This window comes from Eumetopias jubatus, unplaced genomic scaffold (assembly GCF_037043125.1).
Source record: "Eumetopias jubatus isolate StellerSeaLion01/CBP00866 unplaced genomic scaffold, mEumJub1_p1.0 scaffold_8, whole genome shotgun sequence".
Taxonomy (NCBI): Eukaryota; Metazoa; Chordata; class Mammalia; order Carnivora; family Otariidae; genus Eumetopias; species Eumetopias jubatus.
In genome coordinates, this window is record NW_028274814.1 from 61,343,056 (window position 1) to 61,631,413 (window position 288,358).

The 288,358-nt window shown below is 37.6% G+C and overlaps 1 protein-coding gene across 1 annotated transcript; it reads right to left on the reverse strand.

Annotated features, from left to right (window-relative positions):
• Positions 1–40,024: 40,024 nt before the first annotated feature.
• On the reverse strand, positions 40,025–179,469 carry LMNTD1 (lamin tail domain containing 1). The gene is made up of 9 exons (XM_088025709.1): positions 179,437–179,469; positions 177,314–177,432; positions 167,756–167,985; positions 164,918–165,113; positions 144,134–144,320; positions 143,282–143,401; positions 141,042–141,256; positions 140,256–140,427; positions 40,025–40,219 (listed from the first exon to the last, which is right to left on the reverse strand). The coding sequence occupies exons 1-9, from the start codon at positions 179,467–179,469 to the stop codon at positions 40,025–40,027; spliced, it is 1,467 nt and encodes a 488-aa protein (XP_087881835.1).
• Positions 179,470–288,358: the final 108,889 nt, after the last annotated feature.

Here is a 288,358-nt window from a genome sequence, read left to right on the forward strand (position 1 = left end):
CCTTGTGTCTAGACTCAAGAGAGGTCCATGTTGGAGCTATAAATTTGGAATACATATATATATTCAAATTGTTTATAAATTTGGGATAAGAATGCTAAGGACTGAGTTGGAGCGAGGAGTGTTACTCCAGCATTTGTCTGTGAATCAAATAGGGAAGCTTGTCCTCAAAGATGACTGACTTACCTATTCTGCACTAGGAAGGAACCTCACTCACAAGGCTTAAAGTTCCCTAGTTCCAACCCAATTAATCTAAAAGACCCTGCGGGATACATTTAACAATACTGCATGCATTTATCACAGTGGATGATGGCATAGGTGGTTATTCCTTGGGGAGCAGTGTTTTGATCTGTTTTACCTGTTCCAGACACCTTTCAGTACTAATATATTTCAGAATTGAGCACAGTTGTGCCATAAACATCATCCAATCTAGATTTTTCCCATTCCTTGAGAGGTTACAAATAATGATATCAATTTCCTCACTCTTAAAATAGGAATATAATAGCTATTTGACAACATTGTTTTGATGAAATAAAGAAAGAAAGCATCTAATACAGCATTAGGGAGCACACTGTCAAATCCATATGTGTTTATTTCTCTATTTCTTTTTTTCCAGGAACAGTCTTGAAGATATTTTTTTAAAAATCCCACTGGACCAGAGTGTAAAGATATGTTCCAGGAAACCACCCAATGGCACCTGCAATTATAAAAAATGAATGTGTGAGGATATTTCAAGATTATCTTGGAATCATATGAAAAGGTTAAGGTTAAATGCACAATCTTCCCCCCCTTTGCAATGTATAAGGAACGACTATAATGCTTTGCATCATTGAAACTGCTCTTACATAGAGCTTAAATTGTATCAACAGTATTATTTGCCGTTTATCTTAATTTTAAAGACTGGTACTAAAAATCTAGGCTTCTAGAAGAAAGAGAACTTTCTAACATGGTGCTTCATCATACATATAACATAGCACTGCATATCCATTGGTCAACAGATTAATTTAATGGATGTCTACATATTTCTTTAACAACTAATATTTTAAGGACTTACTATGTACTGGGTAGTATACCAACCACTGGAAATCCATTAGTGAATAAGATAGCGTTTGTGCTGTCAAAAAGATTAATGTAAAGAGTAAAGTGGAGGAGGAGAAATTTTACAATAGGAGTTAAGTTCAATGCAGTATGGGAAGACAAGAGGACCAGGATTTTTCCCCGAATCTTTCATAACCCACTGGAGATTTCATTTACTGGAGGTCTAGCTTCCAATGTCACAATTCCACTTTATGAGTAGCAGATGATTTCAAATATCTGAAATAGAGTACCTCATTAGCATCATTCAAGTTTTCCTTTTCCTTTCTACACCCAGGAGTGTGAATATGAATACCTGATTCTAACCCAAGCGTGGTCAGCCACAATAAGAATAGGTATTACAGTCATTTTGCAAGTCAAGCCTGAATCACAGTTTCAGTGAGTAAATTCTCTCTCTGCAGATCTTTCTGTAAGGGTGCAAGAGTATAAATGTCTTGGCTAAATAACACCAATGCTATTTTCCTGCAGGGAAATCAGATCTCATAAAAGTATTTTGATTTTCTTCCTGGAGTATTTACAGTCAACAGCTCCTGGAAGCAAAATCTCCCAGTGGATGTAGTTCTTGTGTGTGATAACTTCTTAAGCCATTTCACTGTGTTTTTTTTCTTCTCTCTGAGTTTCAAGGTAGATTACTAGCTCCCTCAACACTTATCGAGTGCTTATGGGTCCTGGGCTCTAGGGGTGAGGAACCGGATACTATTCACCTCACAGCCTCACACCTTTCTTCCTGGACATTGCGAATTCTCTTTGATCAACTTCCAACCACAGAGGTCTCTGTGATATTTGTTCATGGAGGTTTACCATTTGATGCTCACCAAGACAAAAGAAAACCATAATTAAAATTCAGCAATATCCCGAACCACCTAGAAATGACCCATACTTAGGGAGAAACAATTCTATTCAAAATTCCTTGCTTATCCACTAACAAGTTACCTCGGAAAACATCCCTAAAAAAAGGCTGACAATTTCTATTTTTTTGAAAATGTTAAGTAATTCAGTGAGGTTGAATCAGGTGCAAAATATTGAGGAAATTATTCATGGTTTAAAATTTGTCTTTTTTAAAAAATTAGAAGTATACTTTCCATTTTAGTGGGAAAGAATTATTACAGTTTTTGCCTAAAATAAAGAAACGTCTCTTTTAAAGCTAGGCTTATCCTGTAATAGTTTATCATATATTTCTCCGTTAAAAATATTACATTCAAATTTCCATCCTTCTTGTTGCCTCTTTGTAGACCTCAGTGTATAAGTGCTTATACAGATATGCATTTTCAAGTGAATTTGAGATTTGTTGAGAAGGACATATGCTTACAGTTTTATTAATAAAGATAAAACATGTACTTAATTACTCAACTAGTAAAGGACTTAATGAATGAGTTGTATTGTATGAATTTCTTTACATCTCTCTCTGATTAGACTGTCAGTTACTAGAGAATAGGGACTGAAATCCTTAAGTATGCACAGACCCGACACCTAATGGAATTTCAATAAATAATTCTTGAACTGGATTCTCAAATGGGCCCTAAAGACAACGAGACTGTGGATAAATAGGAATTGGAAGGAAAATTAAAAATAAACTTTTAATCCTGGTCATGTATCTAAGATATTTTATACCCTAGCACTGTATATAGAATCGCTAACATAAGTGTAGGTAGAAGGTAATGCCAACCCCCAGAGCAGTAACACATTTTATGAGCAAACTAGTCTGAGAAGAGGGTTTTTTCCCTGTTTTTTTTTTCTTGGTTGTTGTTATTTCTAGTATCTGCAATTAAATGAACGGAACTGCTGCATCCAACAATTTTCTGTGCTTATTGTCTGTTTAAAGCCAAATATAGCAAGATTCCCAGAGCAGTGGATTCTTATAATGGCTTTGCTTCTTTACCTTCTCAACAGCTGTGTGTCCATGTGCGTGCCCGTGTGTGTGTGTGTGTGCGTGTGTGTGTGTGCACGCATGTGCTTTTATTAAATCATTACCGACCTATTTAAAGAGGAAAACTTCTGAGAAAAATCACCAGAGAACTGAGTTTATCCTCCTCTGACGAACTAAAAATATGAAAACAAAAAAAACAGTTTCAGCAAATCATCTCTTACCTCTCTTTACAACACTTGATCCATTTGCAAAATCACAAACTTTTAACTTAAAAGTTCTTTCCCTCAAAATATATAATATGAAAGGGAAGAATAAGAGTCATATCATTAATCAAAGCCAGGGTTTGTACCAGGTTTCTAGGGTCCTTATGAATGCATGTAAGCTAACCTCATTCAGAAAGTTTCCCTTTAAAATGTTGGGCTCATTCTATCCTCTTTGAGCAAAGGACAATCACGGGCATGAGGAAGAGAAGAGTCTTTTAAAACAGCTTCTTTTCCAGTTGTCCGCCTTCCGTCAATCAATGACGTCCATAACTATTTATTGAATGCTTACGAAGTATCCCCTGCACTAGGAGATACAAAAATGAATAAAACTAGGTCCCTCTCCTTAGGGAGAGTGACAACAATACATAGGGCAGGCACACTGTGGGGAGCCATGTTACCTGTCTGGGGACGCTGGGGAAGGTTTCCCACAAGTGTCTTTTCACTGGAACTGGGAGGGGGAGTTGGCGTGCTGGGGAAGCAGGGAAGGGGAGAGGGGGAAGGAAGGCCCTTCATTTCAGGCAGGGTGGAACCACAGGGATAAAGGCAAGAGGCACTGGAGGACCTCCTATGTTTGACAAGTGGGGAGGCATCTGGAAGGCTCAGAGGGTGGAGAAGTAAATAGCATTTGGATTCTGAAGGCCTGAAGAAGGAACATGGGCTTTGTTCCCTAGACTTCAGACGGCTGCTTCTCAAACCGCTGTGTTATGTACTCACCCAGTGGCATCTGAGGCTTTAGGATAAACACAGTGCAGCTTCCTAGATGACCAATTTAATGTGAAGATTTGGGGAGGGGAAAAACCATCATTTTTATATAAAAATAAACATGTATATATTGTCAAGTAGAAAGCCACATTTTCTGTTTGGCACAGTTGCTTAGGGCTTTGCCCTAGATGCTCAGATTTGCTCTTCTTCCAACCCTTCAGCCATTAGGCGTATTCTACTTATGTCTGGGAATGGCTGGAAAGTCATCAGTTAGCTGATGTAGAGACTGGACCTGAGTATAGCCACCCAGTCAGAATCAGGAGACCTTCAGACTGGCTGCCCTCCCCCTCCTAAAGCAACCCTCCCCCCCCCCCCCGGGTGTTAGGTGCATTCATTCCATCCTTTCTCCCTTCTCTGATGTGTATCTGAGTAGGAGTTCCAAGTTTAAGTGGAAAGATAGTAATTATAGCGTCATTTAATAAGATGACTATGTGTCATGCTCTGAATCTACATTATGACATTAAACTCTTAATCTCCTGCTAGAAACTGTGCTTGTTTTGCATAGGAGAAGACTGAGACCTAAGGTCACATAGTTTGGAGTGTTGGGGTCAGAACTTGAAGTCAGGTCTATCTGACCCCAAAGCTCGTTTTCTAAGTACTTTCCTTTATGTAACTCTGCTCGGAAAAAAAAAAAAAAATGGTTGACAGAATTAGTTAACCATGTCTGTGGTGAGTCCTGATGCTCAAAACAGCATACTTGTACACGGTGTCCTAAATCCACAGAGACAAAGCCATACCCAGGTATAAGCCTGCCCACTGTGCACTTGCAGAATCTTCATCCTGAGTTGCCAGACCTCTTTCAAGGCCACAGAACCCAAAACAAACACTGGGGCTGGGGAGGTAAAATGTGGATGCCTCAGGCTGGGGTGGAGTCCACTTTGCCTCCCTGGCCCAAACAGGAGTTCATACAGTTCTAGCCTCACACCTTGCCTATGGGAACTAAGACCCAAACCAAAGAGCTAATGCAAGCACTCTCATTCAGCACTCCTTTAGGCTTTTCTGACCTCCGCATATAAGTGAGGGTGGGGTTTGTTGGCAAATTTATGCAAATTGGCACTTCATTTCCTAGTTGATCAATGTTTTTCTTACTTTGTACTCACCCTGTTATGGAAAGTTTTTTTTTTTTTTAATCTGGCAAAGCATGAATTCACCAGAAACTTGCAAATTGTTTTTATAGAAGCTTGCAAATAATTTTATTTTTATTTATTTATTTTAGGGGGGAGGGGCAAAGGGAGAGGGGGAGAGAGAGAGAATCTCAAGCAGACTCCCAGCTGAGCACGGAGAGGACCAGGGGTTGGATCCCAGGACACTGAGATGCTGACCTGAGCCAAATCAAGAGTGGCCCACTGCACTGACTGAGCCCCCCAGGCACCCCGCAGATCATTTTACAAAACAGACATTTTCAGAATCTTACATACTTGGGGGAAAAATTAGTACTTAAGGGCAGGAAATTAAGTATATGGTAAGAGCCTAGCTGTAGGACTTTCATCTGCCTGATGAGTCACGTGTGAAGTTCATTTACTGCTAATTCTGGGTCCTGGCCTTAGGGATTCTGAGTTAGTACTTCTGGAGGGTCCATGAAGTGGCAGAGTTAACAAGCAACCAGGAGATTCTGAAGCAGATCACATTCTTGAAAAATACTGTCTGAGCTACTGTTCTGGGATACTATATAATCACTTTGCTTGTTTTCCAACTTTTCCAGTTTTGAGATTGTATTATTTTTGTAATCAGAACCAAACATCTAGTTTTAACCAAAAGAAAATGATTCCAACTGCTGCCTTAGGCTACCATAAACACTTTGCAAAACTTCCAACATATCCCATGATTTCTTGCTGAATTTAGTCTCTAAAAAATATGCAACTGGGCATTAAGAATTCTCCGTTGATGCTCAGTCTCTTTCCCCAACCTCCAAGCAGACTGAATTATTTGAGCCAGGCCCTTATTGCACAATTACAATAATGAAAAAAAAAAAAAGATGTGCAACTTATAGATGCATCAGTATTGTGAACTAAGGATTATGATGAAACCATTAAATTTTAACTTATTAGCAATTAAATAGCAATGCCATATAAATGCTTCACCAAGAAGTAGGGGCAGAACTACTTATTGAGAAGAGCTAGAAAGGGCAAGAATGTCTGCTGTGTCAACCAGGACATAGATCACACAAGTCAGAATGGGCTGAGCTTGCTTTTTTTTTCATGCCTTCACATCTCCAAGCTTTTTCAGGCACACCCGGGGTTCCTGTGCTTTAGGGTCCATGGTTCCCCCGTTAAGAAATCCTGGACCAGCCTGATGAGGTAGTTTTGGAACTTGCCTCATCATCCAGGTATTTGCTGTCCTCTCAGGATAAGAAACTATTTTGAGCGGAGTAGGGCCAGTTTCAGGGACTCCTTGGAAAGACTCAGTTCTACACAGGTTTACCAGTGGTATGAGCAAAGTAAGAGGACAACTTGAACTCCAGGCAAAATACTGTATTAGTTTTCACATCCATAATCTAATTTCATCCGAACTTCAAATTAACCTACATTTTTTAATGATTTTTTCCTAAGAAGGGCTACTAGTAATACAACCATGATTTTTTATTTATTTATTTTTTAAAAAATATTTTATTTATTTATTTCCTTGAGAGAGAGAGCATGAGAGGGGGGAGGGTCAGAGGGAGAAGCAGACTCCCTGCTGAGCAGGGAGCCCGATGTGGGACTCGATCCCGGGACTCCAGGATCATGACCTGAGCCAAAGGCAGTCGCTTAACCAACTGAGCCACCCAGGCGCCCTAGCCTACATTTTAGAGATGAGTTTCAGAGAGGGTAAGCAACCCTCCCAAATTCACACAGCCATAAGTGGTAAATCCTAGTTTCAAATGAAAATCTGTCTGACTTTCAAACCCAGGAAACCTCATGTCCGGGGTGGGCGGGGGTCACATAAGAAACCCTAAGTAGGATCTCACAAGCCACGAAAAATAATCTGCGAATATTACAAGCTCTGAGGCCAATGTAGCACTGGAGGGGGCAAATGGGAGACTGGAGAAATTAAGAAATGATGATGCATGCTATGAGGTAAGTTTCAATGTTTTTGTTTACTTTTGGACACTAGAAAGTATATTTGAAAGGCTGGCTTGGGGTCGCCTGGGTGGCTCAGTCAGTTAAGCGTCTGCCTTCAGCTCAGGTCAAGATCCCAGGGTCCTGGGATCGAGCCCCGTATCGGGCTCCCTCCTCAGCAGGGAGCCTGCTTCTCCCTCTGCCTGCCACTCCCCCTGCTTGTGCTCTCTCTCTCTCTCTCTGACAAATAAATAAATAAAATCTTAAAAAAAAAAAATGAAAGGATAGCTTGTATCCATAAAAGCTAGGATAGAAAATTCATTAAGGGAAGGAAAGAGGTGTTTATGCAACTAGATTCTAAATAGAACTAGGTAATCAACAGCCTCAGCAGCTTAATTAATAAGAGATGATGACAAAGGGGCATATTTTCAATTAAGAAGAGCACTTATTCAAGATCAGCTTAACTGATACATGTTCTACAAGACTGAAAGAGATTATTTAACTGTGATCCTATCTTATTTATAGAGAGCTTAATGTACTAGGAAAGATTTGTTTCACTTTGTTTCAGTTCAAATCACAAGTCTATAAAAATGTTTTGTTAGATAAGCAACGAAGAGACCTTAAAAATGTCACCGCAAGTCTTCTCCACTGTCACCCCAGCCTCAATTGCATTGCCCTCTTTTGTTTTCCTCAGAACGCTTGGTACTACCTGCAGTTATCTTAATTTATATACTACTTGTGCATCTACTAGAGTATGATCTCCCCGAGAGCTGTCTGGTTCGTCACCATACACCCCGTCATACATCTGTGCCTGGCACCTTGGAGGAGCTGGTTGTGAATTTGTTCAAGAAATGAATAAGACTGTCAAAGCACTTGCATGAGGGATTTAAAACTATTTTATCTGGCTAAGTTTATGTTTTGGATCTGGTAGCAGAAGAATGATATAGCTGCATCTAAAAGTGTTACCTCATTATTTTGATTTGTAGTTACTATCCTGTATTTTTAAAGAGTGCTCTGAAACAGTATATATTTTATATAAAATAGAAAGATACATTACATAGAAAGCCAATATTTATTGTGTGCTTACTATGTGCCAGACACATATTATCAGCTCAATCCCACCACACCACCATGAGCTAGGGCAGTATTTTCACCTTCTAATTTTTATAGGTGCTAAAATTAAAGCACAGGGAGATAAGGCAACTTGACAAAGTTGTCCAGCAGGGAGGCTGTGGAATTGGGATTCAAACCTAAGCCATCACACTCTGGAATCTATAGTCTCAATCACTACGTTCTACTGGCTCTGTCTTATATATCATTGTTACACATGGATTTTGTCGGGGGGAGGCCATAAACATGGCAGGAATCACTACATATGTAGAAAAAACATTTTTTTTTAATTCTAGGATGGTCCTGACATTTGGTGCAAACACAGGTCTAAAAAGTAGACATGATGCCATAGATTACACATTAGTCACAAGGGGGAAAGCCAGTAACGACACAGGGGAGGAAAAGACTACATCTTGACTAGCTAACCAAAATTAAATCGCCAGTGAGGAGGAGGTGGCCGTCGTAGGTCCACCACGGTTGGAATACCTTGAGAAGGACATAACATCACTTAATGTAATGATACATAACCTGACTCTAATCATGAAGAAACATCAAACAAGCCAAAGCAGAGGAATATTTCATAAAACCACAGCTGTAAAACAAAAATGTCAATGCCATGAGAGACAAAAGAAGGCTGAGAACCTGTTTTGGATTAAAGGAGAATGAAGAAAAATGGCAATTAAGTCTAATGCATGATCCTAGACGAAATCCCATATCGAAGAGAGAAAATGCGATACATGATCAAATAAATTGACAAAATTCAAACACGGACTACAGATTAAAGTATTCTAGCAATATTGAATTTCCTCAATTTGATAACTGTACTGTGATTATATAAAGAGTATCCTTGTGCTTTGGAAATACACACTGAAGAGTAAAAGGATTAAGGGGTCTGATGGGTGCACCTTCTTAAATGGTTAAAAAAAAACAGTAAAGAGTGATAATGTATGTAGCAAGTTTTTAAAAATTGGTGAATTTCTCTAAGTTGTATATGGGAGTTATTTGTATTACTCTTGAAACTTTTTGGTAAATTTGAATTATTTCAAAAGAAATAATTTAAAGTTAAAAATAATAATTTAATAATTTAAATTTAAATTTAATAATAATAATTTAAAGTTAAAAAAGGAAAAAAATGCTTCAAAGAGGCATTGGGTTTATTATTTGATATAACTGATTTATGTAGACTGTATTTCAAGAAAGATCCTATCCAAACTAGGACACAGTTTGAGTTGTTGGGTGTGTTATCATGCTTCTGTCACAGGAATCACTATGTTGTCACTAATTATGACCACTTATTATTGGCATTCAATTTCTATTCAATCTAACGCATGGTATCCTGTATGCCTTAAAGATTCTCTGATAGAAGTGCTCAGAATCACCTCAAACAACTGGTATCCTGTAGTTAGGTAGAGAGAGACTAAATGATCCAGGGTTTTGGCTAACAAACCATGAGTTGAGACCTGAGAGAGATCAGTGAGGCTTTATTAGATCTCTAATTTACAAATTAAGATATGGAGGAAAGAATGTTAAGGAACTGGCCAAAATTATGTATTCATATGAAATAAGGAAAAAGCGAGTTTGGAAGGTGAGTTGAGGACAGGCTCCATTCAGGTTAAGCACTGGTTTATAAGCTGCACTTCAAAAGGTGGTGGAATGCATATTTGTTGCATTTTTATGTAATAATTCCTATGTGAGAACTTTGGATTACTCCAGTGGACAGCACACATTGATTCCCAACGTTTATACCGTTTATGGAAGCAAGAGTTTGTTCCTTCTTTATTTGTTACACTAATGTTTTTAAAAACTCCCAGTTTTGATAGAGCTCTTTTCTTAAAACTAGCTGTTTTGGTAAAGGGGTAATTTCAGCTGAGTGTCCAGGAAGTCCCCCCGGAATCCTTTTTATCTTGAGTAGACGACTGTTTGAAGACAGCCACTTAATCTTAAGTAATGGTGATTGTTACTGACAAGTAGAATTTTCAAGTCTTCCCCAGTACATATAGTCACAAATGGAAAAGAATCTTGTACCAAGTCATTCAGATGCATTCTAAAAAGACTGTCGGCAAGTTTGTTTACACTGATGATTCCAGCCACCTAAATGAGCAATCCAGCTGCTGAATGGCTAATCTGTCTGAGTGCAGTACAATTCAACTTAGCACTCAGAATCCATAAGGCAAAACTTGATTCCAGTATAATTTATAGACATAAATTAGCTAATTACTTCTTCCAGAGCCTTGAAGATTAAATAAAGTCTTAACATAGCCTATTACTAATGTTGATAGAGGAAAGTAAGGTGTTTCTCTAAGAACTTAGAAACTAGAAAAAGATTATTTTCCTAATATAAAGGAGAGATGATAGTAGTGATACATAAGAGTAACCCAAAAGGGGCCCCTGGGTGGCTCAGTTGTTAAGCGTCTGCCTTCGGCTCAGGTCATGATCCCAGGGTCCTGGGATCGAGCCCCACATTGGGCTCCCTGCTCAGCGGGAAGCCTGTTTCTCCCTCTCGCACCCCCCCTGCTTGTGTTCCCTCTCTCGCTGTCTCTCTGTCAAATAAATAAATAAAATCTTAAAAAAAAAAAGAGTAACCCGAGAGAATGCTGGCAATAGTGAATAGAGTTTTTTGGGGGAAATGTACAAAACAAACCCTACTCAAGGCGTTTAAAGTATTATTTGAGGAAGGTATGAATGGATGTGATTATAATAAAGGAAGACAAAATAAAAACAACTGTACAGATATAATCAATGAAGAAAGACTTTATTTACAAAAACAGAAAGAGCCTCGGAAAGGGGAGTCCAACGACCAGCAATGCGGCACCTTGGTTAGGAAAGACTTGGTGCTCTCTGTGAGTGACAGGTGTGGTTCATCAGCCTCACCTGGACCTGGGACGCAATCCCCCTCAAGAGTGGCTTGCTCCTGCGTTCAAGTTATGTTTCTTTTCCTCACTAAGCTCCCTTCTGCATTTGGCTGCTCAAAAGGAGAGAATGCACCAAGCAAATGAACTGGAACTTCTGTTCCATTTGTCAGCTATGTTTCTCATTTAAATGAAGAATTTGTCGCTCTGTTTAACACGGCAAGCTCTTGCCAGTTTAGTTAGCAATATTAGATTCCTTGCTCCCCTGTCGCTGTGCTGACTCTTCAAAGCTGGAGACCAGTTTTCTGCGAAGCAATGACCATGCCCAGGTACTGCTAGATTAAAGGAGCTGCATCCCCACAAACTCTCCCTAAATGACAGTTCTCCCTTTAAACCCTCAATCTGTAATCACTGGGAGATGTATCATTCTGCTAATTAACTGTAATTAATTTTATAGCCTTAGTTCCACATCTTATTGGTTTTAATGTTATTTCAAGATAAAAACCCACAGCAACTAAAGCATTACATCAGCAACGTGCTATGTAGTACCTCCTTCTCACAGCTGGATGGATGGGACAAAGCAAGATGGAAGCCTGAGGGGTCTGGGTGAGGGTTAGGGAGTTGAGGACAGGCTCCATTCAGGTTAAGCACTGGTTCATAGGTTGCACTTCAAAAGACCTGGGACGTATTCAGAAGACCATCAGGCAGCATAGAATGAGCAAGGCAAAGAGACCCAAGAGAATCTGAACTCCCCTTTTCCCACCCACAGGAAGGAAGATCTGTTAGGACGGCCTGAAACCTTTACTCCCACAAGTGGTCTGCCAGCCATTAATATTCCTGATCTCACTGTCTTCACAGTCCTACAGTTTGCTCTTTAAACCATATTATCCTGCGGGGAGGTGAGGCTATCTCACAACAGAATAATATAAATACCATTCAGCTAATATCTATTGAATGCCTACGACATGCCGGGCACTCTACTTCATAGGGTCATCTCATGTAACCCACACGAGTCTGCAAATTAGTTGTTGCTGTTAGAGAGTATATATATATATATATATATATATATATATATATATACACACACACACATATATATGTATTTAGTATATTTAAATTTATTTGTATATACTTAAAATATATATGTGTATATATTTACACACAGATGTGGAAATTGAAGTCTATAAAGGTTAAGTAAGACAGGTCAAAATTCACACTGTCAATAGGTGGAACAGGATTGAAATTTACATCTGTCCATGTCCTTCCCACTGTACTGTGTGACAAGAGCACATTTGCACAAATCCCTAGCCAATTAGTGTCCACCTTACCTTGGACCCAGGCCATTTTCGAAGCAGCTTGGTTTAGATGTACAAAAGTTCCTCTGGAATTTCAGGGATGAAACAGCTTTTCATACCTACCTATAGAGATTGACAGTTACTATTAGTTATTGTTATTATCAATCATTATTTCACCTGAATATTCAAGCAGGACAAACATAATGTTGCACGAATTGTTCTTTTTAATATTTATTTCATATTGATTTTTACCTTCTTAGTGCTTTTATACTTAGTGTCATATTTTTCTAAACACTACGACAGATATAGCCAATCCACATCCTTTCAAATATTCTCAACTGTGAATACTACTTACACTTTTAAAATTTTAGTTTACTTCAGGAGAAAGCACTTCACTGACAAAAGACTGTAGTGTCCCTGAAGAGCAAATAGACTTTTTACTGAAGGACTCAAAAGTCTAGGAGAACACAGACCAGCCCCATTTTGTATCCTATAAGGGATCTGGAACAAACTGGTGTTCCGTAAATACGAAATAATATACCAATTGAATTTAAGTTACCATTCATCATTTCAGGCTAACTTTATACCTTAATAGAATGGATATTATTTTCATAACAGTACAAAGAAAATGATTAAAACTGCTACTTATAGATTGTGTTTCTAAGATGTTGGAGCCTTCCCCACCCCCTGTGGTGTATTTAAAACATTAATAGTATTACTATTATTACTCTCAGTTTTGAGTAAGAAAGGACAATCAGATAGTTGTTTTTCCAAGGTAATACAATGACTGTGGATCAATTAATAGCTTCTAGTTTAGTCAACTTGTGCTTTAACTCTTATGTTCCAATTTTTTGTTTTCCAAAAGAAATGTCTTTTCACTTATTCTTTAATCACTGCAGATAGGGAGTTGTCTGGGACAACTTAAGAAAGTATTTTGCAATGCTGATTCGAAGGGACACAATGTTTATAACAGCACTATCAACAATAGCCAAATTATGAAAAGAGCCCAAATATCCATCAACTGATGAATGGATAAGGAAGATATGGTATATATACACAATGGAATATTACTCTGCAATCAAAAAGAATGAAATCTTGCCATTTACAACAATATGGATAGAACTAGAGTGTATTATGCTAAGCAAAATATGTCAGAGAAAGACAAATACCATATGATTTCACTCATATGTGGAATTTAAGAAACAAAACAGAGAACATAGGGGAAGGGAAGGAAAAATAAAATAAGATAAAAACAGAGAGGGAGGCAAACCATAAGAGATTCTTAAATATAGGGAACAAACTGAGGGTTGCTGGAGGGGAGATGAGTGGGGGGATGGGCTAAGTGGGTGATGGCACTTGTTAGGGTGAGCACTGGGTGTTATTTGTAAGTGATAAATCAGTAAATTCTACTCCTGAGACCAATACTATACTCTACGTTAACTAACTTGAATTTAAATTTAAAAAAAGTATTTTGCATCGGTAGTAATCAAACCAGATGATTTCTGAGGTTTCTTATAAATTTGATATTACTTTAGGTATAAAGCATTTAATATTAAAACCAAATAAGCATATAATATAGATTTAATATCTTTTCAAAGGGTTACCTATGTGTTATAAAATATATGAACAATATAGAATTGTGATAAACACAAAAATATTGGGCATCTACTGCCATACTTATGGTAATGACTTCTCCGGTGACACTGTCAAGCCAGTTTCTCTCCCTTTTGAAGGACAATTCTTTTTCTTTCACTCCAGACATTGCTTCTAGGTAGGAACTGCCACGTTCTTACATGCCTGCTCATCCCTGGCTACAGGATAAAGAGGGTATGTGAACCAATTTGGGCAACGACAGTATCTACATTATTGGCCCCAGTTATTGGTGCAGGAATGGGCATGTGACCCAAGCCAGGCCAATCGGAATCCTTCCCTGAGATTCTTGCTAATTCAAGATGAGGGAGGAAGAACTTTCTGGGAAAATGTGAGCCTAGAGTCCGCCAGCAATGGCCATGTCCCCACAGGGTGAAAAAAGCAAGTCTGCAGTTCAAGAGGATATAACTGAGATCCAGAAAGAAAAATAGCAGAAATTGTTTATGGCATTTAGATTCTTGACCCCAGATATTCCTCAGGCCACCTGCACACATGCCCTTCCTACATTTGGGAACATGATCCAATAAACTCCTTTTTTTTTTAATGCTAGCTCAAATAGAGTTTCTAGCATTTGCAGCACTCCCCCTGCCCCAAAAAAGTCTGATTAGTACAATTAATGTATAAATTTGAAAGCAGAATAGTCTCCCCAACCCCATCTCCAGAGGTCCTAGTCAGGGCTTTATGGAAGTAAGTTCAGAAACCCAATTTGATCCATCTTAAACGAATAGGGGGATTTATTTGCTCATATAATGGAGCCTTTGGAAGGGCAAGTTGTGTGAGCTTGCCCTCTGGATCGACACTAGGAGCTCAGGAGCAGCTCTGTTTCCTTCCTGTTTTTCTCTGCATGTTAACTTCATTCTCTCAGACTGATTCTTTTCCGCTTGGCATGAAATTGGCCACCAGCAGCTCAAGAATCATTCTGTGACCAGAGAGGGAAGAGGCCTTTCTCCTCCTGTTAAAAGAGGCTAGTTAGAAAAGCAGAGTGGCCAGAGGCTCTCGGGCAGCACAACTGGCCAAGTCCTGCAGCCAGAGACAGAAAGAATTGAAAAGACAGTGGTAGCTTCCATTTGGAACAGCTGACAAGAGCAAGAGGGGTGGCTTATCAGAGAGGGCTGCTGTTTCTAGAAGAAAAGAAACGTGTAAAGCAGATAACCAGTTACTGATCACATGCTTTCCTTTAACAGTTTGGTGCATACCTTCCAGACTTTTGTTCCTTGTGAGTAAATGTAGAAAATAGGAAAATCCCAGTGTATCTGCTTATGCTGGATGCATCCCAATATTTAAGACAAAGCATAGCTAAATACAGATTTCTCTGTGAAAATGAGACATGCCATATTGTATCTTGTGTTAATATGAAAGGACAAAATTGTCCCTGTTCCTAATTGGTGGCATTCTACTTTCTTTCAGGTCAAGAGAAAAGCAGAATTTCCCAAAAGAACTTGGAGGTGCAAGCATAACTCTGCCTAACTTTTGGAAAGAGAACACCATTCTGAAAATATATTACAAAGATACCCTTCCTTTTATTTTTTAAAGATTCTATTTATTTATTTGAGAGACAGAGAAAGCACAAGGAGGGCAGGGGAGAGGCAGAGGGAGAAGGACAAGCAGACTCCTTGGTGAGCGTGGAGCCCAACTCGGGACTCGATTCCAGGACCCCAAGACCATAACCTGAGCCGAAGTCAGACACTTAACCCCTGAGCCACCCAGGCGCTCCACAGAGATACCCTTCTGATAAAATCCTGAGACTGCTCTATCACTTCTGCTATGTCCCTTAAGATGCTCCTAGCATGGTTGTAGGCATTCAGCATATTCTCAATAAATAGATGATTCACTGCCTTGGAATCTAAAATCCGTATGTGTTTTCATCAGGCCTCTGCTGTTCTCTATGTATAATATTACATGTATATATATGTATATATATATATATATATATTTGAAAAGAAGTTAATGATTTTGCAGTTTGGTAATGTTTAAAAATCATCTGCATGGCTTTCTACTCTAAGCTGTGGCAGCCAACCTCTGAGAAGGGCCCCTCTGTGGTGTTCATGCCCTTGCATAATCTTCTCCCACAATGAATCAAGGCTGTTTTGTGTGACCAATAAAGTAAGACAGAGGTAATGGTTTCCGAGGCTAGGTGACTGCCGCCGTGCCTTGTGCTCTCGGATTAATCACTCTGGGAGAAGTCAGATGCCGTGTCATGGATATTCAAACAGCTCTGTGGAGAGGCATGTGTGGAAAGAAACTGTTTCCTGCCAATAGCCACACCAACTTGCCAACCATGTGAGGGGGCCACCTTTAGCCCCAGTGAAGCCTTTACATGAAGTCAGTCTCAGGAGACATCTGAGAAAAGCTTGCAAGAAGACTGAGCCTGAACAGCCCAGCCCAGCCATTCCCTGATTCTGGCCTATGGATGAATACTGTGGAAAATAAGAAATGTTTATTGTTTTAAGCCACTAAATTTTGGGGAGTTATTTGTTACACAGCAATAAATAACTAATATATAAATGAATAAAAATAAATTTAACAAATATATCTCAGTACGCTTAACAGCAACCTTTTCTTCTGAAATTCTAAGTCAATTTTGAGATGTCAAATTAGACCACATTACCACAAATGGAATATGTTTTCTGGTTCCTTCTTCCTGTTGAAGCTACTATTCTGAGAAGTGCCTATCTCTAAGGCACTAATAATTAAACATCTGTCTTCAGCCAATGAGATCTTTGTTGCAGAGAAAACTAGAAACCTTGTTTTCTTTACCAGTAATAAAAATTCAGGCAAGTGTTGAGGTCACTAGTGAAAGAATACAAAGTAGCAGTTGGGCCATATCTCTCCACCCCACCCAACGGGTTTTCCTTTAAATGCTAAACAGAACTGTACCTTAAAAAAACAAAACAAAACACACATTTAACAAAAGTGCTGCTATTCATATATTTTAGAATTTTTTTTGTTGTTTACTTTCACTAAGTAACTTGTTGAGAAAATGCACGCTACTGAATTATTTTTAGTTATATAAACTTCTTGTTAATTGCTAAAGGAAGGGGTTTTTGGAAACACTCACGCTAATATTTGCTTTCCTGAACACCAACTGGCTTTTAGCTACATGTTCAAAAGATTCAAAGAAAGAGCTTTAAATATTGCAGAGAAGGAAGAATGAGAACAAACTATTTTTCAAAAAAGAACTGTTTTTAGAAAAATTCAAATTGATCTAGGCATTCTAACAAAGGTGACAATGAATTATATTTAAGTTCGTGTCTAAAATTACAGGATTTAACATGAGTAAATATGAAAATATGGTTCCTTTTTAGCTGCAGGTTAAAAAAAAAAACTCCTACCAAGTTAAAAATCATTGTCATTCAGAAAGTAGATTAGTGGTTGTCTAGGGCAGAGGGTGCAAGGGATGGGGAGTAACAGCTAATGGGTTCAAGGTTTTTTTGAATCTAAAATTAGATTATGATGATGGTTGTACAGCTCTGTAAATTTACTAAAAAACCATTGAATTTCACACTAGAAATACAAATTATATCTCAATAAGTCTGTTCTTAAAAATTGTCATTGATGACTGAAAATACTCAAAGTATTTGCAATGTGCAAAAGGTCACCAAAAGAAGCATTCTAGCTCAAGTGTTGTTTTCCTGCTTCTGACCTGTTAGATGTGCATAACTAAAGCTGAAATCAAATTTTAAGATGCTCCAATGGTACATTAAAAAACCTCTCTAACAAGAAACACATTTCAGAGGCCTTATTTAAGCGTGGAGTTACGCTTCACCTTGTGCTCTGACAATGAATTTGATCGACTTTGAACTTGCTTTCAGAACTGAAGAGGTAATAGCTACAGTTGTTTGCAGTTACTATCAAGGCAAATGCAGAGTGCAAAACTGAAACTCTTACAAGTGAAAAAGGCATGCTTTTCATAGACATTACTGTAACCACAACAAAGCATGCCAGATATTTTGCATTTTAATTCTTTCAAAGGGTTACAAAGAAATTGTTTTCCTTATGGGTTACCTTATATATATGGAACAGTTGTGAGCTCTAAAGTATGCAAGTCTATTTTTGTTTGTTTATTTTAGTTTTTTACTTCTGGCACTGCAACAACCACCAAAAAAATCTTGTAAATTAGATTTTGTTGACTGCCTGCAATATGAGTTTTCTGAGTGGGAAAGGTTTAGTTCTTCTTCTTTTTTTTTTTAAGATTTTATTTATTTACTTGACAGAGAGAGAGAAAGCGAGAGTGAGCACACAAGCAGGGGGAGCAGCAGGGGGAGAGAGAGAGAAGCAGGCTTCCTGCTGAGCAGGAAGCTCGATGCGGGACTCGATCCCAGGACCCTGGGATCATGACCTGAGCCAAAGGCAGACGTTTAACAACTGAGCCAGCCAGGTTCTCAGAAAGGTTTAGTTCTTACGTAAAAGGCCAAAGATAATTAAAGGTACTGTAACTATATCTGATCTATACATTTACAAATTAATTAAAAGTTTATTCAATATACCAGGCCAAATTGTATATTTTATTTAAAAAAATATAAAATGTATAATGAAAATATATTTAAAACAAAATATAATACTTATAGTGAAAAAAAGCCAGGAAGAAAAGACTATTACTGTATGATTCCATTTATATTACGTTCTAGAAAAGCAAAACCTTAGGACAGAAACCAGATTAATGCTTCCCAAAAGCTACGGGAGAAGGGGCGCTGACTACAAAGGCGCACAAGGGAACTTTCTGGGCTGATGGAAATGTTCTGTATTTTGATCGTGGTTGTCATTACATGACTTTGTGCATTTGTCAACATTCACTGAACTGTAATTAAAAAGGATGAATTTTAACGTAAGTAAATTATAATGCAAAATCTGACATAAATATATTAGAAAAAGTAGATTTAACTACATATTTTGACCATAGTATGTTGTTAGAGTTGACTATATAATGCTGAAAATACACTATGGTATCAAACAAAGATTGAATCTATAGTTACTGGAGGTTTTATTACTTCCCCCAATTTTTTTTATCTTCATTGTGGAAATTCGATGAGAAAAAGGTTTTAAAACCAGTCTGGATAGAAACTCTTTAAGCTGAAATTAGTTCCTATGATGTAGATGATCAAGTGTTTTACAGGGTACTTACTTCATCATTCACCTGATTATTAATCATTTACTGCATCCCTCTATAATTCGTCACTGCTGTTATTATTACAACTACTTAATAAGCTATAGTTCATCAAAGGCCTACTAAATGCTGGCCATTCTCTCACCTCTCTGTCTCTCTCTTCTCTTTCTTTTTTAAAAAAAGAATTCATTTCACTTAGTTCCCTTGATGCAGACACTTCTTTACTGTGTGTTGAGGTAACAGACCATCCACATTATAATATTCTCGGTATATGTATATACAATGTTACACATTTAATAAATCGGAGAGATTTGAACCTAGATTTTTTTCAATTGGAAAAATGTATCTTTTCATGTTTATTTCTATTTTGCCCTATTATGTGAATTGTTTGATGGAAGGGGCAATGCAGTATGTGTCTCCATTTGCGATCTCTACTGTTCTGCCCTCAATGTAATGCACGCAGCACATGCTCATACGTTGTTGCACAAGGACAAAACTGAGCCAAGAACAGTCACCACAGAGAGTTGTGGTGGCTATTGTAATACTTAGCCTTGCCTCAAAATCTTTTTGGAGATATATTTACATTAAGAGTTATGGGGAAGGGCTTCTCCCCACATCAATAACAAAACTGATTTATAATATATCCTTGACAGTCATGGTCACTTTATTTTTAAAAGAGCATTTCCATTTATTAGACAAGGCTTGGAGGCAGAATTTCGTTCCATTCCAATGAATTGAAGACACCACTTGACTGTGGTTGTGATGGCTTTTGTAGATTAGTGTTGGACATACTTTATATCATCCTTCTAACGTGCCTGCCTATTCTGCAGAGGCTCCCAGCTTCCTTGCAGCCGGGTCCCGGAACGTATTTAGTATCAGCCAATGAGATGCTCTTCCGGAAGAACAAAGGCTACTTCCGTTGCCTCTGCGGGCAAGGACAGTTGTGGAAGCTTTAGTACAGCACCCGCTCTGTCTAGTTTCTAGCTTCATGGGTGTGGGGCACGGGTTTTGCTGGTTTGGATAGAAATGAGTGTGAAGTGCTTCTGAAGCCAGCAACCATACTGCTCGGTTTCTGATCGTGGCATTAATGGCGCAGTTCTGGAACCTGCGACTTCCTGACTAGAGAAGAGGCAGTAGCTTCCTTGGTGGTCAGTCCTGTGGAGTGGTTTTGTGGATTGTTTTTAAAAGCTAAAACTCGAAGGCTGTTTCTTCAGCCATTTCAAAGATTTAAGTCATTTAATACTCCCTAATAAATCCTTTCCTGCTTAAATAAGCTTGAGTAGATTTTATTCTCTGCAAATGAACCCTGACCGGTAGAGAAATGAAATGGACTGTAGTCATCTATGGACAAAAATTAAATGGATGATAGCAGTCTACTGTCAATCAATACAATGACCAAAATGACTCCTGAGCCTCGCTAAAAGGAATGAGTTTACATTGTAAGTTTAGATGGAAATTCTTTGTCTATCTCTAATCTAATGAACTCCAAAGAGGAGGCTCCATATTGCATATACATTGAACATCGTCCGAAATAAGAAAGTATTGATTAGGACCTGTTGGCTTATGATATTTTCCTTTTGATAACACTGTTTCAAACTGATTTTAGGCATGATTAATTAGAAGTGGGAGGGAGGGAAATAAATGAGTGAGTCACGTTTTTGAACGGAAACTTTTCTAAAATATGCTAATTTTATGAAAATCTACTGATTTTATTTAGTTACAAAGAGTCTTAAGCAAAGCCTGTGAGAAGTCAAAGCCCTCCCAAAAAGGGGGGACCCCAAGTATTTGAGGGTACTGGATTAAAAGGGGAGCCCTTCATGAAAAGTTTTGTTTGGAGGTCTGAAATTACACACAGGATATGTGTAAAATTTTACTTTGAAACCATATAATCAATTGGTGTTAGACAACTTATTGCAGAGAATTTTGAACATTTAGAAGAAAAAAAAGCCTTAAAATGTAGACTATGATGATGATCATCTATTTTGAAGGATATTTCTCTTGAATGGTAGTTAGAGCCATCATAACGATTTTCATGATGCTTTAACTTAAAATAGTTAAAAGGAAGTCTTACAGTACCACCTAGGTGTTCAAGTTATATCATTATATCATTGTGAATGTGTCAGCAATATAGAACTGCTATTTAAAAAGCGCTGACATGATCCTACAGTATACCAACTGAAATATGACACACAAAAACCGTGAAGAAACTTTTCCCTATATATATATATATATATATATATATATATATATATATATATATGGTCAGTCAAACCTATATTAGAAACTCGCATCCAGTCTGAGGCTTCATTTTTTTTAAAAGGATGTGCAGAAACTAGAAAGGGAACAGAGTATAGTACAAAGACTGATTAAGGAGCTAGAAAAATAGTGCATAAAAATGGTAAGGAAGGGAACTGGTTTTATTTAGCCATAAGAAGGCTAAGTGGTTTTAATGTGTAACTTAGCATTCTTGGCTATAAAAATAAAATATAGACAACTTACAGGCGATCCGGACAGTAATGGCATAGAATTAAAGAAATAGGAACCTAAGGTTTGCCACAACAATCACGTAATGGAGAACTGGTTCTACCTTTTGATTCCAAAATAGCTAGCCAGATCAACTGAATCTCCACAGTGTAAAAACACCAGGAAAATGATAGAACTTCTGTGGTGTCTGAGGATTGCTGGGTTAATATTTAAATATTTCATGACAAGAAGAAATACTCCAACTATTATTTATTCCGGGGAAAACCATTAATGGAGAGGCCAGCATGCTGTACCAGTTGCAGATATTTTCTGTAGAATAACTCATTCACATAGGCATCAAGCTAGCTGGCATTAGCAAGTTCCAGCAAGTTTTACGAATAATTGTAGAGTACATACTTAACATGTACTGACAGATTTGAATCTCCAGTAGTAACACTTATTCTTAAACCTAGGCTCCATGCCAAGAGGGAAAAAACAAACTATTGGCTCTTGCATCCCTGTCTATTTTCTGCGAGGAACCTGCCTTGTCATAAACTCAGTGTTTTAAAGAATAATCTTGGTCATGAGGCTGGTTTCTAACATAAACCAGGCTAGGATTAAAGATGGCAAAACAGCAGAAAGCTGTTATCAAATGCCACTAATTACTTCTTTTGAAACGTTTTTGAAATATTTTTTTAAAGATTTTTATTTATTTATTTTGAGAGACAGAATGAGAGAGAGAGAGAGAGCATGAGAGGGGGGAGGGTCAGAGGGAGAAGCAGACTCCCCGCTGAGCAGGGAGCCCGATGTGGGACTCGATCCCGGGACTCCAGGATCATGACCTGAGCCGAAGGCAGTCGCTTAACCAACTGAGCCACCCAGGCGCCCCGTTTTTAAAATAGTTTGATAATAAAATGAGGGTCCTCAGTTGTCACCCCTGCAAACCTCCCCCCCAAAAGGAAGCATGACTGATTGCCAGAACAATGCCATAGATCTTGGACCACCCTAATGACCACATATATCAAGAGACAGACCCGGGGGTTCTCTAGAGAATCATGTGGGAAGGTGTGGGAGGAATCTGGAAGGGAGCTAGTGAGGAGTAGAAAAGTGGTGTTGCGAGAGAGCTTCTGGATGTTTTCTGCAATCAGATATAGCCTTGATGCTTTAACTCTGCCTCTTAAAGAAGCTTAGAATTCCAAGTAAAATGCAAAAAAAAAAAAAAAAGCCAAAAAGAGGTGTGAGGAAATGTTTTCTTAGTTCAAATGAAGAACAGAATGCACAATTATCCAGTGATTTTGAAATAGTTCCAGGATTCTGTTTGGATAAGCAGGCAAAATGAGAGTTTCATATGTTCCCTGTAGTGGAAACCTGTGGCTTTTTTGCTGCTCTCTAGGCCTCACTCTGGGCAAGTACTACCTTGCCCAGCTCCCTGGGATCTCGATAGGACAGCCAATCACATGGCTCTGCCTGACCCACCACAGGCCTGAGCATCAGAGGAACCCCTTCCCTGGGCACTGTAGTTAGTCCAAGGTGGCTATGGGTCTAAACTGAGCCTTGGAGATTAGTGTGGCTTTTGGAGAATAGAGGCCACCTCTTCTTCTGGGACAACCAGGTAGCAAGTCCATGTAAACCTAAGATGGTGGAAGACTACCTTTCTTGCCACCAGGAGAGAGTCCACAAGAGAATGAGTCCAAAGCAGAGCTGGTGCCAAGAGATCAAGAGTGAAAAACAATCCTGTAGCAATGTTTGAGCCTATCCAGCCATGTCACCATGTCACAAGCCGACCCCTGGACTTTTTATGTGAAGGGAGCCATAAGCTTCTTTGTTCTTTGGTCTATGTGTACTTACATTTCTGTCACTTCTACCAAGAGTCCTGACTATTACACTCCTGTACAGATTGGGAAACAAAAGTATGATAATTATTAAAATCTAGAGTGAACAAGATGTGAGAAAACCCATCAAAATGTTCACTACTCTATAAGCAATTGGATCTACATGGACACAATGACGCTATCACAATTTTATTTATTTGAACTTAACCACTTTAGAGTTTTTGAGGTTTTATAGTACAGAGGTGAAGGGCATGGGTTTTGAGTCAGCCCACAGTCCCAGTCCCAGCTAACATTTACTGGTTGAGAGGCCTATGTGGCAAGGGAGAAGATGAACCAAACCCCCCGATGTATCAGTTTCCTTATCTGTAAAACAGGAAGAATAGTAATTCCAACCTCATACAACTATCATAAGGGTTAAATGAGGTAGTATATGTAATTTAGTGTGTGCAAACTCTATGTAAACCATACAGTGAGTGGTATTTGGTAAGGATTCAATAACTTCCTCCTGTTTTCCTCATGTTAGTTCACACCAACATTATAAATGAGACCTAGGGGAAGGTTCAAGGACTGGGGGGCAGAAATTTTGTGCATTTCAGAGTATGGAGGTTTTTTCCCCTACATTAAAAGATACAGTTATAAAGCTGTTCTGAACATTAGAACTGTTCTTTTAAAATCAATTGGACCTATCAATCCTGTGTATACATAACAATACTACAATGAGGGAGTTTTTATTATTTTTTAAAAGATTTATTATTTGAGAGAGAGTGAACACACGCATGGGGGAGGGGGAGAGAGAGAGGGAGAGAGAGAGAGAATCCCAAGCAGACTCTCTGCTGAGCACAGAGCCCAAGACAGGGCTCAATCTCACAACCCCAATATCATGACCTGAGCCAAAATCAAGGGTCGGATGCTTAGTCTTAACTGACTGAGCCACCCAGGTGCCCCAGTGAGGGAGTTTTTAGAAAAGTTAGATTATTTGTGTCCTTCTCTGTCTCCCCTCCTTCATCCTCCTCAGTCCCACCATCTTCCTGGTTTCCTAATCTCCAGTTCTGACACAACCAGCCCATCTCAATCCAGGCAAGATAGCCAGGAGCAATCGGTTAACTCTTTCTCCTTTATCCTCACGTCTTGCTCATTTGCTGACTTGCTCAGATCTATTTTCGTACCTTCCTCAGCTTTGCTCTTCCTGCAAAAGACAAGCTACCTTTCTCAGCCTCCCTTGCCAGCCAGCTCCTGGTCAGCCTTGGCCAGTGGGGATAATGGGACCAGGGGAGGGCATTTCTTCCCTCTTGTTGCTCTAGCTGACTGCATCTCTTTCATGGTCCAGCTCCCTCTAGGCAGCCACAGCTCCTGGGGTCTGGTGGCATGACCTGCCTCTTTGGTCCATCCAGTCTCAGGGGGAGTAGCCCTGCTCTTCCTAATCTCGGGGTTTCCAACGGTTTCCTATTAACCCTTTCATTTTTCTAACACCTTCAAAAATAGTTCCTCATGTTAAATCTCTTCTATGAAACTCACTGACATGGGTTCTGCTTTCCTGAGTAGACTCTGACTGATGGAGTCCTCTATATCCAATTAGTGACAGTGCCTTGCCAATTTGTGTCTCTGTTTCTCTTCATCCTTTTCTCAATGCCCCTAATTCAGGCCATCATCTCTCACCTGGAGTAATCTAATGTCCCCATTTCTAGTCTCTTGATCTTCAGTCCAGTTCCCTATAAAGAACTTTTCCACATGCTGCCAAAGCAAGCTTTCTAAAACACAATCACCTTACTGTGACCTTGTTACTAACCTTCTTAAAAACCCCTTCAGTGGCTCTTTATTTCATACAAGAGCTCTGAGCTCCTTGGCGTGATAGACAAAGCTTTTCATAACCTGTCTCTTTACCCCTGCCAACTGCATCTCTGACTTCCCAGTGTTCCAGTAACACCAAATTGCTTATTACATTGGCCCACACACATTCACACATATGTATGCACACAACTCCTCACACACAAACATTCTGTTCCACCTCTCTGGTCTTAGATTGTTTCCTTCTTATCTGGCTGACTAGCTCTTCCTTCAAAACTCAGTTCAAAGATATCTCCTCAAGAAAACTTCTGTGATGATCCAGCCTGGGCTTCCTCTGAGCTTGAGTAGCATCTTGTGAATACTTTTATGAGTGTAGTTACCATATTTTATTAACATACCCTGCTTATGCATCTCTTTTACCCACATGGAGTTCCTCAAGGGCCTCGACCATGCCTTCCTCCTTCGCCTGTTTCTGCACTTCCTATCAAGAGATATTGGTTGAACTGAACTGAACCCCCATGTGCCCTGGCAACCCAAATTAGGAACCTGTGAATCATCCTTAATTTCCTTCTCCTTTACTACTACATCCAGTTGGTGAACTGGTCTTAATTGTACCTCAGAAATTACTCCGCTATCTTGATCCTTCTCTCTCACCCCAGAGCCACTGCCTCAATCTTGAAGTCAACGTTTTTAAACTTTCTTGAACCCTGACCCCATGGTAAGAAATATATTTTGTGGGGCACCTGGGTGGCTGAGTTGTTAAGTGTCTGCCTTCAGCTTAGGTCATGATCTCAGGGTCCTGGGATCGAGCCCCGCATCGGGCTCCCTGCACAGCGGGAAGCCTGCTTCTCCCTCTCCCACTCTCCCTGCTTGTGTTCCTGCTCTGGCTATCTCTCTCTCTCTCTCTCTGTCAAATAAATAAATAAAATCTTTAGAAAAAAAAATACATTTTGTATTCTGACCCGGGATATGGATTCTGTAGTTCGCATTTTTAATAAAATCACTTCTAAGATACCATTTGTAACCAAGAGGAAACTTACTCAAGATTTAAACCTAATAACTAACCACTCATTTTTTTCCCTCATTTCTTTTATTTTCCAGGTCATAAACCCTCCATTATATTGAATGGCCTCAAGCTGTCACGCTTTCTATACAAAGTAATGGTGACTATGTTGAAACATAGGCACTTAAACATGTTAAATTTTAAGTAAATCCACTTTGTTCATTTTTAAGGTTATTTAAATCTACTGTACAAGTGAATTTATTAAAAATTCAAATTACCTAGAAAGCAATGCACAATGAGTAAATCAAAAAGAAATTTTATGAAGTATTGGCCTTTATTACATGAGGCTCTGATATTTTTTGTATTCAAATCTATTTTTTTCTAAATGCAGGTTGTGACCCACTAAAATCATTTCAAGATCCACCTATGGGTGGCAACCCACAGTTTGAAAACCACTGTTGTAGGCTTTCGTGATCGCTTGCTTGTCCTACTGCAATTACATCCAACTTGTCTCCTTGTCTCCAGGCTGGTCTCCATGCAGCTACCTTTCTAAAAGAGGTAAGTCTAACCATGTCACTTTCCTTCTAGATAAAATATGTTCTGGGAGACTGACTCCCCACTACCTATAGAATAAAATCCCTGTTCCTTAGCACAGGCACATCAAGTCCTCCAGGAACAGCCCAACTTCACTTTTCACCCTGATGTCTACCCACTGCTGTCACATGCTCTACCACACCACCCAACGTTTACCTTTCCCCTCACAGACACATTCCTAGCGCCATCCTTCACCACTGCTGTTCCCTCTACTTAACGTGCCCTTCCCCTTCTTATGGGTCTGTTTATCTTACTTTATTCTTCAAGGCCTAAGTGTCAATGTCAATATTTATGTCTCCCTCACCTGCCCCTCACCTCTAAGAGGCTAGCAGATTAACAGCCTCCTCATCTGTGTTCCCATTTGACAACTTTGGCATTATCATTATTGCTTCTGTGAGGCTTAAGATGTGCCTATGTCACCTTTCTGATAGGAGCCTCTTGAGGGCAGAAAATTTTGTGCTATTAGAAGAGATGATGACTGTAAAGCATTTGGGAAAGAAGTTGTCAGGATCAATAAACATAAATTCCTTTTCCTTTTCATTCATCTTTGTGTCTTATCGTCACATGGTCGTCAATAAATGTGTGCTGACTTCCAGCTCATAACTTCTCTATATTTATAATTATTGTATATTAATAACACCCTATTTTCATATAGTACTTTATAGTTACATCTGACAAAGTATTTCTGCAAATGTAACCCATTGATCCTGACAATCAATGGGGTATGTTGTCGGACAAATGGAATCCATTTTACCATGGAAGGAAGATCCAGAGAGGCTGTACTATTGACTAAGGCCAAACGTATATCCAGACCCGACTCAAAGCCACCTGTATCTTGTTTTCTTTTGGGGAAACTACGGAAGGCCACTAATGCCTCGCAGCCATCCACCTGCCAATGGAGCCCCATCCACATTCGGTGAAGTGCAAAGGCTCTCACTAGCTTTCAGTTTACAGCTTTCTAGCTCCAGTCTGACCCCTCCTGAGTTTCAGTCCCACTCCTTCAGACAATCGGAATAAAATTCCTTTTCTGAGGATGGCTTCCCCCCAAAAAGGATTTTGGGAAACATATTTCTCTCTTAGAACCAACAAAAATCCAGACCAACAGAGAAACAGTATATATGAGGCAGTTTGTCCACTAACAATGGAGTTTCAGTCAAAAGTCAGGCCTACGTTTTGTAGATGTTTAAAAAAAATTTAGGGATGTGGCAGGGCTCTAGGAACTTACTGTAAATATCTTTCTCTTTCACTCACTTGGGGGAGATAAAGGGTGACAAGGATGACAGACACAAAGCATCAAATGATAACTCCTAAGCTTCATTATTTATTTGTTTATTTTTTTTCAGTAGGCTCCACACTCAACTTGGGGTTTGAATTCACGACCCTGAGATCAAGAGTCGCATGCTCTACCAGCTGAGCCAGCCGGGGGCCCTAAGCTTCATTTCAACAAGTGGAAGGAAAGACAATCCAGAGGTACTCAATGTCTATTATGTCCTAGTGACTCAATATACATATTTTATCTAACCCTCACATCCCCAATCAACTGTATAAGTACTTCCTTCCAGAGTATTTTCTACTCTGTGCCTCACACTGTACCAAGCATGGAGATAAAGGTGGACAGGGCAGATCCCGCCCCTTTCCCTGTGGCACTGCCAACCTCATGTAGCCGTTCTCAACCTTTCTTCCGTCCTGACACACTTGGGGGACACAGCATGTCATCCATGCCAGGGACTCATTGTGTTGTGAGTTTCAGCTCAGAACACACTCATGGCAGATTGGGAGCAGGGAGGGGTAGATGGGGTTTTGGAGAGCCGGTTGACAAAGCACCCTGAATGATTTTGATGTATCCCCCTTCCACATGAATAAGGACACAGGTTCATCCAAGTTTAAAGGCACTTAGTATACAGTGTATGGGTGCTGTGATGGGAGAGCAGTTCACTGAGCAAGCTCAGGAGCACCTACAGTGGAGCTGAGTGGAGGTCAGAGCCTTCTAGAGGAAGTAACATACAGTGAGAACTAAAGAGTAGTAGGAGCTGTTAGAGAAGGGAAGGGAATGGGATGACATGGTACGGCAGTACCCTAGGAGTAGCTTATGCTAAAGCTCAGGAAAACAACGAAAGGATTTGGTGCCATTAGAAGAATTAAAAGAATTTAAGAATGGCTGAAGGGTGGAGTGCAAGCGAGAGGAACAGCTCAAGACCTAGGTATGGACCTAGTCTTGAGGGGCTTTGTAACCCATGCCCTGCTTCATTCTGAGGGCAGCAGAAGCTACCAAAGGGGATTGATGAAGGGGATATGGCTGCACAGTGAGGAAGGTTTTGGGGGCCGGTAGACAGAAGGCAGCTAACAGCTTGCCCCACGGTTGGAGGGGATGTATTTGGATGTATCGGTTAAGGGAAAGAGGAATTAGCTAGGTTTTGACTTCAACACCTGGGTGGGGATATACACAGGCAGAGCAGACCTTTTTTCGTAAGTGGCTAGGAGACAGATAATGACCAGTTCAGTTTGGAACATTTAAGTTTGAGGTGTCCAAGTGGGGACTTCTATATATAGTCAAATACACAGATCTGGAGCTCAGAAAAAAGACCTGGGCAAGAGAGGACTCCAAAAGGTAGCCAGGCCCACGGCCAGGGTAAATAATCTACGGAGTGTGTGTCGAGTGAGAAGAGACGGCCGAGGCAGGGGTTTTGATCTTTTAATAGCAGCATTTCAAGAACTAGAGGAGGAAGAGAAGGTAGCAGAGGAGAACGTGAGGAGCAAAGCTGTCTAGCAGTGGACGTGTAGCAGGTTACCTTCCATTCCACAGATGAGGAAACTGGGTCTCACATTTCACATCTCGTCTAAGGCCTTCCAGCTGGGATGGGGCAGAATTGAGCTTCAACCTCTATCAGGTGTCTGGCTTTCAAATCACTTGTTTCTATTAGAGGCATACCTTGTTTTATTACACTTTGCTTTATTGCACTTGGCAGATATTGCATGTTTTTTGTTTTTTGTTTTTTTTTTTTACAAATTGGAGGTTTGTGGCAACCCTGCATCGAGCAAGTCTATTGGCACCGTTTTTCCAACAGCATATACTCAATTCATATCTGTGTATCACATTTTGTGTAATCCTTGCAATATTTCAAACTTTTTAATGATTATATTTGTTATGGTTACCCGTGATCACTGATTACGACTTGCTGAAAGCTCAGACGATGGTTAGCATTTTTAGCAATAAAGTATTTTATTTATTTTATGCTTCAGTAATCACTACACCCGATGTGGGGCTCCAACTCACAACCCTGAGATCAAGAGTTGTGTGCTCCTCCCACTGAGCCAGCCAGGTGCCCCAGCAATAAAGTATTTTAAAATCAAGCTTTTGAACGTAAAAACATTGTTTTTTAGACATATGCTATTGCACCCTTAATAGACTACAGTATAGTGCAAACATAACTGTATGTACACTGGGAAACCAAAAAATTCCTTTGACCCGCTTTATTATGACATTTGCTTTATTGCAGTGATCTAGAACTGAATCTGCAGTATCTCCCAGGTATACCCGTGTACACAGTTGTGGCTGTATGAACAGGTACAAACTCATCCCTCTAAACCTTTCCTCATTTGGATTTCCCTTCCCAGACACTAATCACAATCTTCCAAAAACACAGGCAGTTTCCCTTCCCTGGCTCTCTCTGTTGCCTAAATGCTAGTGAAGAGACAGAAGGCAACCAATGGGGAAAACAAAGACTCATCTGACCTTGAATTAGGCTATTGGCTAATTCTGAACATGGCCTCCATCCTAATTTACATGGCAATCTCACTCAGTTCTTTAGGTTCCCTATATGCTTAATGGGGAGAAGAGGATTTCACATTATCCAATGGTCTGAGCTAAGAATGAGGGGCTATATAAAGTTAATCATTAAATAGCTTATAAGATACTGTTGCAAACAGTGCAATGAGAAAATTAGCTTAGGTAACTTCGGCTTTCCCAACAGTCTCTTTTACATAAAGGGACTAAACCTGCTAATCCTGCCACTTGACACCCACCTCGTTTAACCAAGAGGTTTGGGTTTTTGCTTTTTTAGTAATCTTTACCCCCCAACATGGGGCTAGAACTCACGACGCTGAGATCAAGAGTCGCAGGCTAAACTGACTGAGCCAGCCAGGCGCCCCATGACCAGGACTAGGTTTATTGTGGTTCACAGGATGTCAGAAATGAATAAAGGCCCTTGCCTTCTTGGTGAGAGGAGAGGTGAGCCTGGAAGTTCCCCAGACCACAGCTGTCTCCCCTCCCCCATACAGTTGGCACAGAGAGGTTAACTGTGAGCTTTGGAGTCAGACTGCCCGTGTGTTCCCATCGCCCTAGCTAGTGGACGCCAGATTCTTGGAATCAGTTTCCTTATCTGTAAAACGGGGTAATAGTACTCACCTCATCCCACTCCTGCGCGATAAAGTCTGACAAAGCACTCAGCAAGCTGCAGAGCACACAACAGTCAATAATCATTAGCTGTTGTCACCACCTTTTTTGTGTTAAGCTTTGCCCAGGGGTGGAGTGGGGCAGGAACCTGGAACTGGTCACTGAGGTTACCTTGTAATGACCCTGAACTGGGGAGTGAAGGAGCAGCAGAGCAGGGGAGGCTAGTGTCAGACTCAACATTCCAAGCGGCAAAAACGCACCAGTTCACAGTACTTTCCTGCTTCATGCCCGTCAAGAGATTTCTAAAGAGCAGCGGCAAGGCCCCAAGAAGATGGGCCCCCGGCAGAGAAGAGGTTTCTTGTGATCATGTCCTGCGATACTGAGAAATAAGATCCCAGACAAGGTGTGGAGAACTCGTCCATTTCTACACATTGTTGGGATTTCTCCCCATACACCACCTGCCTTCCTGGGGTTGACGTGAGCTCGCGCTAAACTAAGGATAGCAGCTGAGCACTCCGTGCCGGCCCCCACCCCCTCCTGGAATTTAGGAAATCCATCTAAGCGCCGGGCTATCTTTGAAAGGAATTAGCTGTGGCTTCTAAGGAGCTCGCCGGGGAGGGCGACGTGTAGCCGCTCAGGCCAGCCAGGCGAGGAGTCCCCGAACGCCACCCCCCCAGCCTTTGCGTGAACCCCGCCGCGCCGCACAGCGGGACATCCAGCGCCCCAGCCGGTGGCCAGCAAAACCTTTCCAAGAAATAAAGGGGAAAATTTGGGAGAGGAAAAAAGCCAGCCCTGCAGATGCAACGGCTGCCATTTGGGTCTCTTCTCTCTTCTGACGTAATGCCAGTTTCCTGCTTTCGCATTGCAGCGTGCGGTTTGCTGGCTGGGAAGTCTTTAGATCAATCGACTGAAAGCCAAGATAATCACTGCCACTATCTTGCAGTTTATTTTCCGCGAATACACTAAAACTGGTCCAATAACCCCGCCCCCAAATTCCACGACTTTTGGCTTTTCAGGCCGTATTGTTCTCCCCTCCCCCCAGGAAGGCCGCCTCTACTGAGCACAGCCCAGCAACCAGGAAACGGCGCCCGTTTGTGGCTCAAATGTGAGGCCGGGGCGGGGTCGGTTCAAACGTTCTGCCCCCTTCTCACCCCCCAGCTTCTGTGAGATTCCACATGCCTGGCTTTGTTTTAAGTAAAACTGTTGCCGAAACTGCAGCATTCCTCCCCCTCTCCAGAAACCGAGGCTGGGAAGTGGGTAAAAACCACCATGGAACGTGCTCGGACGCTCTCCCACGTCCCACACCCCCACTGGGATGGGACCAGTAGCGACCGCTCCGCCACCTCACGCGCGCCGGGGTAAATGCACCTCCACAGCCTCCGCCGCCGACACCGCCCAGCCGGGCCCGGGGAGACTCCCAAGGGCTCTTTAAATACGATCTATAAATACTACGGGCTCTGGGCGCGCGCGTCAGGGCAGACTCGGCTTCCTATTGGCTGTCGTAATCTTGCTTATTTGCATAGCCGGATTGCTCAACCGGGCGGTGACCTCTGCCTAGTGCGGCCCTCCTCCTCGGCTAGCGCGCGGGGCCGCGCGGGCGGGCGGGGACAGCGGAGTGGCGGTCGCGCGGCCCGGCGACCGGCGCGGAATAGCGGCGGCGTCCAGAGTTGTTAGAACTGGGGAACCTTTTAAGTCTTGAGTCGTGCAGCAGCCCTGCGGGATGCCTGTTGTTTCCCAGAAGGATCAGTTTTGGGAAGCCGAAAGTCGGCCCTTTTAGACTGGATTTTTTTGCTCTCTCCAGAAGGAAAAGGCACGAAGTTTTAAGGGTTTTAACCCGAGCAAACGCTCGGTGTGGCTCGTAGAAGCACCACGTGGGAGCTGGACACGCATCTAGAGTGCTGTCCAATGACTTGCGACTTGGGGTGTTCAAAAATGGCTTTTGCCTGATCCCTGGTAAGACCTCAGTAGCTTGAAAACGAAACAAGGAGGGTTCAGAAAATGCAAGATGTAGGATTCCTCCTAGTTTAAATCTAAGTCTTTAAAAATGAGCCAATTAGCTAATAAAAAGCGGCGATGCGGAAACTTTCCCCTTTACAGTTCTTGCAGAAGAGAATCTCTTGTAGCAGTTGAAAATGTGCAGCAACTTGACTTTGCCCGGAGTTGGTTCGCTCTGGGGAGAGAGGTGGTGAGGGGTAAGGTCAGAGAGGGAGGAATAGACCATGATTTGAAATCCGGGAAGCAATCCGATGTTGTGGAGAGGCACAGAAGATTCTATCCAGAAAAAGCCGTAGATCACGCGAGAAATATGCAGCTATTGTCATATATTAATAGTCGGATGTTACAAAATCATTTATCTCTTCAGGATGTGAACTGAGAATAGAGACTTTCTGCTCTTCGTTCCAAACATCTTAGGTAGAATCTATCATACAGTGAATTCTTTACATTTGAGTGGGTAAATATGGTGACTTTATTCCTTCATTTTGTTTTAAAATGTTCTGCCCTTAAAGCGCATACAGCATATTATAAAGTTCCAAGCCTTCCTGTAACAATATCCGGGATGACTGCTGGAAGTATATGTTGGTGTCTTACACCTCTTTGGTCCTCGGTAAGTATTAGCGGAATGAATCAATTGGACAAAGACATTTATTCAGAAGAGACTAAGCATGCGCTAAAATCAAAGATATCATTAAATTGTATTTCATAAACGTTCCACTTTGACATCCTTCTCCCCTAAATAAAACTCAGAGCCCAAACGTACTCTTGTTATTTGAAAACAGTACTTCAACTACTGTTCCTTGGATTCTAGTGAATATGCTATACCCTAAAAGCCTTTTAAAAAGAATTTCGGATTTTAACAGAAGAGCGCCCTCTGCTGCCAAATGGTTTATGGGCAACGCGCCTGAAAAGTAAAACGCTTGTGGTGTGTGCCATAGTATACAAGTCAGTTTATGCTTTAAAATCCATATTAGAACAAAAGATGGACTTGCTTCATAATCATTATTCTCCACATTAACAGGTACTAATGTAAGAAAAAGTGCCTTAATCATCGAACTACTTTTTCCAATAATGTTAGTATGAATCATCAAAGTTGATTTGAATACAGTCTACTTGCAATCATCTTACACCAGCCTTTCTCTTCTCAACTTGTTTCCCCCTATCTCAATTAATTAGTGTTTCTAATTTCCTAAGTTAGGTATGGATGCATTTACAATCTCTGCCTTCTTGGTAATCATCTCTTCAATACAAAGACTGTCATTTTATTGTAGTATCTGTATATTTATTGCATTTGTACAGTATTTTCCCTAAAGTTTTTTTAATGTTACTTTTTTTTTGCTAATTCATTTATTGGTTTCCTTGTTAATATGCCCAGATGAAAAAAGATTTTGAAAAGCCCCCAAGTAACTGTGTAAGTTGAAAACTGCACATCTCAGCTGCCACTTCCATTTGCTCTCATTTTTTAGAGGAGCTCATCTTGAGGAAAAAACTACAATCAGGGGTTAGCTGCTGGGACAGCTTTGAGTCAGTAGGAGGTAAGAGGATAACTGGTAAACCACAAACGAAGAGATAAGGGAGGTGTCTGTCTCCCGCTGTAAATGCTAATATGGGCGTTTCAGCTGTGTTCTTTAAGCACTTTACCACCCTTTATAGAAACATACAGATAATGATCACGGATTATCCTGTGGTTCTCAATTCTCTCTCAGTTGCAGAGGCACAAATGGAAATAGAGTTTATTATTATGCTGAAAAATGTATTTAGAAGAAGCTCAAGTACTCTCAGGGCTGGAGAGACTCTGTGCCTGTGTAAGCCTGGGGCAAACAATCCAGAACTCTTAACAGGAGTGCCAAGCGCTCCCGCTCCTGGGTGAACTGGGCTGCCTTTTCCCACCTAATGGTGCAGGAACCGTGTCTTTTTCACACGGATGGCCCTGTGGTCACCACACTTCAAGCCAGCTCTAAAGGTAGAAAATGGATGTGGGTGCCATGAGAATATTCCTGGCAATATGTTTGCGTCTTTCCCCATTTATTTAGTGATAATTACAAATTGTCCTCTTTATAAAAGTTCACATCTCTATCATGCACACATAGTTGGTAAAAATGTCAAGGCTTAAGGGCAGATTGGATACTGGACAAAAGATTTATGAACTGGCCCAGCTTCACTGCAGTTAGGTCAGCACACCCCTGAGATTCTGGGGTGATTAATGAATTAATTTGCAGTGGAGTGCAATGGTGGCTTCTCTGGTCCATGGACTGAAGGATGGTCTCTAAATTGTATTCCTGCTGCCCTTGCTCACTGACAGGGAGATCATCTGACCATATGACATGAGTATGAGAGTATGTGCCTTAACTATTGAGAAAGTGTGAAATACATGTTTATTAAACTTGGGTTGTCTTTCCATATTGACATATGACTCGAGTTTCGTATATGTTGTCTCTTAGGAGCCCATAAATTCTGGTTAAAGTCAAAATTAGTTTTGTTTTTATAAAAATGAATTTACAATAAAATCCACTTGACTTTTATGATTTATAGTTACTCTTTCAAAATTTTGCTTCCTCATTCAAACACAACTTCCTTTAAGTATTTTGCTCTGTATGTCAGATGGCCTGAAGAATGCTATTAGTAGGATTACCATTTAATGAGAATTTAGTGTCTACCGGGGACTATACCCAGGTTTCTTGCAATCCTTATCTTAAAAGGGTAGCACTGTTTCTGTTTGCATTTTACAATGAGGTAACTGATCTTTAGGGAGGTTACATAACTTGCTCAAAGTTAGTGTCAGAGCTGGCCTTCAAACTGAAGTCCATCTACTCCAGGTCAAACCCTCAGAGAATACTGCAAATATATAAAATTAAAAATAAAAGTTATAGGCCCAATACTAAACTACTTTTTATAGTATGATAGAGCAGTACTTCCCGAATTATGTATCAGAGAATGTTAGTTCCATATGACATGTATGAATGACATAAAGAAAAAAGAAAGTTTCCACGATCCAATAAGTTTTGGAAGTAATGGTTTGAACAGTAGAACTGTACAAGGTTTGTGAAAGCCATTCATATTGTAGTCATCGTTGGATTTATATAGTTGTTACAAGATTTTTCCAGGAGATGGCAAAAATGTGTCTTGAGTAGGGGAATGTTCTGTTTTGCACGATGGTGCCATTTGGACTCTCATTGGGGCCAGAGGTGTGGGAATAGTATGAAATGCTTAACACCTGGATAGAGCCCCATTTTTTTAATGTATTGCCAACATCATCACTTTCTGGTGTTTTTTTACGGTGATAGATTATTTGTATCAGATAGATTTTAAAAAGAACTAATTATTTTTAGGGTTTTAAATGCCTCACGCTATTACTTATTACACCTAAAAGATATGTTTGGAATGCTAAAAGATTTTCTTGCCAGTAAGAGACTTCACAGTGTGTTATAAGAACATCGGAATGATGAAGTGTAAAATTATTTTCAAAATCAGCTAAGAACAGGTAGTCAGTTCAAGTGAAAATAATTGAAATTTGTAATGAATGTGCTAATACATGTGCATAAAATCCATTTGTTTAAACTTCTTGAAGGGAGAGGCTGTTTTTGTTTCCTTATCCTTGCCAAATGCCTGGCCCATAGGAGGCGTTCATAAATGTATTAAATGTTTACTGAGTACTTTCTTTGTACCAGGCATGGTTCTGTCCTGGATACTAGAGATAAGAGTGAAAAAGTGGGTTTTTGTCCTCAGGGAGCTTACATTTTATTGGAGAGAAATACACAATAAGTGGAGAGGGGGAAGTGAAGTCATGCAGTGGGTACTACACAGTGGAAAAGTTGTAGGGCCAAGGGATCAAAGTTTTCAGTGAGGCCAAAGAATTTTTGAAATTCTTTGTTTAAGTAAAGGCACTAGGAAGGATAACTTTTTGGGAGGTGGTATAGTGACTGGTAACTCTGAGGTGAAGTTACTTTAGAAATAAGAGGATTAAGTTGAAGATGAAAGGTTTCCTGGAGAGGAGGCCTGAGCAGGCTTGATGTTGAATGGGACAGCACCTGGGTGTTGCAGTCGTTGGGAACGGTGAGAGGAGCAGAGTGGACAGGAAGACGGTGAGCTCTATGCCTGTCTCCTGGGAAGCAACTTAAGAGATCGTAGATGACAGCACAGGGAGGGGTAGGTACTCGTTACGTTGCATGGGATGACTTCATAAACGCTGGAGTTTTTCAGGAACAAAAGAAGAGAAATGACTCGAAAAGGGCAATTTATATAAATTCAGGTCAAAGGTAAAGAAGGTGAGGGAACAGTCGGGCAGAACACGTTCCCAGGAGCAGCCAGATTCCACTTCTGCCACGACTGTGATGGAAACACGTATTTGTTGAATGGATAAAATTTAAATCTTCACAGAGACTGAATGATTTTGGATAGTTTTTAACTTAGCCTTTTAGGATAATTTACGTTTAAAGTAATGCATATTCCAGTTCTCCTTGTTCCTATTTTCATTCGTGTTTCAATATACTCCTAAGGATAAAAGTTGGAAATAGAAGAGAGATTTCTGAATTTAAAGTATATGTTGAGAGGGCAACTATCATTTTTTACTTCATGCACTTTTTAGTGGATTTTAAAGTTTATTCCAAGTACCTAGTCCTTTTATAATAATATGAAGGTGAAAATAGAGTATGTTTCTTTACCATAAATATCTGAAAATCGGGCCATCAAAAATTAAAATGGATATCTTGAACAACTTCCCTTTCATTCCTGAGCTAGGATAATTTCAGAAAAGACAAGTCATCAATACGTTTTTTGTAGATTGTTCTGCCATCTCCATTCCCCTAACCAAACAGGAATTGTGGTTGGATTTTCTCCAAACAACTGAGTAGTAGTTACTCCTTTCTCTTTGTGGAACAAGGAGCTCTAAAGACTTTTCATATTATATCCAGATTCTAGTGGATGTTTATCCATGTTAAGGAAGTGCATGGAGGGGTTCTGAGGAGAAAAAATGGTTCTTTCTGTTTCCTATTTTCCAAGTAATTACTCACTTGTGTAATGTGCCAGTGAGCTCTACCAAATCTTTTTATTTGTTTTGTTTTTCCAGCTTTATTGAGACATAATTGACAAATAAAAATTGTACATAAATAAGATATACAATGTGATATTTTGATGTGTGTGTGTGTGTGTGTGTGTGTGTGTGTTGTGAAATGATTGCCACATTAAGGTGAGTTAATACATCCATCATCTCACATAGTTGTCATTTGTGTACGTATGTGCTGAGAACATTAAAAATCTACTGCCCTAGCAATTTTCAAGTACACGATACAATATTGTTCACCATAGTCACCACGCTATATGATAGATCCCCAGAACTTAATCTTATAAAAAGTCTTGTGTAAAAATAGAACTACCATATGATCCAGCAATTCTACTCCTGGGTATATATCTGAATGAAATGAAATCACTACCTTTAAGAGTTATCTGCACCCTTAGGGCACCTGGGTGGCTCAGTCGGTAAAGCGTCTGCCTTCAGGCTCAGGTCATGATCCTGGAGTCCAGGGATCAAGCCTCATGTGGGGCTCCCTGCTCAGCGGGGAGACTGCTTCTGCTCCTCCTCCTGCTCCTTTTTCGTGCTCTCTCTCTCTCTCTCTCTCTCTAATAAATAAAATCTTAAAAAAGAAGAGTTATCTGAACCCTCATGTTTATTGCAGTATTATTCGTAATAGCCAAAACATGGAAACAACTTAAGTGTCTGACAGTGAATGAATGGATAAAGAAAATATGGTGTATATATACAGTGGAATATTACTCAGCCATAAAAAGAAGGTTGCCATTTGTGACAATATGAATGAACCTTGAGAGCATTATGCTAAGTGAAATAAGTCAGGGAAAGACAACTACTGCAAGATCTATGAAATCTTTGGATAAATAATTCGATAATACTTGAGGCTGAATATTGCCTTCTTTTGGGTTATACCTTATCAACAATAGGTAAAAACATGCTTATTTAATAAAAATAATAACAGAAATGAGCATACACTATGTTTAAGGCATTATGCTAAGCACTCACCTTAGAATATCTCATTTGATCCTTGTAACACCTCACTGAGGTAGGTGCTATTGTCTACTTGATAGATGAAGAAACCTAGACACAGAGGGAATAAGCAGTCTGTACTGTGAACCATTAGGCTATACTGCCTCTCTGTTTAGGTTATTCAGTAGACATTTTCATTTTTGCTGTGTTTTAGAGCTGAGATTGTCACTGGAACTGGATAGTTTTCCTAAAGGGCTTTAGGGAAATGTATTTAGGGTAGAAGACGTTTCAAATTTCCATAAAAGATCATCTCAAAATGACTATATAGTGACAACAATAAATGATGTTTTTTATAGTGTAGTGAGTGCGATTCATGATATTGTTTTATGTGCCTTGAATCCAGATGTGTTAAGAGTAACTGAGACTCTTTAGGGGGGAAAAAAAAGAAAACAGGAAAAAGAAAAAAGGAAGGAAAGAGAAAGCGTATTAAAAATCCCCAATGATTTTGAGTAACATATCTGTATCAGAATTCTGTCAGAAAAGGGGCAGCGTACTCATCTGGGATTGTCTTCCCCCCAGCTTTATTGAGGTATAATTGACAAATAAAATTTTTATCTATTTACGGTATATAGTGTGATGGTTTGATATATGTATATATTGTGAAATGACCACCACAATCAAGCCAATTAACACATCCATCACCTCACATAGTCCTGATTTGTGTGTGTGTGTATCTGTGGTGAGAACATTTTAAGATCAGTTTTCTTAGCAAGTTTCAACTATGTAACAGTGTTATTATTAACTATAGACACCATGCTATACATTAGATCTTCAGAACTTACTCATCTTGCATAACTGTGGACTTTTTTTAAAAAGTAGTATTTATTAAAATGATTATTTACAGAGATGTGAATGGTTTAAGGGATTAAGGGACTCAATAAGAGATGTTCAGGCACCAGGGATTAATAACAGCAGAAATCTGAAGGGCAGGAGAGGAAAGGGTGTTATCAGAGCTGATGAGAGTGGTGATCTTGGACATGACCTCTAGCAAGAAGTACGGTTGTTGAAGGACCAGCCACGGCCAGAGGGGATGAGGTAACACATAAGCAGGAGGAATCGACACTGCCAACTAAAAGGGAAAGGGCAAGAGACCGAGGTAGGGGTGAGGAGTTTCCTACCACAGAGGTTATTCTTCCGGAGCACAGAGCAGGACAGGGAATAGATCTGGGAAGAAACTGAGAGAAAAGGCCCCTTATTTATCAAGAACAGACCCAGGAGTGATAAGCTAGAGCCCACTGAGTCTCCATTATTTAGTAGGAGCAAAGCTGCATCCAATAAATGGCAAAAACCTTAGGAAATAACTGAGATCTATAGAACATGATTATAGAGCTGAACTATATGAGAGACACTTTGGTATATAAATCACCAATTAGTCAGCTTGGACTGCTGTAACAACATACCATAGATTCAGTGGCTCAAACAACAGGGATTTATTTTCTCACAATCCTGGAGGCTAGAAGTGCTGGATCAGGGTGCTAGTTTGGTCGGGCTCTGGGGCAAGCTCTTCTCCTGGCTTGTAGAGGGCTGCCATCATGCTCACATAACCTCTTTTTTGTGCATGCTTCGGTTGGGGGCAGGGAGGAAAGAGACAGAAGAATGGGAGAGAGAGTGCTCTTCCTCTTCTTATAAGAATTAATCCCATTGGATTAGGGCCTCACCCTCATGACCTCATCTAACTCTAATTACTCCTCAAAGACTCCATCTCCAAATATCCTCACATTGGGGGTTATGGCTTCAAGATATGAATTTTGGGAGAACACAATTCAATTGATAGCGATTAGGATCTCTTTCCCTCCTTTTCTACCAAAAAAAAAAAAAAAAGTTAAGGGCGCCTAGGTGGCTTAGTCAGTTAAGCGTCTGCCTTTGGCTCAGGTCACGATCCCAGGGTCCTGAGATCGAGTCCCACATCGGGCTCCCTGCTCAGCGGGGAGCCTGCTTCTCCCTCTGTGTGCTGCTCCCCCTGCTTGTGCTCGCACTCTCTCTCTGTCGCTCTCTGTCAAATAAATAAATAAAATCTTTTTTAAAAAAGTTAAGAATTTGTTTTCTGATATTTCCTTTTAAACTTTTTATTGGGAATCATTTTAATCTTAAAAAAAGTTGCAAATAGAAGATAGGTATGTAGTTCCTATATACCCTTCACCTGTCTTCCCCCAATGTTAATAGTTCATATAACCATTGTATAATCATCAAAACCAGGACACTACCATTACTATAATACTATAAGCTAAACTTATTCAAACTGCACCAGTTCTTCCCCTAACGTCCTTTTTTAAATTCCAGGATTCCATACCAAATTTAGTTGTTTGTATCCTTAGTTTTCTTCAATGTATGACAATTCTTCATTCTTTCCTTGTCTTTAATGACATTGACATCGCTGACGAGTACTGGTCAGTTGCTTTGGAGAATGTCTCTTATTTTGGGTTGGTTTGGTATTTTCTCAAGATTAGATTGACATTGTGCATTTTTGTCATGAATACCCCAGAAGTGACCTTGTATTTTTCTCTGTGTATCATTTCAGGGGACACATAATATCAATATGTCTTTAACTGGTGATCTTACCCTTGATCACTTGGTTAAGGTGTGTTTCCTGGGTTTCTCCAAGAAATGTTATGATTTTTACTTTTATAGATAAATATCCTTGAGGAAATCAGTCTCTGATTCTTGATTGTTCAGTGATATCTGAAAACAGAAGTAGGGAAGGGAAGGGAACTTTCTGCCCACAATATTATATGTGCTTTCACTCTGTGAAACACAGAGTGTGAGACAGAGTAATATGAAGTTATTATTCCTATTTTATTTATTTATGTATTTTTAAAGCAAGTTTTACAACCAACGTGGGGCTTGAACTCACAACTCTGAGATCAAGAGTCACATGCTCTACTTACTAAGCCAGCCAGGCACCCCTGTTCTTCCTATTTTAAAAAGAAAACTGCATCTTTTTTAGTTTAAGCGACTTGGCCAAGGTTAGAGCTAAGCCTGTATTTGCTCATTTTGAGTAACTATCGGATATTCAGAAGAACTGATTATAAATATAATCACACAATTTGTGACAAGAGAATCCCAAATTTACATTTATTTAATGATAGAACAAATTGTTTCCCTGGTTTTCAAGTGCCTCAATGTGCTAGAATTTATACAGTCTTTAAAAGCAAGTGATAGCTCAGTCTGAGGTATTAATTTAAAACCATGGCACATCTCCAAACCTCATTTAAGAAACCAAGTACTTAATTAAATCTTCAGTCAGATTATTTAAGTGCTTTTTAATAATTGTGCTGTGGTTTAGGCAAAAATGATAGAGAAATACCCTTTGAAAATGTGTCATGATTTTTGGAACCAACCAGAGATCATTTACTACCGATAAGTAATGATAAAATGAATAACCATAATGATGATAGCAATTTTTGAGCTATTTAGGATAAGAATTTGTCAATTAAATCATTGTGAATACCTTCTGAATACATGTTAAATTTGAGTGGAGGTGGAAAATGGCACGTTATCTAAATTATATTTTTATTGACAGATGATTGTGTAACATTTCCCAGCATGGCTAAGGAACAGAGGGTACCCCTCCTACACCAAGCCTCCTGCCTTGTCCTGTGCCTGGGGCCATCAGGGTACTAACCCACCACCACCCAGGACCCCTCACTTCCACAGGGCAAGTCTGGCCAAATGGGGCCCTCCTTTATTCTTGGAAACCTCCTTAATTGCCTCTCTTCCTCCTCCTCCCCCTATCCATCCCCAGCCCAGAATCTTCAGTACCAGACACAAAAACAGAAGAGCTTAAGGCAGGGCGGGGAGGGCTACTCCTGCACTCCTTGTAATGTTGCTGTGGGGAGGGGGTGGAGTGGACAGATGCCAGAATGGCCCCCCACACCCTTGGCATCTCAGGCCTCAGGAAGGCTGGGGGTGAGAGTGAGCGATTATCATGGCTTTGTGTGAAGAGGTTTTTAAGTTTGCTCTAGTCCCATTTATCTATTTTTACATTAGTGTCATATCTGAAGAAATAATTGTAATGTCCAATGTGCTGAAGATTTTCTATCTTTTTTTCTCTAAGAATTTTATTGTTTTAGATCTTACCTTTAGGTCTTTAATCCATTTAGAGTTCATTTTTGTATATGATGTAAGGTAATGGTCCAACTTTATTCTTTTGCATGCAGATATCCAGATTTCCCAGCACCATTTATTAAAGAGACTGTCCTTTCCTCATTATGTAGTTTGGCACCTTGTCAAAAATCACTTGTTTGTAAACAAAAGAATAATTATTATATAAGGTAAAAAGTAAAAAGGCAATTCCAATATTTAGGAAGATGGCATGGACATCTTTTTCCCTAGTTCTCCCACTATGTATAATTGAAATACTAGGATATTATATATAAAACAAACATAAGAAGGATGTGAAAGGTAGAGATAAAAAGGCAGACTTACTAGGGGCCTTAGAGCCCAAGGAACTACATAGTGGTAAGTATTATGGGTTTTCTTTTTGCTTCATAGATCTTAGACTTGGAATTGAAAAAACTGGCAACCCAGGAACTGTGAATATCAACAAAAACATAAAAACAAAACAACTTTGACAAAAGCCTGTTTTTTCTAGCCAAAGGATCAGGAAAAGGATAGCCTAGCAAGACAAATTTTTAGACAATAACCACTCTACTGTAGCTCAACACTACTTTATGCCAACAAAGGCTGAGTGGGAGGTCTAGTTTTCTAGACTCACAAAGCTGTGACTTTTATCCTTTCTTGTAGGCAGTAAGGTATGTTCCCTACCCCTTGCAGTGTCAATGGATACTGGACTTCAACTCCTTTCTGGAAGTAAAGGGACTCCCCACCCCTTTCCACTGGGTTAGTGTTGGGAAGACCTGTTACAGAGTCAGGACTTTCACCATTACAGAACAATAATAAGACCACAGGCTGTGATGCTATTGGAGATTACTTGGGGAGTTGGAACTCCCACCCATGTCCAGAAGTAACAGAGGGACCCCCACTGTCGAAAATAAAGCATATCAAAAGTTGTAGAGAACAGCTAAAGCAGAGCTGAGGGGGAAATATATAGCACTAAATGCATACATTAGAAAAGAGAAAAAAATATCAAATCAATAATCTCAGCTCTCACCTCAAGAATCTAGAAAAAGAAGAACAAAATAATGCCAATGCAAGCAGAACGAAAGAAAGACTAAAGAGAAGAAATCCATGAAATTGAAAACAAACAAACAAAAAGAGAGAGAGAGAAAGAGAAAAATCAATGAAAAGGCCAATAAAAGTGATAAACCTCCAGCAAGACTGATAAAGAAAAAAAAAGAAAAGACACACGTTACCAATATCAGAAATAAAATAGGGACTATAACTACAGAATCTGCAGACATTAAAAGGATAAGGAAAAACTACAAGCAACTCTACACACAACATAAAGTTGATAAAAGAAATGGACCAGTTTCTCAAAATGCACAAACTGCCACAAGTCACCCAAAATGAAATAATTTGAATGGTTCCAAAATTTTAAGAAAATTGTACTTATAACTGAAAAACTCCCAACAAAGATATGTCTAAGGCTCAGATAGTTTCATTGCGAATTCTATCAAATTTTCAAAAAAGGAAAAATTAACACAAGTTATACACTTCTTCCAAAACCAAAAAACAAAACAAAACAAAACAAAAAAACAAAAAACAAAAACAGGAGAGAATACTTCCCGATTTATTTTATGAAGCTAGTATTACCTTAACACCAAACCCAGGCAAAGCGATACACACAAAAATGAAAAGTACAGGCCCATGTCCCTAATGAATACAAAAGCAAAATCCTTAAAATATTAGCCAATAGAATTCAGCAGTATATAAAAACAATTATATACCATGACCAAGTGGGTTTATTCCAGGGAAGCAAGGCTGGTTCAGTATTGAAAAGTCAATCAATACAAACCATAATTTTAACATGGGTTTTAACAAAAAAGAAAATCATATCCTTATATCAATCAATGCAGAAAAGTGTTTTTGCAAAATTCAAAACCCATTCATAACACACACACACGCACACGCACACACTCAGAAAAATGGGTATGTAGAGAGGAATGTCCTCTATTTGATTACAAACATCTACACAAAGCCTATAGCTAACATTATACTTAACAGTGGAAGACTGAATGCTTTCCTCTGTAAGATGGGGAGAAAGGCAAAGATGTTTAATGTTACCATTCTTATCCAACATAGTGCTAGAAGTTCTAACCAGTGCAATAAGGCAAGAAAAGGAAATAAAAGGCATACAGGTTAGACAAGAAGAAATAGAACTGTCCCTATTTGTAGATGACATGACTATCTACCTATAAAATCCCAAGGAATCTACAAAACAACTCCTAGAACTAATAAGTGAGTTTAGCAAGGTCACAAGATATAAGAAAAACATACAAATATTGCTAGTATATGAAAATACAATTGATTTTTTAATATTTATCTTATATCCTACACTACGCTGATGAAAGAAATAAAAAATCCAGGTGGAGAGACATACTGTGATCATGGATTGGAAGATCTAACATAGTGAAGGTATCAATTCTCCCTAAATTAATACGTAGATTTAAAACAATTCATATAAAAATTCCTAATGAATTATAAAGGATTTGTGCAAAATTGTTCTAAAATTTGTATGGAAAGGCAAAGGAATAATAATAGCTGAAACAATTTTGAAAAAGAAGAATAAAGTGGGAGAAATCAGTCTACCTGATTTTGAAACTTATTATATATATCTACAGTAATCAAGACTCTGGGGAGGGATAGATACATAGATCAAAGGAACAGAAAAAGAAAACTAGAAATTGCCTCACTGATTTTTAACAAAGGTGAAAAAGCAATTGGATTAAGGAAATCCTTCTCAACAAATGGTACTGGACAATTGGACAACCATAGGCAAAAAAAAATGAGCCTTGATAAGTCTCACACCTTATACATAGATTAACTCAAAATGGACCACAAAGTAAATGTCAAATGTAAAACTATAAAGCTTTTCAGGAAAAAATAGATCTTTGTGATCAAAGAACTCTTAGCTCTTAACTCTTTGGTTAGGCAAAGAGTTCTTAGGCTTGAAACACAAAGTAAAATTTATAAAAAGAAAAATTGATAAAATGGACCTCATTAAGATGAAAAACTTTTGCTTTGCAAAAGACCTTGTTTTTTTTAAAAAAAATTTTTTTGAGAGAGTGCACACACAAGGGAGTGGGGGTGGGGAGGAGGGGCAGAGGGAGAGAGAGAGAGAAAATCTCAAGCATGGAACCCACTTGATTTCAAGACCCTGAGATCACGACCCAAGCTAAAATTAAGAGTTGGTCATTTGACTGAGACACCCAGGCTCCCCTGCAAAAGACCTTGTTAAGAAAGTGAAAAGACAAGTTGCAGGGTATGAGACAATGTTTGCCAAACATATTTTTAAAAAAAAGGATTAGTATCTAGAATATATAGAGAACCCTATAACCTCAACAGTAAAAGAACAAACACTCCAACAAGACATGAAGAGAGATATCCCTGAAGAGGACATACAGATAATAAATAAGCACATTAAAAAATGGTCAACATCTCTTACCCTTATGGAAATGCAAATTAAAGCCACAATGATATACTATTACACACCTATCAGAATGGTTGAAATAAAAAAATAGAAAATGACAAATACTTGAGAAAATGCCAAGTAACTCGATCACTCCATACTTGTTGGTGGAAATATAAAATGGTATAGTTACCCTGGAAAACAATGTGGCAGTGTTTTAAAAAACTAAACATGCAATGACCATATGACCCACATATTGCAGTTGTGGGCATTTATCCCAGAGAACAAGAAGTTATGTTCACATAAAAATCTGTAGACAAATGTTTATAGTACCTTTATTTGTAACAGTCCAAAACTGGAAAATATTTAAAGATACCTTTCCACAGGTGAATGGTTAAACAAACTGTGGTATCTCCATACCATGGAATACTACTCAGAAATGAAAAGCAATGAACTATTAACACGTGCAATAGTCTGGATGAAAATCCAGAGAATTACGTGAGTGAAACAAAGCTGTACCCCAAGGTTACTTATTATTGGATTCCATGTATACAAAATTTTTGAAATGACAAAGTTATAGAAATGGAGAAAAGATTAGTGTTTGCCAGGGGTTAAGGAGCATATGGGGGTGGGAGAGAAATAGATGTGGCTATAAAAGGACAACTTGAGGGATCCTTGTGGTGATGGAAATAATTTATATCACCACTGTATCAATATTGTGGTTGTGATATTGTACAATATTTTTTTGAGATGTTACCAGAGGGGAAACCTGGGTAGAGTATATGACATCTCTGTATTATTTGTTGAAAATGCATGTGAGTCTACAATTATCTCAAAATAAGAAGTATAATTTAAAAAAGTGAAAGCACCTCCTTTGCCCTCCAACCTCACCCTTTCCCCAAATTTAACAACCATTAAACATTTTGGTAAACTTTCTTCCAAATGATGCATTAGAACAAAATCCAGATTTCAGATAAGAATTCCATGGCCTTTCAGACTATGTTATACATATTGGTTTGAAATGCTCACCTTTTCTACTTAGTAATCTATTCCAGATGGTATATATTTCTATGTTATTATAAATTCCTTTCTTCTTTATGACTATAGAGTGGTCCATTATAGGGTGTAGAATTCCATTTCCACTATTGATGAACTTTTTTGGTTGTTATGGGTTGAATGGTGTCCTCCTCCAACCATAAGATATGTGGAAATCCTAACCACCAGTACCTTAGAATGTGACCTTATTTGGAAATAGGGTCTTTAGAGAGGTAATCAAGTTAAAATGAGGTTATTGGGATAGGTCCTAATCCAACATCACTAGCATCCTTATAAATAGAGGAAATTTGGACACAGAGACACATGTACAGAGGGAAGATGATATGAAGACACAGGGAGAAGGCCATGTGAAGATGAAGGACTGGAGTACAAACCAAGGAATGCCAGTGATTGCCAGCAAACCACCAGAAGTTAAGAAGAGTCAAAGGATTCCCTTACAGATTTCAGAGGAAAGCATGGTCCTGCTCATACCTTGATATCAGACTTCTAGCTTCCAGAACTGTGAGATAATACATTTCTGTTCTTTAAACTAAGTGTATGGTACTTTGTTATAGCAGCTCTAGGAAACTAATATAGCTTTGTTCCTTTTTTTTCTATTATAAACTGCTGCAATGAACATTCTCATACACATTCTTATTATTATTTCTGTAGGAATGAGGCAATTTATGAATCATAGTATATGTATATAATACATATTAATATGTATATTAGTTTTCTTGGGCTGACATAACCAAAATATCATAGACTGGGTACTTAAACAATAGAATTCGAATTTTCACAGTTCTGGAGGCTGGAAAGTCCAAAATCAAGGTGCTGGCAGATTCAGTTCCAGATGAGAATCCTCTTGTCTGCAGATGGCTGCGTTCTGGCTGTGTCCTAACATGGTCAAGAGAGAGGCAGGGAATTTTCTCTGGTGTCTCTTCTGGAAAGGACATTAATCCTGTCAAATTAGGGCACTGCACTCACGACCTCATCTAACTCTAAGTACCTCCTAAAAGGTCCCATCTTCAAATATCATCGTACTGGGGATTAGGGTTTTAACATACGAATTTTGGAGGAACACAATTTAGTCCATAGCATTCTGCTTCTGCCCCCCCAAAATTCATGTCTTTCTTTCATGCAAAATACAGTAATTCTATCCAGTTAGCACCAAGTCTTAACTCATTCCAGCATCCACTCTAAAGTCTAAGGTCCAAAGTCATTTAAGCATCATTTAAAAATCCCTATCTGTAAACCTGTGAAATCAGACAAATTATGTTCTTCCAAAATACAATGGTGGGAGAGGCATAAGATAGACGTTCCCATTCCAAAAGAGAAATAGAAAAGAAAGAATGAGGCATGCCAAGCAAGTCAAACCTAACATTGTAAATTCCATAAAATCTTAATCTCTTTTGCTGAGTGCCCACCTTCCAGACCCACGGGGGCAGGGTCCTACATTTTGGACCCACTGACACGGTGTTCCCACCCCTAAAGCTCTGCTAAGCAAGGCTGGCTCTCAAGGCTCCAGGGAGCCCCAAGCCCATGGCTCTGCAGGGTAGCCCCATCCCCAAGACTTCAGGCAGAGGCCATCTGGCTTATTGTAACCAAAAGTGGTGGCTTCACCCTTTGGAAGAGAGGAAGTAGCCCTGATGATCTTTGAATTGCCTTTGGGGTCATTCTTCCCTTTTCTGGAAGACCAGTGCACATTCTTAGCCAAATAGCTCTATGGTCTGTTTCTATAGGATCTAGGAAGTCTGACAGCCTTCCTTCATTCTGTCTTGTTTATTCTGTCCCCATTAGTTCCTGCTGCCAGTGTTTCTGCCAGTAAAATCCCATTTCAATTCCCGGTTTCTGCTGAGATGGCTGATTGAATCCATGAATCACACCCATGATCTTTTTATCTAATGGTTGTTCAGCCACACCCTTAGGTTCTGTTCAGAACAACTGTTCTCTTTCTTTTGCAATATGGAGAGCCTGAATTTTCTAAAGCGCCAGATTCCTGTTTGCTTAACAATTCCTTCTTCAACTCATCTCCTTCCTTTTTGCATTTTACTTTAAGCAGTCAGGAGAACCAAGTTGCTCCTTGAACACTTTGTTTACAAACCTCCTTGGCTAAATATCCAGTTTCATTGCTTGTAAGTTCTTCATCCTACAAAACATAAAACATGATTCAGCCAATCTTTTTGTCCCATTGTGACAAGGGTCTCTTTTCCAGCAATTCCTCAATAAGGAAGTTGTTCCTCATTCCAAGACCTTACCAGAATGGCCTTTAATGTCCACATTTCTATCAATATTCTGTTCACTCTTCTTTATGTATTCTCTAAGAATATGGAAGCTTTCTCTCTCATTCTCTTCTTTCTGAGCTGTCATCAGAATTGCCTTTAATGTCCATATTTTTAGCATGTACTTCAAAACTCTTCTCACCTCTACCCTAATATGCAGTTCCAAAGCTGCTTCCACATTTTTATGTGTTACAGTAGCATCCCACTTCTTGGTACCAAAATCTATATTAGTCAGCTTGGGCTACCATAACAAAATACCAGAGAATGGGAGACTTAAGCCACAAAAATCTAATTCTCACAGTCCTGGAGACTGGGAAATCCAAAGTCTAGGTGCCAGCCAATTTGGTTCCTGGCTTTCAGATGGATGCCTTCTTGCTTTATCCTCCTGTGGTAGAAAGAGAGGCAGCAGGCTCTCTGGTATCTCTTCTTAAAGAACAATAATCCTAGCAGATTCAGACCTTACCCTTACCACCTCATCTAACCCTAATTACCTCCCAAAGGTTCCATTTCCAATACTGGCACACTGGGGGTTAGGGCTTCAACATATGAATTTCAAGGGCATATAATTCAGCCATAGCAGTATGCATATAATACGTGATGAGCTTCCAAAATACCCCATTAACATTATGGTAATGGGTGAAACCAGAAGAAATTTAATCTTTTTTGGGTTGGGGCTATAATCGCAGGTTCCATAAGAAGCCTCTTTTTTATATAGCAATTATTGTACCACCGGATGTTTTAATTATGTGTGAATGGGGTGTTATTGTTTATCTGTAACATTGCCATCTTAGAGAATAGCTACACCTTGGGAGTACCCAGACCTTGGACTCCTTCTCCTAGCCTGATCTTCTATGCTCTTTTTCTTGGTCCTTCACAAGTCCTCCCTCCTCACTCCTTCCTTCATATCAAAACTTGTTTTCTCAACAAGACTATAGTGTCAATGATATACACAATTTTAATGATTTAACCAAATGTGCCTTATCTTTCATAAGATTTACTTTTTAAGTCTGGGATTGTAAGCATTAATAAGCAGAAAAAGGGTTGGTTTGGAAAAATGAAGGACCAGCCCAGGTACACTTAAAAATGAGATGGACAGAACATCTACTCCTGTGCTGGCCTGATTAGCATGGTACTTCCTGCCTTCCCTCCATTGCTGAACTTTTAGGCCATACATGTTACAATGTGCTTATGGTGGTTGTCCAAGGTCTAGGCTTATGTGAGCTCCCCACTGTCTCTGTTCAGCAAAAAGGGGAAGAGTACAGTTCAACATGGAGAAGGCAAGTGGACAAGTGGCTGAGAAACTCACCTATTTCTCAGCTCATGCTAAATCTTTTATTCCCCTGTTGTTCTTTGGAAATGTAGTAGGCAACACATGTGGCTTGCGTATGGAGAAAATTCTGGGATGATAAGCTACAAAAGTCCAAACTTAGCTTCAAAGAAGGCCTCACATCTTCTCTTTCCTTTCCTCCCAGCCCAACCTCTCTCTTCTAAGGGTTTCTCATCTGCTTCTCTTTCCTTGTCTTAAGGTTTTTTCATTTGCTGCTGACAACATAAACTATAAATTTAGTAAGGGTTTTGTTGAACTTTGGAGTAAAACTAAAGCACAGCTGTTTCCTTTCTCTTGTGCTTTTTTCTCCTCCCCATCATTTTTTCCTTTGTTTGGACATTTAATATTTTTAAAAATTAGCCAAGTATCTATATTTTATAACCAGCATTGGCTTTTGAAAACATCAGTCTCATTTTCCTTTTTTAAAGCACGGTTCTAGGACTCTAGCTACTCACTGTTAAATATGAAGAAAAATGATTGTTGGACTGTTTTGAATGCGGGTGTAGCTGTGGCAGGGTTTTGTTTTTTTTCTTCTTTCCTTTGCACACACCTCAGGAAGGAAAATACAGAAACACCCTTTAGACTACTCTCTTGAGAAGTACTCTTTAGGCTTAGAATAACCCCAAACAAGCAAAACCTTTGTGTTTAGCAGAGAGTGGGTATGGAGGAGAAGAGGATGTTAAAAAAGACGCAGAACATTGGGCTCTTCTCAGAAAGATATTCTGTGCTGTTAGTGTCTCTAAAAGCTGTTTACCAAGGGAAAGGATGGTAGGAAATGTACTCATTACAGGGGTTGTTTGAATCTCTAAATCTGACTTCAGTTTCTAAGGTGAATGGCTTGTGTAAATAAAACTAAAATTACCTCAGATTTCTGTATGAAATATTTTTCCTTCCTTTTCTGCTGTGGTTGGCTCCAGTTTGGGATGAGCTTGTAAGTAAAGCTCTAGTTGTACAGACAGCAAATACTTCCAGAATGGACCAGGGCTTTTATACTCCCAAATTCATCAATTCACAATAAATCTTCATTTGGGGAAACAACATACATTTTTGATATTTTGATATTTGTTCTTTTTTGGAAAGACATTCCCATGGAATATTGGACTCTATTCACCATGGAGTTTTTATATTTATAATTATCTATTATAAATTTTCTAACTTCTTGCCTTGAAAACCAAATTTATTAGCTTCCTCACAAAATTTCTTCATTTACTGAGGAAAAAATTGAGTGCTTTCTTCTAGGCACTGGGTTAGGTGCTAGGACTATAGGGGTGAATGACTTGATAAGTCTCAGCTCTGATGGAGCTTACATTCTAACAGGAGAGATCAGAAAGTAGGCAATAATTATCTTAATAACTGTATAATTACAATTGGGATGCACAGGTGCCATGAGTGAGTTTAACTGAGGAAGTCTGTCCTGATCTGGGGAGTTAGGAAAACTTCATTAAGGAAGGAAGGTCTGAGCTGAGCTCTAAAAATGATTAGATGTTCCTCAATGGAGTTACTATGGATGTGTCCAGGGGAATCCATGGCCAGTGGAAAGGACGTGAATTGTGAGGAAGCATGTTGTGTTAAAGAAACAAACAAATAAAACCCAAACAACAACAACAGAAGTTAGGGTTTCTGGAATAGAGAATGAAGGGAGAGTGACAAAATTTACTCTAGTGGGGTAGACTTGGAGCACGAAGGCCTTTCAGCCTTGTGGGAGATTTTAAATTTTATTCTAAGTGTAATAGAAAGCTGTAGAAATATTTGAAGCCAGAGATTCAGATTTAACTTAAAAAGACTAAAATAGGTGCACCTGGCTGGCTCAGTTGGTAGAGCATCGGACTCTTGTTCTCAGGGTCATGAGTTCGAGCCCCTTGTTGGATGTAGGGATTAGTTAAAGTAAAATGGCTGACTGCCGTGAGGAGAATGGAAGTGAACTCCGATAGTTAGAATTCTTTTTTCATCTAGCACTCTGTCCCTTTCCTCCACTTCCAGTAACAGAACCCCTCTGCTTGTGGGGATCTCCTTCCATGTGATTTGAGTAGAGTTGACTCTCCCTCATCCCTCATCACAGGGATGGGCACTTAACCCATTTAATATATAAATAATCAGAGTTCCCTGTTCTTCTGGCCTCAGTGTTTGGTTCAGGGGTGGGCACATGACACAAGTTGGACTAATCAATATTGTCTGCAGAACTTCTACTCAAACTCTCAGGAAAGAGATAATCCTTGTCACTCTGGGACTATTACCTATAAGAACCAGGTCAGATCATCAAGGGAAAAATCAGTAACTCCTCCATCATTTGGGGACAGGCATCTGAGAATCAAATCAACACAGAGGGAAGCACAAGTAAGAGATGGAAAGAAAGATGAATTCCTGAATAAACTGGGCAAATCCATAGATCTAGTCATCTAGATCTAGTTCACTTCCTCTTTATTATGTGATCCATGAATATATTTGCTTTTTTTTTTTTTAAATAATCAAGTTTGGATAGAATTTCTGTCATTTGCAATCAAAGAGTACAGACCAATTCCAGAGTAAGAGTATATGTAGGGAGACCTATTTGGTAGGCTTTACAGTGGTATGGGTGAGAGACAATGAAAGCTTGGACTAGTGTGGTCATAATGCAGATGGAGAGAAGCCAACACATTTGAAATCTATTTAGAAGAAACAATTAGCAGGCTTGAGTTAACTGATCAGATTTGAGAATGTGAGGGTGAAGGGAAGAGAGAAATATCAAAAACATCTGCTATTTTTCCAACTTGCCTATCTGCTGATACCATTCTCTGAGATAAGAAACACCCAAGGAAGAGCATTTTGGGAGTAGTGATGAAAGGAGGTCTTTAATTTTGGTCTTGTTGAGTTTGGGCCTCTTCAAAGACACATGCTTGTTAATGGCAGTATCATTCTATTAATCACTTTGACTTAAAACTATTCCCTTTGACTTACCTTTCATTATTCTTGTGAATCTAGGAAGATCTTAAGGTCCTATTTAAAAAAAAAAATCAATTTTATTGAAGCATAGTTTAGCACACACCCTCAAATTGCATACATTTTATATGTACAGTACAAGTTGTGACAAATGTTCATACCCATGTAACCATTAACACAATCAAGATACAGAACATTTCCATCACCCAAAAGTTTCTTTTGTGCTCATTCCCAATCTATTTCCTGCCCCTTGGTCCCAGGCAAACACCAATCTTCTTTTCATTGTTATAGATTAAATTTGCCTTTCCCAGTCTTTTGTATAGATGGAACTATATAGTATGTACTCTTCTCTGTCTGTATTATTTTATCCAGTGTAATGTTTTTTGAGATTCACCCATTGTATTGCTGAATTATTCTATTCTATGGATATATTATATGTTAGTCCACTCTCCTATTAATGGATATTTGAAAGGTTTTGAGTTTTTGGCTTTAGAAATAAAGCTGCTATGAACTTGTCACGAATAGGTCTTTGTGTGGATATACATTTTTCTTTTTCTTTTCTTTTTTTTAATTTAAATTCAAGTTAGTTAACATATAGTGTAACATTGGTTTCAGGAGGAAATATAGTGATTCATCACTTACATATAATACCCGGTGCTCATTATAACAAGTACCCTACTTAATGCCCATCACCCATTTAGCCCATCCCCCCATCCTCCTCTCCTCCAGCAACCCTCAGTTTGTTCTCTATAGTTAAGAGTCTTTTATGGTTTGCCTCCCTCTCTGTTTTTATCTTATTTTATTTTTCCTTCCTTTCCCCTATGTTCATCTGTTTTGTTTTTTAAATTCCACATATGAGTGAAATCAAATGGCATTTATCTTTCTCTGACTGACTTATTTCACTTAGCATAATACACTCTAGTTCCATCCATGTCGTTGCAAATGGCAAGATTTCATTCTTTTTGATGGCTGAGTAATATTCATTATATATATACATATATATGCATATGTGTGTGTGTGTATATATATATATATATATATATAGTGTGTGTATACACACACACACACACATATACCACATCTTCTTTATCCATTCATCATTCATCAGTCGATGGACATTTGGGCTCTTTCCATAATTTAGCTATTATTGATAGTGTTGCTATAAACATTGGCGTGCATGTGCCTCTTCAAATCAGCATTTTTGTATCCTCTGGATAAATACCTAGTAGTGCAATTGCTGGGTCATAGGGTAGTTTTATTTTTAACTTTTTAAGGAAACTCCATACTGTTTTCCAGAGTGGCTGTACCAGTTTACATTCCCACCAACAGTGCAAAAGGGTTCCCCTTTCTCCACATTCTTGACAACATCTGTTGTTTCCTGGGATGTTAATTTTAGCTATTCTGACAGGTGTGAGTGGTATCTCATTATGGTTTTGATTTGTGTTTCCCTGATGATGAGTGATGTGGAGCATTTTTTCATGTGTCTGTTAGCCGTTTGTATGTCTTCTTTGGAGAAATGCCTGTTCATGTCTTCTGCCCATTTCTTAACTGGATTATTATTTTTTGGGTGTTGGGTTTGATAAATTCTTTATAGATTTTGGATACTAACCCCTAATCCGATATGTCATTTGCAAATATCTTCTCCCATTCCATTGGTTACCTTTTAGCTTTGTTGATTGTTTCCTTCACTGTGCAGAGGCTTTTTATCTTGATGAGGTCCCGATAGTTTATTTTTGCTTTTGTTTCCCTTGCCTCCGGAGATGTGTCTAGTAAGAAATTGCTGCAGCCGAGGTCAAAGAGATTTTATTTTTCTTGAGTAAATACCTATGAGTTAGATATTTGGGTCATATGGTTCTTACCTTTGTTTTTCTACCTTTATAAGAAATTGACAAACTGTTTTCCAAATGGTTATACTTCCCCAGTGTATGAGAGATCAAGTTACTTCCACATTCTTGTCAATACTTGGTATTGTTATCTTTCTAATTTTAGCTATCCCGGTGCATTTATGGTGGTTATCTCATTGTGGTTAAATTTGCATTTTCCCGATAACTAATGATGTTGAACATTTTGTGAGGTGCTTATTTGCTGTTTATATATATTCTTTGGAGAAGTGTGCAGAACCTTTTCTCATTGTTAAAAAACATCTTTTTATCTTGAAATAATTATAGGCTTATAGGATGTTGCAAAAATAGTATCAGTCCGATGTATCCCTCACCCAGCTTTGTAGCAGCGACATCTTATATACCTGTAGCACAGATCAAAACCGGGAAATTCACATTGATATTACTATTAACAGACTTAATTCAGTTTTGGTTTTTCATAAAAACCTGCATTTTTTATTTTTATTTTTTTGGTATGTGGGTGTGTGTATACGCATGAGTGTGAAGTTCTATGTGATTTTATCCCATGCATAGATTCATGTAATCACCACCACAATCAAGGTACAGAACTGTTCTATCACTACAAAAGAACTCCCTCATGCAGTTTGTATTTACACCCTGGCCCATCCTTTGTCCCTGTCTTCTAGCAACGAGTCTGTTCTCTACCTTCATAATGTTATCATTTTGGGAATATTATATAAGTAGAATCATAGAGTATGTAACCCTTTGAGATGGGCTTTTTTACTCAGCATAATTCACCTGAGATTCACTCAAGTTGTGCCTATCAGTAGGTGGTTCTTTTTTATTCTTGTGTAGTATCACTTAGTATGAAGGAGGTACCACAGTTTTAACACTCACTCATTGAAAAGACATTTGGGCTGTTCCAGTGTTTAGCTTCTTATAAAGCTGCTATGAACATTCATGACCAAGTTTTTATGTAAATACAGGTTTTCTTTTGGATAAATGCCCTAGAGTACGATTTCTCAGTTGTATAGTAAGTACATGTTTAATTTCACAAAAACCTACCAAACTTCCAGAATGGCTGTACCATTTTACAGTCCCAGCAGCAATGTATAAGAAATGCAGTTTCCCTGCATCCTTGTCAGCCTTTGGTATTGTCACCTTTAAATTTTTTTTAGTTGGTTTAATAGGTAGGTAGTGATATTGCCCATATTTCTAATTGGATTGTTTTATTATTGACTTATACTAGTTCTTTATACATCCCGAATGTGTCTTTTATGAGGTATATGTTTTACAAATATTTCTCCCAGTTTGTGGTTTGCCTAGCTACTTTCTTAACATCTTTTATTTTTTTAAATTTTTTTTCCTTTGAAAGATTTTATTTATTTATTTGACCAAGAGGGCACTAGTGGGGGGAGGGGCAGAGGGAAAGGGAGAGGGAGAAGCAGACTCCCTACTGAGTGGGGAACTTGAGAGATCATGACCTGCGCCAAAGGCATCTTAAATAACAAGGTTTTTAATTTTGCTAAAGTCCAATTTACCAATTTTAAAATTCTCTTTTTCATGCTTTTTTGTGTCACATTTAAAAAACATTTGTTTAACCCAAAGTCAAATGATATTCTCCCACTTTTCTTCTTATACTCATGTAGTCTTTATTTTTATCTGTAGGTCTATGATTCATTTTGAGTTCATTTTTACATATGGCATAAAGAATTGAGGTTCGTATTTGTTCCACGTGGATATCTAATTGCTTCAATGTCATTTGTTATAGAGCTTATCCTTTCCACACACAATTACTTTGGAAACTAAGTTAAAAATTAACTATATATGTAGAGGTCAATTTCTAGACTTTGTATTCTGTTTTGTTGATCTATATGTCTTTTTTTTTTTTTAAGAGAGAGAGAGCATGAACAGCGGGGAGAGGGGGTGGGGAAGGGGAAGAGGGAGAGAATTTTAAGCAGACTCCGTGCTAAGCTTGGAGCCCAACACGGGTCTTGATGCGTGGCTCAATCCTACGATCCTGAGATCATAAGCTGAGCTGAAACCAAGAGTCAGATGCTTAACTGACTGAGCCACCCAGGCACCCCAATGGTCTATATGTCTTTCTTATGCCACACCACACTGTCTTGATTATTCTAGCTTTATAGTATGTCTTAGATTCATGCAGTATGAGCACTCCAACTTTGCTGTTGTTTTCAAAGTTGTCTTGGCCTATCTAGTTCTCTTGCATTTCCATATACATCAGCTAAGATTTTGACTGGGATTGCATTAAAATCACAAATCAATTTGGAGAGATTTGACACATCAACAATATTGTGTCTTCCAATTCATGAACATGATATGTCTCTCAATTTGTTTAGGTCTTCTTTAATTTTTCAAAAAAATATTTTATAGTTTTCATATCAGTGTCACAATCTTTGTTCTATTGATTCCCAAGTATTTCATGTTTTTAATACTGTTGTAAATATTTAAAATTTTTAAGTTTCAAATTGTTTATTGCTAGTATATAGCAGATGATATATATATATTCTGTGACATTACTAAAATCACTTATTAGTTCTAGTAGTTTTTTCGTTGATTGCTTAAGATTTTCTACAAGAGATGACCATGTTGTTTACAAACCCCCATTCCCCCAAAACTCGTTTTCTTTACCCTTTCCTATCTGTATGCTTTTTGTATCCTTTACTTTCCTGATTATATGGGCTAGGATATTCAGTACAATGTTAAATAGGAATGGTGAGAGGGATGTCATTGTCTTTTTCAGATCTATTTGCTGAATTTAGATTGCTATTACCTTACTAAAGAATTTTGTATTTGTCTTCATAAGACATATTAGTAATTTCTTTCAATATTTCTGGTTTTGGTTTCAGGGTAATGCTGACCTCAAAAATGAGTTGGGAAGTGCTCCCAACTTCTCCATTTTCTAGAAGATCTTAGGTAAGATTAATATGATTACTTCATCAGTGAAGCCATCTGGATCTGGCATTTTCTTTGTGGGAAGGTTAATTATAAATTTAATTCCTTTAATAGAGTTATGCCTGCTCACATTTTTTTGTTTCTTTTTGAATCGGTTTTGATAATATGAGTTTTTCAAGGAAGTTGTCCATTTTATATAAGTTGTTTGTTGCCAAAAGTTTTATATAATTTTCCTTTATTACCTTTTTAACATCTGTAGGATATGTAGTGAATTTCCTGTTTTATTTCTGATACAGCTAATTTCTGTGTTGTCTGTTTCTTCCTTGATCAACCTAGTAGGATGTTCATAAATTTTTTCTTGTCAATAAACCACCTTTTCCCAATTAGTAGTCTAAACTTAATTGCCTTTACCTACTGTTTATTTTCTATTTCATTCATTTAATTTTTCCTCATTTATTTCCTTTTACTATGGTTTTAATTGCCTTGCTTGCTTACTTGCTTGCTTGCTTCATAATGTTGGCTCTTAGAACATTATTATGAACCTTTCTTTGGTCCTGTGATTTTTGAAAATTGAAATATAATTTACATACCATAAAATTCACTCTTTTGAAGTATACAAATTGATAGCTTTTAGTATATTCACAAAATTACGCAACCATCCACATAATCTAATTCCAGAATATATCACCACTCCAAAAAGAATTCCATACTTATTAGCAGCCACTTTCCATGCCACCTTTCCTCTAGCCGCTGCCAGCCACTAATCAGTTGTACAATATTTTGTTTGCCCCTCACCAGCTAATGGCATTTTGATTGTATCTTCCTTTTGACTATTATAAATAATGCTTCTATGAATATTCATGTACAAGTTTTTGTTTGAATATATGTTTTCAGTTCTTCTGGGTACATACTTAGGAGTGGAATTGCTGGGCCCTATGGTAATTCTATATTTAGCTTTTTGGGGAACCACCAAACTATTTTTCACAGTGGCTGCACCATTTTACAGTCTCACTAATGATATGTGAGAGTTTTAATTCATCCACATCCTCTCCAACTCTTGTTATTTACATTTTTTATTATAGCCATCCTAGTGCATGTGAAGTGATATCTCATTGCGATTTTGATTTTCATTTCCCTAATGACTAATGATGTTGACTGTCTTTTCTCTTACTCAAAGGATGGCCAGCTCTTTTGTTCTATTCAAGCCTTTAATTGTTTGGATGAGGCGCACCTACATCAGGGAGAGCAATCTGCTCTACTCAGTCTACTGATTTAAATGTTGATCTCATCCAAAAACACCATCATACAAACACTAAGAATAATCTTTGGCCAAATATCTGGTCACTTTGTGACTCAGTCAAGGTGACATATAAAATTAACTATCATACCCACCTTCAAGGTTGTGAGGATTTAAGTTCCACCTCCTGGATGGGAGATTATCTACAGATATTATCTTAAATTCTTCTGTAAGGAAGACTTATCTGCTTTTCTCCATTGAGTGGTTTTTTGTTCCTCACAACCAATCAAATGTGCCTTCAAACAGAAGGCCTAAAAGCCATGAAGAGGATATATATCCCTTAGGTATGATATTTTAATTTAAATTTAACTAATAGGAATATTTTTTTTATCTAAAACCTTCCCTCATATCCTATAGTAGTTAATGTCTATCTGGCTGACCTTTGGTGAACTAAACCTCCCACAGTGGTATGTTGGTTCCCCTGAGTTCATCAGATATTTACTGAGTGCGTAATATGACCCTGGGATGATGCTCAGCCCTGAGGACATGATAATAATAAGAAGTCCTTGCATTCACAGAACTATAACCCAGTGGGTCAGGCAAAGGTACAGAGTTAGGAGAGGTGGGTCGATTCCCACTTTACCACTCACTCTGACCTTAGGCAGCTTGGTTAAATATTATTTGAACTTCAGCTTCCTCATATGTCAAAAGAATGTAATGACAGTAGTAGTAGTAGTTGTAGTAATAGCCAGTTCACAGGGTTGTTGGAGTAACTAAATAAAGTAGTATTTGTAAGGCAAAAGGTAGTTGTTAGGTTGTTGCACAAATGCTAGTTATTATTCTTAGTAACAACGGACTGAGATAGGCAAGAAGAGATGTCATTACCCCTAACTTTAATAGCTTTGAATCGATTAAATTCATAGCTTTGAATCCATTAAATCCATAGCTTTGAATCATTCCAAAATGATTCAGTATGTTGTGCAGAATCCCACAGCCGGTTATGTGTGGTGCTCATCTCAGGATCAAGGTCTTTGCATTCTGTTGTTTTCACCCCCTCCTGCACTGCAAGAATCTTATGCATTCCTGTTTATAAGGGCAGCCTGTCTATTTTTAAAATTATTCTGGGACACGTCTGAAAAGCCATAATGTGAGATAAAAAAAAATAAAACCTCTGTTTTGCATTTATCTTGGCAGCTTGGAGAGAACATATTTTTCTGGGCATGTTTAGAAATGGATGATAGTTTTTGATTCTCATCCATATCCTCCAGGCTTTCTTTGGGACACTCCAGAGATTATGTTTGGGATTCAGAAAAGCAAAGCATAATGTCATTTTATTTTTCAAATCCTCAGGGTGTTAGAAGTTTTGGGTCTTATTTTCCTGTCTGCCCTTTCATTATAGCTATTATTTTTTATATATAATATTCCTAATTCATTTTGTTGAAGAAGAGATTTCATTTTATGCCAATAAATATGTATGACTATTGGAAGAGTAAAAAGCGTCTGAGTTGTGAGTGTTGGCAAGAATTATAAGGCATAGTATAGTAAAATAGAATGTGGAGATTATGTCATTGTGCTCCTCTGTATAAAATGCATGATTGAGAAGAAAATGGGAATCATCTTCTGCTGAAATTCATCTTGGAAACATCTTCAAAAGCATTTGGAAATGGATGATAAAATTAAAAGGACATAGTTTATTTTATTTGGAAAATCATAATCCCTTATGAGAGATCTGGGTAAACAGACTTCAGAGTTTTGGCTTTGTTCAAGATTCCTTGACTCACTGGGTGGCTTGAAAAATTGATTTAATTCACTTGAATTCACTACCCTTGAAATTAGAATAATCATAGCTTATAACACTGTACTTGGCACTTAGTAGTTAATTATATTAATGACTAGTGTTTATTGTATGATTACTGTCTTCTAGACTACATGCTAGACTACATGCTATACCTATAATTCATTTAATCCTCGCCATACTCTGGGAAGTATGTACAATTATTGTTTCTATTTTATAGATAAGAAAACTGTGGTAGGAGTTTTTCAGTGTATTATAATCATATGTTTTCATGTTGTCTTTTCCTCTGGACCTGAATTTATGAAGGTAGGTACTGAACTCCCATAACATCTGTCTCCCATGGTTAGCATAAACTCCGGTTCATAGACAGTCAGTAAGTATGATCTAATCTGTGCTTCAGGAAGCCACTGTGTGTAGGATGAATAGAAGTGTGGAAAGATGAGGTAAGGAAAGAGCTGAGGCTATTTCAATTGTTTAGGCAAAATCAAATAAGAACGTATATTTGGATAACATACATAGAAAAAGAAAGGTGAGGAGACATGAAAAGATAATTAGTAAGTGATAAAAATTTTTTTATTTATTTGAGATAGAGAGAGAGAATGCACACATGTGAGCTGGGGGAGGGTCAGGGAGAGGGACAAGCAGACTCCATGCTGATCATGGAGCCTGACATGGGGCTCGGTTTCACGACCCTGAGATCATGACTTAAGCTGAAATCAAGAGTTGGCTGTTTAACTGACTGAGCCACCCAGGTGTCCCAGTAAGTAATAAAAGATTTTAAGTTAAATTAGCAAGAACATGTATATCAATTAATAGATCATTGAATGTTGGAGCTTTGAGTAGTGATTTGAAGGAGAAGTATGGTAAACAGTAAGAGGATAATACAAGCTGATTTTGCTAATAAGTAAATGATTTTAACAGCTATTTAAGAGTCTAATTTCAACATCTGTATTTATGGCTATTGATTGGCTGTCTTTTCTCGAGAAATGTCAAGATTTTTCTGGTTCTTTATATGTTGAGTAATTTTGGATTTGATCCTGGACATTTTGAATATTATGCTGTAGGACTCTCGGTCTTGTTTAAATCCTATGGAGAATGTTCGTTTATTCATTTAACAGGCAATCAAGCAGCTTAGGTTTAGTTGCAAATTCCCTATTCTGCCTTCTGTTGGCTGTGATTCCAAAGTCAGTTCAGTTTCCAAAGCTTTTGCTCTGCTACTTGGGTCTGTCCCATGCATATTAACATCCAGAGAACAGCGTGAGACTCAGGTAGTGGTCCACCCTGTAAATCAGTTCTCAGTGCCTCCTGTATGCTGTTTAGGGTCAGATCCATGCATGTGCAGCTCAGAGATGGACACAGAAGTTCATACATAGTTTTATGATCACTTTCTTGAACTTCCTTCTCTTCATGAGAATCTTTCCTGCTCCTAGGCACCACCTTCCTGGTCTTTTGACTGACAGCTACAACTTTAGTTTCCCTGGTTATGCACTTTCTGCAACTGTGTCTTGTACTGGGACCAAGTAGCGAGAGGTCAGAGAGAAAAGGGCACCAGGGATTTCTCTCACACTTTAGGATCTATGGTTCCTCTGGCCAGGGAGAAGGGTTCTTTTCCTTCTGAGTTTTAGGCATTTGCTCAGGTATTGTTACTTCTGTGCCAGGGGCTAGGACAAGAGAGGGGGAAAAAAACCCCAGAGGATTTCCCCCAATTTTTCTGACCCATAATAGGCCATTTCCTGCTCCTCAGACAAGAAAGAGAAGGCTTCTCTTGGAGCACTTTCTGTAGGCACCTGTTATACGCTTCTGGATTTCAGGTTGCCCTTGAGTCCAGGCTGGGAGAAAGTAGATTTAAAGAAAAGGGAAACTCACTCCCAGGTTAGTGGTTCTCAGAGATCTGTTTGTCTTCCCCAATAAACTCGCTACCATTTCCTTTTCAAAGTCCTTAGGTAGTCCTCAAAGTCCGACATGTTATTTCGTATTTGGATTCCATGTTAGCAATGCAAAAACAGGAAATGTTTAGTATTCACAGAATGTGGTCATCTCAGTCTCTCTAAGGGAATTAATATTAATATTAATGGCCCTTGTCTACTCACGACATAGCTATCTGTGGATGTGTTGTTTTCTATTTAAATAGATGAAATCCCAGAACAGAGTAGTAGGTTAATGCCTTAGTCAAAGTCACTCAGAGCAAATATTCTCATGCAAATATAGTTATCACAAAAGGGTCTAAGTGTCTCTCAAAATCACACACAGAATCAGTTGCTGAAGGAAATGTAGGATGGGTAGAAAGTCTGAGGGAAGGAGGCTTGGTGGGGAGAGAAAAGAACAATATGCAGAGAAAAAGGAGTCTTGAGCCAGAGACTGGAGCCAGCAATTGGCTGGTTTGAATTAGAGAGGAGTGAGCAGTGTACATTGCCTTCTTTCTTTTCCTTCAGTGGAAGTTCCTTTGGGAAGCTCTTTGCTGAGCCAGGTTGGAGAAATTTCATTCCTGTAACTGTAACTGTTGTTTTGACTGGCTTACCCCAGTGGTTCAGAGCTGTAGTTTGAAGATTTTTCAAGCAAGGGAACTTTGTCTGGTTGATGAGTTCAAAATTCAGATACAATCTTGAAAGTGGTAAAGAGTCATTATTGTTATCTGAAGCTATAATTCTTGAAGGTAATTGGGTTTAAAAGCAGAAGTATTTGGGAGATTGATTTCATCCTCAATGAAAGTACATTTTACTTTCTTTTAAGGTACGCCGTGGAAGTTGTGACCCAGAAGTGCCCCCGTAAGACATTACAGATGGCTATTCTCATGTGCTGCTTGGCATATGTTCAGGAAAACCACAGGGGAAAATTGGCTCTGAAATGCTTGTGCTTTAAGGTATATGTTGCGATACTTTGTAAGGATTCATTTTCTTGCCAAATATAACATTCAGTTACCAACTGGAAGTGTAAAAGTTCATATTTTCATGAAAATCTTACCAATGAGTTTAACAGGCCTGCTTAATTAGGTTTCATCTTTTCCATTCTTCAGTTCCTACTTAATTCACCACTAGAGGGCATTGTTGGCAGTGATATGAAGGGAAAGCAAAACAAAGAGAACCTTAACCTAAATTTATTCTGAGATCTTTTTCAATTTTCATTTCAGCCAGTAAAAAATAATGTACATTCAAAGGCTACCTTTTTGCTATTTTGTTCTTATATTTCACACCCCAGATACTTAACTTCTAGACTTTTTTGGGGTGCATTAATTTAATAAAAGATAAATAATCGCAAAGTTTTGTTCTGGATTTCTAACAAATTCTAAATCTAGAACCTGCCTCCCCCCCACCATAATATCATACATTCTTGCACATCCTCTTTTGGAGTGTTATTGAGCACTTGGGGACTCATTATTTTTTATTTCCTAAATCATGAAACAGTTCTATTTTCCAAATCATATTTTTCTGATATTTGTCAGAGGATCTTGGAGTGGGAAGGGGCCTATTTGTTATAATAGATAAAGTCTCTTTTCTATACTGATGGGCTGTCTACATCTAAAAATGATAAGAGAAGTTCTTTCCATTTGGGGATAGCTATATTATTTATTAGATGTTCTTCATGTGAAGAGAAAATTTGCCTCTTTGGAATTTATTGTATTAGACAATATCCTTTACTTGCAAGTAATAGAAATCAAATCAGGCATGCTTATGCAGAAAAAGCAGGAGGGTGTGGGGGAATTTATTGTCAGGAAACAGAGATGGCTCGTGGGCTGTGGCTAACATGAGATCTGGAAACTAGAGATTTGTCAGGACACACTCAAGTCTCTTGTGTCTGCTTCTCTCTCTGTCATTACTTCATTCTTTCTCTCTGCATGTCAGTACTCACTGCTTCTTGCATTCTCATGGGAAAATACACCATTTGAATGAGTAAAAATGACAAAAGATATTTGTTACCTAAGAGTAGGCCATTCCAGCAGTCTATGAAGCCAACTACATCTAGATAATACAATATGTGAAATGATCCGTGGTTCCCACAGTCATGGGCTCCCTTCCTCATCGCCTTCATGGTGAAGTAGGTATCCCAGTTGGATGCCTTGTTACGTGGATTTTCAGGCCTATGGTTGAGGCGCTCCACGAGCCCTTGATAGTGGTGCTGATGGAGGCTCTGCAGACAGGAAAGGCAAACATATACATGAAATTATGTATCTATCCCTGTGAAGGTGAATGGCTGGCCTTTTCAAGATAGAGAGGATCCATGTAGCCAACTTGCTACTAAGCGGCAGGTTGATTTCTCCAAGGAATGATGCCATACTGGGAGTTCAGTGTTTGTTGCTGACAAGTTAGATATTCAAAGTCAGCAGTAGTTATTTGGCATTGGTAAGCAGGGTCTATGCTCTTGGGCTCATACATAGATTCTGTTTCTCCTACCATGTCCACTCTGTTCATGTGTCCATCATAACTTCTCTGGGTGACTGATGACAAGACTGGCTATAAGGCCGAGTTGCTGGTCATTTGTTTCCTTGGCTTTGTTAAGGGCTTTTTCCATGGTAGATGCTTTCTAGTCAGTATCCACATGTATTACACAAGTTTCACAGTTCATGCTGTCATCTTTGTGTGTCTATTCACAGACCTCCTTGTCTCTGATCTTCCAGTTCTTTTCCTTTCAGTTTTCTAAACAGATAATCAAGTTATTGGCCATTGGCCAAGAATTTATACATACTCTCATCTTGGGTCACTTCTCCTTCCACCCAAGTGCATGACCAGTTATACTGCTCACAGCTCTACCATTGGGAAGATTTTCCTATCAGCTCTCTTTCCAAGTCTGGCACAGAGGTGCTCAAGCTTTAGTTTCATTAAAATAATCTGGAAGCCTTTTTGAAACACTGATTGCTGGGCTCAACACTGAGAGTTTCTGATTTGTAGATCTGGGATAAAAATCAAGACTGCACTTCTAACAAGTTTCTAAGTGATGCGGATATAACTGGCTGGGGACTATAATTTGGAAATCATTGAATATGCATCCTTAACTTACTACAGTCTTTGAGGACTATTTTACCATTTAATGAACAATGTAAAAAAATCTCTAAAAGTTTATAATGGCCTTTTTTTTTTTTTTGCTCTCTTTACCTTGTATTTTACTTCTACCTATATTATAAACTTTACTACATGCTATTGTTTTTATCATTTTGTTGCTTTAAATAGTCACTAGTCTAAAAAGCTTTAAAAGAATTAGCCCTTTACACTTATCCATATCTGGACCTCTTTGTTCTTTTTAAAAACAATTCCACATTTCCTTTTAGGATAATTTCCTTTCATGCTGAAGAACTTCTTTTAGCATTTTTTATATTGTAGCTATGCTGGTGAAAAATTCCCTCAGTTTTGGTTTGTTTGAAAGTGTCTTTATTTCACCTTCACTTCTGAAAGATATTTTTACTGGGTAAAGAATTCTGAGTTGGCAGTTTTCTTTTATGTTTTTCCAGCACTTAAAAGGTGTCATTTAATTGTCTTTTGGCTTTCACCAATCATATAATTGTTCCCTTGAAGATGTGTCATTTTTCTCTGGCTACTTTAAAAATTTCTTCTATCTTTAGTCTTAAGCTACTGTTCTTAGGAGTTTTTCTTTGTATTTATCCTATTTGGGATTCACTGAGCTTTTTGAATTTGTGGTGGTCTTTCATCAGCTTTGGGTAACTCATAGACAGTATCTTTTCAAATATTTGCTTTCCCTATTCTTTTTCTCTTCTCCTTCCAGGACTCTAATCACACATATGTTAGACCATTTGACAGTATCTTTTTCTTTTTTAAAAATTCCTTTTCCTACCCATGCTTCAGTTTGAATAATTTATTTTGAGCTGTCTTGGGATTCACTGACTCATTCCATAAAATTATAATTTCCTATACTGTATAGTTCTAGCAAGTTCATTTGATACTTTGTAGAGATTCCATTTCTCTGCTTAAATTCTTCATATTTTTATCCATTTTTATCCATTTTATTCCATTTTTATCCATTTTATCTATTTATCCAATATTTATAAAAATATTATAAAATGGATAAAAATATTTATAATATTTTGATGTCAGTTAATTCCAACCTTTTGAGACATCTATACATTTGCTTCTATTATTTTCTTGATTGCAAGTCACATTTTCCTGTTCCTCTGCATGTCTTTTTTTATTTTTAATTTTTTAAAATTTTATACTGGACATTGTATAAAGAGATCTTAGATACCGACAGAGAGAGATTTCTCTCCAGGTAGGGCACACTTTTTCCTATATCAGGCAGCAAGGTTGAGGGGCTATTCACTTCAGTTCTGTCAGGAATTGAGTTGGGATAGGCATGAGTTACAGTTTTAGCTTGCTGTAGTTCCCATCTGATTTCAAATGTATTAAGAATGAGATCTGTTCTGTGTTTAATACAGCTGCTCCCTCTCTCTTTGGGATTTAATCATGTTGGGACTACGGAGATCTCTCTTTACCTTTTCAGCGTAGTGCCCCAGCTTCACAAACTGCCCATCATTTATCAAAAGCTTAGGTAAAGACTGATTGGTGGGGAGAACTGCTTATTCTTTTGGGGGGGTCCTCTAGACTCTAAGATATCACTCATGCTCATGTGGCTATTTTAGACTCTGTTAGATTCACTTTTCCCTCAGAAAAAGTGTTCCTCTTCTCATGGCAAACTCAATCATCTACCTATTCCAAGCTCAGCAAATGCTACCAGGGAGGAAATGACTCTTCCCTATCTGGAATTTAATTCCTTTAGACTTCTAAAGTTTTGTGGGGTTTTTTTTGTTTGTTTGTTTAGTTTTTCAATTTCCCCTACTTGTTATAGTGACAATTATCATCTGCTACAGGCTTTTACATTACAACCTAAAATAAAACTCATCTAAATTATTTGTAATCCCTATGAAAACCAGGCAAATGAGATATTTTATCTTTATTTTAAAGATTAAGATGAAGCTTAGAGCAGACCACTTGCCTAACATTATCCAATTTATGTGTAACAGAGTCAGAATTTCAGTGCAGGTTAAACTTTCCATGCCAACAGAACATGTGCCCAGCTCCTTTCCCCGGCCTGCCCCTCTTCTCTTCCCATTATTATTGCAGTACTGTAAGGTGACTCGGAAAAAAAAAATGTTCTGTGGTCAAATCAATCTAAGAAATGCTGTAGGCTATCCCCTTCTCTTTAAGATTCATGATATCCAACAGCATGTTAAAAGTCCTATAGTAAAGAACTTGTTTAATACAATGTTTTCGAAACTTATTTGACCTCAGCACTTTTTCCCACCTCAGCAAATCATATCTATTAACACTCCACAGAACTAGACTTACGTGAAGTACGTTTTGCACAAAATAGCCCTACATTAGTCTGCCTCTCAGATTCTGCTGGTTATGTCATCCTAAAAGGTCATTTATGCATTATTTTATAACACTTCACCAAAGCATTTGACAGAAGACTACAGTGTTAAATTTTATTAATTTTATTATCCCCTATAGAGGAAACAAACATTTAACTGAATATTTGGAATACATCTACTTTAAGTCATGCCTTTTTAAAAAGGAAAATGGTAAATATGAGGGAATAAACAGAGTTAGAATAATAAAATATATTGTTTTATTTAGAATATATTCTTACCTGAATTATGAAGCAATTTGCTCTACCCACACCAATAATGAGTCATTTTGCAGCATATAAAAATGCTACTTTAGAAGTATTTTATATCAAGAGGATAAGGAAGTTCAGCAACCGAGAAACTTATAGCTGTCTAGACAGAGGTCATAAAAACAGAAGTATTTTCTCCATAAGGTAGACTTATGGAATATCACTATCTTGCCTTATCATATTTTCCTGTGGATTTAACAATAAAGGTTAAAGTAAAACCTATAAAATACATTTGTTACAGGAAATGCTTTAGAGTGTGTTAATTTGATTAAGACTTACAATATAAAATTACTTATGAACTAAAAATCAAATTGGCCTCTACTGGATCTTCTGGAATATCTACCAAATTCCAGAGGAAATGAATGTCCCTATTTTTTTGAGATAGGAGTCCTCTGTGTGGTTTGAAAGCATCACGACCATGATCTGTTAAGTGGGAAAGTTTAGTGTGTTAGACTCAAATGTACCAGGTAGTCACTATGTCCCAGAGCAGGGAGGGTATGTATGCTCCTGATCCTGAATACCACATGTTTAATGAGAAACATGTGACTACTCTTGACCAAAAATAACACTTCATTTCTGTCCCAATATTATGTGAATAAATGCTGAATAGTTGTTCCTCTTATAGGGAATACAAAAAACACAATGTTTACCTCAGAAAAATATAGTGACCCCTCACATACTCATAATCTCAGTTTAATCAATTATTAACTCTTGACCAGTTTTATCTATACCTCTTCCCACTTCCCACTTCGTCTCCTCCCCCAAGCTGGATTATTTTAAGGCAAATCCTGGATATCTTATTTCAGGATGGCTTTCTAAGGACTTTTTTCTCGCACCTTGCTTTTTTTCTTAATAAATATTTTATTTTGGAAGCATTTTAGGTTTACACAAAATCTGCAAAGGTAGTGCAGAGTTTCTGTATACTCTATACCCAGTTTCCTGTATTGGTAACATTTTACATTAGTAGGGTATATTTGCCACAATTACTGAACAAATACTGATACATTTTTATTAACTAACATGGTTTATTCAGATTTCCCTAGTTTTTGCCTTATGCCTATTTTCTGTTCTAGGATCCTACCCAGAATATTAAATTTAGTTACCGTGTCTCCTTACACTCTTCTCTACTGTGACACTTTCTCAAACACTCCCTGTTTTTTGATGGTCTTGACAGTTTTGAAGAATACTGGTCAGATGTTTTGTAGAATATTTCTTAATTGGTACTTCCAATTACTTCATCAGGAGCTACAGAGGTAAAATGTCATTCTTATATCATATCAACATGTACTCTGAACATGACTTATCACCATTGTTAAACTTGATCACCTGGCCAAGGTAGTGTTGTCAGGTTTCTTCACTGTGAAGTTACTCTTTCCCCCCATTATCCATTCTCTTTGAAAGGAGTATGTCATGTGCAGCCCCCATTTAATGAGGTGAGAATTATGCTCCACCTTCTTGAAGGGAAATATCTACATAAATTATTTGAAATTCTTCTGTGAGGAGATTTGTCTATTCTCTCCCATTTATTTATTCAATCATTTATTTATATCAGTATGTAATCATGGATATTTGTATATTGAGTTACAATCCAATACTAACTTATTTATTCTGTTGCTCAAATTGTTGCAGCTTTAGCCATTGGGAGTTCTTTCAGTTGATATTTGTGTCCCTTTGACATACCGTCATCATTTTGGGGCTTTTTGTTTGTTTAAGAACTTCCTTACCATGATTTAAGCCTGTCTGATATATTTCCTACCCCAGTTCTAGAATCAGTCATTTCTGGTTTTATTTATTTATTTATTATTGGAGAACGTACTAGAAACTAAGATCTAGGCTCTATTTGTGTTTGTCACGTCTGGGGTGTCATTGCTTCAAGGTTCTCTCAGCTGACAGAACAAGGAAATGTATGTGTATATCTATAAGTATTTCTATATATAACCATTTGTATATTAAGCTAAAATGAATTCATACTGATATCTCAAACTCAAATTCATTACCGCATAGATCATTCTAGTCTTTTCCCCTTTGCAACCTCTCCTCCAACGGAATCCTGGCTCCCACCATCTGCCACCCATTTACACAATAATTTAATTCCAGTATATGCATATAGTGGTTTCCAAATTGTTAAGCCAGACTCCATGGGAAATAACTTTATCAATTAAAATATAGTTCTATGTGCAATTTCTTTTGTTTCTAGTCTTATAGACTCCACTCATTTCTGATGTTATTTAGGTCAGCACCTCATTCTTCTACCCATCTAAGAATTTTTAAAATCCAAAATAGCACAAAAATTATAATAACAAACTAAAACAACCCATAAAACCATTCTCATCCCCCTAAAATTAATAATTCCTAAATATCATCAAATATTTAGTCAGAGTTCACATTTTCTTGTATTATCCAATAAATGTTTTATTTTATTGCTGCCTTGTCTGAGTCACAATATAGATAAGTCTCACTCATTGAATTTGGCTGATATAACTCTTAAGTTTCATTTGATCTATAGGTTTTCTGCTCTCACTTTTTAAAAAAAGATTTTATTTATTTATTTGAGAGGAAGAGGGAAAGGAGCATGAGCAGGGGGAGGGGCAGAGGGAGAAGCAGACTCCTCAGTGGGCAGGGAGCCCTATGCTCAATCCCAGGCCCCTGGGATCATGAGCTGAGCTGAAGGCAGAGGGTTAACCGACTGGGTCACCCAGGCACCCCTCTGCTCTCATTTTTCTGTTGCCATTTATTTTTTGGAAAAAAAAAAGGTTTAGTTGTTCTACAGAATTTTCCATATTCTGATTTTGCTAATACTTAATATCTTACTTTCTCTGTATTTCCTATGACTCAATATTCCTGTTATTTGGATTTCTTGTAGTCTTTTATTTAGATCTAGAAGCTTGAGAAGATTGATGGGAGGAGGATGTTAATATTTCATAGGCAGTGTTGAGTATGTAGGCACATAATATCTACATATCTTTCTTTTTGTGACGCTAAGACTGATCAATGTGTTAAGATATTGTCAACTCAATTATCTACTATAAAGTTCACCATCAGCATTTTACCTAATCATTTTAGTGATCATTGATGATTATTGCTTACATTCATTTTCTATCAGGGCTTAGAAAATAGTGATATTCTAATTGAGTCACTTTTTTGCATTTATGCTTTTTATGCATTTAATGGTTGAACCTTATTCAACCATTGGTTTTGATGAAACACAGTTTATACAGGAATGCCTGATTCTTTCTCTTTATTGTTTTAGTTTCCAGCATAATAAATTGACCCTCTAGCAACCCTTCAATGTGACCAATAAGGTTAAATTTTTTTTAGTATTAAAATTCATGATTTTTCATATAATTTTATATGTTTCCATCTATTGTTATTATGAAAATTAATTTTGATCCTCAAATTTCCTCTTTATTGACCCATGGGAGACTCTTCAATTGGCTGTGTCTTTTTGACTTGAATCTGATGTTGATAGTTTCTTTGCTTTGATTCCAGCCTCTGGAATAAGCCATTTTTCAGAGATTCCTGGTTCCTTTTAGTAGGAAATAGTACTTCGAGATCTGGGCTCTAGGATGATACATTGCCTATATTGATCATTATTTTTAGGTCTTTTCAGTGGGTATAGCTAGGAGATGTATACTCTCAAAAGAAAAAAATACATCATGAGTTTATACTGATGTTTCCAATTTGAATTTAGCATTACATGGTTTTTACTCAGCTTCCTTTATTTTATAATTGCATTTGTTATGCTAAAATCCTTGATTCCAAGTGAAAATAATGTAATTTATTATTTGAAAGGAGACAGACCCAAAAGAAAACATACTCTGTGATTTCATTTATGCAAAGTTCAAAAAACAGGGAATAGTACCTTGTAGTATTCAGAAATAAAATAAAAAATAAACTTAAAAAAATAAAAACTGTTTCCTACTACTCGTTGAACCGTAAAAGAGTGAAAGCAGTTAGGATCTGAAGTTTCAGAAAATGGGAAACTTTGTTTACATGTCCATCTCAGTATAGTATGAAAGGCTCTGGGTGGAGGAAGGCACATCTGATATATTCAGTTTATAAGTGCCAAGAGGGAACTAAAATTTATTCATTCTCCACAAGAAAAATCTGGTGCTAGAATCTGCATTAGTTATCTCAGGTGAGAATGATGGCTTGTAAGAGTGACATTTAGAGTTACTGCATTGCTCTAACAGTATCACTTGAGAGCTAGATTTGAGCGCTGGGAAGCACTGAGTAATGATATACCCCCTCTTTCTAGGAAGACTAAGTATTTTTCCTGATGTGTCACTTAACTAGTGAGTAATAAGGCTGGAGACAGACTATAGGTCTCTGGACTATGGATTTAGTGTCTTTTCTGCCAGAGCCTGGTGCCACCCTGCTTTTTTGTGCCCTTCAGCATTAGGTCAACAGACACCATAACATTTTATTTGGCAACTTAGAGAGATAGGGGAAATGCTTATCTAAGAGAGAGGGAAGCTTTCTTTGCTAACAACCAGCTTTGCCTCATAGAGAGAAGAGGTGGTCCATGCCCCTTGGTAAGAAGACAGTTTCTGTTCCTGGGGGTCCCTGGGCAGCTCCTTGCTGATTCAGTCCCATGTGATGAATGGGGCAGTGAAGCACTTATTTAGCTGTTTTTTTTTTTTTTTTTTTTTAATCTGGCCAAGAAAAAATGATGACTGAAGTAAAAGAACTGCATGTCTGGCCTTTATAAAATAAAAGTGTTCCAGATTTTGTCTTAGCACTTCATCTTATTTCTATCCCTTTTTATGCCAGACCCGGGACCTGGAGCTGAAAGACTGATTTTTCATCTCCCAGACTCCATTTCCAGCAGAGTTTTGGACTCAATTTAAGTAATGATAGCGAGATGCATTCTTGTGAGATTTAGAAGGTAAAGGAGGGTTCTCCAGGCATCAATGGCAGGTGTGTGAACTTCAGCAGTTCTAAAAACATGGGTTTTTATAGTTAATACACTTCCCTGCCAGTTACCCTCCTCAGGGCTGCAGGCAGCTCTGACTTTCAACAGTGGTTTCCTGCTATTTCTGGGCAGCAGTATGAGCTTCCTGATTCTCTGGACCAAAACTCTAGCTAAATACTAAAAGCTTGTGGTCCCTCACTCCCCGTAATTTTTGCTCCTAGCTTTTTCAGTCGTTTTGAAAACATCTGATTCTACATACTAATCCTTTTTGCTTGAAATACATAGAATAGATTCTGTTTTACTGACTGAACTCTGATTTAAAAAGTTGTAACCTTATGATCCAGTAATTGCACTACTAGGTTTTTATTCAAAGAATACAAAAACACTAATTCAAAGGCATCCATGAACCCTGATATTTATAGCAGTATTATCAATGAGCTCCAAGCTATGGAAACAGCCTAAGTGTCCATTGACTGCTGAATGGATAAAGAAGATGTGGTATCTATATACAACGGAGCATTACTCAGCCATAAAAAAGAATGAAATCTTGCCATTTGCAATGACATGGATGGAACTAGGGGGTATTATGCTAAGCAAAATAAGTCAGTCAGAGAAAGACAAATACCGTATAATTTCACTCATATGTGGAATTTAAGAAACAAAACAAATGAGCAAAGGGGAAAAAGAGAGAGAGGCAAACCAAGAAATAGACTCTTAACTATAGAGAACAAATTGTTGGTTACCAGAAGAGAGGTGGGTAGGGTGATGGGTTAAAAGATGGGGATTAAGGAGTGCACTTGCTGTGATGAGCACCGGGTGATGTATAGAAGTGTTGAATCACTATATTGTACACCTGAAACTAATATAACACTGTATGTTAACCAACTAGAATGAAAATAAAAACATAAAAATGTAATTAGAGTGTCTATGTCTGAAGTTCAAATGGTAGGACCAGTATATGTCTCTGACAGCAAAGACAATGGGAAGATACAAACTAAGTTGTTTAACAGGAAAAAAAGAATCATGTTTTTATTTAAAAATGAAAAAAAGAACAGAAAAGTCATAACTACCAACATTTTGCTTTGTCTTTTTTGAACCTTAAAGTAAGGCTAAGTCTACCTTAATCTTCCTCACTTCCCCCCACCCCACACCGCTGACATCATCTCCCATTCCCTTCATCCTTTCTCAGAGCAACCACTATATTGGACTTGTTTATATGCTTCCAATTGATATTTTAAATATAAATATGTAGAAATATTTTATGCATTTAAAAAATAGCATATGTACATATTCTCCATCTTGTATATTTTCCTCAAAATCAATTGTTTAATATACATAAATCTAGTTCAATTGCTTCAACTGCTTCACAGTATTTCCTGGTAACTGATTATTCCACATTGTATTACTATGTTCCCTATAAGATTATTTCCAATTTTTATGCTATCATTAAAACAGTGAAATAAGCTCCTTTTGCTTTGAATGCTTTCTGAACCTTGAATTTTAGGGAAGCTAAGACAACATATATGTTTAAAAAAATATCTTCTCACTCCTTGGTATTTTCTTATAAGGCAACTACTTAATAATGATGTGCTCCATACATTCTAAAAACTGAGCAAAGTCTGATTTTAAATGATCAAACAAAAGAGATAGTTGAGAGGAACAAGTTTTCTTTAAATTCTCTATCCCTTCTGACTCTATGAAATCATGGAGACAGAAAAGAACTGTCAGTGTTAATAATTATTTGTGAGTCTCTTGGCTTTTAAATTGTGTCCGTGCAGTTTTTGCTTTAAAGTACTTTGTTGGGTCCCCATCAAAGAGTAGCAACATGAAACGCCTTGCCTCATTTGGACATCCATACGTTTGCTCAGGCTCAATGTCAGTTTCTTGCTCCCTGACAAATTCCCTGGCAGTGCAGAAATCAATGTTGGAGTGCAAAATCTAGTTACGTGTGACAACGATCCTTAGCGACTGTCCAGTGTAGTCCTTAACAAGAGTATTTAGTCTTTCACTTGAAAGGCATGTTTCATGCAGAGAGATAGGTTTTGCAGAGATAAAATTCCAAGAGGGTTGAAATGAGTCATAGTAGTTGATTAGTCTATGATGGTGATGAGTCACAAGAACCAAAACATTTTGCAAAGTGCCTGGCGGATGACCAAATGCTCTGGCTTGAACCACTGAGATATGACATTTTGGAAAATGGGAAGAAAACTGTGATATCTTACTATCTCCCCATGGAACATGTTTGTCAGCCGCTGAGAGTCTTATTTTCATTTTTGCAAATATTGCTCCCTTGACTTGAACACCCACTCTAATGCTACCACTCAGACTTGCAAATTCCTATTACTCATTATTTAAGATCCACCTCAGACCTGAAGTTTTCCTGAGGCACAGTTACTCACTGCCATTGCTGAGCCCCACAGCTGTTGGTTTCTACGGTTTTAAGACCATCTGTCATGTGATATTGTAATTTACTGGTCCCTAAATTTATCTTCTTCACCGTTCTTCTGGAGCAGAGACCTTGTCTTTGTTGTTCTTTCCTCCTTAGCACTTGTAGCACAAGGTGGAGTTCATCTCATTTTTGTTTCTTTGTTAAATGGGTGTGTTTCTGTTTATGTAGGCGTTTCTGTTTATGTTCCAACAGTAACAGTTAATAGTTACTGTTTCTTCTGTGTTGGGTACTGTCTTAAGTGCCTTTGTTGTTTTATTTCATTTAATCTTCTAACACCATCCAGAAAGTAAGTACTATAATCCCTTTTATAGATAAGGATGCTGAAGCACGGAGAGGTTAAGTACCTTGTCCTAAATCACACAGCTACTAAGTGTGGAGTTAGGAATTACACTCAAGCATTCTGATAGCAGAGGCTGCAAGCTTAAGCACTGGGCTATATTGCCTGTATTTTATCCTAGGAAGAGATCCTAAAGATAATTTTAATGGTCCAGAATATAATTTTATTAAAAAAAAAAGAAAAGAAAAATGGCAGTCACCAAAAGAGAATGTCTCAGGATTAAGTTGAAGGCTGTATTTGATTGAGTCAGAGCTATTCCTATTTGCCTTGAGGGAGTCTCTAATATACTGTGTAGTAAAGTAAGGAAACCAAATTGTAGAGTAACTATGTAGTGTGATTCCTGAAATTAGGAGAAAATAATGGAAGGCTCACACACCCTGGAGCTCTTTCTTTCACAAAACATACTTGCAGGCCAGGCTGAAAATGTTATGACACAGAAAGAGACTAAAGCAGGAAGGTGAGCTTATTAATTTTCCTCTTCTTTGCATTAGTTCACTGCAACATTATTTCAGTGGCAACATGTCACTTTTTAATATTTTAAGAGGAATTTAAAGAAAAAATGATTGAAGATCAATAAAGATTCTAGTAAGAAATTTCAGGGAAGGTGACTTGCCAAGTCACACCTGGTAGGCAAAGTTGACTTAATTCAAAGCGGTTTTCACGAAACCCTCATATTAGAAGTGGTAGGTCCATTCATAAGGGCTGTAAGAAATGAAGAAATTGTGACGTGAGGCAGGTGGACCAGGCCTAGTGGGGTGTACCATAATCATTGATGCATCTCCCCAACTCACTTTGCCCCACTTGCCCCTCAGGCCTTGGCCACATGCCACTACCTGCTAGGTCAACCTTCCTAGGAGGGCTCCTCATGCATCCCTGTCTGATCAAATGCCTCACAAAGTTCTGGCTCCTGCTGTCATTTCTGGTTTCAGAGGAAGTACATGCTATAGGACAGGAGATTTGGTTTCCCCAGCAGCTGCACCAAAGGGCTGGGAAACATACACTGAGAGTATGAGGTGCAGTGCGCTCGAACAGGAAACAGAAGAAAGCCTGAACATAATCCTTCTCTCAATCCTCCTGCCCATCAACTCTTCTGAGACTTAGTGGTTCCAAATGGCCTTCTTGGAGATGTCCATGCAGTCAAATAATGGACTAGGTTCTCTTGTGAAGCCACAGCCACCACCTTGTGCTTGCTTTCTCTCCTTCACTGTCTCCCTCTCCCTCTGCCCTCACTCCTGTTGTTCTGTGAACAAGAGTGGTACCATGTAAACTTGCCATCACGCTCTATTTTCTAGGGGACTGGGGCCAAGTGTGGTGGGATATCCAGCTTTAGAAATGCTGGCACCTGATGTTATAAATAGTCCTTTAGACCAAAAGTTGGGAAGCACTGTTTGACGTTTGAGTGCTTGACCTGTGGGCTTTTGAAGGGATTAAAAAAAAAAAAACCCTATCTTTGGTCTGATACAAGAAAATTCTAGGCTAGACATAATTATTCAGGAAAAATAAATTTTCTCTGTATTATATAGAAAAGAATTAACTTGGGATTTTTGTGGAGTGGAATTATGTGAATGATATTTGTTTAAACACCTCGATTCTTTTATTTTGTCTGTCTTTACTAATAGGATATATCTCTTGAATTAGCACCCTGTTATGGCCAAGTAAAAAGTACCAGCAAATGTTTGGCATTTTGAACAACTTGTAAATGTATAGTCAAAACAAAAAAATCTAAATAAAAATAATATACGCTTATCTGGAAATGTGATAAATATAAGCTACATATGAAAATTAAGAATTGGCGATAATCCTATCATACAAACACAGTGGTGTGAACATTTTGTTATATATCTACCCACGTTTTCCATGGATAGGATATGTACATATTTCACATATAGTTTAATTTATATATTGTACATTGGTAAACATAATATAGTTATAGGTACCACATGTACATGTAGAATGTTTTTCAAATATACTGTATTAATATTTGTATACATTTTATAAAATCTGAACATATTTTATATTTGATTTAGAATGTTATCATTTAACTTAATACAGTATGAAATATTTCCTAAGTTATCAAGTATCCTGAAACATGCATTTTTATGGAGACATTCAGTATTTCACTGTGTAGATAGGTCAGAGTTTATACCTAACCAAATACTTTGTTGTTGGACATCTAGGATGTTTTAGATAAGGCTTCTTGTAGAAGTTTCCCTTTTCCTTGTCAAAAATGTTATAGAATTTAGAGGGATAGAAAGGGCTTTGAGGGATGGTCTAGTTCATACCTCTATTATCCTTTAATCATCCTTATAAGTAGGACTGAGACTAAGTAAAATTGTAGAAGGGATTTATTCTGTTCCATTTTCTTTTATTCTCCTTCTTGCTCAGGTGCCCAATGTCGTCAGCCCCCCCACCCCCATGTTGCCCAAAGAAAAAATGATCAAATCCTTATCTCTCTGGTTTTAATAATCATAGCAGTAACAGTAATAATAGGTAGGGCATAAGGGCCTTACCCTGTACCAGGTTCTAGCCTAAATATTACATTCATTTTAACTTATTTAATTCTTGCAGAACTTTCTGAGATAGATGCCTTACTGTCCTCCAATTACAGATGAGATGGAAGCAGAGTGGTTAAGGTAATTATTTACATTAACATAGAGTTATTAATTGGTGGAGCCAGGATTTGAGCCTGGGCAGCCAAGTTCTAGAATCTGAGCTCCAACCACTATGCTTTAACAGAGGATCCCCAGAATAAAGATAGCAAGGAAGTTTCATTCTGAGCTCTACTTGCAATCACTGGGAATGGCTGCCTGGAATGATGTATTGAGAAGGATTTGGAGGGTGTATCTGGGTTTAGAGGGGAAAAGTGCCATGATGTATGAACAATGTCTCCCTTATGTGAAAGGGTGGAGCAATTGCATATTTCCCATCTTTGCCTTATGGTTTTCATTATGCTAGAATTAGGGGTACAGGGATAAAGCTCTAGAGATAAAAAAAAAATCTGTAGGTGGAACAGAATTAACTTATTTACTGTTTCTGCAGGAGGGAGATGAGAGGGCAGAGGTTAGGGCTATTACAGGCCTTAGAAAGCACACTTTTGGTCTACCCCCTTCCTGTCAACTGGCATAGTGCCAATGACTCCATATGCATTTCAAGACTGCTATTTTCACATTTGTTAAAAAAAATTGCCTCTTTCATTCTGTTTGTCCTCAGTTGAAATAAAAACAGAGGGCAATGGGAAGCACAAAGAGTTTGGAGACAGAGATATGGGCTTGTATTTTTGGCTCCACAGAATTAACTATTTTCTTGTGTAGCACTTATTAAACCTCCCCTAACCTCAATTTTCTCATCTGGAAAAATAATTCTTACTTTTTAAAATTGTCATGGAGATTAAATCATATAATTGTGTTGGAGATGCCTTATATGCTGAAGGCGAATGTTTCTTCCCTCATTCTTTCATACTAATTCATACACTGTATCTTTTCGTATTCATTTTTCCTTTACTTCTGATGGAGGCCATTTACTAAAATGTTTAATAGCTTCATTTTTTTTTTCTTGGTTTTGGTTATATGGAAATATCCTGACCAACCTTTTTGTTATGGAGATCTCAGAAATTAACACTCAACTCAAGATCTGGCTAGTGCTTGGTGACTACACAAAACTGTATAACAGGTTAGTTTAGTGCTTGCTTATTCATGAATTATATTTTAAGAGGTATTATAGAAAGCCCATTGCTCTCTCCTACCTTCATAGATCCACCATTTTCTAAATTGCCCAAGGCAGAAACTCAGGGGCCGTCATATTCACTTACTTTTGTTTTGGATAACTTCTCTGATATACTAATTGTTTCTTCAGCAGTGCCTACTCTGATGTCAACCTCATTTGTGAGGGCAAATTTTTTTTAAAGGTTTTATTTTATTTATTTATTTATTTAATTTATTATTTATTTGAGAGAGAGCATGGGCACACAAACTGGGGGGAGTGGCAGAGGGAGGAGAAGCAGGCTCCCCACTGAGCAGGGAGCCTGATGTGGGGCTCAATCCCAGGACCCTGGGATCATGACCTGAGCCAAAGGCAGACGCTTAACTGACTGAGCCACCCAGGTGCTCCTGTGCAGGCAACTTTGCATACCTTTTAGAAGGACCTACCTGGGGGCCTGGCCCTTGGCTGCCACCTTGGAACTTGCCTTTGGAATGTTCCCCACATTGATAAGGCTATTTTGCCCACTCGGGACCCTCCTGTACCAGCTTGCCTTGATCTAGATTAATTGTACAAATGATGTATTTATAGGGAACACCAGCTTTCCTGCTGGGAGTCTGGAATTTTGGCAGTTGTAGAGTGTGCCAAACCCTGGACTTTTGAGTCTTAAGCAGGCTTCCCAGGAAGAAACCCTGAATTTTGTTGGGAGGAAAGAACATGTTCTGTGTGACTATTCCTCCACTCCTTACCCCATCCAGCCTCAAAGGGAGAGCTTTGGAAGTCTGTGCCTGAATTCCTGCAGCCTCCACCTTACATGTCTTCTTCCCTTGTGGGGCCTGCTGAGTATGGTTGTGCTATAATAAACTATAGCTGTGATTACATTCCCACTGTGGTAATGAGCCCTCTGAGCCATTCTAGTGAGCAATCCAACATGTGGGTAGGCCTGGGACACCTGAAAAACCATCCGTTGTACTTCTCATGCCTTAAAGTTTAATTTGAATCTTTTTCTTATCATCCATGTCCCCTCTTAACAAGCTCAATCTTTTCTCTACCTTCTTGAACATATGGAATATATTTATTATAATTGCTTTAATGTCCATGTCTATTAATTCTATCATCTGTGTCATTTCTGGGACTGTTTCCCTTGAATGATTATTTTGTTCTTCTCATAAGGGGTTGTATTTGCCTGCCTTTTGGCATACTTAGTAATTTTTTATTGGATGCCAGACATGAATTTTACCTTGTTGCTTATTGGATAATATTCCTTTAAATATTCTTGAGCCTTTTTCTGCAGTTAAAGTACTTGAACATAGTTTAGTCCTTTGGAAGCTGTCTTTTGAGCCTTGTTATGTGGGACCAGAGCAGCCTGTAGGCCCACAACCAAGGCAGTGAGTGCTCTTCTGTGTTCCCTATCTGATGCCCTGCATATTACAAGGTTTTTCCTTTTGGCAGTTGTAGAGTGTGCCAAACCCTGGACTTTTGAGTCTTAAGCAGGCTTCCCAGGAAGAAACCCTGAATTTTGTTGGGAGGAAAGAGCATGTTCTGTGTGACTATTCCTCCACTCCTTACCCCATCCAGCCTCCACTCTGCCTGGTGGAAACACAAAGTACTCCCAAGTCCTGTGTGAGCCCCAGGGACTGTCCTGTTTCTTGAGGTGGTCCTTTCTTGGCTCTGGTAGTTTCTTCACATGCATGCACTGATCAGTATTTAAGATGCAAGAGGAACCCTCAAGAAATTTCTAGAAATTTCTCTTTGTGGGGCTCCCTCTTCTGCATTCAGCTCTCTCCTCTCCTGTAGCGGCCTTGGCTTCCCCAAATCCTCCACTCAGTCTCCTCAACTCAGGGAGACTGCTAGGCTTTGTTTGGGTGCCAAGGCCTGGAAACCAGGCGGTGTGTTAGGGCTATCATGGGGCTCTCTTGTCTGTTTTCCTTTGCTGCACGATCACTTCTCTCTACTGCCTGTTGTCTAGTGTCTAAGAACCACAGTTTTTTATATTTTGTTCAGTCCTGTTTAGTTTTTAAGGTTGTAGATCTAGCCTGATACTCCTTCTTGGTCAAAAGTGGATCTCCATCCTTCCACACTGTTCTTTGAATCATGAAGGAAAGGGCCTTAACTCCTCTGGGGACAATGGCTGTCACACAGTAGACAGTCAAACATGAGTTGCTGAATGACTAACTCAGCGAATAACTGGTCTCCCCAACTTTACTATAAAGTTAAAGACACAATATTATTCTTCATTAACCACACTGGACATTTCTTAGTAAAACATCAAGCAATTGTATCGAGATCTATGCAGGCTTGAGGTAAAATCCCTGCTCTGGCTTTCAGTAGCTCTCTGACTTTATGACTTTTTCCCTTTTGAGGATAACAAGTGGTTTACGGGGCAGGCAGGAGAATTAGCCAAGAGGCGGTGTGTGTAAAGTGCACAGTAAGTTCTGCGTGAAGGTGGGAGCCGGTATTATTCTTAGTGTATTGAAAGGATGACCTTGCATTGATATAAGACTTTGTAATTTGTGTGCTTTCCATATTTGTATCTCACATAATCCTAACAATATATTTCCTCCCAAATAGTTACCTAGGTTTAATATAAAGCAAACAAGTTTCTTATGAAAGAAGAAAAAAAAATAAAACGAACTAATATTTGAGTATCTGGAGACTTGAGAGCAGAGGAGGACCTCTGAACATCACACTCTATTTCTGGCTTTGAACAACAACATCGGCTCACATGATAGACTTTGTCTCTCAAGTTTTTAACTTGCTCTTCATCTACCTGTGTATACTGAAAGCTGTTTTACATAGACTCCACTTTGTACTCACCTTCTGCGATGTAAGGCCTAAAATTAATATGATGTGCTGCCCTGACAGCTGGTAAAATTGGGAAGGGCTTGAATGGCTGAACTGCCAATTTCCCACCCCACTGTGTTCTCACGGAAAAGGCCCCCTTGCCAAACCACCCTCCTTATCAAGGGGACCAGGCACAGTTTCTGCTTATCCCTCACTTTTCTTGCCAGCCCGTGGAATTATTCAAACAAGCCAATCATATCTGAACCAGAGGGCACCCCACCCTCTTGACACTACAAAGCCTGCCTCCCACAGCCCCTGGATGTTCACACCATCCGAGTGCAACCTCCATGTGACCCTGCATGGGGCGCTGTGTCCTCCATCCCTAGGCTGTGAGGGTATGTGACTAAGAAGTTGTTTTTGAGCTCATCTGTCCAATGTTAGGTGTCAGATGTTTGGCCATCCTCAGAACCGTAGGGTGGGAATCTCCCCCTTGACAGTGGGGTGACTAGGCAGTGACTAAAACACCATCCTTGTCATCCACCTGCCCCTCCTCTCATCACCTTTCTGTGCTAGTGGGGATTTGTGCAGGCAGTGCCTCCAGATCCACTCCGTTGGGCAAAGAAATCAGGGTCTGAGAGGAGAAGGAGAGGGCAGGGAGAAAGAAGGCATTTAAAAGTATGCTTGCTAACCCTTTGAATGCTCTGGGAATTTAGACGCCAGTTAGCATACGAGGTTGGGGGAGGGGGGTAAGGAGCCAAACCCAGCTTCTCATGCTGGGGCTCTGAGCAGTGCCAGCTCTCCTGCACCCTAGCAGAGGATGACCTGGAGTGTGGCAGGATGGGGTGTTCTTCCTCTGCACTCTTGTCTTCCCTTCATCCTCACCTGAGATGGGGAACGTGTCTTCTAATCTGATTACATATCCAAATTATGCCATGAGAGGTCCATATTAGGAAGAGGAAGATATGCTTGCTTAATAACTTCTTTGGTCAAGAGTCCCACTGAGAATGTTGGAAGCCACTGTTACAACCCAAAATAGAACCAGGAGCAATGGTCTGGTTGGCTTTGGAGAGGTGGTGGGTGGGAAGAATGGACTGGACTTGGAGAGGGAATGAGGATAGAAAAGGAGGAAGTGTTAGTACAGTGTCTGTTCTGTTGGGACTGACATATTTCAGGCCATAAAATATAATTCCCACCAAACTTTTAAGTAATAATAATATAATTAGATGAAAGAAAAATAAATATATGATGTAGCTCTGACTATAGTTTATTTCCCCACAAAATTCCTAGTGTTAAACGCATTAAGTTAAATCAGTTAGGGAACCAGAAGTTAATTTCAGTTAAAAGGAGAATTTGATGAATCTGAATATTTTCCATAGGCAGCTGATTTAAAAATCTTCCTTCTAGCTGGTAATTAGCATAACTGTTTTAGCTGGTGAAGATCTCTTTCCACATTGACTGAATCAGAATGGTCTCTCCTAAGAGGGAGATAAAGAATCCTACCTTTTTATATTCATTGAACAGTCTGGGGACATCACAAGTAATACACAAGCACTTGCTTACATACATTATCTCATTTAATCCCCATCACAGCCCTACAAGGTGCTGGCTGTGTGACTTCGGGCAAGTTACTTAACTTCTCTGAGTCCCATCTATAAAGTGGAAGGAGTCACAATACTTATCTCATAGAGTTTTTGTGAAGATTAAGTGACAGAATCAATGTAAAGCACTTAGCTCAGTTCCTAGTATACATTAAGTGTAAAAAGTAGCAGAATATGCTGCCCCAAAATATGCCTCCTTGGCATAAGGTTATTTTGAGAAACAGCAGACACAGGGGAACTCTGAAAACAGAGTAGACAGGAAATTTACATTAGAAAGGGGCCTGTACCAGGAAGAGAGCTCCTAGCAGACAGAACTTCTTCACTTGAGAGATTTATCTGCCTGGCAGGGCCAATTTTGTTTACCAAACATTCTCTCTTCTCTTTGAAGCACCCGCCCTCTGTCCCTTTCCTTAGCTCAGGAGGGTATGTAAGCAAGCCTCTCTCGTCTGGCACCTTTCTAAATCTCATCTTTGTGGGGCTCCTGCACATATGAACCTAAAATTCCCCACCCCCATTAATCTTTTATTACAGGGGGGTTGTCTCAGCCATAGAATGTAGAAGGGTAGAGGCAAAATTATTTTCCCTCCCCTACAACTGCTCAAAGTATTAGCTGCTAAAAAGCTATGCTATTTTTATCCCTGACTGTCGGAGGAAAGTGTTTACAGACTATGGATATGAAAAATACTTGAAATGTTAAAAACACTCAGAACATCCAACATTCTATGCCTGGGCTGTCATTCGAGTGCAGGTGCGGATCAGTGCTGGGGGCGGGCCTGTTACCCCCAGCCCCTGTCTCAGACCACTAGGCATGTTTGCATCTTCTGGCCTGAGGCAGACGGTAGGCAGTGCAGTGTACGGTACAACACGGCGGCCTCTGTGGACTGGGGGGCTAGACTGCTTGTATTCTAATCCCGGTCCTGCCAGTTAGTAGCTGTGTGACCTTGGGCTTTTAGTGAGCCTCCCTGTACCTCAGTTTGTCATCTGTAAACCGAGAAAAACAGCAACACCTACCTCAGAGGATTGTCATGGGGATTAAAGGAGCCAGGGGATGTCGATGCGCCCAGCAAGCTGTGAGCACTAAAGATTGATAGCCAGGATCCCTTGATGAAGCACATTCAAGTAGAAGACTACTTGAAGTAGATCCTAATGCAAAATACAAATAAGGTGTCACCCAGGAGTTCCGACCTCTATCATGTGGAGAATTCTCTGAAAAGATTGGTTTTGGGTGCTTCAATAGCTCACATGGACTGAGTATTATTTACGAGGCACTGTGCTCAAGCACTTTTCCGGTTTGAATTTATTTAATCTTCATAATAATGACATAAGATAGGCACTGTTGCTGTTCCCATTTGACAGATGAGGAAATGGAGGTACACAGAAGCTAAGCACCCACTTCTCCCAGCAGTAGGCAGGACTATGTTGATGGGCCATATGGAGGTGGTTTGGGGCAGAGCTCCCTCATCCACAGCGTTCACATGCTAGCCACTGGGCTTAGAGCAGGGGACCACAGCCTGGTCTGGGAGAAGAGAGCGGATAGGCTAAACCTTTGCAAATTCCCTTGTCTGCAGAGGGGGTGGTAAGAACCTGCAGGGCACACTTCTTATCCGCTCACCTAGAAGCCACTGCTGCAAGAAGCCACTTTCCTGCACCTAATTAGCAGAGGACATGGCAGTGGAATGCTTTCCTAAAACTCAGGTACTTGGCATTCATGCAAACTGAAACAAAACAAAAACGAAAAACAACAACAACAACAACAACAAAAAACAAGGGAGGAATGGAATGGCTTTGTGGGGTAACATGACTCTTAGCACAACACTGAGGTGAGGCAGAGATGCCTTCTGGCCAGAAATACCCATCCTACCACATGTTCTGAAAACTCTCTTTCCAGAATTCCCTGTTTACAAAGGGAAGGACACAGGGAACGCGTTAAACTGTCTTCAGGTAACACGAATTACCAGTTAATCCCTCAGAGTGGCTATTTTACATGTATTTGATGAAAAGATTGAATTTAATGTCATCCAGCTGAAAACAAGAAAGGGAAAAAGAATAAGAAGCTAAATGGTGTGTGTGTTTGCGGGTTGAGAGTAAGGATGGGGGTGGCAAGCACAGGGGATCTGAGAGAGAATCTGGGCACCAGAGACAATTCTGCCTGCTTCCAATTTCTCTTAAACCAGCCTGGGAAATGCCATTCAAGAGGCCCTCATGTGATTCTTTGGCATGGATGTTGTAGAACACTGACCCTTGGGAGAGGGCACACAGGAGTATTGTCTCTTTCATCTTTGCAAACACTTTACTTTCTATTCAGCAACTGCCCTATGGCAATTGAAGTTCCCATCAGTCAAGCAGACATTAAGTGGCTTCTTATATAAATACTTACAGAGTTCTGACTTTGCAAGCCTCTCTGAAAAGCATTCTGTTTCTTATAAGTTCTTTGAAGTTTTCTATTGGCTCCAGCAAGTGTGTGCAGATCTATCCACAGATTGACATATTCTTGTGCAAATGAACTCCACAACAATAAAGTTATGTGAAAGAGAATATGCTCAAAATTCACTGCTGGAGCAGCCCCCTCAAAAGGTCATCCTTAGGTAGCATGATTGGGAAATTGCTTTTGCTGTTGATTATTGTCCTCATTTAGAATAGAGACTTTAAGAATGTTCTTATTCTTTTTAAATTTTAAAGCATTTGACAAATTTTTTAAAAAAGATTTTATTTATTTATTTGACAGAGAGAGACACAGCGAGAGAGGGAACACAAGCAGGGGGAGTGGGAGAGGGAGAAGCAGGCTTCCCGCTGAGCAGGGAGCCCGATGCGGGGCTCGATCCCAGGACTCTGGGATCATGACCTGAGCTAAAGGCAGATGCTTAACGACTGAGCCACCCAGGCACCCCAGCATTTGACAATTTTAAGGATATGGATAAATTGAAGAATTTAAATTGAAGAAATTAAAAATAACTTGTACTTAAAATACTGAAACAGTTTCCATTAACAATTTTTACTCAGAATATACCTGTATCTCTGTCTTTGTTTCTCTCTACCAACTGATCAACCAATCTGCCTATGGCCACAATAATATTTTGAGATATCAGCAAATTTTTATTGTAAATTTTATTGAATTATAATATACATATATAAAAGTGCATGAATCACAAGTGTACTGATGCACAAATCACTGTGTCTTTTTAAACTAAACACACCCATATGCCTAACACTAGCTCAAGAAATAGAAAGTTACCAGAATTGGTGTGTATTCCCTCTGCCTTTATTATACACTGAAGCCCTTTCTCTACCTTATGCTAGAGTTTTCCAACTTCATGTCTTGGGAAAGAGAGGTCTCAGCAGATCATAGAAAAAAAAAGAACTTTACTTTTTGACAGAGATCCAAGAATGAGAGACTTGGAAGAACATGAATAAGTCCTAGCTGATTTTTCTAACCGTAAGCCTAGATAAAGGATTCTTGGAGGGGCAAAGAGGAGAAAAGAAATAAAGTAAGCAAATTAAGCAAAGACACCAGTGGGTCTCTCAGAAGGGAAACTGGCCCTGCCTGAAGTTCAGAAACTCTATCAAGGAAACTGGATAGGGCCTTTGATTCACATGGAAATGGTTCCAGATCCAGTAGCACCCGACTTTCAATACAGTGAAGTCCTTTTTCAATTCAACTAAAGAAGCCCTCATGAGCCATTTCTCAGTGTCATCTTCCATGTCCTAATATGCACATCCCAGATATGCAGGGGACTGATGCAGATGGTCCTGGTCCTTACTTTCAGAAACATGGGCGTAGGTTTTTGTCCTGATCATGCCCATGGACCAAACTTGTCTGTGCATCAGAATTACCTGGGAAACTTGTTAAATATCCAGATTTCTTGTATATTTAAGACCCACCACTAAATTTAATCAGGCCTGGCAATCTGAATGTTGACTAACTCTACAAGTGATTATTACACAACCAGTCTGGCCTCCACTAGAGACTGGATTTGGGAAGTTGCTCTTCCAGTGGCCTGGGAACTATACCATTCTATCAGGACAAAGACTCAGGGCAGTGTGTCTGTGTCACTTGCAGAGCCCTTTTAGAAGCTACTGGTGGGAGGGGAGCAGCTCAAGTGGTAAGGCTCCTCTCCTGCCCTGCATTCAACAAGACCAGCCCATCCTACCCCAAGGTACTTGCATAAAGAATTACAACATTAAGAAAGGTTGGCAGACCACTTTCAATGCCACAGTGGCGACCATTATCAACCCCATCTTTGCTTTGTCATTTGTTTAATCAACAGAGGGATTTATGTGAAGATAAGAGTACCCCGGGATGAGGCCAAAGTCCTCTCTTCATTCCCTGAAGGGATGGTGTTGTTGTGACACTGCCGATCAGGCCTTCCTGGCATGAGGGCAGGGTCTGTAGGCCTCCCGAGGCTCCCAAGAGATGCTGCCATGGACTGCATTATGTCCTTCTCGCTAGAGGTCCTCTAGACCTGGCTATGGTGGCTTTTAGAGCTCTGTCGTCAATTATTAAAAGCATGGCAAGGGTGCAGAAAACATTTATAATAATGATAATGAATTTTAAATGCCAAGCCTATAGCACATTAATTTTTTTAACCCCTCTAGATGAGCTAAAAGTGAAAGCTCTAGAGGAGGGGAGGAGAAAAAGAATAAAGTGAAAGCTCCAAGTGTAATAACCCACTAGGATAATGTATGAGCCACTGATCAGTCACAACTAGCATATGTACTGCAAAAGCCAGCACCTGTCACCACCGATTGGGCCTACTTGTTTAGGGCTGCTACTGAATAGGATGAAGTCTCTGTCTGCCAATGGGAGCAACTTTTAAAAAATGGATAAAAAAGAAACCAGATGGGGAGAAATCTAGACTCTGAGACCCCCCCCCCCCCCCCCCCCCCCCGCCCAGTAATCCTCCAAATGCAATACTGGAGAAGATACAAAAGGAACTCATAGGGACCAGGTGATTCCCATTCAAAAATGAGACTATCCAGGAAAAACAAAGGATGGAAAGGAGGTGATCACTGTGTCACTCAAAATCCTGGTGCTGGCTACAGTGTAGGATGTTGAATGTTCTAACTTCTTATTTAGATTCAGGAAGTAAGGATGGGAAAAATCAGAATTAGGTGGTGTTTATTTTGATTTGCTTTTATCCAAGTCAATTTCTTATTTCAGTATATCTTATATATGCAAAGGTACAAAATCATAAATTTATAGTTAGGTGAATTTTTACCAGGTGAACTTGTCACTTTTGCAAGTGAGTACAGGGTGAAGAATTATCAGGTCCCTGGAAGGCCCATTTTGTCTCCTCCTCATCACTGGTTCCCATGAAGGAAATCACTATCCTAACTACTAACACGGGGGATTAGTTTTGCCTACTTTTGAACTTTACATAAATGGACTCATATGGCATGTACTCTTTTATATCTGGCTACTTTTACTGTGTTTGTGAGTTCATCTATGTATTTGTGTATAACTGTTCATTTTCATTACTATATAGTGTCCCATCCCTTGGACATACCATACATACCATAGATTTTCTACGCTGTTGCCAGACTATTTAAGGTTCTTTACAACTCTTGGCTATTACAAACAATGCTGCTATGAACTTGTTTGTGTGTTTTTAAAATAATCTTTATCTTTGACATTATTATAAGAGGAATTCAACTATTTTTATTTAAGAAGAACATGTTGAACATATGGCAAAATATTTTCTTGGAACTAAAAGTTACACTTCACTACCATTTTATTTTTATATGAAAATAAAATATTATGAGCATACATTTATCAATGGTACACACCACTACTTCCTCTTTTACTTTTTGAATAGTGGGAGGAAACTGCAAACACACGATTAGAGTATTAAGTATCAAGAAAGTTACATTTATGGGTAGGGCTCCTTTGGTTGAAAAGAGAAATTTAAATTTTTTATTTTTTAAAAATATTTTATTTATTTGTTTATTTCAGGTGGAGGGGGAGAGAAAGAGAGCATGAGCAGGTGGAAGTGTAGAGGGAAAGGAAGAGGGCGAGAGAGAATTTCAAGCAGACTCTGCACTGAGCAGAGTCTGACGTGGGGCTTGATCTCATGACCCTGAGATCATGACCTGAGCCAAAATCAAGAGCCAGATGCTTAACCAACTGAGTCACCCAGGTACCCCAAGAAGGGAAATTTATAATGGAGTTTTCTGCTTTTTATCATAGACCATAATCTGGGTGATCTTTTCCTGGTAAGAAATCCTTCTTTTTAAAGAGTTTATTTATTTGACAGAGAGAGCATGAACAGGAGGAGGGCAGAGGGAGAGGGAGAAGCGAGAGGCAGCCCCCCCCTCCCCCCCGCAGAGCAGGGAGCCGATGCGGGGCTCGATCCCAGGACTCTGGGATCATGACCTGAGCCGAAGGCAGATGCTTAATTGACTGAGCCACCCAGGTGCCCCACTGGTAAGAAATCCTTAAGTCAATTCATAATACTTTATAATCTTATGTTAAAAGTTCATTTAAAACTGCTGTTTCCCCATGAATGTGTTCTAATTCTAATTTGTCTTGGCCAGGGTGTGGTGGGTGAGTGCCAGCTCAGTGGTGTTCTCCTGCGTATTCCGTAATGGCCATGTTGTCTCTGTGTATTAGCTAAGATCATGTTCAGCTCCACATTACAACAAAACAGTATGAAAGAAGACAAAATGACAGTGACTTAAGCCCGATATAGTTTATTTCTCTCTAGGTCTGGGGATATACTATGATATCCTTAAGATAGTATTGGTGATCCAAGCTTTTATTTTCCTTATCTGTTATCCTAAGCACTTGACTTCCATTCAGGTGGTCACCTCATGGTTCAATAGGGTTGCTAGTGATTCAACTGAAAGCTGGTCCATGTTATAGGGAAGAAGGAGGAGGAGAAGGAGGAGGTGAAGAGGGAGAAATTTTTTAACAGGTAGGGATGCCTGGGTGGCTCATTGGTTAGGCATCTGCCTTTGGCTCGAGACATGATTCCAGGGTGTTGGGACTGAGCCCCACATTGGGCTCCCTGCTCAGTGGGGAGTCTGCTTCTCCCTCTCCCTCTGCCCCCTACTTGTGTTCTTGCTCACTCTGCTCTCTCTCTCTCTCAAATAAATAATCTAAAAAAAAAAAAAGAGAAAGATTTCTGAAGATTCCTTTTAAATCAAAACTTAACTATTTAGTTTACTCAGTAAGGTCAGCAGATACATACTTAAGTCACCAACATTTATTAATATATTGTCTCTTCTGATATGCATGCTTGTGTGCACACATACACATACACAGACACACACACACACACACACTGACCCTTGAACAATACAAGGATTAGTAGGGGCGCCAACCCCCCATACAGTTGAAAATCCTAATATATTTTTGACTCCCCCAAAACTTTACTAATAGCCTACTGTTGACTGAAAGTCTTACTGATAACAGTTAACATTTTATGTTGTATGTACTATATAGTGTATTCTTACAATAAAGTAAGCTAGAGAAAAGAAAATGTTATTAAGGAAATAAGGAAGAGAAAATACATTTATGGTAGTGGTCTGTATTTATTGAAAAAAATCTGTGATAAGTGAATCCATGCAGTTTAAACCCATGTTGCTCAAAGGTCAGATATATATATCTCAAGATATAAAGAAAGTTGAAAATAAATTCATCAGGGTTTTCATTTAAAGGCTATAAGTCAAGCAATACTTTTTTTTCTGAAACAAATCTCTTCAGCAGTATTTTTCTTTGTGGTAATGGAAAATAGCTAATTGTGGATGATTAGATGAAAGTGAAACAATTCGCAAAAACAGTTCAGAATATGTATGAAAACAAAATGGAGGCAAAAAACAAACATTAAAAAAAGAATTCTGCATACTCTAAACTTCAGGCTATAAAATGGCTGTTGTCAGCAGTGCATGTTTGACAGTTACGAGGTAAGGTGATTAATTGGCTGAGTGTGATTAGAATCAACAGAAGATATGTTGAGACCTAATTTAACACTTCATATTGATTCCAGAACCACACTAGCCTCAACAGTTTTCATTATCTCTAATTTTACATTTCCCAGTAATTATATTTTTTTACAGTTGTCAGAGATCATTAATCTTGAAGTTCTAAGACAATCTACTTTCATGAGAAAAAAAAATTAAAGCCCAGGACTTAACACAAATCTAACTGCCACAATAAGACATTATTAATACTTATACGTTGACTCATTATACTTTTTCAGAATGTTTAAGAGTGTCTCTTTTCCTTATTAAAACAACAACAAAAAAACAGTTAAATTCTGGATGGATCCTTTGCTAATGTTCCCAGTGAGAATCAGTAATAAAATGTAAGAGATAAAGACAAGTAGTTCCTTCTAAAATGAAGAAACAGGAAGTGAAATTTATCACATTTTCAATTTTTTCAGAAGACGCACCTCTCATGTCTCTGAACTCCTATCCTCCTGGAGCCTAGCTGGGTGATTGTGTTTATTATGTTCAACCCCCTCACTTGAAAAGGCACAGGCCCAGGAAACAGCTGTTCACAATTAAATTAATTATCATTTGTCAACGACATTCTGAATGCTGTTCTGAGGCCCAGAAATTCTGTGTTCACAGAGGAGAATGTTGCCAGGCCACAGTGCACTTCAGAATGTGTGTTCACTTATATTAACCATTTCATTTGGAAAAGCATCTTTAAGGTTTTCAAAGCAGTGACAATATCTTTGTAAAACTATTGTCACATAATCCACTAACATTGCTCTCTTAAACTTTAGAGTGTTTGCTCATCAATTATCTAAGAATTTTTTATTCCCCTTGGATTTTGACACCGTACTTAAAAATCTAAGACAAGTAGCAGAGAATAAATTGGGTATAAGAAATAGCAGTGTGGTCCTTTAATAATGAATAGCTGATGGTTGAAGCTAAAGTTTCTTGGGTAGTAACCCCACAAAATTTATGAATTAAGATTCTAACCCTATAACCCCTTGGTTAAAATATTTCTTTGCTGAAATAAATAATCTGGAGAACTAAATAGGACTTGGAAGACCAAGAGCTTTAACTGTACTGATTAACCTTAAGGATTGTGTCTATTCGTGCAAAGCAAAGTTCAATCAGAAAGGGGATTAATCTCAAATTTGCCAGGTAATTGACAGAAAAAAGCAAATGTATTTAAGTTAACCTGGATAGTTACTTTTAAGTTTTTCTTGTGGAATTTCTTTTTTTTAAAGAAATACAAGAATTTTTTGGAGTTAAGAATGGGGGAGTTAAATTTAGAAAATATTCATATTTTATTCAACTAGAGTTTTCAATTAAAGTTAAATTCTTCTCTCTAAATTATTTTTATTTTTAAAATAAATATGTCCATTAACATTTTTGTACACCAAGTAAATAAGCCAACATATAGAAATAATAATACACACAAATATGTTTCTTGAAGCTTCGTTTATAACAGGAAATATTTGGGAAATGATTTGAATATCCTGAGGTGAATAGATAAATAAATTATGAGACTTGACCCGCTGGTCATTTTAAGTAGTTATGAAGACTATGAGACAACATGTACCATGCTTATGATAAAATTACATAAGAAAATCCAATGATATTATTGAAAAACAAAAGGAAGAAAAAAACCAGGATATAAAGGTTGTATGTACTGATTTCAAATGTACTTATTTCTATAGCTTTCAATATCTTTATGACATGGCTATAAATTTATTAGTATAATTTGAAATAATGTATTACATCTATTTTTATAGCAAAGAGAGATTGTGAAAACATTGCTGATAAAATCTAAAGAAAACCAGGAAGTTTAGTTTTTTGGAAACTATTGGAATTTAAATAAAAAAAAACAGTTTACAAATATCCTTTTGAGCTTCCTGCTCCCCCACCCAACTCAGCTTCCCCTACTTGTTGAACATTTAAAAGTTTTTTCTTTCTTTTTTTTTTTTAAGTGGAGACTAACATGGGGCTTCAACTCACAACCTTGAGATCAAGACCTGAGCTGAGATCAAGAGCTGGACACAACTCACTGAGCCACCCAGGTGCTGCTAAAAGTTTATAGGTCCCTAAAAGTCTATAATGTGTAATTTATTCTTCTCTAACACTATCTCATATTTCTAGCCCCTAAACTCCCCTTTTAAAAAAGATAGCAAGACATAAGGAAACAAACCTGCAACTAGCAAAGAAACACTATAGATAATGACAGACATCCATAGTGGTTTTTTGCTAGCTATAAAAGAACTAGCAAAAACTCCATTTGGCACTTTCAAAGAGGATTTACTTATATTTGTAAAAATTTCCTAACATAAGTGAAATTTAAACCATAATACTTCCTTCAAGGATATCATTTCTGAAACACATGGCAATTACAAATCTTAAGGCAGATATATTCCTTAGTTGCCAAGGAACAAAAGGAATGATTTATTATCTAAACAGAATGGGTAAGTTCATAAAAGTTAAAAATGAAGCATTTACAGTTAAGGTGTGGACAAAAGGAAATCTTATTTAATGGGGGGTATGGAAGGGAATTTGGTAGATGAAATTACTTTTAAAATTTTTGTGAATAGCTTATGTTCAGAACTAAAGCCTTTCCTTTCTCTTTACTTTTGCACTATTAAACTATTTTGCTTTTTCTTCTGGAAATACAGGGTCATCAACATCTTCTTATATTGAGCTAGCAGTCTTGGTTGAATACAGAACTTAATCGGGAAGTATTTGTAAAGCTTTTGTAATCTTAGTTCTCTAATTAGTGCTTCTCTAACATTGACGTGCATACTAACCACCTAGGGATAGAAAGTACGTCTAGAGCTGATTCTAAGGTGATGAGTTTCTAATAAATTTCCAGGTGATTCAATGCAACTGTCTAAGACTAATCTTTGACTAGCACCACTCCAGAATACCAGAAGGCAAATTTGCATGCCTTTGTAAAAAGTGAAATGAAAGTAGATAGTTGACAGAGGTGAGCCATAGAGTACTTGGCCAGATGTAAATAAAGCAACTGCAATTGAGCTCTAGTTGACTGCTGGTGTTGAGTGCCAACGTTGCCTGAGGATAAAATGAGAGCTATCTAGTTCAATGGCTTGCACAATGTAGGTGTTCAATAACTAGTTTTTCCTCTTCTTTCTACAAAAATAATTACCAAATGAAACTGCCAGCAAACATGTCCAAATAATATTTCAGCATTTTATACTGATAAAATCAAAAGCTGATTAGAGAATGGGCCAATGGGTATAATATAGAGTGCAGAAGACATTACTTAATAAATTTGAAATCAGGGTTTGTTTTGAAAGAAGACTGACTTACTTAGCAACCACAACAAAAAAGCTAGAAAGAGTAATTTTCCATAAGATAAGTAATAGGAAAGTCAATCATGGAAGTGGTGGGGTGGTTGGAGAGTTAGAACTGGACTAGGAAGCTAAGGAAATGGAGCTAAGAAGGAAGGTTGATGAAGCAACATGCTTTTATGGGAGCTGTGTCCTTGAGAAGCTCCCAGAGGTGGTATGAGATTGTGATTTATAATAAGAAATATGTATTTGATCTTCATCTCCATACCTGGCACAGAACTCTTGTAATTTCCTGTGATGAGAGCTTTTGTTATGTTAATTAGTTACTTTTGGAAAACATCTAAGGATGGGGGCTGGTTGCCAGGGGAGCCAACCTTGTGATTAGTGGGCTTAGTTCTACCCTCCTGACTGCTGGGGAGGAGGGGTGGGTCTGAATCAATTACCACTGGCCAATGATATAATCAATCATGCCTCTCTGTAATGAAGCCTCCATAAAGACCCAGAAGAATAGGATTTGGAGAGCTTCCTTGTTGGTGAACATGTGGGGATTCGAGGAGAGCAGTATGCTCTAGGACAGGGCATGGAAGCTCTGTGCCCCCTCCCCATACCTTGCCTTATGCCTCTCTTCCATCTGGCTGTTCCTGAGTTGTATCCTTTTATAATAAACTGGTAATCTAGTAAGTAAAATGCTTTTCTGAGTTCTGCAAGCTGCTTTAGTGAATTAATCTAACTCAAGGAAGGGGTCTTTGGATACCAGTGGGTCAGAAGAACAGGTGACAACCTGAACTTGTGAGGGGCCATGTGAAGTGGTGGTGGGGTGGTAGGCAGTTAGGTAGAACTGAGCCCTTTAACCTGTGAGACCTGATGCTATCTCCAGGTAGAGAGTGTTAGAATTGAGTTAAATTGTAAGACACCCAGCTAGGGTTGGAGAATTCCTTGGTGTGGGGAAAAAACTCACACATTGTAATTGGGTGCAGAATCTTTTTTAAAAAAGTAATGTCTACACTCATGACTCCAAGATCAAGAGTCAGATGCTCTACTGACTGAGCCAACCAGGTGTCCCTGGGTGCAGAATTTGGTATGGGAATGTCCCAAAAACTTCAGAACTTACATGATAAACATTCAGTTCTAACTTCTTTGCTGTGCTGTAGACTAAGTGACACAAATCCTCTCTACTGCCCCAATACAATGTGTGCTGGACACATACAGCCTTATGTAGGAAGTACTTGGGATGTGGAGGATTCTGATACTATTCAGCCTGATTCTGGCAGTATCCAGTAATGTTCAGCTTGAGGGAAAGGACAGCACATGGAGAAGGTAAGACAAGAATAGCACATGGAGAATTCAGCAGGAGGAATTAGTGACCAGGGGGAACATAACCCCTAAACAATCAACAATCAAACCCCCAAGAGATGAGGGTTTCCCATGATGGGGGCAGGAAGAGTCACTGGGAACATTTAAGGAATTGGCAATTTACATAAAAATAAAATGCTAATTGAGACAGTAATATGCAAATAAATACAGAAGGGAGAAACATGATGTGACCAGAAATCAACAAGAAGATTTAACATACTTTAGATTTCGCTTCAGATTTCAAACTATAGGGAGTAAGCATCATTGTGGGATCTTGAGCCATAATATATGAGCTAATTTTCACTGTGGCAAAACTAATAGTGCAGGTTTAAAAAAATATAGGTCATTCTTATAGCATCATTTTTCTTTATTTTTTTGATAAAAGGTATCTATTTTTTTAAATTCAATTAATTAACATATAGTGTATTATTAGTTTCAGAGGTAGAGTTCAGTGATTCATCAGTCTTATATAATACCCAGTGCTCATTACATCATGTGTCCTCCTTAATGTCCATCACCCAGTTACCCCATCCCCCACTCCAACAACCCTCAGTTTGTTTCCTATGATTAAGAGTCTGTTATGGTTTGTCTCTCTGATTTTTGTCTTGTTTTATTTTTCCCTCCCTTCCCCTATGATTCTCTGTTTTGTTTCTTAAATTCCACATATGAGATCATATGATAATTGTCATTCTCTGATTGACTTATTTTACTTATCATAATACCCTCTAGTTCCATCCATGTCATTGCAAATGGCAAGATTTCATTTTTTGATGGCTGAGTAGTATTCCATTGTATGTATATATATATATATATATATATATATATATATATATATATATATATATACCACATCTTCTTAATCCATTCATCTGTCGATGGACATCTGGGCTCTTTCCATAGTTTAGCTATTGTGGACATTGCTGCTATAAACATTGGTGTGGAGGTACCCTTTTTGATCACTACATTTGTATCTTTGGGGTAAATACCTGGTAGTGCAGTTGCTGGGTTATAGAGTAGCTCTATTTTCAACTTTTTGAGGAATATCCTTACTGTTTTCCAGAGTGATTGCACCAGCTTGCATTCCCATCAACAGTGTAAGAGGATTCCCCTTTCTCCACATCCCTGCGAACATCTATCGTTTCTTGTTTGTTAATTTTAGCTATTCTGACTGGTGTGAGGTGGTATCTCATTGTGGTTTTGATTTGTATTTTCCTGATGACAAGTAATGTTGAGCACTTTTTCATGTGTCTGTTGGCCATTTGGATGTCTTCTTTGCAGAAATGTCTGTTTATGTCTTCTGTGCATTTCTTGATTGGATTATTTGTTTTTTGGATGTTGAATTTGATAAGTTCTTTATAGATTTTGGATACTAGCTCTTTATCTGATAAGACATTTGCAAATATCTTCTCCCATTCTGTCAGTTGTCTTTTGGTTTTGTCCACTGTTTCCTTAGCTGTGTAAAAGCTTTTTATTTTGATGAAGTCCCAAAAGTTCATTTTTGCCTTTGTTTCCCTTGCCTTTGGAGATGTGTCTAGTAGGAAGTTGCTGCAGCTGAGGTCACAGAGGTTGCTGCCTGTGTTCTCTTCTAGGATTTTGATGGATTCCTGTCTCACATTTAGGTCTTCATCCATGCATTTTGAGTCTATTTTTGTGTATGGTATAAGGAAATGGTCCAGTTTCATTCTTCTACATGTGATTGTCCAATTTTCCCAACACCATTTGTTAAAGATACTGTCTTTTTTCCACTGGATATTCTTTCCTGCTTCGTTGAAGATTAGTTGACCATAGAGTTGAGGGTCCATTTCTGGGTTCTCTATTCTGTTCCACTGATCTATGTGTCTGTTTTTATTATTAGCACATTTTTGAAAAGCCTTTTTAAAATTAGAATTATCTCCCCACCCCCCATGAAGTTTTAGCTGAAAATTCTGTAACATAGGGTTAGAATAATTCAAGCCAACTTTTCAATTTAGGTTCACACCTCCAGTCTTTCTCCTTAATAAAATACCTTCCTCAATTCCTGAGATAGCTCCTTGAATATGACGATTTCTCAGTAGCATATTTTCACAAAGGAGATTGGACAATATGCCATTATTAACTTGGTAACATGAGTTAATTGTACAGATTTGATATTGGCTTTAACATTAAATTCCTGGAGGATGGGGAATCCATCACACAAATCATGGCTACCTTCTTCGAGTATTTATTTGTATGCTTTGTTCTAACAGTAGATGATGGAGGTAAGGAGAATTTTAAGAAGCTTATCCTGACAGTAAAGACAGATCTTTACCCTGAAGCCAAAGCTAGATGTAATCAAACACTGCATTTGCTCAATGACTTTTAGGTTTTGTAACTTATATGTGTGTAGCTAGAAATGCTCTACTCCATATTTTTTTTCTCATTGAAAAAAATTTTTTGTTTGTTTTAAAGCAAGTCTTATAAAAAGTGTGTTTGGAAAAGGTTTCTTAGAAAAGTAGCCACCATATTATAGTGGAACAAATTCTCTCTCCATCTCTCACTTTCCCATGTACTGACAATTCCAAAGGCGAATCTGGAATTACTATTTCCTTTCTATAATGTTCAAACTTGGCCCCAGAACACAAAGCTCAGGATTGGCTCAATCTACCTTCCTACTCTCTTCTCCTTGTTCTTCCTTTCATTCCATATTCTACGCACACCAATATAAATGGGCATTTCTCAAAACCATCTGGTGCATTTACTTCATGCATGTGCTTGAAGCATCTTCACTTTTTTCTTAAAATCAGCTCCATGGCACCTATCTGGAATTCTTCATTCTCTAAGAAGCCACAGGATGTTGTGTTTAGCTTTACTGTAGTATGTCTTTGATTTTTTTTTGTTGTTGTTGTTACAAGCATGTTGCCCACTGGTATATGAACCCCATAAAACCATGAATCATGTATTTTTAAAATTCCAGTGTTTAGCATATAAAAGGTGCTCAAAAATATTTGGTGATTAAGAATGCATGACAGGAAAAAATAAGCTTGCAAAATGCAAACTAGCTAGACAACTACCAACCCTTCAAGATATATCTCCAGCTAATCTGCATAGATTTTAGTGATTTAAAGATAGAAAGATACTGAGAGGTCCTAGAAAGGTGGTGCAAGAAATTAAGAGGTAATTTATAATCTCTATAGCCCATTATTCTTTCAGGACAATATTTCAAATGGATTTCCCTTTTTCAAGTAAACTCACAATATACCTTAAGTAAAGATGAGGATGTCACAGTTTCGTGCCTGTTTTGTTGTGATTCTTTTAAATATCAGGATTCAACTGGTTCAGGGGATATACTTTATTTTCCAAGATTGGGGCAGACATTCCCACTTGAGATTAAAAAGACAAGATCAAATTGAAAAGAAGTACGTATTTTCTTGCTGATTTACAAATAGTGCTGGTTTTAAAACCAGCCACAAAATTCTCAGGCCTCCTTTAGAAAAGTGATGTCTATGTCCTCTCCCCTGAAATATAGGCTCTATAACTTCTTGACACGATGCCATGTCATTTTCTGCATCTAGATCTTAAGACATTGGTAGCTTCCACTTCCTGGTTCTTAGGACACTCACTCTTAGAACCTAGATAACTTGCATGAGGGAGCCCAAGCTGCCTTATGCAAAGGCCAATGTGGACATGAACATGCAGTCAGCACCAATTTGCCTGTCATTTGAATGAGCCATCTTGGGAGTAGATGTTTTCCTACCTTTCACCATCCCCAAGCTCCTTATAGTTCCCCTGTTTTTAGTAGAACAAGAAATATGAGAAATAAACTTGAAAATTAGTTCCTATGATATTTTAAAAGTTTTACATTTCCTCATACTGTGGTAAAATATAAACTACAGGCTGGTAGTTTCATGGCATTCAACCTACTAAAATGGTCTTTAGCATAAGAAAAGTAAAATATTAGGAAAGTGAAACTCTAAAAATGAAACAAAATTTCTACTTGTATCTAGTTTGTCTTGTAATGTATTCCAAATAATATGTATATGTCTGTATAGATATATTTCAAACCAGTATTTTTGCAAACATAAATGAATGGTAACCATTCTTATTATGTAAGTACAAAGTTGTATTGTTGCTCTACGTTTAAAACTTGCTCAGATGGTTAGATTCTAATGCCTCCTCTACTTGGACTTGGGATAAAGTGCCAAGAGTAGCAGGAGTTTACCTCCCAAAAGAACTCTAGCCCTGATACTGATCTGAAAATTTGGATTCCTCTTCAAAGCTCATTGGCAATTAACCAAAAACACTTCATCATCAGAACAATGTTTACCTTTTCACAATTATCTTTCATTATTTCCTGCCAAAATCATAAAATGTGTGTGTGTGTGTGTGTGTGTGTGTGTGAGAGAGAGAGAGAGAGAGAGACAGACAGACAGACGGACAGACAGAAAGGGGAGGGGACAGGGAGAATGTGCTGAGGTAGGGCTTAAAATGTTCACCTATCTTGGAGGATATTCAGCAGTAGGTAGGGTTTTGGATTTCTTTTTCATTGTAATTCATCTAATTCATCCATCTGTAGATGAATTTGTTTCCCTAAAAAATGAATATTATTTAGCAATGTTCATTATTCAAATGCTTTATGAAGTAATCCTCATAATTCCTATAAAGTAATTACAAACAGAGTGGGGCTGCTAACTTGCAGACGGCAATACTGAAGTGGCAAATTTCTGGAACTATAAGAGAGAGCTCACTGTTATGTCAGGCTGCTGAAGCCTAAATGACGGTGTTGTCGCTTTCACTCATAGAAACTTAGGAAAACAAAATACTCCAAACCCACATTCTTTCTTTGTAATCCCTGAATAGGCTTGCCTGAGCATTTAGGCAGTTAATGATTTATAACCAGCAAAGGTGGGCCTATCTTTCCCCATCTATACGATTCTAGAGAGAAACTGACAGTTCTTAAATAGGAAAATAGTTGGGGCATTGTGCTAGAACACTCTGTGGTGACTTAACTGACAAGGAATCTACTACAAATCCCAGCACCAAGTATTTATTTCTTTTTCTTGCAGGGGCATACACTTTCTAAAAGTGAACTTCACAAAAGTAAACAATACTTAAATGTACCATATTTTTGACCACCCAGAGAGGAAATGATCTTAAAGAAGAGATCAGAGGAGATATTATGTTATTGATGAAGTGTCAATGAATCAAGAATATGTAGATGAAATTCTTCTGAAACTACACAATCTTTTAAGGAAAACTATTTGAGCTGAAACATGTTTTGCATTAGGAAATCTTTGCTCATATGAGGGAAATAATTGAAAACACCTGAAGCTTACATGCCACTTCTTTCATGTGTTTCTATCCAAATCTTTGAGGAAAGGAGGTTGGAAGTCTGTTATGGGTGAGATCGCTTATTGGCTATAGTTATTGGAGCCCTTTTGGTTGTATATTTATACTCCCAATGTGAACATGATATTCACAAATGCAGACAGCTGGAAGAAATTGTAAACCATGAAATAAGTTAACTTTTATTGTGTGCTCTCTGATGCCCTTGTAGTCTCCTCATAATGCCATGATTACACAGTTTCCATGGTAACCATGAAAAAGACAGAACAGCCTACACATTTAGCCAACATACGATTGATTCAAAGATCATACTTAATGGTTCAAAATGGTATAAGGTAATATTGACAGTTTTCCAAAAATGTGCAAGTCTATTCCTAAATGTCCAAAGAATGAGGAAATAATGTGATCAGTGTGGCCTGGTGGCAAGAAAATATTTATGTTGCATCACTATGCAGGGATAAATGTGAATCCTTTTTATATTAAACCAAAAAGTTATATGACAAATTTTTCTGTCAAGCAATGTATGTCTTCTCAAATGCTTTAGACTGGCATATGATGTTTACTTTTTGCCTTGGAAATACTAATCAGATTTTATTAAAGTTATTTTTAAATCATTTTAACTATTTTTAAGTGGACAATTCAGTGGCATTGAGTACACTCACGGTATTGTACAACCATCTTCACTATTTCCAGAACTTTTTCATCATCCCAAAAGATAGATTCTATACCCATTAAATAATAACTCCCTATTCCCTTCTTCCTCTAGTCCCTTGTAAACTGTATTATATTTTCCACTTGTATAAATTTGCCTATTCTAGGTACCTCAGATAAATGGAATCATAAAATATTTGTCCTTTTGTGTCTGGCTTATTTCACTTAGCATTAACATTTTTAAGGTTTACCCATGTTGTAGCATATATTAGAATTTAATTTTTTAATGAATGAATAATATCATTATATTGTATATACCACATTTTTAAAAATCCATTCATCTGTTGATGGACACTTGCATTGGTTCCACCTTTCAGCTATTATGAATAATGCTGCTATGAACATTGGTATACAAGTATGTGTTTGAGTCCCTTGGTATACGACTTTTTAAAAAATGAAGTATCTTAGTTTTTAGTGTTTGAATGTAATAAAACAAAATTCAATGTCACCACAGGATGGGTTTTTGGGTTATTTTGCTTTTCTTTATTTTTTTTAAACAGATACTGGGAAAAATCCTTACTTTCTCACTCCTCACATTCTAGGACTGTATATGCCCCATCTTTCTTCATATGCTATATAAATACACATAAATCAATGTAAATTAAATTAAGTTAAGCAGGTTTACATGGTATAGATTGGATGTGTTTCTCAGAAAGGGAAACAATCATACCTTCTGACTACACAGAGAGTCAACATTACAAATGAGCAAATTTCATTATTTTTTAAATTCTATACTTGTGATAGGTATAGAATAAGATTGTTAAGGAATAAGGAGTAAGAATGTGGGAAAAAAAGTGCTCCCTTAGATTAGTTGAAACATTCTTGGCATTTCCCTTCCATGGGATTTTGTACTTAGTACTGCAGCTAGAAGACACGATTTTGGATGAATCTGAGGTAAGTGTAGGCAGGTTTAAAAACTCCCAACCAGTTACTCCATGGAAACCTCATCTACTACTTTCAGTCATTAGGAAGCTCAGTTAATCCATGCTTTAATGAGAGAGACCAGATTCCAAGTGTAAAGAATCAGACAGACCACAGATTCAGAATTCCTGAGACGTGCTTTTGGAAAATGCTTCTGCAGAAATGGTGGGATGGTAGACCTAACAGACAGGCAGGTTATAACAGAAATTAGTGATGGGGGAACATCATGTGCATAATGTGAAGACTGGGATGGTTTTACTTTTGACCAATGTTTCTCTTCTTAACAGCCCAGCAAACAAATGGTTTAACTTGACCACAAACTCTATTTCCTTCTTTAAGAAAAGATTACCGTAAAGTCCGGAAGAATTATCTTTTCAAAAAGAAACCATTTTCTTGCTTGCTGCTGGCTTCCTCTCCTTTGCGGAAGGCTGTCTGTGACATGTTGGGCATCCTTGTATTCTCTAGATTTGGATATTATTGTCCTGAACAAAAAAACAAAATGGCAATGCATGGTGAAATATAACACAGACTGCAAATATGCTGAAATTGTTATAGAATAAAAGTTGAGATGTTTAGAATCTTTCGTTTGCCTTAATCTTAAATTAAGATTATGGCAGTAAAATAGCAGATCTTGAACATACTCACTGAGGACAATAATAGGAGGGAGGAAATTATTCTGTGATACCTCAACCTTTGCCAAGGTGAAAGGATGATTCATTTTTTTTCCTCTTTTGTAAATCAACTCTGTAACGTGTGCTTGTTTAGGTTACAGTTTTAATGATGATTTATGATGCAGAGGACTCTTTGATTGTTAAGCAGCATAGTTATTTCATTAGCTGGTCATGGATATTGTTTACTTCTGGTCTTAAATATGAAGATCAAAATTGTTCTGAGGCAACCAGTCTAATGACCCATTTTGAAATGTTCATGCCCTTCATTTCCTTCTTGATGGGACTTGAATAGTACCTCACTATCTTTTCCATTAAATGTCTAAGATGTTCCCTGGATTTAAAATGTACTAGGTAATACATATAAAAATGTAATAAAAAGGGGAAAGTTTCCTTTCTCTCTGTGTGCAACTGCTTGAGTCTTCTCCAGGGATCTTGACAGGAGACCTCACAGTCTGAGAAGTTTATGTTCTATGCCTCCTTTATGGAAGTGGAACTGGAGACCTTTGCACAGGCATCTAGTTTTCTTTAAACTCTGGAACACCTGTGACCTCACATGGTGGAGAGTCTAGATTGCAGGTCTTTTTACTCCTCCCTTACAACTTAACTGTGACACTGTAAGGTTAGGCTGGGAAGAGAGAGAACAAGGTGGCTGACAAACTTTAAAGGAAGGATGTTGGGGGAAACAAATATTCATGAAATTTGAACTGAAGAATTTTGGAAACAGCACTTTAAGGGCTGAGAGGAGAAATATATTAATAAATAAATGGCAGGAATATACAATAAAGTATAGATAAAAAAATTTGACACCAGAAAATTCAACCATTAGACTTTCAAGACTTCTTTAGCAGGGTTTCATATTAAAGAGTGTTAAATATTAGTCCCTCTTTCTGGGCTGTTGAATACTGACTCACTTCTCACAAAAAGTGGCCCCAAGAGGAGAAATTGTTAAGGAAGGTTCTTGTCAGGGTCCCAAAGAAGGCTCCTAGGAGGGCTAGAAGGACTCCTCATGTTTGGGTTGCACAGTTTGGGCCATTCAGAACCCTAAGCGATGTGTGAACATAGCTTACCTAACAAAACCAGAACTTTGTTAGGAGTGCCTCCTAGGTATAAGCACTTTTACCAGTTATGAATTTAATATCCTGTGTTTGCAATTTTGGTGCTTTCTTCCCAGGTCCTAAGCAATTGGATACTCTTGAGGACAGTGCCGGTGATAGGTAGTGAATCTTACCTCTGCCCCTCTTTCTTCCCTCTCTATTCTCTTATATTCTTCAGTGTCTCCTAGCAAGTCTGAATTCATATGGCAAGTGGCAGACAAAGGGAAATCACCTGGCCTTTCCAGAGTTCTCTAACTCTAACTCATGGAAATTTGTTTTTGTGGCTTCTGTGGCATCACCTACCTACACTGCCCATTAGTCACACAGTAGAACTCCCACACAATCCTTGCAAAGTACTGAGCAAGAGCATTTGAGAATTGTGACTCCAAGTACAACTGCATGGTTTTAATCAGTTGTAGCACAGAAATGTGATTAGCAGTCAAAGACCCCTGAGAATGAAATTTGCTTTGCTGTTTGTACCAATAATTAGCACTCTGTTAAATCAGCGGTTTTGGAAAAAAGACCTGAATCTTTTTTACTGTATGGAGCAGTCTTAAGATTCTCATGATAGCCAACTCCTTTTTTTTTTAATGAATAAAAATGTCTCTTTTCTATTCCTACTTCTTAATATGTGTTATTTTTCCTTTCAGATAAGTGGGGGAGTCAATAAGACAAAGACAATAATTGGAGGGGGGGCAGAGGAAGAGGGAGAAAGAGAACTCTAAGCAGGCTCCATACCCCCAGCACAGAGCCTGATGTGGGGCTCAATCTCACAACCCTTAGATAATGACCTGAGCGGAAATCATGAGTCAGACACTTTACCAACTAAGCCACCCAGGCACCCAAGACAAAGACAATCTTAATGCTGGCTTGCTAGGATTCTAGTCTTAGCTCTGCCACTTACTATCTAAGTAACTTTAGGCAAGTCACTGAATCTCTCTGAGCTGAAGTGTTTTCAACCATAAAAGGGGGATAAAATCAGCCTTATCTACTTCATAGGCTCAAACAAGATAATGTGAAAAACATGAAATGCTATATGAGTGTGTAACATTATAAATTACCAAGGAAAGGTCGTGAATACCAAAGAGAACTGAAAGATAACTTAGTTTCTGAACAATTTTCCATGAGTAGACATGCTAGACTCAGAGCTGACTACCATATAAAAGTTATTCACTGACAGATAAAATTTTGTTCCCAATAAAGGCTTCAGAAATATTCTGAGGGCACATTGATGGTCAATCCTAAATATACCACCAGATGGGGGTGGAGGCTCTGAGAAGACAGAAGTAAGGCATCTTAAGCCATCTGGAACTTTTCAAAACAGGGTAGGTAAAAAAAAAAAAAAAAAAAAAAATCAAACCCACCAAAGAATCTCCTACAGAGGGGAATCAATGAATAAATTTGTGACCATGGAAGTTAAGCAAAATAACTGAAGAAGACCAACAAAAGCTAAAACCTTTGCCAAAATTATGTTATCCAATATCCAATGAGAGGATTCAAAACATTTTTTTTCAACCAAAGCCAACAACAACAAAATTCTCTGTTTTTATATATAATAACATGTTCCCTTTCCAACTCATATGCAGTATAATTCTTTCCTGGCTAAAGAAATGAAAGGTAATTGAATTGTAGAAGTGTTGGCTGCCAGTGTCTTGGGAGGATTTCAGATCCCCTCCTTTGCATTTCGACTACACTCTGCTCATGGTTATACTGACTGGAGGAAATGGGTCCCAGTGAAGGTAGACCTCTGAGAGCCGGAATTATTTCAGTGGGGACTAAGGCTGGATTCTCCAGTTCTTTGCACTTTGAAGACCTTAGATTTAGTTTTGACTCTGTGGTTGATTATGAGGTGAATTTTGCTAACTCATCTCTACAGACTTCAGTTTCTTTCGCTGTAAAATGAGGTGGTTGAAAAAAATCTCTTTACATTCCCAATCTCATTTAGGAAATGTCTGAGAAGAAAGCTTCTCAGAACTGTGACCATCCATATTTTTAGGAAGTTGGAAGCTCAAGGGTAATGATACTACACAAATAGAGAGAGTGGACTTGTGAAAGAGTAGGTGACATTCAGAAAAATAGAAGATGAGGATTCAGGAAAATCTAGGGAGAGACAAACTGAAAGAAATTGGGACAACGGAGCAATCTAAGAAAAACTGAAATGCTGGTACACAGATGTGGGTAGTAAGAGGCACTATGAAAGGCCAACAGGCTGTGTGGAGTGGTCAAATTAAGTCATTTCTGCCAGTGGAGTCTAGCATGTTAACAAGTTAAGGATCGGGTGGATATAGCTTCATTCTTAAACCAAGGAATAAACCTAAAGCCTACTCAGAAAAAAGAGCAAGGAAACATGTAAATAGATCAGTTATGGACTAGGACAACAAAGGATGTAAACCAGATGAGGATACTGAAGAGAAGGAATCCTTAACCAAAAAAATCACCTTGTCATCAGCTCTTTGGGGAACAGTTTAAACACAACCACTAACAAAACAGAAAGCCATTGAGATCTTCCTCAGTTACTTAGATGTTAATACCATGAAAAAGATGAAGCAATATAGGAAGTAACTGGTTAAATGACACAAGTTATTTATCAACTGAGTAGCAGAGGTCAGAGTTCCTAATCCTTCCTTTCATTGCCATTTATGAGATAACACAATGATAGAGCATCTGCAGTCTCTTTAACCAGAATAATTTTTTATACTATTAATAATGTGTTGTGCATAGGAACTAAAATGTGTTGGTATAGTTGCAGAATGTTTTTTGGGCATTTGAAGTGACTCTGGATTCTAATTGCTCTTACTTATCCACCAACAAGGATAGCATGAGGATATAAGGCAAAAAGTAAAGATGTGGTATTTCCTTCTTTCCCATTCTTAGAAAGTTTATCATACAACAAGGGAAGACAAAAACTGATAAAACAAAAGCAACATAAATATTTAACAGAAAATTAATGATTATAGAACATATGAGAACAATCCATGTCCTGATGGCTCTGCAAGATATATCTGCAAATTATTTTAGTCTTATTTTTCAGCAGAGAAGGCAAATTTGCAATACTATTCCTTACCTTTAGAAGTTGAGTTGACTGCCTATTTGCTTTTGTAACTCAGATGTCATATTTTTCTTGGTCCCTGCAAAACCCCCCAAAAGAAGAGAGATTGGGAATCCAATATTCCAAGCATTGAGTTTTCACATTAAAACAAATCCTGGGATAGACTATGAACAAAATAATTTTCTTTCATTTGAAGGAGACATCTAAGGTTTAAGGACATTTATTTAATGGTAACTTTAAACAAGGGGTTTAAAAACCACTTGATAAGTAATATTTGAATATTAAGTTCAAGTTTTCAGTGAATCATTTAAAAAAGAAACCTGTATTTCAAGACATATTAATCAAAACTTAGAAGAAATGTTAATCTGAAATATATATTTTTAAAAACTGAGGTTTACAGGGTAATTTTACCAGCTTTTAAAATTCCTTAAATTCTCTATTTTCTACACTTACAGCTACCATAATGATGGAGTAGCTAGTGAAGGGAGGCTTGGGAATTAGGCTGCATCATGAGGGATGCATGAGATGGTGTGTGGACAGAAGCAGACGCTGCTTAGCTTGCCAGTTTTGCCACCTTCACCCTGGTGATGAATGAAGTGACAGATATGGTGGCCTCCCTCATTCTATATGCTTAGGCAGGGATTGAAAGTCACTTTGTTTAAATATAGTTTTTACACAGAAAACTAGAGTATCAAATTGAAATAGTGCTCAGTTGAATAATACGAAATACAAATTACTTCTAGTCCAGAAATGAAATGGATTTTTTCCCTGTAAAATAAAAGATAAGAAGGCAAAATAATATTCTAGGTACAGACAATAATAAGCTCCTCTGGAAAAAAACAACTACAGGAAAAGCGACTCAGTCAATACCTAACTTTTTCTTTTTCTCTAAGAGTGCAAAAGAATTATCAAGTTAAATTGCCACTATTTGATTACAAAGAAATAATACCCAGAGGCTGGATGTGAAAATGTGATCCGAAAGAAAGATGAACAAAAATGCAGGGTGTTTCTGGTTAACACAATGATTCTGTTAGTCACTAATAGTTTTCTGAATCCAATGAGTCAGCATGCTATTTGGCTCATTAGTGTGTAAACTTTCTGAATACTAAGTTGTGGACCTGGAGTATAAATAGGCTTTTAAGATATTTTCCATACTTGAGACAGTGGCTCAGATATAATAAGAATCTAACTCATCACGTCTCATCTTCTGGTACAATTTGTTGGCATGAAATAAACCTTGTAACTATTTTATGTATGACCTTCCAAACTAAGTAGCCTGAGGATGGAGGCTTTGAATTGCACCCTGGAAGCTTGTTCTTCAGGAAACAAAGTACAGTATTTTATTTTTAAAAAAGATTTATTTATTTATTTGAGAGAGAGAGGACAAGGAGGTTAGAGAGAGAGAGAGAATCTCAAGTAGATTCCCTGCGGGGCTCCACCTGAGATCATGACCTGCGCCAAAACCAAGAATCAGATGCTTAACTGACTGAGCCACCCAGGTGCCCCCAAAGTACTGTATTTTGGAGCTAAAAACATTTATAAGAAAATTCCCACCTATAATTTCTTAAAATTTAATGACAGGATTGTGAGTAGCAGTAGTGTTTGTTTCAATTTTGATGGGTGATGGCAATTTCTTAATGGTTATTTGAGCCTGAAGCATTCAGCTCTGGTAACTTTAATCTTAGAATACTCTGACTTCCTGAAATAGTATTTCTTACTTTTGTGAAGAAATGGTTCATTAATGACATATATATCCATAAATGAGATTATAATTGTTCTTAAGTAAAGGTAAATTACTTTAAAATACTTCTGTTTTGTAACACTGAATTGTTTTCAAATAAGAGATCTAGTCATGACGTTACCAAATCATTCTGTCATTAGGGCTAATATCTTGGAAGTTTTTGTATAGGCATTAAAAAAAAAACCTTTATTTCACCTATAAGAACAGACAAGTAAATGGTTTTAATCGTCTATTTTATAGAAAAAGGAATATGATGATGTTACAATTTAAATTTTCTGAAAGCAACAGAAGAGAAAAATCATTACCCTTGAATACATGCTATAATTTTCCTTTATAAAAAAGTTCCTGATATTTTGATGCTATTATTTTGATGCCAAAAAATGGACAGAAACTCTTGACAGTTTTCAGTGTTCCTTCAACTAATTATTTTCTACTCAGTTGGATTGTAAGAGGTTCAAGTAATTGGCCTTTTCTATTCTGAAGGATCTAAAGGATAGCCAGATTTTTCCTCTATATATAAGTTCATACAATTTCTAATTATATTATTGATTAGTACTGTCATATATAAATATGTATATATATAAAAATACGTATATATTTTTATATAAGTATATATAAGTAAGGTAAAAATCACAGAGATGTGACATTTAACATTCCAAATTTGTAATCCGATAAATGTAAATAATGTAATACAGTTATAAACATCAATAAAGAGAACAAAATACTTACATGGAGGATACTTAAAGATGATTTATTTCAAACTTATATTTTTTTCCTTTTGGAAAAAGGGAAAGGAAAAAATTTTTTCCTTTTTCCTTTCCTATTATGGATTGGAAACATGTTTTTGTGGGAAAAAAATACCTTCCTTGATCCCAGCACAGATAAGCCAGACCTATTGCACTGTAATGAGTACTTGCCCACAGTCCAACTAAAGTCAAATTCCATAAATGTGATCTTAAGATATAGAGAGCTTATAGTAGTAAGATTTTAAAAATGTTTAATTCTTACATGTTATCTATGGTCTAGCTTCCTTTGTTTACTAACAGATTGGCTTTTATTGTGTGGTTCTGCAGCCTTCAGAAACAAAGGAACATTATTATTATTTTTACTATTATAACATCTGTATGGAAGACAGTAGCAGTTGTAGAGTCTACAATTAAAACGAATCCCACTACAGGGTGCAATATGGACCACAGATGATAGGAAAAGTGTATCAGACAGCATGCAAATAAAATACATTAAACAGCACACACACATACTGTCAACTTAACACACTGTCGGTAGCATACTATCTTCATACTACTTCCTGCCATTTAACTTGAGTTACAGAAGACTGACAAAGTTGTCCACAATCTGTACACTAATCTCAGCAAGAAGAAAGTGAATTCTCTCTAGGCCTAGGAGAAACAGTGGCAACACAATGCAAACACATCTGCTTTGTCAAAGGTTAGCCTTCCTAAGAGAACTTCATTTATGCTGCACTTAGGTCTTGCCTCTGTGCGCTAATAGCTCCAAGTGCATACCACATTTTTTTCTTCTTTAAATTTTTTGTTATGTTAATCACCATACATTACATCATTAGTTTGTAATGTAGTGTTCCATGATTCATTGTTTGTGCATAACACCCAGTGCTCCATGCAGAACGTGCCCTCCTTAATAACCATCCACCAGGCTAACCCATCCCCTCACCCCCTCCCCTCTAGAACCCTCAGTTTGTTTTTCAGAGTCCATCGTCTCTCATGGTTCATCTCCCCCTCCGATTTACCCCCCTTCATTCTTCCCCTCCTGCTATCTTTTTTTTTTTAACATATCACATTATTAGTTTCAGAGGTACAGATCTGTGATTCAACAGTCTTGCACAATTCACAGCACTCACCATAGCACATACCCTTCCCAATGTCTATCACCCAGCCACCCCATCCCTCCCACCCCACCCCCACTCCAGCAAACCTCAGTTTGTTTCCTGAGATTAAGAATTCCTCATATCATTGAGGTCAGATGATACATGTCTTTCTCTGATTGACTTATTTCACTCAGCATAACATCATTGAGGTCAGATGATACATGTCTTTCTCTGATTGACTTATTTCACTCAGCATAACACCCTCCAGTTCCATCCACGTCATTGCAAATGGCAAGATCTCATTCCTTTTCATGGCTACATAATATTCCATAGTATATATATGCCACCTCTTCTTTATCCATTCATCTGTCAATGGACATCTTGGCTCTTTCCACAGTTTGGCTATTGTGGACATTGCTGCTATAAACATTGGGGTGCATGTACCCCTTCGGATCCCTACATTTATATCTTTGGGGTAAATACCCAGTAGTGCAATTGCTGGACTGTATGGTAGCTCTATTTTCAACTTTTTGAGGAACATCCATACTGTTTTCCAGAGTGGCTGCACCAGCTTGTATTCCCACCAACAGTGTAGGAGGGTTCCCCCTTCTCCGCATCCCCGCCAACATCTGCCATTTCCTGACTTGTTAATTTTAGCCATTCTGACGGGTGTGAGGTGGTATCTCATCGAGGTTTTGATTTGGATTTCCCTGATGCCGAGCGGTGTTGAGCACTTTTTCAAGTGTCTGTTGGCCATTTGGATGTCTTCTTTGGAAAAATGTCTGTTCATGTCTTCTGCCCATTTCTTGATTGGATTATTTGTTCTTTGGGTGTTGAGTTTGGTAAGTTCTTTATAGATTTTGGATACTAGCCCTTTATCTGATATGTCATTTGCAAATGTCTTCTCCCATTCTGTCGGTTGTCTTTTGGTTTTGTGGACTGTTTCTTTTGCTGTGCAAAAGCTTTTTATCTTGATGAAATCCCAATAGTTCATTTTTGCCCTGGCTTCCCTTGCCTTTGGCGATGTTTCTAGGAAGAAGTTGCTGCGGCTGAGGTTGAAGAGGTTGCTGCCTGTGTTCTCCTTTAGGATTCTGATGGAGTCCTGTCTCACATTTAGGTCTTTCAACCATTTGGAGAATATTTTTGTGTGTGGTGTAAGGAAATGGTCCAGTTTCAGTCTTCTGCATGTGGCTGTCCAATTTTCCCAACACCATTTGTTGAAGAGACTGTCGTTTTTCCATTGGACATTCTTTCCTGCTTTGTTGAAGATTAGTTGACCATAGAGTTGAGGGTCCATTTCTGGGCTCTCTATTCTGTTCTACAGATCTATGTGTCTGTTTTTGTGCCAGTACCATACTGTCTTAGTGATGACAGCTTTGTATTAGAGCTGGAAGTCTGTAATTGTGATGCCACCAGCTTTGCTTTTTTTTTTTTCAACATTCATCTGGCTATTCGGGGTCTTTTTTGGTTCCATACAAATTTTAGGATTATTTGTTCCATTTCTTTGAAAAAAGTGGATGGTATTTTGATGGGGATTGCATTGAATGTGTAGATTGCTCTAGGTAGCATTGACATCTTCACAATATTTGTTCTTCCAATCCATGAGCATGGAACGTTTTTCCATTTCTTTGTGTCTTCCTCAATTTCTTTCATGAGTATTTTATAGTTTTCTGAGTACAGATCCTTTGCCACTTTGGTTAAATTTATTCCTGGGTATCATATGGTTTTGGGTGCAATTGTAAATGGGATCGACTCCTTAATTTCTCTCTCTTCTGTCTTGTTGGTGTATAGGAATGCCACTGATTTCTGTGCATTGATTTTATATCCAGCCACTTTACTGAATTCCTGTATGAGTTCTAGCAGTTTTGGGGTGGAGTCTTTCGGGTTTTCCACATACAGAATCATATCACCTGCAAAGAGTGAGAGTTTGACTTCCTCCTTGCTGATTTGGATGCCTTTGATTTCTTTTTGTTGTCTGATTGCTGTGGCTAGGACTTCTAATACTATGTTGAATAGCAGTGGTGAGAGTGGACATCCCTGCCATGTTCCTGACCTTAGGGGAAAAGCTCTCAGCTTTTCCCCATTGAGAATGATATTCGCTGTAGGTTTTTCATAGATGGCATTTATGATATTGAGGTATGTACCCTCTATCCCTATACTCTGAAGAGTTTTGATCAAGAAAGGATGCTGTACTTTGTCAAATGCTTTTTCGGCATCTATTAAGAGGATCATATGATTCTTGTTCTTTCTTTTGTTAATGTATTGTATCACGTTGATGGATTTGCGGATGTTGAACCAACCTTGTAGCCCAGGGATAAATCCCACTTGGTGGTGGTGAATAATCCTTTTAATGTACTGTTAGATCCTATTGGCTAGTATTTTGGTGAGAATTTTTGCATCCATGTTCATCAAGGATATTGGCCTGTAATTCTCCTTTTTGATGGGGTCTTTGTCTGGTTTGGGGATCAAGGTAATTGTGGCCTCATAAAATGAGTTTGGAAGTTTTCCTTCCATTTCTATTTTTTGGAACAGTTTCAGGAGAATAGTATTAATTCTTCTTTAAATGTTTTGGTAGAACTCCCCTGGGAAGCCATCTGGCCCTGAGCTTTTGTTTGTTGGGAGATTTTTGATGAGTGCTTCAATTTCCTTAGTGGTTATAGGTCTGCTCAGGTTTTCTATTTCTTCCTGGTTCAGTTTTGGTAGTTGATACATCTCTAGGAATGCACCCATTTCTTCCAGGTTATCTAATTTGCTGGCATAGAGTTGCTCATAATATGTTCTTATAATTGTTTGTATTTCTTTGGTGTTGGTTGTGATCTCTCCTCTTTCATTCATGATTTTGTTGATTTGGGTCATTTCTCTTTTCTTTTTGATAAGTCTGGCCAGGGGTTTATCAATTTTGCTAATTCTTTCAAAGAACCAGCTCCTAGTTTTGTTGATCTGTTCTACTGTTCTTTTGGTTTCTATTTCATTGATTTCTGCTCTGATCTTTATTATTTCTCTTCTCCTGCTGGGTTTAGGCTTTATTTGCTGTTCTTCCTCCAGCTCCTTTAGGTGTAGGTTTAGGTTGTATACTTGAGACCTTTCTTGTTTCTTGAGAAAGGCTTGTATTGCTATATACTTTCCTCTTAGGACCGCCTTTGATGCATCCCAAAGATTTTGAACAGTTGTGTTTTCACTTTCATTGGTTTCCATGAATTTTTTAAATTCTTCTTTAATTTCCTGGTTGACCCATTCATTCTTTAGTAGGGTGCTCTTTAGCCTCCATGTATTTGAGTTCTTTCTGACTTTCCTCTTGTGATTGAGTTCTAGTTTCAAAGCATTGTGCTCTGAAAATATGCAGAGAATAATCCCAATCTTTTGGTACCGGTTGAGACCTGATTTGTGACCTAGGATGTGATCTATTCTGGAGAATGTTCCATGGGCACCAGAGAAGAATGTGTATTCCATTGCTATGGGATGGAATGTTCTCAATATGTTTGTGAAGTCCATTTGGTCCAGTGTGTCCTTTAAAGTCTTTATTTCCTTGTTGATCTTTTGCTTAGATGATCTGTCCATTTCAGTCAGGGGGGTGTTAAAGTCCCCCACTATTATTGTATTGTTGTCAATGTGTTTTCTTTGCTTTTGTTATTAATTGGCTTATATAATTGGCTGCTCCCATGTTAGGGGCATAGATATTTACAATTGTTAGTTCTTTTTGTTGGATAGACCCTTTAAGTAGGATATAGCGTCTTTCCTCATCTCTTATTACAGTCTTTGGCTTAAAATCTAATTTGTCTGATATAAGGATTGCCACCCCAGCTTTCTTTTGGTGTCCATTAGCATGGTAAATGGTTTTCCACACCCTCACTTTCAATCTGGGGGTGTCTTTGAGTCTAAAATGAGTCTCTTGCAGACAGCATATTGATGGGTCTTGTTTTTTAATCCCATCTGATAGCCTGTGTCTTTTGATTGGGGCATTTAGCCCATTTACACTCAGGGTAACTATTGAAAGAGATGACTTTAGTGCCATTGCACTGCATGTAAGGTGACTGTTACTGTATATTGTCTGTGTTCCTTTCTGATCTATGCTGCTTTTAGGCTCCCTCTTTGCTTAGAGGACCCCTTTCAATATTTCTTGGAGGGCTGGTTTTGTGTTTGCAAATTCCTTTAGTTTTTGTTTGTCCTGGAAGATTTTTATCTCTCCTATTTTCAGTGACAGCCTAGCTGGATATAGTATTCTTGGCTGCATATTTTTCTTGTAAAACAGTCCTCTGAATATATCATGCCTGTCCTTTCTGGCCTGCCAGGTCTCTGTGGATAGGTCTGTTGCCAATTTAATGTTTCTACCATTATAGGTTACATATCTCTTGTCCCAAGCTGCTATCAGGATTTTCTCTTTGTCTCTGAGACTCATAAGTTTTACTATTAGATGTTGGGGTGTTGAGCTATTTTTTATTGATTTTGAGAGGGGTTCTCTTTGCCTTCTGGATTTTGATGCCTGTTTCCTTCCCTACATTAGGGAGGTTCTCTGCTATAATTTGTTCCAATATACCTTCTGCCCCTCTCTCTTTCCTCTTCTTCTGGGATCCCAATTATTCTAATGTTGTTTCGTCTTATGATATCGCTTATCTCTCTAATTCTGCCCTCGTGATCCAGTAGTTGTTTATCTCTCTTTTTCTCAGCTTCTTTATTTTCCATCATTTGGTCTATATCGCTGATTCTCTCTTCTGCCTCATTTATCCTAGCAGTTAGTGCCCCCATTTTTGATTGCACCTCATTAATAGCCTTTTTGATTTCGAATTGGTTAGATTTTAGTTCTTTTATTTCTCCAGAAAGGGTTTCTCTAATAACTTCCATGCTTTTTTCAAGCCCAGCTAGTATCTTTAAAATCATGATTCTGAACTCTAAGTCCAACATCGTACTAATGTCTGTATTGAGTATGTCCCTGGCAGATGGTACTACCTCTTGTTCTTTTTGTTGAGGTGATTTTCAGCATCTTGTCATTTTGTCCAGAGAATAGATGAATGAGAGAACAGAATGCTAACAGGGTAACAGGGTAACGTCCCCAGAAAATATACTCTAAACAAATCAGAAAAGACCTGAAACCATGGGAAAAGGGAAAGAAAGAAAAAAGAAAGGGAAAAAAAGAAAAAGAAAAAGATAAAAACAAACAAAAACAAAACAAAACAAAACAAAAAAGAGAATATGATCAAATATGATCAGGCTGGTGCATAGATCAGTGCCACACACTAGATTTTTGGTTTATTTTGGTCTGTTAGAAGAAAGTGCCTCCCAAAATTTTAATCTTTTCTTTTTTAAAGATTTTATTTACTTATTTGACAGAGACAGAGATAGCGAGAGCAGGATCACAAGCAGGGGGAGTGGGAGAGCGAGAAGCAGGCTTCCTGCGGAGCAAGGAGCCTGTGGGCTCAATCCCAGGACCCTGGGATCATGACCTGAGCCGAAGGCAGACGCTTAACAACTGAGCCACCCAGGTGCCCCTTGCCTTCCAAAATTTTAAAGAAAGAAAGACTTATATATGTACAAAATAAGGGTTGATACGATGAAGGGATGGAATATGACTGTAAAGATGAAAATTATAAAAAATTTTATAAAAGGAATTGATAAGAAGTTGTTTGAAAAAAGAAAGAAGAGGATTTAAAAAAAGAAAAAAAGAAAAGAAAAAAAAAGGGAGAGAATATGATCAGGCAGGAGACTAGAACAAAGCCATACACTAGAGATTTAGGGTATATTTTCATCTGTTAGAAGAAACTGTATCTCAAAATTTTAAAGAGAGAACAACGTATATATATATACATATATATGCCAAAAATAAGGGTAACTACTATGAAGGGATAGACTATGACTCTAAAAATGAAAAATAAAAATTAAAAAAAAAAGGAATTCATAAGATGTTGATTGGAAAAGGGAAAAAGAAAAATTAAAAACAAAAAAGACAGTTAAAAAAAATTAACTTTGAAAGACTAAAGAATCATTGTAAAAAAGCCATGAATTCTATGTGTAGTATTCCCCTGGCGCTGGAGTTCTGCTGTTCTCATTGATCGGTAAACTTGGTCTTGGCTCGCTGTTCTTGCTGATCTTCTAGGGGAGGGGCCTGTTGCCGTGGTTCCCAAATGTCTTTGCCGGAGGTGGAATTGCCCTGCCCTTGCCGTTCGGGCTACGTAATCTGCTTGGGTTTGCTCTGGGAGCTTTTGTTCCCTGCAAGCTTTCTGTACAGCTTTGGAGGATGAGAGTGAAAATGTCGGCCTCCCAATCTCCGCCCCGGAGGAGCCATGAACTCGGGGCCCGCTCCTCAGTGCACCCCCAAAGAAAAGCAGTCAATCATTCCCGTCTCCCCAGTCTCCGGCCGCATTCTGTGCTCACCCGGCCTGTGACGGAGCATTTCTATCTTTGGCACAAGACCCCGTTTGGAGTCTCCAAACCCAGCAGATCTTTGCGGTGCGCTCCCGCGCCATTCCTCCCGGGGGAGGAAGGGGAGTCTCCCCAGATCTGCAACTTGTTGGGCCCCTGCTGGAGGACCAGTGGCCCGACTGTGCCGCGGATCACGGTTTATGGCAACCCCGAGCTGAGAGCCAGCGCCTCCGCTCCGTCTCTGCAGCTGGCTTCCCCGCTCCGATACCTGGGAGCTCTGCCGCACTCAGGCACCCCTGGTCTTTCTGTGACCCTGAGGGTCCTGAGACCACACTGTCCCACAAGGGTTTCACTCCCCCACCCCCTCGGCTTAGCCACTGGAGCGACGTTCCTCAGCGGAGCCAACTTCTAAAAGTTCCAATTTTGTGTTCCGCTGCTCTATCACTTGCCAGAAGCGGCCGCCGGAGGCCCCCTCCCCCGCCATCTGTCCTCCTGAATATCGCCTCGGATTCACTTCTCCACACGTCCTGCCTTCCAGAAAGTGGTCGCTTTTCTGTTCAGAGAGTTGTTGCTATTCTTTTCTTCGATCTCCTGTTGAGTTCGTAGGTGTTCAGAATGGTTTGATCCCTGTCCAGCTGAATTCCTGAGACCAGACGAAATCCAGGTCTCCTACTCCTCTGCCATCTTGCTCCGCCCCCTCGCATACCCATTCTAACAGATATCTTTCTTGCTAATTTTTTCAAATTTTTATTGTGAAAAATTTGAAATATAAAGAAAACATGAAAGCTTAATACAACCAAATACATATGTCTATCACCCAGATTCAATAGTTAATATTTTGCCATATTTGCATTATTTATTTATTTATGCTTATATCACCAAACCATTGAAAAGTAAGATTTCTGTATGAATCTAAGAACAACCAATATACCCACAACAAAAACAACTCAATTAGCAACCTAAGGAAAGAACAATGATTTGTCAATATCCAATATTCATTCTATATTTAAATGTAATTAATTGTATTAAAAATGTCTTTTCTAGCTGTGACTTTTGTGTTTTTTTAAAAATTTTTTATTGTTATGTTAATCACCATACATCATTAGTTTTTGATGTAGTGTTCCATGATTCATTGTTTGTGCATAACACCCAGTGCTCCATGCAGAACGTGCCCTCTTTAATACCCATCACCAGGCTAACCCATTCCCCCCAACCCCCTCCCCTCTAGAAACCTGTTTGTTTTTCAGAGTCCGTCGTCTCTCATGGTTCGTCTCCGCCTCCGACTTACTCCCTTTCATTCTTCCCCTCCTGCTATCTTCTTCTTCTTTTTTTTTTCTTAACATATATTGCATTATTTGTTTCAGAAGTACTGATCTGTGATTCAACAGTTGCACAATTCACAGCGCTCACCATAGCACATACCCTCCCCAATGTCTGTAACCTAGCCATCCAATCCCTCCCACCCCCCACCACTCCAGCAACCCTCAGTTTGTTTCCCGAGGTTAAAAATTCCTCATGTCAGCGAGGTCATATGATACATGTCTTTCTCTGATTGACTTATTTCACTCAGCATAACACCCTCCAGTTCCATCCATGTTGTTGCAAATGGCAAGATCTCATTCCTTTTTATGGCTGCATGATATTCCATTGTGTATATATACCACCTCTTCTTTATCCATTCATCTGTCAATGGACATCTTGGCTCTTTCCACAGTTTGGCTATTGTGGACATTGCTGCTATAAACATTGGGGTGCATGTACCCCTTCGGATCCCTACATTTGTATCTTTGGGGTAAATACCCAGTAGTGCAATTGCTGGATCGTATGGTAGCTCTATTTTCAACTGTTTGAGGAACCTCCATACTGTTTTCCAGAGGGGTTGCACCAGCTTGCATTCCCACCAACAGTGTAGGAGGGTTCCCCTTTCTCCGCATCCCCGCCAACATCTGTCGTTTCCTGACTTGTTAATTCTAGCCATTCTGACTGGTGTGAGGTGGTATCTCATCGAGGTTTTGATTTGGATTTCCCTGATGCCGAGCGATGTTGAGCACTTTTTCATGTGTCTGTTGGTCATTTGGATGTCTTCTTTGGAAAAATGTCTGTTCATGTCTTCTGCCCATTTCTTGATTGGATTATTTGTTCTTTGGGTGTTGAGTTTGATAAGTTCTTTATAGATTTTGGATACTAGCCCTTTATCTGATATGTCATTTGCAAATATTTTCTCCCATTCTTTCGGTTGTCTTTTGGTTTTGTGGACTGTTTCTTTTGTTGTGCAAAAGCTTTTTATCTTGATGAAATCCCAATAGTTCATTTTTGCCCTGGCTTCCCTTGCCTTTGGCGATGTTTCTAGGAAGAAGTTGCTGCGGCTGAGGTTGAAGAGGTTGCTACCTGTGTTCTCCTTTAGGATTTTGATGGACTCCTGTCTCACCTTTAGGTCTTTCAACCATTTGGAGTCTATTTTTGTGTGTGGTGAAAGGAAATGGTCCAGTTTCATTCTTCTGCATGTGGCTGTCCAATTTTCCCAACATCATTTGTTGAAGAGACTGTCTTTATTCGATTGGACATTCTTTCCTGCTTTGTCAAAGATGAGTTGACCATACACTTGAGGGTCCATTTCTGGGCTCTCTATTCTCTTCCATTGATCTATGTGTCTGTTTTTGTGCCAGTACCATACTGTCTTGATGATGACAGCTTTGTAATAGAGCTGGAAGTCCGGAATTGTGATGCCGCCAGCTTTGCTTTTCTTTTTCAATATTCCTCTGGGTATTCGGGGTCTCTTCTGGTTCCATACAAATTTTAGGATTATTTGTTCCATTTCTTTGAAAAAAGTGGATGGTATTTTGATGGGGATTGCATTGAATGTGTAGATTGCTCTAGGTAGCATTGACATCTTCACAATATTTGTTCTTCCAATCCATGAGCATGGAAGTTTTTCCATTTCTTTGTGTCTTCTTCAATTTCTTTCATGAGTATTTTATAGTTTTCTGAGTACAGATCCTTTGCCACTTTGGTTAAATTTATTCCTAGGTATCTTATGGTTTGGGGTGCAATTGTAAATGGGATCAACTCCTTGATTTATCTCTCTTCTGTCTTCTTGTTGGTGTATAGGAATGCCACTGATTTCTGTGCATTGATTTTATATCCAGCCACTTTACTGAATTCCTGTATGAGTTCTAGCAGTTTGGGGGTGGAGTCTTTTGGGTTTTCCACATACAGAATCATATCGCCTGCAAAGAGTGAGAGTTTGACTTCCTCCTTGCCGATTTGGATGCCTTTGATTTCTTTTTGTTGTCTGATTGCTGTGGCTAGGACTTCTAATACTATGTTGAATAGCAGTGGTGAGAGTGGACATCCCTGCCGCGTTCCTGACCTTAGGGGAAAAGCTCTCAGCTTTTCCCCATTGAGAATGATATTCGCTGTAGGTTTTTCATAGATGGCATTTATGATATTGAGGTATGTACCCTCTATCCCTATACTCTGAAGAGTTTTAATCAAGAAAGGATGCTGTACTTTGTCAAATGCTTTTTCTGCATCTACTGAGAGGATTATATGACTCTTGTTCTTTCTTTTGTTAATGTATTGTATCACGTTGATTGATTTGCAAATGTTGAACCAACCTTGTAGCCCAGGGATAAATCCCACTTGGTGGTGGTGAATAATCCTTTTAATGTACTGTTAGATCCTATTGGCTAGTATTTTGGTGAGAATTTTTGCATCCATGTTCATCAAGGATATTGGTCTGTAATTCTCCTTTTTGATGGGGTCTTTGGTTTGGGGATCAAGGTAATGGTGGCCTCATAAAATGAGTTTGGATGTTTTCCTTCCATTTCTATTTTTTGGAACAGTTTCAGAAGAATAGGTATTAATTCTTCTTTAAATGTCTCATAGAATTCCCCTGGGAAGCCCTCTGGCCCTGGGGTTTTGTTTGTTGGGAGATTTTTGATGAGTGCTTCAATTTCCTTAGTGGTTATAGGTCTGCTCAGGTTTTCTATTTCTTCCTGGTTCAGTTTTGGTAGTTGATACATCTCTAGGAATGCACCCATTTCTTCCAGGTTATCTAATTTGCTGGCATAGAGTTGCTCACAATATGTTCTTATAATTGTTTGTATTTCTTTGGTGTTGGTTGTGATCTCTCCTCTTTCATTCATGATTTTGTTGATTTGGGTCATTTCTCTTTTCTTTTTGATAAGTCTGGCCAGGGGTTTATCAATCTTGCTAATTCTTTCAAAGAACCAGCTCCTAGTTTCGTTGATCTGTTCTACTGTTCTTTTGGTTTCTATTTCATTGATTTCTGCTCTGATCTTTATTATTTCTCTTCTCCTGCTGGGTTTAGGCTTTATTTGCTATTCTTTCTCCAGCTCCTTTAGGTGTAGGGTTAGGTTGTGTATTTGAGACCTTTCTTGTTTCTTGAGAAAGGCTTGTATTGCTATATACTTTCCTCTCAGGACTGCCTTTGCTGTATCCCAAAGATTTTGAACAGTTGTGTTTTCATTTTCATTGGTTTCCATGAATTTTTAAAATTCTTCTTTAATTTCCTGGTTGACCCATTCATTCTTCAGTAGGATGCTCTTTAGCCTCCATGTATTTGAGTTCTTTCTGACTTTCCTCTTGTGATTGAGTTCTAGTTTCAAAGCACTGTGGTCTGAAAATATGCAAGGAATAATCCCAATCTTTTGGTATCGGTTGAGACCTGATTTGTGACCTAGGATGTGATCTATTCTGGAGAATGTTCCATGGGCACTAGAGAAGAATGTGTATTCTGTTGCTTTGGGATGGAATGTTCTGAATATGTCTGTGAAGTCCATTTGGTCCAGTGTGTCATTTAAAGTCTTTATTTCCTTGTTGATCTTTTGCTTAGATGATCTGTCCATTTCAGTCAGGGGGGTGTTAAAGTCCCCCACTATTATTGTATTGTTGTCAATGTGTTTTTTTGCTTTTGTTATTAATTGCCTTATAAAAGTGGCTGCTCCCATGTTCGGGGCATAGATATTTACAATTGTTAGATCTTTTTGTTCGATAGACCCTTTAAGTAGGATATAGTGTCCTTCTTCATCTCTTATTACAGTCTTTGTTTTAAAATCTAATTTGTCTGATATAAGAATTGCCACCCCAGCTTTCTTTTGGTGTCCATTAGCATGGTAAATGGTTTTCCACACCCTCACTTTCAATCTGGGGGTGTCTTTGGGTCTAAAATGAGTCTCTTGCAGACAGCATACTGATGGGTCTTGTTTTTTAATCCCATCTGATAGCCTGTGTCTTTTGATTGGGGCATTTAGCCCATTTACATTCAGGGTAACTATTGAAAGAGATGAATTTAGTGCCATTCTATTGCCTGTAAGGTGACTGTGACTGTATATTGTCTGTGTTCCTTTCTGATCTATGCTGCTTTTAGGCTCCCTCTTTGCTTAGAGGACCCCTTTCAATATTTCTTGGAGGGCTGGTTTTGTGTTTGCAAATTCCTTTAGTTTTTGTTTGTCCTGGAAGCTTTTTACCTCTCCTTCTATTTTCAGTGACAGCCTTGCTGGATATAGTATTCTTGGCTGCATATTTTTCTCGTGTAGTGCTCTAAAGATATCATGCCAGTCCTTTCTGGCCTGCCAGGTCTCTGTGGATAGGTCTGTTGCCAATCTAATATTTCTACCATTGTAGGTTACAGATCTCTTCTCCCGAGCTGCTTTCAGGATTTTCTCTTTGTCTGTGAGACTCGTAAGTTTTACTATTAGATGTTGGGGTGTTGGCCTATTTTTACTGATTTTGAGAGGGGTTCTCTGTGCCTCCTGGATTTTGATGCCTGTTTCCTTCCCCACATTAGGGAAGTTCTCTGCTATAATTTGCTCCAATATTCCTTCTGCCCCTCTCTCTCTTTCTTCTTCTGGGATCCCATTATTCTAATGTTGTTTTGTCTTATCGTATCGCTTATCTCTCGAATTCTGCCCTTGTGATCCTGTAGTTGTTTATCTCTCTTTTTCTCAGCCTCTTTATTTTCTATCATTTGGTCTTCTATATCGCTGATTCTCTCTTCTGCCTCATTTATCTTAGCAGTTAGTGCCCCCATTTTTGATTGCACCTCATTAATAGCCTTTTTGATTTCGACTTGGTTAGATTTTAGTTCTTTTATTTCTCCGGAAAGGGTTTCTCTAATAACTTCCATGCTTTTTTCAAGCCCAGCTAGTATTTTTAAAGTCATGATTCTGAACTCTATGTCTGACATCATACTAATGTCAGTATTGAGTAGGTCCCTGGCAGAGGGTACTACCTCTTGTTCTTTTTGCTGAGGTGATTTTTTTCGTCTTGTCATTTTGTCCAGAGGAGAACAGATAAATGAGAGAACAAAATGCTAACAGGTTAACAACGTCCCCAGCAAATATACTCTATACAAATCAGAAAAGACCTGAAACCAGGGGAAAAGAAAGGGAAAGAAAGAAAAAAGAAAGAGAAAAAAAGAAAAAGATAAAAACAAACAAAAACAGAACAAAACAAAAAAAACCAGAATATGATCAAATATGATCAGCTAGTGCATAGATCAGTGCCACATACTAGATTTTGGGTGTATTTTGGTCTGTTAGAAGAAAGTGCCTCCTAAAATATTAAAGGAAGAAAGACTTATATATGTACAAAATAAGGGTTGATACAATGAAGGGATGGAAGATGACTGTAAAGATGAAACTTATAAAAGGTTTTATAAACGAAATTGATAAGAAGTTGTTTGAAAGAAAGAAGATTTAAAAAAAAGAAAAAAGAAAAAAAATGGGAGAGACTGTGATCAGGCAGGAGACTAGAACAAAGCCATACACTAGTGATTTAGTGTATATTTTGATCTGTTAGAAGAAACTGTATATCAAAATTTTAAAGAGAGAAGAACTCATATATATATATATATATATATATATATATATATATATATATGCGCCAAAAATAAGGGTAACTACTATGAAGGGATAACATATGACTCTAAAAATGAAAAATAAAAAATGTTTTTTTAAAAAAGAGATTGATAAGATGTTGGTTGGAAAAGGGAAAAGAAAAATTCAAAAAAGAAAAACAGTTAAAAATTAACTTTGAAAAACTAATGAATCATGGTAAAAAAAAGCCATGAATTCTATGTGCAGTATTCCCCTAGCACTGAAGTTCTGTTCTCCTTGATCGGTAAACTTGGTCTTGGCTTGCTGGCTGTTCCTGCTGATCTTCTGGGGGAGGGGCCTGTTGCCGTGGTTCCCAAATGTCTTTAACGGAGGCAGAATTGCCCTGCCCTTGTCGGTCCGGGCTAAGCAAGCTGCTTGGGTTTGCTCTCAGGAGCTTTTGTTCCCTGCAAGCTCTCGGCACAGCTTTGGAGGACCAGGGTGAAAATCGTGGCCTGCCACTCTCTGCCTGGAGGAGCTGAGAACTCGGTGCCCCGCTCCTCAGTGCGCCCCCAGAGAAAAGCAGTCAATCACTCCCGTCTCCCTGGTCTCCGGCCGCACTCCGTGCTCACCCGGCCTGTGACCGAGCGTTTCTATCTCTGGCACCCAACCCTGTGTGGAGTCTCCAAACCCAGCAGATCCCTTTGGTGCGCTCCCGTGTCGCTTCTCCTGGGGAGGGAGGGGAGTCTCCCTGCTCTGCTGCTTGTTGGGTCCCTGCTGGAGGCACAGTGGCCCGAGTGGGCCGGGGATCACAGTTTATGGCAACCCCGAGCTGCAAGCCCGCGCCTCGGCTCCGTCTCTGCAGCCGGCTTCCCTGCTCCAATACCCGGGAGCTCTGCTGCACTCAGGCACCCCCGGTCTTTCTTTGACCCCGAGGGTCCTGAGTCCACACTGTACTGCGAGGTTTCCACCTCCTGCTTAGCCACTGGAGTGACATCCCTCAGCGGAGCCGACTTCTAAAAGTTCCGATTTTGTGCTCCGTGGCTCTATCACTTGCCGGTAGTGGCCGACGGAGGCCCCCTCCCCCGCCGTCTATCCTCCCGAATATCGCCTCGGATTCACTTCTCCGCACGTCCTACCTTCTAGTAAGTGGTCGCTTCTCTGTTCAGAGAGTTGTTGCTACTCTCTTCTTTGATCTCCTGTTGAGTTCGTAGGTGTTCAGAATGGTTTGATCCCTATTCAGCTGAATTTCTGAGACCAGACGACATCCAGGTCCCCTACTCCTCTGCCATCTTGCTCCGCCCCCCTGACTTTTGTGTTTTTTAACCAATAGTTTAAGTGAAACTAAATGGTAGTGATATGGTGTGGGGCATCTGTTTTAGACACAACTTAACAATGGCTTAAACAAAATTATTTCTCTTTCATTTAGTCTGGAGATGTGCTGATACAGGGTATTTAGTGTGGCTTTTCCATCCTGACATCCAACACACAGCTTCATCTCTGATTTGAAAGATGGAAGCTGCAACCTGTTATTATGGCACAGAGGAGACACAGAGACGTACAACTCCAAGGGCACAATCCAGAGGTTGCATACATAATTTCTGTTCACATTCCATTATGCAGAATGTAGACACATGGTCTAGCTGCAGCAGAGGTGGAGTCAAACAGGCTTTATTCTTGGTGGCCACGTGTCTAGATTTCCCTGGACTTGTGCATCTTGTATATGAAAGAACAATGGTCTAGGGGCAGTAATTAACCATCTTTGCCAGAGATATTCCTGGAAATAACTAAGCTATGACAAACTATATTAAAATTAATTCCCTATACATTCCAATATAATGATGGGCTTAGACATATTTCAGGTAACACTGTTTTTGTCCTATACTAAATAAGCTTTGTGTTATTAATACTCATTTTGAGTTCATCAATCTATTTTTTAAGATTTTCTTTCTCCTTCCTTGTCAAGGTATAAGCTGTCAGTGCTTATTATTGTAACTGTGTTTATTTTCCTTTATAAAATTTTCCTTTTTTGTTGTCATCAAGTTTCTAAAAAGAAGAACTTTATCTATGTATAACATATAACATACTTTTATTTAAGTATAACATACATGCAGAAAAATTCACAAGTCATAATTGCACAACATGATGAAAATAGTGAGAAAACAGTGATACATATAAACACTATTCAGATTAAGAAGTGGAGTATTATTCGTATTCTAGAAGCAGTTTTGTGCAGCCTCCACATACTACTCCCCTTCTCCTCCCAGAAATAACTATTCTGATCTTTAACATAATGGTTTAATTTTGTATGTTTTTGAATTTTATATAAATGGAATCATACAACATATATTCCTTTTTGTCTGGCATCTTTTGCTCAATATTATGCTTATGAGATTCACTGATGTTAATTCATGTGGCAGGTAGTTCATCCATTTTCATTGCTTATAGGTTTGTATTAATGTAACATAATTTATTTATCCATTATATTGCTAATGAATAATTGGATTGCTTCTTAGCTTTTGGCTATTACAAATGCAGTTGTTATAATCATTATTGTGTTTGGTTTTTTTTTTTGGTATACATATGTATATATTTGTTAGGCATATGTAATTCCTGGGAATGGAATTGCTAGATTATAAAGTAATGGGATATTTGTATGTCCTTTTTTTTTTTTTTTTTGCCTTATTGCACTCAGACTTCTAGTGTAATGTTGAATAGAAGTTGTCATAAGGAAAATTCTTGTCTTTATCTGGATCTCTAGGAGGAAACTTCCATAACTTCACCATTAAGTATGACAATTTATTTTAGGATTGTTGTACATGACACTTGTCAGATTAAGAAAATTCTTCCTAGTCCTAATTTTCTAAGGTTCTCTCTTCATAGGTGGGTTCTGAATTTTATCAAATGCTTTTTCTATATTTTTGAAATGGCTGTATAATTTTTCTCTGTATTCGGTTAAAATAAGTTTACCTGATTAATTTTCAAAACTCAAACCAACCTTGCATTCCTGAAATAAACCCACTTTGTGATATATTATCCCCAAATACCTCATATATCAAAGAAGGTATCACATTGGAAATTAGAGTATATTTTGGACTGAATGGTAATGAAACTGATATATATCAGATTATAAACATGACATTCTTATACTATTCTTTTATTGTCTATCCTAGATTATAAAACATGCATCCTTGATTTACTAAAGACTAATATAAACTGTAACTTTTACAACTTACTGGATAAAACATGTAATTTAGAACACTTTAACTCCATTTACTCCCCTCCCAACTTATGTGTTATTGCTGTTGTTATGGGTTAAATTGTGTCCCCTAAAAAGACATGTTGAAATCCTAACCCCCTGAACCTGTGCATGTGACCTTATTTAGAAATGGGGTCCTTGCAAATGTAATTAAGTAAGATGAGGTCATACTAGATTAGTGTCCTTATAAGAAGAGGGAAATACAGACATAGACACATAGGAGAGAAAGCCATTAAAAAATGGAGGCAGGTTTGGATTGATGTATCCAGAAGCCAAGGAACACCAAGATTTGCCAGCTAAGAGGGAAGTAAGGATAATCCTTTAGAGCTTTCAGACAGTATAGCTTTTACCAACACCTTGATTTCAGACTTCTGGTCTCTAGAATTGTGAGAGAATACATTTCTGTTGTTTTAAGCCACCAAGTTTGTGGTACTTTGTTACAGTAGCCCTGGGAAACTAACACAGTTGTCATGTATTTAAATTCTATATAAATTTTAATCTCTATGAGAAAATATTGGCATTGTTTGTACAGTGAATATACATTTATGTTTATCCATGTTTGACTCTTCCCATTTTTCTTCATTTCTTCCTAAATCTCTGTACATCCCTTCTAGGATTGTTTTCTTTCTTCTTGGAGTACTTCTATCAGTATTTCCTTACTGTGGGTTTGCTGTCCTTGAATTCTCTTAGTTTTGTTTGCCTGAAAATGCCTCTATTTTACCTTCATTTTCTGAAGTATATTTTTGCTAGGCATAGAATTCTAGGTTAGTAGTTCTTTTAGCATCTAGCACATTGAAGATATATCATCCATCATCTTCCGACTTCTGTTATTTGGTTTTGTGAAGTTTTACTATAATATAGACTGGTGTTGTTCTCTTTGGCTTTGTGTTGCTTGGGATTTACTTTTCTTGATTCTGTGACTTGGTGTCTTTCATCAGTTTTTGACAATTTTTGTCATTATTTCTTTACATATTACTTCTGCCCAAATTTTTCTCTTCTTTTCCTTGTGGAACACAAATTATAACTTTATTAGACCTACTTATCCTTAATCTCTTTTTATAACCTGCTTAAAAACCTTCAGTATCTCCTTTTCCATCTGTCCTTCAGCAAACATGTATTAAACGACTATTATGGGTCATGCACTGAGTTTAGTGCAGGAGACAAAAAGGTGAGCAGTATAAAAGCTATTTCCATCCCTTCAGAGCTTATAGTCCAGGGATAAAGAAAATTTATAATAGAGTGCAGTAAGTGCTATGTATGATAGGGGAAGGCGTATCAGGAACATAAAACGCATTTGGTGGGGGCCAGAAGATGGACTCTTTGGAGGTAAGGACACATAAGTGGAAATGTTAAGAATGAATAAGATTTATCCATGTGAAGAGATGGGTGACAGAATTTGTGAAGGGCCAGAGGTAGTTATAGCATGCTGGAGGAACTAAAAGAGCTTCAAGATGGTTGAGGCATAGAACACAAGATTCATGTTTGATGAGATAGGTTGGGCCAGGCTACAAGATACATAAACAATTTCATGGGTTTGAGCTTCATCATGAGTACAATGGGAGAAAAAAATGAAAATATTTAAGCCAGGAAAGTGAAGAGGTTAAGATAAACAAGATTTTGTGATTGATTATAGGTGGGAGTTGAGATAGGGAAAGGAGTAGAGAAAGATTCTCAGGTCCTAGGATTTCTGAATTGCATTTGCTAAGATATAGGGCAAAGGAGGAATGACAAACGTTGAGGGAGAGATGATAATGAGATAAATTTTGTAAATATTAGGAATGGGATACTCATGGGGCATCTAAGAAATTATAGGCAATTGGTCTCATGAATCAGGAATTCAGATTAGAGGGTTGGGCTAAAGATATAGATTTTAGAATCTTTCCTACTCCATTTCATTTCCCATATAGCTTTCAAAGTTCTCTTTCAAAAATAGATCTATCTCTGAGACACCTGCTTATAAACCATCAGTGTCTACTCATAGCTACCTGATACAGTCTAAACTCTTTCACATAATGGTGTGCAAAGACCTTTAAAATTTAGTACCCACCAAAATTCCCAGACTAACATCTCAACAGAGTAACATCTGTTTCAGTTGGATACAATTTCTCACTGTTCTCTAGACACAAAGAGTTTATTTTTATCTCCATATGCTTTTAAAATATGCTGTTTCTTTTACTCAGAATGCTTTGTCCCCTTTCTTTTCAACCTGAATAACTTCTATTCATCCTTCAATATCATAGTTCAAATACATCTCCTCTGAGTTGCCTTTTCAATTGCTCTCCTCTCACTATATAAATGTTTCTAAAACAATGTTTTTCAAAGGGCAGATCCTGTCCCATTTATTGGTTATAAAATAAATTTAGAGGGTCATTACAGGTACTTAAAATGAAATAGAACAGAGTAGGAAATATAGACAGTTCAAAAAGTTAAGTATTGCCTTTTGAAACTTTTGTTTCCGTTACATATGTACATCTGTATATGTATATTGAATAATCATATAAACCATATTTCTTACTGTGGTTTATGGTAAAAAATATTTGAAAGTCATTACCCTACTACTCTTGTTGCTTTACGAGTTGTCTTTCTCCCTAGAAAGAGGGTGCCTTATTTGTTTTTGTGTCTCTGGTGCTTAGCACTGTGATTCATTATAGCACTCAGTCATTTTTTAATAAATTGTTTATGGTAGAAAATGCTTTACATAGTTGCCAATGTTCTCTTCCTCTTTCTTTTGTTCAGTGTTCCTTCAATTCTTCTGTTAAGGTAAAGAAATAGTAATAGAAATAGTTTAAGTTTGTTGGTAACATCTCTTTAATACATATTCATACTAAAAGGAATGATGTGTTCTAGGTCTGGAAGATATATTAATGGCTATGGATAAATTTTCTGAGCTTCAACAGTTCAGAGCGGAAAATTTTCAGAATTTCAAGTTAGATTTGAGCTGAACAACAACACAATACAAAACACCACCACCACCACCACCACCCAAGTTCAGGGAGAGGGGGAAGAGACGAGGACCACAGAAGGAACTACAGGGGGATTCTGCTTTACAAATAATATTTACGTCTTTTAAAATAGAAAATCACTGATGCAAATATGACAACATATTAACATTTTCAGTTGGGGCAGTAGGCAGAGGAGTGTCTTTTGCAACTTTCTGTATTTTATAGCATTAAAAAAATTTCAAAGAGGGAAAATTTTCTAGCTCTATCACTAACTTTCTTTATCCGTGAAATGGAAATAATAATGGGACTTATAATGAGTATCTGTCGTCAGATTTCTCTTAAGATAGGGAAGGGCATATTGACAGGCTTTTGATAAAAGTTGTGGTGATCTCTGAAGTTATGGGAGTAAGTATGCTTCTAACAGAGAAAATGAGAGCAATTATGACAAGAAATTTGGTTGTTCATGGAATGAAGGGCCAGTGGATGCCCTCTCCCCCTTGGTAGGATAGCTGAAAGGACTCCTCAGGAGAATCTATTCACAATTTTTGGCTTTTTTTGTAAGGGGCTTTGATGAAACCTTCTTTCATAATTCCATAATTATCAGGAGTACTCTCTTTGTATGAGTGGGTTTTTGTGTGTGTTTTAGTTTGTTGTGAACATTCAGCATGGAAAAATGAATTTCGTATCTTATTTAATCCTTCTATAATGTGTAGGCACTAAGTTAACTGGAGCCTTTGTGCATTTTGTGATTTCTATCAGATTGGATAAAATTCCCATATATTTTAGAAGATCAGAACATCCCCCCCAAGTTTCTGCTAATTCCAATGGGAATAAATTCTCAGCAGATCAAATGATAAGTGGAAACTTTTGGCAAACATCCTGTTGTTGCTTTAGAAGCATTCTCATCAAGAGTAGAAACAAGCCAAAGATGGTCATGCTCATTGGAACTATTCTATAATATATCAGAGAACCTAGTCAATTTAATAACATAAGAAAATGGTAAAGGACTTCTGAGGAAGATGGCAGGGTAGGAGGATCCTAAGCTCACCTCATCCCACAGATACAACTAAATAACACCTACATCAGTGCAAATAAGAAAACAACGTAAAGACTGGCAGAACAGACTCTCCACAGCTAAATGTAGAGAAGAGGCCACATCAAAGAAGGTAGGAAGGGTGGAGACATGGTTGGGAGCCAAGCAGACCCACAGGACTTTCCCAGAGAGGGAGGGATGTCACCAGCATAGAGAGGGGGAGAGGACCAGACCCCATACCAAGCACCTCAGGCACAGGGAACACACATGGAGAAGATGAATCCCTATAACATTTGGCTTTGAAAACCACAGGGGCCTAATAATCAGTGGGGCTTAATATCTGGAACTTAAAAAATCAGTGGCTCAGCTCTGGGATAGCTGGGAGGGTGGAGTCCCTGCCCTTATAGAGACAGCACAACAAAGAGCCCTCCTAAGTTATAGCATAGAAGCAGCAGTTTGAAAAATGCCTGGAATATACAAGAAGGAGATTTATTTACTAATCTCACAGCATGTGCTGGAGAGGCAGGGATCTTTGGAATACTACTGCAAGAGAAAAAGAGCTAGTGGTTGTACCCCAGCCCAGATATATGGACACATGTGGGAACAAGTGCAGTGCCAACACTCTCCATCTAGCTTGCTAAAAGCATACCCCTCTCCTGCATGGACCTGCCCATGCACCCAGCCTCTAAAGGAGTTCTCCAAAGTGGCTAACAGTCCCCTACCACAGCAGAGGCAACCTTGTTAACACTGCATGGCAGGCCCCTGTGAACTTCTTTGGATCTACCCCCTTCAACCTGGTGAGCCTTGGCAGTTTTCCTGAGTGACAGCAGACCAGTATGACCCTTGCTGGCACCTCAGCCCACCCCCATGTTTTCTTGTGGACCTCCCTCCTCCAATATGCTCTTGGCTGGAGCCCATCCAAAGTTGTACAAACAGCCCCAGCAGGGACCGGGACCACTGCAGAGTGACTCTTACCAGAGAGGGAAAGAGAATGAGAGAAACCAGTCAAAATGAAGCCTCACAGTGGGCTGGGGGCAACTATCAGGTCTGACTACAGGCCCTGACCACCAGCAAAACTTCTCAGGGGGCAACACCAAAGAAAGCCTGGTGCTACTGAAGTGCTGGAAAACAACTGGTCTGATTCAATCAAGCCCAAGGTGGCCCCAGACTGGCCCACTAACAACACAGGGACCAAACACTGCCCACAACAGGCATAGAGTCATTGCAGATAACTGGAATGAAGGCAAGTGTGACTCAGCTACAATAATAGGGCACACACAACAAACACAGGAGGCACTCCTGAAGTGCCAGGTTCTGGTGAACAGGGAACATTGCACTGCAGGGCACTACAGGATCTCTTCTTTATAAGGTCACTACTTTCAAGAGCAGGAGATATAGCTGACTTTCTTAACATATAGAAAGAGAGTTAGACAAAATGAGACAGAGGAATATGTCCCAAATGAAAGAACAGGACAAAATCACAGCAAGAGAGCTAAATGAAATGGAGATAAGTAATATGCCTGCTAGAGAATTAAAGTAATGGTCATAAAGTTACTCACTGCACTGGAGAAAAGAGTAGAAAACATCAGTGAAACCCTTAACAAAGAGACGGAAAACATTAAAAAAGAACCAATCAGAGATGAAAAACTCAAGAACCAAAATTAAAAATACACTAGATGGAATAAAGGGTAGACTAGAGGAGGCAGAAGAATGGATCAGTGACCTGAAGGACAGAGTAATGGAAAGCAATCAAACTGAACAGGAGAAAAAAACTAATAATAAAAAATGAAAATAGACAGAAAACTCAGTGACACCATGAAGCATAACATTTGTATTACAGGGATCCAAGAAGAAGAAGAGAGAAATAGGGGCAGAAAATTTATTTGGAGAAATAATAGTTTAAACCTTCTCAAATTGGGGAGAAAACAGAACCAAAACCAGGAGGAATAGAGAGCCCAAAACAAGATCAACCCAAACAGGTCCACACCTATACACATAGTAATTAAAATGGCAACAAGTAGTGAGAAAGAGAGCATATTAAAAGCACAAAGAGAAAAGGAAACAGTTATATACAAGGGAAACCCTATAAGGCTAACAGTGGAGTTTTTAACAGAAACTCTGCAGGCCAAAAGGGAGTGGCATGATATATTCAAAGTGCTTAAAGGAAAAAACCTGCAGCCCAAAATATTCTATCCAGTAAGGCTATCATTCATAATAGAAAGAGAGATAAAAAGTTTCCCAAACAAACAGAAGTTAAAGGAACACATGAGCATTAAACCAGCCCTATAAGAAATGTTAAAGGGGACTCTGAGTGGAAAGGAAAGATCATAAGTTAGGAGTAAGAAAAGTAGAAAGTTCAAAAGCAGTAAAATTAAGTATAGCTATAAAAATCAGATAAGGGATTAACAAAATAAAAGGATGGAAAATATAACACTATAAACCTAAAATGTGGGAGGGGAAGGAGTAGAGAATGTGTTGAAAATTAAGCCACCATCAATTTAATGCAGACTGCTATATGCATAATATAGTATATATAAACCTAGTAGTAACCACAAATCAAAACCCACTCATAGATATGGAAAAAATAAGGAGAAAGGAATCCAAGCATATCACTAAAGAAAGCCAGCAAAACGTGAGAAGAGAGCAAGAGAAGAAAGGAACAGAGAACTACAAAACCACCATAAAACAAATAACAAAATGGCAGTAAATATACTTACCTATCACTAATTACTTTGAATGTAAATGGACTAAATGCTCCAGTCAAAAGACTATATAGGATGCTAGAATGGATAAAAAAGCAAGACCCATTTATATGCTGCCTACAAGAGACTCATTTCAGACCTAAAGACACATTCGAATTAAAAGTGAAGGGACTGAAAAGCATTTATCATCCAGGTGCAGGTGAAAAGAAAGCTGGGGCAGCAATACATATCAGACAAAATAGCCTTTAAAACAAAGACCATAACATAAGACAAAGAAAGACACTATGTAATTATAAAGGGAACGATTTGACAAGAAGATACAACAAATGTAAACATTTACATGAGAACAGTCAAATATATAAAGCAGCTAATAAAAAACATAAAGGAAGTACTAGGGAAATACAAATCAAAACTACAATGCGACATCACCTCACGCCTGTCAGAATGGCTAAAATTAACAAAATAGGAAACAACAGGTGTTAGCAAGGATGCAGAGACAGGGGAAATCTCTTACACAGCTGGTGGGAATACAAACTGGTGCAACCACTCTGGAAAACAGTATAGAGATTCCTCATAAAGTTAAAAATGAACTACCCTGTGTTCCACAATTGCACTACTAAGTTTGAAGGGATACATGCACCCTGATATTTATAGCAGCATTATCAACAATAGTCAAATTATGGAAAGAGCCCAAATGTCCATTGATTGATGAATGGATAAAGAAGATGTGGTATATATATATGCAATGGAATATTACTCAGCCATAAAAAAGAATAAAATCTTACCATTTGCAAAGATGTGGATGGAGCTAGAGAGTATAATGCTAAGTGAAATAAGTGACTTCACTCATATGTGGAATCCAAGAAACAAAACAGATGAACATAAGGAAAAAAAGAGAGGCAAACTGGAAAAGGGACTCTTAAGAGAACAAACTGATGGTTACTGGAGGGGAGGTGAGTTAAATGGGTGAGTTAAATGGGTGATGGGTGCTAAGGAGGGCACTTGGCTATGATGAGCACTGGGTGTTGTAAATAACTGATGAATCACTAAATTCTACATGAAACTAATATTACACTGTATGTTGAATAACTGAACTTTAAATACAAACTCAAAAAAAAAAAAAGAACTTACACAATTGAAAACCAAAGAAACAAATAATCCAATTGAAAAACGGACATAGGACCTGAATAGACATTTTTCCAAAGAAGACATACAGATGGGCACTAGACACATGAAAAGATGCTCAACATCACTCATTATTGGGGAAATGCAAATCAAAACCACAATGAAATATCACCTCACATCTGTCAGAATGGCTAAAATAAAAAAACAAAAAACAAAAAATAACAAGTGTTGGTGAGGATGTGGAGAAAAAGGAACACTTGTGCACTGTTGGTGGGAATGCAAATTGGTGCAGCCACTGTGGAAAACAGTATGGAAGTTCCTCAAAAAATTGAAAATAGAATTACCATATGATCCAGTAATTTCACCATTGGATATTTACCCAAAGAAAATGAAAAAACTAATTAAAAAAGATATGCACCCCTAGGTTTACTGCAGCATTATTTACAGTAGCCAAGATATGGAAGCAAACCAAGTGTCCATCCATAGATGAATAAATAAATAATATGTGTGTATGTAAATATATATAATGGAATATTATTCAACCTTAAAAATGAATGACATCTGACCATTTGTAACAATATGGATGGATCTAGAGGACACAATGCTAAATGAAATAAGTCTGTCAGAGAAAGATAAATACCATATGATTTCACTCATATGTGGAATTTAAGAAATAAAACATGTGAACAAAGAATAAAAGAGACAAAAAGACGCTTTAAAAAAAATTATTGTAATACCAGTATAGTTAACATACAGTGTGGTATTAGTTTCAGATGTATAATATAGTTATTCAGCAGTTCAATATATTACTCAGTGCTCATCAAGGTAAATGTAGTCTTAATCCCCTTCACCTATTTCACCCATCCCCCCATCCAACTTCCCTCTGGTAACCATCTGTTTGTTTTCTAGAGTTAAGAGTCTGTTTTTTGGTTTGTCCCTTTTCCCTTTGTTCATTTGTTTTGTTCCTTTTTCTCCACATCCTTGCCAACACTTGTGTCTTAAGTTTTTTATTTTAGACATTCTGACAGGTGTGCGGTGATATCTCCTTGTGTTTTTGATTTGCATTTCCCTGATGATGAGTGATGTTGAGCATCTTTTCATGTTGTCCATCTGTATGTCTTCTTTAGAGTAATATCTATTCATGAACAGACTCTTAAATTTAGAGAACCAACTTTTGGTTGCCAGGGAGGAGGTGGGTGGGTGGGGATGGGTGAAATAGGTGAATTATGAGTACACTTATCATGTTGGGCACTGAGTAATACACAGAAATTTAAATCATTATATTGTACACCTGAAACTAATATAACACTTTATGTTAATTATAGTTGAATAAAAAACTAAAAAAAGAAAATTTGAAGTCAAATTTCTTTGGGAAACAAGTGTGTAGAATGGGTAAAATAGTGAAGACTATCATTAATTGGAGAAAAACATAATTCACGTACTTCTTGTGAGTCTCAAATCTAAGTTTTAATGTACTGAAGTGTGTATCTATGTGTACTATACATAAAATTATATGTACAAATTATTGTTGAAAGAACTATTTACATTTCAGACCAAATCTCTCACTTGACAGATGAAGAAACTCAAGCACAAAGATATAGGTTATTTAATTTTATGAAATGGAACATATTCAGGACTTTACATGATTTTCATCATTTCACTTCTAAAAGTTACTATTTTGGGGGTGCTACTTCCAATTATATGTTGGTTTACTAACACAGTGGTTTTCATACTGTGGTATAGAATTCTGTGATTCCAGAGAGGTGCCTCAAAGATGACAGGGAAGGAGTGATGAAGCAAGGAAAGATGGGATGGAAAAAGGGTGTAGTGGGCAGTGGGAATTGCTACCTTTTCTTCAACTTGGACAGGCTTGCTTTTATCCATTTTATATATTGGGTCTGCCCAAGATTTCATTATAAAAGCATCCTTCTACTAAATAAAAGTTTGCAAATCATTATAGCTTGAACAGGATTTAGCACCTGTATGAAACAGACTTTCTCCACAGCTTAGGATCTGGCATTGTGTTTTAATTAGTTTCTTGTAAACATTCGGGGGCACCTGATGAAACTCTTTTCCCAGGAAACAGCATATAGGCACACATTTATGTACCAAATACAGTAGTTCAGGGACTTCCTGAAATCCATTTACAGATTCTGGGTTAATAACACAACTCTGAAAACTTTAGATGACTTAAATAAGAAACTTCTTGTTGAAAAAGAATAAGAATTTGGGATTAAATTAGAATGTGTTTGGAAAAGATGGATTTATCTTTAAACACAGCATAACTTTGTAGGGCCAGTTTTTCCTGCCTAATGAAAAAACAAATGTACTTTTGACCAAACTTCAAGGATCCTATGTACTCTTGTTGGCCACACTATTCTTTTGATTCACTGATTCATTCAATAGATATTTATCAAGAACAGTAGAAGACACTGTGCTAAAACAAATGTAAGTGAATGATTTCAGATATTTGCTTTAGAAGCCATCTGTACTTGAGGATATGAATAGTTTTTAGTCCTTAGTGAATTTTACCACTTAACCCCTTTCACCAGGTCTCCTTCCCTCCCCCTCCCTCCCTTCTCCTTTCTTGCCCTCCCTCCCCACACCCCCACATCTCTTAACTGTCCATTGGAGTAAGTATCCCTTTGACTTACCTGGGCTGGATCAGGCCTGGATGACTGAGGCCTCGGCTGTCTATCCAAGCTGCTTTCAGTCATGCACGTATTGCAAGCTTCAATCAGAGGACTGTAGGGATGTGCAGGGACACTGGGACTGTGGCACCAAGGGCTGCTATTGGGCAAAGGGTTTGGTGGGGTTTCTTTTTCTCTGTTAAAAAGAATTAATCCAAAAGTGAACCCAAAAGGTATCTTATATAGTGGAATTAGCAATGAAGGTTCAATTAAAGTGAAAGCATGTTTTAAGACCAGAGAATATGGCTTTTTTAGACCTTTGGGCAGCACTTTTTTTTTTTTTTTGGCAGCACTTTTAGAACATCAGAAGCATTTGCCTAGATAAGTGTGATATAAAGGCTGCACTTTAAGCCACAAGCCAGCTCTTGATCCAAGATGAAATTTCTAGATGATGCACCTCTTCCTCCACCTAAGCACTGCTAAAGACATGGTGATAATTTCATCTCTTCACCTCTCCACAGCCTTGCCTCTAACAGCAGTGCCACTAAGAAGTGAAATGGCCAGAGGGGTCTTGATATTGCCTAGTAGAAGTCACCGCCTTTACTGTTCCATGACTATAACCCTGCTTACTCTGTGTTTTTCATAAAACACAAAAAGTATTATGGCTTGTATGGTCCTATTTGAAATAGGATTTTTTTATTTGATTTACCTATTCATCATGTATCTATTTGTCACCCAGTCATTCCTACTTGCTCAGTTACTAATTGTGGGAAGGATTCAATTAGAAAAAAAAAGCCAAGCAACTTTTACCTTTTGAGAAAAACTCTGACTCGTTCCATTTGATATTTTGAGATATCTTTATTACATTTATCTTGTTTTTCTTTAGCTGTAGTTATAGCTGCTGGCCAATTAAACATGTGTCTTCGAGACGTTGTACTTACTACTGAGCATCTGTCAAATTCAATGTCAGTCTCTAATTTCTCCCATGCTTGCTTCCAGTGAATAGGAGTGTACCAGGCAACAGCCTAACAAAAATGATTCATTAATATCAAATATCAATGCAGTTAATTTTTTTAAATGTCATAGGTTTATTGCAATAACATTTCAAAGTCAAACAGTTTAATGTCACTTACCTACTGTGTGTGAATTAGTGGAACACAATGAGGATGTAGTAAGACATCCTGGCCTTAGTTTCCAATTCTGAAAATGATAAGTGGCATAACCTCAGGCAGATTAGTCACTTACTGTCTTGGACTGTGTCCTCATATGTGAAATGAGGGGGGTGATAGTAGGGAATTGCTATATGAAGGTGTTATGAGATTCAGCTAAACTACTAAATTTCATAACTATAAAGAACTATGCAAAAAGTAGTTGTAATGTTATCATTAAAATTTAAATATTTAAGATATTTTATATATGTATATATGTATATGTAGGTCTTATTTGAAATGGGGAAATGGAGTAGAACTAGAGACACGGAGAGGAAACCACATTTTTTGAGTTAGAATCTTAGGTGGAACTATTAAGGAGACTAACTAGACTCTGAATTTCCTGAGGACAGAAACCATGCAAAAGTTATGCTCTTTTTCCCCCAGCACCTAGCATAATGCTTGGCAGACACTAAACATATGTAAACGTTCCCCATATGAATGAATTGGTCAGTTTCATTCTTTTACTAGCAAATAAAATTATTTGTGTTTACATCACCCTGCAGAAATAATCCGATCCTATATGTGCAAAGTAGTTCAAACCAGAGTAAAAACAGTAGTGTAAGTACAAAGACTAATCCCGTTGCAGAGAATGACAACTTACTCAAATGGGCATTCCAGGAATTTAGGGACCTGGTCTGTCTGGTTCAACACTCAGTGCCTGGGAACAGTGTGCATACAAAGTAGAAACCCCAAACATGTTTGCAGAGTGAATAAATGGGTGGATAAATGTGACGAAAAGTCTGAAATAAGAATGCCTTAATCTTAGAGTTTTGCCAATGATTTTTTATGAACCTGAGTAAATAATTTAGATCACATAACCTTATTTTTCCCAACAGTGAAAATCATTAGAAGTATTATAAAATTCATTTGGAGCCCACTAAAAGATCTAAAGGTGAGTAAAGGCTTCAAAATTATATCTAACAAGTGTTCTATCTAAGGACAACTGCTGCTCTTACAGAAAGACATTAAATGGCTCTTAATAAATTGGCAAGTCTACTCTAAAGAAAGAGTCAAACTAAGCATGAGGTATAATGTAGCAAGCAAGACAAGCAGAGAGATAGATTCCAATCAACATATTATCTGGATTAGTAGTTATATGACATAGTAAGTAAGACTGGAGGTAAGAAAATAAGAAGGCAGGTATTTAAGAAAAATCGAAAGAATGGTTTTGCAAAAGGAATAACTTTTTTGTTATAAACAAAGATATCTTTCAACTTTATTAGTGTGTATTTGGGCATATATTTATGCTAATATTATGCTAAGGAAAAGGTAGAATGAAAATCTAAAACTGTCAAATACTGGCAATGAGTTACCCAAAATTATTACTAATACACTTAATTTTATAGTGAATAATGTATAGTTGTTACAAATTAGACTATGGATCCTTTCATTAGAATATTAGTCTCTTAAAAGCAGATATCATATTCTATTCTACATTACATTCTCAGCACTTATTACAGCCATTGGAATTGAGAATAATCTCAGCAAATATTTGAGAAATTAATAAATGAACAGAAAAGATCTCTATGTAGTACCTTCCTTTCTTATTCCACTCTTCAGCCCAAATATCACAAATAAAATCCATTCTTGACTCGAATTTGAAGCAACTTCTTGGAAATACGGGCTATGAAAATTATTTTTGCCAAATTAAAAGTAGCTCTTTGGCACTTTGGCCCTGGGAACAGAGTGCTGTTGATTTACCTGCCATGTTATTGCAGTTAGTGATGGTTTAAACTATTAAGGATGGAAAATACTTGAGTCAGCTAAGAAGAGAAGGGGAACCTAAGGAGAACTATCCATTCTTCTTTTAAAACTTATCATTAAGAATAGGACACTGACTTCACCATTAGGTTTGCACAGAATCGTTGTACAATTTGGGCTTGTTCTAAACTTGTTTTGTTCTCTCCAAAGAAAATCTGATGGTGGCTGATGCTTTGCTTCAGATGCAGCTGCCCACACCTGTAAGAAAATGGTTTGTTAATGACAAATGCCATTTGAGTTCCATGTACTTTTGTCTATGTCAGAGGGTTATTGCAATGTATCATTCTGAACAAATGAGGTTTTAAAATATGACTGTATAATATATAATGTCAAGCTGTGTAACTGTACATGGTTTAAAGGAAAGCACAAGAAAGAGGAAACCTTCCAGCATCAGCTAATTACCTGTTCTCTAAGCAAACAATCTCTTTGCTTTTCTTTTAAGGATTATATTTGCTTAGTTTTAGGAGCTTAGGTATTTTGTTTTAATAGTTGAATCATAAAAACAAAAGGTATTCAGGGCACGTGGGTGGTGCAGTCGGTTACCTCACTTACCTCACTGACTTTTGGTTTCGCTTCGGTTATGATCTCAGGGTTATGAGAGTGAGCTCTGCACTTAATGTAGAGTCCACTTAAGACTCTCCCTCTTCCTCTGCCCTTTCTCCCCGCTCTCTTTCTCTCAAATAAATAAATAAATCTTTAAAAATCCCAAAAGGTATTGTACACCAGATTGAGGAAAGCCATGGAAATTTAATTATGGGTATTTATTTACATTCAGGGATGGACAAAGTGGGACAAGTAACTAACAACAACAAGGAATCACATTTTACCTAGAGATCGAGTGATGAAGAAACTGGTGCTAAGCCAGTCTGGCTGGGTGAAGGAGTTTTTCCTGTAAAATTCTAGATCATAGCATTTGTATCTTATACTCACTGTTATTGTGCAGTTGGCCTGCATTATGATATTTGGAGGGAAGCGGTACAAAGAGACTGTTTGTCCATTCACATTTTGCTGGAGAATATGACCTCCAATCTCCAGTTCTTTGTCAAGGGAAGAGTTAATGAGTTTCACAAATAAACCCTTGACATTCACTTCAGCTATTTTAATGTCTCCAAGAGCACTAAAAAATAAAGCACAAAGATTATAAGGTAACTTTAGAGAAATGTATCTTTAGCTCATTTTAAGAACTGAATAGTATGCTTTAGAAGTACAACTTTTAAATAGCTGTGTATTCTATTGGACACATTCTATGTAGAAATGGTGTATTTTATAACCTAAGACATATGGTTTGATCTCTTAGTTCTGTTTATCTGTGCAACAAAATTATCTCTTTCACAAGGAAGTTAAAAAGTGCCAATATATAAATAATAAAGAAAAGTTAAAAAGTGTCAAGGTATAAATGCCATAGGAAGATGTGATTATCATTATTTAAAGTTCCTTTTATTCATCAAAAAAGCATGAGACATGAAACTATCAAGTAAATAAAGAGGAAAGGTAAACCATTTAGATTATTTCTGATAAAGTTACTGTGAAGATGAATAGCAACTATGTGCTTAAAAGAATTTTGCAAACAAAATATTATGCAAATGTAAGATGGTAATTTTTCCCTCTAACATGTGTTGAGAGCCTAGTATGTACCAGGGAGTAGGCTAATAAACATTTATATGTTAGCATTTCTCAGAGTGTGGGTCACAACCTAATAGTACATCATGAAATCCATTTGGTGGGTTATAGCTGTCATTTTAAAAATGAAATGCCAATAATAATAACCAATACTTATTATGTGCTGGGCACTTTTTAAAGATTACATCTATATCTACAAATTCATATCCACAATTCCAAAATCCATAAAGTTCTGAAAAACCCCAAAACTTAAAAAAATGCATTTGATGTTTGATGAGCACCAGGTGTAGTATATAAGAGAAGAATTGCTAAATTTTACAGCTAAAACTAATATTAGCTGTAACATTAATGTTAGTTAGCTGGAATTTAAAGAAAAACTTGGAAAAGAATACATTTTAAACAAAATCTGACCTGAATTCCTTTGGTGGCAAAATCTGACCTGAAACTGAGGGGAGTCTATTTATAGTCTTTATTTGTGGTTTGTGTGAATTATTCATATGTTTGGCTGTGGACAAATTTATGTTTGATTTTGGATACTTTTCTAAGCCCTGATGGGGTGTTATGTGATATGTGTTCTAGTCATCATATTACCTTTCTGAAATCCCCCAAGTTCTGAATTTTGAAACAGATCAAGTTCCCAAATATTTTGGGAAAGGCATTGTGAACTTATAGATATTCATTTAATTCTCATTATAAGGCTACATATTTCTTACTGAAAGTCATGGTTAAAAAAATTGAGGGACACTAATATTTCATGAGTGAAATAGGCTTATTTCATCTGCCCCCAATCCCTCCCAACTCTGGTAACCAATAGTTTGTTTCCGGTATCTATAAGTCTTTTTCTGTCTTGTTTGTTAATTTGTTGTTGTTGTTTTTAGATTCCATATATAAGTGAAATCATGCAGTATTTGTCTTTGTCTGACTTATTTCATTTAGCATTATATTCTCTGGGTCCATTCATTTTGTTGGAAATGGTAAGGTTTCATTCTTTTTTTATGGCTGAATAATATATATATATATTACATCTTCTTTATCCATTCATTTATTGATGGGCAACTTAGGTTGTGTCCATTATCTTGGCTATTTTAAATAGCCTGCAATGAAGACAAGTGTGGGCATATATCTATCTCTTGAGATTGTCTTCATTTTTCAATAAATACCCAGATGTAGAATTGCTGTATCATATGATAATTTTTTGAGGAACCTCCATACTCTTTTCCATAGTGGCCACACCAACTTACATTCCCACTAACTTAGTCTTTGTCTTAATGTCTCTGTGGTATTTGCCTTTACCAGATATGCTTTCTTTTTAGGAACTCCTCTCCTTGTTTACCCAAGTCCCTGTTTTCCTTCTATCAGTCTAGTTGCTCCTTTTCAGTCTCTCTCTCTCTTTTTATCTTTTTAATTTCTTTTTCAGATTTTTCTTCTTCATCTATCTCTCAGACATTGATCCCTGGGATTCTTCCAAAACCATCTTTTATTCTCATCACATTCTATATATGTGATATCACCTATGAACAGGGCATCAGTAACCATTAATACACTGATGACTGCTAAATCTAAATCTCTTCCTTAGATTTTCCTGCTGAGCTTTGGACCCATAGAAAAAACTGACCACCACAGACCCCAAAGATGCCTCTGAATCAACATGGCCCAAATTGAATTCATCATTTTGGAAGGGTGGGAAACCTATTCCAGTGAATTGCATCATCATTTATCCTGTTGGCCATGTCTGAAATTTCAGTTATTTTCTCACTCTCTTAAGCTTCTTGCCTTATCTGTGACAAATACTATTGATTCTATCCCTATATCTTCTGTAAACCATCCTTTTTTCCCCATCTATTTCCATCTATTGCTGTTGTCTTCATTAGGTCCTCCTCACCTCTGTGTGATATTGTAACAGTGTCCTAACTGGTTTCTTCAGTTCTGTACCCTCCTAACTATTCTCTATTTTGTTTTCAGAACAGTCTTTGTTTGCTATCTAGAACAAGGATAAATATTGCAATAACTGACCATTTCCTTCCAGAGAAAACACCAACTTCATAGCATGGAAACAAGGCCCTACCTAATCTGCTAGCCTTGTTAATCTCTTTTTTTCCCACGTCCTAGCTTGCTTGAACTTCAACCACAAAGGATTTATCCCAACACTTGTGACAGGTCATACCATTGCATGCTTTACCCACTGTCTATGCAAGTATTAGTAGTTCTTCTTATTCCCCACATTCCTACCAACACTTGAAACTTTCAGACTTCTTAATATTTTCAATACAATGGGTACAAAATGGTATCTCATTGTTATTTTAACTTATTTCCCCCTGATTATAGTGCATTTGAATAAGCTATTTATTGGCCACCCAGTTTTCTTCTGTGAATTCCATGTTCATATTATTTTTTCCACTTCTATAAGGTTGTTTTACATTTTTATGATTGAGTTCATAGTATTTAAATAAAATAGCATTTAAATATATATACACATATTTTTAGAAGAAGAACTGTGCTGTAATAAAAGAATATTATTCATGTTATTTTAAGTTGCTATAATGGTGATAATTTGTTATTGCAAGCAATAGAAAACTAATATCCACTTATAAATTTTTAAATTGTGTGCCAGAAATGTTGCCAGAGTCTTCTGTCTTCTATTTTTCTAATGATAAACCACTCCCAGTCTTCTATTGTTCCTTCGAAGGTAAGTTTCCTTTTTCTCTAAGATTTTCCTTATGTCTTGAATTTTTCGTTTGTTTGTTTGTTTAAAGGGGGGGTTGGAGAGGAGGGACAGAGGGAGATGGTGAGAGAGAATTTTAACAAGGCTCCACACCCAGCATGGAGCTAAAAATCAAGAGTCTTAACCGACTGAGGCTTAACTGACTAAGGCCACCCAGGCACTCCTCTTATGTCTTCTGTTATAGAAGTTTTTCCAATATGTACCCACAGGTTTGGGTTTTTATTTTTCTGTCTTTTATCTTTCTGGTAGTTGGTAGTGCTTCTTGCATCTGTGGCTTGATGTCTTTCATTAGTTTGAGAACCTTCTCTGCTGTATTTCCACCAGTACTGTTCTACCTTAATCTGTGTCTCCTCCCCTTAAGTAACTTCAATTACAAGTAGGTAGGGTGTTTTTTTTTTTTTTAATCTTTCTCTATTTAACCTTATGATTGTTTCTGTTCTTCTAATATCTTTGCAATTCAGCCTGGGTATTTTCTTCTAAGAATGTTTTAGTGCAATAATTCTCTCTTCTGTTGCATCAAATATATTGTTAAACCCATCTACTTCTGAAATAGTAATTTCTCTTATTGGATTTTTTTAGTTCTAGAATTTCCTTCTGACAATTTAATAATAAACCAATAAAATATTCAGTTTCCAGTTCTATCTTGTCATTTAATTCCTTGAATACTCAGTCATTGTTATTTTAAAATCCCTGTCAGATAACAATAATATCTGCACCACCGAGGCCTGTTTTTAGTGTCCATTTTAACCTTAGTTTTTGGTTAACTTCCCCCCCCCATTTTTATTTATTTATTTTTAAATGGTATTTTATTATGTTATGTTAGTCATCATACATTACACCATTAGTTTTTGATGTAGTGTTCCATGATTCATTGTTTGTGTATAACACCCAGCACTTTACCCATTTTTAAACTGGCTTCCCTTTTTGTTGTTGTTGAGTTATAGAATTCTTCGTATCATCTGGATACTAGTCCCTCATCAGATATATGATTAGTAAACATTTTCTTTTCTTCTATGGATTTTCTTTCTGCTTTCTTTCTTTCTTTCTCTTTTGTTTTGGGGGGGGGAGATTTTTCAGTTGTATGCCTTGTTATTGTTTACTTAGTGTCTAGTATTATAGATTAAAAAAAAAGCTGCAGAGATAGTTTAAGACTCTGAATAGCATTTTCTCAACACATAAAGGATGTACTTAGCTTCTGGCAGCCATCAAAGTTGGGGGTAAATCACTTTAATCAAACCAGGGTGTGAAATGATTTGATGCTATGCCTTAGCTCCAATTAGGATGGTCTATATTGAATATAGCCCTACTATTGGGTGACCCTTTGAAGTTCCAACTGAAAACCTGGGTTGTTTATCAGTGACCCTCTTTCTGGATAGGACCTGAATCCCAATTTTTATTCACCTGGTCCTATGAAACTGCCAGTATATTATTAACTTCTCAGCTTCTTAGCTGCTGCTTTCAAATTAACAACTGTTTTGAGGAGAAAAGCGACTCCAAATGTCAGCCATCACTCTGAGTTTCCTCTTCTAGAAAAGGAATTGTGAGAATAGAGGATGTAAACATCCATGAATCTCAATATACAGTACTAAACTGTTTTCAAAATAGTGGTCTCACTTCATATTCTCATTGCATTGTATGAGAATGCCTGTTTTGCAGAGGTTCACTTTTGAGTAATTTACATTTGTAGTCTTTTCTTTTGCATTACCATTATGGTTCTTACTAAATTGTGGCTATAACATTTTATTCTTTGAAATCTCTAGAATTCCTCTCTGTCATCCTTATCCTACTGTTATTGAATCCTCTGTGGTATGTTTTCTAATTTCTTAACAAGATGTCTTTTTGTTTTTCAGACTTGCTTTTTTTTGCATGGGAGATGAGCACTATTTTGAATTTTGCTTTTAAACAGGTAAGACTCTAGAATAGTTCAGTTATTCCTTTGTTATCATACATGTAATGGAATATGTATAGTTGCTTTTCAAAAATCTTTCATTATTTAAGTGAACTGTTTATTTGTTGACCTTAAATTTTTATTTTATGTACATAAGAATAAATTAGCTCATATAAAAAAATAAAATCATCCATATCACTGCTAGTCACTTCATTTGCCTTCCTTTTGATATCAGTCCAAAAGCTATAGGAAAATACTTCTCACACAGTACATAGAAATTCACAGAGGCAGGGCTGTTAAACTGCTATCACACAGACTTTAGTAGTTATCTTTTTCTCTTTCCAATAAGCCTTCCCATTTATCTTTAGTAGGAAAGTGACTTGAGACCTCTGCTTATAAGTCATTATTTGATGAGAGTGTAGAGCAATGTACCAATCATTCTGTCAGGCGTTTTTGCATGGAACTGATTTGTAAAGAGATTGAAGAGACATATGGCTATGTAACTTTTTTAAAAACAATGACTTTCCATCATTTAAGTCCTGATTTATCTAGTTCTTGGGTTTTTCTTGACAGCTTCATGCTACTTATCTGCCTTTAGGTTTCTACAACTTTAAAGTTTGCTAAAATTACCTTTAGAGTTTCACTTCTTCCAGTATACACCTACCTAACATTCTCCATACAGATTGGCATCTGTGTTCATAGCTGAGGGGTCTGGCAAAGGGGTGAGTATTTAGGACCTCCTAAATTTTTAAAAGACAAACTTAGGAAGACTCAGGGAACTTGATTCAGTTCATTGGTATTACAAGAGAAAAGCCCTCAGATTGGAAGTTTTGGTAATAGATCCTTAATGTAATGAAGAAGTAGGTTAGTACATCATTATATCAGGTTTTAAAACATCTGGGGGAATAATAAATGGGACTTAGTTTGAATTAGAGTCTTTGGGGAATATGAATAGATTTGTAACATCATAAGTTATTTTGGACCAAAACTATTCATGTAGTTATCATTATTTTGCTGAGGCCTATTTCAGTCTACAGTTTACTACCATCCTGATTCTAGATTTATAGAATAAAGAATTGCCTGGGGTGGGAAGAGAAAGTGAATGGGTGGGAAAGTAGCCTTAATATAGTTTGGTCACTCCTGAGTCATCTAGAACTGACCTGGGGGCTAATACATGGTCTTAGATACAGGGGAAAAGATCATGCATAGCTAGTGAAAATTCTAATAATGTCTCCATCTTGTTTCTTGTGTGCCAATAACTTTTTTCCTCCTGGTGGAAGATATTAAACATTCTTAGAGATGATGAATGATAGTAGGAAAGAAACACATTTTATTGAAAACAAACAAATTGATAATTGGCTTCTCTTTCCAGCCAAGATAGAATAACAGAAACCGTATTTGACCACCCACCTGAAACAACTAAAAATCTGGAAAAAATTATATGAACCAATGTTTTTCAAGATATTGGACACTGGTCACTGAAGAATAGTGATCTCTGAAAGACAGAAAATAAATGAGGTGAGCCTTAAAGTTTTCCCACACTACTGCCTTGAGAGAGTTTCCAGGCTGTGTCACAGAGAGGTTGAGCCTGGTGGATTCTCTCACTTGAGGAGATGGAGCTGAAAGCCTGGAGAGACTAAGGTGACAGGAGGTCACAGGCAGAGTACAAGAGAGGAGACTGCTTCAAAAGAGAAAATTCTGGAGATTTTCAGGAGATTCCCTTTAAGTATTCAGCAGAGGATTGATTAGCACGTGCATTTGAGTAAACTCTCTAAGACTGGATAAGAAGAGCACTTGAAAGGATTAGGGAGACCAGCACTCAGAACACTCCCAGGATCAGGAAAAGTGCATGTTCCCATCAGCCAGACTGAAAAACCTCACAATTCATGGGGCATTGGGTAGAGTGCTCAGAAGAGTCTTGCTTCAATAGTGAGGATTAATTCAACGTTGCTCTACTGCCACCTAACAATGTTTTTTGTTTGTTGGTTTATTTATATATTTTTGAATTTAAATTCAATTAACATATAACATATTATTAGTTTCAGAGGTAGAGTTCAGTGATCCATCAGTCTTATGTAATACCCAGTGCTCATTACCTCATGTGCCCTCCTTAATGTCCATAACCCAGTAACCCTATCGCCCCCCTCCAGCAACCCTCTGTTTCCTATGATTAAGAGTCTCTTATGGTTTGTTTCCTTCTCTGATTTCACCTTGCCTTATTTTTTTCTTCTCTTTATTTTTCCCTCTCTTCCGCTATGATTCCACATATGAGTGAGATCATATGATAATTCTTTCTCTAATACTTATTTTGCATAGTATAATACACTCTAGTTCCATCCCTGTCCTTGCAAATGGCAAGATTTCATTTTTTGATGGCTGAGTAATATTCCATAGTGTGTGTGTGTGTGTGTGTGTGTGTATTTGTATGTGTATACCACATCTTCTTTGTCCATTCATCTGTCAATGGACATCTGGGTTCTTTCCATAGTTTGGCTATTGTGGACATTGCTGCTATAAACATTGAGGTGCAGGTGCCCCTTGGATCACTACATTTGTATCGTTGGAGTATAAACTTAGTAGTAGTGGTTGTAGGGTAGCTCTATTTTCAACTTTTTGAGGAATCTCCATACAGTTTTCTAGAGTGCCTGCACCACCTTGCATCCACACCAACAATGTAAGAGTTCCCTTTTCTCTGCATAGCTTCCAACATCTGTCATTTACTGACTTGTTAATTTTAGCCATTTTGACTGGTGTGAGGTGGTATCTCACTGTGGTTTTGATTTGTATTTCCCTGATGAAAAGTGATGTGGAGCACTTTTTCATGGGTCTGTTGGCCATTTGTATGTCTTCTTTGGAGAAATGCCTGTTCATGTCTTCTGGCCATTTTTGATTGGATTTTTTTGTTCTTTGGGTGTTGAGTTTGGTAAGTTCTTTATAGATCTTCATACCAGCCCTTTATTTGTAATGTCATTTGCAAATATCTTCTCCCATTCTGTCAGTTGTCTTTTGGTTTTGTCCACTGTTTCCTTTGCTGTGCAAAAGCTTTTTATCTTGATCAAATCCCAATAGTTCACTTTTGCGTTTATATCCCTTGCCTATGGAGATGTGTCTAGTAAGAAGTTGTTGCAGCCAAGGTCACAGAGGTTGCTGCCTGTGTTCTCCTCTAGGATTTTATGGATTCTTGTCTCATGTTTGTGTCTTTCATCCATTCTGAGTCTATTTTTGTGTATGGTATAAGAAATGGTCCAGTTTCATTCTGCATGTAGTTGTCCAATTTTCCCAACACCATTTGTTGAAGAGACTGTCTTTTTTCCATTGGATATTCTTTCCTGCTTTGTCAGAGATTAGTTGGCCATAGAGTTGAGGGTCATTTCTGGGCTCTCTATTCTGTTTCATTGATCTATGTGTCTGTTTTGTGCCAATACCATACCGTCTTGAGGATTGCAGCTTTGTAATAGAGCTTGAGGTCTAGGATTGTGATGCCACCAGCTTTGGTTTTCTTTTTCAAAATTCCTTTGGCTTTTCAGGGTCTCTTCTGGCTCCATACAAATTTTATTATTTGTTCCAGCTCTGTGAAAAATGTTGATGGTATTTTGAAAGAGATTGCATTGAATGTGTGGATTGCTTTAGGTAGCATAGACATTTTAACAATATTTGCTCTTCCAATCCATGAGCATGGAAAGTTTTTCCATCTCTTTGTGTCTTCCTCAATTTCTTTCCTGAGTGTTCTAAGTTTTCTGAGTACAGTTCCTTTGCCTCTTTGGTTAGATTTATTTCTAAGTATCTTATGATTATTGGTCCAATCATAAATGGGATGGACTCCTTAATTTCTCTTTCTTCTGTCTCATTGTTAGTGTATAGAAATGCAATGGATTTCTGTGCATTGGTTTTTGTATCCTGCCACTTTGCTGAATTCCTGTATGAGTTCTAGCAATTTTGGGTGGAGTCTTTTGGGTTTTCCACATAAAGTATCATGTCATCTGTGAAGAGTGAGAGTTTGACTTCTTCTCTGCTGATTTAGATGACTTTTATTTCTTTTTGTTGTCTGATTGCTGAGGCTAGGACTTCCAGTACTATGTTGAACAACAGTGGTGAGAGTGGACATCCCTGCTGTGTTCTGACCTTAGGGGAAAAGCTCTCAGTTTTTCCCCATTGAGGATAATATTCGTTGTGGGCTTTTCATAGATGGTTTTTATGATATTGAGGTATGTTCCCTCTATCCCTACACTGTGAAGAGTTTTAATCAAGAAAGATGCTGTACTTTGTTACACGCTTTTTCTGCATCTATTGAGAGGATCATAAAGTTTTTGTTCTTTCTTTTATTAATGTAGTGTATCACACTGATTGATTTGTGGATGTTGAACTACCTTTGCAGCACAAGAATAAATCCCACTGGATCATGCTGAATAATCCTTTTAATGTACTGTTGGATCCTATTGGCTAGTATCTTGGTGAGAATTTCTGCATCCATGTTTATCAGGAATATTGGTCTGTAATTCTCCTTTTTGGTGGGATCTTTGTCTGGTTTGGGGATCAAGGTAATGCTGGACTCATAGAAAAAGTTTGGAAGTTCTCATTCCATTTCTATTTTTTTGAAACAGCTTCAAAAGAATAGGTATTAATTTTTCTTTAAACGTTTGGTAGAATTCCTCAGGGAAGCTATCTGGCCCTGGACTCTTGTTTATTGGGAGATATTTGATTACTGCTTCAATTTCTTTGCTGGTTATGGGTCTGTTCAGGTTGTCTCTTTCCTTCTCTTTCAGTTTTGGTAGTTTATACGTTTTTAGGAATGCATCCATTTCTTCCAGATTGCCTAATTTGTTGGCATATGGTTGCTCATAATATGTTCTTATAATTGTATTTCTTTGGTGTTGGTTGTGATCTCTCCTCTTTCATTCATGATTTTATTAATTTGAGTTCTTTCTCTTCTCTTTTGGTAAGTCTGGCCAGGGGTTTATTGATCTTATTAATTCTTTCAGAGAACCAGCTCCTAGTTTCATTGATCTGTTCTACTGTTCTTTTAGTTTCTATTTCATTGATTTATGCTCTCATCTTTATTAATTCTCTTCTCCTTGGTTTGGGCTTTGTTTGCTGTTCTTTCTCTAGGTCCTTTAGGTGTAAGGTTAGGTTGTGTATTTGAGTCCTTTCTTATTTCTTGAAGAAGGCTTGTATTGCTATATGCTTCCCTCTTAGGACCGCCTTTGCTGCATCCCAAGATTTTTTTTTTTTAAAGATTTTATTTATTTATTTGACAGAGAGAGAGAGACAGCGAGAGAGGGAACACAAGCAGGGAGAGTGGGAGAGGGAGAAGCAGGCTTCCCACAGAGCAGGGAGCCGGATGCGGGGCTTGATCCCAGGACCCTGGGATCATGATCTGAGCCAAAGGCAGCCGCTTAATGACTGAGCCACCCAGGCACCCCGCATCCCAAGATTTTGAACAGTTGTGTTTTCATTTTCATTTTTTTTCCATAAAACTTTTAAAATTCTTTAATTTCCTGGTTGACCCATTCAATCTTTAGTAGGATGCTTTTTAGCTTCCATGTATTTGAGTTCTTTCCAAATTTCCTCTTGTGATTGAGTTCAAGTTTCAAAGCACTGTGGTCTGAAAATATGCAGGGAATAATCTCAGTCTTTGGTACAGACTGAGACCTGTTTTGTGACCCAGTATGTGATCTATTCTGGAGAAAGTTCCATGTGCCCTTGAGAAGAATGTGTATTCTGTTGCTTTAGGGATGGAGTGCTCTGAATATATTTGTGAAGTCCATCTGATCCAGTGTGTCATTCAAAGTCCTTGTTTCCTTGTTGATCTTCTGCTTAGATGATTTGTCCATTGCTGTGAGTAGGGTGTTAAGGTCCCCTACTATTGTATTATTATCAATATGTTTCTTTAATTTTGTTATTAATTGGTTTATATAATTGGCTGCTCCCAAGTTAGGGGCATAAATATTTACAATTGTTAGATCTTCTTGTTGGATAGAACCTTTAAGTATGATATAATGTCCTTCCTCATCTCTTATTAGTCTTTATATTAAAATCTAATTTGTCTGATATAAGGATTGCCACCCCAGCTATCTTATGATGTCCATGAGCGTGATAAATGGTTTCCCACCTCCTCACATTCAATCTGGAGGTATCTTTGGGTCTAAAATGAGTCTCTTGCAGACAGCATATTGATGGGTTTTGCTTTTTTTTTTTTTTAATCCAACCTGATACCCTATGTCTTTTGATTGGGTCATTTAACCCATTTACATCCAGTGTAATTATTGAAAGATATGAATTTAGTGCCATTGTATTACCTGTAAAGTCACTGTTTCCTTATATTGCTCTGTTCCTTTCTGGTCTATGTTACTTTTGGTCTCTCTCTTCATTTAAAGCATCCCCTTTAATATTACTTGTAGGGCTGGTTTAGTGATCACAAAGTATTTTAGTTTGTTTGTCCTGGAAGCTTTTAATCTCCCCTTCTATTTTCAATGACAGATAAAGTATTCTTGGCTGTATATTGTTCTCACTGAACAACCTGGATATATCATACCAGTCCTTTCTTACCTGCCAGGTCTCTGTGGATAGATCTGTTCCTAAAGTTTCTACCCTTGTAGGTTATGCACTTCTTGTCCTGAGCTGCTTTTAGTGTTTTCTCTTTGTCTCTGAGATTTGCAAGTTTCACTATTGTATTTCAAAGTGTTGACCTATTTTAATTGATTTTGAGGAGGGTTCTCTTTGCCTCCTGGACTTGAATGCCTGCTTTCTTCCCTAGATTAAGGAAGTTCTCTGCTATAATTTGCTCTAAAATACCTTCTGCCCCCGCTTCCTCTTCTTCTGTGATTCCAATTATTCTAATATTGTTTTGCTTTATGGTATCACCTATCTCTCAAATTCTCCCCTCATGATCCAGGAGTTGTTTATCTCTCTTTTTCTCAGCTTCTTTATTCTCCATCATTTTTGTCTTCTATATCACTAATTCTCTCTTCTGCCTCTTTTATCCTTGCAGTTAGAACCTCTTTGATTTCAACTTGATTCAATTTTAATTCTTTCATTTCTTGAGAAAGGAATTCTCTAGTGTCTTCTATGCTTTTTTCAAGCCCAGGTAGTATCTTTGTAGTTGTTATTCTGAACTCTAGTTCTGACATCTTACTTATATCCATACTGATTACGTCCCTGGCAGTCAGTACTGCCTCTTGTTCTCTTTTCTTTTCTTTATTTTTTAAAGATTTTTTATTTATTTATTTGACAGAGAGATAGAAGGACTAGTAGGCAGAGAGGCAGGCAGAGGGAGAAGCAGGCTCCCCGCTGAGCAGGGAGCCTCTTGTTCTCTTTTCTGAGGTGAGTTTTCCATCTTGTCATTCTGTCTTGCAGAAAATGGTCGCTTTTCTATTTGTAGAGTTGCTCCTATTCTTCTTAGATCTCGGGTTGAGTTCGCAGATGTTCAGAATGATTTGATAGCTATCTAGTTCAATTCCTGGGACCAGACAAAATTAAGGTCTCCTACTCCTCTGCCATCTTGGACTCCTTGCCACTAAACAAATTTTAAAAGCAAGTCCCAAAAGGCTCAAACTATTTCTAAGTAACTTAGTTTCATTCCCGAACAAAGCTCAAGAATATATTTAGAAATACAAAGATATTCCAGCATTCAAATAAGATAAAAATGTCAATTTCTGGCATTTAATAAAAATTACCAGGCATGTAAATAACTTGGATAATACAACCCATAATAAGGAGAAATAAAAATCAAAATTGATCAAAATTGATTCAGAATGGACAAAGATGTCAGAAATAGCAGAAAAGGCAAAGTCTTTGTAACTATATTCTGTATATACAAATCTAGATGAAAGATTGAACATGACTGAGACACAGCTGAGGTAAAAATACACTAGATGGGATTAACAAGATTAGTCATTGCAGATAAAAACATTAGTGAATTTGAAGACATAGCAATAGATATTATCCAAAATGAGACACACAGAGAAAAAAAGACTGAAAAAGAACAGAGCATTAGTGAATTGTGGGATAACTTCAAATGGCCTAGTACATGTGTAATTGGAGTCTTTAAAGGAAAAGAGAGAGAAGGAGAAAATATTTTAAGAAACAATTTCCTAAAATTTTCTAGAATTTAAAAATTTTAAGTCTATATATTTGCAAATCATAGAAGCTCAACAAAGTCCAAGCATAGAATTCCTAAAGAAAGTTACACCAAGGCACATCATAATCAAATCTCCCCCAAAGCAGCAAGGGAAAAAGATTAATCATATACAAAGAAACCACCATAACACTATAGGCTGATTTCTCAACAGAAACTGTGTAGGCCAGGGGAAATGGGATAGTATATTCAAAGTACTGAAAGAAAAAATTGCCAACCAGATACACTTTACCTTGAAAAGCTACCCTTTAAAAGTGAAAGGGATATAAGGCCTTTCCCAGGCAAACAAAAACTAAGGGAATTTTTCACCATTAAAATTGCCTTACAGTAAATGCTTAAAGGAGTTTTTCAAATGGAGTCAATAAACACACTAAACAGGGCACCTGGGTGGCTCAGATGGTTAAGCATCTGCCTTCGGCTCAGGTCATGATCTCCAGGTCCTGGGATCAAGCCCCATGTCAGGCTCCCAGCTCAGCTGGGAGTCTACTTTTCCCTTTCCCTCTGCCACTCCCCCTGCTTGCACTCTCTCTGTCTCTCTCTCTCTCTCAAATGAATAAAATCTTAAAAAAAAAACACACTAAACAGCAACATCAAAGTATGTGGAAGTATAAATCTCAGTAGTAAAGGTATATATCTATATATCTATCTCTCTGTCTATATAGTCAAATACAAAATAATATGACACTAGTAGTGGTGCTCAAATTACTAATAACCAAACATAAAAGTTAGAACAAAATATTAAGAATAACTATTACCATGAAAATTTGTAAAGGAGTCACATTATTTAAAAAAGCCAACTCTGACTTCATAACACAAAGTGTGTGTGAGGTAAAAGTGTAAAATTTTTATATTGAATCGAACTTAAGTAATTATGAAATCAAAATAGACAGTTAAAGCTACAAGAAGATTTATATAAGCATTATGATAACCACAAAATCCCTATAAATTTCATTACAGAAATTTATCAAATAACAAAACAGAGAGGAAGAAAGGAATGAAGGAACTGCAGAAACAAAACAATGAACAAACAAATGGCAAAGCAGGTTTTTATCTATTGATAGTAATTTTAAATGTAAAATGGGTTAAATTTCCCAATCAAAAGGCATAGAATAGCTGAATAGATTAAAAAGAAAACAATATCCAGCAATGTGCTGTTTACAAGAGATTCACTTTAGATATAAGGACACACATAAGTTGAAAGAAAATAAATAGAAAATGATACTTCAGGCAAATGCTAACCAAAATAAAGCAGAGGTGGCTATACTTATATTAGACTAAAAGACTTTAAGTAAAAACTGTCATTAAAGACAAAGAAGGTCATTATATAATGATAAAAGGGTCAATTCAACAGGAAGATGTAACAATTGTAAATATTTATGCACCCAACATCAGAGCACCTAAATATATAAAACAAATACTGACAGAGCTAAAGGGAAAAGTGACAACAATACAATAACAGGAAACTTAGATCCACACTTTCAATAATAGACTATTGAGGGTAGAAAATCAATAAGGAAACAGCTGACTTGAACAACTCAGTAGAACAAATGGGTATGACTATTATACAGCCACCCTACAGTGGCAGAATACATTCTCCTCAAGCACACACAGAACATTCTCCAGGATAGATCACATGTTAGGTCACAAAACAAGTCAACAACAATTTAAGATTAAAAACATCCCAGCTATCTTCTCAAACCACAGTGGTATGAACCTAGAAATCAATAACAGAAAACAGGAAAATTCATGAACACATGGAAACTGAACAACACATTCTTGAATCACCATTGGATAAAAGAGGAAATCAAAAGGGAATTTTAAAAATAATTGAGATGAATGAAAACAAAAAATACAACTTACCCAAACTAATGGGAGGCAGCAAAAGCAGTACAAGGAGGGAATTTTATAGCATTAAATGCCTACATTAAAAAAGGATAAAGATCTCAATTACAATACTCAATTTTACAACTCAAGGTATATGAAAAGTTGTTTAACGTCATAAATTGCCTGAGAAATGAAATCAAAATCACAATGAGATATCACCTCATACTTGTTAGGATGGCTATTATCAAAAAGAAAATATGGGGCACCTGGGTAGCTCAGTCGGTTGAGCATCTGCCTTCAGCTCAGGTCATGGTCCCAGGGTCCTGGGATAGAGCCCCATGTCGGGCTTCCAGCTCAGCGGGGAGCCTGCTTCTCTCCCCCCCTCCCCCTTGCTCGTGCTTTCTCTCTCTCAAATTAATAAAATCTTAAAAAAAAGAAAATATAAGTGCTGGTGAGGATATGGAGAAAAAGGGACACTTGTACTGTTGGTGGGAATATAAATTAATAAGGCCATTATGGAAACATATGGAGTTTCCTAAAAATATTGAAAATATAACTACCATATGATCCAGCAATGCCACTTCTGGGTGTATATCCAAATTAGTGAAATCAGGATCAGGAAGAGATATCTGCAGTCATGTTCATTGCACATTATTCACAATAGTCAAGATATGGAAACAGCCTAAATGTCTTCAATAGATGAATGGATATAGAAAATGTCACACACACACACACACACACACACTGAAATATTCAGTCTTTAAAAAGAAGGAAATCCTGACTTCAACATGGATGTATGACAACATGGATGGAATTGGAGGACATTATGCTAAGCAAAATAAGCATGACACAGAAAGAAATATTGTATGATCTTGTTCGTATGTGGAATTTAAAATAATCACACTTACAGAAGCAGAGTAGGATGGTGGTTGTTGCTAAGGACTGTGAGGAGGAAGAAATAGGGTTATGTGGTTCAAAGGGTACAAAGTTTCAGTTAAGCAAAATGAGTAAGTTCTGGAGATCTAATGTACAGCACAGTGACTATGTATATGATACTGTATTATATACTTGAAAATTGCTGAGAGGATAGATCTTAATGTTCTCACCACACACACCAAAAAGGTAATTATGTGAGGTAATGGATCTGTTAACTAACCTTATGGTAATCCTTTCACTATATATATATATATATATATATATATATCAAATCGTCATGTTTTACACCTTAAACTTACACAATATTATATTATATGTCAATTACAACTTAATAAAAAAATAAAATCAAATTATACATCATGTGTATGTGTGTGTATATATATATGTATGTATATATATATACACATACCATTTTTATGTCAATGATATCTTAATAAAGCTGTTGAAAAAAAAAGAAAGAATTCATCACAAGCAGATCCATATTATAAGAAAGGAAGTTCTTTTTCAGGTAGTAGCATAATTATAGGGGATGGAAACATGACTTACAAAAATAAAGCACTAAAAACACTGGAAAGCAGTGAAAACATATAAGGGTAAATATATAACATATTTTTCTTATCTTTTAAATTTCTTCTAATAATTATTAAACAAAGTAACTATGGAGTATGGGATTATTACATACATAGAAATAAAATATGTGATAGCAAAAACACAGTATCTGGGATAAAAGAAATAAAAGAATAGTATTGTAAAGCTCTTATACTATTTGTGAAGTGGTATAATATCACTGGAAGGTAGTCTGTGATAGGCTGAAGATATATCCTATAAATCTGAAAGGAACCACTAAAATAACAGAGTTATAGCTAATCAGCCAACAATGGAGATAAAATGGAGTCACTGATAATATTCAATTCAAAAGAATACAGAAAAAGAGGAAAAAGACAACACAGAATAGTTGGGGCAAATAGAAAACTAATAGCAAGATAGTAACCCTAACCCTAACCATATTAACAATTACTTTAAATGTAGTTTAAATGCTCAAATTAAAAGACAGAGATTAGACTCGATAGAAGAATAAGTCTCAACTGCATGCTACTTACAAAACATACATTTTAAATATAAAGACACAATAGGTTAAAAGTAAAAGAATGAAAAAAGACTTACCATGCTAACAATAATAAAAGGAAAGTTGGAGTGGCTGTATTAATATCAGTAGATTTCTGAGCTAAGAATAATGCCAGGGATAAAGAAGGTCATTTCATAATGACATAGAGATCAGTTCATTAAGAGGACATAACAATTCCAAATGTTTGCAAATCTAGTAACTGAGGTTCAAAGTACATAAAACAAAAACTGATAGAACTGCAAGGCAAAATCAACAAATCCACAATTATAGTTGATTTTAACATCTCTTTCTCAAAAATTGATAGAACAAGTAGACATAAAATCAGCAAAAAGACAGTAACTTAATGCCATCAATACCTGACTGACATTTATAAAATACTCTACTTAACAACATCAGAATATAAATTCTTTGTAAGTACACTCAGAACTTTTACCAGGATAGACGATATCCTGATTATAAAACAAGTCTCAACACATTTAAAAGAACCCAAGTCATTCATACAAAGTATGTTCTTTGACCACTATAGAATTAGAAATTGATAACAAAAACATATCTGTAAAATCACTGGAACTGGCAAATTTGTCAATATTTCTTATGTCAACTTCTTATGACACAAAGATCAAAGAAATTAAGTGGAAATTAGGGAATATTTTGAAGTGAATGAAAATCCAACATATCAAATTTGTGGGATGTCACTAAAGATGTACTTAGGGGAAAATTTACTAAATGCTTATATTAGAAGAGAAAGGGGTATCAAATCAATGATCTCAGACTCCATCTTGAGAAACCAGAAAAAGAAAAGGAAATTAAACCTAAAGTAGGCAGAAGAAAGTAAATACATATCAGAATGGAAATCAGTAAAATAAAAAAACAAAACAAAAACCACAGAAAACCAATGAAACCAAACACTGGTTGTTTGAGAGGCTCAATAAAGCTGATGACTCTTAGGCAAGATTGATCAGGAAACAGAAAGAAGACACATCTGACCGGTATCAGCAATAAGAAATGTGACATCACTACAGATTTTACAGATACTAAAAGGATAATAAGGGAATATTATGAACAAGTTTATGACAATCTGACAACTTAGATGGAATGGACAAATTGTGTGAAAGACACAAACTATCCAAGAAGAAATAGATAACTGGAATATCCTGATATCTATTTTCAAGAAATAGAATTTGTAGGTAAAAACCTTCCCACAAAGAAACTGCAGGCCCAGAATGCTTCACTGATGAATTCTATAAAATATTTAAGAAAAGTTACTTCTATACAAACTCAGCTAGAAAATGAAAGAGGAGGGAATATATCCCAACTCATCCTATGAGGCAGGCTTTACCCTGATTCCAAAGCAGACAAAAGACATTACAGGAGAAGAAAACTACAGATCAATACTCTTCACAAACACAGGTGTAAAGATTTGAAACAAAATTTTAGCCAATAAAATTCAATAATATATTAAAAGAATAAACATTATGATCAAAGGAGCTTAAGTGTGTAGGGTTGCTTCAACATTGAGAAAGAATAACCATATGATCATCTCAGTAGATACATAAAAAGCATTTGACAAAAATCCAATATTCATTCATATTCATTGCCACAATTAAACATTCAGAATCATGATCCTGTTACTCCTTTGTTTGAAACTTTCCCATTGTTTCCCATTTCCTATTGTGAAAATCAAATTCCTCATCCTGGTGTTCAAGGCTCACTGTGATCATTCCCCAACCCTGGCCCCTACAACCCTGTTACACCAATTGATGCACTGTTCAGTGGGGCAATGCTATAAAATGCCTTATACCTACCTGGTCCTAGTGTTTTCTGCCTCCTTCACTTCGTTTATGCTGCTCCTTCGTTCTAGGCTGGTGGTTCTCAACCTTGACTATGCATTAGAATTTCCATGGGATTTTAAAAAATTACGATGGTCAATTCTACCACTAGAAATTCTGACTCAAAGAGTCTAGGATAGGGTCAGGACATTAAAAACTTCTCAACTGATTCAATTGTGTAGGTAGGATTGAGAAGTAGTGCCCTAGAATGTTCTCACAGACTCCAAATTTGCATATCCAAAATTTATGTATCTTTTTTTATGTTATGTAATCACCATACATTACATCATTAGTTTTTGATGTAGTGTTCCATGATTCATTGTTTGCATATATCACCCAGTGCTCCATACAGTATGTGCCCTCTTTAATACCCATCACCAGGCTAACCCATCTCCCCACCCCCCTCCCCTCTAGAACCCTCAGTTTGTTTCTCAGAGTCCATAGTCTCTCATGGTTTGTGTCCTCCTCCAATTTCCCCCCCTTCATTTTTCCCTTCCTACTATCTTCTTTTTTTTTTTTTTAACATATAATGTATTATTTGTTTCAGAGATACAGGTCTGTGATTCAAGTCTTATACAATGCACAGCGCTCACCATAGCACATACCCTCCCCAATGACTATCACCCAGCCACCCCATCCCTCCCAACCCCCACCACTCCAGCAACCCTCAGGAAACAAAATTTATGTATCTTTCTAAGATAATTCTAATTAACAACTCCTTCACAAAATCTTCCCAGATCATCCTCTGCTGGGAGAAAATTCTCTATATGCCTTGATACTTTATTTGCCTCTTTCAATCTTTATACCGGCAGGCATTTCCTGATCTGAGTAAAAGTTCTTAAAACCATATTCACAAGTCTTTTTTTTTTCTTTGAATTTTTGCTTCAAATAAGTCATCATTCTTAACATGTTAGATAGATGTTGAACGAATAATTTGATGAAGTGTTTTTAGATGGTTGAGAGAACACTTTATTCACTACAGTTGAATGGTAATAGTGGTTGATTTTAGGAAATCTGACCTAAGGGGAAAACAGTTTCCTTTATGTCTGAACTTCAAACCTAGCTAATAACTTCTCTTATCCCTCTCACACCCTCTGGGGACATGTGTTTATTTCTAATAATTCACAATTCAATCTGTTGTTAAAGCGACAAGAAAAGCAGGGTTAAGTAAATGTAGATAAGTCAGCTCTTTTATTTTAGCTCTAATATCAACTTTCTTCCTGATCAATTCTTTTTGCCATAGATACCAACAACTATAAAAATGGATCAATGAGTAAGTCTATGTTTTTCTTTCTGTCTCGAACTCAAGTGCCTAGTAGAAGAGAAAAAAGACACTACATCCATCTGAATGATTTGCCAATAATAAAAAAATAGAGTTGACTTTATTTGTAGGGATTATGTAGTGATGTTTTCACCTGCCTCTTTGAAAAATCAGCATCCTTTGTTTGGTTCCCTAGAAAATTACAGTGGTTTCTTATCATTCCGCAGGACATGAAACAGTAATATTTCAATAAACTGCTTAGGGTTTTAGATGAAATCATGGATGTAATATCAGATTAGAACTTTATTACCTACTGAAGTAAAGTAGCTCCTATTCCAATAGAAGATATTAAATAGTTAAAATAGAATAGGTACCTGGATCTAGATTGGCCCACTTCTTCAAGAATCATAGAAAAGTGTTTCCAGGCTTTCTCAGCATGGAATGAATGTGGAAGAAGTTTCTTTGAATCACCAAACAAAGATAGGAAATAATCTTCTCCTTCCCCAGTTACTGGTGTCTCAGCAGCAAGGAGCAGAGCCTGTCTCTTTGTCATTATGGAGCTGTTGACTCCTTTCAAAGAAACCGAAGAGGAAAGCAACAAAAAGTAGTAAATAAAAGGACATTAAAGAACACAAAGCCACTATCTCTATTTTTTGCTTCTACAAAATTATATTCTTTATACATTTTACTGTCACTTTCAAACTCAATGAGGATAATTAAAAGCTATAAACCAAAGTCTATGAAGTAAGTAGTAAGTGATTATTTTTGTGACACACAATTCCTAGAGATTATGTCAGTTATCTTAAAATATCAATAATGCCATTAGCATAATGACTTTTATTTAACTGATTATTCAGTTGTAGTAGAAGCATCATAAGTTTTCAAGGAGGTAAACATCTGAGTTTCTCAAATTTGGATATGTTATATATAAATACAACTTGATTTCATATTAGCCATCCTCCCCAAATTACTACCCCTAAATTAAAGCCTCAAATGAACCCTTCCTACCAATAATTAGTAATTTTGCCAGGTAAAGACTTAAATTTCCTCTATTCAACTAAAATAGTTTATTAGAAAGATAGAGTAATGCTTAATCAGACTCTAGTATCCTCTTGGAAAGTTGTTCTTTTAAAATTATCACTACTAAGATTTAAATACAGAACAGTTTTTATAATTTTGCATGGAAAGAAGCAGGCTGGGTAAATCTAATGATGTGTCTGCAAAGAGTGAGTGAAACTACAGAGAGAGACAATAGTGAAGTGGATAGAACACTGTGTCTTGGAGTTAGACAGACCTGCAATTTTATCCCAGCTCTGCCACTTAGTAAGACAACTAATTCTCCATTTTCCTGAACATAGAATAAGGCAATGTGAAGATTGAAGAAAATGTAGATAACTTTCCAGTGTAGTGTCTAGTTTTTAACAGGTATTTAGTAAGTGATAGCAATTATTGTAGTTCAGGGGCTTTGGTTGATGTGACACTGTGTCCAAAATCATCAAAGGACTGAGACAATCTAGAGTATGCTTTATATTCTTGTATCCTTAACAAAACCAAAGCAAGGTGAAAGATGAAAAAGAATAAACACATAGTTTCTAAAGAGGATTAAAGAAATGTTTGGAATTAAATTAGTTCATTCCCAGTCACTTGAGTATTTACTTAATCCTTGAGTTCCTTTGGGGAAAGAGATTATATAGTATTCTTTTTAATGGCTCATCTTGAGGGATGAAAATCTTTATACTATAAAAAGGAAGAAGACAGATTAATTTTAGTCCTAGTTGTTATTTCACCTAGAGGAACAGATGGAACGGAACCAAATGCAACAAGTTTCAGTGGACCAGGCATTTATCTACAGAACCTGAATCTACAGCAACTGAAGAAGACTACACACCCCAGCTCAACTCTCATCTTGCAAGGGGAAACTACTATATTTTGTTTTTCCCCTAAGAGCTTGCAGTTTAATCCAAATATAGAATATATACCATGATGATACAGGGATAAAGAAGGAAAAATATTCCCTCCCTGGATGTAAAGTTGGTATTTTCACTTTTGAGTATATGGATTTTGGTCATTGCTAAAGGTCAGTGTGATCTTAGGAGGCTTCTTTAAAAAGTGCATTATAGGCATACAAACAATGAAGCATAGGGAATAATGGCAGATCAAAATCCTACATAACACTGTGTCACAAGCTTAGGAAAATGCCAGAAACAAAATGAAATATAGACAAGCAGCAGCCAGGCTTAAATATCCACAGAATAATAGAGGAAAATAGAGACATCAAGTAGTCATGGGTGTGTTTATGCTACCAGTTTTGAAACTTGTTGACTGGTAATTGAAATACAGATCCCCAATCTAGCCTATTCAATGAGGAGGTGCTTACAGATATATTCATATTCATGACTAATTTTTTATTAAGCACTTACTATATGCTAGGTGATTTTCATAAGTATTTTATTTAATCCTTAGGCCAGCCCTGTGAAGTTGATATTTTAATCCCTATTTTGCACTTGTGGGTAATGGAACTCAGGGATACCTAACCTATTATCTCACAGTGTAGGTAGAAATATCCTTTAGACCTAAGTTCTCTGTTTCCAAGACCATGATTTTTTCAGTAAACCATGATAACATACCTTTAAAGTTCCCTAACATCATGAGGAACACACTGTGGATATTGCTGAGTGCATTGCTTACACTGTTGGCAACTGTCAAAACCCGACTTTTTCCTATTGTAGTACTGTTTTCATTTTCTTCTCCTCCAAATTCATTATTGTTCTCCTATCTTTCCACCATTTTCTTACCATTTGTTTTGCTTCTGTTATATGTCTGTCTTTTCCTTACTTAAGCATGTCTCCTAATGGCACAAATGCACAAGACATTGCTTAATCTTTCTGGTAGTGTTCAGAGGAAAGGGAGTTAATGCTATACATTAGAATTTTTATCTAGCAATTCTAGAGCATCCAAGCATCAACCCATGAACCATTATGACAATTCAAGATATTTTAATCACAGGGATGATACATTTGGCCACATACATTTATATGACCTGAATATGACTCAGTGTTAGGATCAATGGTGAGCATAATCAAGTTACTCTGCATATGACATTAAGAAATCTGTGTTATCAGAAGACATTCTGACGTCCAGGCATATAAAGAAGCTATTGAACTACATGCTTTAAAAATAGTCTCAAAAAATTTGGTACATGTTTTGCTTACCCAAGCTGTTTTCCAATCTGGAAAGGCCCACTCCTGTAGTTTTAGGAGTCTTCTGCCCAATTGTTGATATAGTTATTCCACTAAATTGTGGGCTAGACAGATTGTAATCAAGAGGCACTTCATAGGATAATGACCATGACAATGGCAGGGTAATATCTGAATTCGTTGTCGAAAAAAAATGTACTAAAGATCGCTGTGTCATTGGGAGACTGTCTTGGGTGTCTTTTCTTCTGTGTACAAAAATTAGTATAATAAGCAAAGTGAGAAAGTCAAAATGAATAGATATGAACATAAGAATCATGAACTATGATTATTACCCAGAGTTCTGCTTTTCAAAGGTAATATGCATCTACATAAGCATAAGGACATCTTATAGTTGTAGTTTTAACAATCTAAATAGGACGTTTGAGTGTTAAGAAATGCTTTTATCTACTCTTTTATCTAAAAATCAGTCAATTGGGGGTGCCTGGGTGGCTCAGCTGGTTAAGCATCTGCCTTCAGCTCGGGTCATGATCTTGGGGTCCTGGAATTGAGTCCTGCATCAGGCACCCCGCTCAGTGGTGAGTCGGCTTCTCCTTCTCCATCTGTGCTCCCTCTCCCTCTGTGCTCTCTTGTGCTCTCTCTGTCTCTGAAGGAAATAAATAAAATCTTTACTAAAAAAATAAAAAAATAAAAATTAGTCAGTTGCTACTGTAGATGATTTTGAAAAGTGCAAAAGTAGAAAGAAGACAAAAATCACCAAAATGCTAACAACCAAAAATTTTACCAAAAAATCACCAAAATGCTACCAATCATTTCATTCCAGCCTTTTTTTTTATCATGTTATGTTAGTCACCATACAGTACATCACTAGTTTTTGATGTAGTGTTCAATGATTCATTATCTGTGTCTAACACCCAGTGCTCATTACAACACATGCCCTCCTTAATACCCATCACCCTGTTACTCCATACTCCCACCCCCCTCTCCTCTTAAGCCCTCAGATTGTTTCTCAGAGTCCATAGTCTCTCATGGTTCATCCCCCTCCCTCTTATTTCCACCTCCCTTCAGTTTTCCCTTCCTTCCCATAATGTCCTCCATGCTATTCCTCATGTTCCACAAATAAGTGAAACCATATGATAATTGACCTTTTCTGCTTGACTTATTTCACTTAGAATAATCTCCTCCAGTTCCATGCAAATGGTGGGTATTCATCTTTTCTGATGGCTGAGTAATATTCAATTGTATATATGAACCACATCTTCTTTATCCATTCATGTGTTGAAGGACACCTTGGTTTCTTTCATAGTTTGGCTGTTGTGGACATTGCTGCTATGAACATTGGGATGCAGGTGCCCCTTCTTTTCACTACATCTGTATCTTTGGGATAAATACCCAGTAGCGCAATTGCTGGGTCATAGGGTAGCTCTATTTTTAACTTCTTGAGGAACCTCCATAATGTTTTCCAGAGTGGTTGCACCAGCTTGCATTCCCACCAACAGTGTAGGAGGGTTCCCTTTCTCCATATTCTCACCAACATTCATGTTTCCTGCCTTGTTAATTTTTGCCATTCTAACTGGTGTGAGGTGGTATCTCAGTGTAGTTTTAATTTGAATTTCCCTGATGGCTAATGATGTCAAACATTTTTTCATGTGTCTGTTAGCCATTTGTATGTCTTCTTTTGAGAAGTGTCTGTTCATGTCTTCTGCCCATTTTTTGACTGATTTGTTTTTTGGGTGTTGAGTTTGATACATTCTTTATAGATCTTGGATACCAGCCCTTTATCTGATAAGACATTTGCAAATATCTTCTCCTATTCTATGGATAGCCTGTTAGTTTTGTTAACTGTTTCCTTTGCCACGCAGAAGCTTTTTTTCTTGATGAAGTACCAAAAGTTCATTTCAGCTTTTGTTTCCCTTGTCTTTGGAGACATGTCATGAAAGAAGTTGCTGTGGCCAAGGTCGAAGAGGTTACTGCCTATGTTCTTCCCTAGGATTTTGATGGATTCCTGTCTCACATTGGGGTCTTTCATTTTGAGTTTGTCTTTGTGTATGATGTAAGGGAATGGTCCAGTTTCAGTCTTCTGCATGTGGCTGTCTAATTTTCCCAGCACCATTTCCTGAAGAGACTCTTTTTTCCATTGGATATTTTTTCCTGCTTTGTTGAAGATTAGTTGATCACAGAGTTGAGGGTCCATTTCTGGGCTCTCTATTCTGTTTCATTGATCTATGTGTCTGTTTTTGTGCCAGTACCATGCTGTCTTGATGATCACAGCTTTGTAATATAGCTTGAAGTCAGCCATTGTGATGCCCCCAGCTTTGGTTTTCTTTTTCAACACTTCCTTGACTATTTGGAGTATTTTCTGGTTCCATACAAATTTTAGGAAGGCTTGTTCCAGCTCTTTGAAAAATGCCAATGATATTTTAATAGGAATGGCATTGAAAGTGTAGATTGCTCTGGCAGCATAGACATTTTAACAATGTTTATTCTTCCAATCCATGACCATGGAATGTTTTTCCATCTCTTTGTGTCTTCCTCAATTTCTTTCATAAATGTTCTGTAGTTTCTAGAGTATAGATCATTTACCTCTTTGGTTAGGTTTATTCCTAGGTATCTTATGGTTTTTGGTGCTATTGTAAATGGAATTGATTCCCTAATTTCTTTTTCTACAGTCACATTGTTAGTGTATAGAAAAGCAACGGATTTCTGTGCATTGATTTTCTATCCTGCCACAGTACTGAATTGCTGTATGAGTTCTAGTAACTTTGGGGTGGAGTCTTTTGGGTTTTCCACAAAAAGTATCATGTCATCTGTGAAGAGAGAGAGTTTGACTTCTTTGCCAATTTGAATCCCTTTTATTTCTTTTTGTTGTCTGATTGCTGAGGCTAGTACTTCTAGTACTACATTGAACAATAATGGTGAGAGTGGACATCCCTGGTGTGTTCTTGATCTTAAGGGAAAAGCTCTCAGCCTTTCCCCATTGAGAATGATATTCTCTGTGGGCTTTTCATAGATGGTTTTTATGAAATTGAGGAATGTTCCCTCTATCCCTACACTCTGAAGAGTTTTAGTTTTAATCGGGAAAGGATGCTGTATTTTGTCAAGTGCTTTTTCTACATCAATTGATAAGAATCATATGGTTCTTGTCTTTTCTTTTATTAATGTGCTCTATCACATTGATTGATTGGTAAATGTTGAACCACCCTTGCATCCCAGGAATAAATTCCATCTGGTCATGATGGATAATCCTTTTAATGTACAGTTGGATCCTATGGCTAGGATCTTATTGAGTATTTTGGCAACCATATTCATCAGGGATATTGGTCTGTAATTCTTCTTTTTGATGGGGTCTTTGCCTGGTTTTGGGATCAAGGTAATGCTGGATCATAGAATGAATTTGGAAGTTTTCCTTCTGTTTCTCTTTTTTGAAACAGCTTCAGTAGAATAGGTACTATTTCTTTAAATGTTTGGTAGATTTCCCCTGGGAAGGTATCTGGACCTGGACTCTTGTTTTTTGGGAGGTTTTTGATTACTGCTTCAATTTTGTTACTGGTTATTGGTCTATTCAGATTGTCAATTTCTTCCTGTTTCAGTCTTGGTTGTTTATAAGTTTCCAGGAAGGCATCCATTTCTTCCAGGTTGCTTAATTTGTTGGCATATAGTTGCTGATAATAATTTCTAATAATTGTTTCTATTTCATTGGTGTCATTTGTGATCTCTCCCCTTTCATTCATAATTTTATTAATTTGGGTCCTTTCTCTTTTCTTTTGGATAAGTCTGGCCAGAGGTTTATTGATCTTACTAATTCTTTCAAAGAACCTGCTACTAGTTCTGTTGATCTGCTCTACTGTTTTTCTGGTTTCTATTTCATTGATTACTGCTTTATTCTTTATTATTTCTCTTCTCCTGCTTGGGTTAGGGTTTGTTTGTTTGTTGTTGTTGTTGTTGTTGTTGTTGTTTTGCTGTTCTTTCTCCAGTTACTTTAGGTGTAAGGTTAACTTGTGCATTCGGGATTTTTCTACTTTTTTGAGTGAAGCTTGGATGGCTATGTATTTCCCCCTCAGGACTGCCTTTGCAGTCTCCCATTGGTTTTGGACCAGTGTGTTTTCATTCTCATTGGTTTCCATGAATTGTCTAAGTTCTTCTTTAATTTCCTGGTTGACCCAAACATTCTTGAATTCCTTCCAATTTTTTTCTTGTGATTGAGTTCCAGTTTCACAGCAGTGTGGTCTGAAAGTATGCAGGGAATAATCTCAATCTTTTGGTATCAGTTGAGACCTGATTTGTGACCCAGTATGTGGGTCTGGAGAAAGTTCTGTACACATTCGAGATGAATGAGTATTCTGTTGTTTTAGGGTGGAATGTTCTGTATATATCTATGAATTCCATCTGGTCCAATGTGTCATTCAGAGCTCTTGTTTCTTTGTTGATCTTCTGCTTAGATGATCTGTCCATTGCTGAGAGTGGAGTGTTGAGGTCTCCTACTATTAAAGTATTATCAACAATATGATTCTTTATTTTGGTTAACAGTTGGCTTATGTAGTTGGCTGCTTCCATGTTGGGGGCATAGATATTTACAATTGTTTGATCTTCTTGTTGGATAAACCCTTTAAGTATGATATAGTGTCCCTTTACATCTCTTACTACAGTCTTTAGCTTAAAATTTAATTTGTCTAATATGAGAATTGCTACCCCAGCTTTCTGAGGTCTGTTGGCATGATAAGTGGTTCTCCATCCCCTCACTTTCCATCTGGTGGTATCTTTAGGTTCAAAATGAGTGTCTTGTAGACAGCATATGGATGCGTCATGTATTTTATCCAATCTACAACCCAGTGCCGTTTCATGGGAGCATTTAGGCCATTCACACTGAGAGTGCCTATTGAAAGATGATTTTAGTGCCATCATTTTGCCTGTGAAGTCCCTGTTTCCATAGAATGTCTCTGTAAATTTCTGGTCTATATTATTCTTGGTGTCTTTTTTCATTTATAGAATCCCCCTTAATATTTCTTACAGGGCTGGGTTGGTGGTCACATATTATTTCAGCTTCTGCTGCTCCTGGAAGCTCCTTGTCTCTGCAACCATCCTGAGTGATAGCCTTGCTGGATAAAGTATCCTTGGCTGCATGTTCTCATTTAGTACCCTGACTATGTCTTGCCAGCCCTTCCTGGCTTTCCAGGTCTCTGTGGAGAGGTCTGACATTATTCTGATGTTCTTCCCTCCATATATAAGAAATCTCTTCCCCCTAGCTGCTCTCAGGATAGCTTCCTTGGCTCTAAGATTTGCAAATTTTACTATTATATGCCGGGGCACTGGTCTGTTCTTATTGATCTCGGGAGGGGTCCTCTGCCTCTTGGACATGAATGCTTGTTTCCTTCCCCAGGTATGGAAGTTCTCAGCTATGATTTGCTCAAATATACCTTCTAGTCCTCTCTCTCTCTCTCTCTACCCCCTCAGGGATCCCAATAATTCTGACATTGGAACATTTCATGGCATCATTGATCTTTCTAAGTCTGTTCTCATGGGCTTCTAGTTGTTTTTCCCAGGCCAACTTGGCTTCCTTCCTTTCTATCATCTTATTTTCTAGCTCACTAATTCATTCTTCTGCCTCATTTACCTTGGCTGTCAGGGTATCCAGTTTAGACTGTATCTCATTCATAGCAGTTTTAAGTTTGGCCTGATTAGATCTCATTTTGGCCCTTAGAGATTCTATATTTTGGTGCTAATATTTTTCTCAAGCCTAGATATCGACTTCATAATTGCTACTCTGAAGTCTATCTCTGACATCTTACTTATATTTGTATCCAGTAGGTCTACGGAAGAGGCCATAGTCTCTGATTCTTTTCTTTGTTGCGGGCTCCTTCTCCTAGTCATTCTGTTGAGGGGTGGTTGAGGGAATGTACAGAATCCAAAGTATTAACCATGACCCAAGCAAAATGCACCCGTTTTATGGGGACCCTCGAGTTGTCATCCTCTTGTTCTTCCAGCCTGTCTTCTGGGGGAGGGACCAGCCACCCTGTTACTCAGACAATCCTGCTTGGGCAGAGATGCCCTGCCCCTGTCCAGGGGGTGGGCTCAGTGGAAAACAGTTTTTTGAGCTTTTGTTCTCTGGTGGCTTTCCATGTCTCTTCCAAGAGTTAGAGCAAAAATAGCCACTCCCAAACCTCTGTCCAAGAACAGAGAGATCGCAGTCTGCTCTTCACTGAGTCCTACAGGACACATAGTCTCCGCTTCTGTATGCACTGCTAAAAACCGCAGCCTCCCGTAGTTGTGTGCGCCCACAGCAACTCTCCCAGAGGTCGACCCCAGGGCCGGGGCATGTCTCTGCCCTTTGTGCTTATAAAACTGTGAGCAGTACTGGGTTCGTGTGCATGCACCCACAGTTCCTGCTCTAAACCCCTTTCCCAGATGCTACCGCTCTGTGAGTTTGTGCCTGGTTCCCAGTGTGGGATGCTTTTGCGCAGGTGCCAGCTTATGGTGGCTCCCTCCCTCTTCTGTTTATCTTCCGATATCATCCACAGATTCACGACTCCACCCTCCATACCTTGCAAACGGCAGAGATTTTCTGCTTGTACAGATCCAGATATATATTTTTACATCTCAGGCTGATTTCGTGGGTGTTCAGAATAGTTTGGTAGATATACAGCTAAATTCAGGGGACTGGTTGAAATAGGGTCCCCAACTCCTCCACCATCTTGCCTCTTCCACTCCATTCCAGGACTTTTTTTTTTTTTTAATTTATTTATTTTACACAGAGAGAGACAGCAAGAGAGGGAACACGAGCAGGGGGAGTGGGAGAGGGAGAAGCAGGCTTCCCGCTGAGCATGGAGCCTGATGTGGGGCTCGATCCCGGGACCCTGGGACCATGACCTGAGCCGAAGGCAGATGCTTAACGACTGAGCCACCCAGGCGCCCCCATTCCAGGACTTTTAATGTATTTTTTTTACTCAAAATTGAGACTCTAGAAACCACTTATATCCCACTTTTATTACTTATTATATCATATTTCCCTTTCCATTAACTAAAAAAGTATAATATATAATATAATTCCTGTTTAATATTATTGTTTAGTAAACTTTGTTCCTTTAATTCCTACTGCTTAACTAATTTTCCTATATTTATAAAAATTCTAGCGTTGTCTACTTTCAAATATATTCTGAAAATTAATTACTTTGAATACAGTATACATGTGTATATGTGTGTACATGTGTTTACGTGTGTGTGCACGTGTGTGTATGTATGTTGAGGAGAATACAGAAAAGGAAGAAAACAGACTTAATTTCCAGGTATTATTTTTATAATTAAATCTTATTATGAACACAGGCTTTTCTTTTTTTTTAAGTATAAAAACATTTGTTAACTAGTGTGCATTTAAACAAAGCCTCTAAACTACAACACAATTATTTTACAAGTAAAACAATAGTCCCATGGCATGGCTCATGAAAAGATTTATGACAACTTCATTTTATGAGTCACATTGAGACTAAGTTACCTCAAAGCAATCTGTGTGTATGTGTATGTATGTGTGTGTGTTTAATACTTGAATTGTGAACAAAGTCCTGGCGTCCAAAATCCTTTGGCTTTTTGAAAAACTGGATAAATATCCCGTTCATGCACTCCCTTACTGGGGACCACTTATATATCCTCTGTAAGTCAAGAGCTAAGAATTTTGCCTCCACAGATTTTCTCTATTTTGATTCTTTATTTTACAGAGTTACTGTAAAGATATTTTAGCAAGTCTGTTTTTTGTTTGTTTCATTTTTGTTTTCCAAATGTTTCTATAAGGGAAAGGGCCTGAAGTTTCCTAATGTGCCAGAGTGATGTCAGTCTTAATCTCTTTATTTATTAAGAGGTAGTCATAATAATTTTATTCTACAATTTGTAAATTCCTTCATCAGAAATATTATATCCGGAGGGTTTTGTACTCAAAACCAGACTTCTCTAAATGTACCTCTCAGAGGGCACAGACAGCTCAGGCAATTTTTTTTTTTTTTTTTTTAGTAAATGGCTTTGGCTTTGAAAATTGTACTCTTAGGCCACTGCATATTAAGCTTGAGCATTTGCCATTCTGCTGACACCCCAAGCACTCATCTTTGTCAGAAAAGCTCTAATCCATGAAAATATACTCTTGAGTAGGATGTGGTGGTTTGTGGGAAGGAGACTAAGAGGTAGATTGTCAAATTACAATATTTCATCCCTGTCCAACCTGAGACAAGATCATATGACACAATTTCTGTCTGACACTGGTTAACATAAGCAGGAAAAGTACTTTTCTTTTCAAAGTTCCTTACGTCTGGGTTTCATTACAAACTGGCTGTATCTTTTCAGCAAGTTCATTTTAAAAGCTCCAAAGTTTTTTCTTCCCCAGTAAAACAATAGCATTTCCAAATAATTTAATTCCACAGAAGATTCCTAGTAAGCCTCTACAAATGTTGTGATTAAAGAAACCTGGCCTAGGGCCACAAAGTGTTCTTATTTTTGTGGTTGAATAAGAAATTTCTAATGGCTGCACACACCTTTGAAAGAGGGGAGACATTTCACAAGAGGCACATGTGATGTAGCCCATTGTCTAAATCCTGCACTCACCATCCTGTTAGAGTCCCTTTGGAAGATTAGAGACTTGGCCTAGTGCTTAGTTAGCTTGCCCTTTATCATATGGAATTTTCCAAGCCCCTTATTGGTATTTTGTTCCCTCTGTAATTGATTAGCACTACACCAGAGGTAGTTAAAAAAGTTCAATTCTGGGCACCTGGGTGGCTCAGTCAGTTAAGCATTTGCCTCCCTGCTGAGCAGGGAGCCTGCTTCTCCGTCTCCCTCTCCCTCTGCCCTCCTGCCTGCCTACTTGTGATCTCTCTGTCAAATAAATAAATAAAATCTTAAAAAAGTTCAATTCCCACAATTCAGTGTTATTTTAGGAGATGCTACATTGGTAATTCTGACAACAATCATTTCTCAGATGACCTCTAAGAACAAATTTTTAAAAGATGAACTTGAACTGATCAGTAAACACACGACATGTAGGTGCAAAATAACATTAGCTTTATATTAGGTATATTCAATACTAGAGGTCATTTTTTAAAAAACACTGGAAAACCCATGCTAATACTTTTATTGATAGAATGATTTATAGTAGTAGTAAAATAAGGACTTGTAGTTTTTTGGTTTTTTTCATTTTTGTTTTTCTTTTTTGGTGGTGGGAAGGGAGTTGTAGTTTTTATTTAACATCTTCACAGGCATTTCCAAAACCAAAATTCTCTATTAATTCTTTGTCCCAAAGGTTAGTAAAGGAGTTCTAAAGAAATTATCTGCCAACTGCCTTAACATGTTAGATATAAGTTCTGGAATCTCAACCATGTCTTGTATGATAGAGATCTGTCCATGTGAAGTTTTGTATTACTCAAGTACTGAACCTTATAAAATAGTGTTTGAGGAAATAGTTATGTTATAATTAATTAATTTTAGAAAAAGTGTGGAATCAATTCTAGTTACAACTACTTCATAAGATGTTTTGAAACAAGAGGTCAAGTACTCCATCATTATCCTCCAAATCTCAGATCCTTCTCTCATTTGTGCCATTCTTACTGTGCTTGGTTCTCCATTTTATCTTCCTGCTCATGGAGTTCACTCTGCAGGGCCACTGGAGTTTCCTGACTGGCCTGCATGCCTTTCATCTTGGCTAGAAGAAAAGTCTCTTTACTTTCCTGGGGAAACAAATCATGATACTAGTCATAAATACAGCTGAAGTTCAAGGTAGATTTTCTTTTCAAATGACCTCAACTGTCTACCTCAAAGCATCTGCCAGATTTAATAATTTCTTTCCCAAGCTGGTGCCAGAACCAGGTTTCTAAAGTGAATATGTAAGTACTGACATAACCAATACTAGTATTGGCTGAGCATATTATGCAAATCAAGGTGAAGGTGTGTGGCATTCACTGGAAGCAGCTCAAGAGAAAGGGCAGCAACCCAGCACAGCTACCTTTATGACTAGAACCTTCGTATCTGGCCAACACTGCCTGTTAGAACACTGTGAGGTAATGTCTCCATGGTTACAAAGTTCCAGTGTCTGAGCAATTATGTTGATGCTGCACCTGCTTTGTAGTTTGCAGACATTAAGTAGGGTAACTTGCTTTTAGGAGAGCCATAACTTTCACCAAATTTTGCCACCAAAATATTCAATACCTCTTTTGGATTTATGAGGGTCAAAGCTAGTATGTAAATACTTGGAGCATTAGTCAATGTTTTAATTGTTTTTTGATTTTTGTTTGTTTTGTTTTGACAAATGCTCTTTGAACACATGGAAATGGCCAAGCAGCAAGAACAGAAAACTTGTGTACTTTTCAGGCAGAAAGAAACCTATTAGTAGAAGTAGTGAAATCAAAGCCAGCAGATTTACATTCCTCTACTATTTATGCCAGCAGTATGATTTAGAAGAAATCACTTAGTTCAGATTCTAACCTTGAGTAAAAGATTCACACTTAATGTTTTATGATAATGATGGTATAAGAATAAAATTAACACTAGGGCACCTGAGTGGCTCAGTTGGTTAAGCCACTGCCTTTGGCTCAAGTCATGATCCTGGAGTCCTGGGATCGAGTCCTGCATCGGGCTCCCTGCTCAGCAGGGAGTCTGCTTCTCCCTCTGACCCTCCCCCCTCTCATGTGCTCACTCTCTCTCTTATTCTCTCTCTCAAATAAATAAATCTTTAAAAAAAAGAATGAAATTAACACTATACACAGTAATAAGATATATTAGCAATGATGATTATTGGATGAGTAATTTCTTTCAATAAATATTTAAATAAGCATCAATTCTGTACCAGGAACCAGCTAGGTTCTATGAATTAACAGTTCCTACTTCAAGGAATAATGATAAAGTATCTTTCAATCTAGATTAGAAAATGGTTTCCATCATGGAATGATAAGCGTTATTTAAATACAAAGGACAATGAAAAAAATAACTGTTTTAATAAGTCAAAAGAAAAAGATTTCTTGGGGACCCTGTGAAATAGTGGCATAAGAGGATCCTAAACTATCTTGTCACACAGATACTCCTAGATAACAGCCACATCAGTGTAATTAACCCAGAAAATGACTTGAAGACTGGCATAATAGACTCTCTACAGTTAGAGAAAGGAGGTCACATCAGAAAATGATGGAAAGGATGGAGCCCCAGTTGGGAACAAACCTAACCTGTGAGACTAACCACAAAGACTGGAGGGATACCACAAGCACAGAAGAGGGAGAGGAAGAGATCCTACACCAGGCACCCCAGACATGTAGGACCTACACTGGGAAGATGAGTCCCCAGTAACATTTTGCTTTGAAAATTAGAGATGCTTAACTTTGTGAGTATTTACAATCACTGGGGTTTAACACTGGGAACTTTTTCAAAATCAGTGGGATCAGCTCCAGGAGGGCCAGAGGGTGATAGGAAATAGTCCCCACCCTTAAAGAGACAGCACAAAAATAACCCTGCCAAGATACAGCATACAAGCAGCAGTTTGAAAAGTGGAGATTTATTTACTAATCTCAGAACATCAGCTAGAGGGGCAGAAATCTTTAAGAAATTTTTCGAAGAACAAAAGAGCTGGTGGGCACCATTCTCCCCATTTATCCCCAGCCTAGATACCCAGACATCTGTGGGGAAACAGCATAAACCCTTGCTACTTAGCCCAGGTTTCATCTTGCAAGCAGATGGGCACTTACCTTGCTAACACCTGTGTGCTCTACCCCCCACATTCCCCTGAAGACTGTTCCATTCAACCTGCCTCAATCCTTCCAAAGCTATGCCTGATGCATTTCATTCTTCAAGCAGTGCTGACAGTGGCCAGCACCACTCCAAAGTGACTCTTGCTCTGGTGAGAGGGGAAGATAATCACAAACATAAGTTCCACTGAAGCCCCAGAAGTGGGCTGGGGGAAAACATCTGATGTGACTGCTGGCTCTGCCCACCAACAAAAACCTCACAGGGGGCAGCACAAAGAAAGAGCTCTGTAATTGGGGGGTGGGGGTGGTCACTACAACCCAAAAAGACAGACTGGGGGCAGACCTCTGGCCTGATAGTAGGTCTCATTCTCAAAAAAAAAAAAAAAAAAAAAAAAAAAAAGCCACTCAGGAGACAATGCAGGTAGATGTGTCCACAGTTCTGGCAAACAGGCTGAGGGCAAGCATCTGGTCTGACCCAACTACAGGCCCAAAGTCACCCCAGACTGGCCCCATAATAGCAGAGATACCAAACCCTGCCCCCAAGAAAGATGGCTGTGCAGCTGACTGGACTGAAGGCAAATGCGGCTCAACCACAATGGTAGTGTGCATGCAACAAACACAGGAGACATCTCTGAAGTGCCATGTTCTGGTGAACAAGGGACATTGCACTATGGGGCACAACAGGATCTCTTCTTCATAAGTCCACTACTTTTAAGAGCAGGAAATGTAGTTGACATACTGAATATATAGACACAGAGAATTAGATCAAATGAGACAGAGGAATATATCCCAAAGGAAAGATCAGGACAAAATCACAACAAAATGATTTGGAAATGAGCAATATGCCTCATAAAGAATTCAAAGTAATAGTCATAAAGATACTAATTGGATGTGAGAAAAGACTGGAGGATCTCAGTGAGACCTTCAACAAAGAGACAGAAAATATAAAAAAAGAACCAATCAATGATGTAGAGCTTAACTGCTGAAATTAAAAGTACACTGGAGGGAATCAGTAGTAGGTCAGAGAAAGCAGAATAATGAATCAGTGAGCTGGAAGACAGAATAATGGAAAGCAAAGACACTGAACAACAAAAAGATAAAAGTATTAATAAAAAATGAGAATACATCAAGGACATCATCAAGCATAGTAACATTCACATTATAGGGATCCCAGAAAAAGAAAATAGAGAAAGGGAGGCAGAAAATTTATTTGAAGAAATGACAGCTGAAAACTTCCCTAATCTGGGGAAGGAAATAGACCTCCAGATCTAGGAGGCACAGAAAGCCCTCGCAACCCAGGGAAGTCCACACCGAGACACATAATATTCACAATGGCAAAAAGTAATGGCAAAGAAAGAATCTTAAAGGCAACAAAAGAAAGGAAAACAGTTACATACAAGGGAAACCCCATAAAGCTACCTGCTGATTTTTCAGCAGAAATTTTCTAAGCCAGAGGTGTGGCATGATATATTCAAAGTGCTAAAAGGAAAAAGCTTGCAACCAAAAATACTCTATCCCACAATGCTATCATTCAGAATAGAAGGAGAAAGAAAAGTTTCTTAGACAAACAAAATTTAAAGGAGGTCATCACCACTAAATCAGACAAATAAGAAAGGTTAAACGGAATTCTTTGAGTGGAAAGAAATGGCCAAGTGGAAAGAATAAGAAAATTATAAAAGGAAAATTTTCACAGGTACATGCGAACATAATAAAAGTAGTAGATTAGTTACTTAGAAAGCCAGTATAGTTAAACCACAAAAACAGTAAAGTCATATCTATAAAAATGAGTCAAGGGCTAAACAAAATAAAAGGATGTAAAGTATGACATCATATAAATAAAATATGGGAGGAGAGAGTAAAAATGTAGTACTTTAAGAATGGTTCAAACTTAAGCAGCCATCATCCTAATAGAGACTGCTAGATGCATAGGATATTATATACCAACCTAATGATAATTACAGATAGAAAACTGTAAAAGATATGCAAAGAAGAAAAGAAAGGAATCCAAGTATATCACTAAAGAAAGCAAACAAACCAAAAAGGAAGAGAGCAAGAGAAGAAAGGAAGAGTGAACTACAAAAACAACCATAAAGCAAGTAACAAAATGACAATAACTATATACCTATCAGTAATTACTTTGAATGTAAACAGACTAAATGCTCACATCAAGACATAGCATGACTGAATAGATAAAAAAGCAAACTCCATCTATATGCTGCCTATACACAACTCACTTCTAACCTAAAGATGCATACAAACTGAAAGTGCAGGGATGGAAAAACAATTATCATTCAAATAGAAGTGAAAACAAAAACAAAAATAAACAAACAAAAACAAACAAGTGAAAAGAAACTGGGGTGAGAATACTTATATTGAACAAAATAGATCTTAAAACAAAGACTATAACAAGAGACAAAGAAGGATACTACCTAACAATAAAGGGAACAATCCAACAAGAAGATAAAACAATTATAAATATTTATGCACCCAACATGGGAGCACCCAGATACATAAAGCACCTATTAACAGACATAAAGAGAGTAATATAGTAATACAATAATAGTAAAGGACTTTAACACCCCACTTACATCAATGGATATATCACCCAGATGGAAAAATCAACAAAGAAAGAGTGGCTTTGAATGACACATTGAACCAGATGGATCTAACAGATATATTCAGAACATTTCATCCAAAAACAGCATAATACACATTTTTTTTTCAAGTGCACATGAAATAGTCTCCAGAACAGACCACAGGTAGGGCCACAAAGCAAATTTCAAAAAATTCAAAAAGATTGATATTGTATCATGCATCTTTTCTGATGATTATGGTACGAAACTAGAAATCTAACACACATACACACACACACACACACAAACACACACACACACACACACACAAATCTGGAAGAACACAAATACATGGAGGGTAAACAACATGGTCCTAGACAATGAATGGGTCAACCAAGAAATCAAAGATGAAATAAAAAACACATGGAGACAAATGAAAATGAAAACACAGTGGTCCAAAATCTTGGGATGCAGTAAAAGCTATTCTAAGAGGGACAACTATAGCAATACAGGCCTACCTCAGGAAACAAGAAAAATCTCAAATAAACAACCTAACCTTACATCTAAAGGAGCTAGAAAAAGGACAAACAAAGCTCAAAGCCAATAGGAGGAAGAAAATAATAAAGATTAGAGTAGAAATAAATGAAATAGAGACTAAGAAAACAAAAGAATAGATCAATAAAACCAGGAACTTGTTCTTTACAAAGATCAACAAAATAGATAAATCTTTAGCCAGACTCATCAAAAAAAGAAAAAGGGAGGACTCAAATAAAATCAGAAATGAAAGAGGAGAAATAAAATGAACACCACAGAAATTACAAAGGATTATAAAAGAATATTATGAAAAATTATATGCCAACAATTTGGACGACTTAGAAGAAATGGATAAATTCCTAGAAACATACAGCTTCCCAAAACTGAATCAGGAAGAAATAGGAAATCTGAACAGACTAATAACTAGCAATGAAATTAAATCAGGAATCAAAATCTCCCAACAAACAAAAGTACATGATCAGATGACTTCACAGGTGAATTTTACCAAACATTTAAAGTTAATAACTATTCTTTTCAAACTATTCCAAAAAATAAAAGAGGAAGGAAACCTTTCAAATTCATTCTATGAAGCCAGCATTACCCTGATAACAAAACCAAATAAAGATACTACAGAAGAGAAAAAAACTACAGGCCAATGTCTGTGATGAACATAGATGGAAAGATCCTCAACATATTTAGCAAGCCGAATCTAACAATATATTGAAGAAATTATTCATTACCATCAAGTGGAATTTATTTCAGGGATGCAAGTGTTGTTCAATATTCAGAAATCAATCAATGTGATACATCACATTAAAAAAAGAAAGGATAAAAACCATATGATCATCTCAATAGATGCAGAAAAAAGCATTTGACAAAGTACAACATCCATTCATCCATTCATGATACAAACCTTCAACTTATACAACTCAACACCAAAAAAACCACAAATAATCCAATTAAAAATGGGCAGAAGACATGAAGACATTTCTCCAAAGAAGACATACAGATGGCTGACAGACACATGAAAAGATGCTCAAAATCACTATTCATCAGGGAAATGCAAATCAAAACCACAATGAAATATCACCTCACACTTGTCAGAATGTCTAAAATCAAAAACACAAGAAACAACAAATATTCACAAGAATGTAGAGAAAAAGGAACCCTGTGCACTGTTGGTGAGAATGCAAATTGTTGCAGCAACCTTGGAAAACAGGATGGAGGTTCCTCAAAAAATTAAAAAGAGAATTACCATATCATCCAGTAATTCCACCTCTGGCTTTTTACCCCTCAACAACAAAAGCATTTATTTGAAAAGATATACACACCCTCTCTTTACTGTAGCATTATTTACAATAGCCAGGATATGGACGCAACCCAAGTTCCATCAATATATAAATGGATAAAAAAGAGGTAGTGTGTGTGTATAAATATATAATGGAATACATATAATATATGATGTATATTATATATAATAGATGTATATAATATATAATGAAATATATATATATATATAATGGGTATATACATACACACACATATATAATGGAATATTACTCAGCCATAAAAAATAATGAAATCTTACCATCTGCAACAACAACATGAATGGATTTAGAGGATATAATGCTAAGTGAAATAAGTCAGAGAAAGACAAGTACCATATAATTTCATTTGTATGTGGAATTTAAGAAACAAAATGAAGAAAGAATGAAAGAAAGAACAAACAAACAAAAAAACCCAGATTCTTAAATATGGAGAACGAACTGGTAGTTGTCAGAGGGCAGGTGGGTGGGGGATGGGTAAAACAGGGGAAGGGGATTAAGAGTACACTTATCATGAGCGCTGAGTAATGCACACAATTGTTGAATTACTATATTATACACTAAGTGTAAACTAATATAACACTGCATATTAATTATATTTGAATTTTAAAAATGAGTAAAAAAAGACAAAAAGTATACTACATAATGAAGGAAGTAAGCTAGAGGAAAGTAAACATTTGATTAATTTTCTCTATTTTATTTATTTATTTATTTATTTATTTTTTTAAAGATTTTATTTATTTATTTGACAGAGAGAGACACAGCGAGAGAGGGAACACAAGCAGGGGGAGTGCGGGAGGGAGAGGCAGGCTTCCCGTGGAGCAGGGAGCCCAATGCGGGTCTCGATCCCAGGACTCTGGGATCATGACCTGAGCCGAAGGCAGATGCTTAACGACTGAGCCACCCAGGCGCCCCAGTTTTCTCTATTTTAAAGAGGAAGCATAATTCCTTTTAGGATTGTGGGCCAATTATGTGAACATAGCACAGAGATTTATAAATTTATACTTATGCTTAGAAAATAAGTAAAAATGGATTTATTTTTTGCCACTATCCCAGTTTCCCTACCTGTCTGGATGGTATCCTAGCTGTTGAAATTTTCTGTATTTGAACTATATATATTACCATGAAGTCATTATGATCTCATCTGTTTTATCAGAGAGCTTATTCACATTTTCCAACATAGTGTGGAGAAACAAAATTCCATCAACTAAGAAAAACTTTGAAAAGTTTAATTTGTGAATGTTCTATCAGTCATTCCCCATATAGGATTTTTCCTAAAATTATAGCGTATATGCAACTAAAACCAATTTCCTCATTTTCAGTTGAGCTAATTAAGTCAATGGTTTTCAGTGGGGGATGGAGTGAACCATTGAGGGCATTTTGTAAATGTGAAGGGAAAGTCATAGTAGTCACAACGATTTGGTGGGGTGTTCCTGGCATTTAGCAGATAGGAGCCAGAAATGTTAGGCTTTCTGAAATATGGCAAATAATTTTCCCATATATCTTCCCATATACTACATAATTTGCCAGACATTCATACTTTGAAAAATAGCGTATAACTAATGTAAAGCCCAATTCCATATTAAATATAAATATAAAATATTTTGCACACTTTAAATATATACCAAAATTTCCAGGGAGTAACTATTTATTGTTTACATCGAGGGAAGAGTGTATGTTGGTTTGTTCAGAACTTTTCTAAGAGTTGTCAGTTTGGAAAAATTACATTATCAATGGTAATAACATTTGGTGTATTCATGTGGTTTCTATAACTTTCCTGGCAATAGGTAACAGCAGCAACAACAATAACAAAATCAACATGATATTTAATAATACTAAGGAATAATTATTAAATGTTTTTAGATGTGCTTGATATTATGATTGTATTAAGAAGAATCCTTATTGTTTAGAAATACATACTGAAGCATTTTTAGATAAAATTAGATGATGTCTGGATTTGCTTCAAAATAATACAGAGTATAGGGAATGGATGGAGATGTAGATGAAAAAGATGGGTCATGATATGTAACTGTTGAAGATGGGTAATGGGTACTTGGAGGTTTGTTGTATATTATGTCAATTTCTTCTTTAAATGATTGAATTTTTCAATAGTAAAAAGGTTAGAGAGGAAGTTTCATTTTGGGATCTGTAGACTTAAACACTGATAGTATCATCATCATGGCAGTCTCTAGCTTAGAAAGGATAGGGTCAAGCAAGAGATGAAAGAGAAAAACAGAAACACCTGTTGTTCATGAGGTACAATAGTCTTTTTTTTTTAAATTTAAATTCAATTAGCCAAAATACAGTACATCATTAGTTTTTGATGTAGTGTTCAAAAATTCATTAGTTAATATAACAACACCCAGTGTTCATCACATCACATGCCCTCCTTAATGCCCTTCACCCAGTTACCCCATACCCCACCCACCTCCCCTTCCACAACACTCAGTTTGTTTCCCAGAGTAAAAGTCTGTCATGGTTTGTCACCCTCTCTGATTTCTTCCCACTCAGTATTCCCTCCCTTCCCCTATGATCCTCTTCACTATTTCTTATGTTCCACATATGAGTGAAACCATATAGCTGTCCTCTGATTGACTTATTTCACTTAGCATAATTCCCTCCAGTTCCATCCACGTTGATATAAATGGTAGGTATTCATCCCTTCTGATGGCTGAGTATAAACCATTCTATATGTTCTTTATCCATTTATCTGTTGAAGGACATCTTGGTTCCTTCCATAGTTTGGCTGTTGTGGACATTGCTGCTATGAACACTGGGATGCAGGTGCCCCTTCTTTTCGCTACATCTGTATCTTTGGGATAAATACCCAGTAGTGCAATTGCTGGGTCATAGGGTAGTTCTATTTTTAACTTCTTGAGGAATCTCCATACTGTTTTCCAGAGTGGCTGCTTATGCATTCCCACCAACAGTGTAAGAGGGTTCCCCTTTCTCCACATCCTCGTCAACATTTGTTGTTCCCTATCTTGTTAATTTTAGCCATTCTAACTGGTGTAAGGTTCCCTGATGAAAAGTGATATGGAGAATTTTTTCATGTGTCTGTTGGTCATTTGTATGTCTCTGTGGAGAAGTGTCTATTCATGTTTTTGCCCATTTTTTGACTTGTTTTTTGGATGCTGAGTTTGATACGTTCTTTATAGATCTTGGATACCAGCCCGTTATTTGTAATGTCATTTACAAATATCTTCTCCCATTCTGCAGGTTGCCTGTTACTCTTGTTGACTGTTTCCTTTGCCGTGCAGAAGTTTTTTTCTTGATGAAGTACCAAAAGTTCATTTCTGCTTTTCTTTCCCTTGCCTTTGGAGATGTGCCATGAAAGAAGTTGCTGTGGCTGAGGTTGAGAACAGCCTAGGTTCTCCTCTAGGATTTTGATGGATTCATGTCTCACATTGAGGTCTTTCATCCATTTTGAGTTTATTTTTGTGTATGGTGTAAGGGAATGGTCCAGTTTCATTCTTCTGCATGTGGCTGTCCAATTTTCCCAGCACCATTTATTGAAGAGACTCTTTTTTCCATTGGATACTCTTTCCTGCTTTGTCAAAGATTAGTTGACCATAGAGATGAGAGTCCATTTCTGGGCTCTCTATTCTGTTCCATTGATCTATGTGTCTGTTTTTGTGTCAGTACAATGCTGTCTTGATGATCACAGCTTTGTAATATAGCTTGAAGTCAGCCATTGTGATGCCCCCAGCTTTGGTTTTCTTTTTCAACACTTCTTTGACTATTTGGAGTATTTTCTGATTCCATACAAATTTTAAGATTCTTTGTTCCAGCTCTGTGAAAAATGTTGATGGTATTTTGATAGGGATTGCATTGAAAGTGTAGATTGCTCTGGGCAGCATAGACATTTTAACAATGTTTATTCTTCCAATCCATGACCATGAAAAGGTTTTCCATCTCTTTGTGTCTTCCTCAATTTCTTTCATAAGTTTCTATAGTTTTCAGAGTACAGATCCTTTACCTCTTTTTTTTTTTTAGGTTTATTCCTAGGTATCTTATGGTTTTAGGTGCTATTGTAAATGGGATAAATTCCTTAATTTCTCTTTCTTCAGTCACATTTTTAGTATATAGAAAAGTGATTTCTGTGCATTGATTTTCTATCCTGCCACAGTACTGAATTGCTGTATGAGTTCTAGTAATTTTGGGGTGGAGTCTTTTGGGTTTTCCACATAAAGTATCATGTCATCTGTGAAGAGTGAGAGTTTGACTTCTTTGCCAATTTGGATGCTTTTATTTCTTTTTGTTGTATGATTGGTGAGGCTAGGACTTCTAGTACTATGCTGAACAATAATGGTGAGAGTGGGCATCCCTGTTGTGTTCCTGAACTTAACAGAAAAGCTCTCAGTTCTTCCCCATTGAGAATGATATTTGCTGTGGGCTTTTCATAGATGGCTTTTATGATATTGAAGTATGTTCCCTCTATTGCTACACTGTGAAGAGTTTTAATCAGGAAAGGATGCTGTATTTTGTCAAATGCTTTTTCTGCATCAATGGAGAGGATCATATGGTTCTTGTCTTTTATTTTGTTAATGTGATCTATCACATTGATTGATTTGCAGATGTTGAACTACCCTTGCAGCACAAGAATAAATCCCACTGGATCGTAGTGAATAACCCTTTCAATGTACTGGATCTTGGTGAGAATTTTTGCATCCATGTTCATCAGAAATATTGGTCTGTAATTCTCCTTTCTGATGGGGGTCTTTGTCTGGTTTTGGGATAAAAGTAATGTTGGCCTCATAGAACAAGTTTGGAAGTTTTCCTTCCATTTCTATTTTTTGAAATAGCTTTAGTATAATAGGTAGATTTTTTTTTTTTAAATGTTTAGTAGATTTCCCCTGGGAAGCCATCCGGCCCTGGAGTCTTGTTTATTGGGAGATATTTGATTACTCCTTCAATTTCCTTGCTGGTTATGCATCTGTTCAGATTTTCTATTTCCTCCTGTTTCAGTTTTGGTAGTTTATAAGTTTCCCGGAATACATCCATTTCTTCCAGACTGCCTAATTTGTTGGCATATATTTGTTCATAATATGTTCTTATAAGTGTTTGTTATTTCTTCAGTGTTGGTCGTGATTTCTCCCCCTTCATTCATGATTTTATTAATTTGGGTCTTTTTTCTTTTGGATAAATCTGGTCAGAGGTTTATTGATCTTATTAATTCTTTCAAAGAACTAGCTTCTAGTTTCATTGATCTGTTCTACTGTTCTGGTTTCTATTTTGTTGATTTCTGCTTTAATCTTTATTATTTCTCTGGTGCTTGGTTTAGGCTTTATTTGCTGTTTTTTTCTCTAGGTCTTTTAGGTATAAGGTTAGCTTGTGTATTGGCGATTTTTCTAATTTTTTGAGAGAGGCTTGCATTGCAATATTCTTCCCTCTTAGGACTGCCTTTGCTGTATCCCAGAGGTTTTGAACTGATGTGTTTTCATTTTCATTTGTTTCCATGACTTTTTAAAATTCTTCTTTAATTTCCTGGTTGACCCATTCATTCTTTAGTAGGATGCTCTTTAAGCTCCAAGTGTTTGAGTTCCTTCCAAATATCCCCTTGTGATTGAGTTCAAGTTTCAAAGCATTGTGGTCTGGAAATATGCAGGGAATAATCTCAGTCTTTTAGTACAGATTGAGACCTGATTTGTGACCCAGTATGTGATCTATTCTGGAGAAAGTTCCATGTGCCCTTGAGAAGAATGTGTATTCTGTTGCTTTAGGATGGAGTACTCTGAATGTATTTGTGAATCTATCTGGTCCAGTGTGTCATTCAAAGCCCTGTTTCCTTGTTGATCTTCTGCTTAGATGATCTGTCTATTGCTGTGAGTAGGGTGTTAAAGTCCCCTACTATTATTATCAATGTGTTTAATTTTGTTATTAATTGGTTTATATAATTGGCTGCTCCCAAGTTAGAGGCATAAATATTTACAATTATTAGATATTTACAATCTTCTTGTTGGATAGAGCCTTTAAGTATGATATAATGTCCTTCCTCATCTCTTATTAGTCTTTAAAATCTAATTTGTCTGATATAAGGATTGCCACCCCAGCTTTCTTTTGATGTCCATTAGCATGATAAATGGTTTTCCACCCCTTCACATTCAATCTGGAGGTATCTTTGGGTCTAAAATGAGTCTCTTGCAGATAGCATATTGATGGATTTTGCTTTTTTTTTTTTAATCCAATCTGATACCCTGTGTCTTTTGATTAGGGCATTTAATTCCTTTACATTCAGTGTAACTATTCAAAGGTATTTTAGTGCCATTGTATTACCTGTGAAGTCCCTGTTTCTGTAGATTGTCTCTGTTTCTTACTGGTATATGTTACTCTTGGGATCTCTCTTTGCTTACAGGATCCCCCTTAATATTTCTTGCAGGGCTGGCTTAGTAGTCACATATTCTTTCAGTTTCTGTCTGTCCTGGAAGCTCTTTATTTCTCCTTCCATTCTGAATGACAGCCTTACTGGATAAAGAATCCTTGGCTGCATGTTCTTCTCATTAATACCCTGAATATATTATGCCAGCCCTTTCTGGCTTGCCAGGTTTTTGTGGATAGGTCTGATGTTAATCTGATGTTCCTCCCTCTGTACATAAGGAATCTCCTGTCTTGAGCTGCTCTCAGGAAGTCTCTTTGCCTCTAAAATGTTCAAGCTTCACTACTGTGTGTTGGGGCAATGATCTATTTTTATTGATTTTGGGAGGGGTCCTCTCTGCCTCTTGGACATGAATGCTTGTTTCCTTCCCCAGATTAGGGAAGTTCTCAGCTATGATTTGCTCAAATATACTTTCTGCCTCCATTCTCCCCTTCAGGCACCCCAGTAATTTGGCATTTGTTTCTTTCAAAGCATCATTAAATTCTTGAAGCCCTTCTTCATGGGCTCTGAGTTGTCTTTCTCTCTTTTCCTCTACTTCCTTTCCATCAGCCTGTCTTCACTTACACTCTCTTCTGACTCATTCACCCTAGCTGTTAGAGCATCCAATTTAGATTGCATCTCAGTTACAACATTTTTAAGTTTGGCCTGATTAGATCATACTTCTTTACTTAGAGGTTCTCTACTGTCTTTTATGCTTTTCTCAAGCCCAGATATTAACTTTATAATTGCTATACTGAATTCCATCTCTAACATCTTACTTATATTCATATTGATTAGCTCCATGGAAGAGAACATTACCTCTGTTTTTTTCTTTTGTGGTGAATTCCTCCTTCTAGTCATTTTGCCAAGAGAAGAATGGGTAAACAAGTGAGCAGAGTCCAAAATATCAACCCTGACCAAGCAAAATACTCCCTAAACAAATCCAAAGTGGTTAAAAACCAAAACAGAAAAGCAAACAAAAAACAAAACAGAACAAACAAGAAAAAGAGAAAAAAAAAACCCAAAACAAAGTGTGTGTGTGGGGGGGAGAGACTATAAATCTCACAGGGTGGACAAAGCAGGGTGATCCACTTGTTCCTGAGTGAATTTTGGTCTGTGTATTAGAAGACACTACCTCCCAAAATTACAAAGAAAGCAAAACTTATATATATACAAAAATAAAATTGAATAGAATGGAAAAGGACTAAAAGCAAGCATATATCTATTAAATGTAGATGTAAAAAATAAAGTTAAAAAGCGACTTAAAACCATAAGTTGGTAAAATAAGAAATTAATTGAAATGGGAAATGGGGGGGGGAAGGAAAATTTTTAGACTGAAAGATAACCGAATCATGAGAAAACCCTCAAGCTCAGTATACTATTTTCCCCTGGTGCTGGAGTTTTACAGTCTTGGGGATCTGCAACCTAGTTTGCACCTGCAACCTAGTTTGCACCTAATCTTCCAGATCGTCTTCTAGGGAGCAGCCTGCTGTGCTGTTTCTCAGGTGTCTTTGCCTAGACAGAGTTGCACTGCCCCTTGCCCAGGACTGGGCTCAGTGTAAGCTGGTCCTCCGTGTGGCTTTTATTCCCTGGAGGCTTTTTGTGCCTCTTTGGCTCTGGGCCATGCCCTGATCTCTGAATATCTTCTGATATTTCCCCACAGATTTACATCTCTGCACCTTCTACCTTGCAAAAAGCAGTCGCTTTTCTACTTGTAGAGTTCCAGACATATTTTCTTATATCTCAGGCTGAATTTATGGGTGTTCAGAATGGTTTGATAGATATCCAGCTAAATTCAAGGGACCAGATGAAATGAGGTCCCCTATTCTTCCGCCATCTTGCATCTCTGCCCTGAGGTACAATACTCTTTACACAGCTTCTTTCATCACAGCTCTGGAAGATGGGAATTTCCCCATGTTCTCAAATGAGGAAGTGGAAGTTCAGAAAGATGAATACCTCTTCCAAGGTTATACCACCAATAAATGGCAGAGCCAGAATATGGTCTCACATTTATTACAAAGACTCCTCACTGTACTCCCTGTTCCTCTACTGCAGTTCCTGTCCAAAATCTTCCTAACTCCTTCCATGGTAACTGCCTGACATCTTACCTACTCCTGAATCAGCTTTGCCCTGATCTTTCTCTCTGCTTTGGTCTCAAATGACTCTCTCCTGGCTTCCTGACCCTGTGTCAATTCTTTCTTTGGTCTTATCCTCTGTTGGAAAAACACCAGAATTTTGCATGAGAAATTGAAGTACTCCCCATGAGACAGATATAGGGTAAAATAGGATGATGAAAACTGAGTTTAATTTTCTGAGCTTTCACTTTAAGAAAAAATTAAAAGTGGCAAAGTATCATATTCAGCAATTAAAAACAATCCAGGAAAACATTACGTGCACATAATTTTTTAAAAGCTGAAAACACAAAGAACTGGCTTTATGTATTCTAGCCCTCTGTATCCACATATGGAGAACATTTGCACCATAGGGGATTTTATTAATTTGGTAACATAAATAAAACGTCTTATGTGAATGCCGACTGTATATATAAGGAGAATTTTCATCCCCTCTCAGGCCAAGGGTGGGAATTCCCATATCGAGTAATATGCAGCCTAAAATTACAATTTAAAACATGACACGTTTCACTAGCTAAGATTCAAAGACTTTGTATATATAGGAATACAGTTTCACATTTGCACCTACATAAATATAGTAGAGATTCCTATTGTAAAGCATCTTCCTAGTCTAAAAATGCACGAGGTTGGTTCATTTCCTTCACAAGATCCACATATAAGTAACACAGCTGCAAACATAGTTGCTATTATTTTACCTTGAAGTCAGGGTCACATTAAGGTCCTCTTGGAAGTGTTCACAGAAAGGGTAAAGAATCATTTTGGGGAAGTTCAAGTTTCAGATAGTTTGTCCAAATACCTTCATGGGTCTTTCCAATCACAATTCTATTGGGAAGCAACACTAAGATCTTAGATCTGCATATGTGATACTGAGTATCAAACTACAGTTTCAATCTTCAGATATTCCTATCAGTTTTCACAATGGTTCATAAATACCTGCATAATTACTTCGCACATAGGGTACATGTATTTTAGGCTTAGTCTCTATCCATGAATTTTTTTTTCTATCCATGTTCTTTAGAGGAATATAATGATTATTATTCTAAGATAAGGCATCTCAGACTTGTTTAGGGGGCAGAGATCCAGATTACAATCTTATTTGCAGAACACCATGTTCTTTGAAAAATATTTAAAAAAATACAAATAAATATATTTTTTATTTCATGTATATGTTATTTTTAAATATTTTACTAGCAAAAAGAAATCCATCTTGTATTATTTGTATAGCATATAAACTTAAAACCACCAGCTTATAGGCCTCAAAACAAAATAAAACACCAAACTGTTGAACCAAGAACAAATGATTGGTTTTGAGTTTATTTATTGATATGACTTTGCAACTTCATTTTCTTCTGTCATCTACTGGCAACCTTTAGCAGAAAAAGTGGAGTCTGGAGCCAAAGACATGTAAAGAATTATTGGAGAACAGTTTGAATTGAGAAAATGCTATCCATTAACTTTTTTTTCTCTGCAAGCAGGGTAAAGGCAATCATTATTCAATATTACAATCAAATAAATGCTTTATTTCTCTACAACTTATGGAATACTAATACCCCATAGAAACACTGTGTGAGGAGCACTGGATTAAAAGAGTATGCAAGAGAGTTATTAGAAGTATGAACATGAGCACTATCAATAGCTTCAGGCACAAGTATAAGTCTAAATGGAGCCCAGCCAAGCTCAAAGTGGAAGCCCACGAGGCAAGGGGGGAGCCTCCTTCTCTTCCTCTTTGGTTATGGCACACCATAACAAGTCTGATCAGTGTTAGCTTTACTCATTATTGATAATGGTGATAGGTGGCAATGAGAGGTACAGTTCACCAAAAGTGAATTAGTTATTCTTGAAAAATCCTGTGATACTATTTACATACATGAAGCTGCTTTCATTATTCTGAAAATGTGATGTATAAGCAAACTGAAGTTGGGAAATTAAATTTAAGGTGGTTGGCAGTTTTCTTCTTCATGTGCAAATGAGAGAACAGAAGAAATCAGGATGTTTCTAAAATTATTAAGGACCCTGAGCCTTGAGTTATATCTTTTGCAAGAGGACAGTTTTAACCTTCACTAGCAACAGAAAATAAGCCACGGGGGTGGGTAATGCTGTGTCTAAAAATTTACCGTGTCATTTATTTGAGACCCTGTGTGTTAGAAAGAGGTGAGAAACCAGACATCTGAGATGGAATGAGAAAATTCATGCAGTGTTAGGAAACGGAACTCTCTAAAAGATCTTTGGCTACATGTAGATTAGTCTGCAGTAGAAGAAAGACAAGCTGGACATTTTTATGAAATGCTTGATACATCATCTAGCTTAGTTTTGTTCTATTAGTCTTAGTTTTGTTGTTCTTCGTTCACATTTGTTTCTCCCTTAGTTCTCTGAGTAAATCCACTTACAATTCAGAGTCAGCCATAATCAATAGTGACTACTACTCCTATTTCTGTTATCAGCTATTATTTATCATGTTTCTTATTTGTGTTAAGTACTCTATGTATATTATCTCATTTCACCCTTTTAAGGATGCATTATTAACTGCCTTTCACAGATTAGCAAATTGATGCCTATAGCAGTTAGGTAATTGCCTAGAGTAACAGCTATGAAGTAGCAGAACCAGGGCCAGAGTTTAGGTCTCTCTCACTTAAGGGATTACTTTCTTCACCATTACACCACACCATTCCCTGAAAAATATTGAGCACCACTGTTTAGTAACTGGACAGATACACCACAATAATATAAACAGGTGTCAGACATGTTCCTTGCTCTTCTGGAATTTACTCTTTTGATGGGACAGTAGTATCTGAATATGAAAAAAATATAATACATAACAGAATGCAAAAAGCATCAAAAGAATAGTTTTGTTAAGAGCTATAAGAACTCAGCAAATGATTAGTTTTGTTGTTGTGGTTAGGCAAGACTTCACAGAAGGGGTGAGATAGGTGGACTTCTAAGGATAGATAGGACTTCAAAAGACAGCAAATAGGATGGAAGGCGTTTATTCTTATATTTTTATTTTTTTTAATGTTATTTATTTATTTGAGATAGAGCATGAGTGGGGGAAGAGTCAGAGGGATGGAGAGAGAAGCAGGTTCCCCATTGAGCAGGGAGCCCCATCTGGGGCTTGATCCCAGGACCCTGAGATCATGACCTGACCCGAAGGCAGACACTTAACCAACTGAGCCACCCAGGTGCCTTTTTTTTTCTAAGTTAATTTTATCAATGCCTTTAAAGAGCCATCTATCAGTTTTTTATCTTTATTATATGATTATTTGTATATTTTCTCCTTATATTTTTTTTTACTTTCTTTGGGTTCACTTTGTTGCTGTTCTTTGTGTGACTACTTGAGATGGATGCTTAAATAATTGTTTTGAAGTCTATTTTTCTTTTCTTTTTTTTTAAATTTTATTTTATTATGTTAGTCTCCATACATTACATCTTAAGTTTTTGATGTAGTGTTCCATGATTCATTGTTTGCATATAACACCCAGTGCTCCATTCAATACATGTCCTCTTTAATACCCATCAGCAGGCTAACCCATCCCCCCACCCCCCTCCCCTCTAGAACCCTCAGTTTGTTTCTCAGAGTCCATAGTCTCTCATGGTTTGTCTCCCCCTCTGATTTCCCCCCCTTCATTTTTCCATTCCTACTATCTTCTTCTTTTTTTTTTCATATAATGTATTATTTGTTTCAGAGGTACAGGTCTGTGATTCATCAGTCTTACACAATTCACAGCACTCACCATAGCACATATCCTCCCCATTGTCTATCACCCAGCCACCCCATCCCTCACACCCCCACCACTCCAGCAACCCTCAGTTTTTTCCTGAGATTAAGAATTCCTCGTATCAGTGAGATCATATGATACATGTCTTTCTCTGATTGACTTATTTCACTTAGCATAAAATACTCTCTAGTTCCATCCACCTTGTTGCAAATGGAAAGATTTCATTTTTTGATGGCTGCATAATATTCCATTGAATTTATATACCACATCTTCCTTATCCATTCATCTGTTGATGGACATCTTGACTCTTTCCATAGTTTGGCTATTGTGGGACATTGCTGCTATAAACATTGGAGTGCACATACCCCTTCGGATCACTACATTTGTATCTTTGGGGTAAATACCCAGTAGTGCAATTGCTGGGTCATACAGTAGCTCTATTTTCAACTTTTTGAGGAACATCCATACTGTTTTCGAGAGTGGCTGCAACAGCTTGCATTCCCACCAACAGTGTAGGAGGGTTCCCCTTTCTCCACATCCTCGCCAACATATGTCATTTTCTGACTTGTTAATTTTAGCCATTCTGACGGGTGTGAGGTGGTATCTCATTGAGGTTTTGATTTGGATTTCCCTGATGCCGAGCGATGTTGAGCACTTTTTCATGTGTCTGTTGGCCATATGGATGTCTTCTTTGGAAAAATATCTGTTCATGTCTTCTGCCCATTCCTTGATTGGATTATTTGTTTTTTGGCTGTTGAGTTTGGTAAGTTCTTTATAGATTTTGAATATTAGCCCTTTATCTGATAAGACATTTGTAAATATCTTCTCCCATTCTTTCAGTTGTCTTTTGGTTTTGTTGACTGTTTCTTTTGCTTTGCAAAAGCTTTTTATCTTGATGAAGTCCCAAGTTCATTTTGCCCTGGCTTCCCTTGCCTTTGGCGATGTTTCTAGGAAGAAGTTGCTGTGGCTGAGGTCAAAGAGGTTGCTGCCTGTGTTCTCCTCTAGGATTTTGATGGACTCCTGTCTCACGTTTAGGTCTTTCAACCATTTGGAGTCTATTTTTGTGTGTGGTGTAAGGAAATGGTCCAGTTTCATTCTTCTGCATGTGGCTGTCCAATTTTCCCAACACCGTTTGTTGAAGAGACTGTCGTTTTTCCACTGGACATTCTTTCCTGCTTTGTCGAAGATTAGTTGACCATAGAGTTGAGGGCCCATTTCTGGGCTCTCGATTCTGTTCCATTGATCTACGTGTCTGTTTTTGTGCCAGTACCATACTGTCTTGATGATGACAGCTTTGTAATACCGCTTGAAGTCCGGAATTGTGATGCCGCCAGCTTTGCTGTTCTTTTTCAACATTCATCTGGCTATTCGGGGTCTTTCTGGTTCCATACAAATTTTAGGATTATTTGTTCCATTTCTTTGAAAAAAGTTGATGGTATTTTGATAGGGATTGCATTAAATGTGTACCTTGCTCTAGGTAGTGTTGACATCTTCACGATATTTGTTCTTCCAAACCATGAGCATGGAACGCTTTTCCATTTCTTTGTGTCTTCAATTTTTTTCATCATGAGTATTTTATAATTTTTTGAGTAAAGATTCTTTGCCTCTTTGGTTAGATTCATTCCTAGGTATCTTATGGTTTTGGGTGCAGTTGTAAATGGGATTGACTCCTTAATTTCTCTTTCATCTGTCTTGTTGTTGGTGTATAAGAATGCCACTGATTTCTGTGCATTGATTTTACATCCTGCCACTTTACTGAATTCCTGTATGAGTTCTAGCGGTTTTGGGGTGGAGTCTTTTGGGTTTTCCATATAAAGTATCATTTCATCTGCAAAGAGTGAGAGTTTGACTTCTTCTTTGCCGATTCGGATGCCTTTTACTTCTTTTTGTTGTCTAGCCACAATTGCTGTGGCTAGGACTTCTAGTACTATGCTGAATAGCAGTGGTGATAGTGGACATCCCTACTGTGTTCCTGAGCTTAGGGGGAAAGCTCTCAATTTTTCCCCATTGAGAATGCTATTCGTTGTGGGTTTTTCATAGATGGCTTTTATGATATTGAGGTATGTACTCTCTATCCCTAAACTCTGAAGAGTTTTGATCAAGAAAGGATGCTGTACTTTGTCAAATGCTTTTTCTGCATCTATTGAGAGGATCATATGGTTCTTGTTCTTTCTTTTATTAATGTATTGTATCACATTGATTGATTTCTGGATGTTGAACCAACTTTGCAGCCCAGGAATAAATCCCACTTTGTTGTGGTGAATAATCCTTTTACTGTACCTGTTGGATACTATTGGCTAGTATTTTGGTGAGAATTTTTGCATCCATGTTCATCAGGAATATTGGTCTGTAATTCTCCTTTTTGATGGGGTCTTTGTCTGGTTTTGGGATCAAGGTAATGCTGACCTCATAAAATGAGTTTGGAAGTTTTCCTTCCATTTCTATTTGTTGGAACAGTTTCAGAAGAATAGGTATTAATTCTTCTTGAAATGTTTGGTAGAATTCCTCTGGGAAGCCATCTGGCCCTGGGCTCTTGTTTGTTGGGAGAATCTTCTGCTTCAATTTCCTTAGTGGTAATAGGTCTGGTTCAGGTTTTCTATTTCTTCATGGTTCAGTTTTGGTAGTTTATACATCTCTATAAATGCATCCGTTTCTTCCAGATTATCTAATTTGCTGGCATATAGTTGCTCATAATATGTTCTTTTAATTGTATTTCTTTGGTGTTGGTTGTGATCTCTCCTCTTTCATTCATGATTTTATTTATTTGGATCATTTCTCTTTTCTTTTTGATAAGTCTGGCCAGGAGTTTATCAATCTTGCTAATTCTTTCAAAGAACCAGCTCCTAATTTCATTCATCTGTTCTACTGTTCTTTTGGTTTCTATTTTATTGATTTCTGCTTTGATCTTTATTATTTCTCTTCTCCTGCTGGGTTTAGCCTTTATTTGCTATTCTTTCTCCAGCTCCTTTAGGTGTAGAGTTAGGTTGTGTATTTGAGAACTTTCTTGTTTCTTGAGAAAGGCTTCTATTGCTATATACTTTCCTCTTAGGACTGCCTTTACTGCATCCCAAAGATTTTGAACAGTTGTGTTTTCATTTTCATTGGTTTCCATGAATTTTTTTAATTCTTCTTTAATTTCCTGGTTGACCCATTCATTCTTTAGTAGGATGCTTTTTAGCCTCCATGTATTCGAGTTCTTTCCGACTTTCCTCTTGTGATTGAGTTCTAGTTTCAAAGCAGTGTGGTCTGAAAATATGCAGGGAATGATCCCAATCTTTTGGTACTGGTTGAGACCTGATTTGTGACCTAGGATGTGATCTATTCTGGAGAATGTTCCATGGGCACTAGAGAGGATTGTGTATTCTGTTGCTTTGGGATGGAATGTTCTGAATATGTCTGTGAAGTCCATTAGGACCAGTATGTCATTTAAAGTCTTTATTTCCTTGTTGATCTTTTGCTTAGATGATCCATTTCAGTGAGGGGGGTGTTAAAGTCCCCTACTATTATTGTATTGTTGTTGATGTGTTTTTTGATTTTGTTATTAACTGGCTTATATAATGGCTGCTCCCATGTTAGGGGCATAGATATTTACAATTGTTAGATCTTCTTGTTGGATAGACCCTTTAAGTAGGATATAGTGTCCTTCCTCATCTCTTATTACAGACTTTGGTTTAAAATCTAATTAGTCTGATATAAGGATTGCCACCCCAGCTTTCTTTTGATGTTCATTAGCATGGAAAATTGTTTTCCACCCCCTCACTTTCAATCTGGGGGTGTTTTTGGGTCTAAAGTGAGTCTCTTGCAGACAGTATATCAATGGCTCTTGTTCTTTTATCCAATCTGATACCCTGTGTCTTTTGATTGGGGCATTTAGCCCATTTACATTCAGGGTAACTATTGAAAGATATGAATTTGGTGCCATTGCATTGCCTGTAAGGTGACTGTTACTGTATATTGTCTCTATTCCTTTCTAGTCGATGTTACTTTTAGGCTCCCTCTTTGCTTAGCGGACCCCTTTCAATATTTCTTGGAGGGCTGGTTTCGTGTTTGCAAATTCCTTTAGTTTTTGTCCTGGAAGCTTTTTATCTCTCCTATTTTCAATGACAGACTAGCTGGATATAGTATTCTTGGCTGCATATTTTTCTCATTTAGTGCTCTGAATATATCATGCCAGTTCTTTCTGGCCTGCCAGGTCTCTGTGGATAGGTCTGTTGCCAATCTAATAGTTCTACCATTGTAGGTTACAGACCTCTTGTCCCGACTTGATTTCAGGGTTTTCTGTCTCTGAGACTTGTAAATTTTACTATTAGATGTTGGGGTGTTGACCTATTTTTATTGATTTTCAGGGGGGTTCTCTGTGCCTCCTGGATTTTGATGCCTGTTTTGTTCCCCAAATTAGGGAAGTTCTCTGCTATAATTTGCTCCAATATACCTTCTGCCCCTCTCTCTTTCTTCTTCTTTTGGGATCCCAATTATTGTAATATTGTTTCATCTTATGGTATCACTTATCTCTCGAATTTTGCCCTCGTGATCCAGTAGTTATTTATTTCTCTCTTTCTCACCTTCTTTATTCTCCATCATTTGGTCTTCTAATTCACTAATTCTCTCTTCTGCCTCATTTATCCTAGCAGTTAGAGCCTCCATTTGTTATTGCACCTCATTAATAGCCTTTTTGATTTCCAACTTGGTTAGATTTTAGTTCTTTTATTTCTCCAGAAAGGGTTTCTCTAGTGCCTCCCGTGTTTTTTCAAGCCCAGCTAGTATCTTTATAATCATCATTCTGAACTCTAGTTCCAACATCTTACTAATGTCCATATTGTTTAGGTCCCTGGCAGTCAGTACTGCCTCTTGTTCTTTTTTTTTTGAGGTGAGTTTTTCCATCTTGTCATTTTGTCCAGAGGAAAACAGATGAATGAGAGAACAAAATGCTAACAGGGCAACAATGACCTCAGAAAAATATACACTAAACAAATCAGAAGAGACCTTCCAGAAAGTGGTCACTTTTCTGTTCAGAGAGCTGCTGCTATTCTTTTCTTCGATCTCCTATTGAGTTCGTAGGTGCTCAGAATGGTTTGACACCTATCTAGCTGAATTCCTGGGAGCAGATAAAATTTAGGTCCTCTACTCCTCAGCCATCTTGCTCCTCTCCTATTTTTATTTTCTAATATAGGCAGTGGAGGCTATATATTTCCCACTAAGCATGGCTTAAAGCTTTATTTCATTAATTTATTATGTAGTATTTTTAAAAAGATTTTATTTGTTTATTTATTTATTTATTTATTTTACAGAGAGTGGGAGAGAGAGTACACAAGTAGGGGGAGCAGCAGACAGAGGGAGAGGGAGAAGTAGCCTCCCTGCTTAGCAGAGAGTCTGATGTGGGGCTCAATTCCAGGACCCTGGGATCATGACTTGAGCCAAAGGCAGATCCTTAACTGAGCCACTCAGGAGCCCCTAGCAATGAGTGTTTTTTTTTTTTTTTATCATTTATTTCAATGTATTTTAAAAATTTAAAATAATAAAATTTAAAATTTAGGTTTTTTAAAAAAATAGCTATTGCTTAATTTCCAAACATATGACAATTTTCTAGTTATTCATTTGTTAGTGATTTTTAGCCAAATTTCCTTGTGTTTGGAGAAAAAATTCTGAATATTTTAAGTCCCAAATTTATTGAGTTTACCTCATGGCCAGCATATGGTCTATTTTTGTAAAATTTTCATGTATTTTTGAAAGGAGTGTGCACTCTGATTTTTTTGAGTGTAGTCCTTTATAGGTCTCAGTTTAATTGTAATAATTGTTATTCAAATCATTTATATGATTTTTCCTAGATATTGTCAAAATTACAGAGACATATCAAAATGTATCATTTTGATTGCAGGTTTTGCCTATATTTTACACTTCCATCAACAGGGCATGAGGGTTCCTTTTTCTCTACACCCTCATCAATACTTGTTATCTCATCTTTTTCATAAAAGCCCTCCTAACAGGTGTGAAGTGATAGCTCACTGTGGTTTTGACTGCATTTGTCTGATAATCAGTGATGTGGAGCACCTTTTCACGTACCTGTTGGGTTGGGAAAATATCTATTCAGGTTCTTCACCCATTTTTAATTGGATTATTTGGGGGTTCTTTGCTATGGCATTGTATAAATTATTTTTATGTGTTATTTCTATGTGTTATTTCTATGGGTGTTTAGGCACCTGTCTTGTTTCCTCATATTTTTGAATATTCTTGATTGAGTACCAAACACAGTTTATGAAAAAATTATGATATATAACTTAGGTCTAAAGTGAGATTACATGCTTCAGAGTATATATATTAGGTGGCTAGAGACACTAGGAAGTTCTTATTAACTTAATTAATTCAATCAGGGATAAAAACAATTTAAAGCTGGGTTTCAGTTTCTGTGAAGGCCAGTCCATTTCTGAGTTATTCTTACTCCTAGAGTATGACTTTTAGGGTTCTAACCGAAAGTCTGGAGGGAGATGTTACCAGGGCTTCTTTTTTTGTTGGACCTTAAACTCCAACTTTTGTCCTCCAAATCTTCAAATCTATAAAACCTCTGTTCATCCTGTCAACCAACTCTTCCTAAAATAACCTGATGAATTTAGGGCAAATCTGACAGTAAAGATGGGTTATCCTTTGGGTCTTTTCTTTTTCTGGATCTTGGGAATCATGATACTTGAATGCTTTGATAGCTTTCTGGTATCTTTAGTTTTGTTACATTTTCCCAGCTTTTCTAGATGTTTTTAGCAGGAGAGTTAGTACAGATCACCTGGACAGCCATTACTAAAAACTTATCTTCATACTGCTTAAACAAAATATTTGTATATCTTTTGGCTTCACTGTTTACTATACTGGTGTCTTCAGTCAATAATAATAATAAAATACTCCTTTTAGTACTCCTTTTAGTATTGGGCTTAAACAAAAGAGCTAATCTTATAGCCTATAGGTTACATAACAAATTTAAGGTGAGATTCAAATTTATCTTGCTACTTGGCGATATTTCTTTATCGTAATAATCTTGTTCTTTTATAGCTACTTCACTTTTCTCTTCCTGTTTTTACAGAATATGTTATGCAAATTAAATGAGAAAATGCCTGTGAAAGGTCTTTGTAAATGTCTGAAGAACTATACAAGTATACAAGTGTAAGATAACGTTACTATTTTAGACTCACAATCATTTATTTTGTAAAAACCTTATTCACGTAGATTAGTGCCTCTGAGTATGTTTTGGTGGGGCATTCTCTGCAGAAGAAATGTTCTGCATTGACAACTAACCTAAACAGATCTTCTGGGAAGAAGGATAACAAAGTAAACAAAGAGAAATTATTTATCTGCTCATGAAAAATGTATGATTAAGTGACTCATCAAAATCATACAGCTTGTATTTAATGGAAAAGGTAAAGCTAGTATATGGCAGCAGGGACTTAAACCAGGACGCTATGAATCCAAATCTCATAAAATGGAAACAGTGCAAAAATAAAAAATTAGAGGCGGTAGACTTATTTCCAAAGAAAAATTTTCAAAGATTTGAATTAAAAAAAAACACAACAAAACACCAAAAAACAAAAAACACAACTTCTCAACTTGGAGCTACTGTCGTAGCATAATCATTCCTACCTTCCTTCTTGCCTTTTTTCCTTCCTTCCTTCCTTCCTCAACCAAAGATCTTTGGGCACAGAAAAGGCTACACTGCTTTCATTTCCTTACTGCTCACTCTCATTAAATCCACTGTGATAGGGACACCTGGGTGGCTCAGTCGGTTAAATGTCTGCCTTAGGCTCAGGTCATGATCCTTGAGTCCTGGGATCAAGCACTGCATTAGGCTCCCTGCTCAGGAGGGAAGCCTGCCTTTCCCTCTCCATCTGCTTCTCTCCCCCACTCATGCTATCTCCCTCTCAAACAAATAATAAAATCTTTGAAAAAATTCCACTGTGATATGATTTGTTCCTTTATGAATAAATCATACCTGCTCTTTGGGGGACCTCCTAGTAGATTCATCAAATGGATTCAATCCTCTGTCTCCTTTCTGGAACTTTTGACATGATTGACTACTCTTCTGTTTGAAATGTCTTTCTTTGTTTCTATAAGATACCATTCTCTCCTGTCTTTCTTCCCTCCAAATTCTTGACCAACTTCCCTTCCTCTTCTTTTTCTCCAAGTTCAGAGGATCCTCTTGTGTCAGTCCTTGGCCTTTCCTCTGTTTGTTTTTTTCCCTTTCCTATTTCCTTCAGCCATTTCATTCACTTTTCCATACCTGCAAACATTACATCTTTATAATTCTAAAATCCCTAGCTTAAAAAAATTAAAAAAAAATAAAATCCCTACCTTATACTTTCCTATTAAGTTCTAATTCAACAATTCCAACTGTCTACTGCAAGGCTCAGATTTTTCCAACCCTACGCAGCTGCCCCTAATTATTAGGAACCTCTCTGATAGGAATAGAGCTCAGCCCAGTCCTAGAATTAATGAGAATTCAGGCTGGCAAGAAGTGTTAGCTATCCTCCCTGTGAACAAACAGGGTCTAGAAATAATGTAATCTTTTGACTTCCCTATGCCTGAGATTAGAGTGCTTTAAAATGAAAAGAGCCCTAAACTGGCTGATAGCATAATATTTTATTCTTTCACTGAAAAAGCACAAAGCCCTACCCAGAGGACTCTTTAGCTAGCCCTTCTGCCTAGGTCTGTGATGCCCAATTTTTCTGCCAGTTCACCAAGGGGTGGAATGGGGAGTATCTTTTTCAAAATTCAACCTTGTGCCCTAGGAAATTGGTAACTAGCAATGAGACAGAACTGGTTCAGATAAACCCTTTTAGCCTAAATAAATCATTTTCCTTGTGGCTCAATTTTGCTGTCAACTTCTCTCTTGAAATTGGAAGGTTTGGCCTTGAAAGTTTGTCCCTGGTGACAGTTAGTCCTCACTTCCTTCATGAGTCACCATGGTCCATGCTATGAGGATCACATTTGGTACAACATGGTACCTCCCGGAATTGGATTTGAGTTTGATGCACCCTGATCTAAGATTATCTGTCCAGCGAGACTACCCTTGATGTTCAGAACTTCATAACCCCTACCACCATAGATTATGTATCATACTTTGCTTGGTCCTTCCCCCAAGCCTTTTCTCTACTTGCACAGACAGTGTTAAGACATTTATAATTAAGCTTGTTAAGCCAGAACCTCAATGTACCATATTCTCTTGTGTTTACTGTTTCTTCTCCTAGTATCACTTTCTCTCAGACTGAATAATTCCCAAATCTCTTCATCTTCAACAAATCTTTCTCCTTAACTATCTGCCAGGTTATTTTATTCTATCTCCATGACAATTTCCATCTATTCCTCCATTACCTAACTAAAAAAAATATTCAATTTTCTTTTATTACTTTCATTTACCCATCTAATGCTCCAACCAAATTAATCAAGGTAGTATTTTTATATGTGCCCCTTGCTTTCCCACATTCATGCCATTGTTTTGACTATTCCCACTGATAAAGTAACACCCTTCCCAATACTCCTTCTGACTCTAAAAATCTATTCATTCTTCAAAACCAGTTTTCTCAGCTATAAAATGGAATTAATATCTATTTCAAAAAGGATTAAAAAAATAACGTGAGTAAATGATTTTAAATGGTAATTATTATTTATATTGTTAATATTACCCATATCTTCTATAGAGTACCTTTTTTGATTCTCCTTAAACTGGAAATGATTTCTTTCTCTTCTGAATATCCATGGGGCATATTTTTCATTCCTTCCCCCACATCATTACTTTCCACATTACATTACAGTTATTTTGCACATGCCTTATTCAATCATAAGAGATTCTAAGATCCTTGAGGTCAGGGACCATTTCTTGGTAATATCTGTTCCTTCCCCAAGGCATAAAATAGATATCTTAATAAGTATTTGCAAAAGCAATGAACAAAATCACCACAGTGGTAATTATAGCTTTATCACAATCTTTACTCACAAATTACATCTTGATGAAATTACAAATTAACAAATCCCATTATACCTACAAATTGCATAGTGAATCATTCATCTGGAGGGTGATTACCTGGGTATTGTTGAGAGGTGTTGGCAGGCTCTCAAAGACAAGCAAAGACCTGAAGAAGGCAGTGCTGCTGTTCAGAAGTAATAAACTGGCAAGAATTTTTGTCCCTGGTAAACCTTTTCAATTCCAATACCAAATTTCTTACATTCTTTTGGCTATAAGATATGCCATTATTTTATCAACTACCAAGAAAAACAGTCCAAGATAGGGAATCTAATAAGATACTCTGGCATAAAGCTGGGATAGTTGGGATTCCTCAGACACAACCTGCATTTCTTAACCTTAGTACTGGGAGGAGAAAGAAAAGATAAACCTTCCCTGAGATTTTGAACCACAGCCAGTACATAAATATGAGGTCTGAATTCACACCACTAGTATGATGTAAAAACTTGAGAAATAAAGTTTAATTTAAAGTGGTGCCAGATCAATAATGGTCCTAGGTAACTGTTGAAAATAAATGCTTTTATAAAAATTCAATCCAGGCAACACCAATGCTGTAAGATGCCATTGATCATACAATGTGTCCCAGTTTCAGAGGTGTTAAATTGTGAAAAATCATCATTTTAGAATTAATGCAATATGTTTTTTCCATTAAGTATGGAGAAGGTCTGAAAGTAATTCAATGAAGGAGATAGAAAGTAAAAACAAACCTCTCTTTTTGGACATTTTGACCAAGGCCAATTGCCTCTCTTCCAGAGACCAGTTAAGAAGTAACCTCTGCATTCAGAAAACAGATTCTGAGAGGGTAGGACATTTCAGGGTCTGTGCTGGTCTCATTGACCTGTCTTAGGGAGAAAGCTAGGGTTGAGGAGGAGATGGTGAGAACCATTTTCTCTAGTCCCAGTGTACTGATTTCTTATACCTGCCAGTGTCTCAACTTCACACTGAGGAGAGGCTTCTTGCTTTGTTCACCTGCCTAGTTGTCCATATGCTTGGTCTTACAGAGCACAATAAGAAGTAGGTCATTCATGGAAGCAGACATTTTACATTACAGGGCATGTGTGCACGTACACACACACACACACACACACACACACACACACACACACACACCTTGGACATACCTTGGGAAGACTGGCTGACCATTTTAATACTACTGTGAATAAACCTAAATCCCTAAAATGTGGTGTTGCTTAAATGGGAGTTAAATGACACCAGACAGGAGCAGGAAAGGTGGTCTAGGCACATGTAAAGGGCAGGTCTGAGTGAAGTACAACAGTGGTGGCCATTGGGCAAGTAGAGTTAGTTTTAGGATTTAGATGCCCGGATGTTAGGAAAGCAGTGGTACCAGTAGGTGAGAATGTGCCAAAAACAAACTAACCATCTTTGTAGTTTTTTCCCCTGGGGAACCAGGTATGGGCAGGTAAATAATAGAAATAGCATATGCTTTCAGTCTGACTTGAGATACTGATCACACAATATATTACATGCATATGTGAATTGGTTTAATGCAAAACCCTGTAAGTGAGGGAGCTGTTTAATACTATATTGCTCATTGATATGAAGATTCACTACCATTATTGTAGACTAGAGCTGATTTAGGCTATGTACCAATACTGAGCAATTCCCCCAGTTGCCATTTGCCAAGTCAGTGCTGGAGTTTTATGTGCAACTTGTGCACATAAACCATGTAACAGCATGCAATCTTGGAATTCACTAAAACAAAATAATAAAAGAACTGTCTCAGGAATATTTGCAAATCAAACTTACCTACAAGACAATCAAGATCTAACCTTAGACTTACCAGCACAGTAAAATATCAAAATAGGCCAAACTTAGTTTTAGAATACATTGATATTTATAAATTATGATATGCAATCTATAAATTGACTCAAACCATAAAACTAAAAACAAATTGTTCTGCTAAAGGAGGAGGAGTTACACATTTTAGTTTCAAAGTATTTCCTCCTTAGGCTGTGAGTTGTCTGTCAAGTAAGTGTGTGTGTGTGTGTGTGTGTGTGTGTGTGTATAGGATAGGATAAGTACTGTCAGTCATCTACATTTCCAATTGTCTGTCTGACTTCTCCATCTGGGTGGTTTGCATGACATATTTTGTATGAAACCAAGATCATTATCTTGCTCACTTTCCAAACATACTGGAGATGTTATCTCCATCTGCCTGTACTATCTCAGGTAAAACCAATAAAGTTGCTCAAGCCAAATGCTTTGGACTCATTCTTCATTTTTTCTTTCCCACCTCAATACATTCAATCAACCATTATATATAGTCAAAATGTCTCTTACATCTATCTCCTTCTCTTTACAATACCAGTACAGACTAACATCATATCTCTCTTAAATTATTGAAATAGCCTCTAAAAGGTCTTCTTCCTCTAGTATATTCTCTACAATACAACCAAAATTATCTCAAGTAATGGAATTCTTAGGTTCTCTGATGCCCGGGGAAGAAAGTAAAAACGTCTTAGCTTAGCTTCATGATCTGGCCAAAAATGACTATCTACCATCATCTCTAGCCATTACTCCCATGAACCCTATAATCTAACCACAGCTGCTAGACATTTCTCAATGCTGTCCAGTCTTAGTTTTTTTGCTTGCTTATTTAGTTATATTTAATTTAATTTTATTGCTGTAAGAACACTTAACATGGAATCTATCTATTGTTAATTACAGGGACAATGATGTACAGCAGATCTCTAGAACTTACTCATCTTGCTTAACTGAAACTTTATGCTTGTTGATTAGTAACTCCCCATTCCTAGCTCCTAAAAACCACTATTCCACTCTGATCCTATAAATGTGACTATATTAGATTCTTCGTATACAGCCTTTGTTTGATATAATTGCTTCCTCTGTCTAAAATACCCTATCTTATTTTGTCCAATGGAAAACTCCCACTTATCCTTTGAGGTTCAAATCATTTGCCATCTCTATTTTCAGACTGTTCATGATCATCTTCATCCCTTCCTTCTACCCCTCTCCATCTGTATTCCCACATATCTCTATTTGAGTATTAATTACATTATTAAATGCAAAGCTGATAGGCAGTAAGCATGCACTTCAGCCACACCAGCTTATGTAGCCAGTCATGTTCTGATTGGTTGGTGCTTGTTCACTATAGTTATTGGACATTTTGAATGGCACTCTGGATTATAGGTCTTATTTCATATCTAACTCTACCATGATGATGTGAGATGAAGGATAGCGACTGTGTATCTTATTCATCCTCATATCTTTAGGGACTGGCATAATTCCTGTAGATAGGTGTGCCCTATAGGTTTGGTGAAATAAACAAAATGAGACAATTAGTCTTTATAGTAATTCTTTGAAAAACAGCATTTTTTAAGTCTGAATAATTACTTTTATCTTAATAATTATGACGTTTTCTTGATTTATACCAAAATTATCATGAATCTCTTTGATGATCAAAGTTACACTCTGGATTTGATGAGTTCAGGAGGTGGTTTGGGTAATCTTATGACTTTTCCTTCTTGAAACTTGGATGGAAAACCTGGACTTTGGAATCAGACAAACCTCAAACTGAATTGAGAGAAATCTCATAAAAACTATGTGATTTTGGTAAGTTATCTGAGATCTATTTATTCTTCAAAAACAGAAAATATATACCTCCTTTATAAAGTTGTTATAAGAACTAAGCGAGATCATGTATTTAAGTATATGGCATATAATCCTACATGAACAGTAAGCTTTGACATACTTGGAACTAATTTACATTACTAAATAAACTTTTCATTTTGAATAGTAACCTCTCCAGTCAGAAAGAGAGTAAGAAAAGGCATATGAGGTGCATATTCCCTGGAAGCATCCCATAGAAGCTGTACATAGTCCATCACACAGACAACATGCCTGTTACTATAAGCCAATTCTGACCGTGGCTGCTGAGAAATGCTCATATGGCTGGTGTTAGGTACTAGGGGTAAATTAAAGGCCGAAGACAGCTCTTCATTTGTCAAAACAGGAACTACTGGTGTTCTATCCCTAAAGCATCTGGTTTTAAAACATTTGAATCCATTTTCAATGGAGCAACTTTTGCTGATGAAATATGAGGAGCAAGAAGGTAATATAGTTGGTAGGTCAACTGTCAAAATTGGTAATCCTCTGAATCTATTAGGATTAGGTAAGGTGATTCTGAGACAAAAAACAAAGTTGAATATCTCTAAGTCAGAGTAATAAAACCAAGAAAAAAATTGTTCCAAATATATTACTCTTGATTAAATTCTATTGTCCTGGCATAGAACTCTAACATGGAAAAGTGACAGAAATAATTGATATTACAACAAATTAAATCTAGGCTACAAAATGTATTTACTTTTATTTTCCTAACTTCTTTCCCTATTCTAATTCTATTCCTCTTCATTCAGAAGAGGGAATAAAAACCTGGTGTCATAGCCCCTAGCCAACAAGTATGAAATGTTTTCTTACTGAGGAACAAGAGGATTATATGGTAACTCCATGTGGATTTTTAGGATCTAAGAAGGATGCTAGAGTGGTCAAAAGAAGAATTCAGGGAAGAGCTCAGTGTGATTTCCTCCCTTTACTTTCAAGTACTGTCTGCTTCACATTTATTTTTCAGATCCAAATAGTTCTGTTTATATACTGGTGTCACCAGAGATGGTTAAGTTGATGTGCAAACTTTACTTCCAAACTTATTCTCAAATTTAACAAATTAAATCAGCTGTTATTTTCATACTTGTTCATCAATAAATTGCATACAAAGACATAACTCATCTTACAGAAGTCTGTCTCCAGATGATAATCTTGCTCAGAAACCTATAAAGAATCACATGAAACACTTACTTAGAAGATTCTTTAAGAATAATGTCACTGTTGAATACAATGAATCATGGATCACTACATCAAAAACTAATGATGTATTGTATGGTGACTAACATAACATAATAAAATAAAATTAAATTAAAAAAAAGAATAATCTCACCGTCAGCTTCAGCCAGAAATAAGTATGAACAACAACAAAACTGCATAATTCTGAAATATTTCTTGGAATCCTTGTTCCTGCTCCCTGTCCCAACCTGGATTCTATAAATTAGAAGTTTTGGCCAAAGTAATAGATATTGTTACTACAGAGGTCTCAGGTTATGCCTTCCTTGTCCTTTGAACTAAGCTCCTTTGATTTTCTGGTTTACCTCTTGGGGATCTACAGATATATATAGACTTTGGAATTTCTCCAAATTCAGAGCTGAAATAGATTCTGTATATAAATGTAGCATTACTTGGAGACTTAAAAATAAGTCTTAGAAACTATGGAAGGATCCTGAATCATGATTAAGTTATAGACAGGCCACTCCTTCAAGAGATAGACAAACCAAAGTAGCCCAAGAAGACATTAACAGGAGAGCCTCTCTGTTATGATTTTAAAAGTTAAAACTTGCTACATGTGCAGAGAATTCCATCAATCACATCTCTGTAGAAAGTAAAAGGTTTCTGAGATTCTCTGGTAATTATTCTTTAAATGATCCAATTATAAATGAGTTCTAACTAGGTAGGATAGATCAATGGGAGTACTTAGGATGTTGAGTAAGTTAACAAATGATTTTATAAGACACTCTGGCTAATAGCAAATCAGTTTGGTTATTCTTGAAATGTCCTTGCAGTATTACAGGGGAAGGATGGAAGGGAAAGGCATGTTGGAGTTACCTAGGATAATTTATAGCAATGGAGATGCACTCTCTCAGTGTGGTTGTCAAACCTTAAAGTACCAAAGAATCACCTAAGCATCTGTTAAAAATGAGGCTTTCCAGGGATTCTTATTCAGGAAGTCTAAGATAGGTCTCAGGAATCTGTTTTTTAAACCAAGAATCCTACTGATCCTGATGCAGACAGTGCAAGACAATGCTTTGAGAAATACCCTTGAGTTTCTCTAACTGGGAATAGAAGAAGCAATATCCTTCTTTTTAATATATGTTCCCCAAGATGACTTGCTTGGGTTAGCTTGCTAGAGAGTTTGTTCCTCTTCCAGGCACTATCTGGAGAACTTTCCATGTATTAATTTATTTGATCTTCACAACAGTCACATGAAGTATGAACTACTATTTCTCCAATTTATAGATGAAGAAATGAAGGTCCAGAGAGTAGAGAGGAATGATATTGTGATTTATAATCAGAAATGTATATTTGGTCTTTGTCCCTGGTTCTAGCACACAGATCTTAAAAACCTCTGAATTTCCTAAGTAATGAGAGAGATAAAGAAATTAATGAACTGACATTTAGAAATCCCTTAGGTAACCTAAGGTTGGGGCTGATTGTCAGGGTAGCCAACAATGTGATTAGCAGGTTGGAACTTGCAGTCCCACTCTCAGACCTCCAAAGAGGGGAGAAGGGCTGAAGATTGAGTTCAATCACCATTGCTCAAAGATTTAATCAATTATGCCTATGTAATGAAGCCTCCATAAAAATCCAAAGGACAGGGTTCAGAGAGCTCCCAGGTTGGTGAACACACAGAGAGAGAAAGCATGGAGGGTCTGTGCCCTTCCCCCATACCTTGCTCTATGCATCTCTTCATCTGGCCATTACTGAATTATATCTTTTTATAATAAACTAGTAATCTAGTAAGTAAAATGTTTCTCTGAGTTATATGAGCTGCTCTACCACATTAATTAAACCCAAGAAGGAAATTGTTAGAACCTCCAATCTATAGCCTATTGGTCAGAAACATAGGCTGTTGGATTGGTATTTGAAGGAGGTGGGCAGTCTTGTGGGACTGAGCTCTTAAACTTGTAAGAACTGATGCTATCTCCAGGTAGATGGTGTCAATATTGAGTTAAGTTGTAGGACACCAAACTGGTGTTAGAGAATTGCTTGCTGGTGTGGGGGAAAAACTCACATATTGTTATTGGGTTCAGAATTGTTAGGAGGTATACAGCTATGTTAAAGTCAGAGAGAGGCCAAGCAGAAGTTTTTTTTGCCTGAATCTTAGGGCCATATTCTCCTCAGCACTTAATTATAAAATAGGAATATTTGCTTTGGGAAACTGAAACTGTGGGTCAAGTAAGGCAAACTGGGAAAATCACTTCTTTGTCTCTATTTTTCAGACTATCCTCAAAATTCCAGGGACAAATAATATGTTCCCAACCTTCTTTCACTTAACAAACATTTACTAGAAATCTACTCTATGTCCATGTACTGTGGTAAGCATCAGGAATATAGCAATGTACAAGACACACTGCTGCCCTCAGGAAGATCACAATGTAGTAGATTTCTTAAAATCTGTCTCCCTGAATCAGGGAGGCTTTAGATTAATCCTACTTTAAGTTAACTGTGCCCCTCAGGGGTTGAAGAAAAAGAAAGAACATGGTCTTTTTAACCTATCTACAGGGGCCAAGGGTATGTTCCCACCCATCATACTTATCATAATTTAATTATATAGATCTCCCCTGCTATTTGTTTTTTTTTTTAAAGCTATTTGAGAGAAAGAGAGAGCATGAGAGAAAGCAAGAGCATAAGCAGGGGGTAGGGGTAGAGGGAGAAGCAGACTCCCCTCAGAGTAGGGAGCCTGACATGGGACTTGATCCCAGGACCCTGAGCCACCCAGGTGCCCTCCCCTGCTATTTGAAAAGAAAGTGTTCCTATGAGAAGTTTCATAAGCTGAACTGGTGTAAAGCAAAGAAACAATTACCATTAATTTATATGAAAATTTTTTTTTAGCATTTTTAGCAGACCCCAAAAGTAACCCTCCTCAGGCTTTTCTGATACCTTAGGACATATCTTGCTAATGTATGCACAAAATAAACTGACAAAAAGCACAGATGCTCACAGACAGAATTCAAAGCTACAGTGGCTCGATGCTGACTCTAGTTCCCAGGAAGGAGTTTGGCAGTACCACGCTCGCTGTTCAGGGTGCATGCTGCCTCTATAAGGGCTCAGCTGCAAAACAAACACTGAATGCTATTTTTGCTTTTTTTTTCAATAAAAGCAAAAATATTTTTTGCTTTAGTTAGTGAAAACAGGTACTATTGTAGGTCTTTTGTAAAAGTGAAGTGGTGTAACATGAACTTTTGAAAAGTGGAGGATACCTGTATTTTTGTAATTACTTGATTATTGTCTATCTCCTCTTAGATTGTAAGCTCCATATGGGTAAACTTTGTTTTTATTATTATTTTATTATTATTATTATTTTTTTAAATCATACTTAATGGTGAAAACTGAAAGCTTTCCCCCAAGATCAGTTCCTCATAAAATAAGAATGTACACTCTTGCCACTTCTATTCAACATTGTACTGGAAGTCTGTCCAGGGAAATTAGGCAGCAAGAGAAATAAAAAGCATTCAGATTGTAAAGGAAGAAATAAAACTACCTTGATTTGCAAATGACATGATCCTACATATAGAAAATCCTAAGTAATCCACTAAAAAGCAGTAAGAAAAAACAAGTTCAAGAAGATTGCAGTATATAAGAGCAATATGCAAAAATCAATTGTCTTCCTATACACTTGTATGAGCAATCAAAAAATAAAATTAAAAATTCCATTTACATTGAAGAACAAAATACTTAGGAATACATATGACAAGCACTGTAAAACACACAGTGAAAACTATAAACACTGTTAAAAATTAAAGAAAATCTTAATAAATGGAAGGATATCTTATGTTTATAGACTGGAAGACTTAACATTGGTAAGATGACTATACTTACCCAACTGATCTATAAATTTGGTGAAATACTACCAGAATTTCACATGGCTTCTCTGTAGAAATTTTAAGCTGATCCTAAAATTCATATTGGAGCTCAAGGGGCTCAAAATAGCTAAGAACATCTTTAAAAATATGAAAAAGCTGGGGGACTCACACTTCCTGATTTTAAAAATTACTATAAAGCAACAATAGTCAAGGCATTATGGTACTGGCATAAGGATGAGCATATAGATAAATGGAATAGAACTAGGAATTGTAAAACATACCATCACATCTATGGTCAATTGATTTTTGGTGCTACAGAACAGGGTGCTAAAACCATTCAATGGTGGAAAGAATAATCTTTTCAGTACATGGTGCCAAGGCAACTGGACATTCATATGCAGTGGAATAAAGTTGGACCCCTACCTCATACCATATACAAAAATTAGCTCAAATTGGATCAAAAATATAAATTTCAGAGCTAAAAATGTAACACTCTTAGAAGAAAATATAGTAGAAAACCTACATGACCTTGGATTTGGCAACAGATTCTTAGATACAGCACTAAAAAGCATGAGCAACAAGAGAAAAAATAGACAAATTGGAACTCACCAAAATTAGAAACTTTTGTGCATTAAAGGACATTATCAAGAAAATGAAAAGACAATCCACAGAATGGTAGCTAATACTTGCATAGCATATATCTGATAAGGGACTATACAGAATATATTGAAAAACTCTTACAACTCAATAATAAGAAGGATAAATAACTCAATTTAAAAACGGGCAAAGGATAGGAATAGGCATTTCTCCCAAGAATATATACAAGTGGCCAATAAGCACATGTCTTTGCTGGTCATTAGGGAAATGGAAATCAATTCCAATTTCATACACACTAGAATGGCTATTATCAAAAAGACAGATGATAACAAGTGTTGGCGAGAATGGGGAGAAATCAGAATCCTCAAACATTGTTGGGGGTAATGTAAAGTGGGGCAGACACTTTGGCAAATAGTCTGGCAGTTGCTCAAAAAGTCAAACATATGGGTGCCTGGGTGGCTTAGTCGGTTAAGCATCTGCCTGCAGCTCAGGTCATGATCCCAGAGTCTTGGGATTGTGCCCCGCATCAGGCTCCCTGTCCAGTAAGGTGTCTGCTTCTCTCTCTGCCCCTCACTCTGCTCCTCTCATGCTCTCTCTCTTTTTAAAGATTTTATTTATTTATTTGACAGAGAGAGAGTACAAGAGGGGGGAGGGTCAGAGGGAGAAACACACTCCCCATTGAGCAGGGACCCTGATGTGGGACTTGATCCCGGGACTCCAGGATCATGACCCGAGCTGAAGGCAGTAGCTTAACTGACTGAGCCACCCAGGTGCCCCCCCCCTTTTCAAATAAATAAATAAAATCTTAAGAAAAAGAAAAAAGAATCAAAACATGTTTAAAAAAAGGTTAAACATAGAGTTACAATTTGACCAGAAATTCCACTCTATGTATATGACTAAGAGAAATGAAAATAGATGTTTACACAAAAAATGTTCACCTCATATCTATAGAGACAGAAACTAGATTAGTGTTTGCCTTGGGCTATGGGACTGGGGAGTTGAGGGGGTGATAGCTAAAGGATACACAGATTCTTCTGAGAATGATTAAATGTTCTAAAATTAATTGTTGGGATGGTTGTAAAACTCTATGATACTAAAAACCATTACATAGCACACTTTAAATGGGAGATTCATATATAAATTATCTCTGAATAAAGCTATTAAATGACAACAATAATAATTATAATAACTATATTCCCAGTGCTTTTGACAGTGCCTAGTACCTGGTACAAAACATATGCCTGCTATATTAAGGAAATATTTTCTATATATTGACTTAGAATTCTCAAGCAATGCTCATTAGGTGCTCATTTTCATAATATGGAATATAGTTTCTTTGCAGTAATCTTCAAATTTTAATATATGTAAATCACCTAGGAGAATGTGACTCTCTGTGACTCAGAGTTCTGGGTCACAGGATTACAGATCTATTTCAGAAGGTCTAGGATGAGGCTTAGGTATCTTTATTTTAAACAAGCCCTCTTCAAAAGCACTGTGCAAATACTACTTTAAAGAAATTGCAGCATGTTCCAAAGATAGAAGCCCTGCTCTCTGGATAAGCTATTGAGAAGTTAGAAGTATTTCAGGTTTTCAGTTTGAAAAACACCTGGGGCATATGACAAGGAGATTTGTTTACTAACCTCAGAGCATGTGCTCGCAGGGCAGAGATCTTTGGGAAACTTGTCCAGGAACAAAGGAGCTAGCTGGCATTATTTCCCTTCCCCAACTGCAGGGTTAGACACATGGACATCTGTGGGAGCCAGCAGGGTGCCAATACTCACTACCTAACTTACTAATAGCTTGCCCTGTCTCCACATTCTCCTGTGGACATGCCTCCTATAGCCAGGCCTTGGTTCCAGGTCTCCTCCCACAGCAGACCCATGCAAACCTTACTAACACGCATCCTGCCCCTCATGCTTCTGTGAATCCCACCCCCCTTCAACCTGGCCTGCCTCAGTCCCCTGTGACTGCAGCTCCCATCCCACAGTGGACCAGCTCAGACCTTTCCAAACTTGTGCACCCTGACCCTGTGTTCATCTGCAGACCTGCCCTCTCCAATATGCCCTTGGCCAGCGCCCATCCAAAGTAGCACCACAAGCCTAGCAGTGTGCAAACTGAGCCAACAGGGACCAGGACACTACAAAGTGACTTGTGCCCTGGGGGAGCGGGGAAGATAACCACATACACAGGTTCTGACTGCAGCCTTAGCTGTGGGCGGGTGGCAGGCAGACATTTGGTCCGATAGCAGGCCCTGCCCATCAACAAAATCATGTCAGGGGACAACACGGGGAAAGCACCCTGCAGTTCTATGCCACTGCATTTCTGGATAACTCCTGGTCTGACTCAACTCAAGCCCAAGGTGGACCCACACTGAACCACTAACAAAACAGGGACAAAACACTGCTTACAACAATCAAAGAGAGCCACTGCAGGTGACTGGACTAAAGGCAAAAGCAGCTCAGCCACAACAGCAGGATGCACACAACATACATAGGATATACCCTTGAAGCATCAGGTTCTGGTGAACAGGGAATATTATACTGCAGGGAACTACAGGACTCTTCATAAGGCCACTACTTTCAAGAGCAGGAGAGGTATAGCTGACCTTACCAACACAGAGAAACAGACATAGAGAGTTAGACAAAATGAGGAGACAGAGGAATATGTCCCAAATGAAAGACTAGGATAAAGTCACAGCAAGAGAGCTAAATGAAATGGAGACAAATAATATGCCTAATAGAGAATTAAAATAATGGCCATAAAGATACTGAAGGGACTGGAGAAAAGAGTGGAAAACATCAGTGAGACCCTCAACAAAGAGAAAGAAAATATAAAAAAAGAACCAATCAGAAATGAAAAACTCAATAAATGAAATAAAAAATACACTAGGCGAAATAAATAGAGTAGAGGAAGCAGAAGAATGGATCAGTGACCTGGAGGATAGAGTAATGAAAAGCAATTAAACTGTTGAACAGGAAGTAGAAAAATGATAACAGAAAATGAAAATAGACTTAGGGAACTCAGTGACACAATAATACTTGCATTATAGGGATCCCAGAATGAGAAGAGAGATAAAAGGGAGCAGAAAATTTATTTGAAGAAATAATAGCTGAAAAGTTCCCAAATCTGGAGAAGGAAACAGAAATCCACATCCAGGAGGCACAGAAAGCCCCCCAAAATTCAACCAAGCAGGTCCACACGAATAGACATAGTAATTAAATGGCAAAAAGTGGTAATAAAGAGAGAATTAAGAAAAAAACAAAGAGAAAAGAAAACAGTTATATATAAGGGAAATCCCATCAGTCTTATCAGCAGATTTTTCAGCAGAAACTTAGCAGGCTGGAAGAGAGGGGCATGGTATATTCAAAGTGCTGAAAGGAAAAAACCTGCAGTGAAAAATATTCTATCCAGCAAGGCCATCATTCAGAATGGAAGTTAAAGGAAAGTTAAAGGAATGAAATGACCACTAAACCAGCCTGACAAGAAATGTTAAAGGGGACTCTCTGAGTAGAAAGGAGACCCAATAAGTAGGAGTAAGAAAAGTAGGAAGCATAAAAGCAGTAAAATTAAGTATAGCTATAAAAATTAGTCAAGGGATTCACAAAATAAAAGGATGTAAAGTATGACATCATATACCTAAAATGTGGTTGGGGTAGAGGCGGGAGAGGAGTAAAGAATGTGTTTGAAACTTAAGTGACCATTAACTTACTATGGACAGCTGTAGGCATAAGATGTTATACACAAACCTAATGGTAATCAAAAACCAAAAAGCAGTAATAGATATGCGAAAATAAAGAAGAAGGAATCCAAGTATATCACTAAAGAAAGCCAGCAAACTGTGAGAGAAGAGAGCAAGAGAAGAAAGGAAGAGAGAAGAACCACAAAAACAACCAGAGAACAAGTAACAAAATGGCAATAAGTATACATACCTACCAATAGTTACTTTGAATGTAAATGGACTAAAGACTCCAATCAAAAGACACAGGATGATAGAATGGAAAAAAAAGCAAGACCCGCCCATATGCTGCCTAGAAGAGACTCATTTCAGATCTGCATGCACATGCAGATCGAAAGTGATGGGATGGAGAAGTATTTGCCATGCATATGGAAGTGAAAAGAAAGCTGAGGTGGCAATACTTATATTGGACAAAATAGATCTTAAAACAAAGACTATAACAAGAGACTGAGAAGGACGCCATATATAATTGTAAATGGAGCAATTCAACAAGATATAACAATTGTAAAATTTATGCACCCAACATGGGAGCACCCAAATACATAAAACAGCTAATAAAAAGCATAAAGGAAGACACAGATAGTAATACAATAATAGTAGGGGACTTTAACATCCTACTGATATCAATGGTTAGATCATCCAAACAGAAAATCAGCAAGGAAACAGTGAATTTGAATGACACATTGGACCAGATGGATTTAACAGATATATTCAGAACATTCCATCCTAAAGCAGCAGAATACATATTCTTTTCAAGTTCATATGTACATTCTTTACAATAGATCCCATTTTAGGTCACAAAAATGTCTAAACAAATTTAGAAAGATTGAAATCATACCATGCATCTTTTCCAACCACAAGGTGATGAAATTAATAATCAACCACAAGAAAAAATTTGGAAAGACACAAACACATGAAGTTAATTAACATGTTACTAAGCAATGAGTGGGTCAACCAAGAAATCAAAGAGGAAATCAAAAAGTACATGAACACGAATGAAAATGAAAACACAGTGTTTCAAAATCTTTGGGATGCAGTAAAAGCTGTTCTAAGAGGGAAGTTTATAGCAATCCAGGCCTACCTCCAGATAAGAAAAATCTCAAATAACAACCTAACCTTACACCTAAAGGAGCTAGAAGAAGAAGAATAAATAAAGGCCAAAGCCAGTAGAAGGAAGGAAATAATAAAGATGAAATAGACTAAAAACCCAAAAGAACAGATCAATAAAACCAGGAGATTGTTCTTTGAAAAGATCAACAAAATTTATGAACTTTTGGCCAGACTCATCAAAAAAAAAAAAAAAAAAAGCAGAAGAAGAAAGAAAGAAAGAAGACTCAAAACGACAAAATCAGAAATGAAAGAGGGGAAATACTAATGAATACCACAGAAATACAAAGGTTTATAAGAGAATTTATGAAAAATTAAGTATATGTTAACAAATTGGACAACCTAGAAGAAATGGATAAATGTTTAAAAAAATATAGCCTCCCAAAAGTGAATCAGGAAGAAACAGAAAATCTGAACAGACTAATCAGTATGCAGACTGATTATAATGCAACTGAATCAGTAATCAAAAACCTCCCAACAAAAGTCTAGGACCAAATAGCTTCACAGGGAAATTCTATCAGACATTTAAAGAAGAGTTAATACCTATTCTTCTCAAAGTATTCTAAAAAATAGAAGAGGAAGGAAAGCTTCCAAATTCATTCATGACCAATTACCCTGATTCCAAAACCAGATAAAGACACTACAAAAAAAGAAAACTACAAGCCAATATCTCTGATGAACATAGACACAAAAATCCTAAAAAATATTAGCAAACTGAATCCAACAATATAAGAAAAGAAATCATTCACCACAATCAAGTGAGATTTATTCCTGGGATGCACATGTTCAATATTCACAAATAAAACAACATGATACAACACATCAACAAGGGAAAGGATATAAACCATATGATTATTTCAATAGATGCAGAAAAAGCATTTGACAAAGTACAACATCCATTCATGATTTAAACCCACAACAAAGTAGGTTTAGAGGGAACATACCTCAACATGATAAAGGCCACATAAGAAAAACCCATAGCTAATATCATACTCAATGGTGAAAAACTGATAGTTTTTCTCTTAAGAGGAGGAACAAGACAAGGATGTCCAGTCTCACCACTTTTATTCAACATAGTACTGTAAGCCCTAGTCACAGCAATCAAACAAGAAAAAGAAATAAAAAGTATCCAAATTGTAAGAAAGAAGTAAAACTGTTACAATTTGTAAATGACATGATACTATATGTAGAAAACAATCAACAAAACTAAAAGATAATCTACTGAATGGAGAAGTATTTGGAAATGATATATCTGATAAAGGATTAGTATCTAAAATATATAAAGAATGTATACAATTCAACACCAAAAATACCAAACAATCCAATTAAAAAATGGGCAGAAGACATGAAGTCATTTCTCCAAAGAAGACATAAAGCTGGCTAACAGACACATTAAAAGATGCTCAACATTACTCATTATCAGGGAAATGCAAATCAAAACCACCATGAGATATCACTTCATACCGGTCAGAACGGCTTAGATCAAAAAGATAAAAACAACAGGCGTTGGCAAGGATGTGAAGAAAAAGGACCCCTTGTGCACTCTTGATGGGAATGCAAATTGGTGCAGCCACTGTGGAACATGAATTCATGACCCTGAGATCATGACCTGAGCCAAAATCAAGAGTGGGACACTTAACCTACTGAGCCACCCAGGCACCCCTATAATATCTCATTCTTAAACATACTTTGGATTTACTATATCTTTTTGATTCCCAATGATTGAACTCTAATATTTGTCCTGATTAATTCAAAGGTTGGTAAACCAGCCTTTGCTGAGATATAGAGCAATAATGTAGAGATCAGAGTCAAGGTGTATCTGGCAAGAGGCTGGTGAGGCTGGGGCAGAGGATGCAAGGGCTTGGGAAGGGTTACAGAGTGACAGGAGATGAGTGAGAGCTGATGGAGAGGCCAGATCCTCAGGGTCTTATCATCATGGGAAGGACATGAAAGAGAGAGAAGGAAAGTCATCCAAGGGCCTTGAACTGTGGAGTAGCAGGATCTGACTTCTGTTTTAAGAAGGCCACTTTGGCTTCTTTATTGAAAATAGCCTAAAGGAGAGGAGGAGACTGTTGCCACCATCCAGGAAGAGCTGATGGTGCTGGGCACCTCCACTGGTAGCACTGGAGGTGATGAGATATGGTCAGATTCTGGCTATATTCTGGAGGAAATGTTGGCAGAATTTTATGGTAGATTAGATGTAAAGTGTGAGAGAAGAGATAAGATGAAGCCAGAGATTTAGGCCTGAGCAACAACAGTATTTAAACTGCTGGCATATGGATAGATGGATGGATGGATGGATGGATAGATTAATATAATAATAATAATAATAATAATAAAATAGCTAATAATTATCTATCTACCCATCCACCAAAACAGTGATGGATAAATTATCTATCCTATCTATCATCTATCTATCTATCTATCTATCTATCTATCTATCTATCTATCTATTTATCTATCATCTATCTATCATCTATCATTTATCTATACAACATAGTCATGATTTTTCTCACTTAAAGTGAGACTGAAATAATCAGAAATTGTGAGAGAGTAGCTAACTAGTTTACCTAAGGTTACCTTGCTAAGAAGGGACAAGCTTGTCCTTGAGCATTGCTCAGTGTAACCACTGAGCCTATTCTCTTTGCCTTATAGCACAGTGGTTCCTGCACAAATCTCAAATTTTTGGTCAACAAAAGTTCTGTACAGTGTTTGGGATTTTGGGAATTTGCAGATTTTACATAATCAAAGATATTTTATAGACCTAATCAGGTATGCAGTGTTCTGGTGGTGTCAGCTGTAATCCAGAACTCTGGGTCCCACATTCTACACATGTGCCAAAATGTAATAAAGATAAAGAGTAATGAACTTTGCATTTTAATGTCTGTTTGTCAAATGCAAAGAATGATTAATTAAAAAATACAACTGACAAGGTTGAAAATTATTTGGGAACTTGAGGAACATCAAACTGTGGCTTCAAAGTTGATTATATCAGCACAGTCTTATTTGCATTTGTTTTCTTTGGGCCACCTAGAAAATGTAGATTTTCATAATAGACTGGGATCTAATACTTACTCAGTAAGGAATATTTTTCTTAGGGTGAGAGATGCAAATTTGGCGCTAGATACGAATTCTAAAGTATTACATTTACATCAGATTTCAAAACTTTTTTGTATCAAATAAATACTAGTTGAAACACTTTCCAAGTAAAATGGATTATATCTGCTGAAAGCATTACTGGTTCTCATTTAAGCTGCTGATTTTTTAAGAAAAGTGACCTTGAGGACAGCTGCCAGTTGGCACAGAACACAACGGAGATGAGAGATGTGAGCCAAAGCAAACACCTGAGTTTACCAATTGTGTCCCATGGATTCTTTCATGTCTCCATAAGGCATTGGGGATCTTGGATTTGAAGATTCCTTCCAAAAGACTCATCCTCAGCAAACTTCCTGCTAGTTTAGATTCACTGGCATTTTACAAACCTGGCAGTGTGCTTGGGTCCTGCTTGTTAAGACTTGCAAAGTACTATGGACTCAGGCTGCAATCTTCAGCTGAATTTGGATATAGGAAATTAGCAATTACAAAGTGTTCTTTCTGCCAAAAATCACATGCTGCCACCATTACTTTGCTCTGTGATGAAACAGGTCATTTTAATCCTTTGTAGTAGGTGGAAAAATGTGTACTCACCCAACCAAAAGGGAAAATACTTCTTAACTCAAGGGAGATATTTTCAGCTACCACATTGTATGTAGACTTATGTACATAATAGGAAAGGCAATCTTTTTTACCCCAAGTACAACTTTTTAAGTAATCTTGAGATGCAATTGGCAAAATCCCCTCCACTTTAATAAGAGATTGTAAATTCGCTGAAGTTTAATACCACCAGACCACACTAAACTGGGTTTCTAAGTGCCAAGTGAGAAGAGATGTGAAGCAATTAGACAGGAAATTGTGTTTACTTGAACTTTAAGATATTGCTTCACTTATTTTTTTCCATTGGCAAGGAATGCATGGCTGGGAGTGATGCAAGACTGTTCACATTGTGCTGCTGATTTGTATGGGGGATTGGTCTGATTAGTGAATCAAGTAATTCTATAGCTGATGATACCTTCACCATTATCTAGTGCAACTTTCCAATTCTACATATGAGGTAACTAGAGTCCGGAGGATAAACTCACTTGCCATCTGTCACTCATTTAGCTGGTAACAGTCAGGTCTGGAAGTTTTCCTAACTCACTGTCTTTATTTTTATTTATTTATTTATTTTTTTTTTTTTTAAAGATTTTATTTATTTATTCATGAGAGACAGAGGGAGAGAGAGAGAGAGAGAAGCAGAGCGAGAAGCAGGCTCCCAAGGAGCAAGGAGCCCGATGCGGGACTCGATCCCAGGACCCTGGGATCATGACCTGAGCCGAAGGCAGACGCTTAACCATCTGAGCCACCCAGGCGCCCTAACTCACTGTCTTTAATAGAAGAGAAAGACCCAGCATCCTGTGTTATTTGGATACTTGTATCTCCCCTTCTGCTTTTAAGTAAAATCCAAACATTTGAGAGAATCTCTGGGGAAAGTGAATTATCAAAGGCAAGAAGTCTTTATATTGTAATAATACTACTTTTATTTTTTTCTTGTTTTGCTTTTATTTTTTTCCTTCCATCTGTTTTATGATGGTGAAAATTCCCCATAGCAATACCTCTATCTACTCAACCATTCAAGCCAGAAACCGAGAGTTATCACCCCATCCACTAGGTCACCAACTCTTAAACCAGTTGGCTTCTCAAACAGCTCTTAGATCTTGCCCACTCTCCATCCTCACGAATGGTGCCTTAACACAGTACCTTATTATTTCTCACTACAATACTGCAGTAGTCTTTTATTGGCTTCTCTTTCTTCCAATGTCTTATTTTTCAGTGGGAAAAACTGTCATTTGTCCTCCATTTCCATTTTTTTTTTCTGCTACACTTCCCTGCTTACCTTGAAGTTGGGTGTCACCATGTGACTAGGAGCTAGCCAATGGCAGGTAGGTAGAAGAGTCATATGGCAGTTCCTGAGATCTTCTTAAAAAGACAGTTGGTGGGCATATGTTGCTCTCTTTTACTGTGTCCCTACTCAATTTTGTTGCCTGGAATGTGGAATTGCCATCTTAGACATAATGAGAGGCATATACAAAGCAATATGTGAAAGCAATAATATAGGAAGAGACTGAGTCTTTGACACTGTGGAGCTTCTGATGTCATATCAGCCCTGAACTGGATCTCTGGACTAGCTTTTTAAAGAGGTGTTATTTTGTGTTACTGTCAATCGAGCCAATCCTAATACTATACAGCTGGGCACCTAGATTTCACAACAGCTTGAAGGTACTATTTCTGAAACATAGATTTGATCATGTCCCCATACTTAAATGTCTTCCTATTGCTTATAGAATAAAGCTCAAAGTCCATTACAAACCTTGATAAGACATGGACCTTCTTTGGAGCTTCATCTCTCTTCATGCTTCCCCTTTGTGCTTTAAACTCCAGCAATACTGAATCATCTGCAGTTTGCTGAACTCACTGTGACCTCCAGGCTTTTGCCCATCCTGTTTTCCCTGGCTGGAAATTTTCTATTCATCCTTTAAAAACCAGTTTTGATGCTTTCTTATTCTGTCATGTCTTTGCCTAACCCACTGAACTCTAAAAGAGTTAATCATTCTCTCCTCTACGTGACTTTCACCTTGTTCTTGTTTCTATTATTGCCCTTATACTACATGGTAATTATTTTTCTATATGTACATTTTCTTGCCTGGACTATAAATACATTGAAGAATAAATCAGTACTTTTTTCCCCCTTTCTTTTTATAGTTAGAGGAGGGGATATTGCCTAGGCCCTCAGTAACTGTTGAGCTGAAATAATTTGAGTTGAACTCTAAGGGTGTTTTAGGAAAGAGAGTGAGAGAACATGTTGTAAACTAGGTAAAAAGTAGTGAAGTTTTTTTTTAATTAGCATAGAAATATGCTTGGATCCTAATAATTAGTATTTACTAAGCATCTTGGCTTGGGCAGCAAATTTGAATATTTATAATTTATCTCATTATTTCATATTATATTTCCATGAACCCAGAAGACTAGAAGTTCTTCTAATGTATATATTTAGGCTACTAAAGAGAAAAGAATATAAAAGAACTGGCCATGCCTTTGAGGCAGTAGATGTAAAGTGTGGGTGTATTAAAGTTAATTCATGATTATAACAAACATAAAACAGTCAGGGATAAGGTAGCAATAAAGTGAAAATAAATATGCTACTATAGCAACTAACTAGCAATTTAGTGAGATCTCCTGACTCACCTGGAATTAACATAGAGAAATTTGTAAAATGGGGTAAAATGGAAGACATAAATGGATTTAAATGAATGTTATTTTTTTTAGGTTTATTGAAATTTCAACTGCTAATCCATTGTTAATTTGAATTATAGGCAAAGCTATTGGCCTGCAGTAAGATGGACCACAAATGCTATACCCTTCAAGATAGGATATGAGATCAGGCTAAGTCTCACAAACAATGTTGATCTAAAGAAGTAACATCCCCCCAAAAAATAAAGAAGCAAAACCTAGAAGAATATGTATAGTATAAATTTCAAAATAGACCATATTAAACTATATTGTTTAGAAATAGATATCTAGATGATAAAACTATCAAGAGAAGCAAGGAAATGACTGTCAGAAAAATCAAGATGATGGTTTCCTCTGGAGCAAAAGATATCACTGAATTAGAGAAGGACATGTGGAGCTTCTGGGGTCCTGGAAATGTTTATTTCTTTTTTTTTCTTTTTTTTAAGATTTTATTTATTTATTTGACAGAGAGAGACACAGCGAGAGAGGGAACACAAGCAGGGGGAGTGGGAGAAGTGGGAGAAGGAGGCTTCCCGCCAAGCAGGGAGCCCGATGTGGGGCAATCCCAGGACCCAGAGACTATGACCTGAGCCAAAGGCAGACGCTTAACAATTGAACCACCCAGGCGCCCCCTGGAAATGTTTATTTCTTGATGTAGGTTGTACTTACATGAATATTTCCTTGAAATTATCTATTAAGTTGTACCTTGAAATTATTTATTAAATTGTACATAGATGTTTCATATAGCTTTGTTTATATACTATTATATTTCACAATTAAAATGGGAGGAAAGCCTGTATATCAATAGGTAAAAGTGAAACATTCCAATAGGAAAATGTGCAAAAAATCAGAACTGAGTGGTCATTAAGCATAAAAAATATGCTCAACATTAGTAACTGGGCAATAAAAATTAAAAATACAATGAGATCCCATCGACAGTATCTTGGTGAAGCTATGGAAGAACAGAAATTCCTATATGCTGCTAGAAACCAAATTAAAAAACAACTGGGGCATTATCTAGCAGAGCTAACACATGTATTCCCTACAAACCAGCAATAACTATTCAAGATACGTGTATAAGGATAATCACAGAAACATCAGTTATGACAGCAAAATTTTGCAAACAACCCAAATGTTGATCGTTAGGAGAAGGAATAACATTTCCACATATACAACAACCACTTAATCCATCTGAAAACGGTCAAAAATAGATTAACTAGAGCTACACAAATCTACATGAATGGCTCTCATAAACATATTAAGGAAAACAAGTTACCGGTAAAAAAGTATATCTTTTATGTAAAATTGAAAACTTAAAAAATTATATAACACACATATAGGCATACATGTTAGAGATGCATACATAAGTGGTAAAATTACAAAGTCAAGCAAGGAATTGATAAACACAAAACTTGGGATAATGGTTGAAGGGTCCTATTAGGGGCTGGCACTGGGAATGGATACATAGGTGACTTCAAAGCTTTGTTAATGTTCTGCTTGTTCTATCTCTGTACTTCGGTGATAGATATAATTTTGTCCATTTTACTTATTTTTGTTAAAATTACATATGCCTGTATATAGTTTTTTAATATGTTATATATTTCATTTTATAAATTTTTTAAACGTAAAGGATCTGATTATTTTTTTGATGTTTCAGGTACCTGACATATTTCCAAGAAGGGATTATGAGGTTTAGAATTTTATAGCAGGAATATTCCACATGGAATAATTATAAAAATGTTTCTAGCCCACAAATTAGACTGAAGGGACCATAGATGGCATAAAGCAATTATTCACTGTGCAGTACCCCACATCTGCTTACTCTGTGAGTCCCTGTGCTGGCAGACATGTTACACACTAAGGCTCAGCCTAAAACAGCCACCACTTAACCTACCCACGTTTCTAGAGAGCTGGTACATGTGTGGGGATTAAAACCCCAGAGAAGATTCAATTCTCCTGCAAAACAAAGCTAATGCCTTTGGAACACAAGATACAAGTTTATAAAGAAAAGAAAATCAATATGTAAACATCAGTCCTCATGTTCCACTTTTGCTGAAAACCACATTAGTTCTTTTCTGAATGGTTGGCCAACATCTTAATGCCTATGCTAGAATGTTAGAAAGCATGTTTCAGGTAATAATGTCAATAAGTTTGATTGTTTCTACCATGCTCCTTTTATATCTAGAAATTTATTCTAATTAATTAATAATACCAGAAAGAGGAGAGCAGCCATATTAAATTTTAAAATCTTTTAACCTCTTCATAAATCTATCAGAATAGGATGAAATCAGACTTGTAATTGGACAACATGACTCAGGTTGCAACTTGTTAATCCTAAATTTTTCTTTTTTAGGTCATGCATCCAACTGAAAAAGAATATACCTACAGCCTTCTTGTTGACTGTTTTTGGACCACATCATTCTGACTTTCTCCTCTTTAGGCTGAGAGGGAAGAGGAAGTCAGAGGAAAGAAGGGCAATGTAGTAGAAAGCATAAGATATGCTTAGAGGGAAATCACTGAGTTTTGTTAATTTCTGAGGGGCTGAAGTGGTCAGGGAGTCACAGGTCTTCCTTTTCTTGGCAGTGTCACATTTGCCTCAGACCCACATGGAAGAGCTTTCTCTCAGGCTTATTCTAAGGGGCTTCTAATGGCTGAGAGTTAAAAGATTCAGAAGATTGTTTCCTAAGAAGTGTCCTTTACCAAAAGCAAAAGACACTCTGACCTGGTGAAACTGTCTTACTAGATTCTCATATATTTGGATTTTCCTGGAGGCCAAAGTCATGCTTTCACCTCATAATTTGGCTTTTAGTCCCCTTAATTTGAGTCACTTGAGAACTGAGCACAGATGGGAAAGAAAAAAAGAGAAACAAAAGCAGTTGAAACAAATAAAGAATTTAGGTTTAGTTTTCAATGTAAATTGCTCTGCTTTTTTTTCCCTCTTGTTTTATCTAACCTAGTCTAATGGCACTTCTGAAATTTGGACAACACAAGTTTCTGTAAAATCACACTGAAAAAAACATCTGGACTCTTGGCAGAGATTTGCCAGACAGATATCAGCACCAATGGAAATGTTCTATATGCTATAAAGAGCAGAAAGAAAGGGTAGAGATAAACAAGTGGTAAAAACTTCTGATATATCACAATAAGATGTTCCCTTTCATAAGCCTTGCCAGAGTTCACTGTTTACTTTTTTGATGTTCTTCATTATATAACATTTAACTTTGTGGAGCTCTGGTTTAGTGTCACTTAATTTCATAAAAATAAAACCAGATGGACAATTCTTTTAATGTTCAAAATTCTACCAGGAACATGTGTTGACTATCTCAATAAGGATGGTGCAAAAATTCTTGAAAAATAAAGTTACCTACATTTCAAAGTCAGATTTAAGAAACTTTCTTACAAAACCAGTTTGATAGCAGTATATCTGACTCTTTATACTCACAGTAGGAGGGGACAAGAAGGCTTTTGTACATTCATTATTAAATAAGTTCTAGAACCAGATTTATAGATTTTTTTTGTTAAAAGTCTTCTAAGAAATGATTTACTCTAGTCTTTTAGTTCTAAAGTAAAAGAAATATACATTGGCTGAATAAAGAAAGGGATTCTATCATATAAGGTCCTATAGAGAGGATATATCAATATAAAGGTAATTTCTGCCTCATGAAGTTGACATCCTATTAGGTAAAAGGAGAAATATACACAAATAACATGAATATGATGATTAAGTGCCTTAAATGGATAAATGAAGCACTGAAGCTTTGGAATAGAAGAACAACTCATCTATTCATGGTGGTATCTAAGATAGGAAGAGAGAGATTTTCCTAGAAAAGGTAACACAGGATTTGGCCATTGAAAAATGGATAAAATTTTGACAGAACTGTAAGTCAAGGAAATTACACATAGGGAACTGCATGGACATGTATAAAAATTAAGAGGAAAACCTAGAAAAGTGGGTTGGTCTTGTATTCCAGGCTAAGGAAAAGCTACACAATCATATGACTGAAAGAATTATATTCTGGAATCAATGCTATAACATTCTCAGAAATGCATCCAATTTAAATAACAACCTCTGTTACAGAGAATCTGCTATCTCTTAAGAGTTCCTGTCCCAACTTTGTTTAGTTCTATTTTTGCTTTATATTGAGCTAAATCATTTTTCTTATAGCTTCCACTTAATTGTTCAAATTCTACCCCTTATGGCCACATGGAACAAAAGAAGTCCTTTTCCAAATGGCAGTTACTAAAATATTGAGGTTGAGTGTCTTTTTTTTTTAAATTGTGATTCTTGGGGCACCTGGGTGGCTCAGTTGGTTAAGTGTCTGCTTTTAGCTCAGGTAGTGATCCCGGGGTCCTGGGATAGAGTTCTGAGTTGGGCTCCCTGCTCAGCAAGTCTGCTTCTCCTTCTGTCCCTCCCCCACTTGTGCTCTTTCTCTCTCTCTCACTCACTCTTTCAAATAGATAAGTAAAATCCTTAAAAAAATAATAAATGAATAAATAAATGAATAAGTAAATAAATAAAATTGTGATTTTTGTGGCCAAAATATCTCCACTTCTTTAACCACTTGTTATATGACATGATCATAGATCTTTCCCCATCCTCGTCACTGTACTCTGATTGAACTCTTGTTTCTTATATCTCCCTTGAGGTGAAACGCCTCCACAGGACACAATTCTGATCACATTAATGTGCAGTGGAGCAGTCTCCTACCCCTCTTGTTCTTATTTTAGACATCATAGTGTAACTGATGCAGTTTAAGACCACTTCGTTCAGATTTAGTTTAGTAGGCAATGCAGGACCATTGAAGGCTTCTGCACAGACTCACAGCTGGCAGTGGCTAAGGTCTGATTACAAAATGAAGAGAATGAAGGAGCAAGATTATTAGGAAACTAGGACAACAGTGCAGGGAAAAGGCAGTGTGAGGCTGAATTGAAGGAGTGATAGTGCAAATGAGATGGTGAATGGGGTATAGGGCAGTAGACCCCATGGAGCTTGGTAGCTCATTAGTTGGAGGAGAGGGAAAAGATACAGAAATTTTCAAGGCTTTTAATTTGTACTGGGAAAATGGTTGCCTCATTAGTCAGAGGAAATCTCAAGGCATGATTGGCTTTAGTGGAAGATGTGTTTGGTTTTGGACATAAGTTTGAGGTTGGAGCAGAGGCTAATATGGATGGAAAATGGGAAGCCATCTTCCCTTAACATTTGAAACTGTGTGAGTGGATGAGATCCTCAAAATAATTTTTCTAAATTTAATTTTATTATGTTATGTTAATCACCATATATTACATCATTAGTTTTTGATGTAGTGTTCCATGATTCATTGTTTGCATGTAACACCCAGTGCCCCATTCAATACATGCCCTCTTTAATACCCATCACCAGGCTAACCCATCCCCCACCCCCTTCCCCTCTAGAACCCTCAGTTTGTTTCTCAGAGTCCATAGTCTCTCATGGTTCGTCTCCCCCTCCGATTTCCCCCCCTTTATTTTTCCCTTCCTACTATCATCTTTTTTTTTTTTTAACATATAATGTATTATTTGCTTCAGAGGTACAGGTCTGTAATTCAACAGTCTTACACAATTCACAGCGCTCACCATAGCACACACCCTCCCCAATGTCTATGACCCAGCCACCCCATCCCTTCTACCCCCTACCACTCCAGCAGCCCTCAGTTTGTTTCCTGAGATTAAGAATTCCTCATATCAGTGAGATCATATGATACATGTCTTTCTCTGATTGACTTATTTCGCTTAGCATAATACCCCCTAGTTCCATCCACGTCATTGCAAATGGCAAGATTTCGGGGTTTTTTTGATGGCTGCATAATATTCCATTGTATATATATACCACATCTTCTTTATCCATTCATCTGTTGATGGACATCTTGGCTCTAAGATACAAATGTAGTGACCCGAAGGGGTATGTGCACCCCAATGTTTATAGCAGCAAAATCCACAATAGCCAAACTATGGAAAGAGCCAAGACATCCATCAACTCAAAATAATGTTTTAAAGAGAGAGAGAACTTTGAGAAACTCCTACTTGTAGAGGCTTGCAGGAGTCAGAAAAAGGAGCAAAGAGAGTGAGGAGAACCAATATAATGCAGTGTAAGGATGTCAAATGAATAATAAAATTTTATCATCAAATGCCAGGGAAGTTCAGAAGAATAAAAACTGAGGCAAGGCGATCACATATGGTGATTAAGAATACAAATTATTTAAAGGGCAGTTTTAGTGGTGTATCAGGGACAAATTATACAAGATGTTCAGATAGGAGTAGGTGGTGAGGAAGGGGAGACTACAAGGACAAATGAGTTAAAAGACACTGCCAATCAAGTTGAGGAGAAGATTAACACAATCAAAAGAAGCTATTTGATTGTTTTGATGGTGGTAGGAGGTTTTTATTTACTATGGGGAGACCTGAGAAAAGGCAGTGAAAAGATATAGTGATGAGGGGGGGACAGAGAGGAAGGAAGGAAATAACTACATTCTGGAATCCTTGACTATCTATGTAGATGAGTTAAGATAGTTAAGTAAAATCCATTAATTTTACTCAAAAATAATAGTTTAGCTCTAGCATTCAACTATTCTGTTTAATAACATATTATAGTATATTACCTCAAAGGACAAAAATTTAATGAAAAAAATCCCCAAATATTATTGAGAAATAAAGACTGCCTTTCCTTTCATCTCTCTGTGTCTGTGTCTGTCTGTCTGTCTGTCTGTCTGTCTCTCTCTCTCTCACACACACACACACACACACACACACACACAGAGCCACGAAAATTTCAAAATACTTCTTTGACTATTTTTCCAGGCAAATGGTTTGATGAGACAAGTCAAGTGCATATTGACCCCAAAATTATTTCACACAAGCAAGTAAATTAAGTAAAATGCAAGTATTTTCAATGTTGAAGCCTGATCCTAGGTCCTGAAAGAGCAAAAGCTTTGCGTTCAAAAATTAGAATAGGACACATTTTATGCCAACCTCATTTCTTATTTAAATGGTTCTTTATAAATTTGGATTTCCTTTGCTTATCATTTTGGCCTCTTTCCCTTTATTATGTGTGGTAGAATTAAAGAGTAAATGTCTATCAGTCAAAGACATTTTCCCTTGAAACAGCAAAATTTCAGTTCAGAGATAGAGAATGCTTGTTAAGCTTGTTTTATCAGTTTAGCCTTTAACATAACTACCTACTCAAAGGTTTTTGTGTGTATTCAATGAGATAGAGCTTTTCTTTCTTTTGCTAACTACTGAAATAAGAAAAATACTGTGGCATTTGATAGAGACATAGCAAAATTAGAATTTTTCAGAGAAATTAAAATGTTTCTTGTTAAAATAAATGAATAAACTGCCTGAAAAAAGAATGTCATTCCTTATAATTAACCATCTCTATGTGAGATATCTGTGATTCCTAACACACACACACACACACACACACACACACACACACACACACTTTGAACAACTACTTGTAGTTCTTGGAATACACTGTGGGTTTCACACTTGTGGGCTTGGACAGTTTCTGTCCCTTTGCCTATAATTCTTTCAAGTTGCCTGGCAAACTCCTACTGCCATTCAACACTTAGTTCAATTAATTCCATGTCTGGGAAAACTTTTGCTAAGTCACTCAGGCAAAACAAGCTCTAATCATATCTTATACATTCCTTTACTATCATCATCTTTTGTTATAACCCCAATACTTTGCATGGTACCTAACACACAGAGGAGCTCCACATTTGTTGGCTGAATGAATGAAGCAGTGATTAACCTATCTGGATGCGGGGAAGTGGAAAAGGGAGGCTGGGCCTGGAGTGACTTTTTATTAAAAGGATGTAGTTCCCTAAATGTACAATTTAAAGGATATCATGTGTGGTAGGCCAAATAATGGCTACCAAAGATATTCAGGTCCTAATCCCTGAAACCTGTGAGTATTGATTTATGTGGGAGAAGAGACTTGGCAGAGGTGATTCAGTTAAGGATCTTGAGATGAGGTGATTATCCTGGATTATTTAGGTGGGCCCAATGATGTAATCACAAGCTCCCTAAAAGGAGCTAGAGGGAAATTTGTCATAAGAGGGAGAAGGCAATGTAATGATGGAAGCAGTGGTAGAAACAGTGATGAGAAGAGGGGCTGTGAACCTAGCAATGAGGACAACCTCCAGAAGCTGGGATAAGCAAGGGAACATATACTCCCCCTGCAGCCTCTGGAGGAATGCAGTCCTGAAGGCACCTTGACTTTAGTCCAGTGAGGTTCATTTTGGACTTCTGACCTCCAGGTAAGAGAATAAATGCACATTGTTTTAACCTACCAAGTTTATGGTAATTTTTTACAGCAGTAATAGGAAACCAATATACCATGGACGCTCCATTCTCCCTCTAGATTTCCAGATGCCCTTACACCTAGGTCTGGCATAGTGTTTGGAGTGGAAAGGAATCAGTACTAGTTTAGGAGCCAAAAGACTTAGGCTCAAGTCTTGATCTACTGATTTTTAGCAGGACATTTTTGTCAGACATAGATGGACCCAGGGTATTATGTTAAGTGAAATAAATCTGACTGAGAAAGACAAATATGATTTCACTCATATGTGGAATCTAAGAAAACAAATGAATAAACAAACAAAAAGCAGAGTCAGACGTATAAATATAGAAAACAAACTAATGGTTCCCAGAGGGGAGAGAGTGGAGGGATGGGCAAAATGGGTGAAGAGGAGTGGGAGATATAGGCTTCCAGTTATGGAATGAGTAAGTCATGGGGATGAAAGGTACAGCATAGGGAATATAGTCAGTGGTACTGTAAAAGCATTGTATAGTGAACGGATGGCAGCTACACCTGTGGTGAACATATAGCATAATGATAGACTTGTCAAATCACAGGCTGTACACCCAAAACTAATGTCACATTGTGTGTCAACTATGCTCAAAAATTTTTTAAAAAAATATATCAAAAGGCTCATTGGAAGAAAGTACAACATTCAACTGCTACCTATCAACTTTATCTAGTCAATCCTCTGGTACCTTTAAATCCTTCTATAAAACTTATAATGAAAGGTTATTATTAGTAAATTTGATCACTTCATAAATGAAATTCTAGTAATTTTTTAATAATTGGAGAAAAACTATTTTAATTGAGAATAATTTCTAAGCTTTTTTGAAAATCCAAAAACAAAACTAGTTGTAAGGAAATTTCAATATGTTGTTAGGTTATCCTCATCACAAGGCCCTGAAAAGAGGGAGGAGATGCCTGATAGGAGAGTCAGAGATGAGGAGGGGATGTGATGGTGGAAGCGGAGGTGAGAAAGACTGAAGATGCTGCTCTGCTGTCCTTGAAAATGGAGAAATAGGTCTATGAGCCAAGGAGGCTGGTGGCCTCTAAAGTGTGGAAAAGGCAAGAAAAGAAACTCTCTCCTAAGGCTTCCACAGTATAGCCTGCCAATACATTGATTGTAGGTCTTCTGACTTCCATATTTGAAAGATACTAAATTTGTGTTTTTTAAGCCACTAAGTTTACGGTATTTTGTTATAGAAACAACAGAAAATTAACACCCTGAAAAAAGAGACTTTGCCATTTTTTATGAGATGAGGAATAAATTTATTTAAAAGGTTTTATTTAGGGGCACCTGGGTGGCTCAGTCGGTTAAGCTTTTGCCTTTGGCTCAGGTCATGATCCTGGGGTCCTGGGATCGAGCCCCACATTGAGCTCATTGCTCAGCAGGGAGCCTGCTTCTCCCTCCCCTTCTGCCCCCTACTCATGCTCTCTCTTCTCTCTCTCTGCCTTAAATAAATAAAATCTTTTAAAAAAGATAAAAAATGAAAGGTTTTATTTATAATTCTAGCCTTTTTTACTTAGCATTTGCTACAAGCCATTTTCATGCTAATCACTCCAAAAGCTAAGAGATAAAGTTTATCCAGGTTTTACTTTTGTGGCAATTTGCTCTTACAACAATTAATAGAACTGAAATGTAGTATGCTATTTAGATATATTATCTTTACTTTTTTATAAAGACTTTATTTATTTATTTGACATTGAGAGAGAGACAATACAAACAGGGAGAGTGGGGGAGGGAGAAGCAGACTCCCCGCTGAACAAGGAACCTGATGTGGGGCTCCATCCCAGCACCGGGGATTATGACCTGGGCCGAAGGCAAATGCTTAACGACTGAGCCACCCAGGTGCCCCTATTATGTTTACTTTTATTATTAAAATAGAAGAGAAATGCATCTTTATTTTTAAAAAAAAAGATAATTTGGGGGCACCTGGGTGGCTCAGTCATTAAGCATCTGCCTTCGGCTCAGGTCATGATCCCAGGGTCCTGGGATGGAGCCCCGCATCGGGCTCCTGACTCAGTGGGGAGCCTGCTTCTCCCTCTCCCTCTGCCTCTCCCCCTGCTCATGCTCTCTCTCTCTCTATCTCTGTGTCCCAAATGAATAAATAAAATGTAAAAAAATTAAAAATAAAAATAAAGATAATTTTGTCAGAATCAATGAACTTGACTTTCCTGAGGTTAAAATGGTATCTGTCCAATCTATTTCATGGAACTGTTATGAGCATCACATGGTATTTTATCTATCATCTATCTATCTATCTATCTATCTATCTATCTATCTATCTATCTACCATCTATCTATCATTTATTTGTACATGCACATTATGTAAACTGTAACAAAAGTAAACTATTATTATTCCTACTTACTCTTTTGGACTTGGCAACTGAAGGCTTCTGGTAAAATGTGAATGAGTCTCATTTGGTCATTGTAGTTCAGTGCTTTGAATGGTGCCTGGCACATAACACCTTGTACATAGTTACTGAGAAAATAAATGAGTGGATGATTGCATAAATGAAATTGGCATATTAAAAAAACAACAGAATCCTGTTGAGAATGGGTCACAGGGAAATTAAATATTGGGAAGAGACAAAGTATTTGGAGAAGTTCAGGGCATAGGGTACCACGTATAATGGGGACGGAGAGCTACAGAAGTGGCTGATGTGAGAGAGATGTGTTAAGTGAGATGTGGGGCAAAGGCAGATTCCTAAATAAAACTGGCATTTTGAAGAGTTGCTGAAGGAGAGGGAAACCAAACAGTAGTGGGATAGCAGTCAGAGGGACAGGAGGAAGACCAGAAAAGAGCACTGTGGCAAAGGAAGAGACTATTTCAAAAAAGGAGGAATGATTGTCAATATCAAGTGCTCCCAGAGGGTTAAAATAAAAACAGACAGGGTCTGCAAAAAGTGTCCATTGGGTTTACTGAGGTAAGTCACTAATGACCGGACCTGCTCGTAGGTACTTTTCCAAATATCCCTCAGAGTAGTGAAGTATGAACTGGAACCAAGACTAAAGTTTAATTTACCTTCCGTGAGCCTATCCTGAGCAACAAACTTGGTGCCCATTCTCTTTTGGGTGTTTTCCTTCCAAAATTAATTTTCAGAAACCCAGAAGAGAACACAGTGACAGAGGTTAAATGCAGAAGAGCAAATCGCACTTTGCAAGCAGAGTGTAGGGAGACAGTATCAGAATTCAAAATACGCTTGGTAAATAGGAAAAGTGGCTGTATTAGCTTGCTAAGGCTGCCATAACAAAGTACCACAGATTGGGTGGCCTAAATAACAGAAATTTGTTTTCTTATAGTTCTCAATGCTAGAAGTCAGAGATCAAGGTGTTGGCAGGGTTGGTTTCTTCTGAGGCCGACTTGAATTGCAGATTGGCTGCCTTCTCTCTGTCGTCACATGGGTTTCCCTCTGTGAGTCATACTGGAGTAGGGCCCACCCTAATGACCTCATTTTACCTTAATTACCTCCTTAAAGACCCTATCACCAAATATCGTCACATTCTGAGTTAGTGGGGGGTTAGGACTCCAACATATAAATTTTTGGGGGACACAATTCAGGCTAAAACAGTGGCCTAAGACAGAATGAAGCTCAGTTAAAAGGGAAAAACGTAGGTAGCAAAATAAACTCCTTGTTCAACAGATGAGGATGGGCTGGGTATGTAGAAGTTGGGCAGAAAAAGTTCCTGAGGTCATTGTGAATAACATGCTGACCACAAGTCAGTGATGTAACTCAGTAAAATACAAAAGCGTGATTCCTGGATATTTAAATAGGAGAACCCTAGTAGAACTTATGTGGTAATTCAGCAATTAAGACTTTGCAGTGGTCAGTAATAAAACACTCTTTCCAATTCTGAACTCCAAACCAAAGAGAGATGTGAAGATTTTGGATGCGATTCAGAAGAGAACCACATAGAACCATGTATTTTAATTATTAGAAAGTAAAGACACTGAAATTTCTCAGGTCAGGAATGAGGAGGCTGAGGAGGAATTTATTAATGCTCATTAACTCAAAAATGGTCACTGGGAAGATAGTGATCAGTAGTTCTCCAATCCATAAACTAGAGAGTGAATGGAAAGAAATTAAGATTTGCCATAAATAATAAAAAAAAGATTTGCCATAAATTATTTCTTAATGTTAGTAATTTAGTTGTCATAAGAAAGTATTTCTCACCAGTATGAGGTGGTAAAAACTGGAATGGTTTACTAACTTTTAAAAATAAGTTGTCTTTTATTTCAGGTGATTTTAGCACGCTTCTGCCTAAATTATGAGCATATGGAATATAATCATTCATTTACTTATTCAATAAATATTTATTAAGTGCCTATCATGTGCTAGACACACACCATTCCTGACCTAGCAGTGAACCAACAACATCCCTGTCCTTATGTTTACTTACAATAGGGAAGACAGAGCTCACACACACACACACAGACACACACACACACACACACACACACACACACGTTAGTGATAAGGTCTATGAAGAAAATAAAGGCTGAAGGGTAAGATATGACTGATATTATTTAAGACAGTGTGGTTAGGGAAGGGCTCTCTAAGGAAGAAATACTTAAGGAAAAACAGATAAATCAATACTAATAGCTGATATTTACTGAGTACTTACTATGTGTCAGAATTGTTAAACTATCATTTAATCCTTACAGTAATGTATTTTACAAAAGAGAAATTGAAGCTCAGGAAGTTTACCTTGACTAGAAATTTGCACAGCTACTAAGACTCACAAACTCTGGCTAAGTCTTGTTTTTCTTTAGCTGCTATTAACATTAATGTTAATGGCTGAATAATGGCCCCCAAATTAATATTAACATCAAAGTTAATATTAAAGTTGAGGTCCTGTGGGGTATAGGGTTTTTCTTTATTTTTAATGAGTAGTACCTAGGCAATGGGTGATTTTTACAGAACTCCAGTGTCCCTGTCCAGTCCAGAGTAGCCTCTAGGTTCTGAGGCATGACCAAATACCAGACTCTCTACTGATGTTGGTCAAGTCCAGAGGCAGTTGTCTCAGTAGACAAGAATGGATGAGACCTCATGGACTGGTGGAAGGGGTGGCCTTTACCAGGAGAGTGGATTGTTCACCCATGGTGACAGGGAAGGCAGGATGTATTGGCACTGATGAAGCTGGTGGATAGAGGTGGTGGTGGGAGCTTGTAGGAGTTCTCTTCTGGGGGCTTCTACTTTCTCAGAGAGTTAAAATAGGGGAGGGTGATAAAAATTCAGTAAAATAAGGATTGATGTTTATTTCCTTAGTGATAAAATAATCTTCCCTAGTATGAAATGCCTCATCATACTTGACAAAAAACTGTCATAAGGGGAGACAGACAAAAAATTACATCAACTGCAGTGCCAAGTGATAAATAGGTGAATAATACTAGTCTCATTGGAGGGTGCGTGGGGCCAGAGAATGGAGCAATTTACTCTTCTCAGGGACTCAAGGGAAACTTTAGAGAGTAAGCAAAATTTGAAGCAACTCTGGAAGGATATAATGGTAATGCGCAGACACTTTTCTAAGTACTTAATATTTGTCATGGTCTTATAAGAGGTAGGTGTTGTTCTTGTCCCCATTTTACAGGCCCAGGGATTGATGTACACGCTCATACAGCTAGTGTGTGCAGCAATGACACAAACTTACCTAGTCTCCAGAACCTGCTCTCTCTTAATCACTTTCCCAATCTTAACTTTTTCAGATGAATACCATCGTGATGTTATTAATTAATTAATTTATTTGAGAGAAAGAGAGCATAAGCAGGGGGAGGGGCAGAGGGACAGGGAGAAGCGGGCTCCCCACCTAGCAGGGAGCCTAACATGGGGCTTGATCCCAGGACCCTGAGATCATGACCTGAGCTGAAGGCAGACGCCCAATTGACTGAGCCACCCAGGCGCCCCACCATCATGATTTTAAAACTGCCTTCACAACTTCATAGTTGTTCCTCTGTGGTTGTTTGTGTGTCAGATGACTGTAGGATTTTACTTGAGATGGATATGTTGATTAATCTCAAACATGGCAGCCAATTAAGCTTGCACCATGAGCTTTTAGAAATTCTTAGTTCCAGGCTCTACCCTTGAGGATTCTGATTTCATTGGTCTTGACTGGGGCTCAGACATCAGTGTCTTTTAGAATAATTCTCCCAGTGATTCTAATGTTCAGCTGGAGCTGAGAATTGGTGGCATAAATGAAAGAGAAGAATTCTGAGGGGTAGATATAAGAATTTAATACTTGCAATACCATTAGTGATACCTGCTGTTGGGGTTGGAGCAATATGTTAATAAGTCCCTAGAAAGATTTAGGGGGAGTGATTTTTGTCAATTCTCCTTTCTCCTTATGGTGAGACCTTCAGGAGGACTGGCAGTATGGCACCTAGGCCTAGAAAGGAAGGAGGCATTAGAAATCAGAGAAGCCAAAGTTGAATCAAAAGTCAAGGATTTGCTCTTTTCTCAGTAAAATCATTTGACATCAATTTGATTATTTATCAGTGAGATTTAATAATAGGCTCTGAGACCAAACCGCCTGGTAAAATAATCAAATGATATCCTGAAATTAATTTCAAGATCATACTCTGATTAGTAAGGTACAAAAATGGCAAGGCTATAATCTTCAGGAAGGCAGGTGTTCTATCCTACTGTACCCATAGCACCTAGCATAGTACTTAACACTTAACAAGCCACTCATTAAATAATGAATGAAATTTATCACCCATTTTCATTAGTGTAAAATGACTTACCCCAGAAGGGGAAACAGGTTTGATTGATTCAGTCTTTGCTGTAGCATTGTAAGAACATTCTATACCTTGCTTCAATTTATTTATCCATTTCCCTATTCAGTGACATTTAGATTGTTCCCAATTTTTTGCTATTAAAAACAAAACTCAAAAAACACCTTTGTTATGTGTTTGCCCGTGCACTTACACAGCAGTTTCTCTAGAATATAGCCACAGAAGTAGAACTGCTGGGTTGGTGGTATGTACTCATCAAACTTTTATATATTGTTAACTAGTTTTCCAACTTTATGCTCCAAATAAAACCAAAATGAAAAATATGAAAAGGATTATCAATTTGACTTAAAATATAAAAATTCTAAATGACAAAATATAGAATGAACAAGCTAAAACACATTGTAACCCTTTTCACTTCTTTCCAGTGCAAGTAAAATATATAATAAACAAACTCAAAGTTCGAAGTTGCCTTTTGTAATCAGTTCATAAGATGCTTAGTAGAGATCAGCCACCATCACCTACCCTCCAACACCCCTTGGGTCTGTCTTTGCCTTAAGAAGTTGTTTAGAAGAATAGTCACATCTCCAGATGGTTCTTTAGAGCAGCTTGGCTAGTGGTAGTCAGGCTGAGATCCAGGAAAGAATGATCTAAGACTGCAGGTGCTCATTCTGCCATTTTTCCAAAGTGAGTTCCAAGCCCTTAGTGGGTGAGGCAATGCACAGGGCCACCTGGAGTCCCTCCCTGGCACATCTGCCTTTTCCCTCCATGGTCATGCCCCAGGCATGGACTACTTTTGGCTAAATGGATGGTCAAGGTATCCTGGGCATAACTAATGCAAGAGAATTCTCACCAAGGCTGACCATGGATAGATTTGCTAATGCTTTCTTTTTCTTTTTTTGCAATATTTGTTGTAAGATTTTTGTCCTACATGTAAATTCTGGCTATAATCAAATAACTCAGAGTTAGAGTAGAAGTGTCTGACACCATTCAGAGAATCCTTTGAACTCTGTATCTCCAAAAACTTCAGCTTTATAAATATTCAAGAGATTTGAAATATACACATAGATGACCATGTGTATTTTATGATTTAGACTCTCCTTTAGCTCTGCTTGAAATTCAGGTGTACTATGCTGAGAAAAAGAAAAAAAAACTTGGCTATTGCCATAGTTTATTTCCAGTTATGACAGAGCTGCTCTCCCAGAGGAAACTCTATGTTCCCATACATGATTGTATTTTAGAAGAACTAGCAACACCTATGGTGATTTTCCATACAGTGCTTTTAAAGGACATTTCAGCAAAACAAAAACAAAGCAAAGAAACAAACAAAAAACCGAAAAGGGACTTTTGTTACGTTATCAGGAACTTCAACATCCTCTTAGTACAATTCCATTTAATTCTATGCTCTCAATTCTACTTTTTACAGTTAGTAAAATAAATTTTATGAATCTCTCTTCTTTTTGGTTGTTTCTCTGAAGGAAAGGAAAAGCAGTAAAATAGACCCTTTCAATATAAATGTTCTTTTCCTTCAACAAGATAGGAGTAAATTTACTGGCTTTTGTGCCACAGCAACACAAAAACTGCTGTCACATGACTCTTCCATTTGTCCATGCTCTAGGTACAGAGCAGATTAGCACAGAGTGAGTCATTCAGTTTGACTTGCCTCTATGCACCTTTTCTTTGAACTGGCTTCTTTTCCTTGTGTTGAACATAGATGTACTAAACACAGTACTACAGCTTCAAGCACCAGGTCACCTTGGTCTTCTCACAAAACCTTTTGTGGATTGTATTCATCTCGAAGCCATTACTGTTTGGCTTCCATGTCTTCATTTGCTCTAATGATGTTCAATATTTATTGAATTCTTGCCACATGTCAAATGTTTTATGTGCACTGTGTCTCATAATTCTCACCAACACTAAGCAATAGAGAGGTCACCCCAAATTTACAGATGGAGAGAAACTGAAGCATCAAAAGGCTTAAGTGACTTGTTCAAGAGAGTCAGGTAAGTGGCAGGGAGGAGACTCAAAGCCAAGTGAGCTGACATCAGAGTCTGGGCTGTGAACCACTGTCCTGGGCTGCCTCCTTGTCTGCTCTCTTCCAGCATTATTGCTAATGCTGACTCCACAAGAGCACCTTTCTCCTGGTTTGTTCACTGAAGCATTCCAAGGGCCCAGGACAGTGTGTGGCACATTAACACATAATAAATATTTCTTGCATAAATAAATCTCTTTGCTACTTTTTGCTTTCACTTATTCATGTATTTGTTCATTAAAGAAATGTTGATTGGGCCAATAAAACTGGCTTTTTTCCTACACATTTGAGATACAATAATGAACAAAGTCCCTCCCCTCCGGAAGAGATTACATTCTTGAAGGAGGAGGCAGACTAATAAATATTTAATATCAGGTAAGGAGTTGTGAAGAAAATCAGTCAGGGTAAAGGGGCTAGAAGATGATGTGGGGATGCTATTTTAGCTAGGGTAGTTGTGGAAGGCTTATCCAAAATGGGGACATTTGGGCACCCACCAAAAGGAGAAAAGGAAATGAGTCATTTGGTTATCGAATGGGAGAGGGTCCAAATAGAAGAAAAAGCAGGTGCAAGGGCCATTAGATGGGAGCATTGGGGATGTTCCAGCACAATAGGAGGCCAGTGTATATGGTCCATAGCGAACAAAGAGGAAGGCAGTAAGACAGGTGGTTGGAGAAGTGGGGGAAAGGAAGGCATTGGCCCTACAGGCCATGGAGAGGACCTCAGCTTTTACACTGAGTGAGACATAAAACTAATAGGGCATTTTGAATAGAGATCTGCTGTGATTTACCTCCAAAGTAAAAGGATCTCCCTATGGGGAGAAGTGTAAGAGCACATGTGTGGAAGCAGATAGACCAGTCAGGGGCTATTACAATAATCTGGGCTAGAGGTGATCATAGCTTGGACCAAGGTAGTAGCAATGAGAGTAATGAGAAATACTTAAATTCTAAATATCTTTCAAAGGTAGTATTATTTGCTGACAGAGTGAATGGCAGATATGAACAAAAGAGAGGAACAGCCCTGTGGTTTTCAGCATTTGAAAGGGCACATTTACTGAGTTGGGGAAGGCTGGCGGAAGGGAGGCTTGGGACTGGATGGGAATCAAGAGTTTGGGTTTTGAACATGTTTCTCACCATCTAGTACTACCTTGTATGGTAAGAATATAAGACAGCAACTCAGGGACCTGAAAATCCAAACACCCTCAGGGTATATGAAACAGGTAACCTAAATATGACTTGGCCAAGTGTGAAACAACAAAGCAGTGATGAGGCCAGTGAACTAGGGAGTTCATGCATGATCCACAGGCACTGACATAAAACAAAAGGTTGTGCTGGCCAGTGTTGCCCTTGACCTTGGGTTTGTGACCCCTGCAAAATGATACCAGCATCATTGGCTTTTACTCACATCATTCTAAGTTAATACTTATATGTGTCTTCTGCTGACCTGGGCAGGTAGCTCAATTTTGCAGGACAGAAACTGCATGTCCTGTCTTCACTCATCAATATATTATTCTCACAATAAATGTTTGTTAAGCCCTTACTCTGTGTCAGTCACAGTTCTAGGAAAGACATGACAGCAAATGTATAGTGCCAAATAACATTTCAGATTATGTGAATACCTCACATAGTCAGAGATGACCCCTGATAGTCTCAACCTTGAATACAAACAAAGTAAAACAAAACATAACATAAAGGCACCAAAAGGATCCTGAGTAGTTTAAATAGATGTTTGAGGTTGGACATTCAGGTATTAAAGCTTATATGCTTAACTCATAACATTTTCTCAGGACCATCTTGTTTTACACATAATTTTAACAAACCTGAACATCTGTTTTTGTAGCCCCAAACAGATAAATCAGAAATAAGTTGGCAGTAGAGGAAAAGGGAAGGTCTAATAAAGGTAGACACACTAGGAAGGGTTAGATGTAATAAGAAACACCATCACACTGCTAGAGAAAAAAATACAAAAAATAAATAAAATAAACATAACTTTTTAAAAATGTGTTATTCTGGGGAGACTATATTTCCTGAATGGACAAGAAGTCTGTCTGAGCTTAATAAACCTGAAGTCTTCACTATTTTAAAGCAGTTAGGGATGGTCATCTAGTAAGGCTTATGCCGAACTTATAAATTCTGATTTAGAAGGTAAAGGAATATATAATCCTTTTTTGTTTAAGAATTTTTTAAATTTAGATTCAATTAGCCAACATATAGTACATCATTAGTTTCAGATGTAGAGTTCAATAATTCATCAGTTGCATATAACACCCAGTGCTCATCACGACACATGCCCTCTTTAATGCCCATCACCCAATTGCCCCATCCCCCCCCCCCCTCAGTTTGTTTCCTAGAGTTAAGAGTCTCTCACGGTTTGTTTTCCTATCGGATTATTTCCCATTCAAGGAATATATAATCCATTGAAAAGGTTTCCCTGGCAATTACGAATGTATGAATGTATGAATGTATGAATTATGGCATTTTAAAGTTGTTTCAGGTATTTGGAAAGTCCATTAAAGTGAAATATCTCATTCTGCAATAATATTGGGTCTGATCCCATACTCTGGTCTGTATACCACATCCGTGGCCATATGCATGGTCAACAGATACTAACAATACACTCTCAGATACACTTTCTGTTTACAGCAAGTGCCTCAAATCTCTCACATTGCTCACCTCCATTCTCTCTCCTGTTTCCATTCCAGGATGCTGCCAGGGTCTGCTCTACCTGCTGTCCCTTGGCCCTTTGTGGCCTGCACTCAAAGTTGCCCCTGATGACAGAATTCAGCTTCCCTGCATCCGACCTTCGGTGTTTCCTGGGATGTGGCTGTGTGTGTGCACCTCAGGTATGCACCTGTCTTCACTGGGCTTGTGTACCTCAGAGCCTAATTCAGCTTCAGCCCAGACTTGATTTGTACCGGCATTGTATCCACCAGAACTCCCCGTGACTGCTCTTGCACTGAAAATACCTTTTACATGTGAAAAGGACACAACCATCACACCATGAGTCAGGATGCAATGTGAGTTGTTCCTGAGTTAGTGATCTTTCTTTTCAGAAGTGGTTAACTGACAGAATCATACCTCTTAGGCTTAGAAATATCCTGGAAGTTTGCCATCAGTCTTAAGCTGAATACTATCCATGAAGTTACCAAGCTTTGCCAGTTTTCATTAGTCTCCCTTATTTTCAGAAATAGTCATTTGCAAAACAGAAAACTAGGAAGAGAGAGTCCACAGCTGTGACACAGACCAAAGCTAAAGAGTTAATAAAAGGATTTAACCAATGACCTTCACTTGTTTAAAGTAGAAAAAAAAGAGCTAGCTGGCCATAGCTAGAGAGCCTGATAGTAGGGCTAACTGAGCAGCCCAAACCCATCCACTAAGTTTTACAAGTTTAAATAATGTTAACTGTTGTCCAAGGTAAAGGATTGAGCCACCATTACTTGCATTATTTAGGTGTGTGTTCTTTAGCTTAAAGCTAATTACATTTAACCATGTGACCTGGGTTTCAAAACACATAGAGATCACAAACACTTTTATAAAACAAGTTATCTGTCTAAAGGCAAATAATATGACAAGCATCCCTGTGTCCACACATTGCCCTTGCAATTGAAACTTTCTATTATTTCAGCTGCTATATGAAAAAAACTGAGTTCTGTAGATCAAAAGTACATAATAGCATTACAATAGCCACAACAGATCCAAGAATGGTGGGCACACACATATACACACACAGAAACATACATACCAAATACAAACACACAAATACACCAGAGCAGAGTGTTAATGGGCTTATTTCTGTAACTAGGTCCTTTCCATTCACACTTACTCCTCATTTTTTCCTAGCCAGCTGAGCAGAAAGTTAGCGCAATGGGCTTCACTTGAGTAATAACGTGACTCCAATTTCACAGCATCCCCACAAAACTCCCTTAACCAACTGCCTAGCCCTAAGTTTTCAATTTGTGTTTTTCAGGCTTCTGAACCATAACATCTTTCCAATACAACTCAGTGATACAAAGTAGTAAAATGACCTGACCTGAGTAATAACAAAGAATAAAATGAGCTCTGGAGGCTGGGGGATGGCTATTCTGGTCCAAGCATCACCATATACATCCCTGCAACTGGAACACCCCTTGGGCTCTGTTTCTGTATCTATAATGTCAGGGAACAAACTGAACAATTCCTGTGAAATGGACCCTATCCCCCCATAGTCTGGTCTGCTCTGAGGGGTACTAGAACCTTCTCTGCCTCCTCCAGTTGGACACCTGGTGTAGTTCATTCAGGGCCTGCTTAATTTCTTAAGCCTGCTCTTTTCAGGCCCCTGTGCTTACTCCTTACCTTCCTGTCTTCATTTAGAAAGTGGACTTTCTTTGTTCAGAAAGTCTTTTTCATCCTGGCGGTTTCCAGAGCCCTGCCTGGACCTTGGCCTCACCACCACCAAAGCAGGCCCAGTGCCAGCCCCAGAGACAGATTGAGAGCTTTGGGGTGGTACCTCTGCCTCCCTCTAGTGGTGGCCTCCAGCAGTCTGGGCTGTGCACAAAACCTGTTCCCTAAAATCATCATCTTCAAGAGTCTGAGAATTTTAAAAACTAATAATTCAGTCCTCTTCACAAACTGCTTATTTCTCTTGTGGTTTTATATAAATGCCCCTCCTATACTGAATGGAAAAGAAAGTAGAGTTATACTTATCTCTTCTTCCCTTTTAGTGTACTTTTTCATCTGTCTGAAAGTGATGACAAATACTTTTGGGTCCTTCTAAATTGCCCAAGAAAAAAGTGTGCCAGAAAAATGACTATTCAGCCACCTTTTCAAACTTCTAAACAAGCAATATCAAATCCTTTTTAAAAAGATTAAATAAAGGGGATTTGGGGGATACTGTCTCAGATTTGGGTGCTGGCTACACAGGTGTGTTAAGTTTGTTAAAATTTATAGACATGAGTATTCATAATATTTATATTTTTGTGTATATTTTATACTTCCACAAAGATTTTGTTCAATTAAGTAAATGTGCCATTATTTTAAAATGCTGCCAAATCAATATTTCTTCCCTTATGTAAATGACAGGTATAACTCTTTATTTCCAAAAAAGCAGGAATTGCTACGGAATTCGTGTTTTGTGAACAAAAACACAATGTGATTAATATACCTAGTGATTCTCTGGGCTGAATTTTCTAACAGAACTAACTGGAACCAAAAAGTTTTGTCCTTTCCCACTGAAAAGAAATGTACATATTATTTAAATGTTAAAGTACAGTGGAGATTGGAAACCTTGTTCTACAATTTTTAGCACATGTTGTAGTCTATGTCACTATTTCTCCATGTTTGTTTACAGGCTGGAGAGTTTCAGGCAGCCGATAGAATTTTCAACAGAATAATCATAAAAAATTGTTCCCACCCAATGTGAAATCTCAAAACATTCTCAGAGAGCTTGAACATCACTTGAGAATACAATAGACAATGGCTTTTCTTGATTAAAGAGATTTGTTTTAGGATTCTTTCAAAAAAGGCCTTTAAATTCAGTCATTTGAGAAAATGTTTGATGTACTCTTGCATTGCATTTATAGAATAGCAGTAAATCAGTAAGTCTGGTAAAGAATATTCTACGATAAAAAAAGTATCTTTTCCACAGAACCCAATTCCATGCCCAGAAAACACCCTTATGCTACCTCTTTTCCTTTCTCTGGACTTATACTACAAAGGGAATTTTACATGCTAACAAGAGGGTCAGATCAAGTCTATTTGGCAGTGTAATGATCCCTTTCAAGGGCCAGATTCTTTCCCTGTAACTACTGCTTATAACTGACAATAGTTTAGTGTTCCACTTATTGAGTGGTGATGATGCACCTGTGAAAAGGCAGCCATGGAGGGAGGGAGGATTGTTCTTTCCTTTCCTTTCCTTTTCTCTTTCTTTCTTTTTTTCTTTCTCTTCTTTTCTCTCTCTCTCTCTTTCTTTCATTCATGAATGGTTTTGTACAACTCTATGTACAGACACTGTTGTTAAAAGGAACAATTTCAAATCTCATGATGACTTTTTCCCCCCACAGTACTGTGTGCCATAGCTAATCAGTTCTTTCCATGGGTCATTTTATGTCACAAGAGAAATGTTAACATGCCCTGAATGTCCTTGAGGAGCTGGGGATAAAAACAACCCTAGAGAGAAGAAATGCTGGAGGGGATCACACTTTATAAACTTAAATTAGTGAAAATACTTTTTGGAAAGAGACCCTCCCACATCACACACAGTTCATTCAATTAAATTTTCCAGATTCCTTCTGAAATTGTGGATGATTTCTGTCATTTGGAATCACCAAAGGACATATTACCCATAAATTATCTAAATGTGCATATGTTTATTCCATAGTGCATATGGTAATAACTACATTTTATTGCATATATTCATGAACATGAATTAAATTAACTTGGGGAAAACATCTTGCTTGCATCCAATCCTGTTCTTTGAAAAGCAAAGAATGTTATAAAAGGTGAAATTTGAATACAGTGATTGAATTGCATATATTACCTTTAACTTGAATTCAGATCGCTAGTTTTGATAAAACCAATTTTATGCTTTCACAATTCACCATTTTAAATTGTATATCTATGGATTAGACTCCACAAATAATATGGATTTTATTTGTGTTTAATCATTCAAACTTCATGTCCTAAAATAGGAGTTTGGAGACCTGGTTCTAGCTCCGTGACACACTAGCTATATGACCTTCAGTGACTGTAACTAATCCAAACTACAGTTTCTTCATCAACAAAGACTACAGCTCCTTCCAAACACTAAAATTGCACAATTCCAGAGAATTGTGCCTCACCCCCACCCGCCAGATGCTTACATACTAATTCCTGGGAACCTGGGAATATCACCTTATATAGCAAGAGAGAAATTGCAGATGTGATCAAGTTAAAAATCTTGAAAAGAGGAAATTATCCAGGTGAGCCTGATGAAATCACCAAGGTTCTTATAAAAGTGACACAGGAAAAGTCAGTGTCAGAAAGCAGGGTATGTGACAATGGCAGCAAAGATTTGAGTTATGGGGTCCCAAACTGAGGAATGTCTGCAGCCTTTAGAATCTGGGAGAGGCAAGAAATGTATCTTCCCCTTGAGGATCCAGAAAGAACTAGTCCTGCCAACACTTTGACTTTAGCCCAGTGAAACTGATTACAGACATCTGGTGTCCAGAACTGCAGGAAAATAAATTTGCATTGTTTTAAGCCACTATGTTTGTGATAATCAGCCACACCAGCTTAGGAAATAAAAACACCATTTTAGGGAGAAGCATTCTCAGTGAGTAGCTCTCTGGACCCTCTTCCCAGTGAAACAACCGGGCCTAGTGAAAATTATAAAAGCAGTTACCATTTAGAGGCTCTGGAAATTTTCCTAAGAACATACAGAAAATGAATTAATATTTATTTAAGAAAATCTGCTAAATCTCATTAAAAACAGTGAGTCTCTGGCATTTGAACCACAACTTGCTTCCCATCCTCTAGTTTAATGTAATGGAAGTTCTACTCCAAGAGCGGGTGGTCAAGAAGATGAGTTCTTTCTTCCTTCAGACTACCACAGTCAGAGCAAATTAGGCAAGAAAATAAAATAAAAGTCATCCAGATTAGAAAGAAGTAAAACTATCTCTATTTGCAGATGAAATGAGCCTGTTTATAGAAAATATTAAGGAATCCACTAAAAACCTATCAGAACTAATAAACAAGTTCAGCAAAGCGGCAGATTAATATATGTATTTCTATTCATTAGTAATTAACAATTGTGGTTTTATTAGTAATGAACAACCTAAAATTAAAGAAAATAATTCCATTTATAATGGCATAATAAAATATTTAGGAATAAATTGAAGAAATGCAAAACTTATATTTTGAAAACTACAAAACATTATTGAAAGAAACTAAAGATCTAAATAACTGGAAGACATCCTATGTTCATGGATTGGAAGACTTAATATTGTTAAGATGGCAGTACTCCCCAAATTGATCTACAGATTCAATGAAATCTTATAAAAAATCAAGCTGCCTGCCCTCCTTTCTGGGAAGAAATTAAGAAAGTGATCCTAAAATTTATATGGAAATGCAAAAAATCCAAAATAACAAAGCAATCTTGAAAAAGAACAAAGTTGGAGGACTCATGATTCTGGATTTATTACAAAGTTAGAGTAATAAAGATAGTGTGGTGTTGTGGCAATAGGATGGACATAGAGATAAAGAGAACATACCTGAGAGTCCAAAAGCAATCCCTTACATTTATGGTCAATTGATTTTGACAAGGGTGTCAAGGCAGTTTAAAGGGCGAAAGAATTGTGTTTTCAACAAATTATCCTTGGGTAACTAGATATTCACATGCAAAAAAAAAAAAAAATGAAGTTGGACCCTTCTTCACCTCTGCCTCTCCCCCATCCCTCCCATCTCACACACTTTCTCTCTCTCTCTCAAAAAAAAAAAAAAAAAGAGTGAAAAGACAACCCACTGAATGAAAGGTAGTATGTGCAAATCTGATAGAGAACGTGTCCAAAATATATAAACAACACTTGCAACTCAAAAATAGAAAGACAATCCAATTTAAAAATGGTCAAAGGATTTGATAGATATATTTTTAAAGACCAATATACAAATGGCCAACAAGCACATGAAAAGATGCTTAACATCATTAGTCATTAGAGAAATGAAAATCAAAACCACAATGGGATACCACTTCACACACTAGGCTGGTTTTGATGAAAAAGACAATAAGAAATGTTTGTGAGTATGTGGACAAATTGTAAGCCACATACATTACTAGTGGGACTGAAAATGGTGCCACCAGTTTGGAAAACAGTTTGGCAGTTTCTGAAAGTGTTAAAGTTACCTTATGACTTAACAATTCCACTCCTAGATATATACCCAAGAGATAGAAAACCATATGTCTACATGAAAACTTGTGCATGAATGTTCATAGCAGCATTGTTCATAATAACCAAAAAGTGGAAACAATCCAAATGTCCATTAACTGATGAATGGATAACAAAAGTAATAGATCCATACAATAGAATATTATTGAGTGATACAAAGAAATGAAGTACTGATGCATGCTACAAAAGGGATGAACCTTGGAAACATTCTGCTAAGGGAAAGAAGCCAGTAAGAAAAGACCACAAATCATATGATTCCATTTATATGAAATATCCAGAATAGGTCAATTTATAGGGACAGAAAATAGATAAGTGGTTGACTCACGCTAGGGCACGGGGACAGAAGAATGAGGAATGACTGCTGATGAGCATGGGGTTTCTTTTGGGGGTGATGAAAATGTTTTAAAATTATATTGTGGTGATTGCACAAGTTTGTGAATATACTAAGAAGCATTGATACATCTCAACAATTGCTAAAAAATTTATTATCCAATATGTTGTACAGCTAAATTAATATATATTTTATGTCAACTATACTTCAGTTATAAATCAATCAATCATCAGCAAACAAACAAATGCTGGTGTGTTCTACCAAAACAGCAAACAAACACACTATATGGCTAACTGAAACTCCAGAAAGTATATGCAATTTCAGACTTCCACTCTTAGTGTATGAGAATGTGTACTACTTTACTTTTTATATCACAAATTACATGTTGTAAAACCATGTTTACTATCTTTTTAATTTATAAAATATATCTACAGTAAGCTGAATAATGGCCCTAAAGATGTCCATATCCTAATTCCCAGAATCTAAAAACAAATTTTTTTTTTTATCCAAGACATTACAATAGTAACAAAATACCAACTCACTGAAGGAAGGTATCTTTAATTTGAAGTTTATTTTAGTTTTCTGTTCATTTACTCAAACTGCATTTATGAGATGCCAGAAAGTGCTTATTATTAAGACTGCTGACAAAAATTAGTGTCAAAAAAATTAGTTTCTGCATTTGCTACTATTCCTGGCTCAACAAATACATTTTGAGTGTATGGATGAATGACAATAGAGTAAGTCTGGTAAAGACATAAAGGTGAAAAAATTCTGTTATTATTTATTTATTTATTTATTTTTCCATTTCTCCACTTACCTCCACTCTGGTACTCATCTGTTTTCTCTTTATAGTTAAGGGTCTCTTTCTTGGTTTGTCTCTCTCTCTCTCTCTCTCTCTTTTTGTTCATTTGTTTTGTCTCTTAAATTCCACACACGAGTGAATTCATGGTATTTGTCTTTCACTGACTGACTTATTTTGCTTAGCATTACATTCTCTGGTTCTATCCATGTTGTTGCAAATGGCCAAGATTTCATGCTTTTTCATGGCTAAATAATATTCTATTCTATTCTATATATACCACCTCTTCTTTTCTTCTTTATCTATTCATCTGTTGATTGGATGGTTGGGTTGCTTTCACAATTTGGCTATTGTAAATAATGCTGCAGTAAACATAGGGGTGCATGTATCACTTTGAATTAGTGGTTTTGTATTTTGGGGGTAAATATCCAGTAGTGCAATTATTGGATTGTAGGGTAGCTCTATTTTTAACTTTTGAGGAACCTCCAAAGTGTCTTCCACATTGACTGCACCAGTTTGCATTCCCACCAACAGGGCACAAGGGTTCCTTTTTCTCCACATCCACATCAACACCTGTTGTTTCTTGTCTTTTTAATTTTAGCCATTCTGACAGATGTGAGGTGATATTTCATTGTGGTTTTGATTTACATTTCCCTGATGATGAGTGATGTTGAACATCCTTTCATGTGTCTGCTGGCCATCTGTACATCTTTGGAGAAATGTCTGTTCATGTCTTCTGCCCATTTTTTAACTGATTATTTGATTTTTGGTGTTGTGTAAGTTCTTTATATATTTTGGATACTAATTCTTTATCAGAGACGTCATTTAAAAATATCTTCTCCCATTCAATAGGTTGTCTTTTACTTTTGTTGACTGTTTCCTTCATTGCATAGAAACTTTTCATTTGATGTAGTTCCAGCAGTTTATTTTTGTTTTCGTTTCACTTGCCTCAGGAGATACATCTAGAAAGATGTTATGGTCGTTGTCAGAGAAATTACTACCTGTGCTTCCTTCTAGGATTTTTATGGTTTCAGCTCTCACATTTAGGTCCTTAAACCATTTTGAATTTATTTTTGTGTCTGGTGTAAGAAAGTGGTCCAATTTCATTCTTTTGTCTGCATCTGTCCGGTTTTTCCAACACCATTTGTTGAAGACACTCTATTTTTCCCATTGCATATTCTTGCCTCCTTTGTTAAAGATTAATTGATGAGATAATTGTGGGTTTATTTCTGGGTTTTCTATTCTGTTCCATTGATCTATGTGTCTATCTTTATGCCAGTACTATACTGTTTTGATTACTACAGCTTTGTAATATAACTTGAAATCTGATATTATGATACCTCCAGTTTTGTTTTCTTTTTCAAGATTGCTTTGGCTCTTTGGGGTCTTTTGTAGTTCCATATAAATTTTAGAATTATTGTTCTAGTTTTGTGAAAAATGCTGTTGGTATTTTTTTTTAAAGATTTTATTTATTTATTTGAGAGAGAGAATGAGAGAGAGAGAGTACATGAGAGGGGGGAAGGTCAGAGGGAGAAGCAGACTCCCCGCTGAGCAGGGAGCCCGATGCGGGACTCGATTCTGGGACTCCAGGATCATGATCTGAGCCGAAGGCAGTCGCTTAACCAACTGAGCCACCCAGGTGCCCCGGCTGTTGGTATTTTGATAGCTGTTGCATTAAATGTGTAGATTGCTTTGAGTAGTATAGACATTTTAGCTATATTTGTTCTTCCAATCCATGAACATGGAATGTCTTTCCATTTCTTTGTGTTGTCCCCATTTTCTTTTATCAATGTTTTATAGTTTTCAGAATACAGATCTTTCACCACCTTGGTTAAATTTATTCCCAGTTATTTTATTCTTTTTACTACAATTGTAAATGGGAGTGTTTTCTTAATTTCTCTTTCTGCTGCATTATTAGTACATAAAAATGCAATAGATTTCTGTACATGGGGTTTGTATCCTGCAACTTTACTAAATTCATTTATCAGTTCTAGTAGTTTTTGGTGGAGTCTTTAGTATTTTCAATATATAGTATCATGTCACCTACAAATAGTGAAAGTTTTACTTCTTCATTACCAATTTAGATGCCTTTATTTCTTTTTGTTGTCTGATTGCTGTTGCTAGGACTTCTAGTACTATGTTGAATAAATGTGGTGAGACTGGACATCCTTGTCTTGTTCCTGCTCTTTCAGGAAAAGCTCTGTTTTTCCCCATTGAGTATGATGTTAGCTGTGAGTTTTTAATGTATGGCCTTTATTATGTTGAGGTTGTTTATATTTATTTTTATAAAAGTATATTAAGTTCTCAAAATTTGAATTTTACCAAGACTAGGTAACATTTATGTCCCAATATCCTTTCCTTACAAGTTGTTTACTATAAACTAATAATTTGGCTGCAAAAACAAACTACTATAACAAAATTATTAGCTGATATAGTAAGCTAGGTGCAATGGAAAGGACTTGTTATCAGAAAAACATGGGTTCAAATACTGTCTCTGGAACTTACTACCAATGTAAACCTGAGATGAGTTATGTAAGTCTTAGTTCCCTCATCAGTTAATGGGGAAGAATAGTAATACCTCCCCTACTTGGGAAGATTATTAATAATGTGTATTCAGAAAGCAGCATAATGTTTAATAAATGGCAATTACCTTTATTAAGTTTATTGGAATTTACCTCAATTCAGCAAGTAATATAATAACTCTTTGTACTGTTATTTGTCCATAATGGTAAACATTTAAAATGTGTATTTGCAGGGCCCCTGGGTGGCTCAGTTGGTTAAGCATAAAACTCTTGATTTCAGCTCAGGTCATGATCTCAGGGTCATGAGATGGAGCCTTGCATTGGGCTCCATGCTGAGCAGGGAGCTTGATTAAGATTTTCTCTCTCCTTCTCCCTCTGCTCCTCCCCCCTGCCCATGCTTGTTCTCTCTCTAAAATAATAATAAAAAAATTAAAATGTGTATTTGCTATGTCACATCAAACTTTGTGATAAATTTATGGAACTCTAGAGTTGCACAGAAATAATTAAAGATACACATAACTTAAAAATTAAACTAATAATTCCTGAAAACTTGGTCCATTGAGATTTCTTTGTTTTCCCATTCTAATCTTTTCTTTAAATAATAAATATGTCATTATTATTTGTACTATTATATATAACTACAATAAGACATTTAATTTTTTAAAAAGTAGCTTAGAATTATTTATACCAAAAAAATTGTGAGTTTGCAATCAGAAACACTAAAACTCAACTCTGCAATCCAAGGGCTTTTACTCGCTGCCCAGCCTCATTAATCCAACTACTCCAATGCTTCATCCAAAACATTTTTTAAAATTTTTTAAAGGTTTTATTTATTTATTTGAGAGAAGGAAAGCAAACATGAGTCAGGGGGAGGGGGACAAGGGCAGAGGGAGAGGGAGAAGCAGACTCCCCACTGAGCAGGAAGCCCAATGCTGGGCTGGATCCCAGGACCCTGGGATCAGGACCTGAGCTGAAGGCAGGCACTTAACAGACTGAGCCACCCAGGTGCCCCACATTCAAAACTTCTAAAAGTATTTCCTCAGTGTTACCCAATTTAATTTTATGATTTAGATGCCACTGCAAAGTAATAAATGTTAAAGGATCTAGGGTAAGGTTTGTTTCATTTGGGGCCTTGAGATAAGGAGGCTTGTCATTCCCAATATCCCCATGATATATCCTGAATGTTTGTATCCTCTCCAAATTCTTATGTTGAAGTCTCCATCTCCACTCTGATGGTATCTGGAGGTGGGGCCTTTGGGAGGTTATTACAGTTAGATTAGGTCATGGAGTTGGTGCTCCCATGATGAAGTTAGTGTCCTTACAAGGGGATGAAGAGGCCAGGCTCTCTCTCTCCACCATGCAAGGATACAGTTAGAAGGCAGTCCTCACCAAGAACTGGATCATGCTGGCATCCTAATCTTGGACTTGCTGGCCTCCAGAACTGAGAAACAGATGTTCGTTGTTTAAGCCTTCCTGGTCTGTGGCATTCTATTATCGCAGCCTGAATGGACTAAAACATCTCGTCTCTCTTTGGCCATCTCCCCCAGTACTAGAGGCTCCAGAGAAAACACATTAGCTCTATTTTCCAATAACTTTCTTCTCCTTTCGAAAAATGTATAAACAACAAATCTATCTTTTGAGCTCCTTTCCCCTCCTCACTTTAGAAAAGCATTAAGAAAATTTCTTACGAAGTTTTGAGTCAGAGCTACCCTCACTGATGCTTAGTGGATTAATTTCATTCTGATGCCACATCACCAATATGAGCTTAATTACAGCCAATTAGAATGATATATATCAATGATTCAGCAAATACAACACTCAAGCCCTGTTCTAGGCATTGGAAATACCATACAACATCATAGTCTTGAAAGAAGATTAATATTCCCTTAAGAATAACCTTATCAAGGGTCTTATATTCTAGTGAATGAGACAGAAAATAAACAAGAAAATAAATATATAAAAATGGCAATTTTATATTGTGATAAGAGTTAAAAAGTAACTAAGTTAAAATGGAATGAGCAAGGGAAGCCTTTCTAAATCAGATGACATTTGAATTGAGTCCCACATGACAAGAAGGAGAAAGCCATGCAGAGAACTGGAGGAAAAGCATTTCAGGCAGAGGGAACAGAGAAGGCAAAGGGACCTGAAACCTTGATGTAAAAATAAAAAGGAAAAATAAAGAGGAGGTCACTGTGGTGAGTAAGCAAAGGAAAGAATGGTATGGAATGAAAAAAATAAGCTACGTCCCCATTGTAGAGGGCCTTATAGACAACAGGGATAGACATGGGATTAAAAGGAAAGACACAGGATCCGATTTACATGGTCTTTTTCAATAACAAGGAAAATGTTCCTGGAGGCTCTGCTGCAGATTTTTCTTTCAATTCATTAGCCAGAATTGTGTCACATGTACATTTTTATTTTTAAACCAATCACTAACAATAGGAATTGCACTACCATGATTAGGCCATGACTAATCAAATTTCACCTGGGTGTCCAATCACCTCTGGTAACTACAAAATTAAGGTTTCTCTTAGCAAGAAAAAAGGGAGGAATGGCTGTTGGATAGACTTCTGATGGAAAGTGCCACAGAAAAATTTATGTTTGTCATCCAAGTGTAGGTAACAGGTAGTCAGTTGATTATACAAGTCTGGAACTCAGGGAAGGGTGTCAGATGGCAGATGAAGTCTTCTGTATATGGTTGGTATTTAAGGTCATGGACTGAATGAGATCACCTGGAGAAAATATATATAGATTTAGAGACAGGCCAGGATTATGCTCTGGTATATCCCAATATTTAGAGATCAGGTAAAGATGGAGAAGCAATTAATAAATTGACCATAGTTAGTTGCAGGAGAGCTTTTTTTTTTTAAAGGCCAAAGGAGAAAAGGAAGGGATTGGACAACTGGGTCAGGTGTTTCTGAGGGTACAATGAAAACAGAAAGAGTACTCAGAGGATCTAGCAATAATGAGATTCCTGATGGCCCTGACAAGAGCAGACTCAGTGGATAGTTAAGCAGAAGCTTAGAGTAACCAGAATGAATGAAAGCTGAGGAAGTATTTTGAGGAAGTTGCTGTGGAAAACCAGAGAAATATAGCACAGGAAATCATAAGAGTCAAGGGAAGTTTTTAGTTATTATAATTTGGGAGATTATAGAACTTGTTTGTATGTTGTCTGGAATGATCCAATGCAGAGAAAAACATTGGTGGTACAGAACAGAGGTGAGGGTTAACTATGAGAACAAAATTCTTGGAAAGGTAAGAGTGAGTGGGATCTGAGTACGGGTGGAAGGACTGACCTCTGAAAGTAGCAGGTACATTCATTCCATTTCAAAAAGGGGGAAGGCAGAGAGAACAGGGGCACAGAGACTGAGAAATGAATAGACTTAATAAAATGCAAGCATTCCTGTATGATGGCTTAGATTTTTTTCAAGGTATGAGCCCCAGTCATTAGCTAAGAATGAGGAGGGAGAGAGTACAGGAGGTCTGGAGGGAGAGGAAATATGAAATAGTTATTTCAAAGATTCCAAAGGGAGCTTTATTAAGGAAAGGTAGTGAAGCCCTTTGGCACTACTGAGGATATATTTGAGGCTGGGGATCACAAGTTTAAAGTGCAACAAGGAAACGGTTGTGATATAATCTCCAGTAGGTACAGGCATAGAAGAAAATAGCTAGTAGGCTCACAAAGGGTTGGGGTCTAGCCAGGCAAGTACAAGAAAAATGGGGCTAGAGAATTAAATGTGTTTTCAAGTGAATTAATTTAATGATGGGTCGTGAATTGTAAGTTTGGTAACAGAGAAGCCAACTTAGGAGAGTAGTGAAGATTGTGAAAAAGTATCAGTATCAATGGAGGTCTTCATAAAATTACAACAGAAGTTCTAGAATAAAAAGCTGAAGGGATAGGCAGTAGCAACCATCAGACCAAGTTCCCACTTTTAAGAGTTAGATTGCTCATACATAATGACTTTGCATTTTACTACAGGCTTTTCAAAAAGATCAAAGTTCCTGCTGAGCCCAGCTTGCTAATTAAGAGTACAGTTATGTGTGGCTATGGTGCAGCCATGTGATTAGGGAGTTGGTAATGCACTACTTCAGCAATGACATGGTAAAAGTGTCCACATAACATTAGATCTGAATAGGGCAACAATCGTGGCATAAGGAAAAGATCTTGGGCTTGAAGTCAGAGCACCCTGACTGAAGCCCTCACTGTGACAGGTAGAGGCTCTATATCTTGGGGCATATTTCTTAACCACTCTGAACCCTGGGTTATCCTTTTAAACTGAGATATGGCTACCTCCTTCGCAGGGGTTGTTATACACATTAAGAAGGAAAATAATATATAAAATGCCTGGAAATAATAGGTTCTCGCTAAATATTAACTACTGGGAAAATAAGAAGCCATGTTCCTACTTCTGCATGGTAGTTGTGTATCATTTGGAAGCCTGTGCCCTGGGTATAGGTGTGGAAGGCATGTGTCAACCAGAAGGGCAAAGAAAGGATTCTCCATATAGGGCCATCATGGGCGAGGGTGAAACCTGAGTTGATTACTGCATTATATTTAATAATATAAATATTATAATATTTTGATGATAGAAATGAAGATTTAATTTCGACTACTGGCATTTTAGAGGTCAGAAATAAAATCACAATACCCAGATTAACATTTCTGAATAAATGAAGAACACTAAACTAGGAGACGTAGTGTGCTAGATAGTGTAGAGTGACAACACGAGTAGGCCAGGTGTTTGTAGACATTATGTGGCAGTGGTACTGCCATGTTTCTACATGGGCCCTGAAACCACCCTAGTCTTAACCTCCCTTTCAGTTCCCTCTCATCTCTCACAGCCCTCTCCAGCTGCTGTGTGATCTTATCTGCCCCTACTTTGTCATTTGATTGTGCTATCTTCCCAGATTCATCTTGGGTTAGAGCATCTAATCTCCCCCCTTTTATTTTTTAAAGATTTTATTTATTTATTTGAGAGAGAGAGAGAGAGAGAGTGAGCATGAGCAGGGGTGGGAGACCGGCAGAGGGAGAAGCCAACTCCTCACTGAGCAGGGAGCCTGATGCAGGACTCAATCCCAGGACCCTGAGCTGAGATCATGACCTAAACTGAAGGCAGATGCTTAACTGACTGAGCCACCCAGACGCCCCTCTAATCTCCCTTTCAAATGGCCCTCCCTTTTCCTATTGATGGACTGCTAGTACACAACCTGGTGCCTCAATCTTTTCTTTTTTAAACTTGTGTTTTTCTAAAGCCCCTTAGAGTACAGCTGGGTTGGGACTGGTGATGTCTGCCATTCATGTGTGTTAACCCAAAGTTCCTGGTTTTTCAATAATCCCTGGCTTTGATTATTAAAGGAGGAAAAAGTAGACTGAAAATATGCAGCAAAGAAACATCAACCACATTTCAGAGAGAGATCACCACTAATTGAACAGGTGGCCCAAAACAAAATTCCAATAGTAACAAGCTGCAAATATTTTCAAATATAGTGTCCTGGTGGCCTTAGAAAAATCCCTATAAAGTAGGTGAGGATCAACTGGGGCTCAGAAAGTTTAAGTGCACACCCACTTTTCCATACAAATTTTGCTTTCAGACTAAGTATCTGCATTGTAATCTTTAAACTTTATAACTCAAGTAATATGAAAACTTTCTGTAACATCTATGTTTTACATATGAGAGGTGGTTGATATATCTTATCTAAACCCCATCAACTAAGAAGAAACAGGAGAAAGAGGGCATACTCTTAAAATGCTTTCCTAGTATTGTGGAATGACACTAATTTGGATTTTCTTCTGGTAACTTCTCAAATCTTTACAGAGAGCTTTTTTTAAGATAGTGGAATAGGGTTTTGATGACTTTATACATAACGGATTATTTGGCCATTCCATAAAAATAATAAATATTTTTCTTATAGAATTTCTACAGTTCTACACAAACTATTTGGGAAGTAGATGCAAGTACAAAAGAATATATATAGTTAAATCTGTGAAAGAGGGGCTGTGTCTTATTCACTCCTTTATCCCCCACACGTTGCATAGTTCTTCACACTCACCGGTTGAGTGAATGAATAAATCAATTAATTTTATCATCTTCTGAGTTTCCATTATTACATACCAAGAAAGCACTTATTATTATTTTAAATAAATTCATTTCATTTAAAGTTTTGAAATTGGGCACACTCTCCAGTTGACTTTCTATTAATTCTCTCTATTGACTCTTATTAGAGTCTGGTAAAAACAGGTAATTTCTTTTTTCTTTTTTTTTTTTTTAAAAACAGGTAATTTCATAGCAACTGTCAAGTAATCTTGAAAGCTGGTAAAAGTAGTTTTTAGGATAAATTTGAGGATTTTTTACCTTTTATATCTTCTTTTTTTTCCCCCCTTTTGGCCTGCTGTATTATTACATTACTATTATTATTGCCAGAGGATTATTTGGTTATTCAAGACAGAGAATGTAGTTTTATAAAACCCAAAAAGTTATTTTCATAATAAAAGTAATGCATATATATTGGAGAAATTTAGAAAACATGGGTAAAGCAAAACATTAGAAATCACCAGAAATAGAAATCCACTTCTTTGAGATACCTCTGTTTACACTTTAATATCTTTCCTGTCTTTATACATGCATGTTTATTTCTACAATCCTGGGATCATACTATGTATACCTCTTCAATATTATTCACTTCACCACAGACCATATTATGTTTTGCTTAAAAATAACATTTCAATTCATGCAATTTGCTTAAAAATAACATTTCAATTCATGCAATTTTTATTATTTTAGAAGTGTCATCTCCATATCTGTGAAAAAATAGTGTTCTTTCTTATCAGTGGTGATGACAAATATAACCATTTTCTAAAGTGTCGGGTGTTTATAGTGTAGCAAGGAAATGAAGTAAGCTACTTAATTACCCGATGGGAAAAATCAAAATTTATTTCCCAATTACAATGATGGTCTGGACTTTGGAAACGCCAATGCTGCCTGCTCTTGCTGGCTATTGAAGGTAGCTTCCCCCAGTTTTTAGCCTGTTATACTCAGACCTGGAAATCTGGCACACAAAATCATAGTAACAGCTCAGGCAGCCAGGTTTCCTTAGCTACACGTTAGTGAAAGGACAGGATGGCTGGCCTGAAGTTCCTGCTACCGACTTAGTGAGGCGACTAGGAACACACAGCATGAGGTGGGAATGTGCTCCTACGTTGCTTCAGAGGCAGTCAACTTAAAAGTCAGTCAGTCAGCCCATGAGCTTACTGATCTCATACCCTGGCAGGGCTCTAACAAGCTTTTATAGGTTTTATGGGATCTTATCTGCTTGGTAAATCAGTTTAATCATACAGAAAATTTGTTTTTTTAGATTCTACCTTCTGTGAATTAGTCTGCAAACAAAGGACCTTTGATTGTTATTTTCCTAAGTAAATTGTTTCCACATCCCATATTAGGTTAATGAGTGCAGTTGTCATTATAATGATATGTGTGTGTACCCTGGGGGTTATTCTTTATTTCCTATAATGCATGCTGCATTTACTGATTTCCTATTTCACTTGATAAATATGTACCAGGCACTGTGCTAAGGACCAGGAACTCTTAGAAGGAACTCAGTAACCTCTCTCTCAGACCTCATATTCTAGAGCTGCGCTATCCAATATTGTAGGCATTAGCCACATGTGGCTATTTAAATTAACATTTTAAAATAACTAAAATTTTAAAAATGAAAACTTTAATTTCTTAGTCATATCAACCGCATTTCATGTGCTTGATAGCTATGCATAGCTAGTAGCTATCATATTGGACAGCACAGAGAGAGACATTTCTGTCATTGTATGAAGTTCTATTGGACAATGCCAGTGGAGACACTGAGAAAATATCAACGCTGTTAATAAATTATGTTTCTGTACCTGGCATATTAGATCCATCCTTCAAAACATTTTGATGACTCTCCCTGTGGTGGTTTGTAATTATAGAAATAACTCTGTAAGGACACTTAAAGGGAGATTGAAGAAGAGGGTAAGGACTAGCATATGCTCATTGTTGACAATTTATCTTTGAACCTTTTGTAAACATATGCTACTATAGTAAACATTTTTGAGCAAAAGTACCAATATAGGCATTTGTATTTATAAAATAATTAATATGTCTTACTTTCAGCTAATATTTCAAAGCACAATATATATTTAGAGTTCATTAATGATAACAAGCATAAATTCACATTTCGAATAATCTTACCGATGATTTTGAATTTCAGGGGCTAACTTCTTGTCATATCCAATTAAATCATAATTGTTGTAATTTAACAATGTAGGTGAAAAAGAACTTTTTTCTATAAGTGGAAGTGTCCATTCTGCAATTTTCCTCCTCACTTGTGTTTGCATATTATCTTCTATCCACCATTTGTTTTCAGGCCTCTTTTTAAGCCATGTGTCCATTTTGTTGAGGGTAAGCTTAGTTAATGCTAGATAAGGTGATTGTAATTTCAGTTAAGCGGGCACACCTTAGGTGCAAGAGTTTACAACAGGCCTTCATTGAAGAACCAGGGTGTGCACTGCAGTCAATGATGAACTCCCACTTTTCCTTTGGCTGTCTTACACTCAGCTGCCCTAATATGGATCAAGCGAGGGTATGATTGTCAACACTTAGTAAATATTAGGAAAGCTTATTTCCTTTTTTTGTGATAAAAATATAAATACAAGTTCTAACATTTTCTTCCCTCATCCCAACGGATCATGTCATCTCATGGGGTATAAAACCTTGTTTTGGAGGCCACTCATTTAGACTATAGCGGAATGTTTTCAATCCTGTCATGTAATTTATGGACGGTATTTTATTGGCCTTATCTAAAATTATGTTTATGTTTAATTTAATTTACAATGCCTCCAAATTTATAACAGCTTAACAAAAGTTTATACGATACCAAAAGATTTTTAAACACAAGAAATATGCCTGGGATCTTGTATACTTAGGCTACAAATTTGGTTATTAGCTTCCTAGCAGCTAGTGTAAATCAGGAAGTATGCACCCCAATAGAATGACCTCCATTTTACATTAGAGCAAATGTAGGCTGAAGAAAGTTTAAATAATTTTTCCAACTTTTTCTAGCTAGTTGGTGGCAGACAAAAATGTGAATTCAGTTCTATCTAATTTCGCAGCTATTTCTTTTGGAATAAGGCAAGTTATAAAAACATCTAGTTTTTAAGTGGAGCTAACACTACTTACCATGTAAATTCTTATAAGGACTAAATTAGATAGCATATTAGTTTCTGAGGGCTGCTGTAATGAAGCACCACAAACTGGGTGACTCCAAACAACAGTTCACAGTCTTACATTCTGAGGGCTAGAAGTCCCAAATCAAGGTGTCGGCAAGGTTGGTTCCTTCTGAGGATTCTAGGGAGAATGTGTTCCATGTGTCTTTTAGCTTCTGGTGACAGCCAGCAATCCCTGGTGTTTTTAGCATACAGATACATCCCCTCTGATCTCTGTTTCTGTCTTCACATTGTATTCTTCATGGGTCTCTTCTCCTTTTCTTAAAAGGACACCAGTGATATTGGATTAAGGGCTCACTGTATTCCAGTATGAACTCATCTTAACTAATGATATCTGCAACAACCCTTTTTCCAAATAAGGTCACATTCAGAGGTACTGGGGATTAAAACTTCAACATATCTTTTTGGAGATCACAATTCAACCCATAGCAGACAGTGGGTATAAAATACCCTCCTCCATGTCTGGCACATGGTGGGTTTTCCCAATATATATGAGTTTCCTTTGCCTTCCACTAGACTGAACTTCTTAAGTGCAATGATTTCGTCTTATTCCTCTTTGTGGTCTCAATACCTTGCACACATAGATGTTCTTTAACAATTTTAGTAAATGGCACACCAAAATCTACGAGACATGGTGGTGGGCAAGATAGTGCCCCCAGCCCTGCAAGAGCAGGCCAGGTGTTTGTAGACATTATGTGACAGAGTGTCGTGTTTCTAAATGGGTTCTAAAGCCATCCTAGTTTCTACCTCCCTCTATTATCTCTTATCTCCCATGGCCCTCCCCAGTTGCTCTGGCCTCTCCTCTGCCCCTAATCTGTTGTTTGATTATTCTGTCTTAGCCTCATCTTGGTTTGTAGCATCTAATCTCCCTTTTGGATAGTTCTGCTTTCCTGTTGATGGACTGGGCCCTGGATCTTTTTTTACTTGTGATTTTTTTTTCAAAGACCTTTGAAGGGGTGGCTGGGTTGAGAGTAGTGGTATTTGTCACCAATATATGTTAACCCAAAGTCCCTGTTTTTTTCATATTTTCTTTGATTATTATAGGAAGAAAAAGTAGGCTGGAAATATGTAGCCTATCATATTTCAGAGAAATACCACCCAAAGCAAATATTCAGAGTTTATATACTATAAACGTTGCACACTATAGTACAGACCAATGTGAGTGGAAAGTTAGAATCTTAAAAATAGTCTATATTCAATCCTACCACTTTCATTATTTTCAGTTAGAAACAACCACCAAACCTAGGTTAAACCAGTATAGATGATAATGAATAGATAAGTGTTGTTTGTAATTAGTAAAACTAACAATCTACCTTAGCAATGGCTATATTTATATATAAATGGGTAACATTTGCAAATGATTAAAGCATGTGGGTAAACTTTCCCATTATAATTTTTCTTTTTTATTTTAAAGCTTTATTTACTTATTTGAGGGGAGATGAAGAGAGGGAGAGAGAGGGGAGAGAATCTTAAGCAGATTCCCTGCTGAGTGCAGGGCTTGATCTCACAACTCTGAGATCAAGACCTGAGCCGAAATCCAGTCAGATGCTTAACCAACTGAGTCACCCAGGAGCCCCTCCCATTATAATTTTCATACAACACACTTGCCTAAGAAATTTCTTTTCTATCAGTGGAACTAATGAAATCCTTAGTTTGTGAAACTCCAAATGAATTGCTGAATTACTCATTTTCATTAAAATAAATGTGAATGAATACAAAATTCAGTTGGAAAATGATACTCTACATATATAGAAAAGCAACTAACTAGAGTAATGATTTTCAAAGTTAAATCTGTTTTCTTCTGTATTATATTGCCATGAGATGGATGAAATAAGTTTTTAATTCTTTAAAAATACTTTCATAAGTGGGGTGCCTGGGAGGCTTAGTCAGTTAAGCACCCAACTCTTTATTTCAGCTCAGGTCATGATCTCAGGGTCCTGGGATTAAGCCCTGTGTTCAACAGGGAGTCTGCTTAAGATTTTCTCTCTCCCTCTCCCTTTGCCCCTCCCCCCACTCATTTTCTCTCTCTCTTTCTCAAACAAATAAATAAATCTTAAAAAATCCTTTCATAAGTGTGTATGTGCTCTCCTTTCTTCCCCATGGAATCAAATCTCTCATAAACCAGGTGCTTATTCTAGTTTGGTCACCAGTTTGCAGGGAGAAACAGACTTTGGCAAGTTACTTGATCTCTTCAGGGCCTCTCTTTGCTTGTCTACTAAGGGCATTGGAATATATTAGTTTTAGGTCCCTTCCAACTCTATAGTCTCAGATTCTATGAACAGAGAAGTAGTTTTAAACTATATTATTCATCTTCCTACAGAAAGTTATTTTTTAAGCGATATGAAGCTTACACATTTTTAAATGACCAAGAAATCAAGTATGTATTCAAAAATAAATAAAATCCAAACCACAAATTGACCTGTACAAATAATAATTATAACAGAGAAGCATGCTGGGCATGGACCCCGATAAGGTTTCTACATGGTATCTTTATAAATCATACACTAATTTCTTAACTAAATGAGGTCCTTCAGGTTATGCTGTGATTTTCAATATTATGAGAGCAAAGGATATATTCAGTGAATTTCCATGGTTGATTCTGTTCAAATCATTTTGCATATACAGCAAACTGAATCTATTTAAAGACAAAAATCCATTCGCCAAAGTCACCTTAACAAATTTTAGCAAACGTGTAACTTAAAGCATGCTTACAGTATACTAGATTAGAATTTTTTTTTAAAAAAGAGACCTTGAAATTGCATTTAATTTTGAACTAAATGTAAATTTACAAGGCAACGTATGAGACCAAGAACACCTTTTTCCATGCTGATTGCATCAGGTGTTTTAAACAAAGCAGCAAAAGGGGTCGTTAGCCCCTAAAGGAGCAATTTGGTAAAACTGCTATAGTTTACTAAATGTGTAATATATGATGTTTCTGGAAGAGTTTCAGTCTATGCAAAACAAATCAAAATAATAAATTTTTCTTAAAGGGACATTACACAATTCAATACTCTATCTATCTATCTATCATCTATCTATTATCTTATCTATCTACCAATCTTTGTATCATCTGTATCTAAAGTTCCCTTCCTACAGGATGCTATATTGGGCAATTTAGAGATTATACCTTTCTCCAAAACTACAGTTTTTTAGTGCTGATGAAAAGTTTACATAATTTTCAAATTCTGTGACCTAGATTCTTAGTGTCTTCTTTTTTCTATAAAGCAGCTTTTCCAATGCAATAGTTCTAATATACCAAACTTTTTATACATGTGAAAACACTCCTATCCTCTGATGAGCATAGACAGTACTTCAAAGTTACTAGTAATCCCACCAAACTAGAAGGACAGCATTCCAGACACTGGAAATTCCCTTCTAGAGGGACTTAAAAGTCTCTGCAAGCAATAAAGAATTAAGATGACATGTGTTGACAAAATTGATGGTGAAACCACTCATTTTAGTATATTGACTTTGAAAAGAAGGAGATCATTAGAAACTAAGAAAACAAGAGGTAAAAATTATTCTCCAGAATAGGCTGTATATGTGCCTATCAAAGACTGAGTAGAAGGTACCTGGGGAGGGGGAGATACTGCGCATACTGAAGAATGGGCAGATGTGTGAGGAAACCAGTTGTGGGAGAGCTGAGGCAACAGGTCAGCACAGGAGGCATGACAGCCTTGGAGATGGGTGCCCCTTCCTTCGAGAGAAAATATGAAAAGGGGAGAAAGAAGGAATACAAAATGGCTATGTGTTGAGCTGGATGCTCCGTGAAGTATTTTACAGAAATTTTATCATTTGGTCATTGCAAGCACCTGGAGATAGATGGTAATCCTCATTTTGTACAGATGCCTTTACATAATTTATCTATTTATTTTATGCCTACATAAGTAATTTATCTATTTATATGTCACACTGCTAAGAAGTGACAAACACAGCCCTTTAGGACCCAAACCCATGTTCACTTCCCATTTCACTGCCCTGCCTTCCAAAGGAAAAGACTGAGGAGTTAGTGTAGACACACTGTGAGGGTAGAAAAAGAAATGGAGGATAAGATTGACAGTGACTTACTTTTATCCCAGCATTAAGAAAGGATATGGGAGCTGAAGGTTTAAGGAGAGGATAGAAACTTTCATCTGTGATACACAGATTAGTCTTTAATGCAGCTTCTCCTTAATCTAGCTCTTACTGACTGGCTGTGATTGATTAGAACTTTGAATATCAAATCCTGTTGATTTAAGTATACTTCGTCTTTATGTCTGCATAATTTTCAGTTAGGAATCATGTTGACACTGTTTTTCTCTGCCTCCATCTCTCTGTCAGCAGTTAAGAAATGCACCAGAAAACTTCGAATACTTTGTTGATATTTTTATAAATAATTCCATTTTAAAGCCATCAACTCTCACCCAATTTGTTTGCCTTAGTTCAGTGCATTTTTATTGAGTTTCATAGAGGGTGTGCAATTTACAATAAGGTACTCTACAGTTTGGCAAATCAAATCAAATCAGTGGCAACAAATATTTATTAAACACTGATATTCTTGATGCAGCTTGGTAGATTCATCCAATCATGTGAAGATGATGGAGTATACCAGGATGCCTACTGGTAAGGGAAATAATCACTCAGAACAATACTGGCCTGAAAGGACCTTCTGTCCTGCCAAGACATAACTAGCCACTGGAGAGGGTTAGCTAGAAGATCCAGGACCAGGGCCCCAGCCAAGCACACAAGGCCTGGCATGTACTACAGCCAGCTAGTGGCAGCATGAGGTCTGGATGGTGTGTCAGGTAACAGCACTAATAAGCAGAAAAGAAAGGTGTGTGCTTCTGTTTGGCACACAGATGCAAGAACTGGGACCTCAGTGGCAAATGCCAGTATACAAGAAGAGGAAACAAATACTTTGGCTTTGAAAACTGACACAGCTAAGGTTTTGGCTTCCTAGAAAGTAGCGAACAGCCCAAATACATAGTCAAAAGTGGTGTGGCCAAATCAAGTTCTAGTTCAGCCTAGACAGGTACACAAAGGATCACCAAAGCAATGAGAATCTGGATTCCAGGGAGTAGGGACCCATAAAGTCAGATGAAAAGCAGCATTTTGGGGCCAAGTGATGCAACAGGGCTGAGCAAAAGCTAGGCAGGGTGGCAAGGTCCAGCTAACCAACTGGAGCTGAAGTATAAGGAAGGACTTCAGGGCACTGATGTGTTCAACAGAAGTCCAAGTATAAAACACAGTTTTACAGAAGGGACCAGTATGGCACAGGTAGGACAGAGATCATTCCCAGATTTCTGATCTCTTGTCTGTATCTACAAGACTATTTCCAGAACTTACCTGCTTAGGTTGAGGTGGGAGGAGTAGGAAAGGGCAAAAACTTCTCAGCTTCTCTCTGTCCTGGTTTGGCTGGCATTGGTACTAGGCCAGACCGAACCTTAAGGGGAAATGCTTCCATGAGTAGAAAGGAGGGGGGCTGAGGAATGTGCAGCAGATGGAATGCAAATAGGTTCTGCCTAATTTCATGCTTCCTGTCAGGTATAAGTCAGCAAGGAAAACAGCCTGCAAGCAGAGACTGACCAGGACTGGGACACCCACAGAGTTACTGGGATCTGGGAGTTTCCTTAGCTCAGGGGCCTAGGCAGATGTGGGAGAGGTCATGCCAGATCAGTGACCATGGCCCCTGGGGCTGACTGAGATCACCTTTCATGGTGAGCCTTCAAAGCCTGGGGTCATAGAACCAAGTGAGGGTGGAACATTGGAGATGCCAGTGCACTGGCCAGGAAGTGGCCCTGAAAGAGCACGTTAAGCAGGATCATCCTGTGTTCCTCATTCCAGCTCTTTCTTGCGGCTTGCTAAGCACTGGTTGGTGAGTCCATCTCTCTATCTAATTGTTGCTTATGGAGCTCTGGAAGCTACTTCAAAATATTCTAGCTTATTTATTTTTTAATTCCCCCCAAAGGCTTTTTTGATAAGCAATAAACATTAAATATTAAATATTTTTAAATTAAATGTTTCCTGAGGGCCTACTGTGTACAGATCATTTACTTTCAGTGTGCTCTCAATGAAAAGAAAGATCTTGACCTGCTTACTTCCATACGTTTTCAGTCAATAATGTTTGAATACCTGTATAATCCCTTCCTTTACCTATTACATTTCTCTTCCCCACATGGAACATGCTCCTGGGGAGAGTTAAAAAATTAACCATTTTTACCAGCCTGACCAAAATTAAAAATAAATCAGCCTGGGGAGTTTTGGGGCTTTACCAAAAGAAATTCCTATTTTCAGAAATCTCTGCTTTTATTTCCCATGTAGCCCCAAGACCGCCTAGATTTGGAGAGGAAATCCAAGCTGGTTCGTATAGCAATTTCTAGGGAACCTCTCCGTTTTCTGGGAAATCTCTGTGGGATTTGATTTGAGAGTCCCTCAGGGGTGGAAGGACAAAAGTCTTAATGGTGTATTTCAAATCCTTCCTTTGATTAAGAGAAGCTGCTATCACAGGCATAAGAAGCTTTTCTTTCTTAACTGCTCTCTTCACCCCAGCCTTCACCACAAACTCACACACACACACACACACACACACACGCATGTGAATGAGAGCAATTTTTTTGTTCAAATGTAAGGCCACAGTGACTCTGTCCTTACATCTAATCAAATAGAATCACGGGCAATGACATATGATGTCAAGATGACCTGGCCAAAATAATATAAACTGATAAAGTATTGAAGGCAGACAAGTATTTTATTTTATTTTTAAAAGATTTTATTTATTTATTTGAGAGCAAGAGGGGGAGAGAGAGAGAGAGCACAGCAGGGGGAGCAGCAGAAGGAGAGGGAGAAGCAGGTCCCCCAGTGAGCAGGGAGCCTGTTGCCGGGCTTTATCCCAGGACCCTGGGATGAAGACCTGAGCCAAAGGCAGACGCTTAACTGACCGAGCCACACAGGTGCCCCAGCAGACAAGTATTTAAAAGTCAAAGGAGAACCTTGCTCTTCTAAGGACTAAATGGCAGCTAAAAGAAATAGCTGAGACTTGGTCTGGATTGTGGAAGGTGAACAAATAAATAAGAAAGGCAAATGAGCCCATATCCAGGCGTGGCTGAAAATTAAGGAAAACAAAGAGAACATGAAAGAGGCAGATCAATGCTGTAAACCTGTAGCAAGCACAGGCCATTACTGAGATGGTGTAAATTATAATTTGCACAATCTCCACAGTCCGTACGTTTCAAAATAAATTAATTAGTGTAAAGAGGAAAGGGAGAATGTGGTAATTCTGCAATTTAATAAAATTCTTGTCCAAATCTGAAAAAAAAAATTACAGTCTTATTAGCTTATTAACATTTTGACTTCACCTTGTCAGGATTAAGAATCTGAATGGAAGTCACCCTTCAGTGAGGACCATATCCTCATATCCCAGAGGCACACATGAGCTCTGCCACTCGTTAACTGACTGATGCATCTTCCAAAGGACCACTGCTGCCTGCCTCCTGCAGGTCGTACTGTCAGAAGAAATGGGCTGAAACAGTGTTTCACCACCCAGAACTCATGCTAATGATGCTCCCCTTGCCGATTCTCTGAATTGGAAAGGACTAAAAATGCCCTAGTGTGAAGAGTATTAATGGGAGTATGTGGCGGGTTTAGAGTGGAAAAGAGAGAGCTGAGCCCAGGGCCCAAGCCTGACAAGCTCATATTACCCGCCTCCCCAAAAAAGCCCAAACAAATACGCACAAAATCTTTAGAGGAGGAAGAGAGCAGTTTGTATCTGTGTGAGGTTCTAGAATTAAGATCTCCCAAGAGTTCTGTGTGAACACCCTGTTTTGCTTAACCCTGACTACTGTAAAAACACACGTTTCCTTTTTTAAAGATTTATTTATTTGAGAGAGAGAAAGAGAGCGCTCACGCAAGTGGAGGGGTGGCAGAGGGCGAGGGAGACAGAGAATCCCAAGCCAGCTCCCAGCTGAGCATGAAGCCCAAAGTGGGGCTTGATCCCACCACCCTGAGATCATGACCTGAGCTGAAACCAAGAGTCAGAGGCTTAACCAACTGAGCCACCCAGGTGCCCTGAAGCACACATTTCTATGTTGTTGCATACAGTATTTATGAAGCACCTTAGAATCATCTGCAGAATATAAGCTTCATTCCAGGCAAAGAAAGCAAACAGTTCAATTACAATCCATGCCAAATGTTGACAATCAGAAAGGCAGCAAGTATGTTTACCGCAATCACTGCACTTGCTTTATGGCAACATAAAAATATAATGCTTACATGTTGTCCAGCAAAGTTGCCAAATCAGTGCCAGGCTCTTTATGAGACAGTAAAGAATAAATACAATCTGATAAAAATACAGGAATTGCCATGCTGGGTGGTCCAGTGTTCTTATAGCTCAGTCCTCTACTGCCAGGGCAAGTCGGCAGGGAAAGGAAGGCTTGGTTGTCCTTCCTAACTGTAGGCCTTTTCCCAATTCTCTTCATCCCATGGCTGGGCCTCTGTTTTGTAGGCTCCTTAGCAGAATGTACTTTCCAAACCTTTAAGCTTTTCTTAGTTGGTAGGAATGGCTCTGCCATTCACAAATCTGTTCAAATTCTTTCCAAATCTATTTATATTTTCTTCCATTACTACCTCCCAAAATCATAAATTCTATAAAAGAACTTGCTATGTGAAATTGTAAGCCAGAGAGTAAAAATTTTAAGCTTTCTTTCTCTGTAAGAAACTACATTAAAATATCTCAAAGTTTTTTTTTTTTTTTTTTTTTTTTTGAGCAATCAAGCATATTTGGAAAACTAGAGAATTTACTCAAGAGAGGTTCTGAAAGAATTGAAGGTCTAGGGACGCCTGGGTGGCTCAGTCGGTTAAGCGGCTGCCTTCAGCTTAGGTCATGATCCCATTGTCCTGGGATCGAGTCCCACGTGGGGCTCCTTGCTCCGCGGGGAGCCTTCTTCTCCCTCTCCCTCTGCCTGCCGTTCCCCCTGCTCATGCTCTCTCTCTCTCTCTCTGACAAATAAATAAATAAAATCTTAAAAAAAAAAGAATTGAAGGTCTAAAAAATTTGGGGGCCTCCATTAGCTGTAGGAAGGGCCTGCAATATTTTAAGCTGTTGCTCTGAGTTATTGCTCACTTTTCCCAGCAATGATCCCAGTAAATGGCAAATAGAGGCTACTATTCAGTCTATATTTGTTTTTAAAAATATGACTGATGTAGTATATTCACATATAATCTGGGTCTATCACGCCTAGTTAGGGGTACATTAAAATGTTAGGATTTCCTTTTAATTTTTCATTATTTTCTTCTTTCAAAAATTTACCTATTACTATCTTAATATGCTTTATATTTTATTCATAGCAGCTATTACTATCCGGCATTATGTGTGGGTTTACCGATTTGGTTTTGGCCTGTCTCTCCCAGAAGAATGTGAGTCCATGATGGTAGTAATTTTGTCCATTTGTTCAAACACTGTACCAGGAACTGGAATAGTACCTGGCATATAACATGAACTCAATAAGTGTTGGTTGATTGGTGAGGGAATGAATTTTCTTTTTTTTTTTTAAATATTTTATTTATTTATTTATTTGAGAGACAGAATGAGATAGAGAGAGTACATGAGAGGGGGGAGGGTCAGAGGGAGAAGCAGACTCCCTGCTCAGCAGGGAGCCCGATGAGGGACTCGATCCCGGGACCCCAGGATCATGACCTGAGCCGAAGGCAGTCGCTGAACCAACTGAGCCACCCAGGCACCCAGGGAATGAATTTTCATTCACATGTTATCACCAACCTAGCATTTCCCCCCAGAGAGAGGACAACAAGGCCAAGTGAAGGGACTCAGAATCCAGTCAGGCCAACCAAGAGGTCATGCCCCAGCCCCCAGCAGGTCACAGATGGCACACTCTATGCTCCCTGGCCTAGCTTACGTTCTTAGTATTCCCCTGCCAAACTTCCTTTTGCAATGTAGTTCTTTTTTTTTTTTAAGATTTTATTTATTTATTCATGAGAGAGGGAGAGAGAGAGAGGGAAAGAGAGAGAGAGAGAAGCAGAGGGAGAAGCAGGCTCCCAAGGAGCAGGGAGCCCGATGCGGGACTCGATCCCAGGACCCTGGGATAATGACCTGAGCCGAAGGCAGACGCTTAACCATCTGAGCCACCCAGGCGCTCCTGCAATGTAGTTATTATTACTGCACTTATTTTCCCAACCATACAAAAACATAAAGACAATTTTTTATTTTAAAATAAAAAAAAATAAAGTGTTCTATTTCCTTGTGTTCAGTAATAAGCAGGCCAGAGAAACTCTAGTCTTCATACTGACAATCTGTTGCCATAGTAACAATAACAAGCTTGATTTTTTTTAGGGAAGGCAAAAAAACCATTTTCAGTTGATATTGAGGGAATGGTCTCTTGTTTTTTATGTTTGTATTTATTTGTGTGCATAAAAAAATAAGACTATCTTATCCTTAAAAATCTTAGTGGCCAATCATTATGTTTGCCTTGATGTCTAATTTTCCCACAAAGACTTGTTTTAGAGAGAGTACTTCTCATCAGCAAGTAGAAGACAGCATCCCCTTCATCCTATAGTTCCTTTAGGAGAAGTAGTTTGCTTTATTTCCATTTTACAGATGAGTAAAGAGAAGTATCACATTACGGGTGATCTATCTCAGCCCAAGATGAAAATGACTGACTCAAATGATGAGAACTGTAGTCAAAGAAATCCGGTTAGAATCCAAAAATGATTTGTGAAGCTCTCTGCAGATGTGGTTCTTTTCTCTTTTCCATTTGGCTTGGTTTTCTACTGACTCCATAAAATAGAGAGATTCAACACAGATGCCTATTAGTGAGATGAGTAACAAATGGAAAGAATGGAAGTGATTGAATATGGGGTGAGCATTCATAAGTGTTTGGGGCAAATTGGATTATTTTAGACAAATGGTGTTTTGGGAAACTATGTATAAAGCTTCTGGGGGGGAGACATTTTCTGGAACATATTTTGTACTTTAAAATGCAGAAAGATTCTAATAATCAAAGTTTTTTTTCAATATATGTGTAAGTAGTATATAACAAAAAAATTAAATTACTGTTTTAATGAATAAACTTGAATAACATTGGATTTTATATTTATGGTTTTCTTTTTTTCATGTTTGGTCTGCCTTTCCTGATATAGTTTACACTTTTTGAGGGTGTGGATCATACCTTCTTTATTTGCACCCAATAGTCAAGAAATGCTTATTCATTTATCAATTTCTTAAATAGATATAAAAGTAATCAGTGTTTTATTTTCCTTAAAAAAGAATGTTCATTGATAACTAATTATTTCTACTCTAAAAATAATATACATTTATTTTACAGAAATGGAAAATAATAAAAAATACAATAGAAATTTATTTTCCAACTTGGAAATAAAGTAATAACATTTAATAAATTTAATTTACCTCTTTTTTCTTGGTTTATATAAAACACGCTCTAAAAAAATCGAAACCACAATTGCCATTTTGCTTTGTATGCAGCTTCTTTCATTTGACACAAGTTTATCATTTTCCACTTACGTACAGTTAGCACAATATAAAAGCAAGAAATGGAACCAGAACACCTCACATTTTAAATTAGAATGAATCACAAACATTTGCAATGGTCCTTCTAAAATATATTTTGAAAACCACTCAGCTATTATGAACTTCTAATGCAATAAACAGAATTTGCCTGAAGCCCTGCTCTTAAGTACAAAAGGAGGATGATCTTTAGGTCTTGGTGCACATTCCTAGAGTTCTAGCCCCCTATTCTTCCTACTTCAGCTGCAGCTTGTCCTTCTGTCAAGGAGGCCCCAGTACAAGGAAATGGCACGGAGTGACTCAACCGCATCCCCTCATTTCCTTTCAATGACCCACACATGCACCTATCGGCTGTATCCCCAAATACCAGGCTGACTTACAGCTTCTCTGAGCCCTTCTTCTCAACATATCCCAGGTCAGAGACCCAATCAGAACCATCACTAGCATCGTCAATGCACCAGCTCTTGCTACTATCACACCATTGCTTCTCCTTCATGGTATTAGTTTTCAGGAGTCATTTCATTTCATGCTTTTTTTTTTTTTTTTTTTTGGCTTATTTGTTTTGTTTTTATTTGACACCCTTTAAAGTAATGAAATGACTGAATCACTCCTTACGAGCTATGAAGAAACATCTTCTGTTTATGGAACAAGGTAATATTTTATTGCTTTCTTTCTTTCTTTTTAAGAGAGGGAGTGGTGAAGGAGAGGCAGATGGTGAGGGAGAGAATCTCAAGCAGATTCCATGCCCAGTGTGCAGCCTGATGCATGGCTTGATCTCACAACCCTGAGATCATGATCTGAGCCAAAATCAAGTGTCTGACACTTCGTTGACTGAGCCACCCAGGCACCTCTTTATAGCATTATTTTATTTCTAAAAGACATAATTTTAAGTTTTCCAGTAAGTCTATAATTTAAAAAATCAAATAGAATTTTGTGGCTTAAAAATAAAAGGGCCGTTCTTAGCACAAATTTCATATGAATTTAGCATATGAAACAGAAAGTGAAACATTTGATCTTATTGTAGGGTGGCCCACTATCCAATTTTGTCTGGGACTGCTCCAGGTTAGTGGTAGTTTCAGCAGTACCTAAATTCCCTGGTCCTGGGGGATCTCCTCAATCCCAGACAAACCAGGAGGGTTGGTCACCTTGAGAATTGTTCAGTAAGGTACGTGATATTTACCAGGCTACTGATGTTCATGATGTTGGGGGTATTGTCTAGGGAATGAACTGGAGTTGAAACAAATCAAACTTTTATCCACTTTATGGTCTAATTTCTGTCAAGTGTAACTGTAACCTATCGAGGTCATTCTAGGAGATGTGTTTGGCCCTCTACATTTCTTACAAGAATATGTCATCTGAAAAATGTTTGTTAATTGCCTAAAGTCCATATGTTGATGCAGGCATTAAAATAGCAATTTGATAAAATTGCGAAGACTTCGTTTTCCATTGCCATTTTGTTTCTGGCTACTGTTAGTTCCGAATTGAGCCAAAGCCCAGACAATTCCAAACTTTATGTCTTTCAGATGTGATTTTTTTTTTCCCTCCAAGATCTTTAGCACAGTGGGGTCTCTACTAAAGTTAACATTTCCCTGTAGTTCTCCAGAGCTGTTTCTCTACCAATACAAGGCACTCCCTGAGAAGCCTGAGAAAAAGTAGGTAATCCTGTAACTGAAGAACACCTGCTATCCTTTTGCCTATAGGTAGGAAATAACTACCCATGGAAGGCCCTCTCTCTCTCTCACTTTTTTAAAGATTTTGCTAGCAATCTGTCCTTCAGATTGACCTTACCTCAATGCTCTTTCGCATATGCTAACACAGTGTAATATGGTGACTGCCTCTTTAATTCATCCTGGAGTTCGAGAATGTAAGCCACATAATTGTCAACATCCTGATGCACAAGTCATATTTTGTTAATATGAAAATTCATTACTGTTCCCTCACAGGGTACAGAAACATTTTATAGCAGCTGGGGAAAAAAACATTATATGATTTAAGAAAAAATAAAAATATACTGACATTTCCTTTTCAGAAAAGGGATGACACTAGTCTATATAACTTGCACCCAGGAAACTCCACAGTGTTGATGTCATTACTTGAGCATCTGAGCATCTGGAAAATGGAAACTCGTTGTTTTTCGCAAATTTTACCCATATGTTATAATGCATGGCAGTTTCATATCTCGGAATTTAATTTCATTGTAGATTGAGAGGCACTGTCACATTCTTTATCCTGATAAAAATATCAGAGGCCATTCTTTTTTAACTCACTAAATGTTTTGAATTTAAATAGTCTGAATGGTGACTAACATAATTACTATGGGATGATATTTTATTTTTAGAAAATATTTCAAGAGAAGAACTGTATCTTCACTCAAAGAGATTTTGGAATTTGTTTTATACCTCAGATTAAAGAGCCACAATTTTAGTGCCTCAATAGAAGATAAATGGAATGTTATTTTGAAATGCCATTTTTAAAAAGAGCTCTCAGAGATGCATTGTAAATAACTAGATCCCTTAAAATTTATCAATTTATAAATATTACATGAGGATTATGTTGGCTCCATATGGCTCTTTGAGGGTTTGCATTTTCTCTGGAATGTAGTGGTAAATGCATAAAGAATTATGCATTTATATCAAGTTGTAAGTAAAAAGGCAATGTGGCCCCATATTTCCTCATCAGAAGTCAGCTCTGCCACCTGGCTAACTGGGCCACTTTGAACAAATCTGTTTAAGCCTTGGTTTTCTCATCTGTAAAATGGGGAAGGTCTTAATTAAATGAGATAACATACAAACAGCATTTAACAAAATGTCTGGCACGACTCAAGCATTTGATAAATGATAGCTGCTATTATTAGTTTCATTAATCATCAGAGATACTGGGGTACACAATGGAAACAATATTCTTAAAGCCATCTCATGCTGCTTCTCTTCATAAAATGCCCTCCCCAAATTATGACAGCTGACAGCTCAACCAAACTTCCAGGTACATCCCAAATGTCATTTTTTTTCAAGAAGCTTTCTCCTCAATTATATGGGAACAGTCACTCTTTTACATGCCCCAAGCACTTACTATTTGTCTAAAGTAAAATGCCAAAATACACAAAGGTACTGGTATTCAGTGTTCTTTGTGTTCTTACCTCCTTAGGCGCAGCGGTTCTGTTTTACTCATCTCAGCATTCTCCAACCCCTAAGTTCCCAAGGTCAAATAGGAAAGAAAAGGCATGAACACATACAACTAAAATTCCAAGCAGCACAGGACAGATGCAGAGGAAGTAGTACAAACAAAGCTGCTAATGTCTGAAGAGGGAGGGGTGGTGACTTGGTGGTTGGTGTGATAACATAATTTGTCTGGAGGAAGTAGCTTTTAAGTGGGCCAAAAAGGCTCAAGAGGACTTCAAAGGAGAAAAAAGGAGGGAAGGCAACTTCATGAAGAAACAGGTGAACCATAAAGAATAAGTCTGTTTGATTGGAGCCCGGTGAGTGTGTGACTGGTGGGAGATAACTACAGGAAGGGAGAAGCAGTATGACTGAGGAACCATAAAGGACACGCAAAGGAGGCTGGATTTATTTTGGGGTCAGTTGCCAAAGCTGGGAGAGAGGAAGTGACACAGAGAAGAAATGTCACTGCTCTCATTGCAACCTTTTAATTCTGAACTCATCAACACTCAGATGACTTTGCTTAATATCTCCAAAATATCTGTCTCTTCAAGATAACAAACCATGCCACATTACTAAGTCTTGAAAGGATGTAAGTAAGAGCATGGGTTTGGGAGGCTAAAGTCTTGGATTCAAATCTTTGTTCTGCCAGTTACTAAACAGTGATCTCAAGAAATTACTTAACCACCCTAAGTCATAGTTTCCTCACCTCTAAAATTAGGTAGTTTTCATACTATCTCATGGGGTACTGTGAAGTTTAAATGCCACCTGTGTAAAGTACTTAGCACAGACCACAGAAACAGCTCATGGGACACTATGACTACTCTTCATTGCTCCATCCCATCTCCCCCATTCCTTAAATTCCTTATTTTCTTGGCCTCCAACTTTTAATTCTGTTTCCTGTTCTCCCATATGTTCAACAGTCTGACTGGGCTCCCTTCTCTATTACCAGGGACATCTCAAGAAAGGTTGATCCACTCAAAGTACTTCAGCCTGAAAAGAGTATAGTAAAGGAACCATTTACAGAGGTATGCCCTGGGTTAAGAAGCCAAAGATGGTGGAGCACCACTGAGTGGGGGGAAATCATGATAAGCTTTAGGTTTAAAATGCAAGAGGAACAGAGGTGTCACTGGAGCCAGGTGGTAGCTAGAGCTGTGGCCAAGAGGAAAGCAACCACCCTAGAACAGCAGTAAGGCAGGGAGGGAGTAGCGTGTATGCAAGGGAATAATCCAGCTTCTTTCTCTTCCTTCCTGCCAATCTCTTGCCAGTGACTCCCATTGACTGAACCCAATTGGAAGCAAAATAATAACAGAGCCAGGTGATGGATGCAGTCAAGAGGCCCATTTTCTGGGGGGCAAAAGCAGGGCAGAGAAGGACAGGGAACAGATGGTAGAGTGGGGCCGGGGCAAAATGTTCTGTTGTTTTTTGCACAAGTGGTAGAAGAATGGGAAGAAACTGTAACATCCCAAGGGAAAAGTCTCATTGCCCCCATGATAGGTGAAGGAAATGAAACTCAGAGAGGTAGTGAATTGCCAAGTTTTCCAGCTAGAAAAAGGAACCAGATTCAGATCTTTAAATGGTGCCTCAGGCTATGCTGTTTCCCACTACACTGTGTAGCTCTGCTCAGAGTGATGGCTGAAATTATCTTGGTCTTACCTAAGCAACTGCTGCCCAGAGATAAACCAAGGGTAGGGAATTATATCTTGTTTTTTTGCCCCTCCTTCAGCTCCCTACTCACTTGGTCTAAATCCATTCATTGTGGTTTTCCAATTATCTTTCAGAGACAGTTTCTCAAAGAATAATTTTGATAGTTGACAATAACCAAACTGGATTCCCTCCTTTTTAGGGAGAGGGAAGGTTGTATCTAAAATATGAAGGCATCTGAAAGAAATTCAGAGAGAGAGAGAAGGAAGGGAGGGAGGGAAGGAGGGAGGAGAGAGAGGAAAGGAGAGAGAGGGGAGAGGAACAGAGAAAGGGAGAGGTAAGGGTAGAAGCTTTGTAAAAAAAAAAAAAAAAACAGTCTGAGGAGCATTATTTGTAATAGCTAAAAACTGGAGACTAACCAAATGTCTATCAACAACAGCAGAATGGAAAAACAAATTGTGGAATATCCATGTAATGGAATATTATCCAGGAAGAGAACTAAAACTGCAAACAACAGAAGGAATGAAACTCTTAGATCTAGTATTAAGAAGAAGGAGCCAGATTCCATTCATAAGATTTCAAAAGCAGGTGAAATAAACTGCAGGGTGAGAGGATGGGATAGTGGTTATTTAGGGTCTGGGAAATGACTGGAAAGGGGTTTCTGTGTTGTTAATAATTTTCTGATTTTTGTGTATTTTTGTTTGTTTAAGCTGGGTGGTGGTTATACAGGTGTGTTCATTTTGTGACAATGTGATGCCTGCCCTCTATGATTTATGCCCTTTTATATGCACAGACACACAAGTTCAGGTAACTAGTTGCATTAGTCAGTTTCCTGTAGTAAAAAATCAATCTCCCCAAATCTCTGTGGCTTACAATACAATTATCTCTTTGTAGTCTGCAGAATTCTAAGAAGGCCTGGATGGTGTCTATCCTTTGGTGTTACTCGTGTGATTATGTTATATTACATGGCAAAGGGATTTTGCCAATGTAATTATGTTTATTAATCAGTTGACTTTAAGATAAGGAGATTATCTGGGTGAACCTAACCCGATCACATGCACCCTTTAAAAACAGACAGTTATCTCCAGCTGCTGGTCAGAGATTTGCCAGGAAGGAGAGTCAATGTGCCAACGCTGGCTTGAATATGGAAGAGCCACAGTAAAAAGATCCAAGAAAAGCCACTAAGAACTGAGAGCAACCCCTAGCCAACAGCCAACAAGAAAATGAGTCTTTAGTCCTACAACCACAAGAAAAGAAATTCTACCAATGACCAGTGAGCTCAGAAGAGAACTCCAAATCTCAAATGAGAACAGCAGCTAACACTCTGATATCAGCCCAGTGAGACCCTGAGCAGGCTATCCAATAGGGTCACGCCCACATATCTGACCTACAGAAACTGTGAGATAAATAAATTTGTAATTTCAAGCTGCCAAGTTTGTGGTAATTTATAATGCAGCATTAGAAAAATGAATGAATGCACACTTGTTCACATTTGGCAGCTTTGTGTTGGCAGCTGCTGAGATTCTGCTCAGCTTTGCTCCACATGTCTTCACATTCTGGGACCCATATTGAAGGAGCTTCCCTATTTGGGACATTCACATGACAGAGGGGAAAAAAGCAAGTGAACTGACAAAATACCATGATGGCTCTTAAAGGATGTAGTGTTTATCACATCTGTTCATACTTCAGTGGCCAAACCAGGTCACACAACCTTGCCCAAAGGCAATGGAGCAGGATGTATAATCTTATAGAAAACGGGAGATTGAGTAATTTCAAAAAATAATATAATATAATCCACCACCATGGAACGTTGTAACTCTGGTCTAACAGGAAAAAGCAAAGTCTTTGGGGTCAGAAAAACCTGAGTATGAATTTTGGTACAACCACCTTACTGGCTATGTGACCACAGAGAAATTAGGAAATTTCTCTGAGCCTTAGTCTCTTAAATGGCAAATACATGCCCTAGAGAATTGGTGTAAATGTACCAGTATAATGCCTGATAGATATTCTAATATATGTTGATAAATATTAGCTTCAGCCTCTTGTCTCAAGGATTAACAGAATGTAATTCTCCCAAAGGGAAAAGTCAGGGAATGAAAGCCATGTCTAAACATACTTCCCCTTCTTCATTTTCCTAATAAAACTAATGTAGAGTCCCAATTGCATAATTCCTTCATATACTATATCTCTTTGAACATTGTAGTAATAAATCACTGACAGTAAAGGGGATATAATATTAGTCTTCTGAATGGGATTGTTAAATACGATCAATATCAGAGGTGGGATTATTCTATAATTACATTTCTAAATTGATGATTCACTTTAACATCTATTTCTGGTTTGTGAAAATGTTGTCATAAAGCCATAGTTATTGCAGCTGAAAAATTGGCCAAATCAAACAGTGAATAATACTTTGTCCTCAGACTGTTTGGACTTCCTTTTTGACTGCCCTGATGGTTTTAAACACTATTTCATGTTTCCAGTTCGCAAATATTTGTCACTTTTAAAGCTATTATTAGTTGTTATTGTTTAAGCCTCAATCTACTATTTAGGGTTTTAATTTTGTTCTTATTACACAAAAAATAACCATCTTTCTCTCTCTCCCCCCCCTTCACACACACACAGTGAAGTCAGTACACTTTCATCAGAATCAGGCAAAAGCCAAGTCACTCCAAACAAAACAAAACAAAACAAAACAAAACAAAACAAAACAATTTATGAGCTGAAGATAACCGTAGTCAACATTGTGGAGTGTATTCTTCCAATTTTTTCCCTGAATAGTTAGTTACATAGATAGATAGCATGTGTCTGCATTTCTGTATATTCACATTTCTTTCACAAAAATGGGGTGACACATTCTATTTTATAACCTGCTTTTTCATGTAGTTATATACATATATGCCACTGTTTTAATGGTTTCATTTAATAATTCTATGTATATTTTTCATAAGTACCTTATTATTGGATATTTAGGTTACTTGTCAATTTTCTATTATCCAGCCTCATAAACAGAGCTTCTGCTAGCCCATACATATGAACTAGAGGAAGCCAGGGTATAGGGCTTCCTGACTAAAGCGCCTGCTGGATTTTGGCCCCATTCACCCTGACTTACCCCTTTGATCAGATCCCATATATGGTAGCTCAAATATCCAAATATATACTGGAAATGTTAAAGAACAATAAGCATAGAATCTCTGTCAGAATGGATGAGCCTTTGTTGAAGTCTCCACCCATTTTGTATTATCAAGAGTTGCCAGATGGTATGTAAAAGTATCTGTGTTTTAGTTTATAAACTGCCCTTTCCATGATTTGTCTTTATTGACTGGTTAATTTCTCTGTGAAATCAAAATTGATTAAAGTGCTATAGACTTTACAGTACATAGATGCACACAGTGCCCTGTCTCCAGTGTGTCACAAAGGTGCCCCCTGATTAAGGCACTCAGGTGCTGTCTTTTTTTTTTTCCCCACAACAAAAATTGAAAAAGGCAACCTTGTGTTCTGAGTCTTTTTTTGCTTCAGACCAAGAAAATGATTGCTCATAGAGTCCCCAAAAGAATGGCCAACAGTGATTCTGGAAAGCCCTGAATGAAGCCATTGTTATAGAAATATTCCTGCCTTTATGGGAGAAAAAAAATCACATATCTATCTATTTATCTATCATCTATCTATCTATCTATCTATCACCTATCTATCATCTACCTATCTATTTCAAACATATAAGGAATTCAGCAGAAGTTTCCATCTGCCTCTGTTAAGAACTCCCTTTAGAGACACTGCAAGGCCAATTACCTAGGAGCTGGTGGACACTGACCTCTAACCTGGGCCCCTGAGCCCAGGCTTCCGTTGTCTCCTCCTGGGCTCCAACTTGGCTTCTGATGAATGTGCTATTGTTGGTCTCTTCAGAGAGGAGCTGTTAAAGGAAAGGGAAGATTATTTGCGAGTGGGTAGGAAAATGTTCCAACAAAAGAATGAAATGAAGTAATTAGCTTCCTTCTATATATGAGCACCAGCACTGTTGCCAAATCTTTAGACTGTAGTGAGTGAAGAAATGATGACATTACTGATGCAAGGCAGAGTCCCCTGCAGTCACTGACCAATCATGGGTAAAGCCACCCTCCTCTCTACCCCAGGGGAAGATGGGAGGTGGAGGTGCCTGCAAATTTATCCTAGGATATTTCTCATCTTATTAAAACCTTTTAAAATGGGGACCACTGCCTGAATGGGAGGACTATGTAACATAACAAGCTCTAGGGGAACTAAAGGTTTTTAGGATGATATGCCCCTTCAAGAAGCTGAGAGATCTATGGGGTGGTGTTAGCTGATTGTTTACTTTTCCTATGTGAAAGGTCTTGCCATGGCTTAGAATAAAGCTCAAGAGAAAACTTACCACCACCCTCTTCTGGTGAGCCTAAGGTCTGACAGGAATCTCAAAGCTATGAGGAAAGTCTTCTTTTTTTTTTTTTTTTTAAAGATTTTATTTATTTATTTATTTGAGAGAGAGAGAATGAGAGATAGAGAGCACGAGAGGGAAGAGGGTCAGAGGGAGAAGCAGACTCCCTGCTGAGCAGGGAGCCCGACGTGGGACTCGATCCCGGGACTCCAGGATCATGGCCTGAGCCGAAGGCAGTCGCTTAACCAACTGAGCCACCCAGGCGCCCGAGGAAAGGCTTCTTAAACTTGTGTTGTATTATTTTAGAAAATGAGGGAAGATCATGGGTTGTCTATTTCTTATAGACAATTTGACACTGTGGACTATTAGAAAATTTGAACAGAAAAATGGACAATTGGAAGGATTACAGCAGAAGGATAAAAAGAGAAATATCTGGGCCTGACACTAGTTAGCTACAACTTAACTGATAGCTTTGTCAAAGAGATGTATGACGTGGCTGCTATATGGAATGAGGTGTCTTCACTTTCACCATGAGGAGAGACTTAAAGAAAGGAAGCTGGTGGGTTTGTTAAAGGTATGGAAGTGCATCTGTGAAAATGGATGCCATCAGTGATGGAAAATAATAGTTAACTTCCAGGAGTACCATAAGAACCAACCAAAGGGTTTTTAAAGAACAGAGGTAGTTGGATGTGGAAGACAAGAGTTAAGAAGAGTGAGAAGGAAAAAGAAAAAGCAGAAAAGATAAAACTTTACATTTTGAGGTCTTTCTTAAACTTCCTGGCTTCTTTCCTTTCTACTTCTCTGTCTCAGGTCTAACCCTCCAAATAACACCGTCCCTAGGAAGTCTTTTCTTTCCAGGCTGAGTGAGATGTCTTCATCTGGGTCCTTGGACTCCCAATGTCCACCCCTCATCACAAAGGCCTACAATGGCCTAAATTTCCTTGTCTGTCTATCCAGTAGACTCTGAGCCTCATGAGTTCAGTACAACATACCCACTTTGCTCCCTGCTGTGGTCTTAGAACCGAGAGCAATGCCTGGTGCACGGTGAGTGTTCAAAAATATGTTGAATGAATAAATTGCAGAGGGAGGGTGCAGAAGTCATAAGCAGAGAGAATAGCCTGATAAGAGAGGAGCAGATTCATGGGATGGCCACGGTCCACAGGTAAAGAATTGATACAGTTTGGGAATTTAAAGAAGCACCACAGAGTGTGAAAGAGTGGCAAAGATGGGGCTTGAGGGGAAAATGGGTTGATCACAAAGAGCCCTCAAGCCATGTGAAAGAGATTAGAATTAATGCTGAGGGTAGCATGGGGACATTGACAGGAAAGTTGGGAAGTGATGTGATTAAATGTGTATGTTTAGAAAGAGGAAGCTTGCTGCAGTCTAGAAAACTGATTGGAGAGGGGCCAGCACGGAGGAAGGGAGCTCATTTAGAAGACAGTTGCAGATATCTATGACAGATATCATCATGAGTTGAACCATGTAGTGCAGAAGGGATAGAGAAAGTGGATGGATATATGAAATATTTCAAAAGTAGAGTTGACAGAGTTTTGATATTGATTGGAGAATAAGGAATAAAAAAGAAGTTAAGATTGATAGCTATATTTTAAGATTGATGGTTTGACCAAATAGATACTAAATGGTACCATTCACTAAGATAAGCAAATAAGAGGATTATTTTTGCCTTTTTGTAAAATCAGCTTTGGGCAGGTTAAAGTCAACGTGCCTATGCAATATTGAAGAGGTCACATCTGGACATAGTTAAATATGCACATCTTGAGAGCTCAGGTAAATAACAGAGCTGGATACACAGAACTAGTGATCATGGGCACAGGTGGTAATTAAAGCCAGGGAAACTGATGAGATTGCTTAGAGGAGTGTGTAGAGGGAGGAGAAAAGAAGATTCGGGACTCTGAAGAATGGGCCCTTTTTTTTTAAAGGGCAGAAGAAAGAAGCCTAAAAAGAATAGTACAACAAAGCAGTCTGAAAGATAGGTGTCACAGAAGCAGAGGGGAAAATTCATTTCAGGTAGAAAGAGTGGTCTAAATATCAAAGTCTATAAGAAGTTAGGTTGACAACTGAGACAATGTCAATTAAATTTAGCACCAAGGCAGTAATTTGTTACTCTGATAATAGCTTCAGTAAAAGTTTGGGGACAGAAGCCATATTACACTGGGTTGAAAAGGGAACAGGAGATAACAGTGTGAATACAGTCAGTATGGACAAGTATTTC

Bases quoted from the DNA above. Each gene is read 5' to 3' on its own strand.
- LMNTD1 (XM_088025709.1), bottom strand. From the start codon at position 179,469: ATGTGGGGGGTAGAGCACACAGGTGTTAGCAAG. The intron at 177,433-179,436 runs GTAAGTGCCCAT...TTGTTTCCCCAG, and splicing joins AGCACACAGGTGTTAGCAAG to GAAAGTAAAGAGACTTTTCT. The intron at 143,402-144,133 runs GTGAGTATAAGA...ATTTTCTTACAG, and splicing joins AGGCCAACTGCACAATAACA to GTGTGGGCAGCTGCATCTGA.